The 212,399-nt window shown below is 39.2% G+C and overlaps 10 protein-coding genes and 1 long non-coding RNA gene across 14 annotated transcripts; 6 read left to right on the forward strand and 5 right to left on the reverse strand.

Annotated features, from left to right (window-relative positions):
* Nucleotides 1-18,881: 18,881 nt before the first annotated feature.
* On the reverse strand, nt 18,882-28,321 carry btc (betacellulin, epidermal growth factor family member). 2 transcript variants are annotated; one of them, XM_022208550.2, is made up of 5 exons: nt 28,173-28,321; nt 27,479-27,586; nt 22,548-22,656; nt 22,146-22,289; nt 18,882-20,968 (listed from the first exon to the last, which is right to left on the reverse strand). In XM_022208550.2, the coding sequence occupies exons 1-5, from the start codon at nt 28,210-28,212 to the stop codon at nt 20,821-20,823; spliced, it is 549 nt and encodes a 182-aa protein (XP_022064242.1). In that variant the 5' UTR covers nt 28,213-28,321; the 3' UTR covers nt 18,882-20,820. The 2 variants fall into 2 exon arrangements, with proteins under 2 accessions (XP_022064242.1, XP_022064241.1); XM_022208549.2 differs by lacking the exon at nt 28,173-28,321 and having other exon boundaries at nt 27,479-28,161.
* A 4-nt stretch (nt 28,322-28,325) lies between these two features.
* Nucleotides 28,326-32,746, reverse strand: gng10 (guanine nucleotide binding protein (G protein), gamma 10). 2 transcript variants are annotated; one of them, XM_051938734.1, is made up of 3 exons: nt 32,562-32,746; nt 31,462-31,589; nt 28,326-28,411 (listed from the first exon to the last, which is right to left on the reverse strand). In XM_051938734.1, the coding sequence occupies exons 1-2, from the start codon at nt 32,640-32,642 to the stop codon at nt 31,464-31,466; spliced, it is 207 nt and encodes a 68-aa protein (XP_051794694.1). In that variant the 5' UTR covers nt 32,643-32,746; the 3' UTR covers nt 28,326-28,411; nt 31,462-31,463. The 2 variants fall into 2 exon arrangements, with proteins under 2 accessions (XP_051794694.1, XP_022064243.1); XM_022208551.2 differs by lacking the exon at nt 28,326-28,411 and adding an exon at nt 31,174-31,363 and having other exon boundaries at nt 32,562-32,743.
* Nucleotides 32,747-33,856: 1,110 nt separating this feature from the next.
* On the forward strand, nt 33,857-38,607 carry LOC127530932 (uncharacterized). Its single transcript, XR_007937735.1, has 5 exons — nt 33,857-36,214; nt 36,382-36,526; nt 36,681-37,094; nt 37,218-37,327; nt 37,443-38,607. It is a non-coding gene; the product is annotated as an uncharacterized LOC127530932 (long non-coding RNA).
* A 1,668-nt stretch (nt 38,608-40,275) lies between these two features.
* Nucleotides 40,276-42,936, forward strand: nxnl2 (nucleoredoxin like 2). The gene is made up of 2 exons (XM_022208548.2): nt 40,276-40,823; nt 42,244-42,936. The coding sequence occupies exons 1-2, from the start codon at nt 40,522-40,524 to the stop codon at nt 42,410-42,412; spliced, it is 471 nt and encodes a 156-aa protein (XP_022064240.1). The 5' UTR covers nt 40,276-40,521; the 3' UTR covers nt 42,413-42,936.
* A 5,488-nt stretch (nt 42,937-48,424) lies between these two features.
* csgalnact1a (chondroitin sulfate N-acetylgalactosaminyltransferase 1a) lies at nt 48,425-87,938 on the forward strand. Its single transcript, XM_022208552.2, has 8 exons — nt 48,425-48,575; nt 61,155-62,491; nt 66,447-66,663; nt 68,740-68,841; nt 81,527-81,705; nt 82,251-82,345; nt 82,563-82,644; nt 85,745-87,938. Exons 2-8 carry the CDS (start codon nt 61,684-61,686, stop codon nt 86,038-86,040), a joined length of 1,779 nt encoding a protein of 592 aa, XP_022064244.1. The 5' UTR covers nt 48,425-48,575; nt 61,155-61,683; the 3' UTR covers nt 86,041-87,938.
* Nucleotides 87,939-92,277: 4,339 nt separating this feature from the next.
* plpp1a (phospholipid phosphatase 1a) lies at nt 92,278-115,494 on the forward strand. Of its 2 annotated transcripts, none has more exons than XM_022208555.2 (6): nt 92,278-92,813; nt 97,877-98,028; nt 99,991-100,271; nt 107,055-107,112; nt 110,175-110,351; nt 113,154-115,494. In XM_022208555.2, exons 1-6 carry the CDS (start codon nt 92,756-92,758, stop codon nt 113,271-113,273), a joined length of 846 nt encoding a protein of 281 aa, XP_022064247.2. In that variant the 5' UTR covers nt 92,278-92,755; the 3' UTR covers nt 113,274-115,494. The 2 variants fall into 2 exon arrangements, with proteins under 2 accessions (XP_022064247.2, XP_022064246.2); XM_022208554.2 differs by lacking the exon at nt 97,877-98,028 and adding an exon at nt 96,289-96,443 and having other exon boundaries at nt 92,281-92,813.
* mtrex (Mtr4 exosome RNA helicase) lies at nt 115,242-143,364 on the reverse strand. Its single transcript, XM_022208557.2, has 27 exons — nt 143,246-143,364; nt 142,756-142,896; nt 141,583-141,649; nt 141,398-141,460; nt 140,812-140,924; nt 140,021-140,195; nt 139,766-139,856; nt 138,381-138,505; nt 138,142-138,240; nt 137,854-137,974; nt 137,638-137,769; nt 132,452-132,531; nt 131,887-131,997; nt 131,070-131,171; nt 129,957-130,082; nt 129,194-129,344; nt 128,105-128,277; nt 127,955-128,023; nt 127,756-127,881; nt 127,562-127,672; nt 127,276-127,464; nt 124,898-125,061; nt 123,559-123,664; nt 120,903-120,959; nt 120,648-120,810; nt 116,267-116,371; nt 115,242-115,704 (listed from the first exon to the last, which is right to left on the reverse strand). Exons 1-27 carry the CDS (start codon nt 143,344-143,346, stop codon nt 115,652-115,654), a joined length of 3,114 nt encoding a protein of 1,037 aa, XP_022064249.1. The 5' UTR covers nt 143,347-143,364; the 3' UTR covers nt 115,242-115,651.
* A 44-nt stretch (nt 143,365-143,408) lies between these two features.
* On the forward strand, nt 143,409-156,621 carry dhx29 (DEAH (Asp-Glu-Ala-His) box polypeptide 29). Its single transcript, XM_022208556.2, has 28 exons — nt 143,409-143,732; nt 144,826-144,899; nt 145,004-145,117; nt 145,220-145,349; nt 145,436-145,575; nt 145,666-145,809; nt 146,191-146,317; nt 146,525-146,683; nt 147,159-147,327; nt 147,551-147,671; nt 147,774-148,160; nt 148,242-148,508; nt 148,619-148,762; nt 148,862-149,038; nt 149,479-149,619; nt 150,259-150,403; nt 150,503-150,623; nt 150,760-150,844; nt 151,011-151,099; nt 152,097-152,225; nt 152,335-152,410; nt 152,488-152,712; nt 152,840-152,976; nt 153,842-153,932; nt 154,024-154,311; nt 154,383-154,514; nt 155,122-155,218; nt 156,246-156,621. The coding sequence occupies exons 1-28, from the start codon at nt 143,552-143,554 to the stop codon at nt 156,299-156,301; spliced, it is 4,146 nt and encodes a 1,381-aa protein (XP_022064248.1). The 5' UTR covers nt 143,409-143,551; the 3' UTR covers nt 156,302-156,621.
* pstpip2 (proline-serine-threonine phosphatase interacting protein 2) lies at nt 156,586-174,475 on the reverse strand. The gene is made up of 14 exons (XM_022208558.2): nt 174,370-174,475; nt 173,268-173,368; nt 168,733-168,807; nt 165,515-165,549; nt 165,298-165,404; nt 165,153-165,215; nt 164,514-164,606; nt 163,086-163,131; nt 162,308-162,387; nt 162,132-162,230; nt 160,410-160,506; nt 160,180-160,264; nt 160,015-160,052; nt 156,586-158,877 (listed from the first exon to the last, which is right to left on the reverse strand). The coding sequence occupies exons 1-14, from the start codon at nt 174,400-174,402 to the stop codon at nt 158,825-158,827; spliced, it is 1,005 nt and encodes a 334-aa protein (XP_022064250.2). The 5' UTR covers nt 174,403-174,475; the 3' UTR covers nt 156,586-158,824.
* A 7,442-nt stretch (nt 174,476-181,917) lies between these two features.
* pmaip1 (phorbol-12-myristate-13-acetate-induced protein 1) lies at nt 181,918-182,678 on the forward strand. The gene is made up of 2 exons (XM_051938947.1): nt 181,918-181,930; nt 182,044-182,678. Exons 1-2 carry the CDS (start codon nt 181,918-181,920, stop codon nt 182,166-182,168), a joined length of 138 nt encoding a protein of 45 aa, XP_051794907.1. The 3' UTR covers nt 182,169-182,678.
* A 7,296-nt stretch (nt 182,679-189,974) lies between these two features.
* LOC110961087 (Golgi phosphoprotein 3-like) lies at nt 189,975-197,836 on the reverse strand. Its single transcript, XM_022208559.2, has 5 exons — nt 197,410-197,836; nt 196,772-196,903; nt 195,145-195,259; nt 193,558-193,718; nt 189,975-192,495 (listed from the first exon to the last, which is right to left on the reverse strand). Exons 1-5 carry the CDS (start codon nt 197,617-197,619, stop codon nt 192,232-192,234), a joined length of 882 nt encoding a protein of 293 aa, XP_022064251.1. The 5' UTR covers nt 197,620-197,836; the 3' UTR covers nt 189,975-192,231.
* Between the last annotated feature and the right edge of the window lie 14,563 nt (nt 197,837-212,399).

The following is a 212,399-nucleotide window of genomic DNA, read 5'->3' on the forward strand; positions in this document are numbered from 1 at the left end:
TAGCGCCATTTACAATTCAGATTGTGTCAAGATGCTTTACAGAATCCATATGCGTGAACCCCCCGAGCAAGCCCTAAGGCGACAGTGGCAGGAAAAAACTCCCTTTTAACAGGAAGAAACCTTGAGCGGAGCCCATGTGCTGCTGGCCGGCTGGGTTGAGATGGACAAAATCAGAAAAGGTAGAGAGAATGGGAAAAGGGGGATGGAGAGGAGAAGAGGCGGGTGGGGGACAAAGAAACACACACAGTGACATGCATGCATGTTATGAGAAACATACCATGCATGTAAAACACATATAATCAAGTGTTTAAGATGCAGATTCATGCACTGAGTCTCAACATGCTCAACATGCGAGATGCAAATTGCAGTTTAACTTGGGGGGCTTCGACTAAAGCTGCAGCACTGACATTTGCATATCGTCCATCATCAGTTACGATTCAGGGAGACATTGATGCCTGTACCAAATTAGTGTAAATGTCAACATGTAAAATAAATTTTACAGAGGCAGTTTTCCGATCTTCATCCTGCTGTGTGGTTTCATTTGATAAGACAGGCAGGAATCATGTGGGCGAAGTGATGAATCATCAGTTATGATGATGATAATGATAACTGAATGAAAACCAAATCGAATTCATTATCCCTAAAGTCAGCATCCATCTTCTGTTTGTGGGAATCAAAATAAAAGAAATTAAGATTCTAAATCTTCTGCGGAAATGCTCCTTCAACAAACATTTGCAATTTCATTTTGGGTTTATGTGCCTAAAATCTTATGTGGAAATCAACACGTCAGATCCTCTGTGAATCTCTGCAACACTGAGTGGAAAACCAAGTAAAGCTCCCTGACAGGAGACGACTCGGCAGCATCTGTTCCACTCACTACCTGCCATCCTTATCATGGTTTCCTGATCTTCTGAGTTTTGTAGCCAATCTTTACATGACAGCTGCATGAATTTATAGAATGATGTTTGATGCATCCTCTCTGTATTTACACTAAGTCTCTTAAAACCTCGGTGAAATGTCACTTTTCCAAAAATAGATTCAGGACACATGAAGCAGATTTGACAAATTTAGCTTTGGCATTAGTGGTAGGAACAACATTCAGCCTAATAGTAATATGACTAAGTGAGTTAGCAGCTGTCAGATCATAGTGTGATTCTTCCTCTTGTAACAAAAGTGCATCAGAAAAACACTTGTGGAAAAACCCAGTCTGTTAGTAGAACAATTATTCAGACCATTTACTTATATATTATAAAAAGCAGCAACACCATGAAGAGAAAATCCAGTGCATCTAATTCAACATTTTTCTTAAATAAAATCACTATAATATTCTATTAAAGCATGAAATGTAAAGGCTTTCATTATAGCAATAGATATTACATTCTTAAACATGAACACATTAACATTGTTTTCATGGCTGATTTAAACGATTTTATGTATTTTTTTATAGTGTAACAATACAGCGTAGCCTGCTATGAATGCTCATTTTATTTTGGAGAAATATAACCTTCTTAACCCCTGGCAGTTTTTAGACATTTTTTTTTTTGCTACTTTCACACTTTTTCATCTGTTCTTGCAGTATAAAGTCCTGCTCTTCCATTGAAACTGCACTGCCATCGCTAGGAGTAGAGAGAAGAAATGTCTTTTGCACAGTATGACAAAAGCTGAATTTATTTGATCATCTATTTTACAAAAACTGGAAAACTGATGTCAGCATCAAATAGCTTCTCAGTTGCACCAAGAAGTGCAGAATTAGTTTTCTTACAGAATCTTGAACATACTGTTCATTTTTGGCAAGTTGTAAATGGTATTAGCACCGTGGGAAAGTTGAAAATCCAGCCATTATTCTTGTAAATACATAATACAACAGCCACAACATTAAAACCAGCTGCCTAATATTGTGCAGGTCCACCTTGTGTGACAACAACAATTCTGAGAGTCTAAAATCAAGACTTTGGCAGCAGATCCTTTGGGTCATGTGGGTTGCAGTGTGGGGTCTCCATGGATCCAACTTGTTCCAGTGCATCTTTTGGATGCTCTATGGGATTTAATAAACTATGGAGGTCGGGTCAACACCTCGGGCTTTGTTGTGGTCATTGTGCTGCTCCTGTGCAGTTTTTGCAGCGTATCGGGCTGGGTCATTCCGTGTGGTTTCACCAGATGGTGGTTGCCGCACCATTTTCAAATTAGTCCTAAATTTGTATGCCACTAGATAGTCACAAAAGTACTTTCTATGCAAAATTGTAGGCCTGTAGCTCAAATAGTTTCTGAGTTATGGGGTCTGAAATTTTCAGAATTTGGACTATAAAAAGCCTCGCTAGCGTTTTTTGCATCTTCAAGTGGTTATTTCTCAGCTTCTAGACATACCAGAGAGCTGTGAGTTGGTAAACAAGTCCTCTGCATGTAGCTAGTGCCACACAAACATCCCCAGGTGTTTCCTTACACTCTGCAGGCCATGGGGGCTTGCTAAAAATGCTAAAAATTAAGAGATACCTACTCACGAGTGGGGTTTGGGACCTTAAAAGTACTAGAAATACTGCACAGAAGTGTTCTAACACCCCTGGGTTCCATTCTACACAAACGTGTGTGATAACTTAGCAAACTGGAGCTTTCTAGGTACCTCAGTTTGGAAAATATGAGCTCCCAAATTTGGACGAGATTTTTAATTGGCTATTTTTGGTGGCAAAAATCTCAGTGTGGGACAGATACCAGAGACCCCACATTTTTCGACAAGACAGTTCATCTGTCTTCTATCACTGTACAAAAAACCAGCAGGGTTATATTTGTAGTTACTGAGATATTCTTACTCAAAATGGGTGATGTCAAAATCATTTTTTGCTTTTCAGTACTTTAAATTGGGATACAAGTATTAGTAGTCATTCCAATGGTAGTATTATGTATGTTTTGTTCTTTTTGAAATGTTAGTCGTTAAAGGTGACTACCTTCAAAAAGTGTAATGGTATAACTTAGGTATACCTAAGTTATAACTTAGGTGTAGGTTCTTTTGCTTGTAACATGGCATTGTACAATTAAATTTAACAAGTTTAATCCCACTGCACTGATACTGTAAAATTCAACATTATTGTTGTTATTTTTAAATTAATCAACCATGAACTACTACAGAGCTCCCTCAATTCAAGTTAGTACATGTAATTTGTATGTGTATGTTATAATTACATGTATGCATTGCAAATTTTCCGGTCCGTCGCAGGCTTTTATTTTGAAAGGCAGAGACAGGAAGATCTCACCTGGTCAAAATTTCAATTGGAAAGGCTGTGTGAAGCTGAGAGGTTTCACTGATTTTCAGGCTGACATGCAGCCTGTGGAGGTATTGGGTGTGAGTGTTTCATTACAATAGGTGCCCTAATTAATCAAATAGGACAGTGTCTCTGTCGTTCTACATAAGCAAAGAAGTACAATGTTACATTTTTGGCAAAAACACAGATACACATCATGATATTGTAATGAAAAAATACATGTCAAACTCAAATTTCCACATACACATACATTTTAATTTTAACAATTTTCAACATATACACAGAAATGTTATTTTGATCACATTTTTTTTTATTATATCTTCATCTTTGTTTAAACATGTACTCACTAATTTCACAATTTTGCTTGCTAGTAGTGAGTGTTCTTTTTCTGTGGAAAAGAAAAAACAGGCATTAGTTCAGTTGTATTAAACTGACTTGACTTTATATATGTCAAACAAGTGCAAATCTCTATAGTATGTTTTTACCTGAAACATGTCTCCTCGTAGCTGTGAAGCAGATATGGAGCTACAGCCGTTACCGGACCGATACAGGCCATCGGCCGACACTGCAGCACCGCTGGTCAGTTGATGACAGAAAGTGGAGTCTGAATTCTGAAGTTAGATGATGAAACAAGCATATTTTTACACATTAGTTTGACATGTTGCATCAGTGGAGCAAATCTCTGTGTTGAACATTTTTTCTTACCTGAGACATGTCTGTAGGCAGATTCAAGGTGTATATCTTTGGATGCTGCCTAACTCGGGGTCACAGGACACAGGACAGGAAACACATGACAGGACACACAGGACAGGAAAGGAAAGAAATAGAGAGGATGAGGGTGACAGAGGTTGAAGAGGTGAGGAGAAAGGAGGCAGAAGGGGTGAGGAGATGGACAGGACACACGACACAGGACAGGACACACAGGACAGGAAACACATGACAGGACATACGACAGGACACAGTACACATGACAGAACGCACATGACAGGACGCACATGACAGGACGCACATGACAGGACGCACATGACAGGACGCACATGACAGGACGCACATGACAGGACGCACATGACAGGACGCACATGACAGGACACACATGACAGGAAACACATGACAGGACATACGACAGGACACAGTACACATGACAGAACGCACACGACAGGAAACACACGACAGGAAACACACGACAGGACACACATGACAGGACACACATGACAGGACACACATGACAGGACACACATGACAGGACACACATGACAGGACACAGATTGAAGACGTGAGGACATGGAGGAAATGGGAGGCTCAAGGGCAGCAGCACTTGAGCCAACTCCAGAAGCCCTTTCTCCTACTCTTGGTTTTCTTCTCCCGCTCCTGTTGTTTGTTTGTCTCTTCGATCACCTCTTCACTTATTTTTTTATTGTTTTTTCTCGCTTTGGGACCTCTGAAAAACTTGAAGCGTCCCTTTTTCTCTTGGATATAAAGGTCCTCCAGGTCTTCTATCTCTCTTTTATTCCTGAGCTGTTCTTGGAAGAGCACTTTCTCCAGTTGTGAGTTCTCTGTCTGGAGAGTTTCAATCTGATCGGTACTGAGCTTGATGACCGCTAGGAGAGACTCAATAGACTCAATAGTCTTTTCTACTAATGCCTGATGTTCTTTCTGCAGCTTGTTGTTCTCTTCCTGCAGGTCTTCTTTCTCTTCTTTGCTCCTGAGCAGTTCTTGGAACTGTGTCTGGAGAGTTTCAAACTGATCAGTCTTGGACCTGATGACGTTCTCAGTCAGCCTGATCTTCTCCTCCAGTCTGTTTGTCTTTTCTGCCAATTCCTGACTTTCTTTCATTTTCGATTCCTCATTTTCTTGGTCCTTATTGATAGCTTGCAGTTGGACTTCATCCTGCAGGTCGTTGATGGTGGTCGACTGTTTTTGTTGCTCCAAGACATCTCTCTGCTGCTCAAGATCTCCCTTTTGTGTATGGACTTCTTTTTTCTGCTCGTCCAGTTCCTTCTCTTTGTCCAGCAGAATCTCTTCCAGGTGCTGGATCCTGGCCTTAGAGTGAACCATCTCATGGGATAACTGCTGGTTCTCAGCGATGAGCTGCTGGATTTGAATGCTCATATGATGATTATGCTCTATCAGGAAGTTCAGGTAGTTAGTGTCTGCCTGAGGGGCGCCACAAGAGCTTTGGGGCCCGGCGGGGTTCACGTGGTGGTGGTTTGGCCCACGGTAATTTGGTCCTCCTCTGCACCTCGGATTGGTCCTGATTGGCATGGCAGCAGAACTTTTGTTCAACAGTGGTTGAAAAGAAATAAAAGGTGAAAACTGCAGTAGTTGTTTGGTTGCAGAAGTAGATTCTTCAACAGCACTGAAGTTCTGGAAGACGGTCGAAGGTTTGTTGAGTTTGGTCAATTCCTTGCTCTGCTTTCTTCGCTGGTCGCTGGTTTGCTCGCTGCCTTTGGCTATAGATAGAAGTGAGTGGTTTTAACAATTCACCCTATACTTATAATCTCTGCTGATGATGTCTAGAATCTTCCATTCGGAACCAGAAACAATCATCATCAAAAAAAAAAACAACCTATATCTATCTCTAGGTTGTTTTTTTTTTTAGATGATTTTTTATCTTTAGCTTGTTCTTTTTAGATAATTTTTTCACCTTGTCAGCTGAAAACCATTAACAGAATGCACTGAGGTACAGTATCAAAATAAAATGGTCATGAATTGAAATTTAAAAAAATAATTGAAATTGTCACTGAAAGTCTCATCTTTGAGCACACATTACCCCCAAAAAAACAATAATGCAGAAATCAACCAATGATATTTTCTGACACTTTTGTACTTGGATAAAACAAAACAAAACATACAGAATATTTTTTTAACATTAAATGCTTGGTCACAAAAATGAAAAAGAAAATGTGATGAACTTAACTGATTGAGCAGATATGACAAGTTGTACCACCAAAAACAAAAATATTGCTGGATAGCATAATCCAATTTCATATTTGGATTCTATGTTGCAAGTTAAGGAAACAGAATAAACTATTACCTATTACACTTATTGAATTAATTTACTTATCAGAAAAAAGTGACCTTGTATCTTGCTCACATCAACACATCACATTATCATTAAATATTCCAAAATGAATATTTCCCAGTAGAAAAATCCTGCTATCCCAACATATCTATGCATTTGGTCATGGTTACAGTCAAATTATTCCAAGTCTGGAGCTTTAAAACCAAATTTTGTCTTAACAAAAATGTTTGTCCTGCTCTTTACAGGAGTTCTGGTTGTTTTTTTTATAACAAGATGTTAAAAATTACAAGATAAGTACAAAACTTAGTGTTATATCCTGTTCTGACTCATGGATTTCATTACAAATTGGACAAAGTTGTAGAGAAATAGTTTAAAACTGCCTTCTGAATGTTTCCTCTGGTGTTTGCTTCATCAAACAGAACAGTGAAGTCACTTACCTCAAAAATGTTGGGTTTCTTGGATTTTGTTGAAAGAAAGGTTGTTGCTGCTCGTTTCAGAGTATTCCTGTTGTCTTGCTGAAATCCTTGAGACACTGTCCAGAACTGTCTGTACACTGAGATTTAAATGATGCATGAATGTCTAATTCAAAACAATTTTTTAAAGAGGTGTTCATTCTGCATAGAAACCATTATGCAATGGTTTCTATGACAACGGTACATCAGATCATGCTCAAACTTGGTAGGTGTATTGCAGGGGTCCTGAGGAAGTGCAGTGGGGAGTTTGAATCAGATTGGATGAACGGTGGTGTTTTTTCAATGCAATGAAATCAAGGTAGTCACATTCTGACAGCAGTCTCAGCACTACTTTGTTTAAATGTAAACAAAGCAATGAAGCAAATATGTAATGTACTTATTTTTTAAACTTTTGACTGTCATATTTACTGGGTTAATGTAAAAAGCTGAAACACTGGAGTAGAAATTTTACACCTCATATAATGTAAGATCTGTCTCCATTTGTTCATGTATGACCTGATGTGCTGAAAAGTCATTCTGTCGATCTTCATCTGCCACCTGACGTATGAACTTCCCCTTCTTTACTTCTCCTACAGCTCTCTCCAAATCCTTAAGAGAAGCTGAAGTCCTGTCTGTCTTCCACTAGTCTCAAAATTATAATGTCACATTATTTTGGTTCTAACATGTCCATCCATCCATTCTCTATACACCGCTTTCTCCTCACTGGGGTCGTGGGGGGTGCTGGAGTCTATCCCAGCTGACTCGGGCGAAAGCAGGGGACACCCTGGACAGGTCGCCAGTCTGTCACAGGGCTACATATACAGACGAACACTCACTCTCACATTCACATCTACGGGCAATTCAGAATAATCAGTTAACCTCAGCATATTTTTGGACTGTGGGAGGAAGCCGGAGTGCCCGGAGAAAACCCACGCATGCACAGGGAGAACATGCAAACTCCATGCAGAAAGATCCCAGGCCCAGACCGGGATTTGAACCGGGGATCTTCTTGCTGCAAGGCGAAAGTGCTAACCTCTACAGTACTGTGCAGCGCTAAATATTAAACCAATTATTAAAAAAAAAACAGCACTGAGTGTTACAACCTGTTCTGAATTGTGTTATAAGGCATATTGGACAGTATTGCAGCAAAATTACATGGACGTTTCCTCAGAAACTCCAAAGCGTTTACTTCATTAAACAGAAGAGTGGAGTTACTTACTTCACAAAGGTTTGGTTATCTAGATTTTGTTGAAATGTGGATGTCTCTGAGTTTGATGTTAAGCTGGTTTCACTAAACTACTCAATAAACGAATAAATAACTCAATAAAATAAATTGAAATGGTGTCTCCATTCTACAATGCCTTTAAAAACAATTTAAAATTTCTCAGCATTGTTTAATTTTGAAAATGGCACGTTAAATTACTAAAACTGGCATTGTTTTTCTCATCTATCTGCACTTAATAACCTATAATGACATGCTCTGATTAATGCTATTAAAAATTCTGAAATCTGAAATTGGTTTGAATATTTTCTGCTCAACCATGTCTCATTTGTATGTTGTTTATAGCACAAAATATGGATATCTATAACTGTATTTTTATTCATATCAAGTACTTTCAGATAATAAAAAAAACAAACTCAAAAGCTTGTTTATCCACTTCCGGCACATTTTTCACACATTAAAGGCATTTGAGGTAATGTTTAAAAGACAATAGTATAATATTTGAAGCATAAGGGAATCCTGAAAGGAAAATCTCAGTTTGTTCTCAAATCCCAAATAGACCGGTGTCAGCTTTGAACAATAAAAACAGACTTCCACCCTCAGAATGCTTATACATGTCTCAGAATGTTCAGACAGTCGGATTTAAGAGGCAGATGGAAAATGTCACAAATTGATCTGTCCTTAATAACACAAAAAGTTTACAACAACATAACGTGAGGGGGTTAACAGCAACTGGGTGTTAGTAAAATAAAATACATAAACAGAACTAAAAGTGAACTTCATGTTGACATTGATGGACATTCCAACCAGGAACAAAATAAAAGATAACCAATATGAAAAAAACTTCCTGTTCACCTCTTAAAACCCAAAAACACACCACAGTAGCACCCTAAACTCAAACTACCAATGGGTTCCCTGTTTTCCTTTCTGAACAATTCAAAGGTCCCTCTCTATCTCCCCACACATCCACCAACCACTGGAACACATCTCCAAAGTTCTGCTGAAGCTCAGCTTCCCCTCAGAAGAAGTGATGAAGGAGCCTTTGGAGAGGCAGCTGGCATCGTGATTGGACTGTACTTTGGTCTGATCCAATCCAGCTTCAGCTCCAGAGACGGCAGGCGGGAGGAGTCGGCGGAGGCAGGGTGGACGAAGGCATGGAGCTGAGTACAATCCAGAAAACACCAGAGGAGGAGAGCAGCGGCCCAGGGCCAGAACAAACAGAGTAGCATGGTATGTCTCTGAGAAAACATCATAGTATAGCCTTTGGGATGAAAAAACGCCATCATATACATCGTATATTGTACAAATAACAAGTCAAAGGAAAGAGACATACACTGTAGAATTGTAGTAATTGTGGGCTGACTGATTTACTGATCGTCAGTTGTTTTTATACGGATATACGATAATAAATACATTTATAAATGGTGCTACTTTAGCTCTGGACCTTTATCTACCTGTGGTCACTCTGTCTTCTGGAGTGATTGGATTGTTTATATTTCACGAAAAAAAACTTTAAAAACATCTGTAAACAAAACAAAAACGTATCAACAAAGTTTTCTGTTAGAGTTTGTGTTCTTCTAAGTTTAACTCCAAGATTTTAAATACTGTCATTTACTAAAAATGAATATCTCCTCCAAATGTCTCACTAATAATCATAATCAGCCCTAAAAACCCACAAAACACCCCTCTATACTCGACCACACTTACAGTCCGGTTCCCCCTTCTATAAATCTGCTTGGAATCTTCCACTTCCTTTTGTTTGTCAAAGTGGCCTTCTACCTGGACAGGTTTTGTTGAAGCTCATGTAACAAACATTTTGGGTAACTGCACTTTAATATGGATGGATGACACTGAATTAGAGTCTGTTTTAATGAGACTGAGTTCAGATGTGTAGCTCTGTCATTAAATAGGAAATTATTTCTCAGAATTCACAGAGAAAAGTCTGAAATGTTTGCTAAGTTAGCGTCCCAAATGTTCTTTGGCTCAGCTAAAGCTAACTCTCTCCAACTTCTGGATCTCTTGAGTTGCTTGTTGTTAAAATATCTTTCGAGAGGTGCTGAAGCTCAGAAAGTCTGAGATGTTTGTTCAAAATCAGCTCATTCTTAAGTCTTATCTGAACTGTCCTCTTTTGTTTGAACTTTCCCTAAACTTAGGAGTAAATGACAGAGCAGCACATCCAGACTCAGTCTCTTTTATATCGAGATAAACTTCAGTGTCATTCATTGATGTTAAAATACAGTTTTTCAGATGTTTGTTGCACATGTTCCCGACCAAACCAGTCCAGGTGGAAGACGATATGAAAAGAAGCTCCCGAGGATGAATATCACACATTTACGTTGGAAATACATGTCTTTTAATTAGACATTGTCATGCAAAAGTTGGATTTCCCTTCAATGATGTTCAAATCTTTGAGTGTTTTCTTGATGTTGGTTTCTAAATGTTTTCTGACACTCAGCCCCAAAGATTAAAACCTTTTACGGCTCACAAGCTGCAACAGTTCACACATTATCAACTATCTTTCTGTAAGAACCCCAAAAAAGCCTTTGGAATTCCTGGGAAGATGAAACTCGGATAAGCTCTCCTCTCCAGCACTGAACTCTCTCCCTACAGGAAGATTGGGACATATATGTCTGTGTGTTTTCATTCACAGAAAGATGGATCTCCCTGCTGAACCTGCACCTGGAAGAACTTTTTCTTTCGAAAGACAATGACTTTCACTTTTATGCTTAAATGTTTTGTTGGACAAACACCTCATTCAGGCTCTAACCAAACCATCCCCCCTCTCAGGAATGCACCCTCTCAGAGACATCTCTGCCTTCCACCAAAGATCAGATAACAGGTCATAAACTTTACGACCTGCTGGAGCACAGAGAGGCACTCTCTCTCTTTGACTGAAACTGAGAACATTTTCAAAATTAATATTTCTGACATGTATTCTGTGTTTACAGGTTTACCCAAGCTATTGAAAGGACTTCCTCTGTACCATATCCGAATTTGACAATTCTACCCCTTTCAGAAATCCACATATCAAAATGCCTGTTAATTCAATTTCTTCCACAGTCTCACAGTATTCCATTATTAATCTCTGAATTTATTTTCTGTTCAGGTTGACAGGATGAATTGTTTATTCTTTACCATATGTATAACATGTTATCATATCTTCAGTGTGACATATATTTGTAGTATTTAGAACACATTCATACATATTTCTTTGTTGAATTAAATAATTCAATATAGTTGTTAACCTGCACATTTAGGAACATGTGATCACGTCTACTTAAATGGATTATGGTGAAGGAATAGACAGATCACGTTTTGCAAGTTCAATATCATACTTTAATCCACTCCTGATCACCCCTCCTCTCTGTGGAACAAAAGGTCCTGTTGCTAGGCAGATTTCGCTTCCTCCGCCTCTCGGCACGCCCCCCAGACCTCCGACCCAGGCGCTTTTTTTTTATCTGTCTTCTGAAGTCTTCGTTTCAAAGTGTTAACTATTTATCTCTTCATTTTTGTAACCTTAATTTAGACATTTTTTGCTCAATTTTAAGCCGAATTTTATTCGTTTTAATCCCAAGAACTGATTAAGAACCACTTTGCCTTTTTTCTGATTTTTCCGGCTTTCATCAAACATCTGTTTTTTTCTTGACTAAAGCCTGAGAGCCATCATTTTAGTGTTTTTTTTTTTTAACAAAGTCTTTTTATTATTTTTAAATCTTATTTACCAAAAAACAATACAAACATCACACACACACTGAACCCCTCCCACCCCAACCCCAGAACTCCGGACAGTCAGTTACACTTCGGAAAAGAAAAAAAGAAAAGGCATCCATATATACTTACTAGTAAGTCACACATCACGTACATTACCAATTCACAGGCATGCATATGCTCTACACTCAAAAAGTACAGCAGCTACACAGTTACACAGTTACACTGGCAGCTGCCATGCCTTCGACCACAGATACGAACAGCCCCCAGGTATCGTTAAACTTCTTCACAGAACCTCTTATAGTATATCAGATTTTTTCCAAATGAATATGACTGATAACCTCTTTTATCCAGTGCCCAAATGTTGGTGGGTGAGACTTCTTCCAGTTTGTAAGGATTAGCCTCCTGGCCAACAGAGAGCAGAAGACAATCAGGTTTTTGTTGCATCCACTGAGAGCAACACCCTCAGGAATCACTCCAAATAATGCAGTAAGTCGAGATGGGCTTATTGTCTTTCCACATACTTTGGAAAAGATGTCAAAAATTGATTTCCAAAACCTGTACAGCTTTGGACATGTCCAAAACATATGCAACAGTGTAGCTGGGGCCTGTTTACAGCGGTCACACATGGGGTTCAGTTCCGGTTTAAATTTGGACAGTTTGACCTTGGACCAGTGGAGACGGTGCACAATTTTGAACTGGATTACTCTGTGAGGCATATTGATGAGGAATGAATTCTCTGTACAATGTTTTGCCAGACTGAATCTGAAAGAGATTCAGATAAGTCTGTTTCCCATTTGTTTTTAAGTGATTCTAAGCCGACTGCTTGACATGAACTGAGCAACTCATAAATTTTACTCATTGTTTGCTTAGTAGAGGTTTTACATTTAAAAACTGAATCCAAAAGAGACATATTAGGGCGTGCTGGAAAACACTCAGAGTTACACTTCACAAAACCTCGGAGCTGTAAATATCTGAAAAACTGGGATTTATGAATACTATATTTCTGTGATAACTGTTCAAAGGTGGCAAATGTATTCTCTATATAAAGATCATAGAATGACTGTATCCCGAGTTTCTGCCAGCTGCCAAAGGCTTCGTCCATTATTGATGGATTAAACATGGGATTTTTTTGTCACAAGTGCAGCAAGTGACAGTCCTGTCAGATTAAACGACCGTCTAAATTGATTCCAAATTTTTTATGTATTGATAAGAACTGGGTTAGATGTAAAAGTTGAAACAGGCTGCTCAAAAGGTAGTTTGGAACATAGCAGGGCAGCAGGAGAAGTGGACTCAAGTGTGGCCCTCTCAAGTATCAGCCAACTAGGGCTAACGGTATCTTGTCTCATCCAATATAGCAAGGTTCTTATGTTTGCTGCCCAATAATATAAAACATTTGGAAGTGACATCCCCCCATTTCACAGGGCAGCTGCAATATGTTTGGGCTTATCCTAGGATGTTTATTGTTCCATATAAAGGTCGATATCTGGCTGTTGAGATCGGAAAAAAAAGACTTGGTTAGAAAGATGGGAAGACATTGGAGAGCCATCATTTTAAATCAAGTGGCATTGACCCGAAACCGGCTCCATTCAGCTGACCACACCGGAAATCTGCTGGATCAGATCTCCTCCAACTGAATCGATCACCACATGCAGGACGACCACCTCTCCACCGTGACACACAGCGCCTGGGAAGCCAAGCCATCCCTTCACGCTGTGAGGAGTCATTTGTCTGCGAATTCTGCGTCCCAGCATGTGACGGTTCACTAAAGGGTCATTCCGTGTGGTTTCACCAGATGGTGGTTGCCGCACCATTTTCAAATTAGTCCTAAATTTGCATGCCATTAGATAGTCACAAAAGTACTTTATATGCAAAATTGTAGGCCTGTAGCTCAAATAGTTTCTGAGTTGTGGGGGTCTGAAATTTTCAGAATTTGGGCTATAAAAAGCCTCGCCAGCGTTTTTTGCATCTTTAAGTGGTTATTTCTCAGCCTCTAGACATACCAGAGAGCTGTGAGTTGGTAAACAAGGCCTCTGCATGTAGCGAGTGCCCCACAAACATCCCCAGGTGTTTCCTTACACTCTGCAGCAGCCGCGTTACCAGACAGCTCCTTCAGTAGCAGACTGACTAACTGACTAATTAACTAACTAACTAACTAACTAACTAACTAACTAACTACTGCCGCCACCATCAAGGAGGGAGCACTAACACAGGTCATTCATACCTGCTGCTGTCAGACTGTTTAACAGCAGCAGCTCAAGGTCATTTCCTGTATATATATATCACCTGTAAATAATAGTGGGAGAGCCTTCCAATCACAGACATGCAATGTGTTTTCAGCTTGCTGGATCAAGTCATGTTCCCAACCTTGACACAGGTCATTCGGAAAGCTCTGACCATCCCAGTGTCCAGCTGCACTTGTGAACCGGCGTTCAGTGTGCTGAGATGGCTCCACACTTGGCTGAGAAGCACAATGGGGCAGGATAGGCTTCAACATCTTGCCATCATGTCAGTGGAGAGTGAGGAACTTTCCAAGTTAAGCCATAGCCAAGTGATTGACCACTTTGCAAAAATGAAAACAAGACGTTACAGTTTACTCCCCAAAAAATGATTGCCTGAAGTGACACACAACAGTTGTTCATTTATTCTTCTACTATGGTTAAACTTGTTAAATTTAATTGTACAATGCCATGTTACAAGCAAAAGAACCTATACCTAAGTTATAACTTAGGTATACCTAAGTTACACCATTACACTTTTTGAAGGTAGTCACCTTTAACGACTAACATTTCAAAAAGAACAAAACATACATAATACTACCATTGGAATGACTACTAATACTTGTATCCCAATTTAAAGTACTGAAAAGCAAAAAATGATTTTGACATCACCCATTTTGAGTAAGAATATCTCAGTAACTACAAATATAACCCTGCTGGTTTTTTGTACAGTGATAGAAGACAGATGAACTGTCTTGTCGAAAAATGTGGGGTCTCTGGTATCTGTCCCACACTGAGATTTTTGCCACCAAAAATAGCCAATTAAAAATCTCGTCCAACTTTGGGAGCTCATATTTTCCAAACTGAGGTACCTAGAAAGCTCCAGTTTGCTAAGTTATCACACAAGTTTGTGTAGAATGGAACCCAGGGGTGTTAGAACACTTCTGTGCAGTATTTCTAGTACTTTTAAGGTCCCAAACCCCACTCGTGAGTAGGTATCTCCTAATTTTTTAGCATTTTTAGCAAGCCCCCATGGCCTGCAGAGTGTAAGGAAACACCTGGGGATGTTTGTGGGGCACTAGCTACATGCAGAGGCCTTGTTTACCAACTCACAGCTCTCTGGTATGTCTAGAAGCTGAGAAATAACCGCTTGAAGATGCCAAAAAAACCCCGCTGGTGTGGCTTTTTATAGCTCAAATTCTGAAAATTTCAGACCCCCACAACTCAGAAACTATTTGAGCTACAGGCCTACAATTTTGCATATAAAGTACTTTTGTGACTATCTAATGGCATACAAATTTAGGACTAATTTGAAAATGGTGCAGCAACACCCCCAACGAATATCTGGTCGTTTCACATGGAATGACCCAGGTGTATAATCCTGCTGGAGGAGGCTGCAGGGAGTGATGTTGCCATGGGAGAGAGCGCTTGGTCTGGAACAAAGTTTACGTGGGTGGTAGGTGTCAAAGTAGCAGCCACTTGACTGCCACTCCTCAAGGTTTTCCAGTAGAACATTGCAATACTCTGAGATGATACAGTTTGTCCCCTTTAAATTGTCAGTGGACTTCATGTTGTGGCTGATTGGGTTTGTTGATTTCTTCTCAAATGTACAAATTTAGTTTATTTTTATTTTATTAGGAAGTCTCTTGAGAGTAAAAATGTCTTTTCTGAGGGAGACCTGGGCCAAGACTGCACGCTATTTCAGAGAACGTAAAATGTTCATAGAATATTAAAAAAAAAGAAATGTTGAAATGGGTTCAAACAAAAACAAAAGAAGGAAAAAAAAAAAACAGATCAGGAAAAGCTGTTACACACATGGATTACATTTTTCTTGATCAGATTTTTTGAGCTTTAAAGTGTTTTGGAGGTTGCTCCATGACCAAGGTGCATTATGGGTGAATGCTGCTCTGCCAGGCTCCCACTGAATCCTGGGTACCTGTAAGTGCAGCCTTATAGCAGAGTGAGAGTCATAGAAGTTCACGATGGGTGAAAGAAATGTACCTAAATGTGATGGAAGTTTGCCCAGTAATGCTTTGTAAACGAGCGTAAAAGTGCAAAAAAGCGCATCTAGAGTCTATCATAGAGTAAATCCAGACATCTGTGTAGAGAATTTAAAAGGCTGTTGTGTTCTGCTGACCTCCAGTGGTGCTTATATAAACTACAAACACCTTACACAGACAGGTCAGGACAACGTGAGGATTCAAGAACCTGCTGACTTTTCCTGAACAGCTCCCCATGTCCACTTTCAGTGCTGATCCATGTGGCGCTCTGTGTGATATCCTCCAACTGTTTGCTCGTCGCAGCACAGCTGTTGGAGCCACCAGCTCTCACACATACCACAGGAGAACAGATGGAGCTGTTAGCTGTGAGAATGAAAGCTACACTGAGTTCACCCCACAGTCATTTCATCCGACGTCTCATTTTCACTACATGTAAACTGACACGTTAAGATGTTTCCACATTACACTAGTGAGTGGTTTATTAAGGAGATTTTATTGCGTCTCTGTTGCAAATCAAACATCGACAACAGTTTGTCTGGTATCTGTCTTTCTTATCAGCCTCAAGTCCGACAGACACACCCCTCAAATAGAAACTCTGCATGCCACAGCTGTCACTCTTTTGAAGACAGCCGGCCACAAGGGCCACCTGAAATTAGGTCAAAGATCCTATCAGTTTCTTTCCAAACAGAGCAGAGAATAAATGTATCTGCATAAAGAACTCCAGCTTAGTGATCTGAGCAGGAAAACCATTCTGCCAGTGTTGTAAAGACTAATTACAGACCATATAGAAAGCTTGAGAAAATACTTCCTCCGTGTTTTTTTTTTTTTTTTTACTGCATTTAATCAATTCTCTTCACACTTGGTTTTGTAATTGCCTTGACTTAAATCAACTTACTTTTTCAGACATTTTGGGCAAAGCAACTCATTCTAACGAGAGCCAAGCACACGTCAGTCAGATCTCCGCCTCTGTAAATTGAACTGATGGCAGCTTATTGCAGAATGCATCGCAGCCAAGTGTCTTTTTCATTTGATTAAATTTAAGCAGACTGTGAACGAAACTCTTTCCAGATAAGATTTTAAAAGGGATTCAAAACTTTAAGGAGACAACAGCAGTTGAGAAGTTTCCAATGACACAACAATGAAAAACAAAACAGCTGCCAAAAGACCTGTTTACAGACAAAAAAAACAAAACAGACAGAGACGGGCTTCAAACTTTGAGGAACAGTTTTGAGAACTACTCTTATTTTCTATTGGGTTTTTTTCCGATGATCAGCACCAGCATTGTTCTGCTTTCAGTGTTTGTGTGAAGCAAAGCTGTCCAACCACAGACAGACATAATTCTTACCATTCTTCTTATCAAACTCAGCAAATAAAGTCTAGGCTTTTCTCAGAAATGTTAAATTATTTGTGTGATTGCCTCATCTTCGTGCTCTCGGCTGTTTTCCATTGCAGATAATTGTAGACTGTTTTAGGGCGGCTAGAATTTTTAAGCATATTTCAGGAACCGCTGCTGTAGGGCCTCTTTCAGGGCTGTTTTTGAGTAAGAATAAAGGATCGACTGAAGCATAGATGCTTCTAAACGGCCTTGAAAAGTCCTTTGCTGGTCTTGTTGCTGATTAGTTAAACTCAGAAAGCACAACCAAGCACTGTCTTTTTGCCATCTCAATGTTCTTGCCCAGTAGAAATATCACAAAATTCACCACGTAGGCCAATGTGAGAACATCTCCATTGTTCTGTTTTCTACAAACTTATAGAGCTGGAAATAGCTTCAATAACTATTATTTGCTGTTGTTGTGACAAACTCGGGAGTTGACATCGTAGTGGAATCTATGGAATCTTACACCGCAATGGAAACAGAAAAGCTAAATGAGTCTAATCCTGTAAACTTTTTTCTGACGTGCTTGCATCGAGTTCCTGCAGCGGAAAGCCACCTTTTGACATCTACAGCCATGGCCATAAGTTTGGACACAAGTACCATGACGCTTGTGAATCTTAGAAAATACCACAAAATTGTCACTTACAATACAGTACACGACTCCTGAGAACTATATTAAGTTTCATACTTTAAAAAAAACATCAAAAGAGTTTGGTGTCATTTTGTTATTCTTACCAAATTCGGTTGTGAAAGTACTGCATTTTTTTGTTATTTTCTTCTAATATTATGTTTTGGGAACAAAGTTGTTCCAATTGTTGGAATTTATTGATAATATTATATCCCTTGTTGATTTGTTGACTAATTAAACTGGTGCTGTCAAAAAATATTAGTTATGTTCTGTCATAGACATCAAAACAGACATAGTAAGTCATGCTGTGTCCAAACTTATGGCCATGGCTGTACTCATTTGGCATTTTTTAACAACTACTGCTCCTGAAAATAAGTGTATACCCTATATGAGCCTCACATTACTTCAAATAAGATAGCAAAAGTTAAATACAATTAAATGCAAATAGCATGCGATAACAGCTACTGTCTACTTTTGTCTCGTTTGTTTTGATCTGAAATTCAAATCCATTAAGAAGCAGAAACATCAGTTTTACTTTACATGCTGTGAATGTGTCTGTGCCACCTGTTCTTTCTGTGGTGGTTCAGATGATGTAATTGTTTTAAAAGTTCACACACTTGTATTGCTATAAACGACTCTGACAGACACTTTCTGGATTGTTAACAGAGTTGGCACCAAGGACAAAGTCGCAAACAAGATAATTCTCTTTTTGCCCGCAGGATTAAATCACATTATGTCAGAGGACGATACTGCGTTATGTTAACAGTCTCACACTGGCATTTGTTGGCTCACACTTTGGACTCCCGCTGGCGATACAGCACCATGGCAACACAACAACACAATAAAACTGCACAATGATGACTTATTATTGTTTAGATACTACGCACAGTCTGTATCATGAATGTAGAAGTGATAGTTTCAGAAGTATAGTAGAGTAGTGGTTATTCTGGAAAATCTGTGGACTGGGTAAATCTATATTTGAGGCCAATGAAAACTGTCGGTTTGACTGGAACAGATTCCAGCAGCAACATTTTTATTAAATATTTGAAATAATGTCAGTGCACAGTACATACACAGACCATTAGACATTTATTGATATGTGACATACAAACAGGAGGAGCAGGCTTCACTGGCTTTGTCCTAATTCTCCTCAGACTACATTGAGAGTTCATACTTGCACAGATACACGTTAAAAGCCCAGTGGAAGGCTCTCAGTTTGGAAACTGTCTCACAGTGGAGCACTTTCACTTCAGTCTCTGCACACAGGCTGCCTCTGTAGCCTGGAAGCTTCCCGGCTCCAAATATACAGATCAAAAAAGCCTTCAGCACAAGTTCTCCTTGTCCTCCTCCAACCCAGGAGTCCAGAACTGCCCTTTAATATATATATCTAACGCTGTTTTGCATTGCTAATGTTGGCAAGTAACAATATTCTGAGTGAGTTTAACCCTCAAAACCCCAAAACCTGTCGGCAGGTTTGAAATGCATATTAGCTTTTTTTTTTTAAATTATCAGAGCCAGATACTGTACAAAAAGAAATAAAAAAAAATCTGTGGACTTTTAACGTTCTGACAGTCCTTGAACTAATTATGTTTAACATGTCATTTCGTCAGGTAACGTAACCAAATCTGAGCCTAAAATTGGGATATTTCATCAAATTTACTTAGTTGATAAAATGGCCAAAAATGAACCTTTTTCTCCCAACTAATTACTTGTTCTTGGCACAACAGAAAAGCAATAACTAAGTTGGTTTCTAAAAATAGTCTAAGGATAAAAATTCGAAGCATTTTTATCAAAGCAGGGTTGAACTGCAGGCTGTGTTTCCACATAGAACAGATAGATGACAGGTATGAAAACAAATCAGAAATGAAAGTGTTAAAATATCTGTAGAATGCAAAGCCAAAGTTATTTTCCTTTTTTCTCGTTTTTTTTTTTTTTTTCCAGTTTTGGTAATGCTTGTATGCTCTTGGAAAAATGCTGCATGTTTGTTCTGGATTATTGTTATTGTTGTTTTTTAAAATAAATAATAAAAGGAAAAGAAAAAGCTTTTTTGTCGAGATTTGTGCCAACTGTATCATACTGCACAGAAGACGTTTTTTGAGTTCTGTCTACTTTTAGCCATGTTTGTGCTGTTTCCACTGAGGTACAGGACTTTATACTGCAGGAAATAATGAGCCCACAGTGATTAAAAGGAGACAAGAGCAAAAAACACCCAGGACGTACTTGGGGTTCAGAGGGTTAATGGAGTCAGTTTAGTGGATTGAGGAGGAAGTGATGTTGGCTGTAGAGTTTGTGGTGCGGATATCGAAACACTGCTTTTCTGAAGTGACGCTAAAACAAAACTAGCAGTAAACAAATTAGAAATAGCACAGAATGACACAAAGATACTAAACAGCAAGCTGCTGTTACTTGTAAGATTTCATATTTCTATACATTTATTTAAGTGACTAGAATTCTCTGGAGTGTCTTTTCCTCCTACAGTCTTTTTCCTTGTTTTTTGGTTTCCAAGTGTCTCCCACGCAGACCAGTAACCGGTCAGCCTGATCAACTGTTATCACCAGCTGCCAGCTGGTGTCACAGCTTTTTCCAACATAGCAACAATTTATTTAGCGCCATGCAGTCAGCAGCACTTAGAGAAAGGCTATAAGTGCCTGCTGCCCTTCAGTGTCAGAAAAAAACATCCTTGCCACCAAACAAGCAGCTAAAAACTCCAACTTCGTGCTCATCATGACTTCAGGAAGTCATCTTCTTTGTCGTTTCAGGCAAGGCTGTTTGTGAAAAGGAGACGTACAAACTCCTGACCCTCTATCCAGAAATGTCCTTCTTCTGAGGCCCCAGTGCTGCTCAGGGACATCTGATAGTTCACTGCCATCGCTTTGAGACAAAAGGCAGCAGCTTCTCATAAAAGCTTCCCAAACTTGTGGATGTGTTGGCCCAGACTTGTCACACACAGTTGGTGTGCAGTGGTTCTGTTGAGTCTGGAGTTGAGGTTGTGTTTGTCGCACTGGTGTCCATCATATTGAGCTTCTCTGTGCCATTCCTCGGTTCTTCCCTCCGTCTTCTTCTCCGCCGACACAATCTGCACCTACGACTGAGAGAGAAGCAACCACAGTTCATACAGGAGCCAAGAACAGATCGTTAATATGCAAAACTAGTAAGAAAACCACAGTCGTTCAATTGTCACGCTTCCATTTTAAAGGAACAGTTTGGGAAAAACATTTCTTGGCTTTATTGCCCTCAGATGAGGTGTGAGAGAACAATCTCACTACCAACTCATCACATACTTCTGTTTTGTTAGGATCTTTTGGCGTCACATTTGAACAATATGGAAGCCTTTTAGCATCATTTTTGATGTGCTAGGTCATCTTGAGAGACGTACAAAAGCCTTAGAATATCAGGAGTAGAAGCAATGACAATGTATTGAAATATCTTCAGGTAACAAGAGGTTTGCCTTGAAGTGTGTTTAATGCTGTGAAAGCCTGTATTTGAGCCCATGATCTTTGCCTAAACCTAACCCAGCAGTGAGTGAAAGTTAAGTCACAAAATTAAACATAACAAAGGGGACACATTTTGGTTGGATACAGGATATGAACCTAAGGCTCAAGGGATTTTTGCATCTTCCACCCCCCACCACCTTATAAACAAGAAAATCTCCCATACATTGACCTGCATTGAAAATAGATTTTGGTGGCACTAACCCCAAAGGACAACTTGTACGTGTCTGTGAATAGCCAGCAGTATTTGGGGTCCTGACAATGAGAGCGGGTCGGGTGGATGGCAGGTTTGGGTACATTAATGAAAAGCAGTTGAGTCACCGGTTTGACCCCTTGGGCATTTGTTACATGTCATTCCTCTGCTCTCTTTCTCCACGGTTCCTGTCTGACGACTGCAACTATCCACTAACGGCAAAAAATGACATCTGGTGGTTGAGGTGAACAGCTGGCAAAGTGCTACCAAAAGGTCAGAAGTTTAGTTCTAGGTGTTCGTGCACTTGTGACAGAGCAGCTCCACTTCTATTTTAATCAATCCAGCTGTTCACACCGGCCATGAAGCCTTTCACCAGCACTCTTGAAGGAAATCCAAAGCCTCACTGAGTGCAGCCAGCTGAGCTCTGAGTGTTGCTTGTACTCCGAACTGTGCCAGATCCTGGGCAGACACAGACGAGGCTGAAAATACCAAACTGTTCCTTATACCGTACATGCTGGTAAATCACATTTCATCTGTCCCACACACACACACATACAGACACACACACACAAAAGGCTTACTGTGAACAGATGCAGATGAAAACAATGAGAAGAATGATGAGCACAAGCACTGCAATGGTGCAGTAAATTATGATTTGTCGATTGCCTATCAGCGGGTCGAGGTTTGCATATTCACACCTGGAGCCGTGGTAACCAGACCAACATCTGAGACAAAGGAAAAGAAAATTAGATTTCAAACTTTTATGCAATTTTTACTTGTACAAATCTGTTTCTCTGCTCATCCAGACTCATTAGGACTCATTACTGAAAATCCATATAGTGCAGGAGCATAATGAAGAATGAAACAAGTCTGCTACTCTTCTTTCATTTGTTCTGTACTGTAATATCTTTGTTGCAAAGCTCCTGACATTGTCTCCTCGTATTTCCCTCAGTCAGCGTTGTTTTTGTGCAGCTCTTTCTCACCTGCAGGACGGGGTCTTCTGCTCCTTCACGTAACGACAGTCCCCGTGGATGCAGTAGTGCTGCAAGTGCTCAGGACACTTTGAGAAGTGGCCACTCCACTGCCCTGTATCTGTCGTGTTTGTTGGAGAAATAAAACGACAGCAAGTTAGTTTCAGATTCGCGCTGCACTTTGTTAGCTGCTAACATGCTCACTACAGAAGTGAGGAACGGTGAAATCAGTTACAGGGAAATGGGCTTATTTGCTTTCGTGCCAAAAGGTCGGTGAGAAGCTCAACACCACACGAACACAATAAGGACTGGAAATGGAGCGACGCATTTATCCCCTGTAACGGCCTCTGAGGCTCACCAATGACTACGTCTCTGCTCCAGGCCAAGAAACAGTCCCCAAATTAACCCCTCGTTGGGATGTGATCAGTAGCAATTTGTGCACTAAACAGTTTAACGTCGCTACCCTAATCAGCATCAGAAGCACTAGTCTGTTAAGTCAACACTATTATTAATGTTTAACACTGGTTAACTGTGGCATTTAAGATGTTATGCAGCCACCACTACTCTGTGCAGCCTCCTTCTTTAATGTTCTTTAATGTTGTTAACCAAAATGTGGAAAGTGATAAATATGTGTGGGATTGTGGTAAATTTGCAAACACATTTAAGTGTCTTTTAATATGACATGTAAATTCACAGACTGAAAACACTTTAGTAGTTTAATTTATACTTTTATGTATTTAAAAAATATGATACAAAAGTAAAAAAAATCCCATAAAATTAGAGATTTATTTCACAGTGTATGTCTCCAGAGGACTTTGTCACGTGGGTATTTGCTGAATAAGGCTTTTTAGTGGGAGGACGTCTTAATTCCAGTTTACAGACATGAAAGTAGCATCAACCATCTCGTGTCATACAAACAAAGAAATCTGACTGACTGAAAGAGCAGATGAGTGTGTTTCTATTTGGGTGTCATGTTCTGTCAGTTTGCTTTTTTGACCCTCACCTTCTAACATGGTCTCATGTATAAATAGACTGTTTGCAATCCAATCCGGAGGGGAAGCCTGGTGATGAGTGATGGGAAAGGCCCAGTCTCATCAAGATGTTATTCCCCACGTGTCTCAGTTATTCAAAATATTCACCAAATGTAACACATGAAAATTTGGGATTCCAAATTCTCCGTGTCTAAGTCTTAGTAATCTCTATTCATGTACTTCACTCACAAACACATGAAAACACGCAGCTGCCAGTAGGTCATAATGTTGAACTTCTGACCACCAGCTTCACATAGTACAGCTTATACAACCGCCACTATCTTTACAACCCACTCCCTATAAAATTATCTTTGAAAATGAGCTCGTAAAACAACACTGCTGTTCAGGTGACATCAATGGGAGCGCTTCACTTGTTCGCCGAAACCTGAGACTGGGCCTGCCGCCGTGACCTCAGTTCTGATGGGAAAAGTCTCCAGTTACAAAGTTTAAAGAGATAGTTTGGGAAGTGTGTCTGTGTTAGCTGACTTGTTAAGAGTTTTCAGAGATGAGAAGATCGATACGGCTCTCGTGTGTGAGAACTATGAAGCCATAAAGACTGTGATAAGGAGGGAAAGGTGGCCCAGCTCTGCCTGAAGGAAAATGTCTTCAGCACCTATAAAGTTCACTAATTATGTCTCGTTTGTTTAAACGGTGCAACGGCTAAAGTGTGAAAAGATGCTTTGCTGTGAATTCTTTCTGTGCAGACATAAATATATGTGGTAATAACTGCCTGAGTTAATTAGATCTGTCTCCAGTGTCGGCATTCTGTTAAATCCTTTAATTGATTCATCATGACGGCTGTTGCCAGAAGTCAGTGACGTCGTTTTCTCTGCCATATTTAGGCATTTTTTCTGATTAATAGTATTCTGCTTAAGATGCTGCGATTCCAACTAATTAAGCTTGACGTATAATGAATTTTACGTCACCTCAGGCCAGCATTGCTGCATTATGCGAGGCTAATTAGGGTTACACATTTGAGCGTATTGTCGTTAAGCTGCAGTTTTCAGTTATGTTTATTTGTAATTGTTGCCACTTAAATTCAGGCAATGCTCTTGTTCTCTTTCTGGGTGTTTTAATTGCAGAAACTTCTGCTACAATCTGTCCGTGCAGCAACCATCTAGAATCACTTTCATGTCCTTAAAGACATCCAGCAGCAGCCTGATGTCTCTGACAGCAGCTCAGTAAATTATCCAGCCAGTCTAATGGGGAAGAAACTCAGCATGTTCAATGTGTTTCATTTTATATACAGTTTTTCTGCACAGCCGAGCTAACAGGGTACGGTTTCATGTTCAGCAGACAGACATGAAAGTGCCGTCATTCTTCTCATCTGAGTTTTTGCCAGAGGGCAAAGAAACCCATGTCCGAACATTAGTTAGTTTTCAAAACTTAACCTTTTAGTCTGGATTTAGCTACTTGTGTTATTTCATTATTTATCGTGTTTTTACTTTTTTACGTCGGTTTCAGTCCGGTCTGAAGTCTTTTATTCCTTGTATTTATTTACCTTAATTTTTTATTGCTCTTATTGCTTTTATTTATATATCCTATCTATTTTTATTTATATATCCTTTTATTTATTTATCTTAATTTTTTTATTGCTTTTATTGCTTTTATTTATATATCCTATTTTTACCATTTTAATCTATACCTTATTATTACCTCCGCCAGGAGGTTATGTAATCACCGGAGTTTGTTTGTCTGTCTGTCCGTCTGTGTGTGTGTGTGTCTGTTAACAGCATAACTCAAAAAGTCATGGACGGATTTTCACCAAATTTTTACAGGATGTCCGGAAGAGCAAAAACAATCGATTAGATTTTGGAGGTGATCCGGATCACCGTCTGGATCCAGGATTTTTTTGAAGGTCGAAGGACAATTGAGAGATGGCCGCTATGTGAGATAGCGTTTCCTCAAGTGTCCTCAAGTGTTCTTAATTCCCGAGTTTGTGTGAGTGTGTGTTTGTGTATGTTTGTTTTTATATCTCGGTATTAAGTGCTTTTAATTGTTGTATTGTTTTTATGTAAAGCACTTTGAACTGCCCCCTGGCATGAAAAGGGTTTTATAAATAAAGATTGATTGATTGATTGACTGTGTAAAGACAGGGATAATGAAATCTGTTGGGTATCTGATCTAATTACAGCAGCTAATTAACTGCAGTCTTTGCATCGAAATGTCTTTGATGGTTGAACTGCTTTAAGGGACAAAATCCCAGTTGACCTTCCTGAGGGGGCAGCTGTAGTGTCAGCGGGATCGTTTGGAAGCACCAAACTTCAAATCTCAAAAATGGGTGAATTTTAAATGGTTAAAATAATAAACAAATAAATGTAGTTTAATCAAAAGCCAAGCTAAAAAGGTAGGTCTTGAGTTTGCTTTTAAAAACGTCCACATTCTCTGTTTTCCTCAGGTCCTCAGGCAGACTGTTCCACAAACGTGCACCGTAATGGCAGAAAGAGGCCTCACCATATGTTTTCGTTAAAACATGAGGAACAGTTAGAATAGCGCTGCCTGAAGACCTGAGGGTTCTAAAAGGCACATATTTCAAAAGCAGATCAGATAAGTAATTTGGACCAAGACCATTAAGAGCTTTAAAAACTATTAAAAGAATCTTAAAATCGATTCTGAAGCAGACAGGTAACCAGTGCAGAGACTTTAAAATTGGTGTAATGTGTACTCTCTTTCTGGTCCTCGTCAAAACCCGTGCAGCTGAATTCTGAAGATGCTGCAGTGGGATAATACTTTTTTTTAGACAGACCAGAAAGAAGAGCGTTACAATAAGCAGGGGTTGATATTTTTTCAAAGAAACACTTCATCGTCGACCGATGGTCATTATTAGCAACAGAAAATGAGAGCAATAACCAATATTTAGAACTGATTAGCGGTAAAAATAAAAATATGGATGTCAAAATTTAGAAGAAGACACATGTCAACACTAAATTTTGGTGAAAAGTCTTTGATTATTCATGTTTGAAGGAAGTTTACAGAAAAAGAGACAGTTTCGCATTTATCCTTCAGTGCTGATAGGCTGTTAAATGTGACTTGAACCAATCAGATGGTGTTGTGGGCGGGACATAGGTCTATACCACAGAAGAGTGCCCACAGGTAGAGAAGCAGCTGCATCAGAGCAAAAGTAGGGCATTTTTTGATTCATTTTGTCATTTATCACATCAGATAACAGGCCGAGTCAACATTCGGTCAGCCCTTATGCTAATGTTAAACTGCTACTTTTGACAGCTTCTATTATGTCTCAATTACAATAAGTGTCCTCACTATCTCATGCATTTTCTGTATTTTCATCTTTCGTTCAGCACTTCAAAGGACCTAATCCCACCACTTAATTAAACGTACGGTTGCAAGATGAAAAAAAAAATTAAAACCGCTGGTTTAGATAAACCATTTAAGTTGATAACAATATTTTAATGAGTGATGTTCACATATTAATGTTGGCAATTGCATCAACCTCATATCTTGCATAATTGAAGTTCTAATTTCTGCTTTAGTCGATTTATACCAACTTTAGACTGAGATAATTTAATGAAATTGGCTTGATAATTTCATTTTTCTTTATCTTATATTCAAGATTTCATGACCCCTTTGTTAACATGCATGGACTATTTCAGATGGTTAAAACATAATAAATAATACCTTTGATTGCAGGAAAAAAAGTTTATTCCCCTCACTCAAATTAGTTTGCTGGTTGAACATAATTTTATTAGAAATTATCATAACTTAAAAGTGCTCTTTTGTACAGCCCAAACATTATGCTTTTACAGTGTATGAGTGAGTCTTTTTGTAGATTTGTTTGCATGTTCATTTCCACGTCTGCCCCGTCCATTCATCCGTTAAACCTCCAGACGTCAAAGCAAACCAACACCTTTATGGTACCAAGAAGGACCCGCCCCCTTTCCCTTCCATATCTACCTGTGCAATTGTCTCTGTCGCCATGGCGATGACAGTGGGGCACAGTTCGATTGGCAGTCTCGTCGGTGGCATTACCCTCTGCCAGGCAGTATTTGCATAAGGCCAGAGCTGCAGCCAGAAACACAAACAAAACACCGATCACACACAACAAATTACACAACATTTTAGCCAGTGTGTGACCACATTTCACTCAGAGGGTTTGCATAGGAGATGACGGGAGTTTTACTATGACATATGCTAGAAATAACATTCCTGGTGACTTTCAGAGCAAATAAACGCTCACTACAGATGACGATTTACACAGATCGATATGATGACATCACTGTGACTTCCCAAATGCCATTGTGAGGTACACCTGTTTTGACAATGACTAGTAATGACAGAGGATATATTGCTTGTGTTTGGGCTCTTCATTCAATCATTAACGAACAGTGAAGCTGAATTGGTGTGTGAGAGAAGCACTTTCTTCAAAACGTATTTGGCTGCATTAAGTTGAAAGCCCATTAATAATCAAAACAATACGTAATGAACTCATACAATGGCCAAAAATAAAGAAGAATTGCATTTAAATATCCCTTTTGTGTGTTTGCTTGAGGTTTCCGAAATCCACAATGACAAAATCAAGTCTTCTGTATATGACAAATGAGAAGAGAAAGTTATTCAAGGAAAAGGATTAAACAGCAGTAATTCTTACCTGCTATTATTGCTACGTAGAGTTTGTACACCTTGGCCATTTCCTCAGTTGACAAAAGTACTCATCCGATATATGAAAAATCAGTTTCTTTGACAAACAGAAGTCAAGCAATCCTTTCTCAGGGGTCAATGACCTTTGAAAAAGGTGTGGACAAGGCGTAGAAGTTCCCCAGTGGTGTGTCGTGTTGTTGCTCTTCATTGATGGCGCTTAAGTTCATAGTCAGTCAGGAAGGCTTGAGGCTGGATCCAAACACACACACACACACACACACATGGGCATTTACACAGACAGCCCACAGCGGCTCTCTGGACTGTGACTGGACTCAACTACAGTGTGTGAGAACAGAAAAGTGGGTGGTGACACTGAAACCCAACTCTGCTCCCTGCTCCCCGCCCACACCTTTAAAGGAGAAGACGAGTCTATTCAGGCCTCTCAGGTTGTTTCCTCTTCAAAGAACAAGTACGCCTTTATTCCTTCTCTTAAGAATGAACTGATGGGTGGAGCATTCAGTGACATTAAACAACCTGTTCGCCAGCAAAAGGACTTCAGACTCTATTCATACATTCCATTCCATTGTCTTTTGGAGCTTTATGGATTTTGTTAACCAAAAAGAAGGCAGATAGATGTAGGAGGACAGACAAAACCAGACAATGAAAATGGACTGTTGCAACATCTGGACGTCTGAAATGATTCCTGCTAAGTTTGAAAGAAGTGGAAGAAAGGTTACAGTGAAAGGTGGCTTCAGCTAGCGCTTTATTTTGCATATTATTACTATTTTATTGCCACTACTGAACTAGATGTCAGAGTTAAATGTGACTCAACTACATTTTTGACTTTAAGTTTAAGATTTTACCACCAAAATATGTCATGTGCCCATTAAATACAGAGCTTTTTCTTAAATTAAAGCATCCAACAGCATAATAATACATTAGATTAACTCCATATTGATCAAGTACAACATTAAATTCGAGCTGTTTACGCATTAATGTATCAGTACTGGTGCTTTATAGCACAATAAATATTTGTTTGACATTCATGTGGGTCTAAACTGAGTATCTTAATTTTGATACTTATTGTCATTTTACCAGTACTTTCAAAGATTTATCAAAAGAATATTTTTCCTGCAGGTCATTGATTTATAATTGACTATTTCTACATTGTAATGTGATTGTTTTGTACCTGTACTGAAGTGTTTCTAAATCCAACCAGACTGGATATTTTGCGTTTTTCTAAACTCAGCCAGGAGATGGCAGAATTTGATACTTTCACTTAATAATTATAGAAATACTTGTCTTGTGACTGTATATTGTATCTATGTTTTATATAACTACCATAGACTGTATAATATGCTCACCTTTTACCCATACCTGTTACTATTATTGTTAAACTTATCCTTAAACAACCTCTCTCGTGATTTTCCTATAATTGTCCTGTTGGGCAGAGAACCAAGAATTCCTTTAACTAGCACTTTGAGCCATCATATAGAGAGCAGCTGGAGCCAAAATGGACCCATGTCGGGTTGTATCTATCGCTACAGCTAAATACAAACATTAACCTCTGTCTGCTACACACACAGATTTATCAAGATTGGTGTATTACTCACAATGGAAGCTTCTCTACATATCTGTTTTTTATTTTCATTAGCATATGTCAACTTTCATATTAGCACCAAAACTAAATAACAATTCAGGTAGTGGATCATTTAATTAGTCACTTGTACCACTAAAGAAATAGGCGGACACTTTGGAAACGCTCTCCTTTGCAGAAAGTTATGTGGGAAATCAGTCCTGCACTCGTGTCTGCACAGGAAATATCATGCTGCAGTCAGAAACTGGTCAAGAGGTAAAGAGTGAGTCTGGCTTTGTTCAGTCAATCACCAGCACTTCTGGTCCAGTTAGAGTACTGTAGTCTAACATTACACTTAATATTTTGGGGATGTCACTGAAGAAAAAAAATGCATTTATTGCAAACCAATACAGTTAAAATAATTTTCCCAAATTTTTTTTTAAGTTTTAATATTTTTAGAAATGTGCATTGCAAATTAATAATCCATTTTCAGGAAACAACAACTGTCTTTATGAAAACAAACTTTGTCACTGTGGTAGTCAGTTATGCTTAAAATGATTTAATTAAGGAAAGCCTTGTGCATTTTGCAGGTAATTAGGGGTTTAAAACATGCAAAACTAAAAAGCGCTGGCTTTTTATGCTCTCTGCTTTCACAGTTACGGTTTTTAAATGTTGATAATTACATGATAACATACATTTTTTACATTCCTAAGTAAGGGCTATCTAAAAGGAAGAACGTCTGAGCCCCTCAGTGGCGCATGTATTTGAACAAAGGCTGTTAGTGAAGGAGGCATCAAAACGGTGAAAGCATTGAGACTCGTCCAGGAAAAGTGCACTGAGAGGAAAAGGAAGTGATAAAATAGAGAGTGTCTCATGACTGGCTAGACTTCTTTTAGGCTGATTTACTCTGTTTCTGGGACAATCTGCATCTTCATATATCTTTAATAGAAGTTTCACTTTATACAAAATAGACAAATATCTTAAATAAACATGTACTGATTGACTTGACTAAGCCCATTCAAATACACATGATTCACACCATATATGTAATTCACTCTCTACATCATGGTGATTTGTGTTTTGTGTTCAATTCAGCCCAACCTTGAACTTATTTACAACCTTGAGCTTGTAAATACGTTTTGAAAGGTTTTAAAAGGCTAAACGGCTGAGTGAAATGTTGCTCTGTGTCTTTGCAGTTTTGAACAGGAAGACTCAGTTTCCTCTCTCCGGCTGCGCTCCTAACTTAGACTGAACATCAGGAAGCTCCGACGCCATGAGATTCCAAGGCGTAATTTAGAGCTCAGCTACAAACATCCGCTTCGTACGACTCACAGATAATCACTGTATGGACAGCTACTGTCCACTGTGTGAAGCAGACATCACACTTACACAGCATTAGTATCTGAAATCCATTTAAATAAAGACTAAAATGAAACAGGTTTACATAACACCTTTTAATCTATTAAAAAAAGCAAATTTGCATGGCCAGTAGTACATCAAGACACCAATGGAGTATTTTTCTTACAAAAAACATGGAATTAAAATCATATAAATTGGCTGAAAAACAAACATAACTCTTTTCTTCTGTGAGTGAGATGCCACAGCTGTGTCCACTTTGTCTTCCTCTGCAAAAGGTGCAAAACTTTTATGACTTATTTGAAATTCAGATACAGTATTATGTGTTTTCTCACAAGCAAAGGCTGCATGCTTCGTGGACTCTGACCTTCATACCACAGCGCAGGAGCGAGGTTCTCTGAACGGGTTGCTGCCTGTAGGGACGCCCACCAGCAGGGCATCTTTGGCTGCATTCTGCAGACAATACTGCTGGAGCTCTGCAGCCGCCTGGGACACCTGGGAGCAGAAAAAGTCTGCATGGTACAACTCTCTGGTACGTACTCTTACTCGAAACATTAATAATTCATTTACAGATACATTTGTGATTCCAGATGCTGCACAACCTGCAACAAGCCACATCTGATACCTAGTTGTTGAAGGGCATAGACCCCTCCAACTTACTTTCCAGAAAAGTGCAGCTTAACATTTATAGCAGTAAAGTTAATGGCTTATTAAAAATCTTTATTATTGATTTGTTCACAGCTCAAACTGCAGGTGATGGAAGACGTTTTGCTATTAAAGAAATAAAGCATGTCATTATTAAGTGATTTTTTAAACGTAAGTAAAAGTACTGATACCACAACACAAAATACTCCATTACAATGCTCCTTACATAAAAGTGTAAAAGTCTAATCAGTTATATATATTTTTTAGTGTAATTTTACTGCTGTATTGATGTGTACGCAGCATTGTGCAGTTAAGGTGGAGTCCTGTTTTTTAGATTATTTTTCATAGACTGGAACCAACCAATCCGTTGACTATTTTCTTGATTAATAAGTTTATTTGCTTCAAAAAAACACATTGCAGTGAGAAATATTAGAGGCCAAAATGGCACTTTTAAAATGCTTTGTTTAATTAATTGTCACAAGTCTCAAGCTTATCAACAATAAATTTAAGTATTATAATTATTTAAAGAAAAAGCAGCAATTTCTTTTATGATTTAGAAGCTGAAAATGTGAAATTTGAAATCAGTTGAATTGCAGTTCAATTTTTAGTACGTCATTTATGAGACTGTATGAAACGACCACACTGTGTCAGCACAAGCAGTACTTTATATAAAATATCAAAAGCAAAATATTATACTGCACAGTGGTGCTTTTTAATTGGTCATACTTTGTAAATTTCATAAAGTTAAACAAATCAAGAAAAGGTAATTAGGAAACAAACAAAAAAAAACCCTCTCATTCTTTAAACCAGCCTCTCTGTTACCTTTATTCTTTCCACACTGGCCTCCAGCTTCAGTTGTTCCACCAGCCGTCGCATGTTGGATAAGTTGGAATTAGACGTCATTGTTTTAGGAGAGAACAATCCGTTTGAAAAGAAAAAGTCTCCTCAGTCTTCAGACACCAGCAGTGACTCCACTAATGGGCAGAAAATGCTGGACAAGGAAGAGCGGCCGGGTTTCTTTCCAAATGACCTCAGAGCACTTCACTGACGAAACAAGGAGAGGTACAAACACACTGACCTCCATGTGTGCTTCACTGACACTACACAAAAACCTGTTTTAGATCTGTACTCTAGATGTGAAATGAAAAAGTAATCTCACCTTTACCAATAAAAAAACATGAATATGCTAAAAAAAATTGTGTATTAATTTTATGTGATGTTTTAGTCACTTTATTAGCAAGCTTGCATGGAAACTCATTCAAACACTGAAATACACACAAAAATAAATACGCCATGAAGTATTAAATATATAGCACAAGTGCAGCAGATTCACTGTTGATTGCATCTTTCACTTTAAACTAGTGGATACATTTTGAATTTAACCGCACATGCAGTACACTATCCTTTTGAATGTATTTTTAATCCCAAAGCTTTTTTGAAAAGCTGACCTATAATGTTGCTAAATGGATTCCCACTACAATGCATGATGTCTTCTGTGTCAATATTAACAATATTATCAATTTAATTAATTTATACAGAGCCGTGTTCTGATGACCGTCGGTTTGACGTGAACTAAATCCAGTAAACAGCGACACAGAAAGACTAATAAAATATATTATATATTCATTAGCACTGGAAAAACTAAACTGGGCTTAAATAGTCATTTGTTTGGTTTGTTTTTGCTGTCTCTTCCATCATCAGCCTCCAGAGGGGCTTCACCTTCACCTCCAGTCTGGAGTCTGGTCGTCCGATGGGTTATGAATCTGATACCGACCATCTGAGCAGCCCAGTCTGCAGGCCTTCCTTCAGACTGTGCGCCTTATTTGCCTGTTTTTGGACTTTTTGTCTAGCAGGCTTTTTCAGAGAGTCATGCTGTCTCCTCCATGTGGGAAGGTTAGACAGTACCCCTTACTCTTCTGCGACTGGTTAACATGAGAGTTAAATATTCCTGAAGATCACAGTCACTTGAGTGAAAAGTGTTGTTGTATATGTATATATATGACAAATAAATACATTGTTGAAGAATGTCAATCATATGTGTATATATATATATTTTTAACTCTATATATATTTTTAACTCTATATGGAATGAAAATTTTGTTCTACTGCACTGAAAACATTCCTGAGTTCTCTCTACTTCCAGCCCCAGTTGTGCTGTTTCCATAGGGGTGCAGGACTTCATATTGCAGTGAAAAATGAGCCCACAGTGAGGAAAAACGTAACTGTTTTTTTTTTTAATTGAAAAATTATAATACAGTTTTTGAACAAAATACAGTTGCCAGGGGGAGCTCCATAAGTAAACAGTGCAAGAATTAATTATATATTAAATACATTCAGTGATAACCAGCTTTCATATGTTATAATAGCTTTTCTATTCAAGCTCTGTGAGATAGTTGATAAGTACAATTCAACTTCCTTAGTCACAGCAGGGAAAAATAAAGATGATGATAAAAACTTACATTTGTGACTGTGAAATTTGCAAAATATAATAATCAAATTAATCGGCAGTCTTCTCTTTGCGTCCACATTTCGTTCATGGAAACCAAAGACTACATGTTCAAATTTTAACTCAAATGTAGAGTCAATATTATATCTTATAAATTGTAAGCAGTCTTTCCAAAAGCACCGAGTGACTGAGCACTTCCAAAAAAGATGACTGATTGTTTCTGGGTGTTCTTTACACAGCGAGCAGTTAGGATTAATAGTTTTACAATAATTTATCATGTATTGATTAGTGGGGTAAATTCTGTGCATAACCTTAAAGCAAACATCTTTCATTTTATTATTAATCAAAAACTTTTGGAGTACTGTCCAGTCCTTTTTCCATAAATTATCAGAGACAAAGTTCCGCCAATAGAAAATAGAACTGGGCAGAGATTATATCTTGCTGAAAAAGGGCATGTATTTTTCTGTTATTTTTACAAGTAGGAGTAAGACAAGCTTTACCAATAGTGGTGTCAGTTACAGATAATAAACACTTTCTTTCATCAGTGACAGTATTTTTGAACAGTTCGCAAATTTCTTTAGTAACAGCATCAAACACAGTTGCGTATTCTTTAGGAGGTACAGCAAGGTTGTATTTCATATTGAACTCATGATATCTCAATAAGTGTCCATTTCTGTCAAAAAGTTGACCCACTAGTTGGATATTCTTGTCAAAAAACCAATGAGGATAAAATAATGATTTGTTTTTGTAAAGTATGTATTTGTTGTTCCATATGTAAAAGCTGTCGCTACCCGATCCGTCCCGGAAACCCGATTTATACTGCGCATGTGCGCAAAGTACGTCACTTCCGCTACTCGCCAGTGATTTGCGAGAGACAGCTCAACAGCAATTCTTTGCCTCAGCCCTGAGCGATGTAAAACGGAAAGTGACATGGATGCTACAGTGTACAAGCAGCTACAAACTTTTCTCCTTAACGGAGTGCTTCCTCCGACAGAAGCAGATCGCCGTAGAGTGAGGAGGATGGCGCCCAGTTTCACTACTAAAGGTTCGTACTACTAGCTTAAAACCCGTTGCGCTTCAGTGTCCCGCCCGCGGTACACTTTGAGATCTGCATAAGCAATTTGCTAAATGTCTGAAACTGCAAACGCGATTATACAAACACTATACGCCGATGGAAAGCTTAGATTCTCATGAATCCGCCGGTATAAACCACTTTCAGATGTGATTACCACAGCGGGTAATATAAACACATTTGTCCGACAAACAACGAATATCCATCCATCCGTTCTCTGTACACGGCTTCAACGTACACAGCGCGACTCGCATTTCGAGAGACAGCAGGTCCGATTTGTGGCACTGGCAGCGAGCAGTGACACTTTTTGTGGCACCGTCGCGGTGCCACGGTTAATGCCACTGTTTGGGCGAGATGCCACTGCCGCAGCGGCATTTCCAGTGGCCCCTGGAGATGCCAGCAGAGATGCCACTGTTTCTTTTTTTGTTTTTGCTCCTGTGTATATGCATGTGTACTAATTTCTGCCAATACCTGTAGGATGACTTTAGGTCCAAAGACATCCTGCTGTTTCCAGCTTGGAGCAGGCAGGCGGGTAGAACTGACCACTATCTGCTCTGTGTGAGTGCACTTGGTCTTTCTAACCCTGTTTTTTTTTTTTATCTGATAGAAAATAGCCGAGATTGATGTAATGTGTTTTCATGGATGATGACAACAGCTGTCTATTGCAGGCTATATTGGTAGCTGAGAGACAGATACTCTTTCTGGACTCACTTCGCCCCGATGGTTTTGGAGATGATCTCTACCGAATCGTGTTTAGGTTGACACTAAAGAAATGAAAAATTGTTCTGGCCTTGTTCAATGGCCAAGTGGGTAAGCTGTTTTAGAATGTACCACCAAAATACCAATGCCAGTGCCCAATTTTTGATTTAGGTTATATTGTATTTGTCTTAAGGGGGAAATGCCAGCAATTCGACTGTGGTGGTGCATTCAGCTGATGGAGAGATTCTGCACAGAAGGGTATGGTTGGTACTAAAGACAAACTAGCCCTACTGGCATCATAGTCACAGTTCCAAGTGAACGTTGCTTACTGTAGTCATCTATATATATAACCCTGTGACTGGACGGTCTGAACAGAGCGGTAGTATACAAGTAGAGTGCATTCACAATGATATTACTTTTTAAAGGCATGGACATAGATTTGCCTTCTGGACAGAAGAAGCATCCCTTCTCCTCCAGGGACCTCTCCAGCCTATCTTCAGGGTGCCGAAGGCAACCTCTTCCAAGCCTTTGCCAAGTCCAATGGAACAGGTGGAAGAGGACAACAATGAGGTAACCATTTGTAGAAATGTAACCACACAATGTTGATGGTGGGACTATTTATCACTATATAGGTTTGTACGGATGGATGGATGGATGGATGGATGGATGGATGCATGTTGTCCATGGTGTCCATGTAATGTGATGTTCATGTTTTCCTTTAAAGGCTGAGGCTGACAGGTGCTTCTTGTTGGAGGTAATGTTTTTAATTTCCTTTTTCTTTAAACACATAACTGGACATAACTGAATTAGTAAGTACAATCACAGGCAGCTCCATCAGGGCAGAAAGAGGCATTATTGTGTAGTGAGTGAAGTAATTGTTATGAAAAACATTATTCAGTATATTTTGCATTTTCAGTGTGTACATTTCTGCAACTTAATGTACAAATTTTGTATCATCATCGTCGGCTCATCTACATTTTACAGTTGCCAACATGTGTCCTTGTGGACATATTGCAAGAAGTTGTCCTCAGTGAAGGTGATGCCGCAATCTGCAGACTGGCTCTGGTGTGCTCCACTTTCAGAGACCTTGTGTCTACTGAATATTTCAGGAGGCAAGCACACTTTAAGTGGCTTCACAGTAAGTACTTCATTAAATAATACAATGATACATGCAATTACTTTTTGCTGTTGTCACATATTTTTCACTAGCTGAATGTATATGTTTTTGTTTTTTGTTTTAGCTTTTTTTTCCTTTCCACAGGTGTTTGCACATGGAGCAGATTCTCTGCAAACTACAGAAAGGAGTACTGTAGAATGTACACATTGCGATCTGCCAAGAATGTGGAGAGCAATATAAAGACATGCCACGAGGTATGCTAACTGTATAATCTTATATTTGTGTCATTACAGATACTGAAAATCTCACTGAAGAAATTAACGCTTAGAGGCCATTCTTCTGTTCTGTTCTGTTCTGTTTTTTCTACAGGATATGTTGGCAGAGGGAAAAGAGGAGAGGTGCGAGCCTTTTATTCAGAGGAGAGGCACCCAGGCTACTGCAGCCACTTTTGCAGCCAAATGTGCTGAAATCAATCAGTCACTTAGTTCTGTGCTATTTGTGGTTTACAGAATTTTTTTTTTGGATTTTTGGACTTGTGATTGTGTAAACCTGTATAAGGTTTACACCTTATGCAGGTGTTTAATGTGCTGAGAAAAGAATGACGACGTCGTCTCGTTTGTCTTCTGGAAACTTCAACAGTTCATTACTGACGTGTTTTACAAAACACTTGACCAGCAGAGGGTGTGCCGGCCAGCGGTCGATGACGCTGCATCGTATCTTCGGCCTGTCGGCTCTGTTGCTATAGTAACGGTAGATGGCGTTCAGGCTGCTAAATAGCTGAATGGCTGATATCAATCAGTGTTAACATGAGATAAAATAAACATATATTAAAAAGAGGCTGGTAACACACAATCACATACATGACAACACACACAAAAGAAGTCATACCAACCATTAGAAGTACAAAATGAAGCTCATGTCAGTGTGTACGTAACTAGTCGTAGAGACCTATTACAGAAAATCAGTCGTCGCAGCTCCGGTTGTACAAGCCCACCTCAGTGCTGTCCTTCACACTAGATCCCACTTGATCCCACTTGATCCACACTACAACTGATGTAACAATGCCTTTTCTTTTAGTTACCTTTCACCTCTGTTGCCTGTTTTAATTTATTTTCCATTTTATAAGGGGTTGTTTATCTTGTCATTTTTGCGTTATGTTTCACAGACAATGGAAGAATGTAGAGATGTAGATTCATGTTTTTAACATAGATGTGGATTCATGTATTTAAAAAAATTTACGAAAACAAAAGAAATACTAGCATCTCTTTCCACTGACAGGGCCCTCTGGTGTGTGTGTGTGTGTGTGTGTGTGTGTGTGTGTGTGTGTGTGTGTGTGTGTGTGTGTGTGTGTGTGTGTGTGTGTGTGTGTGTGTGTGTGTTTTTATTTATTTATGGCCCTAAAAAGCGACTCCTTCCCTGCTGCTTGGTTTCTTTCCTCAGCGCCACGGCACCAGCTCCTCGGATTTCAGCATCCATTGTTTATTTCTTTTCATGTTTTGTACATTAATAAATCCCCTTTTATTTTTGCAATTAATCCCGTGTCATATCCTGAGAACATTACAACTTTGACCCATAACATTCTGCATGTATTGATGCATAGGTAGATAACACACAGACACTACATAACATGCTTTGGAGGTGTGTGGCTGCCCTTTGTGCACCCTCCCCAGGCCAGGTTTCATTTTCCCTGGCCCGCGGAGGGTGCACCATGGGCGGCCACACACCTCCAGAGCATCCCCCCTTGACATTTTGAAAAGTCAGAGAACCATGATTTTGACCGGGTGGTGGCGCACTCTGTGGCCTGGGAGGGTGCACCATGGGCGGCCACACACCTCCAGAGCATCCCCCCCTTGATACTTTGAAAAGTGAGAGAACCATGATTTTGACCGGGTGGCGCCGCACTCTGTGGCCTGGGAGGGTGCACCATGGGCGGCCACACACCTCCAGAGCATCCCCCCCTTGATACTTTGAAAAGTGAGAGAACCATGATTTTGACGGGTGGCGGCGCACTCTGTGGCCGGGGAAGGTGCACCATGGGCGACCACACACCTCCAGAGCATCCCCCCCTTGACACTTTGAAAAGTCAGAGAACTATGATTTTGACCGGCTGGTGGTGTACTCTGTGGCCTGGGAGGATGCACCTTGAGCGGCCACACACCTCCAGAGCATCCCCCCTTGACACTTTGAAAAGTCAGAGAACCATGATTTTGACCGGGTGGCGCCGCACTCTGTGGCCTGGGAGGGTGCACCATGGGCGGCCACACACCTCCAGAGCATCCCCCCCTTGATACTTTGAAAAGTCAGAGAACCATGATTTTGACCGGGTGGCACCGCACTCTGTGGCCTGGGAGGGTGCACCATGGGCGCCACACACCTCCAGAGCATCCCCCCCTTGACACTTTGAAAAGTCAGAGAACTATGATTTTGACCGGCTGGTGGCGTACTCTGTGGCCTGGGAGGATGCACCATGAGCGGCCACACACCTCCAGAGCATCCCCCCTTGACACTTTGAAAAGTCAGAGAACTATGATTTTGACCGGCTGGTGGTGTACTCTGTGGCCTGGGAGGATGCACCATGAGCGGCCACACACCTCCAGAGCATCCCCCCTTGACACTTTGAAAAGTCAGAGAACCATGATTTTGACCGGGTGGCGGCACACTCTGTGGCCTGGGAGGGTGCACCATGGGCGGCCACACACCTCCAGAGCATCCCCCCCTTGACACTTTGAAAAGTCAGAGAACCATGATTTTGACCGGCTGGTGGCGTACTCTGTGGCCTGGGAGGATGCACCATGAGCGGCCACACACCTCCAGAGCATCCCCCTTTGACACTTTGAAAAGTCAGAGAACCATGATTTTGACCGGGTGGCGCCGCACTCTTGCCGGGAACGGTGGCCCAAAATATCTCACCACACTGGGCAAGAGCTCTGGCGAATGCCTCGGCATTAGGCCTGATGCCTCCTGCTATCTAGCCTGTCACATCGACAACTGGTTACTGAAATTGAACTGTAGTTTAAATAAAGTTTTTAAGGTGAAGTAAATGTGCACTTGCGCTGTACGGATCGTGTAGGGTTTTTTTCGGGTGTGGTTAAAATAAAAAAATAATAAAATAAATAAAATAAAAATCAAAATGCTGTCAAGTGCATTGAAATACGAGTAGCGGAAGTGACGTACTTTTCGCCCATGCGCAGTACAAATCGGGTTTCCGGGACGGAACGACAGTCACACATGGCTAATGAACTACAACTGTGTACTTGCCTCCTCATTGGTGCGCGGCCGATTACCGTGATAGGCTGTAAGTAGCTTTAGCGGAAAGGCTTCACTTCGGGAAGCCTCCTCGGAGCTCCGACACCAGTGTGAAGGTGTTTAAACGCGGCTACAGATATGAGCTAAACGGACACTTTGACCTCCGGAACTCTGCCGTGAAGCGTGTGTGAGTGTAGCCGACATGGTGGAGGTGTTCTCCGGACGGACTCTGCTCAATAAAGACGGGGACTTCGTGGACCCGGAGGAGGCTCTAAGAAACAAAGTGGTGGGGATTTACTTCTCGGCGGGCTGGTGTCCTCCGTGTCGGGACTTCACGCCCATCCTGTGTGATTTCTACACGGAGCTGGTGGAGGAGAGCGAACCACCTGCTCAGTTTGAGATAGTTTTTGTCTCCTCAGACAAGTCCACGGATGACATGGTTGAATATTATCACGACATGCACGGAGACTGGCTCGCCCTGCCCTTTACGGATGATTACAAGCAGTAAGTGTTCAACAGTTCACGCTTTAAACTCAGCAGTTTGTCAAAAGCACCATTAGCTGCACTTGCTGGTGTTTTATTTATCTCCCATCTTGTTAGGATTAAACACTACAGTCCATAGGCTCTGCCCCAGCTTATGTAAAATGCTTATGAGGGTCACCCTGTCTGGGATTAGGGTTAAATTAGAGCTGACACACTTCTCTATTCAAAGTTAACTTCACGATTTACTCCCCTGTATTTGCTTTGTATTTAAATTCCAAAGCATGTCGTGCTGAGTCTCTATCGCATAAATTCACCTGTAAGTCTGTATTTACAGGCTGCAAATTCTTGTCTTCAAGCATCAGTGTTAGTTGACATTTTTACACACTTGAGTAAAAGTAAGAACACCGCACTTAAAGTCATACGTTCAAGCTGTTACTTAGGTAGAAGTACAGATGTGTTTCAGTGTCATGAGAACTTATTTTGAAGGCAATGTTCCATGTTTAGAATCTTATTTAGGGCTGCAATGTAAAATAATTTTAATTCCACACAGATTTTAGGACTGGACCATTTAGAGAAAATGACTGATATTGCTCGTATCTGATTTACAATATACTTTATAAGTCACACTTCAGTTTTATATCTATTATGTGATGTTTTTAAGACGTGATGGAGCATATACCAGGAAACTGTCACACAATGAGGGCAGCATTGACATGACAGTTTAAACCTTGTGTCATACCTGCTACATGACTTATTCTAAATAGCAAACATTGCATTGGTTCAAATTGATTTGAAATTAATAAATTGTTTGGCCCTAAGTGATTCCTTTCTTAAGGAAATGCAAATATATATATATATATATATATATGAAAACAAAGAGGTAAGTGACTTCTTCCAATATATCTCTTTTCTCAGACCAACAATCCAAAAGCTAGAGATGCTCATCTTCTTGTCAGATAAGCTGAACAAAAGCAGCAGAAATCAGGGAATGTTTGAAATTTGTGCTTAAACAGTGTTTGAAAACATTATGGGATGATCCACAAAACTGGCAGCTTAAATAATATCTTTTATTTTTGTTGCTGCTGTAATATTGTGTCCATAAACAAGCAGTATTTTATTGGTGCAGCTGCTCCAGGTAAGGCTAATTTATTTATTTTTTCTTATATACGGCATGGCAGTGTAATTAATAAAAGGAGAATAAAATGCTACGATGTCATATTTTGTATGTAATATTTGAAAGTGTATTTTATCTCCTTGACACAGTTGTCAGATAAATGCAGTGGATTAGTAAGTACAGAATTCCCTGTGAAATGTGCGATCATAGAAGTACTCAGATCTATACATATTCCTCTGCTCTTAAGTACAGTTACAGAATAGCACTCGTTCTTTCAAGTGCATTTTTCTTCTAAACATGTGTCTTTGTCTCTCTTTTCTCTCTCAGTGAGTTGAAGCAGCGCTACAAGATCACAGCGGTGCCCAAACTGGTGATCGTGAAGGAGAACGGTGACGTGATCACGGACAAGGGCAGGAAACAGATCAGAGACCGAGGCCTGGCCTGCTTCAGGACCTGGCTGGATGCTGCAGAGATCTTTCAGAACTTCAAGGGTTAGACACCCAACAGAGCTGAAGAAAACCAGTAAAATCTCTCTACAGTCGCTGCTGTTCAGTAGGCCAAAGGGTCGCAGAAGGCTGCAACAAATTATAATTCAGCTACACAAACTTGCATGTATTTATTTATTCTAACCATATTTCTTCTTGTTTGCTTTATTTCTTGAGAGCGACTTGACATTTTTTACTCGCGAAGCACTCTAAAATCCTTCAAATGAAACCATCTGATAAAGAAAATTTTAATTTTGGTTCAGTTGCTCACACGTTATGGTCTGATGAGGGATTTGCTAGTAGATATTAAAGTTGCAGAGCTGCACCAAACATCCTATGCACTTAATCTAAGCCTCAGGCATGTCCTTTAGGGAAAATATATGTTCCGTGTGACCAATACAAGCCAGCTGATGTACTCTGATTAATTTAAAGTACACTGATGTAACTAGTTCAGCTAAACTGCTGTTATTGAATAGATGTTTTCTTTCCAGAGAGCTTGCCTTTGTATATTTCTAAAAAAAAAAAAAAAAAACAATACTTGTAGTTCCATTTGAAGATGCCTGTATATTTTTATATTTGTTTTTTATGAGTGGGTAAGATTTATTATTAATAATAAAAATATATCTACATATACTGTTGGATCTTGTGTTGTATATCTTTTGTGAAGGAGCTTTCATGAACAAACAAACAAACTGATTCCCTTTTGCCTCGTTAAAGGGCAGAAAGCCCACGGGATCGGTTTCCAGCATGCTAGCACATTCTCATCCGCTGCCCTAATTGCCTGTTTCCCTTGTGTATGCTGACACTGCTGTTAACACTTTGAGCATAAAACATCCAACGGACGTTAATATGATGAGTCTGCACTGGCCCGTATCTCCAAGTCTGTTTGCTTTATAACAGTAAATGATCAAAGAGCACAGTTTCACCCCCAGTGACACCCCTAGTGCTTCATTCCGGGATAAATTTGCAGTCTAGGTGTTTCTCCTTGAGTCGGGTCAGGTGTATTTATGCCGGCCTTTGTCACAGGTTTGTCTCAAAGGGAGGACGGTGAAGAGAGATGAGTCTTCTTAGATCTCTCACCGAGTCAAATGATGCAACTCCTCAAAGGTGGAACGAAGCGCAAGAGTCATATCAGCTCGTTAGAAAAAGACGTGACAAACCCACAGACATCTGCTGCGCATCAAAGTGAATCTGTGTCTGTTTGACATCCAGGAGAGACTGAACTGTATTGATCCAGTTTGCATCATTATTCCACAGGGGGCAAATTTGTGCAAGTTGTAACTTCACAGTGGACCATGTGAGGTCGCTGTGGTGTCATATGAGAACATGGTGTTGAATTAAAAGCATTTTACCACTCATTTGAACATGCTGCACTGGAGATGAGCAGCATGAATGTTCATCCAGTCATTATGACTAATTTAGAGGACTATACTGTAAGCCACAATTTAGCGTAGAGGGCCGAGATGATCTGGTTTCTGATTTAAAGTGTTCCTCCTCTAAAAAAAAATAAAAATAAATCTTTTTCTTACTGTTATCTCGCTTCACTGTGCAGAATCGTGTCTGTGAAGACTCCGTGGGGTGTTTCCACATGTATCTACTGAAGGAGGGAAAAAGTTATCACGGTCCATGGACTTTCCAGTGAGGTGGGAGACATGCTGTGTCCAGAAGTTAAATATTTAAGAGGGAGATGTTTCAGTATTTATGGATTCTGGACTTTGCAGTGAGAGGAAGACCAGAATTATTAACAAGTCGATGGCCAGCACATAGGAAGCTGTTTACTGTGGTTGTGTTGTATTATTTATATGGTATAATCCCACGAGGGGCAGGCCATGAGAACACTGGACACACATACACTATATATATATATATATATATATATATATGTGTGTGTGTGTGTGTGTGTGTGTGTGCGCAGTCACGGAAAAAATTATTAGACTACCCTTGTTTTCTTCAATTCTTGTTCATTTCAATGCCTGGTACCACTAAAGGTATATTACCTGAAGAATACATCATACTTTATGCCCTGACATGCTTAAGCGTAATTGTATTTCCTGGGTATAAAAGAGGTCATTTCATGTCATCAGCAGCACTGTGCATACAAAGGTCTAGAGTGCTTTCCTGCTTACATTCAAGCCGTAGCACAACTCAGAAGTTGTCAGCTCTCACATGATGCCAAAAATAAAAGAATTATGTGAAGTGACAAAGGCAGCCATCTTGGCACTGCTGGAAATTGGTATGAGTGAGAGACAGGTAGCGAAAAAACTGAAGATCTCCAAGACAGCTGTTCAGTACACCAAGTAAAAACAAGCTGAACATGGTAGTACCAAATTGCTAGCTGGTCATGGCAGGAATCATCTTTCTACCCCATGAGATGACCGTGTACTCATCCATTCCTGTGCCAGCAATCGTAATCAGAACTCCAGGGACCTTAAAAATGAGTGGCCACTGTGGAGAAATGTGATTTGTTCGGCGAGGACAGTTAGAAAGCGATTTGTTGAAGCTGCTCTGAAGTCACACAGGGCACAGAAGAAGCCCTTCATCAATGAAAGGCAGAGGAAAGCCCATTACTGTTTGCTGGTGATCACAAAGATTGGATTGTTGATGATTGGGCTATGGTCTTCTTCAGTGATGAATCCAATTTTCAGTTGATGCCCACTCCAGCCAACGTACTGGTTAGGAGGAAGCCTGGAGAAGCCTCCAGACCAGACTGTCTTGCCTCTACAGTAATGCAATTGTGTGAAGGGCAAATGAACCAGGTCATGTACAGGGATACGCTTGAAAACAATCTTCTTCCATCAACTGGAAAACTCTTTCCTGCCTCCAATGACTGGATTTTCCAACAAGACAATGCCCCTTGCCACACAGAAAGTTTCACATAAACCATGGAAAATGGCCAGATATCAGCTTCTAACCCTTTGATGCACAACATGAGTCAAAGGTGACCCAAATCCAATGGAAAGTGAGTATCTCCTGACCAATGCTGTGCATCAAATGGTTAAATTGAACTCTTATCAGCTATTTTTGTTGTTATCATTATATTTTTCTAAACAAATGTACCTTTAGTTGTACCAGACATTAAAATGAACAAGAAACTGAAGAAAACTAGGGTCGTCTAATATTTGTTTCCATGACTCACCCTACCTACCTACATACATACATACATACATACATACATACATACACATATAATAAAAACAGCTGAGTTTCAGATCTCACTATTTGTTTATAAAACCCTTAATGGATAAGTTCCATAATACGTTACTGATTTGTTAACTTTACTTTCTGCCCCCAGGCCTTTTAGGTCGTCATCACATTGATTCCTCTTTTCTGGTTATTACACCCAGGCTCTGAAACAGTCTCCCGATCCACATTAAATCCTATCCCACTGTTAGCAATTTCAAATCACATTTAAAGTCTCATCTTTATTCTCTTGCCTTTAGCTTTTCCTGTAGCTGCCCCAGTCATGCTCACTCCCAGTTTCTTTATCAGCCTGCTGTTTAGTATTGATCGGTTGTCTGATTTCCTTCAATTTTCTCCTCAAGTCTTTTGCTTTTATAGTTCTACCTCTTTTTTAACCTAGCTAATATGCTTTACCTTGTCTATCCTGTTCATGCAGTTGTCTTTACTTGTGTTCATACTTATAATTTTCTGTGATTCTTGTCACTCACTTCATGCATTTACTTGAAATATTAGACATTATGAACTTTGTGTCTTCTCCCTCCTGCAGTGTTTCTGTACCTCTCTGCATTCTACAAACCAGTGTTCATGTTCTCTCGTTTGTTGTCTCTCTGTCTCGTCTCTCGATCATTGTCTCTCTCTCCCCTTCACCCTCACCCTGACAGGCCAAGGCAGACAGCTGCCCTCCCTGACCCTGGTTCTGCTGGAGGTTTACTTTCTGTTAAAAGAGAGTTTTTGCTTTTTACTGTCACCAATATGCTGCTAATTGGGAATCTTTGGATTTGTTGGGTTTTCACATGTATGATGTTGTAAAGTCTTAACTTTTTGGGTAGTCTTGTATAATTATAACACTGTAAGTTCTTAACCTTAACATTTCGGTTAGTCAGATTAAGTTATACTATATATAATACTGTTGTATCCTAGTCATATTTACATTTTTAAGGCAAATTTACATAATTAGTTACCTCAATATTTTATATAGTCAAGCTAATTTGTATTTTACATGCTATTGCAGGATCGTAACCGTAATATTTAGCTTACTCTGGAAATTTTGCATGAACTAATACAATATGGGCTGAACCTTAACATTTTTAAACTTCTAAAATTTGCAACACCAACCTTATTTTTCTGTTGGAAAGCACTTTTGCTCAATGGCTGTTTTAAATGTGCTACATGAATAACACTGACTCGACTTTGTAACTTACTATACTTGCTTGCTTATTGCATTTGCTTTACTTTATTATTATTACTTATAATAATTAATATATTAATATATATTTTAAAAAATAAACAAATAAATACTGATGTGTTAAGAGAGAGCGGGGTATTACTCTGGGATGATACATTCATTATGAGAAGATACTTTTTAAATTGTATTACTAATCTGGAATGCATGGACTGACTTCTTCACACAGTATTTCTGCACTGTAATGTGGCAGTGAAAAATGTGAGTACCCCTCCAGCACCTCTGTCTATCAGTACTGAGGTAAGTGAAACTGCACTTTGAGGACTCTGTTGGCATTTGCCTGCTGCCTGATTGAGACCCCGATTCGCAGAGAGCCCCTCAGGTCCCTTCAGATTTAGATGTCGACTTCACATTTGGACTCCTTGTTGGCTTTACAAATGAAAGGCAGTAGTGTTTCCTGCCGTTGTAACGGTGTCTTGAGTCGCCTAACAAGGCTGTCTTTATGTGGGAGCCGGGAGGAGGGAGGCGGGGAGGAGGGCGGACCGGCGGACCTGTACGGAGAGAGCGCCGGTGTGAAGTTCACCGCGGTGAGCGAGGCGACTTCCGCTCACTGCCTTCACAATAAGATGCAGAATGGTAAGCAAGTATTGATATTAATTCTGTTGCATTGAAATTTTACTCCAATATAACAAATAACAGGAAAAGTACAGCGAATCATTATGGAATTTTAGGAAAAAAAAGTTACAGGAAAAATAAAAAGAATGGGGAAAAAAATCTATTTAGCAAAGTTCTGAAACTCCATGTTTTTTTCAATTGTAGATTTAATTCCCCTCTAAAATGATAGATTAAACTTCTAAAAGCTCATGCTGATGTATGAATGTTAAATATGTCACAAAAAATTGCTTCCTGTCTCAAAGGAAGTTTATCGGCTAATTACGAGTAACTATCCAAAAGTTCTACACCAGGTTGGGGTACCTTTTCTACACCATTGCTGTTATGTTAATGCTTTGACAACTTGGAAAATATGGTTCATTGCTGAGAATTATATTATAATGTTAAATTATGTTTGTAATATGAAGCTAAAACCGCAAGGTGGTTAAAACCGCAAGGTGGTTGGTTAGCTAGCTTAGCTTAGCAGCTAGAATGGGCAACCTCACCATGTCAGCAAGGAACAGTATTTCCGGTAACCCTCTGAAACCTCTTAGAAAATATAAATTCTTGTTTTTACACTTTGGTTGTTGTCTAAATCAAACATATAAAATGTTCATGAGTGAGCTATGTAAGTGCAGGTATGGTGATGTTACAAACAAGCTACCTTGAACACACACAGCCTCGCTTGTTTGCCATTTCGAAACTTTTTTAAAGCTAATGCTAACCAGATATGAATATGTGTAATGTTTATTTGTAATGTAAGAATTTTATCCAGCATGTTGTCTGTGTTATTCAGGTTAGCTTCTGTAAAGAAAAAAAGCAACTTTTTGGTTCTTGAAGATGCTTTACCTGGTTGTGTTAACCGAGGAGGCCTCTTGAATGAAGGTGGAACGTCTTCAAGGACCAGAGAGGAAACCGGTTGTTTTATCATTGTAAGTCCTGGGAAAACCCATTAAGTTGCTTTATTGTGAAGGTAGCAGCCCTCGTGTAGCGGTGTGACCCTGGTGATGCTTGACGGCTCCGCGGTACAAACAGCCGCTCCCGGACTCCTCCAGAGTCGGCTGTGGACCGGTGCGGGGCTGCAGGACGGGTCCACAGCACCGGGACAAAACAAAACCTCCATTCAGGATGGATGGAACTAACGACACCGGGAACAAGAGGTAAGTTGTCCGGGTGAGAGGGTATGTTACACTGCTTAACTCTAGATGTAGCCCGCTGGTAGCTGTAATGTAAAATACTAATAATATTTTTAATAGTGTGCCTGTTCTGACTTTAGTCATCATTCTCACCGTGATCAGTATGAACTTTAAGTTTACTGCGTTTATCGTCAGGATCATACAAAATCAACTTTTAATCAAATCTTATTTGTGCTGTGATATACTTTATGGACATGACACGAATATGAAATTTGAGTATAATTTGGTTTTCAGTTAGTTTGAGTGCTTGCTTTCAATAAGAGCGGTACTGATAAGGTTTTATTCATCTGAGTGAATACACGCTTCTCTAGTGTCACCTGTATTCAATACAAATGAAACAATCCTTTCTGGAAAATGCTATTAAAACCCAGCCAGGTTTTCACTCTGTGACTCATGTTTTAGGTCACTTGAAACCAAAATCTCATGGAGGAATTAAAGATCTGCCCACAATAATTTCTGAAGAGTAGACCCAGATAATAAAATTACATGCACTCAGTGTAAGTGCGGGTTTCTTTTCACCACTGGTCCTCTGCATCTCACATGCACACATCCAGTACACACCGCATACTGAGCGAGTCGGAGGTTTTATCAGGGAAATGGCTCTAATCCTGCTTAGTGCACTCACTAACAAGCACCTCGCACCCTGAACTATTTGGTTTGCAAGCTGGCAGAGTTGTTTCTCTCATATTGAAAGAATGAAACTGGAGATTATGTAGTATTTGAGGTTGTTTTGCAAGCGGGGAACAGAGAGACTTTAGAGAGTGCACGCGTACAGTATGCTAAGGGTAAATTATTGTATGTCTGCACCCTGTGTGGGGGTGTGGGGGACTAACTGAAAACAATGATGTGATACATGATGACATATATGTGCTTCCTGTGCCTGGAAGGTAAAATTGCCCCATTTGAGATGGTCTGTAAGTGTGTGTGTGTGTGTGTGTGTGTCCTAAGTGTGTGTTTAGAGCTTGCCTATGAGTCTGGGAGTGTGTGTGTGTGTGTGTGTGTGTGTGTGTGTGTGTGTGTGTGTGTGTGTGTGTGTGTGTGTGTGTGTGTGTGTGTGTGTGTGTGTGTGTGTGTGCATTCTTACTTTCTCTTGCTGTGCAGACAGCATGTGTTCTCATGTTTCGCAGATCAGATAACCGTATTCAGACATTTAACCAGTGACATTTTAACATTGCTGATGTAACCTCCCCGCAGCATATTGACAAATTGCCTCTGATGATATTACAGTCGGCCTTTATATGATGCCAGTTTATTAAAATCTATTTGGTTAAATGGAGATCGTATCAGTGTAGGGTATATTGCCTCTGGGCTGACTGTCATTTTTACTCATATAAACCAGTATAAATTATCAGCAGCAAAGAGTGGAGCTGGTTCAGTCACAATTACCAAAACCTGTTGTATCTGCTAAAAGTAAAACCACACACCTTTTCCTTTTTTTGCAAGCAGGGTGCTGTTGAGAATTGCTACAGCATAGCCTGGTAGTACCATCTGTGTGGCAGTTTCCTGTCCAGGAAAAGAGGAAAGTAATGAGTTCTGCCCCTGACCGAAAACTTCTTTCTCAACTAATTTCCCCAGCATACCAATAGGATATTACAGTGCATCGCTGTTGCGTAAGTGGCAAGAATTGCAATGGTGAAGATGCACACTAATGATAGTGTGCTGCAAGTTGTTGGCTGATGAAATGAACAGGTGTGATTTGACGACGCACCGGATTTATTTGTTTAACGGTGACCTCAGTCGTTTGCTCTCCTGCTATCTCTATCATCAACTATTCATGTTTTTCCACTGGTAAAATCACAGTCAACAACTGCGAGGCATGTGACACAGGGAGTGTCTCACTGAGCAAACTAAGATTTATTATGTAACGGCATAATTATGCAGAGATGAGCTATGTCTGTCCCTCATTGGATTGTGGTTTTTCATTGTCCTTCCGTGATTTGAGTGTCCCACAAATTTCCCCTTCTTTCTTACTATAGGTACAGCTAGCACATTGTACAATATGGTGGCTGTGGTTTTGCTTATCAGTTTATGGAATAGATCAGTCTTCTGTGTGTACACAAATTGTGTTTTATTCCTACAGGGACTTAAATCAGCGTTTGTGTTCCCCGCCTTTCATTTTGTATAGACATCAGATTTATGTTGCTTGACAGATGCTGTTTATGTCTTTAAATGCTAACAAAGCACTTATTCTTGAACACAGCCCAAATTATATTTCCGATTGGATTCTTGTGGCTGATGGAGAAACATATTAAAAGCAAATCAGAAAACAGATTCTGCCAGTGAACATGTAAAACACATAGCACAAACAAATATTTTAGATTTTTGAAATGATCATTAAGGGGACTGTGATATGCTGTAAATGTTGAGCTTCAAGTGAACAGTTTACAGTTGAGAAATAAACTCTCCATCTGTTTTTTTCTGGTGAACAAATACTTTAATTCTGAAGCTGTTTCTACCATTGTTGCCATAAACATGCGTTTCTGTGCTGCCTTATTAATTGTTGGCTACAATGTCTGAGATATGCTTAAAATGCAGCCCAACCGATACAGGATTTTTTATTTTCTTTTTCCAATATGATATTTGTGCATCTTCAAAATCCTGTAGGGTGATACATTATAACATATAGATTTATTTAGGAGACAGCTGCTCAATTTACGTTCAATACTTACTCTTGTTTTTGCTCTCTTTTCATCTCCACCAACTCTTGATGATAATGTCTAAATGCTCCACAGTGTTCACCAGATTTTTACAACAGTCTGTTGTTTGCTGCTGAGCAGGTCACATGAGGAAATGAGAAATCTTGTACTGATCGTACATGCCTGTGAGGCGTATTTGCTGAATGATTCTGGGCTATATTTACTTGGCATTACTTTTTCTTCTCCAAAGTCTAGTGTGTTTGTTAAGGCCAAGCAAGGCAACTTTACTCGCATAGCACATTTCATACATAAAAACAATTTAAAGGCTTTATATAATGCATTCAAAAGTGTTCAAAGAAACAAAAACAGCGTAATTGAAATGCTAAGAGAAACAACTGGCAAAATAAATGATTTAAAAAATACAGTGTGAACTAAAACAAATGAAAGTCCTGATGTCATGTTTAAACTGTAAAGCCTAAAACATCCTGACAAATTTCAATGAGAATTTATAGAATGAGTAAAAGTGGTGTGTAAATTAAAAGCTGTGGGAAAATTAGCAATTTTTAGCTCAGTTTCTAAAGCAGCTTCAGTTGGGGAGCTGATTCCAACAGTGGACAGCAAAATGGCTTAAAGGCCATTTCACCATGTTTAGCTTTAACTCTGGACATCACCAGCTGGGAAGTGTAAATGCTGCTTACGTAGCAGTGGAAGAGGTGGACTCCATATTAAACATACTCTAGTGCGGTGTGCATTACATGTGAAAATTAGCTGTGAAAAATCAGGAATCATACAGCCTTGCTCTGTCTGTCACTTTTTCAAGCACATAAAAGCATTTCGCAGCTCCACATGTCTCTTTAAAAATCTCCATATACATTACATTTCTCAACTTGGCATGCAAACAGTTTGCTTAACTGGTGTTCTGCCATGTTAATAGTCAATAATTTATTAATCGATAAAATGAATGAAACACAACATATGTTTCTGTATATGCTGAGAAAACAGTTTTTATGAACGGACACTTAATGTTTGTCAAAAAATTAAGGAAATTGAAAAACAAATAGCTAAAACAAGCAGCAAAAAAAAAAATGATTTCATGAAAAAGTGCTACAGAGAGACTTGTTCACTGTAGTTGATGTTAGTTAATCCAGGTGCTGCAAACAGCTGCTCAGCTGGGGCAAATGTTCGCAAAATACTGTTTCAGCATCCAGGAAATACATCAATGTTTACTGTCACTTCTGAGTTATACTTCTGCTCAGAGAAGAACATTGCCGATACATTTCAAAACTTTTGTTTGAATATTGTTGGAAGCGTCAGAGCCCTGCTGCTCCTGAACGTTAGAAGTCTTAGAGAATTGTAGATGAGTGTCAGCGTGAGCCTTAGGTGCTAACCACACTGAACAGTTGGCAAACACCTTTTTCACAACTTTATACTGCGGAGTTCATCAACATCACCACTATAGCTCACAGTTAGACAGCAGGGATGTGTGCTCATTTTAGTACGAGGCTTACAGGCGGTCAGCAAACATACCAGTAATACCATCTCATCCAACATCTCATCCACTTGGTGGAGCAACCAGGCACTATAACAGATTGTCAATACATTTGTTTTGTACCTTACCAGGTAATATCGTTTCAATCAGTTAAATACTAAGATATTGCAGTTACATGACTAATGATTAACCATTACCTTCTTTCAACCCTGACTCCTTGTCTGTGCATCCAAACAAAAGCAGCAGCACCTTGAAATAATAACAGCTGAAGTGTTAGCTGTATGAACTGTATCAATTGGATTTTGCAGACATTTTTAGTGTCTATAAAAGTAGTGTTGAACGCTAATGTTAACTCCAGCCAGCAGAGAAGTTGGGGGAATGAGACAATCTCACTGAGGCGTAGTACAGATAAACCTAATCTCGAAGCACCCTTGAAGTCAATACTCTGTGAACATGTAGGGCCGTGGCTAATCATTTATTTTTCTCCATTAATCATTTGTTCTCTGAAACGTCAGAAAAAAAAGAACAAAAACTGTCTGCGCCCACAAAATCTTCAGTTCTCGGCAATATAAAACAGGAAAATGTAAAATATTTCTTCATAATAATAAAACTGTAACTTTTTCTGTTATATTCTCAGAATAGTTGCCAATCCACATTCTCTGCTGCAATGACCCATTTTTCCCATGGGGACCATTAAAGTTTCATCTGATACAGTCTAACCTAACTGTGAAGAAGTGGAACACTTTGAGGACCAACGGGGAGAAAGTGGGAGGGGAGGACGAGGTGTTAGCGGGGGGGTGGATGGCGTATGTTAACACGAGACGCTTGCAGCGAAGTCGAGGAGTGTTTTTCTAAGGGCCTTCCAGATGGCACGTCGACAGGAAGGTTCCGGGGAAACCGGTCCCTAATGAATGGGAGGGAGAATCACCTGAGGGGACGAGAGACATCAAAGAAACCTTTCTCTCGCCTCCTTCCCCTCCTACATGCCCACTTTATACGGACTTGTCTCTGCTCTTCATTTTCTCTTCACTCCATCTACTCACTTAATAGCTCCCCTCAAGTAATCTGTGGGCATCGCTGACGTTCTCACCAGCCCTCTTTTTCCACTCATTTGAAAAATTAATCTTAATTAATCTCCCCTCTCCTCTCCTCTCCTCTCCTCTCCTCTCCTCTCCTCTCCTCCCCTCCCCTCCCCTCCCCTCCCCTCCCCTCCCCTCCCCTCTCCTCTCCTCTCCTCTCCTCTCCTCTCCTCTCCTCTCCTCTCCTCTCCTCTCCTCTCCTCTCCTCTCCTCTCCTCTCCTCTCCTCTCCTCCCCTCCCCTCCCCTCCCCTCCCCTCTCCTCTCCTCTCCTCTCCTCTCCTCTCCTCTCCTCTCCTCTCCTCTCCTCTCCTCTCCTCTCCTTTATCTTCCCCAGAGGACATTCCTCATTTTTACTGTGTGATAGCCCGAGGGCAGGTTCAGACAGAGCTGTCTGAGAAGAGGCTCTGACATTCACTGAGGCCCACACGCACATAGAGGCATTAACATCCTTGACCTGAAACCAATATACAACCCACTAGAGGCTGCAGGGAGACAGACAGTATGGAGCAGAGTTTAAACATTCATGGTTCTGTGGTTTATCAGGTTGTTTGTGCTTAACATACAGGCCACTTACTTAGAGAGAGAGCGTGATTGTGTATGGGAGGAGTGGGTTGAAGAAGGAGGGGTGCTCTTTAAAAGATTAATGCATTGATGCACTCTCTTGTAAACATTTGTGTACTTTTTGGATGTGAAACTATGAGACCAAAGGAGAGGCAGAGTTAATGTTTTGTGGCCTTAAAGGACCCCAACAATTTTGCATGTGTAGTCCCTTTGCTCCCAGTCATGTATACTGACCAAACAGTTAATCATTCTGAAAACATTATGCTTTTTTCTACAGTTTCAGTGAGCCATTGCTTTCTATTCATTTCCATACATTTTATAAATCTGTTATTATTAAAGGCCCCTTTACAATAAATAATGGAAAGTTTTTACCTGTCCTCAGAATATATCTTTCAGATTTCCAGCTTAAAATACTACAAATATGGTTTGTTTTACCATGACTGTATAATCCCTGGTTTTAGTCCTGTTCTAAATGGGCTCTTTAACTGTATGTAGCTTTAAATGCAGCTAAGGTGCTGTTGACCGTGCCTTCTTCAGGAAAAAGACTCTCTCTACATCCGTGATTGACAGCACAAAGTGAAACGGTTCACTGTATGGCAGTCAACACTTCTAACTTCGAAATATTGCAGAATTCTAAGCATAGCTGTTGTGGGTTTTTTTCATATATGTGGTACGTTTGTTAGACGACACTGCAGTTTTAAATTCAGTGGTTTAACAGTGTTAGAGTGGCTTTAAAGTGACTGCTAGTTAAAATGTAGTCTTAACTGCCTGCATTTCAGTTGTAATTTTGTACTTGTTTTGTTGTCTGTGGATGGTTTGTCACCATTTGGGACCTTTGATGTAAAAGTCCAATATTTATCAAACTCATGAAATCAGCTTGAGTAGTGAGAACCCTCTTTTGTGTCTACATTATTTTAGTTGAACTAATAATGTTGAATAACCACAACCTTGAGCACTTACAGGGAACCTACTTCAGTTTAGCAAATCAAGATACATTTTAATCATCATTGTGTATTCTTTGGCTCTTGAGTCATCTTCCAAGGTCAAATATAAAGTCTCTGTTAGAACATGTTGGGGAATTGGACTTTGAAAGAGTTTGGTGTTGATTGTAGAGATTTGGTTGTTTGCATTCATGAGCTATAGATTTGAGTGTTTTAATAGCCTGACCAAACAAAAAGTCAGGATAAACAATATAATCAGGGTTTTTAAGGACTAAAAGGAGTCCTGTTGTAGATACTCATGGCAAGATACGCAGCTATCTTATCTAATAATGCGGATAATAAAAACAAATGTAGTCTCCACTGCACAGAGGTTAACCATTCCTATTTCATTTGTCTCTCACAATTCCCTCAATTTGATATTTGTTGATTTATTTCCTTAAAACGGAAAAAGGGAAACTCTTGGAGACTCGATGAATGTGGACGGGGCATAATTAGCTTCGCCTACATCTTTTTATTCTGGTTTAAGAGGATTTGTGAACTGTTTTTTTTCCTGCTTTGTGCTTTTTGGAATACATTCTGGTCGTATAGCATTTACATTTTCTTTCATGTATATAGAAATGAATGGAATACAGTGGCTGCCAGGAACAGAAAGAGAAACACTTAAAAGGTGTGAAACTCTTAAATGTGGTCATTAGAATTATCGGCAAGAATGCTCAGTGTAGAATTCACAGTTAAAGAGCTGAATCATGCAAACACAGACAGATAAGATCTTTTACAGTGGATGTACCGTGCCTTCTTCATGTCTCCACACGCTCACACATACACACCCTTTGAAAAGATGCTATACTGCACATTGTCAGTGCATACATTATTTTTTTAAGAGCAGTCCTGAATATATTAAGGACCAGCAGAGAGCAAAGACAAGACAGTCGGCTCCTTAAATCTGACATCAGGACTGAGATGCTACATTTGTCACGATAAGAGGGTCACAAGGTGGCTTCTGAAATGCCTCAGACATCCGAAGGTTGGCATGCGTAGGCTGTAGAACAGAGAGGAGCACACAGACAGAGATAACCTGTCACCCGTGTGTGATTTCTGCTGTACCAGTGTGACTGTCAACCAGAAGAAATTCGTTCTTTCTGTTTTCTGACACTAAAACCCTGCAGCTCTGAGTGCTCACTCAACGCTCTCCGTTAGCGCGCGCCATTTTTTTCCCCGCACCTGACTCATTTTCACAGAGATAAGCACAACACTTTAAACAGGTGTTAAGAGGATAGCTTTAATATTTTTTGCTACCAAAAGAGGAGATACACTCACAGACATATTCCCACGTAAATGTTACACTAACTGAAGCACACACATAAACACACAAATCCCCTGTGGGCAGGAAGCTGCAGCGGGAGGGGAGGAAGTGATTTTGGAGGCTTGAACCAGATGCTCCCGAGCTCCGCTGCTGGAAACATCTCTGGCCACCAAATACTAAATCATTCTCTTTCTCATCTCTTGTTTTCTTTTCTTTATGACAGCCTGATTAAATATTTCATCTCTCTCTCCCTGACCCTCTGCCGCTCTCGTCCCCATATCTGTGTTTCTATTTCCAGCAGAGAGAATGAAAAATGTGATAAGGCGGGAGAAACACATTTATCAGGTTTGTCATCTCAGGAAGTGCAGGAAATGTATCCCCTGCCTTGTTTTTTTTCTGTTGGTAAACAAACCTGTGTTCACATAGCATGTAGATTTGTTAGTTCTGTTATGCGGAAAAGGATTTTGCCAAACGGAGCGGCATGAGGTTTTTGATATAGGAGCCGCATGAACAGTGAAGGTTGAAACAAACATCAGGAAGCTGTTATCATGCGCCGGTCCAGCCAGGCAAAAAGTTAGAGAGGGAAGTCGCAGCTGTACAGACAGAGAGAACAGGAACTGTTGTGGTAAATTTCATTTGGTTTGTGGGGTTTGCTGTTGTTGAAATAGGCTGAGAAATGTTGTAAGATAATTGTAATACATAAATGTGAACGCCACTGGGCAAAGTCAGGCCAGGGTGTTGTTTCCAAACCCAAAAGTCATACAGTCAACTGATGTAATTTCCTCTCTGAAAAACAGTGTCTGTGTGAGTTTGCTGGAAATCCTGACATGTTTGGTGCTTTGGTCTTTGAAGTTTAAGCATCTCGGCAAAAAAGCTGTGCGATAACACGGAGATAAGCTGTAAATCAAGGAGAAAAGTGTCTTTGGGAAAAGTGCTTTACAGTGCTGACAGGAGTAAAGAGTCTACAGCTGCACTGGCAGATAACTGAGGCCCTACTTGAGGCTAAATGCTAACACCAGATGCTAAAAATGACAATGGTGATATGCTCCTCTTTAGCACATACATTGTTTTCCATGTGCATCATCTTACTGTCACATGTCGGCATCCATATCACATGCTTTATAATATATTCTTACTATAAATACCATAAGGACAGGCATTAAATGAGCACAAATAAGATGGTAACAGGAAAATTACTGACACCTGTTCAGACACCGCACCACCAATAAAATCAAAACTAATTATTGTTCCTGTGTTGCAGCCATGCCTTTCCCCACAGGGAGTCAAATAACCGGTGCTGAATCAATGCATTCATTCCTGGTGAGACTCAGTGGTTTGACTGAGAGTCTCTGCTCATAAATCTCAGTCACACCAACCTCCTTTCCAGTGATGAATCTTTCCTTCATAACTTTACAACAGTGAATGGTCGCTTTGCCGCAGATGATATGCAGTTTTCTTCTATTGTCTTTGGGATATATTTGGCAGAGGTTTGTAGAAGCAGCATGTCTCAGCAATATCACAGGGGAATAAATACAGTGTTGTCAGATACAGGTAGTAGAGCTGCAGCAACTAAACGATTAGTTGTCACGTATTAAATTAATCACCCAAACTATTTGGATAATTGAATAATTGGTTTAAGTAGTTTTTTAAATCAAACAAAAAGTCTAGATATTCTGGTTTCAGTTTCTTAAATGTGAATACTTTCTGGTTTCTCTCTATTACAGTAAGCAGAATATCTTATAACACAAAAATTATAAGGTTGTCATCTTGGGCTTTGAGAAACACTGAGAGACATTTTTCACCATTTCTTGCATATTACAGACCAAAACAACTGATTGACTAATCGAAAAATATTAAACTGATTAACTGACAGTGACAATAATTGTTAGTTTGCGGCCCTAACAGATGTATATTATTACTTTATCTGACTTGTTTTCCCCCAGTTTATGTCATTGTAGTTGAATATAGAAAAAAAAGCAATTAGAGCTCTGGAAACTCATTTGCATGTTTCACTATTTTCTGACATTTTTGATTGAAAAAAATAACTGATTAATTAAAGTAAGTCATTTTTAAATGATGAGCCAATTTACATTATGTTTGTAGCTGTTTGTCATTTTGAAAATGGTTGCAGAAAATAACTAAAAGTGATGTTTGCTTCATGATCAGCATGTCACTCTGCTCTCTCTGTTGCTGAAAGCATCCGCGGCTTGCTGTAGTTAAAAATGCAAAGTAATGCATTTGTTCCTCAATAAAAAGTCAAATTGACCTTCACAATGTCAGAGCTAAGTGCACGCTTTAATTTCTGTGAATGGCTTGTGATCGCTTTCACTGGCACTACTGCGAGTGTAGTTACAGGAAGTCATGAAATCAGGAAAGTCATCTGGGAGAAGTGATGTAATTATTTCAAGGAGGTTCCCTGCATACGTGATCACATGGATACAAAACTAATGAGAGCCATTTGTGAGGCAACCAAAGAAACTGATTAAACTACCATTAATGTCATGCCACATTTTTCTGAGGACTTATGGCTCCATATAATGACATCATGAGGATTTTCCTGGAATTGAAAGGATGGTGCTTCATCTCAGAAGCCCCATTCTGCTCCCTCGCACCGAGTCACCCACTTTCCCCTGAGCACCCTCTCCTCAAACATTTTGTAAGTCTGCAGTGGAGGTCCTGCTGGAGAGATGCCCTCTCTCTCTCTCTCTCTCTCTCTCGCTCTCACTCTGGATTCAGCCATCTGTTAGAGCACAGTCCAGTATTCACTTCTGCCATATACTAATCCTTTCATTAGCTTCAGGCAGTCCTGTCAAAGAGCTGACTGTGTGGGGATTCAAGAGAGACTCAGACTGATACACAGAGATACATTTACAGATACGTACAGTAACGTAACCACTAAAACATATATTTTTGTACATTTTATATATATACTCAGAGTAAATTCATTTTTTTCAATGAAGATAACATTCAGTGCATCATAAATCCAGTCTAGATATTGTTAATGTGGTAAATGACTATTATAGGTGGAAATTTTTAATGGAATATCTACATAGGGGTACAGAGGGACATTTCCAGCAACCATCACTCCTGTGTTCTAATGCTACATTGTGTTAGCTAATGCTGTTGAAAGGCTAATTGATGATTAGAAAACCCTTGTGCAATTATGTTAGCACATGAATAACAGTGCGAGTTTTCATGGAAAACATGAAATTGCATTCACACATCCAAAAACACCTTTCTGTTGCACATTTTTCCATATAGAAGACCCAGAATCCATACCCACGTCTTATATTCATGTCTAAATGTTTAGGATCACAGTTTGATCACAGTATCTAAATGACCTTAATGGAAGGAAATGTAAAATTTTTTTGTCACTCATTCAACTTAACTCAACAGTAAGTAAACAGTGTGAAATGTATGTACCGTGCACCGTAGAGTCCTCTTGTTTGCGAACAATGTAGTGCATCAGATTCAAAGTGCAATTTTGTGACGCTTTAATCCAAAATCAGGGTGAATCTTAAGTGTCCGAAATCACAGTATACTGCTCTCTAATGAGTAAACTTTACGATATGTTACATAGGAAGTAATAACAGTAACAGCAGGTATAATACTTACTATTGCCACCATATTAGTTCTGTGTTTTGCCATATTAACACTTCCTAATTAGTTCTGAACACAAAGTACACTTGAGGTTGAAGGAAATGTCATTATTTTTGTTGGTATTTGGTAATAAAAGGAAATTTTGAACAGATGATGCTTCTAGATGAAAAGTCTGACAATCATGATTATAATTTATTCTAATGGAAACACAAGCACCTGTGCTAAATTGTGCACCAATCCATCACGGAAGTTATTGTGACATTTCAGTTAAGCCCTCTAAAGTCCACAAGCTTCATACTCAGCAGACCATGAATATCTGCACTGAATTTAAATGACAATCCACTGAATAGCTGTCATTATATTTCAGTCTGGATCCTAGAACTGAACTGACCAACCCAATGAGAATGCTACCTAAAAGGAAATGCTGCAGAGAGTAGTTAAAAATGCTAAATTTGGGATATAATGGTTTAAAGTAGGCAATATCTCCTATTGAAGATGGTGTAACTCAAGAGATTTTGTGTCCCAGTAAATAAATAGAGAGCAGCCTGGTAGCAGGACACTACTTTTGTAGGAGCTGCAGGTATAAATAGACAATATATGACTACTCTCCTCTGTATTCACTGAACACACACTCATTTCCACCCTTTTAAGCACACACCTCCTTGCACTCTGCCATATCCTCACACATCAGTGACAGCATTGTTTTGTGGGAGCTGTGCTTCTGAAGTAATGCTTAGTTTGGCGAAGGCAGTTGAGCCCATTGCTGCCCCAACAATAACATGTCTGAGTAGCCTGGCATGTTTCTGATTTGTTACACGTTTAAATGGCACAACCAACAGTGATGAGATAAAGTTGATGGACGTCAAGATGTTGAGGATTTTTATTCTAATAACACAACCCATTTGTCTGTCTCCTTTCTGTTTTCTCTCTCAGGCAAATACCAAGAAAAAAACCACCACTGACCGCAGAGGATTTGTTCTCTCATTAAAATGTTAAATTTTTTCTCCATGCATCAGCCAGCTCATTCCAGGCTTATGTGGCTGAATATTCACTCATTCCAAGACACAGTCAGACACAAGAGGACAATATGGACTGCCTGAGAGAGTCAGAGCACTTGCACACAGATGAGTCACCTGTGAGTGGCAGATGATGTAACGGCGTCTAGAACAGTCTTCCAGCAGACCATGGAGCTAATGGGAACAACAGAGCGGGGAAAAGTGCTTTTAATAAGCTTTTGACACTCATTCATTTATTTTGCTTGTGACAGAACAAGTTAAAGTCTCAGACAGTTCAGAGGAAATGACCTAATTCAGATTAAATGACCTCACACTGATAAGTAGCCGCCTCCTCACTGGGTGATGGAACACAATCACAAATGGACTCTTACCATTGAGGCTGGAGACTGTGAGGTTACATGATAATTCTGTGTGTGCCGCTCTTTAACTCAGAGGAGTGACTGTTGATGCTACGTGCAGCGATGTTGCGACGTGGACTGCTAGCCTGGGTGTCCCGTGTTGGCGGCATTCTGGTTCTCCTCTGCTGCTCCCTGTCACTCCTCTATGTGATGACGTGTAGCCCTCCGCACTCAGACGACCCTCCGTTGAGTCACCGCGCGGGACCCAACCACCCCAGCCTTGGAGGCACAGGTCCGGGTATTGGAGCAGGGGCTATTGGGCCAGGAGGAGCTGGAGCTGGGCCTGTCCAAAGTGGTGGCCCTCCAGGTGTCCACTCCTACCAGGTGCTCCTCCAAGAGCGTGAGGAGCAGCATCGCCTCCACATCTCCTCTTTGAAGAAGCAGATAGCTCAACTGAAGGAGGCATTGCAGGAGCGCAGCCAGCAGCTGAAAGGAGTGCAGGAAAGCCTCAAAAGAGCAGTCGGGGGCCCAGGAGAGGTACATGAAGTGGGCGCTGGATTACAGGGAGGTGGCCTCGGGGATGCTCAGGGAGCCAAGAGCCAGCAGACAGACCTCCAAGAGTTTCTGAGGGGCCAGCTGTCAAAAGCTGAGGTGACTGCTGGCACCAGGTTGCCCAGCGAGTACGCTGTGGTGCCATTCGAGAGCTTCACACTGCAGAGGGTCTACCAGCTGGAGATGGGGCTCACACGTCATCCCGAGGAAAAGCCTGTGAGGAAGGACAAGCGAGAGGAGCTGGGGGAGGTGCTGGAGATGGCTTTGCACAGCCTCAACACACCGTCTTCCCAGCTGGACAGCAGGGGAGCAGCGGAAAAGACTCAAAGCAGCAAAGTCTACACTCCGTCTGACTTCATAGAAGGTGAGAACACGAGAAAACACGTTTATATGCAGCTAATCTCCGACAGTAAATATGTTTTGGAGTAAACGAAATGCTGCCTGGATTTAGTTTTCTGATGTGACATGACATGAATATTTATGTTTAACTGAAACCACAGCCTTTTCCCTTATCTCAACCAAAAACTGCCTAACCTAACCACACACTGTTCACGTCCTGTGGTCTGTAGCGCACCGTCCTCCCCAACCACCTGCCTGTAAACACAATCAAGGCGCTGATTATGGCTGCCGTTGGAAGGTTTAATCTTCCCTAGATGCCTAATCAGAATACATCTTCAAAAAATATGGAAATTTATGTTAGATTGCATACAGCTCTGAGTAAAGTGCACCAGTGATGGAGGTAGTGAGAAGGCTCTTCACTGAAGTACCAGTACAACAATGAAGAAAGACACCAACACATGTGAAAGTACTTCACCGAAAAGAAGAATTCTCTGTAATTCTCTGTGACTGATATATTAAAACAGAGTACATCACATTGTTACATTGTTAATATTACATTTGTGTTTACTGGTTTAGCTGGTAAAGGTGAAAAATGTGTTATGAACTTTATATCAAAAGGGTAATCTTAGGGGTTGCAAGGTTCTGCTACGAAAGCTTCTATCCATTTACTTTGTTTCTTAACTTTGTTTTTTGTGTTACCTCTTTGATACCATAACCCTTTGTGAATCCATCTGAGAAGTTTAGATTAGAAATGTTTCCCAGCCAAAACACTGGGGACCTCTGGTTTAATATAGAGCAGTGCATTTAGTTTGAAAGCCAATATGTTGTTTGTAATATCCTAAACTGGAAAGTCACTATTGTAAAAAAAAAATTCTCGTGGACTAACAAGCACAATATTCCCCACTGATATGTAGTATAATAGAAGTTTAAATGATAAAGTTCCATTACATCCCACCGCTGACCCCACACTCTGCACTTGTGTTTGCCATCACAGCATAATTGGGAAAACTAATTAGTCTTATGTAAATGTAATTTCCTTGTGGCGTGGTGGTAAATCTGAGCTCAGCTTACTTCATTTATTCTCAATTTGTGTTACTGTCCAAAGTTTTCCTCTGTTGTTGCTTTTTTTCTTCATTCACACATGAATCCCTGGAAGGTCAGAAACATGCCAATGTTTATGTACAGCTACAGCCAGGATATCCTCCTAGTTTGTTCTGCTCAGCTCTGATCATAACCTCAGGAAATGAATGCAGCTGCTTCTCATTCACAGTGGAGCATCTCTTCAAACGTGGTATTTTAGTGTGTGCGTCTGCTCTCTGAAGGTCACCATCTTCAATGTGTGAGTGGGTGGAGATCTAGTGAGTAATCTGGACACCTGGCTTGGAGGAGTTGAGCCATAGGTCACTATATGAAGCCTCTTAGATGTGTAGGATCTTGTGTGTGGTCTAGTGTGAGTTTAAGTGGCTGTGATTTGATTAGATGTGCTCCATTTGTGTGTATATTCACTCAGATGGTCTCTACATTTCAAGTAGACAGCAATAGTGCATCTTGCTTTTTACTGAAATACCCCCCCCTCCCCCTCCCCCTCCCCCATTCATATTTGGCGCTTAATAGCCCTTGATGGACTTGGACATCGATTTTAAGCAAATCTTGAACAAACAGCATTTTATCTAGCCAGCCAGACAAGTGAAAGGCAGTCAAGATGGCCAGACTTGTGGAAGCATCTTCAAGGAGTTTCAGGGCTGCATTAACAAGCTAGTGAGCTGAAACTGTACACAAACACTGGAGGTATGCAAAGTGAACTCACCAGCCACCGAGTCGTGCTCTCAGAATAAGTGCAGTGCATTAAGACAGAAAGACAGAGACAGGAGTTGAAGGCATTTAGTCCAAATTGTTTAACATATTTGCTAAATGAAAGCTTATCGGGTCCCTCTGGGAAATGAGGCCTCCCATCACAGGAAGCAGGCCAATTTCACAGGAAGGCCTTAATTCAGGCTGCAATCAGGCTGTAAATCTTTGCCCACAGAAATCCCTCTGTTCTCGCTCTTCCTCTTTTTATCTTCCATCTTCTGACTCTCTTCCATCTGTCTGTCTGTCTGCTCTGTTTCTGTCTCCAAGCTGTCTTTGAAGACCATATGCCTCCTTCCAGTGATGTGTTTTCTACTTGTTTCTTTTCTTTCTGGTCTCACTTCTCGCTTTCTACAGCCCATTTCCTCCTTTTTTTTTCCTCCTTCACCAACCTCGCTGGGTCAGTTTGCAAATAATAATCTTAGTAATGGCAGAGTAATTGGAAAACAACTTCTCTCTGGGGAACAAGCTGACGTAAGGCCTGCAGCAAGAAAATTGGTTCTGATGACCAGAATAGCCTCTCTTTCAGTGTGTGTGTGTTCCCTGCATATATACAGTAATGGCTTTTGGCCGAACAGCAGCAGAGTGCATGAACAATGTCTCATGCAGCCTCATATGCCCTCTTTATTTTCCTACATAAAACATGTCAGTCCATCAAAGAGAACTGATGGCAGATACACAAAGAAATAATGACAATACTTGTATTAAAAATAGTGTTTCTTTGAGAATGTTTCGCTTTTTGTTTAATTTTTAAAAATAGACGTTAAAAACTAACAAGGAAAAAAACATGACCCTTTGTAAACACACAAAATTCTAATGAAGCTAAAGCCGCACTCTGGGGAAATCAAGAAAAATAAAGTCAGCTGTGACAAAGGAAAACACAGTGAACTTCACACACACAAACTAAAATCTGACTTCAAAAACTGATGTAAACAACAAAAGTTCAGTCAGATTTTTTGTGCCCCGGCTCCATTTATTTGTTTGTTAATTTAGAATTTAGTTTTGTATGTCTATGTGTTAATGTTTACCTCATTTCCCCAAAGTTACTAGAAGGTAGCTCATAGGTAGCTAAAGGATTAGGTTGATATTTTGGGAAATACACTTTGTTGCTTTGTTGTCGAGTGTTGCATGAAAAGACTCCCTGTACAGCAAATATAGTACCAGAGCATGGAGACTATTAGCATATACTGCCATACAGACTTGAAGAAGCAGAAAACAGCTGGCCTGGTTACTGTGTGCAAAAAAGAAGGCAAGTTTATCCAAATTATGAACCTCAGTTAGTGACTTTTACATTTAGGGTTTTGTACGGCTTAAATAAGCACAATATAATATAATGATTAGTGAGGTTTAGAGATAATGAAAGAAGGATTTCATGTTAGGAGCATTGCTCTATTCCTTTAATACGGACATTTATGTTCCCCCTGTGATGATTTGTGGTAACTGTGGTGATCCCCTGGCTTTAAATTTAGCCCTATCCAATACTTTGATTTTTTAGTTGGTTCAATATCAGAATCACTACACCAAGTACAGCCGCACACTGCTGCTAACATAGCTGTCTAGGCTCTTACTGTTGTTTTAAATTTGCGCAGGGCCGTAGGCATCAGCATTTTATTCACTGGTCGCTGACAGTTGCTGAGTTGTGCGCTGGTCGTTCTCACTGACTGGATGTAAAAGATGGATGTAAAAGATGATGTTTTCTAACTGCCAGCAGGGGGCAGTGATTTTGGTTGAAATGAAATCCGATTATATATAATGCTATGAGAAAACGGCCCTACTTCTCACTCAGTTTGTTACTTCAGTAAACATTTTTCCAACAAGTTCATGGTCTCAATTGCTAGTTTCAAGACTTTTTGAAAACAACATGGTGTTCACTTTGTAAATTATGGTCTCATTTAGAGTACAATAGGCAATAAAACTGTGTTTTTTTAAGGACGGTCTGCCTTGTAATTTACAGGTTGCTAGCATGTTGCTGTGTGTATTGTTCTCGCCATCAGATGGCAACTGCAAAATTGCAAACTCAAGGTTCTCAAAATGGCAGCCCACAAAATAATGGGAGATGCCATGATCGCTGTGTTCACCTTTAATTTACAGTCTGTGGTCGTGAGTTCATGTCTTCGTGTTTCACCCATCAGGTATCACTCGTACAGAAAAAGACAAAGGGACGCTCTATGAACTGACCTTTAGAGGGGAGTCGAGTCATGAATTCAAACGTCTGGTCTTCTTCCGACCCTTCGGACCGCTGCTGAAGGTGAAAAATGAGAAGGTGGACACATCGAGTGTCCCGATCAACATCATCGTCCCGCTGTCCAGACGAACAGACAAGTTCAAACAGTTCATGCACAACTTCAGGTGAGGCTTGGCGAACCTTTGTTGAATTCTTAATGTATTTACAGCTTTTAATTGCCAAGTCAAACAACCAACGTGGCATAAGCAGAAGCACCACAGTAAATTATTCATGATGGTTCTCTGTATCACACGTAACTAATTCAGTAAAATGCGATACTTGGTGTTACTAAAACACAGTTTCAGTTCCAGTTTCACATTCTAATGGAGGCTCACGCAGATGAGGACAAGGAATGGGGTAGCTTAGAGGAAAGAAAATTAACACCACGTTTTTTCGTTATTCGAGAAGGCACATGTAATTAACTTTTTTTTTAAAAAACTGCATGTGTAATGTTATCAGTTAATTTAGTTTGGTGCTGGAAGGCGTAATCAGAATGTAAGCAAATCTGAGAACGATTTAAATGACGAGAATAAGAATATAGAGGTCCTTACAGATCTTAGCTCCGTTTTTCATCAGTCAGGTCAGGACCACAAGGAATGTAATTTCATACAAATCTTTGATGAGTATAGCTGACATGCATCTTAAATATAGTATGCGGTGTAGATTTATTCACGAGTAGATCCAAGCTAGTATGTGTATGAGACAGAATAATGACGGATTTTTCATAAAGAAATAGCATAAAGGTCGGAATCTGTGTTATTGGAGCCCAGAAAGGTAAAAATAAAATGACTCACTTCTGTCGCTTTTGTTAAATTTCACTTTTATATTGTGAATAGCAGTCAAAGCATAAAACCTAACAGCAAAACATGCTTGTTTCAGCTCTGCAGTCAGTCACAGTCAGTTCAGGAAATGTCCTCCTTAATGTCTGTGATTTATTGTGCTCCCGCTGCTGCTTATCACAGCTCTTTTTACATGGTAAATCCTGCTTAGTAGCAGTGTTGCAGCCCATTAAAGTGCCCCCCTGGGCAGACCAGCAGTGGTTGATATACAGCGTGGCAAGAAGTGTACTTACTTGAAAGACTTGGCGAGTCGCTGAGCAAACACTTTATGCTCATCCATATTAAAGGTGCACTAACAGAAACCGTGTGTGTTCGTATTTGTGAGGAAATGTTTAGGGAGGTTAACATTGAATAACTGCGTGCTTATTACAAATTCCTTATGTGCAGTTAGGAATATAACAGCATTTTTAATGATATGTTGCAGAATTTGGAGATAAAATGTGAATTCACACCAACTGCAAGTTATGCAGACAGGAGCTGTGGATCTTAAAATGAGGATCTTGCATGATAAAATAATTAGAACTGATTTTTTTGCTCTCTGGTCCCAGTGACAAACTGCAGAATGTCTCATCAGATCCCAGCAAAAAATCAATTTACTTTAATAATGCTGACATTTAGAGAGCGCCTTTTATACAACAGTTTCTATAATGACAGGAAAAAATTGTATTATTCATGACTATTCAGTATCTTCGGCACGTAGTTCATTTTTAATTATCTTCTGCTCATCTAGTTGACTTTTATGAGGATTTATTTCCCCCATGTGCTTCTGGGGAAAATTCTGACAAATGTGTGTTCACATCTGTGCATAATGTGTGAGAGTCTCGTGGGAGAGGTGTATTATCTGCAGCATGTGCGTGATATATTTGACATATCTCCATCAGGGCGCCTTTAGGCAACTCCACCTGGTCTCTCTTTGACTCGCAAATAAGCTCCCTCTGTGACTTAATATGTGCCATAAGAGGAAGAGCCAGGAATATACCTGAAAATTAAGTTAATTTTCACTGTCAATTAATTTCTTTGTGAATTATCTAGCAGAATCAGCCTTTTCATGCATGTTTTTTCCAAGTGTGACTCCAAAACCCCAATAAATAAATTTATAGCTGTATAAAACTGAAAAAATTGTCAAATCCTTACATTTCAGAAGACAACATGGGGAAATTCTTTAATTCTGATTAATTATACAAGTTTGACTCTCTTATTTCAGCACTAGAGACAATAAAACATACAAACAGGTGCCTTCTTTTTAAAACCCCTTATTTGAACACTGATCTCTTCCTTTCTCCAATCTCCCTGTACTTAGTTAATGTATGCTTTCATCCCTTATGTCCCTTCCTTAGTGTGTTCGTGTGTCTTTGTGTGCAGGGAAGTCTGTGTGCGTCAGGACGGCCGGGTCCATCTGACAGTGGTGTATTTTGGGAAAGAGCAGATGAGCGAAGTCCGCAGCACTCTTGAGAACACATCCAGGTGGGTTGGAACAGCGGCCAAGATCAGATATTTGAATTAGAGGCCAAACGCAGAATATGAGATGCAATTTATGTAATGAAACGAAAGCTGCCGCAGTCACGCACCCTCTCACAGAAGCAGACGCTGTAAAAACATTTCCGCTATTTCCACGATTGCACAAACGTCTCTTCAATTTTTTTTTTTTAATAATCTGTCTCTCTCTCACGACACACTAGCACAAAACACACACACACACCTCCTGGCTCGGCGTCCTGCCACAGCCAGTCATCTGTCTGATGAATAATGTAGCAGTGTGCCACCCATGCCGAGGAGCTGAGAGCCACCAGCCAACACAGATAAATTACAACACGCCTGTGATCATCCCTGACTCAAGCTGCCCTCTCACACGGACCTTGACACCCACACCTCTGGAGACGATCGCTGTCGGCTGATCAAGAGTCAGAGCCACTGTGGACTGAGCCGCAGATTCCCTGAGGGGGTTGCTATGGTGATGCTTGTTGATTTCCCAGCCTCGAAGGTTTTTGTGCGGCCTTGAATCAGTCGGACTATCTCCAGTATCACACAGCGTCTCTTTGTCTCTTTGTGTTGAGAGGAAAATGTAGAGATTAAAAAAAAGGCAGCATTGCATACTCTTAAAGTAAAGTGTCACATGGCGTGCAAAGAAGGCAAATTCAGAACCTGTGAATTTGGAAAGAAGATCACAAAAACACACAAAAAACTGACATTTTATTGATTTTAGCATTGATGCATTCATAAGGGAATAAGAAAAGCCTTCTATGAAAAATGCACAGAATTGAGAACAGTTGGTGCTGAAGTCAAGGTGCAATCAGTGTCCTGTAATTTTTCTCCCAGAGCAGCAGTTCTGCTTTGAACTCTTTTTATATTCTTCTCACAGTCTAACAATGTGTTCATCAGTTATGTAGCAGCATATCTGGATGGGAATCGTTGCCTGTAATCAACTCTGTGCCCCTCTTTTCTTCTATCTAGCTTTCCGCCTGTGCTTGAAATGAATAGGAATCATCACTGAAAGATAACTACCTGTGGTTCCATTATCTTTAACCCAAAGCAGACAAACACGTACAGTATGGGCACAGATACAGATAAAACTTGTATTAGGCTCGCAGGGAAAGTTGCATGAATGTGTGTGCGGTTGCAACTAAGGCTAATTTTTTAAACCGTTATCTATCAGTGCTATGAAAGTCATGAATAATTCTAGTAGTCCATCACAAAATAACAGCTCCCACAGGAATTCATTCATTTTGTCTGACTAACCCCCAAATATTTTTAAAATTACAATTAAAATTACTATGATTATAATGATTGTTATTAGATATAGCCAGTCTGCTGGGCTGAAGTGAGCTAATATTAATGTTAGCATGCACTTGCTAACACATGCTAATTAGCTCTAAGCCTAAAGTACTTCTGAGCCCAAAGTAAATGCCATTCAGTTTGGAAAAATTTAAAGTTCCACTTCTGTTGTTGAACTCATCTCATCTCAGCACCACACAGTTAGCAGTTTTGAAAATATGTCCTTCATGTCTAAAATGACTTAGATGTGACTTTACACTGTTGTTTTTATCTAGAATGCGCAGATCTATGAAATTCTTGCCTCATTTTCCACCTGCACGTACTTAATTGATGCAACTCAAGCACACCAGCTCACCTACGACTCTTCTCAACCACTGTGGAACTACTCTGCACTAAACAATGACAAGTTGAAATATTGGAGTAATTCAGTCAAAGATTTTTGAATCAGAAATAGATTTTCAAGAGGTAAAACCATGCAGAAAGCTCAACCCTGCTGGGACTATTTCCCTGCGTCTATGTTTATGAGACGCTACAGTTTCAAGGTGGAAATGCTCAGCCATGCTGTTCACTTCTTCTTTCGCTCATGTTGTATAGGGAAAAAAAACACCATTTGAATATGTAACTAGGTTTAAAAAAAAAAAAAGCAAATAAAAGTGAAATGTGTTTTTTTTAACTTGGAGGGGGTTTTAATCATTTAAAAAACTGGATAAATTCAAATTGTGCTATGTCAGTTGTGCTGGATAAAGAGTAAAGAATCCTTAAATGAAAAACAAGCACAAAGTCGTTGAACCCAATTTTGGTCATTTTACTAAATAAATAGCTTAAAGAACTAATCATTTTCCACAGTCATTTAAACTAATTGCCTGGTCATCCTCTACATGCATTCAAATGTGAGAAAATGATTATTTTATTTAGTTCTTTTGCTAAAATCATTTATATTCCAGTGTAACCCTCTAAACCCAAGACCAAACCTTAAAATAAGAGGACTGGCCAAAGTGTCGGTTCTCTGAAAGTGTCAAACTGAATTGCTTCTCACGAAGCTACAGTTCAAATGAGAGTAGACACACACACACATCTTAATTCCCAAAACAAGTCAATATCTCTTTACAGCAGTGTTGCCATCATTAGTGGCTGATAAGATTCTGTGCTGCCCTTCCAACAAATTAAATTCACCCCTACAAACTCTGCTCACAAACAACCCCTAGCTATTCGTCTTTTTTTTCTAAAATCACATTACAGTCACACTCAGGTGATAATTATTTGGGGGCATTTATCCAAAATCAAACCAGTTTACTGTATCAAAAGCTAAAATAAACAGAAACTAGGCACAAAAACAAAACAGCATTGCTCCAGAAAAATCAGGGTCTCAGTCTTCAAGCTTTTTTCTCCCAGACACCAGGGATGCTGTTTAAAATAGAGACTCGGCTGCTGTTCTGTCAGATATTTCTCTTACACATCCACACTTCAAAGCGTGAACTCAGACTCAAACCATCGGGGGGCATGTAAGTTTCAGAGCCTTACATGCTCAAGAATAATGATTCAAAACAACACGAGATAGAGAGGAGAAGCAGATAGTGAGCGAGCATGAGGGAGATTGTGTGTGAAGGAGGGAGAAGAATGAGTGCTCTGTTTTAAGGAGATACCAGTCAATGCATATGAATAATTACTGTGTTTCAGCCGCAGAAGGGAGATGATAGCTGAGGGGAAAACAGCGGGAGAGGCAGTTAGAGGTGAGGTGTAAAGATAAGACGAGAGAGGCCAAATAACCTGGAAAAAACACAGATGTAGGAAATTGGACGACGACTAAAGAGACTAGAAGTGTGAATAGACAAAGAAAAACAGAGGATGAGATCACTCTGTCACTCCTTCGGCTACAACTTTTATCTTTCTACTGTAGCAACTTGCCTGTCATAATTTGTGGTATTTCGTTTAGTTCACCGACAGGTCAACAGTCCTCTGAAGAGCCTCTGACAGCTCTGCAGGAAACCAGAGGATAACGCTGAGCGGAAGTTGATTGAGAGAAGATTATGAGTGGATGAAACGAAGTCCAAATCATAGATGAGTTTGAAAGCTATCCAATATTCATTCTGAAGAGAGCATGTGCCGTTGCAGATCGCCATTACAGACCCATTCTGCAAATTACTCTGCGTTATTAACTTGTAGCTGTCTTGCCTGAGGGCTCAGCCAGAGAGTCATCACAAGTCTACATTTTTTATGGCCTGTGCTTACCTCTCCATTACGTACGTGGACTGCTTATTCCCCAGCCTACTATAGAGCACAGGGTTTTCTTATTGTACAGTATTGTCCAGAGAGGATAACAGCAGCTTTTCCTGCTCTGTGAACAGCAACCAGGTGACAGCCAAACATGAAATGAGTCATTTTAAATTCTCCACAGGTACAAAAAAAAAAACAGAGGGAGAAGACAGCTGCTGACTGGCTTTGCTGCATCAGAAAATATTGAGAGATGATGAGTAAATGGAAGCAGATCAGAGTCTGCAGGCTTGCTAGTAGCTCTGCAAAGCTGAGCCAAGGCAGAGCACAAAACACAATATACAGCTGAGGCTGATGGGGATGTTCTTGGTTTTAGTTGTTTGGCTATTAAGTGTTTGACAAACTGACATTTTGACCAGAAGGAGCAGATTAAGGCAGTGCATTGCTTCCACGCCAGAAAAACAAAACAGATCAGAATCTTGTTATAACCTGAGAATGGTATGAAAAGATGTTTTCACGTTATAAGAATACTCTATAGCAGGGGTGTCAGGTCAATTTGATCTCAAGTGGACCGGACCATTAAAATAATAGCATAATAACTTATAAATAACAACAACTCCAAATTCCCCCCCCCCCCCCCCCCCCTTTGTTTTAGTGTGAAAAAAATACAGGTACATTCTGAAAATGTTCACACTTAATGAAAAATCTTTGAGAAAACATTATGAACAACCTGGAAATTCTTAAGAATTGTTTTAAGGTCATTTCAACAATATTGTACCGCATTTTATCCTTTACACATGTAATTTACATCTTAAATATCACAGTCTATCTAGAACTCAGAAGTATAGTATTTTGCTTTATGATCAGCACAGGTTGTCAAGATCTTTAAATTATTTAAAATTTGTAGTTTTATAAATTTACAATTAATATCTTCTCTGCAGGGCTGCACAGTACAGTAGTGGTTAGCACTTTCGCCTTGCACCAAGAAGATCCCCGGTTCAAATCCCGGCCTGGGATCTTTCTGCATGGAGTTTGCATGTTCTCCCTGTGCATGCGTGGGTTTTCTCCGGGTACTCCGGCTTCCTCCCACAGTCCAAAAATATGCTGAGGTTAATTGGTGACTCTAAATTGCCCGTAGGTGTGAATGTGAGTGTGATTGTTTGTCTGTATATGTAGCCCTGCGACAGACTGGCAACCTGTCCAGGGTGTCCCCTGCCTTCGCCCGAGTCAGCTGAGATAGGCTTCAGCACCCCCGTGACCCTGGTGAGGATAAAGAGGTGTATAGAGAATGGATGAATGGATCTTCTCTGCAATTTTAGCCCTTTGCAAAGTCATCCTGACGGCCAGTTTGGACCCTCTGGAGGACCGCTTTTGGCCCTCGAACCATATGTTTGACACCCCTGCTCTATAGAGAATAAAAAATACAGAACAAAACAAAGAATGTTATGTCAAATTTGATTATTTTCACCATGAAGGAATAAATATTTGTTTTTCCAACATACGGCATCTTTACAACAGAATGGATGTCATGAAACAAGCGTGTACGAATATAATGGAAATTATAATGGACACATTGAGAGTGGGGTCATTAACCAGAAATATCAAGTCAATGTGTCCATTATTTGCATTGCGTAGAGCGGCACATCTGTGATGCACAAAATTAATGCGCTTATTGATGGTAATTTGTGGAATGTTGTCGCACATTTTGAGAGACAGGATTACGTTGTTGGACACATCCATCCACAGCTGTCTGAAATTATTTCTTTGACAACAAATAGAGCAGTTGTGAACATTCAGGCACCTCTTTACGGTTTTAGCTGACATGCCAGCGTCTAGCAGCGTATTTATCTTGTCATCTGTGACGTGTTATTTTAAATAACAGCATTTTAAGATGGCCATCATAGGGATGTCTGTGTACTGGTCACACAGTCTGATCATTATCCTTTGAAGGCACATCAAAGCATTATACATACATCATATATGCACATATGTATCACAGTGTTATCACCGTATCAGCCACTGTGCTCAATATCAACAGAATCTTTCAACTCAAACATAAAGTAGAATCAACTTCAACCATATTCCTCTACTTACCCACTCCTGCACATTTCCTTATTCAAATCTTTCTACATGGAGTTTGCATGTTCTCCCTGTGCATGCGTGGGTTTTCTCCGGCTACTCTAGCTTCCTCCCACAACCCAAAAACATGTAGCTAATTGGTCATTCTGGCACTGTGATAGGGTGACCTCCGCCTTTGTCCTAAGTCAGCTGGGATTGACTCCAATCCCTCCACAGTCCTACTGACGTGGTGTATAGGTAATGGATGGATGGATGTTGATGTTATAGTGTGATACTGATCTGTTTTTCTTTTTCTAGTTGGGCAGGAATATGCCTCGACGAATTAAGAAATAAAAGTTGTCCAAAAAAAACCTAAACATTTGAGCCAAATTTCATGGAGGTCTGAAACCCATTAAAGTCATAAATATCACCCTCGTCGTGGCTACAGAGGAGAAGATGGTGAATCATCAAAGTCAGCAGGGTTTGTCCTCTGGGAACCATGAATGCCTGTACACAGTTTGTCAATCCATCCAGTAGTCGTTAGGTTTTTCAGTGTGGGCCAAAGTGGTGAAGTGACTAACCTTGCCATCCATAGAGCTAGCCTAAAAAGCAAGCATGCTTCTCTTATGTCCCATAAAAGCCTTGAGAATGAAAAGAAGCCTGACTGTTGGAACATATGAAGAGCTTATAGTCAAGACTGTATTCAGCAAACATCATGTTTGCAGTCAGTTTTCCCCTCCCTGTCCTGACTGAGCAGAACTAACAGGATCAGACCTGCTGCTGAGACACAACAGGGTAGCTCTTTACAGGCTTCTCACTCTGACACAATTTCAACAATTTAGCTGCTACTAGGTACCAGCCATCACGCCTACAGTAAACAAATTGACTATTTTAGGCCATAAAAAAGGGGCTGCTGCCTGTTGGTTAGATGGAAGAAAAATAGCGGGATGTAAAAAGTAATTTAGAAAACAAGGATTGTGCGGATTAAGTGGACTCCACTTAACACACAACAGTAGCGCCTGTGCCTGCGTTCATATTTTTAGTCTTGCATTTGGGAGACACACACAGACACACACACACACAGACTCACACACACACACACACACACACACACACACACACACACACACACACACACACACACACACACACATGTTTGTACTTCTGTCTTAGTGAGGACATCCATAGGCGTAATGCATTTCCTAGAGCCTTACCCTAACCTTAACCATCACAGCTGATCGCCTAACCCTAATCCTTACCCTAACCCTAACCAAACCTCAATTCATACCTGTTCTCTAAAAACAAGTCTTCACCCTCAAACATGGCTGTTTCAAAGTGAGGACCGGCCAAAATGTCCTCACTTTGTAAAAATGTCCTCACTTTGATAGTTAAATGCAGAAAATGGTACTCACCATGTAGCAAGTACAAGAACACACACACACACACACACACACACACACACACACACACACACACACACACACACACACACACACATGTTTGTACTTCTATCTTAGTGAGGACATCCATAGGCGTAATGCATTTCCTAGAGCCTTACCCTAACCTTAACCATCACAACTGATCGCCTAACCCTAATCCTTACCCTAACCCTAACCAAACCTCAATTCATACCTGTTCTCTAAAAACAAGTCTTCACCCTCAAACATGGCTGTTTCAAAGTGAGGACCGGCCAAAATGTCCTCACTTTGTAAAAATGTCCTCACTTTGATAGTTAAATGCAGAAAATGGTCCTCACAATGTAGCAAGTACAAGAACACACACACACACACACACACACACACACACACACACACACACACACACACACACACACACACACACACACACACACACATCCAAATGCCTGTGAGCATTATTTAAACTGCTAAAGCACTCAGACCTGCACATACACACCATGCACTTCCCAGGATGAATAGAGATTTGGCTCTCTGGAAATAGACACAAGCACCTTTTCCCCTAAATATTATTAGCAGTCAAGATATTATCACCACCATTTATCTACTAATGAATTATTTAAAACTACATGTCTTTAAAAACATAAATATGCACAGAACACAATTGGCTCAGTTTAGCAGAAAGACTAAAAAGAAGCAGAAACAACTAGGCTGGCTCTGTCCAGAGGTAAATATCCCTGAAGCCCACTAATTGCTATGTTGTATCTTGTTTGTACAAACATCTTTAACTAGCAGTCGATTTTTTGTTTTATTTTTTACAGTGCAAAGGCAGATTTTTTCTCTCCTTCAAATATTTAAGCGGCTCCTTGCTATACAACCCTCTACAGAATGAAGCAGGTAATGCAAAGGATGAGTGGCTGGAGTCTTCAAGCAATATATCAATATAGTATTTATATCTAACTTTGCATATCCTCTTCTTCTCAGTGAGGAATGTTTGTTGTCAAGACAGATTTACATCCATTCAGTTCCCTTTCAAAGTGAAACCTACTCACAGTGTTTAGTGCTTTGGGCCCAAATATGCCACAAACATACTTATAATGTTGTTTAATTGTGTAGAAATGTAAAAAACAAACAAACAAAAAGACATCTACAAAGGCCAGAAATCTGTTCTGTAGAAACAATACGGAATATGGAAAACACACTTATTTGACTTAATGAAAGTAACATTTTATACCCCTCACTGTACAACCACTTACACTCAGTCTAGCCTGTCTTAGGACAAGTTACCAAAGTTGGCATCAGCAACTCTGAAATCACATTATATTATGCTATTTAAATCTGCAAAGTGTAAAATAATAACTTTTACATATTTTTTGTTCAGAATAATTAGTAAAGTAATAGCCAACAAGTTTTACATGTGTAATCTTGCAAACTATTTATTGACAACCTATTGTATACTTTTAAACACTTCAGTGTCAAAATCGCTTCATGTAGCTGCTCAATGAAAGTTTTCATGCATTTCCCCTGTTTCTACTCTTTATGCTAAGCTAAGCTAACTGACTGCTAGCTGTTTCTTCGTATTTAGCGTACAGGTCTGAGCATACAAAGTCAGGCATAAGCCGTTTTGAAATATTAGATATGTAACATTTCTGCTTCATCAATCTGTTAGTGTGACAGCATCCTGTCATTCAGTCAAAGGTCACTTTTACATTGATTTTCCTCACGGCTGTGTTGAGATACACCACAGTGATGGAGAGCCATGATACACACCCATGGTTTAAGATTACATCTTGTGTGGTATCATACATGATAATCCACTGAATAACAAAAGACGACATCTTAATCAAGACCAAGCTTTCGAACTAGCCAAATAATTAATAGCCTAGTTTATTTATGATTTCTGACTTACTTAATGAACAGTTAATGAAATATCCTGGCTGCTGTAATAAACTCACAACTATGTAACAACTGATTTAAATGAAGCTTATAAACTCTGTCAGACAACTCACCTGAGGTAAAAAAAAAAAAAAAGAAGAAGAAGTACAAATTGTGACTTGCTGTTAGATGCTGATCGATCCTGTCTCCATGGCAGGATAAGTGATGAGTAATTAAGTTACTGCTGTTGTTAGTTATGCATAAATCTTTGGCAACATACGTGTGAATCCTGGTGCTGGTTTTTAATAAGCTTAGAGCAAAGACTACTACAAACAGCTGGAAGCAACAAACTAAATCTCACCTCCTGACAACATTTTACCAAAACCTGGATTACATTTATTACTAGTGAACCTCATTAATCTGACATCTTCTGTCTTCTTTGCAGCAAAGTTTTATTTTTTCTAGACATTTTAGTTTGTAACAGAAGTGAAATTGTTGTGAAAATTGGTGCTGAAATGTGGAAAATCACATAACTCAAAGTACTGTTGCTCATGCTTGTGCCACGTTAAAAGTGATATGGAAATGTTTCTAGGTGGGACCTAATAAGATTGTTGTAACAACTTTTACATAAAAGTAACCAGGATTCTCTTTCGGACATAAAGCCATGTTTAGTTGCTGTCTTGTTAATGGAAGGGAATACATGTCAGAAAGGTGCTTTAGAGATGCAAGGAGTGTAGAGATGCTGTAGACTTGCTGCTCTTTCACACCAAAATGAGCCTGCTGAGGTAGTACGGACATCTCATTTGAATGCATTCTAGGATGCATTGTTGAACACGAAAAAAAACAAAATCATGGTTGTTGACGATAGCCACAGTGGTGCAGAAAGAATCTTTTCTCTGGATGGCTATATCATAGAAGAAGTGTCAAACTTTGAGTTCCTGGGTTCGATCATCAATGCAAAAGGGAACTGCACCCAAGAGATCAAAAGAAGACTTGTAATGGCCTGAAGCATAGTGCAAAACATGACCAAGCTGTGGAAAAGTAAACTTCTTTCATTCCTCAAGGTCAGACTACTGAGATCAACAGCCTTTGCAGTGGCATCATGTGGCTCCAAATCCTGGACTATGAAGTCAGCAGATAAAATGAGTTTGGACGCTTTTGAATGTGGTGCTGCTACTGCAGGATCCTGAGGATACCATGGGCAGACAAGAGAACAAATGCATGTGTACTCAGGGAGCTAGGAATTTAAAAAAAAACAAAAAAACACTAACATCATCCCAAGGAAACTCAGCTACTTTGGTCATGCTAGCAGGCATCACTGCCTTGAGAAAACAATCATTCAAGGGATGGTTAATGGAAAGGGAAAGAGAAGTAGACCTGCAGCGAGTTGGCCTGGCGACATCAAAGAGATCACAGGAACTGGAATTGCGGAAGCTATTAGAACTGCTGCTGACGATGGCGCTCTCTCATTCGAACCACACCAGCATTTACTTATGCTGCGTGACTTAAGAGAGAGAAAGAGGATGCCTTGGACATCTTCTGAGCATGTCCAACTGGAACCAGATCCTGGAAGAAACCTAGAACTCCCTGGAGGTATTACATATCTCATCTGGCCTGGGAATGTCTCGGGATCTCCCAGGAGTAACTGGAATGATGGATTGCCTTCTTTAGCCTGCTGAGACCCCAACCAGACTCCGGATATGCAGAAGAAAATGAATGAATGAATTGAAGTTGATTCAATCTTCCCATCAAACCCTAACAGAATGTAACTAAGCCTAAACTATTCCTTTGAAACAGAAGGAAAAAAACCAAAACCACATAATTTCTCAATGTTATTATATTGTCTGGTGTGTTTTCAATAATTAAGCAAATATTTGCTCACTGAGTCATTGAGATACTCCTCTTAGAAATTTACAGTTCCTCTTCGACAAATGAGCTTCTTTTCCCCATTAGAGCTGAGACTGAATCAACTGGTGTTGCATTAGCATTGTTCGAGACAAACACAGCTATTGTTCTCCATCTCCGCCATCTGTGGACAGTTTAGTGCCAGCGGGTGGGTTCACCTCTCCTGGGACTCTGTGTAGATTTTGAAACAAACTGACTCTGTTTCGATTCATGAACTGTAGACAGAAGTGGAGACTGTGCTCTGTGACGTACCTACTGACTGACAGCACATAAGAACATATGGACAGCGACATCCAGACACATTGTAATTTTATCAAAGATTTCATCCACTGTCTGAAGCCATCAGAAGATGTTTTTACTGCAGCTGTTGTTCAGACAGACGAAAAAGATGCTCGTAACTGGCCTCATGTTTATGTTTCTCTGGGATTTAGGGCCGTAGTGGATGAAAAGGTTTCATTCTGCCTTATTTATGGGAGCGGCTGAAAGGATAAACGCGAGACAAAGGCAATGACACAGACACACACATGAATAAATACACTGATGCACACGATTCACACACATAAACAGCAGAGAGATGGTGATGTGGGGAGCATGATTCAAGCTGCCTCGGGCGAAATGTCTCCTCTGGTCATCCTGGTTTCCTCTAACAAAGCTGTGTGTGTTTGCCTTTGTGTACCTGCCCCCTGTCCACTGTTTTCCATGTGTTGTGTTACCCAACATCACATGAACCAAGTAGGAGGTTTGATCCTGTTTGTTCTGCTTCAGAGTGAGACATGTGAACCAGTTTTTCCTCACTATCCTCTATCCAGCGTCAGTGCATGTGTGAGTTTGTGTATTTGTCTCTGTGTGTGTGTGTGTGTGTGTGTGTGTGTGTGTGTGTGTGTGTGTGTGTGTGTGTGTGTGTGTGTGTGTGTGTGTGTGAGTAAAGGATTAGTCACTAACAGTGTGAATTGTTATGGTTAAGGGGAAAAGCCACAGCTGTGTACATCTGGATCCAGCTGTTTCTCTTTCCTCGTACCACAGCCTTGAAAAACGCCAGGCCAGCGATGGAGGAAGCTTTGTTTTTCAGCGTGCTTAATTGTCGGTTCCGGTTGAAACTTGTGGAGAATCAGGATGAGAAGAGCAAGAGTTTGTGAAGTGATGTGAACTTTTGGAGGAGCATTCATACAGCCGTTATGCTTTCATCTAAAGGCACAAAAGGCACAACAGACGATTAAATATAATAGTTATTTAAGATGGAATTTTGGCAGAGGATCCCAAGATTTAGTAGAAATGCAGAAGGCGGATTCGTGCCCTCATCTTTTCAGGTTATGTTGCACTTTGGTGGTGCACATTCCTAAACTAATTGCTTGATAAAATAGTTAAATGGCCTCAAACTAATTGCCACCAAGTGATAAAATGAGATAAAAAAAATGATAACTAAACAAAAAATAATACATCAGACATTCCGTTTCGGTGCAGTAATAAGTTGCATGAAATTCAAGGAGCAAGATTAAAGTTCAGTAGAGAAATGAATTAACTAAAGGTGCCAAACAACTACAGAATTTTTATTGATGTGAAATATATCAGCATAAACATAATTAATACAAGGAATATATACATAAAACAGAGGTCAAGAAATGCCATACATACTTAATAACACCTATTCAAAGTATGTAGTGTTGATATTCTAGGGAAGAATCTGTGTTATATCATAGCAGAGAATATCTCCTCAAAATCCTGACTGAAATGAAGTCTTGCTTTAGGACAACATTTTGTATTCTCTTTTCGTCTCCGCTGCAAGAACTGTTTCATCTCATTTGGATAAGATCTTTTGTTTCAAATAGATTCATCAAACATGTAACATCAGTTTTTTTGTGCTGAAAGATGACTGACTTCTGCTTCTGTGTGTCTCTGTCCCTGTACCTTTAAAGGGAGGCGAACTTCAAGAACTACACTCTGCTGCAGCTGGACGAGGAGTTTTCTCGGGGACGGGGTCTAGACGTGGGGGCTCGAGCTTGGAAGGCAGGGAACGTGCTGCTTTTCTTCTGTGACGTGGACATTTACTTCAACGCCGACTTCCTCAACACCTGCCGACTCAACACACAGCCCGGTGAGACGTCGGAACAAATTAATGGACTTTACATTAAAGACGCAAGGAATGCATTTATGCCTAGTCCAAACTTCAGTTGAAGCTGTCTGTAATTACGCTGCAGATAGTCAGAAACTGTATGGAGCTATCTTGTATAATAAGTACTGAAAGAGCCAAAATGAATTTATAATAAAAGTATAAATGCAATTAGGAAGTGTCAATCAAACTTTTTTTGGTTAAACCAGCTTTCAGAAATACTTTTTTTCAGGATATGAATAACTACTTAAAGAATTCTGACTGCACTGTTTCCGTTTCAGATGACTATTGGATTTTTGATTCATCTGAGATAGCCAAAAAGATAAATAAAATATGTTTGGCTGTGCTAAATTAAAGATATATTTGATTGAATTAAAAACTGCATTGCAGGGATTGTGAATCTCATTAATTTAAATGTGGATATGTGGAATTCTTATTTCAGATAGACAAAATTGATTTGTAGATATCAAAAATATGACTTAGACAAGAATTATTAGAGATACATTCATTGCTGTTTCTCTGCATCTCAGGTAAAAAGGTGTTCTACCCGGTGTTATTCAGTCAATACAACCCCACTCTGATCTACGGCAGTCCAGAGCACGTCCCACCTGTGGAGCAACAGCTGGTAAGAGACGCACAATCAAATCCGTCTTCTCCCTCCTTTTTTCCAAACACTGTGCAATCCACTTGTGGAAAATATCGCACTCAGTGTGGTGCTACATTTCTAAGAGGTTTAGAAATATTTCCCTTCCCCTGCTGTGAAGTGTACAAATCCTTCCTGTGTGTGTTGAAGTGATACGCTTCTTTTCATAAGCTCTAACGCTCAGTTCTTTTCCCTGCAGGTGATCAAGAAAGACACAGGCTTCTGGAGGGATTTCGGTTTCGGAATGACATGCCAATACAGGTCCGACTTCATCAACATAGGTAAATATTACAGAATAACAGCATTCACAGCACCACATGTATGGTGCTCACGCCCATCATGAAGTCTTAGCAATGCAGGAATTCATAAACAGTAGCTCCCGGGGGTTGATTATCTGTGTAGAGGCGTTACATAATGCAGGGTAAAAATGAGCTACTTCAGTGGCTACAAAAATAGGCACACTGCTACGCTAATGGTGCCATAGCTTAATGGACATAAAAAACATCAGAACACAAATGGCTCAGTATTGCATTACTTTTCTTAACAGGGAGGAGATCTTATTATATTATTATGCACAGAACAGCTCAGAGCAGCAGCATATATTAGCATATCTCACCGCCCCGCATCCGCTCCATCTGTATATTGGGCAAGGAATATTGGCTCTCAAGACAGATTTACATCAATTTAGTTTCCCACCAAAGTGTCATCAATTATAGTCCGCAGCGGAGTTCATGGTTTTTAGTGCAAACACGCACACAAGGGCATGCAAATATTCTCTCTTAACTGTGCTGAAGTGTAAAGCACAGCTCCAAGGCCAGATGATGGCTTTAAAGAATAGTTTGACATTCTGGGGTAAAACTTGTGCTTACTCACTTTCTTGCTGGGAGTTATATGCAAGTACATGTGTTTATTTATGTTTACCCCTGGGGATCCAAATGAATAAACAAAGAGAAGATTGATTCCACTGTTTTGTCTGTGCAGTGAGTGTTTAGCTTCAGCAGGCAGCATCTCAGCTTGAATATGGGAAAACCGTTAGCGTGGCTTTGCTGAAATTTAACACAGTCTGCCTACCAGCACCTCTAATGCCTCCTTTCCACATGTGTGAGTCATGATGTGTTTGTGAAACTCCTCCTTCTGTTTTTTTTTTTCTGATCCAGCACTTGCCTTGAAAAATGTGAACTTGCATATCAGAAAGACCGAATGCTTGACCAGGAAGTTAGAGAACCAGATAAATCTATTGTATTATCTGTTATGTGTTTAGAGTCAAATTATGGAAATGTATAATTTTAAAAAATCATTTGGCTAGTTTTAGCAGTTTGGCTAGTTTTAGTAGTTTCTACTTACTGCTCACATGGTTGGCTACACACCAAGCAGGCCACTTAGTTCTCACAATGTATCACTGGTCCTGTTTTTGTTGTAGTAATGCTCCATGTGCATATTCTAAAAAAAACTGCATGGTGACAAAATTAATAAAATCTCTCCTTTGGCTGTAGTAAATTTGACATTTTTATGTAAAGAAATGTATTTATTTGCATTGTACACTAGGGGACGCATTCCATCTATCATATGTAATCACAGACATCAAACAAATCCGTATGGGAATTAACCATAAAGTCCAATTTAGGCTCTTTGCCTATGGTCTGCAAAGGTACATGCTGTAAATTTCATCATCCACCCATGTCAGCAAAGGCAAATTTGTGTCTGACCAGACTGTCCACACTGGAAGCTTTCAGACTGCAAATGTACCTAGAAATGGCACTCAAAACAAATGCTTGTTTTGAGGAGATTCTCCTTCATCCACACCTTTATATCTATCATTAAAATAGTTGTAATTGAAGTAATTGCTGATGAACATGGGTGTTCCTATAACTTGCACAGGCCTGCTCTCATCAAAGGTGCCCCAACAAAGTGGAGAACTGTAAATTCTCCAGAAATCTTGTGACGTGTCCAACCGCTTTGCTCAGCATACCCCAGAGATATTCACACTGACAGCATGGCACAGCCCAGTCTGTCGCCAGACGCTACATTCTGTCAAAACAGCAAAGTTGTAGCCTTTCGGAAAGATCCACGCCTGTGTTTTTCTGTGTTAAATATGAGGAACAATGCGATGGTCTGCATAGCAGAGTACCAACTGTAAAGTGAACAGAACCACATGCGCCTCTTCTGTCTGCTTTCAAAATATGTAGTGATCCTCTGCACATGGATGCAGAAACAATAACATGTTCACTGTTAACATTTTCACTTTAAAACAGTGTTTTAAAACACAATGGTTTTAGCTCACTTTCAGAAATATTTTTAGTAGATACTGACATGCCTGAAAAAGCATATTACACAACCATTCACGGACACAGATCGTGTGGGAAGACCTCTAATTCGTTTTCTCTGTTAAAGTCAGTTTTCTTCCAGGAAAGTGTCCGATGATAGCATGATGTGCACGATAACTCAGGAAACAACACGTAGCGACTGATAAGACCCAATCGGAAATTGAACATTGGTGACTGTCATTGTTTTTTTCATCATCCAGACCACAATGCAAGTGCGAAGTTTTCCAGCTAAAACGGGATCAGCAGCATTTCCAAAAGTCTCCGTTTTAGAAGTCCCAAATTGCAAGTGGGCTGTGGATGCTAGTTGTAAATGTAGCATAAATAATGCATTTTAAAATTAAAATCTACTAGTGTCTCGTGTGGATGCAGCCCAAAGCTCATTCTTGAACATGTAAACAGAGAGCCACCAGGCTCTTAATGCTAAACAAAGCTGATTGCAGCTGTAGCTTCATGTTTTTGTGCAGACATAGGAGTGGCATCAGACTTCTCATCTATCTGTTAACAAGGAATTAATTATATGTTTTCCATAAAAACCCAACTATTCCTTCATAAACATCATTTAGTCATGAAAGTCTATGGTCTTCGCTAGACGTAAAATATGTTTTTAGGCCATGATTGTACACTCAGAGACAATGAACAAGTCATCCATCACGCTCAGATATCTGTCTTATCTCTGTTTAGCCCTACAGCTTGAGTTAAAAAAAAGAGAGACAGAGACAGACGGCATAATCAAAATAAAACTGCAGGGAGACAAAGAGCAAGAAAAAGCTGGCATGAATGCTTCAGACATCTACAAGATGCCGGTTTAAACACGTCTGGTCAAAACTCAAAATGTGCTACTGACCCCTTAACAAGAAACAGACCACAGTGTGATTATGATCACAGGCTGCAAACTCTAATTAGGACTCACAATCAGCATCTGTTGAAAGGAAATAAACACAAGACTGAAAACATAAATTGTGGAGAAAAATCTTTGTACATACAATCTCCACATTACACAACAACACATCCTCTGATGATGCGCTAACAGCTTTATGTTCTCGTTCTGTTCTCTCAGGAGGTTTTGACATCGACATCAAAGGCTGGGGTGGTGAAGACGTCCACCTCTACAGAAAATACCTCCACAGCAACCTTTTGGTGGTGCGAGCGCCGTCGCGAGGTTTGTTCCACCTGTGGCACGAGAAGCAATGCGCTGATGAGCTCCCTCCTGACCAGTACCGCATGTGCATGCAGTCCAAGGCAATGAATGAGGCCTCGCACGGTCAGCTGGGGATGCTCTTCTTCAGGCACGAGATCGAAGCTCACCTACGCAAGCAAAAACAACAGCAAAACTCAAACCCCAAGAAGACATGAAGTCCCAAAGCTGTGACTGCAGCGACTGAAATCAGTTACACCAGAGCAGGTGAACTCAGCCGGTCAGAACTTGATTTTCCTTCATTATTTGCTTTCTTGTTGAGATTTAGATACAAAGATACTAAAAATGTGAAGCGACAGAATGAAGATGGCGTAGCTTCGCACAAAGACCGGAAACAACAGGAAATGGCTAGCCTGGTTCTGTCAGAAGGTTAAATACAGCTGCTTACTCATTAATTAATCTGCACATAAAAGAACCGATTGCTCAACTATTTGAGTGGGCAACCCGTAAATAGGGGCTATAGTCCCCGAAGTTGTGGTCATAGATTCAAATCCGACCCACATTTCCTGTCTCTCTCTCCACTGTCCTCTATCATAAAGGCCAAAAAATTACTTAAAAGAAAATGACAACCTCTGATGTTTTAAGTATTTTTTGTGTTGGACTGTTTCTTGCCGAAAACTGAAATGATGAAGAAACAGAAAGATATTTTTAACCTTTAGACAGAGCCAGTTTAGCTTTTACAGTTTTCAGTCTTCATGCTAAGCTAAGCTAAGCTACCACAGACTGAAGCTCCATATAAGAGAGGCATCAACTTCATCTAACACTCGGCTAGAAATCAGATTGATAGTTCCCAAAACTGTTCCTTTAATGAAAAATGTGAAGACTTTTTTTTTATTTAAAAAAGACAACTTTATGAGGACATAACTTCAAGATACAATCAGTTAAGCCTGACTGAAGTGCTCGAGGCATGGATCTGCACAACTAGAGCGAAGGTTTGTTGGACATTATTCAGCATATTTCCTGGATCATCCACCTGTAATTTAAAGTCTTTTCAAAGCTTTTTAGAACAAAGCATGGAGACTCATTTTGAACTATAACCTTGTGCCTTCTGTGAATAAAATCTGGACATTGTCTCTTTTTATGGTCAGTGAAAACTAAACCTCCCTGCAGCTTTCATATGTAGGGAAATGGAGCCACCCAGTGGACGGAACGTGGCCTGCATGTGGCTGAACAATCAGTGAAGGACTCTTAAAGCCTGGAATGGCCTTGTAAAACATGTTTTTTTATATAAATTATTGATCGATAACCTCCATTATTTTATTTATGCTTATTGCTTTTTTGTAAAGCCCACATGTTGTCAGGTTTTTGTTTTTCTTATTCCATCAGCAATTGTTGCCTGGACAGTATTATGTTGAGATTATTCACCTCCATAATGAAGTGAAAATGGTGCTGAGTGGCATAAATGAAATTATCTCCAGATATTTGTCAGTGACCTTTAAATATAAGATGTATGTGTTTATGCCCACAATGCATTTATAGATAAGTTAATTTTAAAGTGTTTAATTTAGGACAAAACATGCATAAACATGTAGAGTACTTTGTGTTTATGTGACATTACTAATTTGTCAACACACAAAAGTAATGTATAGAGAAAGTAAATTAAAATTATTGACACTGACGATGACTTGACAAGTCAGAATGAGACTATAATATTTTTAATTTTATGTCAAATGTGATTTGTGTAAAAAAAAAAACAGAATGAAAAAGAGATGGGAAAATCCGTAGGGCAATAATGAAGGAAAATGTGATGTAACTGTCGCAGTTACCAGAGATGCTGCAGGTGACCATCCTCATCAGCTGCCTCAGTGGTTATATTCTGTTTGTTTTAATGTAGTCGCCCAGAAAGATTTTCTTCTCTCAATAAATGTTCCAGCACTTCCTCAGTCCTTACAGGAAACTAAAACAAGCTATTTTGTTTTGTTTTTTGTCTGAAAAGAGGCACTTTTTGACTTGTAGTTGAAGCATTCCTTGAAACATCAGATGACTTGCTTTAATTTTTCAAGTTTTTTTAAACTTTATGTAAATGAGTTAAATAAACATTTTTGCGCATTATGTACATTTTATTCCAACGTGTTTAATTCTGTCATCTACTGTTATTATCACGTGTTATCCAGCTATAGGGTGAACTGTCTGATATAAAAGTTTCATTTTGCTTCATCATGAGTCCTTTATGTTACATGAAATAATTCAGAAATGTGTTATTTATTTAAATTAATTAATCTTGGAGCTTGAACGTATTCATTATTTCATAAATAAATACAAAAAAAATGTCAAGAAAAATTTCTAGTTAAAACAAAAAATGTTATTTTTTGTAATGGGACACTTTTCTGGTTTCACAGATACAAAGTAAATCTATTTTTATCATGGTAGAAAATGCCATCCTTTGCTGTTAAAAGTCTACTTTTATGAGAAAAGTTCCCCTACAAACAGATGGAGATGCAGGCAGGTTCCAGAGGAGGCTACTTGGTTCCTCATCGTCCAGAACTGAACTGGATAAGAACCGGAAGTTATCCAGTGGAAAAGGTAAAAATGGTCAACAGAGACCCCTGTGATTAATTAGCCCTCCTCCTTTCATCTGTGTGAGAGGCGCTTTACTGCTTTAAGCATCAAAACATTTTAATTATGTGCTGTAAAAACATATGTTGAACTAAAAAGATTGCATAGATAGCCGTTATTTTTCCTTGTTAATACATGGCGCATACGTTACCCATAATGCAACAGCCGCCGATGTCTGGTAAGGTTTTTTTAATCCTGTTTTTTTTTTACAGTGAGACAACTTAAATATTTTTATATATGTGCAGTTTACTCACGTAGAACAGTCAAGTTGAAAAGTGAAACGAAATTTGTATTGCCTGCAGTTAACTGTCAGCTGCCCTGAATTATGCTTAAACAACATAAATACATGTTGTATTCAACGTTAATATGTCAAATAAATATAATTTACAATGTTATAGTACCAGCTTGTTAGGACCTGTGTGTCTGTGGTCAGTCACTGTGGTGGTTCATAGAGTGGATAAGACTCCTCTTTCAAACAAACTGAAGAGGTTATCCAAAAGACTGCAAATGAAATGAAAACAGTACATCACAAGTGATTCTCTGTTTTAGAAATTTTAGATAAAACTTTAATGTTGTCGGTGACCAATTTTCAGTTATTGAGAGCTTGAATCCATAATTTAAAACAAGGCTTCCAACTTGAACTCTTCGTGAAAGATTTGAAACACACACACACACACACACACACACACACACACACGCACGTGTGTGTGTGTGTGTGTGTGTGCACTGCCTGGCCAAAAAAAGTTACACACTCTAATATTTCATTGGACCACCTTTAGCTCTGAGAACAACACACATTCACTGTGGCATCGTTTCAATAAGCTTCTGCAATGTCGCAACATTTGTTTCTGTCCAGAGTTGGATTAATTTTCTACCAAGATCTTATATTGATGATGGGAGTCGGACCGCTGTGCAAAGTCTTCTCCAGAACATCTCAAAGATTCTCAATGGGGCTGAGGTCTGGACTCTGTGGACGACAATCCATGTGTGAAAATGACGTCTCATGCTCCCTGATCCACTCATTCACAGTGTGAGCCCCATGAATCCTAACATCGTCATCTTGGAAGATGTCCATGCCATCAGGAAGAAAAACTCCACTGATGTAAAGACCTGCTCATTCAGTATATTCAGGTAGTCAGCTGACCTCCTTCTTTGGGAACATAATGTTGCTGAACCTGACCAACCCCAGATCATAACCCTAACCCCCACAGGCTTGTAGACACTAGCCTTGATGAGTACATCGCTTCATCTGCCCCTCTTCTTACTGGGATGTGCCCATCACTTTGGACCAGGGTAAATATGGACTCATTAGACCACATGACCGACCACATTTGTTCCTCGAACATGATTAGTCACCACTATCCTTGCGGATTGTATTAATACATTGGATGATTCTTTACCCGATTTAAGTAGTTTTAGCCATATCTTTAGTTGTTTTCTTTGCTTGATGCCAATAATTTGACCCGTCTGAAACAGATTAACATCCTTTCTATGACCACAGAGTATGTCTGCTGACATGGTTGTTTAAGAAATGAGAAGCTCCTCACTGCATCAGCTAGGGTTAAATAAGTTGTTGCAGCTGAAATGTATTCATCACCACAGTAATTATCCAATGGAAGGTTGTTATCTATTTGCTTAGTTAAATCCAGAGGGAAACTTTTTTTTTGGTCAAATCTTTGACAAGGTCACATCTGGACTACTACTTATCTACATGTTCTCAAGAGGTTTAAGAATCTTTGGACATAGTTTCTAGTTCGTGTGACTTTTATTCAGTTTGTGTACGTGCAAAAGGGAAGATTTAACTGCTTTTTTTTTTCTTTTTTTGCATCATCGCAGATCCCATGAGACCATGTCAAGATCTAAAAGTTGTTATGGAGGATAAGGCTCCATAACAAGACAAAAAGTTAGGACACAGTTACAATAATCTACTGTTATTAATATTCTATGTTCATAGTAGACTTTTACAGACAGTATGAGAGTCTCAAAATATGCTTCAAGATTTAAATGATTTGAATAAGAAAGTGCGTCTGGTGTAGTGTTTAAACAAAGTTCAGTTACTTCACAAGGATTTATTAAAATTGTGTCGAGACCCAATTAGATTCTGATCCCTCTTCAGACAGTAATGCCAGAAACTCACAACACAGAAACAGCTTCTTCTCAACAGCAGCGGGCCTCTTCAACAAGTCCACACACAGCATTTAGCACATCTCAAGTTGTTTACACCCTATGCTATGTAAATGTGCCCATTTTTAGGTAAATAATTTGTACATTTCCAGACCTTGCTGTGTATTTGACTCATAAAACTGGCTTTCCTTTTTAAAATGTTTTTATCATTTACAAAAAACTTTCGACTCACTAGTTTTTCTGTAATGCACCAAATCACCACGTCAAATTCTTCATATGTGAAAACCTACTTGACAATAAAACTGATTCTGATTACAATTTTCAGCGCTGATAGATGTGATGGAAATGCCTACTGAGGAAACAAGTAGAACTTAGACCTGTTATTTACTGGTATTCATAAATTTCAATGTTGTTTTATTGGCGTAGGTTTACTTCCACGTCTCTAGATGGAGTCAGTGAGCTAACCACAATTTCAGGCCTGATTAATGCTGAGCCACCAGTTCAATTTAGGTATCATGTGTAACAAATGGGCATCTAATTTTATATTTTCTTAGCATATTTTTTCAGTTTAACCCAGTTTTCTACTGGTGACAAGTGACTTCTTGTAATTACCTGGGTGATAATAAATTGCGTTTTTCTTTGGTTGAAGATGAGGATCTTAAAATAGATCATCTAAGACGAATATAGTTAAAATTCTTTTGAAGTAGACATCCATATCGTCAAGGCAGAAGGCGTTTGCACTGTACATGTATTGTACATGGCTAAAGTCAAATCTAACATCTAACTTCAAACATTACTCTGTAATTCTGTTATACAACAGTACCTAAACTATTGTCAAGCTGGAATCAAAATTTAATTTTTACCTTGCCTCTGGCAACAATTTTGTTGGGATTTTTGTTATTGTTTGCTGTTTTTTTTTTTTTTTTTTTACAGAGAATTTAGTTTGACATTTTTTAAAAATCTTTTAACATATTTTTTTAACTGCCAAAGGCTTGATGAAAAGTAGAATTGCAATAATTAAGCTGTGAATTATTAACTGGCAGCAATTTTGGTAATGGATTAATGTGTTCATGTACATTTTTAAGCTATAAAGTCTAAATTCTCTGATTCTAGGTTCTTAAGTGTCAGTATTTTCTGGTCAAGTGAATATCTTTGGATTTTTAACAAAATAAGACTGATAAGTCCGTAACAGTCGATTTGTAGTAGGATCACAATCATGTGATCATCAGCAGGCAGTAGTGTGCACTTGTCATAGTTACAGTGACGCTGTGCCGCTATCTCGTAATGATACAGAAATCTTTAACAAATCCATGGATCCAGACTATAAACCGCATCCCTGCCAAAATCTAGCCGGCTTGTGCTTGTGTCATTCCTGACCTTCCCTGAAAATTTCATCCAGATCCGTTTGTCCGGTTTTGAATAATGTTGCTAACAGCCAGACAAACCAATGCCAGTCATCACATAAAAATCTTGAATCTTGAAACAGTGTGATGACCTTACTGTGTGTAGACCTGACTGTCTCACATTTTTTATCGACTTTACTCTTTAGTCAGAAATTTGTTTTTACAAAAGTGCAATTATAGGGTTAATACCTAACTCTCCTAACAACAGGTCTGGTTAGCAACCTTGGAATAACGCTTGAACTCTCATTTTGTTTGTTCGTTTTCCCATTCTCCCTACATCGCCTGAACGCGCCACGAATGCCTCGTATTTCCGACATTACGTCTCGACATGAACGCAGCACCGGGCCTGCGGCTGGTCTTCGGTTCTCCTCGGTTCCATCGGCTCGTGTTTCAGCGGCTAGAAACGGTGACAGCGGGCAGGTGTTTGTCCAGTTCCGGTTTTCGGTGACGGCGGCTGTTTGTTTGATGTGAATTAGCTTTAAAAACGTGAGTCGGTTCGTGATGTGGAGCCACCGGAGCAGCAGCAGCTCACCGGCCGGCTACAACCCCAACAACAAGGCGTCTTTCTGCTGCTAATATGCAGCTGTTGTCCTGCGGACCGGAGGCTGTGTTTGTTTCCTGTCGGGGCGTTTACTGAGCTGCTTAGAGCTGCCGTTTGTTGTGGTGAAGAGAGGAGGAAGAAGCAGCAGCGACGTCCCGAGGAGGAGCGTCGTCCTGCTGGTGTTTTATTAGGAAGCAGCAGCAGCAGCAACAACACAGGGACTCCGACCTGACACGGACAAGAGGCAACATGTTTGAGACCAGAGGACTCCCCTTCGTGCTGCTGGATATAGTCTGCCTGGTCCTGGGTATGTGTTTAAACGCATTGTACTGCTGCTGTGCTCTGTTTGTCTCCCATAAGCGGATTTGTGAGCGGACATAATCCAGTGTTGGGATATTTAGGAGTTTGCCATCACGTGAAAAGGAGTGGAGAAAGTCCACTTTATTTAACCTGTAGTCCAGTAATGTGGTTGTTAGAGGGACTTTTCAGCTGTTCCAGTGATGTTTTTAGTATTATTATTATAAAGTGACTCATGAGATGCAGCACTCGCACTAACAATTCCTGTCTTTAATATTTTATTAAGTATTTGCTCCATTATATTATGTTTCCACAGCATACAGGCACATGTAGACCACATGCTTGTCTGTAATCTTTAACCCATTTAGGCCATATTTCCTGACCTATTTGAAGATACTGCTCAGAAACTTTTACTAACCACGTTACTACCTCTGCTCACTGGGTTTCCTGCTCCATGTAACCACTGGTGTCCCCTCAGAAGGTCTAAAATCCCCCCAAAAAAGCAGATCTGAAACTGTTTTGTGCAGTCATACTCTGAGTTTCTAATGCCAAGCTTGAACCGACAGTGTGGCGGCTCTTTTTATTTGTCTCAGTGAGTGTTGAAGTGTTGTATTTGCATAGAAGTCCTGTTCTGATTCACTCCGTAGGCACAGGGATTGTCTCAGAAACGTTCGTGTCTCTCAGATTTGACTATGAATGATTGATTTATACCATGACTCACAACTTCCTTTGCACAGTCATGTACTATCTGTCCCATCGACTCTAAAATTCAATATTTCCTCTTGGAAGCACGTGTTTTTTTTTTTCTTTAAATCCGATCCAGACATGTTTTAATACTATTTGGACCAAAGCTGCAATGATTTATCGATTAGTTGTGGATTTTTAAGTTCATTTCCATCGTTTAGATAATCAGATAATCAGTTTTTAAATCAAAAAAGTCTGTTCAGTGATTCTAGCTAAATGCTCGGAAGTAAACTGAAATTCTTTAATTATTAAAAAAAGGCATCCAAGGACATAATTTTGGGAACTGGGAAACCATTTTCTGACACTTTATAGCTCAAAAAACTAATCGGTTAATCGAGAAAATAATCAGCACTGTTCAGTGTTGATTATTTTCTCGATTAACCGATTAGTTTTACCTTCAAAGGTAAAACCTTACTTTTACCTTACTTTTAAAACCTTACTTTTACCTTCAAAGGTAATTGTTAATTGTAGCGCTGATTTGGATTAATGATTCTTGCCTGGTATCTTTTTTCCGCCATTAAAGTGAATTCACTCCATAAAACATTCTAAAAACAACATCGCTCCTTCTACCTCACTGAAAAATTCCAAATCAATGACTTGCTTGAATATAAGAGCTGTGTACGAGATGTCTCCTCCCACCTCAAAAAGTTCTCATTCTATGTCAGTTGTTCATTTAGTTGGCCTTCAAACTAGCTGTGATGCAGATACTCAGACTAAACTGAGCACAAAGGCACTGTTTCTGGTGTTAAACTGCACCGTGAACCTCAAACATCTACTAAGCTTTTGAATAGAGGCTAATTTCCTTTTAAATATTATTAACCACCTAAGGCTACAGATTTCTTTTATGTTGCACAACTTTAATTTGGTAAAAGCCGTACAGTTAAATTTGTCTGTACAGTCTCAGTGTCCTGTTTGGATTTATTCTTCTAACTGATACAGACTAATACATTATAGCGTATCGGGCATCTGTGAGTCATATCTTGATTTGTGTCATCAAACAATACACATACATGTAGCAAATTTCAGGTCATAAGAATGTAGTTTGATAAATGTGAGATTAAGATGTGTTTGTGTGACAGTATTTGTCCTGTTTTGTGTGCTTTTATCCGGTTAATAATACATTTACTGCAGGAAAAGAACCAATTTTCAATCACAGTCTTTGTCTTTCTGTTTGGGAAGCTCCTCGGCTGCTCTGTTTTGTCAGTGAGAGCAAGTTAAAGCGTAACCCGGCTGCTTACTGCAGGCAGGAACTGAGCTGTGAGTGCTGCTGGTGGTCTGAGTGGCGTCTCCAGCTGTTGTACTCCATCATCTGAGGACGGCAGCTGCAGAAACACACACTGAACACAAATACCAGACGCGGCTAAGAGGCAGTTCACTGGCAGCTCGTGGATGATGGTTCATGTGCATGTGATGTTGCGTGTTCGTCCGTTTGTGGCCCATCGATGGGCATTACAGCTCAATAATGGAGCTCTGCTTTCTGCTTGAATGGATGACATGACTGTGTCTTTTCTCAGCTCAACAATGGGCTAAACCGGCCAAACAGCCAGAGAAATGACAGCGGCATTACACCCAGACTTTGGACTGTCAAAACCAATTAGCATAATCTGTTATCTTTATGGTATTTTATCTATAGGGAGTGCTTAGCTGTGCCCACAGCTGCTCTCACACCACCGTCACTCAGTTCAGGCAGAAAAAACTGCCCGAAGATTCATCTGGTGAAATTAAGTCTCTGGTGTTTGTAATGTTGTCGAGAATCTCACTGAGCTCAGTAATCCCAAAACTCCAACTTGAAGGATATTTTTCTTTGTGACAAACAAAGAAATGTTCTACCTAACAAGAATCCCTTGTTTTGCCAAAGCCTGATGTAGTTTTTTCCTCTAAGCTTTAGCCCTTTGTTGTTCAAAGACTGTAGTCTGACATGTTCCTTTTATTAAGACAAACAGGAACTTTAATTCATTTAGAGGAAGTCCCTCATTCCCATATAATCACTTATTCACGTACTGTGAATTAATCTGTGGCTGAAAGTAGCCCCCAATAAATACACCACTGGAATATATGCAAAGAAAAATAGTCTTGATTGATGTTGTGATATTAGTAGTAATTTTGTAGAAATGGTCATTTTTTGCAGTTCTTTTCCACTGAAAAAGAAAGTTTCAAAGTGAGCATATGATTCTTCTGTCATATCAAACAACCAAGTTCCCTTTTTTCTTGGGGATATATGAGTTTTATGCCGAGGTCATCTCTGTAGCCCCACGATGAGCCATTAAAACAATATCTTGTGACACATTTGACCCTCATCACAAAATGTGGTCAAAATTTGTCCATGTTGCAATTTCAGTAATTTTTCAGTTACTGTACAGCCGTGAGGGGGTCATTCGTTGGAGAGGAGGAATATTTGCTAAAAACTACAGCATTGAGTTGTTTGTGGAAATTATTTAGTGTTTTCCAAAAATGTAGTAAGCAGCTTTTAAAGACTATTTCGCTCTTTTAATGAACTTTGATGATGGCAGAAAAATCCAAATACATCAGTTAATAGATCTACTTGAATGGGTTGTTTAGTTTCTGCAAGCAGGATTTAAAACCCTTAGTTTGACTGATTTGTTTTGCATTTGGGTACTTTGTTTTCATGCTAATGAGCACCATTGACTTCTAACTTGAGACATTCTCTTCCACATAAAGGCCTCCACGCTTTGTTTCACTCTCTCCTCTGTGGTAATTCCTCCTAATCTCTCCCTCCACAGGAGGTCTGCCCCTGGCAGCCTTTAACCTGGGTAAGATCCGCCCCTACCAGAGGGGCTTTTTCTGTAATGACGACAGCATCAGATACCCTTTCCACCACAGCACAGTCACCTCCACGGTGCTCTACACTGTGGGCTTCACCCTGCCCATTAGCTGCGTAAGTAGGAGTCGCTCAGGCAGGTTCAGTTCGCACACGACCTGTTTTACGACAAATATGTTGACTTGTCGAGCACATGTGTAACCATGCGGGTAAAGGTGTGCCATGGCCGTGGCTCTAGTTTGTTTGGTATGCATGTAGTATGACGTAATGTGGCTTACCGTCACACCTACATGGAAAGCAGATATTATAATAACTACCAGCTACACCTGCACTTTACCTGTTATGGCAAGTCAGCATATCTGCTGTGAGGAAGGTGTGTGAGACATTAGAGAATGAACATCCAGAGCTTTATCTAGGATATATTCCAAGTATATTTCTGTTTGATACCACAGTCATAGCACTGCTGCCAGTATGTGCTATGTACTTCTGCTGCTCTTAAAGGCGAAAGAGGATGTCCACTTAAGTATGAGATGTATATCAACCTCAGAGTGAACTTTTAGTGCAGTTTGCCCAAAAACAGAGCTCAGTTTTTAGTTTTCTACCATCTTCACTACTTTGTTTAAACATTTGATTCAGAAAAACACTCAATCTCGCATAAAAGACCCAAACCACAAATGAATCTGTTAATCTAAATATAGATTTTTTTGGTTTCTCATTGAATCATTTTGTTGGGTGAACATTCTGTGGCTGTAGTTGATCAGTGCAGCAGACATGCAGGCTGTGTCCTCGGTTCCTTAAAATAGCTGGAGCGCTCTTCTGGATCAGAGCGATGGCTTCTGGAAAATAACGGAGGCAGGATGTGCAGCTGATGTGTGTGAGTGTGTGTCTGCCTTGTGTTACTTTTATGTTATCAGTAATTTATCTTTTCTGTCTTCTGTGTGTCATAAGTGCTCATAACCTCAAGACCTTTTGTTTTCCAATGTTGTGTTATTTTGTTTTCCTTTTTTGTGACTCAGTAGCTCAGCGTGTTTTCATGGAGGATGTGGGAGAGTGTGTGGTAACCTGGAGCTGGAGAGTCAACTTTAAGGAAGAGTAAAATGTGTTTATAATGAAGAGAGATATTGAAGTAACAGTGAGAGTCTTTAGAGAAAGTGTAACAAGAGCGCTTCAGTCACAGAAGCCCGTTTGGAAACACAATCCAGACACAGATAAAAAAGGGAAAGTAACGGAGATGCACTTATCAGCAGCGCTCAGTAACCTGCTCATGAATGTTGTTTTGTGTGCTCTAAGGTGTGGGCTTTACTCCATTAACATCCACCTCTGATCTGCATCTAACTGTCACTTGCCGTGCCAACACTTTAACCATTAACTATGTTTTCTGAAAGCTGGTGAGGACGCCGCCTGATTCAGAGGACGCAGCGCTTTGTGACACTCTTTCACGTAGCTGCGGCCTCCTGCTTTGGACAGGGACACACTGTTGCATTGTGGGGAGATGTCTTACTGACATCTAGTAACCTGTATTCTTCTCTCTCTCATTGCTTCTCTGCTAGCTGGACTCCCATTTGCAATACTCACATCACAGCACAGGCCTTTCCGCCGGGGCTTTTTCTGTAATGATGATACGATCAAGTTCCCCTATAAAGAGGACACCATTTCCTATCAGTTATTAGGAGGTGTTATGATTCCCGTCACAGTACTCGCTGTAAGTGCACCTGGTTTGTTTTCTGCTAACGGTTCGCTTCTGTATTTCTTTTTCAACTCATCTTTCTTCTTTTTATATTTGTTGCTTCCCTCCATCCACTGCTACACCTCTTTTCATTTAATTCATGGTTCCTCCTAAATGCATTATTTTATAATACTGTATGCACATTGTTTTGTCTGTAGCCATCACTACACCTACTAATTGCTAGCAGCATGATGTGGAAAATGTTTTGAAAGCGCTAACATTTAAAGATGACTCAGAAACGTGACCTGAGGCAGACTTTTATTCTGAAACTTGCCAGCTCGAAATGAATCTGCAGCTGCAAAAAGAGTACGACAGATGTGAAACTCTTTACAAAGAGTTCAGTCGCTACAGATGAATCTACTGAAAATAAACTGCAGCACCTTTATTTTTTAAAAAGTGTCCAGAGTGTAGATTTGATCCTAATAAGGGATTCTCACAGTATCTTTAATCGTAAAACAACACCTTTAATCTTTATGGTGCCATCCACAATAGTCAGAAGTTCTTCCATTAAAATCTGTTTGAGCTCCAGGCTGGTATTATTATGAATCGGTCTGCAGAAAACTTTCAACTACCTTGGACTCTTATCTGTCAGTAGTGTTGCAAAATAATACACTTAACACATCAAACCACAACATTCACAACAAGAGTAAATCATTAGTCATTCAGAGATGGAATGTGAACTCGTCTGCACAAGCTCAAACATACAAATGTCTGGCTTCTCTGATTAAGAAGCTGGCTTTAATTCAAACTTTTAGTTCAGCCTATATTAGAAATGTTCCTCATTTAAAGTGGACATCCTCCTGTGGCCGTGTTGTTTCATTTTATTTAGAACTGTGAAATAAATGGGAACTCAGAGACTGTCAACAATTTGCAGAAAAATACATGAAGTATAATACCACTCACTCCATTAAAATGAGATTATTAGCTTAGTTTAGCAATAAGACTGGAAACACTCAGCCTGGATCTGTCTGAAATGAATAAAATCCCTCTTTCAGGTTGAGTAATTTGACTGGTTTAATTGGTGTGTGGCTCCAGAGTGCAGCCACAAATCTGTGAATTGTGTGTTTGCACCAGTGCTCCTGACATTTAGCAGGTTTGCATGTGTGTGTCTCTGGTTTGTCAGTTCAAGCTTGAGTAAATCTGACATTAAAATTCCTTATTTCACTGTTCAGACTCATTATTGGCCCCGCAGCTGTGACCAAAAGTTGCGTCCACTGCTGTAACCGAGTGGAGACTAGAGGCTTCTCTGTGTTCAGACACCTCGTGGCACATGAGGCATTTATTGGACTTCAGTAATTTATAGTCTCCACTGAAGCATGTGAGGTGTCGAAGGAACATCAGTAAATTGTAGCTTCAGAAAACAACCTGGGATACACTTTCCCTGTCCAAATTGAGTTTCTGGGTGCACATCTGTCACGTTGTGCCAGCGACCACCACAGAAATACATTCTCAGCACCAAAAAGTGGGTGAAAAAAAAAAAAAAAATGTTGGGTGCAACAGTGCAAACAATGTAAAATTTAGTTTGGGAGTCATACTGGTTTGTTCATTTTGTTGCCCTCTATCAGAGCCAGGCTAACTATTTCTCTATGTTTCCAGTCTTTATGCTAAGTTAACCTGTTTGCTGGTTGTAGTTTCCTAATTATGCACAGAAAGGAGAAGCAGTCTTCTCATTTAATTAAGTATAGAAAGCGAGTAAACATGTAGCCTAAGAAGTCCAACTATTCCTTTAAACACAGTTTAGCTGCTGCACAGGCATGAATTTTGAGTGTATTTGGTCCAAAGCAAATTATTCCCATTTCCAACTCGGTGAGTGATTTTGAAATAAGGCAATATTTCTGGCTCTGGAATTGTTCATTCAGCTGCATCTTCAATTTTTATGTGACGTCTGCTATTTTCGTGCACAAGTCTAACTCTGCTTCCCTTCCTCCACTTCTGCAGATGATCTTTGGCGAGTGCCTTTTAGTTTATCTAAACCGCCTCAAATCCAAGTCGTCATTCGGCAGCTACGTTGCCTGCGTTTACAAAGCTGTCGGCACTTTCCTTTTCGGCGCCGCGATGAGCCAGTCTCTGACAGACATCGCCAAGTATTCCATCGGCCGCCTCAGGCCACACTTCCTGGATGTGTGCAGACCTGACTGGAAAACCATCAACTGCTCATCAGGGGCGTATATCGAAAACTTCATCTGCCAGGGAGACTCAAAGATGGTCAACGAGGGCAGGTAGGCCAAAACTCAAAACCTCTTTGTTTTATAGCACTCAGATATGAAAAAATAGAGCTGCAGCGATGAATTAATCAGCTGATCGACTTTCACTAGTTCCAGCTTCTCAAGGGTGGAAATTTGCTGCCTTTTGGATTATTTCTTAACCCTCGTGTCGTCCTGTGGGTCAAAACTGACCCGTTTTAAAGTTTGAAAATATGGAGAAAAAAAAATACATTTTCATTGTGAAAGTTCTGATGTCCACATTTTCAACATTTTGGGGACATTTTTGAGCATTTTTTTTGGTGGAAAAAAAGAAATGTTAAAAAAATATGTTTTTAAGAACATTCGCATAAAAATCAACCAAAATCCAGCGAAATTCGCTAAATTTTGGTTGATTTTTATGCGAATGTTCTTAACCCTCATGTTGTCCTAACCAAAAAATGTTGTTACCTTGTCTGAAAAAAGTCTAAAAATTTATAAAAATTTGCAAAATCTTCAGGAAGAAAATTCCTGAAAGGTTTCCCTCAAAAGTTTTATTATTTTAAATAAAAAATCCCCAAATTTTTCTGAATTTTCTGAATGTTCTTAAACATTTTTTTTAATTTGTTTTATCCACCCAAAAATGTTCAAAAATTTCCTAAAATAATTTGAAAATGTGGAAATTTTCACTGTGAAAATATATATATTTTGTCCACATTTTTAAAACTTTAAAACGGGTCAATTTGACCTGCAGGACGACAGGAGGGTTAAAGAAAATATTAAAAATTTTATTGATTTTTTTTTTGTGTGTGTGTGTGTGTGTGTGTGTGTGTGTGTGTGTGTGTGTGTGTGTGTGTGTGTGTGTGTGTGTGTGTGTGTGTGTGTGTGTGTGTGTGTGTATATATACATATATATATATATATATATATATATATGCAATCGCTTTTGATATTTTTAGGATTATTTGGAAGATTTTTAGTCATTTTTTGAAAATATTTACAATTTTCTTGCCAAATTTGGGGGATTTTTTTTTTAAAAATAAAACTTTTTAGGAATTATTGAAGTATTCTTCCTGCGGTTTTTGCAAATTTTCAGAAATTTGGGGATTTTTTTTGCTGAATTTTTGGATATGTTTTCATACAAGAAAACAAAATATTTTGGTGCCTGTAAATGAAGACAACAGGAGGGTTAAATGAAACATCAAAATGAATCACTATTATACTTTTTTAAATTTCTTTTTTAGATTTTTATAGATAAAATGATTATTTCTTAAATCAACCAATTAATCAGCAGAATAACTGAATATTAATTTTAGCGCTTTATTGCAGCCCTGGATGACATCTCCATGAATTTCTTCATGATTTCAGATGTTGAAATGTTTTCCTCATTTAAACTTGCAGCTCTCCAGGTTCTTGTTTTGCTGTTGAACTGATTACTGAAATCTGCCTCACCATTGTTTTGTAACATTCTTATGGTGGAAGCACAAAGAGCAAAGGTTAAATGTGTCATGAAACAGCATTTGAGTAATTGTATAATTACTTTTTCCATTTGATCAAGCAGCTGTTGGTTGTTTTATTATAGTGCTCAAGGTTCTACCTGGAAAAAAAATGCGTCTACTGTCTGGGCGTAATAAGGGCAACAGATTGTCAACATCTCCCGGAAGAGATAAACATGTTGCATTGAGTTTCATAGATGGCAAATATGATCGTGTCTTTATCAGCATATAATCAGTTTTTCCATTTATAAATAAGTTACGTATTTACAACTATTACAGCAAATGAAAGCAGAATGTTTGGTGTGCATTGGTTTGTTTACTGTTGCACATAAATAACGCGAGTGTTTTCACAGTCAAGAGACAATCATTGTTATTTTTTGAACCTCCAAGCAGTTTCTAGCATTTCTTTGCTCCAGTCACGCTTTTACTCACTGTTGGCTCATTTTTCATCTCTGTGGAAACGGCACAACTATCACTAGAAGTAGAGAGAAGTCAGAAAGATCTTCTGTGCAGGATGACAGAGTTATAATCCCATAAATCATACGGAAAATTGTAAAAGACCTGGAATAAGAATGTATGTTTTCAAAGTGCTCACAGGTGTTACAGAAATGTGGCGACTCGATGTATTGAAGGTATTTTACTGCTTACATCTGCTCTGAGTAAACGGCCTGTAGAGATGCCAACGTTGGTCACAGCCGAGTCACTGAGGAGTTTCTACAGAATCTTGTTTGTGTGGTTTATTTTTTGAGACATGTCTGATGAAATATCAGAATTTTAAGCTTATATTGATTCAGTATCCCAGTGGAACAGTATGTCACTGATGAGTAGTTCGAGGACTGTGGAAAAGTTGAAAATTTGGCAATTCTTTCTGCTTTTACTATTTCCAGCTGATAAATTGTGTAAATTTGGATTTTTTTTTTTAGACATGCCTTTCAAAGCTGTCATGTTTTCAAGAGTTTACAATCTGTCAGACTTTTAGAATTAGAATGGCTTTATTGTCATCATACATGGCAGGACAAAAATATAAATAGCTTCCGCTGGACGGTGCACAACAACAAGCAATAAGAAATAAAATACCAACATTAAAAAATACAATCAAATATACATATAGAACAAAACAACATTAAAAATGACAACATCTGCAAAGGAGGTCAGATATATGCAATATGGGAGGTAAATGAATGGAATAAGAACCAGGAAAATAGAATAAATATGTCAGGAAATTGCACGAAAGCAGCAAAAAGTGACATTCAGGTAGACAGGTGTTTGGAGTTCAGGAGTCTGATGGGTAGAAGCTGTTCCTGAGCCTGTTTGTCCTGCATTGTGAGGATCTCAGTTTCTTAATTCTATAGTTGAAAACATTAATATCAATTGTGATCTGTTAATTTTTCTGTGTAGCAAACTGAGGGTGTGTGGTCGTGTATTCACAGAGATGCAGTGTGAAGCAGTTTGTGTTGCTGTTGAGTCACACCACAGGAATGTGAAGCTTGTTTTCATTAAGATCTCAGTCTCTTATCAGCTCAGAGCAGAAGGAAGAGTGGCGGGAGGAGAGGATTTCCTCTTCTCATTCTGATGTAAGCACAACAACAGAGGATCAGTTAGGTTATTATGGGCTGTGAGAAGCGTTCTGTTCTTTTATTCTGCCTACCTTTAATACGTACAGGTTTCCTTCTCCCTGACATTTAGCCTGAGCTGAGGGTAACCACTCCCACCCCTCTCTGCTCTGGGTTATCTCCTCCACATGTACCAGGGTGTGGTGCTTCACGGCTTCCTGGAGCCCCACTGCTGCTCCGCTGTCTGCTTTTCTTTTTTTTTAACCCTCCTGTTGTTCTCATTTACGGGCACCTTTCCTTGAAAAAAAAATCCGAAAGTCAACAAAAAAATTCCTAAATTTATTAAAAATTTGCAAAATCTTCAGCAAGAAAATTCTTTAAAAATTTCCTTTAAAATCTTATTTTTTAAAAAATCCCCAAATTTGGCAAGAAATAATTTAAAAAAGTAAAATAAAAATTGTCAGTATTTTCAAAAGATGAATAAAAATCTTCCAAAAAAAATCCTAAAAATATCTAAAGTGATTCCATATATATCAATAAAGGTTCTAATATTTTCTTTAGGAACATTAAAAAAAATCAACCAAAATCCAGCGAAATTTGCTCAATTTTGGTTGACTTTTTTCTGAATGTTCTTAAAGAAACCTTTTTTTAACATTCCATTTTTTCCAACAAAAAATTTTCAAAAATTTTCCAAAAATGTGAAAGTTTTCACTGTAAAAATAAATATTTTTTTCCACATTTTCAAACTTTAAAACAGGTCAGTTTGACCCACAGGACGACAGGAGGGTTATTGGAGCATAAGGCTGCGAACGTTTATCAGCCGGCCAAGAGAAGGATCCGGTGATGCTCGGCAGATATCCAGGGCTTTTTAGATTAACGTCAGGACACATTATATTTCCAGCTGCTCTGTGTGAGTCTGATGGACTCTAATGAGTGCAGCAGGAGAGCAGACAGCAGCTCGCTGTGGCCTGTTCAGGATCATCTTACAGTAACATGATTCCACATTACCTCAGGTTAACTTCCCCCGGACAGACCTTGTCTTCTGGCTGTGTTTGTTTAAAGGAGCATATAGTGAAAAATCTAAACTTGTAAGGTGAAACTCACTTTGTTTACATCCCAATGAAAAGGACTAAAGTATGCTGAGTGAAGCAGGATCCTGCCACAGTGGATTAATAGAGGTCAACATTATTATTGCATTCCCCAGCTAGGTTTTTATTACAGAGTCTTGTTTTAATCAGCCAGAGTGTCTCTGTTGGTGCTGATTTTAGTGGATTAATATATTCACTTTAGTGTTGATGATGGATCATGTTGTTTATCTGGCACTTTTTGAAAACATACATGGGCTTCAGCTTTTCGTATTTAAGGATTTTCTGCTGAACTCTTTACATCTTGTGAATTCAAGATCTTTGAGTCTTAGACTGAGAAAACAAGCAATCTCAGGATGTCAACCTGATTACTACTTGTTTGCTATCTGACATTTTGTAGACTGAATAATGAATTAATCGAAAAAGTATTCAGCGGTTTAGTCTATTGAGAACAATCACCTACAGCCTTGATTGATGCAGTTTCTTTTCAGTGGAACTTTCGTCCTTAAGTTTTGTTTGACTGAGCTTCCTTCAAGCTTACAAGCAAATTCTGGTATATTTCCACCTGACGCATTTCCAAATAATGTTGCCATTGTATGTCTATGAGTCAGGCTAACTTTGTATTCCCACTTCTGCTGTGGAAATTCAGGAAGACAGAGTTGGCCAAAACAGTGTTTATTGGCAAAGTACGTAGCCAGCAAGTATTCCTGTATGGATACATCGACTATCCATACAGGGATATTTGAGATCGAATTTGTAAAGTGCAAAAAAAGACATTATCTGCACATTTTAAATGAATAAATCTATAAATTTAAAATGATTTCTAGACTATGACATGTTGTTTTGATAATAACGTAAAATACCAGATTGCTCATTGTTCTTTTGTCGTTTTGTGCCTTTTTTGGTCAGACCTTTGACATTTGTCTCATGTTTCTGTCATTGTGTTCCTAGTTTTTGTCTTTTTGTTTTGCTTGTGTTTTTGTCTTATTTTTGTCATGTTGTGTTTTGTGTATTGTTTTTGTCATTTTGTGGGGGGTTTTGTCTCGCATGTGTTTATTTTTTGTCGTTTTGTGTCTCATTTTTTAAAATATTTTGTCTTGTTTTTTTTTGTCTGACTTTAGTCGTTTTGATCATAAAGTAAAATACTATATTATTCAGTTCCAGATACCTGAGACTAAATGTTTTGTGCTTTTGTTGATCTTTTTGTAGATCTGTAAGTTCTAATGCGTAAATGATAAACTGAGGCATAATGTTGTTGAAATTGAATTTATTTTCCTTGAGAAATTTCAGGTTGTTCTAGATATTTTGTAAAAAGATAATTCCTTAAATGTGAACATTTTCAGAATCTACTTCTTTGGACTAAAACAAAGGAAAGATTGAGAGTTGTCGTTATTTATAGGTTTTCCTGCTCTGGTTTTACTGGTCCAGCCCGCCTGAGATCAAATTGGGCCAAATTTTGCCCTGAACTAAAATAAATTTGAAATTCTTGGCCTGACCCATAGAGACACATTTATAGAAAAATCAGCAGGTTAGAAAGGACTGAACTTATCCTTTAAATGGCACTTGAGCAACGCTCTCATAGATAATTCTAACAAAAAAGCAGGTGCAACGTTTACCACCAGAAAACCAATTAGCATTAAACTCAAGTAACATTGTGACATTCTATGATAGTGATCTAACCTCTGGCTACCATGAATGTCTTTCATAGTGATCCGTCCACTAGTATTTCAGTTTGGACCATATTTCCAGAGCCGCACCGCTCGTGGATAAAAATACTCCGAACCGATGATAGAACCTCTGTATGAGGCTGCAGTGGGTCAGTAGGTTTAATGTGTGTAACTTGGCAGAGGGAACGTCTTTTGGTATTTACCTGCCAATGTATCCATATAACCTGGCTCTTAGGTCGAGCTGTAGCTGCAGACGTGCTATAAAACCACAGCGCTGTTTTTATAAACAGGAAGTAACCAGTGCAGGGGGCAGTAGGGAGGGAGGGGCTGCTGTCCACCATCTTCATCCTTCTCCAAAACACACAGCAAGAAACACACTAACAGCAGAGATACTGGTTCTGATAATGACGTCTGCACGAATACAACAGGATGCTTTAGTGACTTCACTTTGTTATCCCTCATGTTGTCCTGCGGGTCAGATTGACCCGTTTTAAAGTTTCGCAGTGAAAATTCAGATGTCCATATTTTCAACATTTTTGGGAAATTTTTGAACATTTTTTTGGTGGAAAATTTTTTTTAAAGATAATGTTTCTTTAAGAACATTCACAAAAAAAATTCAACCAAAATCCAGCGAATTTTGCTGGATTTTGGTTGATTTTTGTTTTGTAAATGTTCTTAAAGAAAACATAGGAGGTTTTACTGATATATATGTAATCATTTTAAATATTTTTAGAAGAAGATTTTTCTCATTTTTTGGAAACACACATTTTTTTTGCCAAATTTGGGAGATATTTTTAAATAAAACTTTTAAGGGGAACTTTTAAGGAATTATTGTAATTTTCTTCCTGAAGGTTTTGCAAATTTTCAGAATTTTGGGAAATTTTTTGCAGAATTTTGTATTTTTTCAGATGAGGAAACAGTATTTTGTGGTGCCCATAAATGAAGACAACAGGAGGGTTAAAGTGATGCAGCTGCTTCAGTCCACACAGTTTCTGATTCACGCTTCTGTCTCTCTGTTGCAGGTTGTCCTTCTACTCTGGCCACTCGTCTTTTTCCATGTACTGCATGCTGTTCCTCGCGGTAAGTACAAGTTAAATATTGATCTGCAGTCATATCTACTGGAAGACAGTGTTCAACGGCATTTTACACAATGTGCCGTTTAAGTTCTTGAACATGTAGGAAGTCACTGTATATACTGACTGATATTCATCACTCCAGCTTGAACCTGCAGCACAGAACTGTTATCTCCTACTTTTTGCAGTGAGAATAACTGCACAAATACTGTCAATGCTGTGACTGAAGCCTCGATTGTAATCTGTCCTCTGAAGGCTTTTTTAACTTGATCATCACAAACTTTTCTGGGATGCTTCCCTGGTTTTACTACAATAAACTCTAGTAGCTGTTGTTTATTCCGTCTCCTTCACCGGTTAACATTACTAGCAGTGCACCAGTGCAGTATTGTCACCACAGAAACCAGATTGAGACTCCAATATACTGTCAATACAGAGAAATTTATCTACTTAATCAGCATTGTGTAAACTCATATGGCTTCAATGGACATTTTTTTAAATCCAAGTCCTTTACTCCAGCTTTAGAAGAGCAGTTTTATATCTTAGATTTGCCTTACTGGCAAGAGTTAGAAGAGAAGATCGATGGTACTCTTATTTCTGCCTGTGAAAGCAGAGGCAGTCCGTTAGCTTAGGTCTTTGCTAAGAGTTTTTGAATGATTTTCTCAAGTTTCAACCTTCTGCAAATCGGAGGAGAAATGTGGTCTTCATCTAAACTGATGTCTAGTCCAGATTATTCATTAGATATTTACAGATCCAGTCTGAAACCTCCCAAACTGCTCGCAGACTCACCAGAGTCACAGTGATATCAGACAATGTTTGATATTTACAAGTTATAATTAGAATGATTCTGCTATGCTAACTGTTCCAGCCCTGGAGGCTAACGTTAGCTACAGATACATAAAGTCTTAACTTTTTACCAAATGAAACTGTGTTGGCTGCATCTTCCCAAACACTTTCTCATTCAGACTCTTTCAGCCTTTTGCTGTTGTTTGTAGTTTTACTAACGTTAATGCCAGTTGTTGCTCTAGACTCTATTTTGGTTTTACATTTGTGTCCTCATGAGATCACATGAGGTGGTACACTGTTTCCTCTGATGCAATAGTCCAAATAATATCCTGCAGTGTGAGATTCTTTTCTTGTATTGTGTGCAGCTCTGAGCTTGAGCATGATGCAGCTCATTTTTTTAAAATCAGTTGGGATATTAAAATTGCTGTGTGTGCCCCGCCTAATGGGTTTTTGGCTGCAGTCCCTAATTTAATGAACTGACATGAGCTCTTTATCATCAGATGTATTTTGGCTGAACAGGAGAGACAGCTTGTCTGTCTGAAAAAATACTGTGCAAAGATTAAAGTCTAGAAAGAACAATCTGTGCACTGGAAAAAATGCCCTTCACAAAAGATAAAAAAAGCTTATTTCAAGGAATTCTTACCTTTACCTACTAACTTATGATGTTTTTTTTCCCACATTTTGGACGACACACTAAACTATGACGCTTTAATGGCATTTTGGACAACATACTAAACTATGACTTTTTCACGCCTGGCGCAAACAGAAGAAAAAACAGTGGGCATGCGCACTTGCGGCAAAAGTTGTAAACGGAGACCAAGCCGGGGAGTAAATAAAGTGCCGTAATGTGTCCTCGATAATTGTTTGTTCAACTCGGTGGTGATTAAGAAGAAGGAGATTTTGCTGCAACAGGGAGGGGGATATTGGCGTGGGCACGTCCGTCCGTCCGCCCGCATTTCGTTTCCGGAGCATATCTCAGAAACTACTTGAGGGATTTCATTCATATTGCACCCAGGCCATCTCTATATAGTATAGATGTGCCTTTTGGGGTGTATGACCTTGACCTGATTTTCAAGGTCATAGTGAGGCACTTCAAATATTTTTTGGTTTCCGGATCATATCTCAGAAACTAGTTGAGGGATTTCATTCATACACACTAAGCCTGTTGGTAATGTAGATGTGGTTTTTGGGGTGCATGACCTTGACCTGACTGTTTTTTTGTTTTTTTTTATTGTAGTGAAGATGTATCATTTTGTAGGTGTATCATCCAGTATATATTATTATTTCTTGCACTTAGAGGTACTATATATAAGGCTGGGGATGTTTTAAGCAGAGCGTGTTTATTGAGTAATGTTGCACACAGACAGACAGACAGACGCCAGTCGTTATATAACTCCACCGTTCCTTGGCAGAGTAATAATAATAAAAAATAAGACAAATAGACTTGGTACGATTTTGAGTTTTTGTAGTGTGGACTAGCTGTTTCCCTTTGTTTCCAGTCTTTATGCTAAGCTAACAGTCTTCCAGCTGTACTTTCGGGGAAACATGCAGCATTTCCCAAAAAGCTATTCCTTTTAAGATTACTTGTGTGCACCGTTGATGATCTTGTGACCCTTATCAGCATCACAGTGTTGTTTGTTCAGAGTTTTTAATTTTACTGTCCAGCCCTGATAAACTTTTGAGGCTGCTGATTCATTCAGCAACCGCCAGATAAAAATAGACACAGGGACAAAGTCCTGGCACCAACAGCAAAACCTTTTCCCCCGTGTAAACTGGAAGCTGGAGTATGAGAAACCAACGCCCTTTAAATGACAGTATTTGCGTCACATATATAAGGAGGTACAGGAAGATTTGAAACATGGATCTGGATGGAACGGTTGGGCTTGTTTGCATGAAGAACGAATGGAAAGAACAAAATGCCCTGTTTTTAATACAAGCAAATGAAGTTGTGTGGTCAGCTGAACACTGTTTAATTGTGTCATAAACCAGAGATTTATAGCTCTAACAGAGACGTAGTGAGATATTCATCTTCTTAGATTAGAGATTATTACAGCCTGTTTGTTTAGGTCAAAGTCACAGTGAAATGTGAACAGCAGCACCTCAGTTTCCTTCACGGTGATCTAGTCTGTGTGGTGGTTAATGGAAATGCACTGAGTCATGCGCAGCTCATTTCTCTGCCACTCTTTCAGGAATGCTTTACTACAGTATCTTACCACAAACAGCCAGTGACACACTTGTATTCATTATGACTAAACGTGAATATTAAAAGCTCATTCTGTCTCTCAGCTCTACCTGCAGGCTCGTCTCCAGGCCGACTGGGCGCGACTGCTCAGACCGACCCTCCAGTTCTTCCTGATTGCTGCCTCAGTGTACACAGGACTTTCTAGAGTATCCGATTATAAACATCACTGGAGCGACGTGCTGACCGGACTCTTGCAGGGTGCCCTCATGGCGATACTGGTGGTAAGTGATGCGCTGAACTGGTTTTACATTTGAAGCGGTGACTTGAGATTTTACGCTACAGTGGTCCCTCGCCATTTCGCATTTCACTTTTTGTGGACAGTGAAATGCTACAAAGGACAGAAAGGTGAATTTGTGTTCAAATAAGGCTGATGGCTGAACTGAACCTGCCCGCCTAGGGTTTGCTACATTGCGTAACCTAAATATGTAGCGGTCGGCAGGAATTGATGGAACTCAAACGCTGTGCAGGCTGCTATATCTAGCAATGGGAAATCTTTAACAAAGCTGTGGATCCACACGATAAGCCGCATCAATGCCAAAATCTAATCACTTGGTCCTTTTGTCATTTTTGACCTTCCCTGAAATATTGATCCAAATCTGTTGCTCCGTTTTTGAGTAATGTTGCACACGGACAGACAAGTTCACAGAATAACAGACAAACGTACGCTGATCATCACATTACTCCACCACGCCTTGGCAGAGTAACTATGATGTTTTTTGTCATATTTTGGACAACATACTAAACTATGATGTTTGAGTCAATAGTTTGGACGACATACTAAACTATGACGGTTTTGTCCACATTTTGGATGACATGCTACACTACGACGTTTTTGGTCACATTATGGACGACATACTAAACTGTGAAGTTTTTGTGACATTTTGGACGACATAACTATGACGTTTTAATCACATTTTGGACGACCTGACAAACTATGACGTTTTTGTCCACATTTTGGACGACATACTACTCTACGACGTTTTTGGTCACATTATGGACGACCTGAAAAACTATGACTTTTTTATCACAGTTTGGACAACATACTAAACTATGACGTTTTTGTCACATTTTGGACGACACACTAAACTATGACGTTTTTGTCCAGATTTTGGACGACATACTAAACTATGACGTTTATGTCACATTTCGGACGACATACTAAACTATGACGTTTATGTCACATTTCGGACGACACACTAAACTATGACGTTTTTGTCCAGATTTTGGACGACATACTAAACTGACGTTTTTGTCACATTTTGGACGACACACTAAACTATGACGTTTTTGTCCAGATTTTGGACGACATACTAAACTGACGTTTTTGTCACATTTTGGACAACATACTAAACTATGACGTTTATGTCACATTTCGGACGACACACTAAACTATGACGTTTTTGTCCAGATTTCGGACGACATACTAAACTATGACGTTTATGTCACATTTCGGACGACACACTAAACTATGACGTTTTTGTCCAGATTTTGGACGACATACTAAACTATGACGTTTTTGTCCAGATTTTGGACGACATACTAAACTATGACGTTTTTGTCCAGATTTCGGACGACATGCTAAACTATGACGTTTATGTCACATTTCGGACGACACACTAAACTATGACGTTTTTGTCCAGATTTCGGACGACATACTAAACTATGACGTTTATGTCACATTTCGGACGACACACTAAACTATGACGTTTTTGTCCAGATTTTGGACGACACACTAAACTATGACGTTTATGTCACATTTCGGACGACACACTAAACTATGACGTTTTTGTCCAGATTTCGGACGACATACTAAACTATGACGTTTATGTCACATTTCGGACGACACACTAAACTATGACGTTTTTGTCCAGATTTCGGACGACATACTAAACTATGACGTTTATGTCACATTTCGGACGACATACTAAACTATGAAGTTTTTGTCACATTTCGGACGACCTGACAAACTATGACGTTTTTGCCCACATTTCGGACGACGTACTAAACTAGAAAAGCGCTCAGAGAGTGCAGACCTCCGCCAAGGATAGAGAGGAAAACAGGAAACCCATGCAGTAAAGGATCATGAGCTGGAATCAAACCTGCATCTCTGACACAGTTCTGTTTATGAGTCACTTTCTTAACCAGTTGAGCTGTCTGGACACCTTGCTCCAATTTGTTGGACGACATACTAACCTATGATGTTTTTGTCCTATTTTGGACCACATACTACAACATACTAAAAAATTCAAAGTGATCCAGAATCCAGGATCCTTTCCGGATTGCCACCAAAATTGAATCAGTTCTTCCTCTTACCATAGTCTACATCCCCTGAAAATTTCATATGAATCTGCCCAGGCGTTTTTGAGTTATCTTGCTAACAGTCAGACAGACGGACACACAAACGCCGGGTGTCACATAACCTCCTTGGCGGAGGTAAAAATGGCTTTGTGCTGAGCACAGGCATGTGTTTTTACTGTTCCAGGTCTTTATGCTCAGCTAACACTCTTCTGGTTATAGTAGATTGTAGCTCTAAATGTGTTATAAAACTTAAGTGGTCACATTCTTTATATTTAACACTTGGTAAGAGACCGAAAAACAAATTTCCTAACGTGTCGAAGGCCAAAATTACAAGAATTGTAAGATTTTCAACAGTCCTTTCACTTCTCACCTGTGACATACCTTTTTTATTACAAACCTTAACCAAATCCTTGCTTAAAATTCAGATATTTTCATCTAAATAACTTCTTTAAAACGGAAGTTTATATACAATAATTTCTAAAAAACAATACATTTTTTTTTTGAAGATTTATGGCATTCTAATTTTGCACTGAGGACATTTGAGTTCTCTCTACTTCCAGTCATGGTTGCGTTGTTTCCATAAAAGTGCAGGACTTTATTTTGTAGTGAAAAATGAACCCACAGTGAGTAAAAACATGAAACACCCAGAAACTGTTTTACTAGTGTTGCTCTCTCCACTTCAGCTCCAGTTTCATTCACAGTTTTTAAAATTGTGTGTCCTGCAGGTCTTCTTCGTGTCGCCGTTTTTCAAATCGCCTGCAGTTTCTCGTAAAGAGCAGGACATCCCCCACACAACCCTGCAGGAGACACCAACGAAAGGAAACCACTTTGAGAGTTCCAACTAAGCTAAGCGAGCGGCAGCGGTGACCTCTGCTCTGTCTAAACGCACACCGAGGATCCCAGCTCTCTAGCCTTTCATCTCCCGCTAATATTCATCCGTTACCCTGCATGGATTTACACTATGAAGTACTTGATTATATTTCAAGTGAACTGTTGGATGTTTTAACATCCCAGAAGAAACTCTTGGAACCACACCAGGCCTAATTCTGAGACTTTGTAATTTTGCTGTCTTGTCCGCCAGTTCCCAGCCTGGAGGGAAAGTGGTGAGACGCCCCGCCGACCCCGTAGATACGCTGAACGACTGAAGCAGATGAAGGTTAGAGGCTAGAGATTCTGAACAGATGGAAACCAGTTAGCATGTATCGATCTACTGAGCTGGTGGGAAGGTTTGCCTGCATGCGCCCACTAAAGGGTCTGACCACTGCTGGGAGGGAGGACGGGTGGAAACCTGTGAATGTATCCTGCTTAGTGCTTTTCCTCACATGGAGGATCTGATTCAGGGTCAGTTTTATCTCCACCACATAGAGACATCTGAGACTTTGCTGCTGTAGGTCCAGTGTTGATTAAAGGGCTTGTTTCTTACAGCTAGAATGTGCTGGAGGTAAAGCTGATCCAGGACGCTGCAGTCTTACTCTCCAGCTGTCCAACCAAATATTCTAATCAGGATGTTTGATTTGTAACTTGGTTGGTTAGAGTGTTGGAGAGTAGACTATCAGTTTGAAGGGACAGTTTGGATTCTTTGAAGTTTGATTGTATGAGGTTCTTGTCCGTAGTCACTGTTTCACCTTCCAGTTTGGAGAAACATCCAGAAGGACCAACGCTAAAGCTAAGCAGTTTACAGCTGTGGACGGGGTCATCAAAACATAGTTTAGCTCCCTAAAAAAAATTAGTATTAGTTTAAGGTTGTATTTAGAGAGTTTCCCTGCTTTCCTTTGTTGTCAGACAGCCCTTTTCAGCAGGGAACTGATTCAGTTTATCGCTCTCTTCAAAGCACCAGACTTCATTGACAAAACTGTCATTTTATTGTAGTTGTGATCAGAACTAATGTGTTTAAACACAGCAAAAGGACAAATCACACATAAACCCTCCTGTTGTCCTCATTTACAGGCACCAAAAAATACTGTTTCCTTGTCTGAAAAAAAAAAAAAAAAAAAATCAAAAAATTCAGCAAATAAATTCCGCAAATTTGCAAAACCGTCCGGAAGAAAATTCAAAAAAATTCCTTAAAATTTCCTGTACATATTTTCAAAAAATGAGTAAAAATCTTCAAATAAATCCTAAAAATTTCTAAAGTGATTACATATATATCAGTAAAACTTCTAACATTTTCTTTAAAAAAAAATCTACCAAAATCCAGTGAAATTTCACTGGATTTTGGTTGATTTTCTTGGTGAATGTTTTTAAACATTTCTAACATTTTTTTTCCACTAAAAAAAATGTTAAAAATTTCCACAAAATGTTGAAAATGTGGACATCAGAAGTTTCACTGTGAAAATATTGTTTTTTATCCACAATTTTAAACTTTAAAATGGGTCCATTTGACCTGCAGGACAACTCGAGGGTTAATTACCAGCAACTTCTGTGTTCTTTGCGATAAAAACACATTTTGTCAAAGGAGTCTGGTGGCTCTGAAGAGAGCGAAGGAACTGCTTCAGGTGCTCATCAAGAAGAGCTGTCTGACAGCAAGGTAAAGCAGTGAAAATACTCTACATTTAAGCTAATAATGTACTTTTTTGCTGACCCAGTCAACAGCAGTACACTGCTAAGCTTCTAGCAGGTTCTACTGTCTGCCTCTTCAGACTGGAGGAACACCAGCCACCATCTGCTGGAGGTAATAAACTACAGGTACGAACCTCCAACACTTCAAACCATCCAATCTCTGCCTTTAAGTCCCGTGTTGCCTTTGCTGGACTGCTACTGCTGCTATCACAGCTCCCTGTGTATCAAATGTAAACATTAAGTGAACAACGATGTGCTTTTATATAATCTGTATGTAAACAAATCACCATACAGACGTTTATTGAAAAAAAACAATGTTAAAAATATGTACAAATGTCTGAAATAAGGAAAAATAAAGCCATTTTACTTACTAACCTTAACACCAGTGAAACATAGGTGTGATGTATTGTGTCAGATAAAATGAAAGCATGCCAGATTTGTGAGTTTGTCATTATGCATTGTTTTGCTCATGTAAGCAAAAAGCAAAATAAAAACCTGAATGTTCAACGTGTCCTGGAAACATAGATGCCTTCATCATTAAAGATGGTGATGATCAGATTAGCGAGATTATTTTTCACATGAAAGCCAAACAGTTTAACATGTGTGTGATACTTAAAGAACAAAAGAGGAAGAGATCAGTGGAGGTTCATCAAAGCTAAGGTCACTATAAGTAGAGACTGGCAGCAAACACGATGTCTCTCTTGATCTTCGTTATGCCTGCAGAGACACAGAGAGGAAATTCATCATTCACAGAAGTTTCCTATGAACTGACTGCATGTTTAACCCTCGTGTCGTCCTGTGGGTCAAAACTGACCCGTTTAAATCCAGCAAGAAATTTTGCTGGATTTTGGTTGATTTTTATGTGAATGTTCTTAAAGAAAATATTAGAAGTTTTACTGATATATATATATGTAATCATTTTAGATATTTTTAGGATTTTTTAGAAGATTTTCACTCATTTTTTGAAAATGTTTACAGGAATTTTCTTGCCAAATTTGGGGATTTGTTTTTTTTTTTTAATGAAACTTTTAAGGAATTATTGGAGTTTTCTTCCTGAAGGTTTTGCACATTTTCTGCTGAATTTCTTGATGTTTTTCAGACAAGGAAACAGTATTTTTGGTGCCTGCAAATGAGGACAACAGGAGGGCTAATGACAGAAGTGAATAATGGCTGAAACTTGTTGAGCACAGGTTCATGTTCAGTGTGGGGGTTCATGAGCATACATTCTGTCAAACATGTAATCGTTCTAGAACAGCACGTTAGAAGTTCTGTTTCTTGCCTTCAGCGAATTTGTTCTCCAGTTCCGTGTTGCCGATGGCTTTGGCTGCAGAACACATTTGTCTCAGTACTTCCTCCAGACGGCGCATGCAGCGGATGATGCTTCCTACACAAGACAAGACATAAATGCAGCCTGTTGAAGTGTTTTTGCATACACAGATCGATAAAACAGAATTTACTGCGATAATCCAGCATTAATTCGCTGAAAGCTTATAGCAAAACATCTTGGAGGCATTTGAATGTTCTCTGTGTCCTGAACAGAAGAAACAGCTCTGCCAAGTTTTTCTTGGTCTCCATCAAGCAAATGAGCAACAGGCAAATCACAGGATGTATGAAGTACAGGCATCAAGTTATTTATGGTGCTGAGATCATAAAATTGCAAAACTCAAAGAGTTATCAGGATTAAAATCTTATCAGTGCAAGAGGAAAATCACAACACTCCGTTCCTTCAAATACACAAAAAACATCTTGGGTTATTAATGGTAAAATGCAGAGAAAAAGAGAACATTAATCATTAATATTATCAATTCCAGATCACAGAACACTGATTAAAAACTTCATTAAACTTAAAAATCCAATCCTACAAAGGGAACCGTTTCAAGTTTATACTATATTATTCTATTTACGTGTAAAAGTATTTGCAACTTTCTAATCTCTCCTAAATCTGATTTATATATGACAAAAAAAAGTTAAAATATCAGTTTAATCATCAACTAACATCTGGTGAAAGCTTTCCAATTGTAGTTCTCATTAAAACTTTTTACAGTGGAATGTTGAGAAAACAGAATCAAAATGTTTCCTGATAAAGCAGCAGCTTGTCTCTATGTATGATCTAATAAATGAAGAACCCGTAGACTTGTAATGTTTTCTGGCAGATGTAATCCAGAGTGGACTCTCGACATTTATCTTGCTGCTGACCTAAATATTTCAGACATGCACACACTGTCTTTCAGTGAAACTCAACATTACAACTCACTTCTCAAAGGATAAGAAGTTTTTGAATGTATTTTACCACCTGTAATCATTTCTGTTCAAACTGTCCATTAAAACACGAGTTTCTGAAATATTTTCACAATAAACTACACAAGAAACACAAAACCCACATTCGTCCTTCCAGGTAAACACTAAAAAAGCAAGGAGAGGATTCGTAGTGAAAACACAGCAGCCTGTGAACTTCAGGTTCACTCCAAACAGCTCCGTCACATCAGACACTGAGAACTGTTTTGTTCACCATCAGTTAGATTGAAATATTTTAGTGGTCAGTATCAACATTCCAGAATCCTAAAAGCATCAACTGTAACCTTCTAAATCATCTTCATGAAAACCATCCCAACAGGATGTTTCCTGTGAAAAATGTCTTAGGAGGAAAATGCAGACCGTGTATTCATCTGATGAAATCATCCAATTCCAAATTTGCGCAACCAGAATTATTTTGGAAGTTTCTCTCTCTGTCGCCAAAACACCCTGAATCCTCCCTCAAGTTTCCCAACTAGAATCACTTCCTTGTTACAGTGGCTTCAGATGTTTTACAGCTGAGGACGGCTGCTGGCACTCAGAGACCAAAACTATCAGGAGAATGATGGACTGGGAATCAAACCGCACACAGAAAATCAGTTTGTGAACCTCCAAGTGGCTCCATAAAGTGAGACAGTGGAGAAACCAAAGGTGAACTGGACTTTTAAAGGCCATGATGCACCCTGGTACAGATAGAACTGTTTAGATTCTTTACATTGTACGAAGCAACTATAAGAACAAAATAGTAACTGATTTGTAAAACTGTCTAAGTGGAGCTGGTATTAGGTGCTTTATGTATTTCTGGGTTTTAGTCCAGATCACTCTGAGCGGTCATGAGATGATTATTGAGATAAAAGAAGAAGAAAACTCTTCTACTAAACTCTGCGTCTAAACACTAACTTGTGAACAAGAAGCCCCAAATGTACAAGACTTTCTGGAAATTGGTTACGAACTACAAAGTTTGGGAATAAGCACTTTAAAATCAACATTTTATTAACTAATTCAGACTTTTAGTGGTAAATATGAAAAGTTAAAGTCCAGCTGTCTTTTAAACTCTACCTGAAATGTAACGAGGTTAAGCATTAACCCTCGTGTCGTCCTGCAGGTCAAAACTGACCCGTTTTAAAGTTTGAAAATGTGGAAAAAAATAGATTTTCACAGTGAAACTTCTCATGTCCACATTTTTAAGAAATTTTTAAACATTTTTTGCTGGGAAAAAAAGGAAATGTTAAAAATCGAGTGAAAGAAAATATTAGAAGTTTTACTGATATACACACGTGGACAAAATTGTTGGTACCCCTCAGTTAAAGAAGGAAAAACTCACAATTCTCACTGAAATCACTTGAAACTCACAAAAGTAACAATAAATAAAAATTTATTGAAAATTAAATAATCAAAAACAGCCATCACTTTTGAATTGTTGATTAACATAATTATTTAAAAAAACAAACTAATGAAACAGGCCTGGACAAAAATGATGGTACCTCTATAAAAGATTGAAAACTATTTGACCAGAGTGACATGATTAACTCAGGTGTGCCATTTAATTGACATCACAGGTGTTTCCAAACTCATAATCAGTCAGTCTGCCTATTTAAAGGGAGACAAGTAGTCACCCTGCTGTTTGGTGAAAAGGTGTGTACCACACTGAACATGGACAACAGAAAGCGAAGGAGAGAATTGTCCCAGGACATCCAAAAAAATAATAGACAAACATCTTAAAGGTAAAGGCTATAAGACCATCTCTAAACAGCTTGAAGTTCCTGTGACAACAGTGGCTCATATTATTCAGAAGTTCAAGACCCACGGGACAGTAGCCAACCTCCCTGGACGTGGCCGCAAGAGGAAAATTGATGACAAATTGAAGAGACGGATCGTTGGAATTGTATCCAAAGAGCCCAGAGCAACCTCCAAAGAAATTAAAGGTGAACTCCAAGGCCAAGGTACATCAGTGTCAGATCGCACCATTCGTCGTTGTTTGAGCCAAAGTGGACTTCATGGGAGACGACCAAGGAGGACACCACTGCTGAAAAAAACTCATAAAAAAGCCAGACTGGAATTTGCAAAAATGCATGTTGACAAGCCACAAAGCTTCTGGGAGAATGTCCTTTGGACAGATGAGACCAAACTGGAGCTTTTTGGTAAGGCACATCAACTCTATGTTCATAGACTCAAAAACCAAGCATACGAAGAAAAGAACACTGTCCCTACGGTGAAACATGGAGGAGGCTCAGTAATGTTTTGGGGCTGCTTTGCTGCATCTGGCACAGGGTGTCTTGAAAGTGTGCAAGGTACGATGAAATCTGAAGACTATCAAGGCATTCTGGAGAGAAATGTGCTGCCTAGTGTCAGAAAGCTTGGTCTCAGTCGCAGGTCATGGGTTTTCCAACAGGACAACGATCCAAAACACACAGCCAAAAACACCCAAGAATGGCTGAGAGAAAAGCGTTGGACTATTCTAAAGTGGCCTTCTATGAGCCCAGATCTGAATCCCATTGAACATATGTGGAAGGAGCTGAAACATGCCATTTGGAGAAGACACCCATCAAACCTGAGACAACTGGAGCTGTTTGCTCATGAGGAGTGGGCCAAAATACCTGTTGACAGCTGCAGAACGCTCATTGACAAATACAGAAATCGTTTAACTGCAGTGATTGCCTCAAAAGGTTGTGCAACAAAATATTAAGTTATGGGTACCATCATTTTTGTCCAGCCCTATTTCATTAGTTTGTTTTTTTAAATAATTATGTTAATCAACAATTCAAAAGTGATGGCTGATTTTGATTATTTAATTTTCAATAAATTTTTATTTATTGTTACTTTTGTGAGTTTCAAGTGATTTCAGTGAGAATTGTGGGTTTTTCCTTCTTTAACTGAGGGGTACCAACAATTTTGTCCACGTGTGTATATATATGTAGTCACTTTAGATATTTTTTTGGATTATTTTTACTCATTTTTTAAAATATTTACAGGAATTTTCTTGCCAAATTCAGGGGATTTTGTTTTAAAATAAATTGACTTAAAATTGGAATTTTCTTCCTGAAGGTTTTGCAAATTTTCAGAAATTTGGGGAATTTTTTGATGAATTTTTGGATTTTTTGTCAGGCAAGAAACAATATATTTCAGTGCCCATAAATGAGGACAACAGGAGGGTTAAACAGCATAAGGTGGAAATACTCAAGCACAGGTACCTAAAATTATACAGCATTTGAGCAAATATGCTTTTTCCATCACCATTAGGAGAAATTATTTGTTATATTTTTAGGATTCTTCTGAAAACCTTCATAATCTAATGGCCCACCAAGATCCTACAGAAAGTTCTGTGGTGTCTGCTGGATATTAACATCAGTACTGATCAATAAAATGACCTTCAAAGACGTCGGTCATCTTGCAGATCTGAGCGAACGTGGCTCCATTAGCCCAGGCGAAGATCACGTCCATCAGATGGGGTTTGAACTGGTTCAGATACGTCTCCTCGTCCACCTCCAGCTTGGCGTCTGCAGACACTTTAGCGATGCGCTTTGCACATTCCTGAACACAACAACAGCAGCAGCAGTGTTCACATTTTCCCCAAACTCCACCGTTAAACCAGCAGATACAACCTCTGCTTCCTGCCGTCTCACCTGCATCTGTCTCAGCGGTGCAGCTAGTTGTTCTGTTAGCTTTGGCATCTCACTGGCCTGGAGGGGAAACAACAGAAGCAGAATTCAGTTCAGTTTCCACCAAAGAACCCGTTCTTAATGCCTCTGAGAGAAACTGATCAAATCCTCCCTAAGCACAACTACAATCCTGCTGCTCTGATGTGTTTATGAGCATTAAACGTGGAGAATGAGGCATCTGCTGCTTCAGACAGTCACACATTGATTCTGCTGGAACAACTACTGGTTTTATTACTGCAGTTTGATTTTTAATCTCTGAAAGTTATCTGCAGCACTTTTAGCTGCCAGCCGTTTTAGATTTCAGCTTCCCAGTACAACAAAAGCAACACTTTATTGATAAATGCTTTCACAGCTTTGATTTTCCCCTCAGCAGGTTCATTATGGGCCCTGAAAGGAATCACTCTCGTCCAGAGTCAGAAGAAAAGATGGACGCCACTCTCCTATCTTTCCAGTATTAAGCTGCAGGTGGCTTAGCAAACAAAAAGCTTCTACTTCACATTTAACAGTCACACATGACGTCGATCCTCATGTCAGCACTTTTTTCTTTAAAAACTGAAAATCTTTTATTGCACTGGTGCATTTCTTTCAAAACCAACTGAAATCAGATGTAGTCTTCTCTTGCTGCCGTCTAAAATACAGTCCCAACAGGTTTTGTATCGTATAAAGAAAGACAAACATGAGGAAACACCTGTAATTCTTTTTTTTGCCTCAGATAAAAACTAGAGGGGTGTTCATGTTGAATAAACAAGTTGCTGGTAGAAGTCAAACAGACCTGCTCTGTGGCTGTACATCCTAAACATACTGAATGCTGTTAACAATGATAAAAAGAGCCAGGACCACAGCAGCATCGAACGGAACCCCAGAACACTTACAGCTACGTTTATATATACAAGTTAATGTGTAAGATTAGAGGCATGTTAACATCAGAGGGTAAATTGAACTAAACAGCCAACATTTACTGCTGTTCAGAGACGGAGACTCTCAGGTTACATAGCACCTTTTGTCTGACCGCCTGCTCTGTCTGGGATAGAACAGAAAGATTACAGCTTCCTGCAGGATCTGATGGCTGAATTCACATTTCCTTCTATGCTGACGGATAACTTAGTGTTATGTTGAAGCAGACATACAGCACCAGCCAAAAGTTTGGACACACCTTCTCATTCAATGGTTTTTGTTTAATTATTTTAGACATTGTAGATTAATGCTGAACACAACACTATAAAAGAACACATATGGAATTATGGTAAATTAATCTTCTACAATGTAGGAAATAATACAGGGTCGAATTGAGGACTTGGGATGGAATACATGTTGCATACATTTTTATTAAAAGTTAAAAAAAAAACTAATGTTTTTATGTTCATTTTGGTCATGTCTGTACAAATTCCAAAATTATTTATTATTATGGAAACAATCACTTAGAAATAAAAAATGCTGGATTTTATTAAAATGTCAACTAAAGAACCATGTGAATTTAACAACGACCACCTTCTAATTAGATAAACATAATAAAATGAGTTTATTCAAAAACTGTTTGGATTGTGTTCTTTTTATTAAGTTGAGATAATCATGACAGATGTCTATTTTTTTGGCAATATATCTAATTTTATATGGAAAATAACTGTAATTGTATGTGTCTGAGAAATCACTTTCACCTAAGTTACCGATTACAAAAACACCTCTCAAGGAAGTGTGTTAATTCCAGATCACATGACCTGCTCCACATGATGTCATTTCCTCCTGAAGAAAACACTGAAAGACTCCAAGGCTTTCTGAGTTATTTAATATAAAGTAATGTGTGAGTCAAGTGTAGATTTATCACATGTCAACAGGTTTACTACAATATCTTTATAAATAACTTTAAATTTCAATTTTACTCCGTTGTATATATAATATTTTAGAATAATCTTTCTGTAAAAATGCCATGTAGTGTTTGGTTGAATTTAGGAATGAAAACAGCAAAAAAATGTCAACTATGATACCAAAAGTCCCACAATTATATACTGACCCTACAAATAAATAAAAAGCACTGAATGAGAAGGCGTGTCCAAACTTCTGACTGGTAGTGTGTACATTATTTCCACTACGTCAACAGTCATTCCAGCATTACGTCTAATTAAAGCAGAACTGTGTCAATCAATGAAACGATTTCTTTCCTGACGGTTCCTGAAATGATTCACAGATGCTAACAGCTGACGGTAAACTAGCAGCAGCTGCGAATGCACACAGGTTTTATCTGGCAAACATGACAGCTGCTTGCCCTCGTTTCCTCTCTGACAGAGCGTTTCAGTAAGACCAGAAAGACTGAGAGACAGGACTGAGTTTGGTTCTCAGAGGAACCAGAGTGCAGAGCTGATGTGGAGCCAAAGAAAAGGTTTGTTAAAACATCTGATGCTGGATTGTCTCATTGGGAGAACAGGCTTCATTAGACAAGACAAACTCACACCAAACTCAAGTTTCTGTTTTGGTTGCAAAGCAGGAGAAGAGGCCAAGAATGCGAACGGAGTTTGAATGTGTGGGAATGAGAAGCGCTTGTTTATGTCAGTGTTCAAGAAGGGCTTAAAACTGTCTTGACGGAGAATTACAGGAATTATATGTGTTTGTGTGTGTTTGTTCGTACATTCTCCTGGAAGACAAAGCAGGACAGCAGGGCGGTGGCTTGTTCAACCGTCAGATCGTTGAAGAGACCGTTGAATATCATCTCTGTCAGCAGGAGTTCGTCAGCACTGGGAAGATTAATGCACAGAATTAATTATGTTTTATGACCAGAGACATTCCTTGTTCTATTATAATAGTAAGTGTGAATAACTGTGGTGTGGCCGTTGGAGTCACAGATGTAGCCTCTCAATCTAAACCACAGACTTCATGCTCACCAAATACAATCCATGCTCACCGTCTCATCAATACATTAAACCAGGCTGTAATCAGAAGTGGGCAAGACGCCGTAACTGTGGTGAAACCTCACTTGTAAATCCTCCAACAACACCGTAATAAAGAATTCCACTTCTGCCAAGAGATCTGCACCATTAAACTCAAAGATACAACAACAAGTTTAAGAGAGGGCCAGACGTCTTTCAATCAGCCGCTCCAATAACAAACAGGTTCCAGAAGAAGAAAAAACTGAGCAAAACCACAAGCGTCTGCTCCGTCAAGTTTTTTCTTTCCTCATATTAGGTATTGTTATCAGTCGGATTGACAAGCATGTTTTCTTTTAAAAATGACAAATCTAAAAGAGAAATAAATCAGAGCCCAAACTAAAAACAAAGCTAATTATTGGAATTTAAACTGTTTGACAGTCTGTGAACACATCATGTGTGGTTACATTTAAGAGAATAACCCAAAATACATGTAAAATTTTGATGCTTCATCAAAAGTAAACTTCTATTTTTATTCTTCACAAAATTTTCCTACTGCTTAAAATCAACAATTTGCACCCGATACTATAAAAAAGGAAATCTCAGCAAAGGAGCAAAGAAACTGCTTGGAGTTCAGACGGTTAGGTTGTCAGGTTTCTATCACATTCTGAGCAGCGTGCCGACCAGACAGCGCTAATACCAAAGAGGGGTTAAATTATGCTGTGTATCTTGTATAGTTTAGTATGTTTCTTGACTAAATTTCCAATATTGCATAATTATTATTATGATTTAAGAAAAAAATATAAACATTTCTTCTGATCAACTCAGACGAAAGGTTAGTGGATTTTGATCATTTTACACCACGAGCTCAAGCAGAGTTGTGTGAAGACACTGATTGCTCCACACAGCAGTTCCATATTCACACTGTGGTGGTCAGTGAATGAAAAACTTTCACACAGACCCGCTCCATCTGTTCTAGTAAGCGGCTGCATTCTATCTGCATTAAGTGTCCAACATAACTCAAAACCATTGATGTTCTACAGAGACAGCTGAGAAGACTTGTAAACCATTTTAGAAACCTGTGTGTGGTCCTTCCTGTCCTACCTGCTAATTTCACAGGCGACCCGCCCTTTCATCTCGATGACATCAGAGGGACTGGCAAAGCCGAGTCTTCGCAGAACTCTCTTTCTGCACTTCAGCTTGTCCATCTGCAAGACGGTCCGAGCTTTCTTCAGCTCCCGTTTGGCCGTTCGAACGTCGGTTGCGATCTAAAACACAACAATACACACAAGCTTAAAATAATACCATGAGACCTTGATCATATGCAACTCAGTGAAGCTCTTCCAAGATTTCTAGAAAAAAGTTTTGTAATTATTCAAAGCTGTGCGATAACACACAGCTGTTTTCGGCATGAGATAATTTGAAATAGCACATTAACTGTCAAAGTGATAGAGTGTAAATATAGATTGCAACAGATGTTCATCTGCCTGCTTATCTAGCACCAACAAAGTCCATTATCCCCTTTAACCTTCACCCCTCATTACAACACACCTGTGAGTCAAGGAGGCAAACATCTCACAACACAGCTCATTAATCAAAGCAAGAAACTCAAAATGATTGCTCATTTCTAGAACTGGGGGCCTACTTATGTGCTGGTAGAGAAATTATTATACATGCACATAAAAACTAGAAAACCAAGACATTCTGAGGCTTGTGTAATTAGGATCTCATGCTAAAAAATGGTTCTGTCAGCACTAAACCCAGGCTTCCAATGAATAGGGTTTTACAGCTTTGCATCACCTTCACTAACCACAGAGTATTAATGTAAGACATGACGAGTTCAGACAGCGCTATCTACTTTACTAAACAAATAAGGTAAGAACTACTGCTGCATCTGAAGAGATGAAACTACGGATTAGCAGCTGGGGGCTTCACAGGGATTGTAGAGCTGTTAATAGAAAAGCAAGTTCATCTCTACCAATCACACTTAAAAGTAATCCCATTTACGCTGTACTGCTGAGCCTGTGACTTCACTCAAAACCACAATGACATGTAAATATTTATGCAAATTGTCAAACACAGCTCGGTTTGTTTTTTCTCACACGGGTAAAGCCACTCTGGGTGTTTTGCATTCATCACAATAAGCCTCGTAACTGCCAGAGGATGAACTAAGAGAAGGTGAATTGAACTGAACAGTCTGAGTGAGTCTTCAGCTGAGCACAAACATGTAGCGTGTTCCTGATCAGAACAAATGTTGACCTTGTACACTGTCCTGTTGAGACAAGTTGTTTTCAACTCTAAAGGTTATCAGGAGTGTATGTTAGCTTTGCTTCACATTTTTGGTCTATGCGTCGCCAAACCTGTGTGTTGTAAAGTAAATCATGCACGTCAGTCTCACGGTTAGTCCTCTGCTTTGGTCCTCACAGAAATATCCCCCCTTCAAAGTGGACATTTTCACTAAATGTCTCAACAACTGTTTAATGGTTATTCGATAAACATGATGCTGTGCTAACGTTAGCATCACCTAGCTCAAATGGTACAGCATTTTAAAGCCCACAGCCTGCTGGCATATAGTTTTTTAAAGCAAGTGTAGTAAAACTGTTGTGTAGTTTCTAATTCAGGATATTATGGAGTGTTTAGTGGCTCTGTTCATGCTATTACACAGCTATAAAGCATTAACATAAGCGAGACCACAAAAAAGCTTTCTCTACGACTGTATATCAAGTCAAGTCGTTATTCTTTATATTTGTATACTTAAAGGCCCAAGATTGCCGTTACGAATTAAGCTAACACGCTAAAATACTGATGTCAAGACTCTACAGTTATTTATGGGGAGCAATTTCAATATTATGGATTAAAACCCTACAAAAATGATAAAAAAAAAAAAACAACTTTAACTGACCCTAATAAATGTTCAGGCAAACAGTCTTAAAATGTATGGAGATAAAGAAATAGTTCATCAAATATGTGATATATTTACATCTATCAGAAAGAATGTACAGTATTTTGTTAGTTGATTTTCTAAGAACTGTAATTATACTAATGTAAAATTAGCAGGCATTACGTTTTCTCCTCGCTGTGGAGTTTCCCTGGAGGATGGGTGGAACCACAGAGAGCGTTTATGCAAGACAGACTCTGTGAATGATTTGTTTCTCTACAACTGCTGGGGAGTGGTGCTGGCGCTTTGTGCTGCAACACAGTGGTTCAACAACACACTACATCAATACATGGTAAAATAAAAAGCTTCAACTTGTGACCTCTCTAGGAAGATCCCTGCTATCTGACCTGCTTTCTTTCTTCCTGTGTTTGTATGAGCATATATGGCCACAGCTGAACAGCAAAAGCCAATAAAAGGTCACTGATCGTTATCTAACAAAAGGTACTTAATGTCAAACACAAAGAATAAAAAGTTGTACCTATACGCCAGCTGTTGTTTAATGGTTATGGTTTGACATTTAACTTCTGCACATAAAATTCCTCACCAGAGCTTTCTTCTCGCAGAGAGAATAAACGGATTCCAGGTTGGGGTCACTGTGCAGAGGGTGGGAATACATGCGGTGCTCAAAGGCCTCCACCTTCTGAATAACTTTCTTCAGTGCAGGGTCTTTGATTCCCATGTCATCTATGGGGTCGAGTATGGGAACTCCATCTGGGAAACGTTTCTGCACCTCCTAAACACAAATGATAGGACAAAAAGAAAACGGATTTCGAGAATGATTTCTGTTGACAGCTTTAATATCTTTATTTCTCGATGGCTGCACGTTGTACCTGAATGGACTTAAGCATGAGCTGTCTGTTGTCAAATGGCCGCAGGTCTTTGGGGATGTAAAGACGAACTGAGCTGATGGAAGTGAGGAGATGGAGCATCACTGGAACCACCTGGACAGAACATGCTGGTTATTACCGTCACATTTGTGTATAGAATACGTACTTACATGTGAATTTGTGTTTGTTTTACCCACCTGCATCTCTCCAGTCTCTCCTGGAGCTGCAGGTTTAGCAGCCTCAGTCGCAGCGTCTTTTACGCTGTCCTTACTACAATGCAGCAAAACCTCCACCACGTACAGCGGCTCTGAGTCTGTAGTGGCCTGTATGGGAAAAGGACATTAGTCACATTTGTTAATGTATTCATGTAAAGGGAACATAAAGGGTTGAACTCACCTTCACATTAGCCTTCTTGCAAAAGTTTACTACAACTCCCCAGCCATAGTCAGCCTCTTCATTTTTTACCTGTGGCAACAAAACAAAGTCATTAGGTGATGTTCAAAAATCTCAAATTATTGAGAGACATGAAAGCATGTGAGGCTGTACCTTAACAAGCCGCCCAGGCTGCAAGAAGGGCAAGCAGTACTTGGGTTTGTGGATGAACTCTTGTATCTCTTTACCCAGTTTGGCCAGCTGCTGCCTGATTTTAAAGTAAGTGACCACGCTCTCTTCATTGGGAATCTCAATGTTGAGGTATTGCTCCTCTAGCTTCTTAATTTCTGTACAAAGAGATCAGCAGATTAACTGAAGAAAATTCAACCAGAACCCTCTAAACTGTAAAATCTGCCAGAAGTTTGAACGACGTGTGGCTTAAAAACATTTAAAACTTAAAAAACTAATTTTATCTGAGCCCAAAAATGTAAAAACAGAAATAACTGTCAGATTTTTAACCTTTCGATTGGTACTCAAACTACTCATCTGTGATGTACTGTTTGGTCAGGACACTTAAACAAATCTAAGCTTAAAACCATGATATTTCAGCAAATTAAATTTACTCCACGTCTCATTGAAAAAAATCTGCAGAAAAAAAAACATTTCCTCTTACCAAATTCTGCACTTCTCAGTGCAAATAGGAAGACATTAATGACTAAGCAGCAACCAACAGATAAGTGACAAAAAAATCAGGAACTTTTCAGCTGAACTGCAGAAAGACATACTTATATTTTTCCATAATTTTTTATTTATGGCATTCTAACTTTGTCATAAAGCAGAAAAATAATTGTTTGAGTTCTTTCTACTCCTAGTCATGAATGTGCTGAATCCACAGAAGAGTAGGACTTCAAACTGCAGTCAACTATGAGCCTACAGTGGCTAAAAATGTTCCAGGAGGAGAAAACACTGTGAAATTCAGCAGGTTAAACTAGTCAGCATCTTGACATGGAAATAATTCATAGCAAAAGCCTGACAGTGATCTTATATCTGGCAATACAACACACGTCAACACTGTGTTTATATCAAAAAGTTTGTTTACCATTGGTAAATAACAGAAAATAATGCTTCCAGATGTTGCAGTTTCTCTTTGATACTTAGTTTTTTTTCTCAAACACTTGGTATTCAGTCCAGAGATTGCTTTTCTGATTCAATCAGTTCTAGAGTTTGTCTACCACAGCAGAGGTACATATGGAAAACGCTTACTTTCCACTACACCAGGCAAAGCCCTGTAGTGTTGGAACTGGTAGAAAGACTTCTCCAGCATGTATTCTGGGTTGATCTCCTCCACACGCAGCAGGTTAAGCACCATGTTGTAGGTCAGGTGGAAAGCGCTGTTCAAAGGGTCTGCTGAGCCCTGGACAGAATGATTAAAAACATTGAAATAAAAAGCTTTTACTGTAGTAAAATACAGCTGTAATTAATCCTGTGTTTTGATAAAATGTCAGCATTTTACCAAAGGTGCCAAGAATGTATGAGGTCTAAGTAAATACAGGCTGAAGTCATTTTCCCCACTTAAAATACTGATTAAGATTTTGCAATCAGAACCTCTGAACCACAGATACTTGTTTGACAGCTTTCTCCAAGACTCCCTGGGAGTTAAGCGCCGTGCCAGAGCCAACAAGCAGTTTTACATTAACACAGCCTCTTTCAAAAGCTATGCAGCTACATATTTATAGCAGCAATGCTATAAATGTGTCAAATCAAAGACGAAACACCAAGACTCTCTGGCTTCTCTGTGACTGTGTGTTGTCAAGTTTTGACAAAGCACCAAATGGACTTATGATCCACAGAGAGAACAGCTTAAGAGTTCCTTCTTACAATTTCCATTCAGTCGTTCTCGTCAAGACCACAAGGGAAATATGTTTAGTTCACGGGATAGTGGGATTATTCCTGCAACAATATAACATGTAGACGGGAGTTTTGCAAAGATATGATCGAGGCTTTACAGCAGCCAGTTTCGCAATACCTTGAGTAGCTGTTTGCCCACCGCTGGACTCATCTTCTCGTCCACCATGAAAATAACAATTCCTCTGTCATCCATTCCTCTCCTCCCAGCACGGCCGGACATCTGGATGTATTCACCTGATGTAATCTAGACCACGTGCAAGTACACACAATATTAAGAAAAAACATGTTACAATACCAGTAATAGACATACCCTATTTGTTGTTTTGACCAAGACACAGCCTTTTCTACTGAGAAAACAAGCTAAAACCTAATCTTCAGCTAAAGGTGACAGAAATCCGTTTTGATAGCGTGCAAGTGCATATTTTCACAATTAGTGCCAAGCCAATTATTTGCATTGCTAACAGATATCTAGGTTCTGTGTAAACCAGTTTTCCATAAGCTCCTAAAGACTATTCCCTGCATCGCTAGCATATCTGCTAGCATTTGCGAAAAAAAAGCCAGATAAGATTATTATTTTGTGCTGAAACTGGAGCAGCTCTTGATTTGAAACACAGAGTGCTTCAGGAATGAGTCTCGTGTGTATTGAAGTGTGAGTGCCTGCGTGGAGCTTTGGCACCATTAGAGGCCCCAGATGTTACTGATGAACCTCTTGGAGGGTAGTCCCCCCCTCCTTCTCTCTCTTCAAGCCTGTGTGTGTGTTTTTGACTCTTGGAAATGTATGAAGATGAAGGGTGCTTCTAAGTGACAGCAGCTTCACACACAGCCCCCAGCTCTTATAAACAATACGTGGCTGTTTATGTGGCGATGCAAGCCGCACCGCCTGAAGACCTTATAAAGGCCTAAGAGCAGCACACTGTGGAACAACTACACACAGGACAGAGCTGCTTTAAAGAGACAGCACAGTTGGAGAGCTTTTCTGTTTTACTGGACACTCACTGAAGGTACAGCAAGTCGGCCTTCTTTTTCAGTGTTAAACTTTTTCAATGACGAATGCCTAATTTACATAAACTACACTATATCAGCTCATCTTCCAGCTTATGTGGAACCACAGCCACAGCAATGGAAACTGAAGTTCCAAAACATAGTGTGACAAGCAGATCCAAAATACTGTTGAGATCATTTCCTCTTCACAATATAATACAAGTAACAACAGTTGTCTGTGCGCACTTACAAAGCGGTGACTCTTGCCATCAAATTTCCGTGCGCTGGTAAAGAGCACAGTCCGAGCTGGCATGTTGATGCCCATGGCAAATGTTTCGGTGGCAAACAGTGCCTGGAAAGAAGATAAAAACATTAGAAGTCTCAACAGCAATCTCACCTCAATTTTCAGACCATTTAATTTTCAATTCAGCTTCCAATGTGCCCTGTAGAGTTTTCTTGTTAGCATTAAGTATGTAGTTTCTCACCAAAATGCCCTCTGTAGCCTGATAAAAGTGTTCAGTGTGTTACTACCCTTATAAAACATCTGGAATGGCAAAATTTTAAGTCCAAAAAGATTGTAGTGTGCTAAGGTGGTGAATTTTGAGATGCAATTAACAAATAACAATAGGGTCTCTTTAAGAAAAAGGTTTAAAATCTTCTCACAAAACTGGTTCAAAGTTCAATCTGCAGGCACTCACTCATATAGGAGCAGATACATGAGAAGAAATTGGTTTTCATTTTGACATGCAAGTCATTTTTATATTATAATCAAAAAAGCCAAACTATACTGAACAAGATTCAATTTGAAAAACAATAAAGGAGAAAAAATCAAAGGGGGGTGAATGTTTTTTGTAGGTACGGTATACTGTTACTCCAGCAAATGTCCTGTGTTCTAGTTTGAGTGCATTTCCTTGCCTCTGTGCACCTGCAAAACTTCTGCTCTCAGATTTGTGCTCTTGCGTTAACATCTGCATGAAACAACACTGTAGAATTTCATTTACAATAAAAAAAAGTCCTCTATAGTACAATGTGTGTTGAGGAGCATCTTCACATGAAGTTGTTGGTACCTTAAGCAGGCCTTCAGAGAAAAGGATCTCTATGGTCTCTTTCAGGATGGGCAGCAATCCCCCATGATGGATTCCGATCCCCCTCTTCAACAGTGGCAGCACATGCTCGACCTGAAGAACACCAAGAGGCCCATTAATGTTGAAATACTCAATTAGTAACAGTGTAAATTCACCAGTTTTGTTCAAAGGATCAGAGGCGTGTAGAGTGGAAAAGTAACCCCTGTAGTGGAAAAGAGCGCTGCATGCTTGTGCCATAGTGGTCTCCCCACTAACAGCTATTACCGCAAGACAGATGGTTTTCATAACGTGACGCAACACAGCAGGGCAAAATAACAGGAGCTCAGTGTTTAAGCCAATGTTGACATTATATGGGCAACCATTTACATTAAGGCTGGTTAGCTGTTTTTTCTTAGCAGAAGATGACTGAAGGAAATGGTGAGGTGTTTTTTTTTAGGTTTTACAAGGTGGCAATGTTGGGTTCAAAAACTGGACGGCTCTAAAAAGCATCACGAGTTGTGAGGAAACAAGAGTGAGAAAGCATGTGAGAAATACCAGGACTGATTACCTGAGGCAGTTTTTTGTCTTCGTCAGAAAGACAGTCCACTGCGTTGTTGAACACTTCTTCCACCAGACGTTTCTCGTCATCTGGAACAAACAGTGTGTTTCTTAACATCTTCTCATAGCTAATCAGACAGGGTTCGAAATATTAGCACAAAAGCCATTTCTTACATCTTCAACAGTTTTCCTTATGTGCAATTTGGTGTATTTTTTAAATGTTATTTCAAATGTAATTTATCTTGGCACATGTGGTTAATGCGGGACAATGGGGAGTTTAAGAAACTGCCTGTGGGGAAAACTTCAACCACCCGAGACTTGAGGGAGTCTGTTGACTAGATTTTATCTGATTTTGGAGCCATATGTTCCAACAAAACTGTCTCTTTCTTATGTAATTCTGTAGAAGTGTTTACAAATGTCTATAATGTTTAAACGATGACTGTGTTTTTCATCTCTGATTAAAGCTTAATTCTGAAAACAAACACTGACTGGAAAATGACTGACATACTTGTAACCAAACATTTATTATAATAAATAATAAATGAAAGTACTGACTATGCCACCGCCATCTGTGTCTTATTATTGTGCTAATTACACTACATTGTTTGCTGTCTCTGGGCATCTCTATCCAAGTGGAAACTGAGTCACAGGTCTTTCTTTATTCGTGAAACCATTCTGGGAAATTTTCCTTCTTATGTGCGAGTATTAGTCAGAGACTTGGAGTTCTACAGAGTCTGATGGCTCAGTATTTATTTGAAAGTCACAAGACTTCAGTACCAATGAGACTGGCTAAATAATAGACAAATAGACTGTTAGGTCAAAATGAAAACCCAAGCTAATTCCTTGGCTTCAGTAAACCAGCCTGACAAACAAAATGTTACACCAGCACTTTACATCATACATTACCCAGGGCAGGGTTATATAGAGCCAAAGGTCAATGTCTAACGATCCTTTAACAGCTCCCAAAGTTCTTCACACCTTAATGCATGAGAGCATGCTAACATCCACCGACCAGCCACAACATTACAACCACTGAGGTGACGTGAATGGCATTTATCATCTTGTTACAATTCAACAATGTTTGTGGAAACCTTAGGTCCTGACATTCATATGGATGCTACTTTGACTGATAACACCCTCCCATGGCAACAGCACTCCCCGATGGCAGCAGCCTCCTCCAGCAGTATATAAATTGCACCGCCACAACACAAAAACTGCTCAGGAATTGCCCAAGGAAAGCAGTCCAAGGCAATGACATGGCCCCCAAACTTGATGGTTCCTAGCCAAAAGGATTCACTGCCAACATCCAGAAAGCACAGGAGAACCCCTGACATCCTATGTCAATGTCTTGATGGGTCAGAGCTGTTTTAGAGGCGTGAGGTTGACCTACATAATATTAGGCAGATGATTTCAATACTGAATGAGAATGGTGTACACTTGTACTATTGTTAGAGCCTCACCAGTAGTGGGCCAAAAATGTCAGGTTTGAATCAAGTGAGGGAAAAGGCCCGAAAACACCAACCAATACAAATGTCTGAGGAACATGTAGGTGTCATGGTAATCTTCCTGTTTTATTTCGAGATTTGTTCTCTACAAGTGGAACATTTCTAACAGTAAAGGAAGTGTCAGAGGGTCAGTAGAGTATTGTGATTCACTGAACGACATATGATATACATATCCCTGTCAGCAAGGTCTAATAAAAGACGTAAGTGAGTTGCACTATCTGAAATGGGAGTCAGTGTTTTTGGAGTTTGACCCATACAATGGAAAAAAAAAACTCTATATCTCAGCCTGCGTTGCACCAACTTTGATTAATTTCTTTGAATCAAACCTGATGGCAATGTCACACTAAATTCATTTTCTTAAGTTACAAGAAGATTAACTTAGGGATCAACAAAACCTTTAGAATCATCCTTTGAGGAGCATCAATATGCAAACCTAATCCACAGTTCTGTGACCAGTAACTGCTGAAATATTTGGCCTTGAATGGAACTACTGGATGTCCAGACTCCATCAATCTCAGGCTCAGCCAGTAGTGGCAAAAACATCTGTAATGATATTGTACAGCCAAAAAGCAACTGCCGGAACGCTCAGGTCAACATGACAACACCACCAGTTGGATATATGCCCATCTGTCAGTCTTTGCAAGAAGCAGCCAAAACTTCTATTACGGGTCTGTTTGCTGTTAGTTGGTTTGCGTTTCGGCACCAGCTGGTCCCCTGACTCCAAGCACAGCCCTGCCACTCCAAACACGGCCAAGAAACTATGTGTCACAGCACACGGCAGGGAGGGAGAGAGGGGAGTATTTAAATAAAAAGAAAGTAAAATACATGGACAAAATGAAGACAGTGAAAACTAAAGATGTAGACGAGAGGGCAGGGGGTGGAGAGTAGCTGTTTGGGAAAGAGAGAAACCAGAGGAGCCACGTGGCTCCATCCTCTCATCAGTACCCACCTACACACACACACAAACAGAGGAACCTGTGTACATACACAATGTTAAACAATGTGGCTTCTCAACTATTTGCTAGAAGGCTGGTTCCTACGAGTTTGTAAATGACGGACAAAAAGAGAGAAGACAAACGACTGATGCTTTTATACAGTGTAAATTTAGGTTTGTGTCAGTGGTCATTTCATGTCATTATTTTGGCAGAATTTGTTATGCAGTTTTCCTGAGGTTCTAAAAAAAATCCCATGAGAAGTGAAAGCTTCTTTGTTTAAATACTGGATAACGTCAATGCAATACTTTAAAAATCTTTACAAATCTGATTACGTTCCTCGACCAAGTGAAATTTTCTTCAGCCTAATGAAATTATCTGACTATAACTGTTGGATATAATCTGCACAATTTTCTGAGAAAGCTAGCTTGCTCAAGAAAATTCTCAAAACACATGAAACTCTTGGACATAAGCAATTACCTTTGGCAGAGTTTCTCCTTTTTTGCAATATTGATAAAAATTGGCAGCCTGTACAAAATAAAGGCCTTCAGTGCTGGAAGAGCTTACTTTTAAAACAAACCTTCTCATTTATAATAATGTCACAATGCAGAAAAAACAAACCAAAAGGAGGGAGAAATATGTTTCCCAAGGAAGACTACATAATCATGGTTTAGTTCCCTGAAAAAAGCCCGAAGCAGGTGGACATGAGCCAAGTTCAGTCTCATGCTGGATTATCTCCAAACATGCAGAGATGTGTCCTCATGAACCCAATCTTCCACTTATCCACTGGAGCAAACAGCAGGACCAACTGTGCAGTCACAAAAGCCATGTTCATGGTGGAGAGGATTCATTCAGCTCAGCCTGCCAACAATTTAGCATTTTGGTGGGCGGTTTTGCCTGCCTAATTTCAAATCCCTCCATAACGCTCTCAGCCATTTGTCACAAAAATGTGTTTATGACATTTCACAAACTGCTCACCAGCTCTAGGCCTAATTAAAAATATGCTCCTGCTGCTGGACTCAAAGTAGCTTCATAGTAGCTAATAAGAGGTGCAATAATTCAAGCTCCTATCTAATCACTTACTGAATACTAAGGCTGCAGGGTTGTATCAATATGATAATCACAATTACTCTAATTTATACTGAGATCACAATTATTCATTGATTTTAGATTAAAAAACATTTCACTACAAAATTTGAAATTTGAATAAACAGCACTGCTTTCACTTCCATATTGTGTTACACAAGGTCTGTTGTGTAGGACTAGCTGTTGATGTCCGTTCCACTATGCAAGAAGGGATATTAACATCTAGTTCTACACAACAGATCTTGTGTAACATTTGTGTTAATGCACAAAACATTGCATCAAAATAAACATAACCTGAAATGAGTGCATCTGAATTTGCTCATCTGCTCTTTGATAGACACTGCAATTTACTAGTATTCCCTAAACACCTCACATAAGATGTGGGTTAGGCAGCTGTACACACAGACGTCTTCACTCTGTTACTGCAGTACAGCATCTCAGACAGACTAAAAACCCACAAAGTAAAATAAGGTATTCTTATGTCTCATTTTCCCAAGTTGAAACCAAGTGATTTCATCTACACCTTTATTCTTTCAAGTAAAGTTTTCTAGATGTGAAGTTTTCTATTTAAATGACAATAACACATTCAATCATACTCATTTATTGGTAGGTGACTAATATACAATGAATTGTGCAGCTCTGCTTACTACTAATTTCTTCTGTTGGGACACAAGAACCTTTCACTGATGTCATAGCAGACGTGCTGGAATGCAATCAATATAACAAAATTTCAGTAATCAAAAGAATTAAAACACACAAAACTATTTAGACTTGCCCATATTAGTTGGCATAACGGATAGCGTTGATGTTAAAAAGTTGTCAGTATCAATATTTTCAACCAGCACATGGCTTTTAGTTTAATCCTTTATAACAAATGTTTTTCAGCAGCATCACCATGAAACTGCTGCTTCATGATGTCAGTTGTTTTGACTCCAGTCGTTGGTCAGCTGCAGTCATCGCTATAGTTTCAGACAATCGTGGCGACAGAAAAGTCTAACTTGGTTAAGAACTTTTTTTTTTTCCAAAGGCTACAAAACTGGAGGAATATTTAAAATGATCACAGAATGCAAAGTTGACACCTAAAGAAAAATTAACTTAAATGAAATAGTCATTTTGCCTTTATTAGAGGACAATTATTTGTTTACATGAATTGACTCATCAATGAAATAGTCAATTAATCAAAATGCATTTGTTGTGGGCAGACCTTAAACTATTTTACTGTTATTACATTTAAAAGATTAGTTGTGCTTACAAACAATTTGTACTTGCTACTTATGCACATTACATTCAATAAATGTAATTCTACTGTAAAACCGCAGTATATATGCTTGGTAAATACAGATATATGCGATTTTATTATATTTCGAGCCTATTTTACTCACAGTTTGAATTCACTTGGCTTCTCATGACGACTGACAAGTGATCTCATGCCAAAAACATCACTTGCATTTGATCTACTGTTTCAGCGTCTAAAACTACTAGCACTATTGTCTATATCTGCTCAACCTGAACATGTGCTTGTTGGACTGTTACAAAGTTCAAACAACTTGACCTGATGAATGACTACCCATGTTGCCATTCTCACCAGAGGGACGGACCAAATATAGCTTTGTAGAGAAAATAATTACAAACACGCACACACACGCATGCAGAATTACAACAAGTTCACTTACCCGTGTTAAAGTCTAGTTTGGCCACCTGCAGAGCGTAGGCCTCACACTCTTTCTTGCTGAAGCTGAAAATGATGACAGGCTGGAAGTTCCTCTCCATGATCATCTTCACTATCTTGAACACACTGGATGGACCTAATGGAAAAACAGAAACATATATTCTAATGTGATTTACTGACTTTGAAGACATTTTGAATACTGGCATGCACAGTCACAAACCTTTGGTGCCTCCTTTCCGTCCTCTTGGGTCCCACTTGCCACCTCCACTGCTGCCCCCAGAATCCCCGGAGTCTCTCAGCACCTGCATAGCTGTGTTGAAATTGTCTTCTCTGAAGTCTCCCTAAAGTAAAGCACAAGCACACACAGATGTTACAAATGATTCATATCATGTAATGACTGGCATTAAGTCTAATAGGAGAATTATCAGTTTAAAAATAGTGTCTGATTACTCGTCACTGAACGATTAGTTCTGATAGACATTTGAGTGTAGAGTTCAGATGTTCTTACGTTCTCATCAACCACCAGGTGGAGTCCATCGCCCCCTGCTGGAAAGATGTAGTGTTGCAGTGGAGTGGGGCGGTAGTCTGTGTAGACGACATGGCACGGCTGCAGGGAAATAAAATGACAAACACAAAGAAATGTTAGCCTAATTACCTCACAGAAATAAACAGCTAAACATCACATTACAAACAGAGGGATGATGCAGCATAATCTTTATAAATTTATAAGGTAGTGCAACATCATACCTGTTTATGTAAGTGGCAAATCCACTCAGCAAACTGTTTGGCATTGGGGATGGTGGCTGACAGGAAGACGTAATGCACATTGTCTGGAAGAAGAATGATTGTTTCCTCCCACACCACACCACGCTCTGAAATACACAGAAAGCAACGAGACATTAGACTAACAGCAACCTACAATTGATCTTTCCTCACATGAATGTTTCAAGCCAGATTCAAGGCTTCCAGATCTGCTCAGTTTGTGGGCAAATTTCATTTTAAAAAGTGTCCCCCAAGAATGAAAAGAAGGCTGTCACAGTGCAAGCCTTCACATATTACTTTCAGAAATCAGAAGACAGAAAGATAACATAGCACAAAGGGTCTTCCATTACAGCAATGTAGTACTGTGTCAGAAACAAAGAAGGGGATGTTTTTTTAAGTTATTTTTTCTGCCTTTATTATAGTGCACAGTGGAGACAGAGACAGGAAACATGGGGAGAAGAGTGTGGGAAAGACATGCAGTAGAGGGCCATGGGTCAGACTCAAACCCATGACCGATGCTTCAGGGACTATAACCCCGGTTTATGGGTCGCCCGCTCAACCCACTGAGCTACGTGCCGCCCCAAGGGGGGATGGTTTTTACATAAAGAATGCCAAAAAACATCTGTGTAAAGCAAAGCAGGTCATCATGTGTCAAAGTCATTGAAAAATGTAATTTTATAGTCTCCATTAGATGACATTATTCTGATGGGAGCAACAGAAAATGATACTTGACAATACCCTTTATGAAGACTAACAGCTGTCATAGTGAGAGATCTTAACTGTAGCTGCTGTCCCGGAAATTGCCAATAAAAGTTCGTTTGGCAAGTCATAATGACAGTGACGATCCAGGTCATAAAGATAACATTCAATTTGTGCTGGGTGTATTCAAATTATATTTTATTTAATATTAAGTAATGATGCCATATCTTAATCCCAAAATCCACTAGGAGGTTTGAAAGACAACAAATAACCAAAATTATACCATCCATAAACTCTAAAAAAAAGAAGGAATTGTCAGATTTTCAAATTTTCCTTGAATTTACCATTCATGGCTTGCTGTTCCATCAGAAAATGTAATCAAATCTAAGCTTAATGTTGTGGTATTTCATTAAAATGACTTGCACTGCATGTCTTGTTCAGCCATGAAACCTGTAGTGAGCTGCAACCAACAGTCGCTTAAAAAAAAAGTCATGTACTGCTTATATATCACTTATACATTTAGTTTTTTTGCAAGCGAAATATGGCTACTGTGAAAAAACCTGTTGTGCTACTGAAGAACAAATCTCTTTTTTCCCCACTAGTACCTGAGGCTCAGACTAACACTAAAATCAGACAATTGTGTTTGTGCTGTTTTTCTATTTTCTACACACCTGCGTCTCTCATGTAATGGATCTCATCAAAGATGACCCACGCCACCTCCCTCATAATCTCAGAGCCCCGGTACAGCATGCTCCTCAGGATCTGGGAAAACAAAGAAGCTTGTCATGTCAGATGAACCTCTTGGCTCCGCCTCTACATGCACACTGGACACTGAATGCAGCCTATTTTTAAAAAAACATCCTCAAACAAAGGTGATGTTGGAGATATCACATAATGTCTCTATTCCACACAAAACTGCATCACACCTCTGTTGTCATGACGAGGCAGGAGGCCGTGGGGTTGATGGTGACGTCTCCAGTCATCAGTCCCACATCCTGGAACTCTTCGTACATCTCTCTGTACTTCTGGTTGGAAAGAGCCTTGATGGGGCTGGTGAAGATCACTCTCTGCTTCTCTCTGAGAGCCAGTGCAATTGCATATCTGCAAGGACATGATGTCAGAGTGAAACAGGTTCGCTTAACTCTCATTAACATAGTTAATGAAGAGAAACTTAAATCAAAGTAAATAGAACAATCTATGGATACAACTAAACAATAATTATAATTGCTGTCAGTCTTGACAAACTTTATGTTTTGCTGTCATGAAAAGTGTGTTCACAATTACACTTAGGGGTCACTCAGCAGCTAAGCAGAAAAAAAGATCTGCACACAACTATACCCTAAATGGAGTCCAGTGTTGAATTCTCTACAATTCTTATTTTACCTGAAGTATGCAATTCTCCATTGGATAAATGTTCACAAAGAAGGAAGTAAAAGAAGGACATTGCCATGAATAAAATGGCAGCAGTGCTACTAATATGAATAAAGAGTATATTATATATTTCACTTAATTTTTTACTTTGCATATTTTATCAACAGAGTGGCCAAAGTATGATACATTTTCTGAAGTTTTAGTGTAACTAAATACTTCGGTCCCTCCTGTGTACAAGCCAATATAATTGCAAGGTTAAACAATATTGTAAGGAATTTATTTTAAACACAACCAATTGGTGCAATAAAACAGTCCTTAAACAGCGCTGTTTATTGAGTATACTCACTCAGCACAAACAGTTTTGCCAGCTGAGGTGTGTGCAGACACAAGCACCGACTGATTGTTGTCGATACATAAGATGGCTTCACGCTGGAAGGGGTCAAGAATGAAAGGATACTCCTGCAAGACAAGCAAGATGTATTAAACACAACACAAAAACAACAACCGTATCATGCTAGTTTATACCTGCAGGATAATACACTATACAACTTAAATTACATAGGTATAAAATACAGCACTGTCTTAAATGTGTGATAACATGGAAGTACATTACTTTCAGAAACCACGTGCTGCTGTTACAAAGTCAGGAAAATGATGTAAATAACTAGCCCACATACAGATCAATTTTAGTGTATTTTTTTCTTCCCACTGCTAACAGCTTGTTCAAAGGGATTCATTGGATTTCTCGGCCTTCTCTCTATAATATAATATTGTAAAGTCCTGACCCTACTAAGTTTAGTGTCCTCGGATGATTCATGTTATGTATCAGTGCTCTGTAAATAACACTGAATTGGATAGTTGGCTAGAACTCAACAATTAACAACATAAATTAACTCCAAAAGAGAAAGATTAAATTTAAAAGGGTGTTTTACCTTGGCTGCTTTCCCCACACGTGGTTTCAGTGGTTTATATTCATCACTGGCAGGCAGAGCAACCTGTTTGGCAAAGACAGAAGTTTTGTCACGCCAAGTAAAATTAGGTTGGTAACAATTTTAAGAAAACTTATAGCTCAAATATATCAAATATATGAAATTAGCTTCTTCTTCTTTTTTTTTACCTCATGTGAGCATCCTTCCACAGTTTCAACTTGCTCCACCTTCACTTGAGGCATAAATTCTGCAAGGCTGAAATAGACAAAAGAAAATGCAACTTGGCATCTTTAACCAATAATTCACCTGCCAACACAGCTTCTTGAGAGAGGATATGTCACCATTCAGATCTGCACTCAATTGTGAGTTTATTATGCATACTCTACTAAAACTCAAGATCAATACTGACAGAAGTCTAAACATTGGAGACCTTTGAGTGTAATAAAACATCATTCAAAAGTACCAAATTCCAAGATGTCCATAAAGCCTGATGAGCTCTTAAACCTGAACGGTATATTCTTCATGGGGTTTTACAAGACTGTTGAGCACTTGTTGTAGGATTAGTAAACATATTGTTTACTTAAGTAAAATTAATTAACAAGTAACAATACAAATCTCTATGTTTTCAAGTATATGTACTGCAATCTGAGGATAAACAGATGGAATAACTGATTAGCAGATTGAAAAAAAACTCTTCTGAAATGAAACACTAACATCACAAATAGGGAATGACATTTTCAGCAATACAAATAATACACAAGACCTCAGTAACTCTTTTTTGACTTTTTTTCAGGATGTGATGTTTGCAGTCAGCGTGTGCTGTCATGATAGTGTGCACCACTTCTCCAGTATATATCACGTCCAGCTCTAACAAACTCACACACTAAAGCTGTGACATCAGTTACATATACGAAGGTTTAGCGCCCAGGAGTTCGGACTGAGACTGGGATAGCACAATACATGTGCATATTCTAGACACAACAACAATGTAGAGTTACATCTAAGACATTTTAGGTAGGAGATGATCACTTTTGTTTCTAAATATAGAATTCTGACACAGAGAGATAAGCTTTAAAGGGCTAAATCAACTATCTGAGAAGGACTTAATGTTGCTAGTATCTTTGGTGGAGAAAGCAGTTGTAATTGCTATATGCTTTTGAGTATTCTGATGTACCATCAACTAATAATGACAGCTCTTGATTAAGTGTAGTGGTGTTAGAAACAGAAAGTATTTCCCAAAAGGAGTATAACATGGATATGCTCATAATTGCGCCCAATAAACTAGCAAGTGAGTAAACATCAGCATGTCTAGTTAGCATTAGCACTCTGCACCAGCACATTACAGCTGTACTCCAACTCACTTCAGGTCATTAGCTGAGACTGCTTCATGTCGAGGTTTCTTCCCAAACACCACCTCCTCTTCACAGACGCCTTCTGCCTCTCTCTTGCCCCGGGCAGATGGACCAGCGTCCTTTTCGATGCCATCTTTACCTGCAGGTTTACTGGAAAACAGAAGAACACAAGCAATCAGACACACGGGTGTCGTTAGCTGAGCTGCCTTACCGTGAACCTTACACCAGCCGTTAGCTGAATATTTGCAGTTACAAACTTCACACTCTCATAGGAAGCTGTTAAGCCTTATTTACAACAAATTATCAGTTACACGTATCATTTTTCAGCACTGTGAGCCACTTTCTCTATTGTTTTACAGCCAGGGTAACCAGCTAACTAGTTAGTCGGTTAGGACTGTTTCGCCGACTGCACGCGCACACATGACGTTGAGTTCAGGTTTCATGGTCAACAAAAGCTGCTAATTTCAAACACAAAACTTCACTCCACGAATAAACTTACCCCGTTTCTGTAGTTACACCGTCGACAGTCTTTTTACTTGCCGTAGTTTGTTGTTCATCATCAAACACGCTGAACAAACCATCTCCAAAGGGGTCCGCCATGTTTGTTGAGGGAACGCTTCCCACAATCCAACACGAGGTCGTCTCACTTCCTCTACGGCAGCCGTGTGGTCAAACAGCAGAGGAGAGGAGAAACACCTCACAGCGTCGTTTCTTCTCTGTAGCCAGCTATCCAGCACCTCACCGATGATCTGGCATCATTTAGCAACGTAAGAAAGCCACAAACAGGCAGAGATTTAGTGAGCTAATGGGCGGAAAGAAGAAGAAGTCGGCAGGGCAGGCGGCCGGTCCGGTGGCCACGGCAGGAGGAGCAGCGGCAGCGGGCAGGACTGGAGCCGCTGCAGTGGGGACCGGCGTGGCAGAGGAGCCGAAGAAACAGACAGGAGGCAACAAACCTGTCAAATCAGGCAAAGAAAGCAAGTCTAAAGGTGGGGATAGCTGACAACGCAGTAAATTCGCTCCACATTGTGTTTATATCTGCTGTATTTCCACTATATTGAGAAACATCAGTGTGTGAGTGTAGATACATGCAGTTTTAAACAGCTTCATAGGTTGTCATATCGTCTGTGGTTGGTGATCAGTAGCTATTATACAGTAAGCAATGACTTTACCACACCTGTAATTTCTGCTGTGCTGTTACATAAACTGTATATGTCTTAAACAGTCTAAGTGTTGTTAGGATGAGCGAAAGGCTTCAGAGCTGATCAGATTTAATGCCAAAACTTTTCATATGAAACCCTTTTGTACTCCTCACAGTCACCTGTGATTTAATAGGATAAAGAATAGTGTGGTTTGGTTGCTTTCCAGATATGTTGTTGTTGTTGTTGTTGTTGTTGTTGTTTTTATTGTTTTTGTTTTTGTTTTGGTCAGGTTCATAAACAAACATTGAGGTTTTGTCAACTGTGGTTTGATGTGTATCTCTGACTTTCTTTTTAGAGTCTTAAGCTGAATAATAATCTGTATTTGTCAGGTAATTTGTTAGATAATATTTTACAGTTCTATTTGATTTAGTCAGGTAAATTTAGATTTGATATAATATTATGAGGTCCCTAATCTTAACATGTAAATTTTAATGCCAGTCTTATTTCTTTCTTGGAGAGCACCGCAGTTTTCTCAGATTTGTTGTATAAATAACAGACTCAACTTGACTATTGAGGTTTTATTTCTGTAATCATTTGACTCATATTTATTATTTTTGTCAGTCCGTTCTGTGGCTTTCATTAGGCTGATTTATTTTCACTCTGAACAAGATAGCAGAGCACCTAATGTGAGCTCAAAGTCTTGTCCTACACATCCAATATTTCCTTGTATCGCAGCTGATCATCATCTAAGTAATTACAATAAATCCAGAAATAATTATTACACATATATAAAATAGTAATTACACATCAATTCACTAGGCAAAAAGAAAAAACTTTCAGTAATTCAACAAATTAGTAAAGTTTGAGGATATAATTTGCAGTCAACACAATAAAATGTGTCTCTAACAAAGTATACTGTTCTGTTTTGTTCTAATATCAGCTCCAAAGACCTACAGTCTCGCCAACACTGCTCAGGTTGATACAGGTGGAGTGTCAGACAAGTCAATTCTTAAAGTAAGTCTTTTCCACTAAGTGTCATCCATTTTGTCAAGTGTGTTTCATGCTGGAAAGCATTACAAATGTTGACAGTGAATGTGATTTGACCTGTTCTAACGAAGGTTTCCATCCAAGCTGACCTGGAGAAGAAGATCATCAAACTGATTAATGACTTCAGACAGGAGAATGGGGACAAAGGGCCAATATCAGGCAGACTTACGAGCAAGAAGTTGCTGGTAAAAGATAAAAAAAAACATCCTGTGATGCTTCATAAAATTAGTACACATGTAGATTTAGTGCTGTGACAGATGGTTGTTTTCATCTGTGTGTGCTTGCAGGACCTGTACACAGCGCTGCAGAAGTTCAACTTTAAGAGAGAGCACATCGAGGAGGCGATGAAGAGCAGTGTGCTGTACGGAGGAGATCTCCACTCTGCCCTCGACTGGCTCTGCCTCAACCTTAACGATGGTAGCAGAGCATCAGCAGTCATTTGAATATCATCATCCTATTACTTGTTTAAAGTGAAATTGTGAATTTATCGTCTGTTTTACCAGAGGAGCTGCCGGATGGTTTTAGCCAGCAGATGCAAGAGGAGAGTCAGAAGAGTCGGCCTCGATTTCAGCCTCCTGTCCAGCAGAAACCTGTAGCCCAGAGCCCCAAAGCTCCCAACAACACCCACAAAGAGACACCCAAGGTTTGTGTGTTTACTTGCCGAAATGTAAGTCAACTGGACTGATTCCTGTGTTTTGTCACAAAGCTTAGAAGTGTATGTGTTGTATGCCAGGCCACTGAGAAGGATGAAGCTGCGAGCATGAAGGACTGGATCTTAAGATACGCAGAGCAAAGCAGTGAAGAAGAAGAGGAGGAGGAGGAACAGGAAGGAGGCAAGAAGAGACACAATCCTGAGCTTGATGAAAAGTTTGATCCAGTAAGTAAAACTAAAGCAACTTAAAGCTGAAGATTGGAATTATTTATTCAAGAAAGTCTGACTTTAAGGAAAGCCTGTTCTCGTACTAAGAGCTGGAGGATTTTTTCTGCTTTTTTGTTGAATAGATTAACTTTAAATTAACATGTAAATTACTAAACATTATCGCATTGGTTGGCAGATAGAGTGAGGCTAGCTGTCCTTATGCTAAGCTAAGCTAACAAACTGCTGGCTGTACTTCATATTTAACTATCGCTAAAAACAATCTGCTTTTTTTTTTTTATGAAGTTGGAAAGTTGTGACAGTCTGGTAAAGTAAATGTCATCAACTATACAGCCTGGTGTAGTTGTCTGATAATAGTGTGTATTATTTTCTGCTATGTAGAATGACAGGTATTTGATCCTTACTGCTCAACTGTATGACGCTAAAGAAATGGCAGCTGCTGCCAAGACCAAAGGAGACAAAGCAGGACAGAGGTCGGCACAGGACCGAATACGCATCATCCAGCAAGGTTCGTGATTGCATAGAAATATAATTTAACTTTTGAGTCACTTTTCTCAAATGTGATTTCTTTACTTTCCTCTTAAATGACACGAGTGGAAAAAATAAACAGTGGGATATAAAATGCAAATTAATTGGAATATTAAAACAGAACAAGACAAAAATAAACAGATCACGTGTAGCATTTCCTATTGTGTCATTTGTTTTGTCTTCACAGAAATGAAGCAACTGGAGTCCCATCCCATGTTCAATCCAGCCATAAAAGTGGTGGACGCACCTCAAAAAGAAAAGAAAACTCTCCCTGTCAGTGAGGAGAAAGAGGTTCTCGGCTTCAATTTGTTTGAACAGGCTGAGAAGGCCCCTCCGAAAGAGAAAGGTACCTTCTGATCCAAGTCAGAGTCACAGGTTCTAAGTGTTCTGTATAGGATGTAGTCAGTAACAATTTTAAACAGTAGCTTTAAGGTTTGATCTGATGGTTGAAATTTAATATACTACATAGTACCACTGTAACAGATGCTGTATGTATGAAAGTCACATCCACATAACAACAGATAGACGTGAGTTTGTCCTCCTGATGTACTATTTTTAAATGCTGTTTCAGGCATTTTTTTCTGACCTCTGCTTACATGGTGTGGATTAATTGTTAAAACCTCCAGAAACGTCAGAGGGCACAGATGGTCCAAAACCACAAGAAATGCAGTCATTTAAGTGTGTAAGGAAGAGACATTTAGGATGTTAATGTGGCACAGACAGAAGCATCAAACAAACATCAGACAACAGCCTGCAGTTTTCATGGTTTCTATTTGAGACGGGTTTAGTTGCAGACCTTTTTTCACCATTTCTCTTTGCAGTTGTCAAAAAGAACGAGCCAAAAGACATTCGCAACTTTGACTACACGGCTCGCAGCTGGACTGGAAAGTCACCCAAACAGTTCCTCATCGACTGGGTCCGAAAGAACCTGCCCAAAAGCCCAGCGCCGGCTTTTCACAAAGTTGCTGCTGGTCGATACTGGAGATGCAAGTAAGCATGAGTGTGTTTTTCTGTGGTTCACCCACACAGCTACTACCATTCACAAACACAAGGATTCTGTTGTGTGTTACTATGTGATGCCACTTGAAATAATGGAAAACTTTAGTTTGTACTGTGCTATAACATCTGTGCCACCTGGACTGAAGAATTAGTGAATTCTAATTAGTGAATTTAGAAATATTTTGTGTTCATATGATGTCTTTGTGTACATCAGGGTGCGTGTTCAGAGGGCAGATGATGTTCTGGAAGTTTGTCCCACCATCCTGACTGAGGACAGCATGCAGGCTCAACACCTAGCAGCCACACTGGCACTTTACAACCTGGTGAAAGGACAGGTAATTTGTGTTTAGAGCAGTTCTGCCAGTTTTACCTACAGTTTTAGCCAAACCTATCTTTGTGTCTGCAATGAATTCTTTCCCGTCCGTTCTTTTGTTCAGTCAGTGCACCAGCTCCTTCCTCCAACCTACAGAGATGTGTGGCTGGAGTGGAGAGACAGTGAGCAGCTGCAGCAGGAAGAGAGCCGCACTGCTGCCAACAAACCCAGAGACCAGTTCATCTCCCGCCTCCTGACCCGACTCAAACAGCAGCAGAACCAGAGTCGAGGGGAAAACTCTGGATCCCAGGAGCAGCTCGGGCAGAGTGGGGCGGACGACGAAGAGCCTGAGGAATCCTGGGAGAGCCTGGCCAGTCTGGATATCGGGGAGCGAGGAGAAGAAGTGGAGGACAAGAGTGAGAAAACAGGAGGGAGGAGGGAAGGAGCACTTGAGGCGGCCAGAGAGCTTTTAATGAAGCTGAAGAAATCACCACTCGCCCAAAAACTGAAGGTAGATGCATTTTACATTTTCCTTATAGTGCAGTTTGCTTCAAAAACAGACGTGTGATTTAACGAGGATCCTAACTTTAAGGCAGAGCGAGAGCAGCTGCCTGTGTTTCAACACCGACATCGTGTCCTGGAGGCTCTGCAGCGCCACCCGGTGGTGGTGGTGGCTGGTGAGACGGGCAGCGGAAAGAGCACTCAGATCCCTCAGTTCCTGCTGGAGGAGCTGTTGACTGGAGGAAAAGCAGCACAGTCCTGCAACATCGTGGTTACTCAGCCCCGCAGGATATCTGCCATGAGCCTGGCCTGCAGAGTGAGCCAGGAGATGGGCTGTGAGGACGGACCAGGATCCAAGGTGAAGACACACTTTTAGCATTTTAAAGCTTGTGGACCTTTATTCTAAAACATTATTATTATCTCTTCACTGCCACCTGTATTAATGGCTGTATTTCATGTCGAATTCAGTCGTCGCTGTGCGGATACCAGATCCGGATGGAGAACCAGTCTGGTGACTGGACCCGCCTGCTCTACTGTACGACTGGAGTTCTGCTCCGGAAGCTGCAGCATGACAGACACCTGAGCTCTCTGACCCACATCATCGTAGACGAGGTGACAGCTCCCGATCAAACTCAGAATTAGCAGATTAAATAGATTCCTAAAGCATTCTTTCCACTGTCAGGCTGATATATTCAACTGCTTCCCTCTCAGGTTCATGAGCGCAGCGTCCAGTCGGACTTCCTGCTCACCATCTTGAAGGACGTCGTAATGAGGAGATCCGACCTGCAGCTGATCCTCATGAGCGCCACAGTGGACTGTCACAAGTTCTCCAGCTACTTCAACCGCTGCCCAGTGATCACTATTCCTGGCAGAACGTTCCCAGTCGAAGTAAGAGTTGGAATTTGTGTTCATTTGTAAAACTCTAGTATAATATGAGTATATGGGTATAAACTAAGCCTGTACAAGTTCCAGGACACAGAAAAGATTCCAGCTCGACTTGTCAAATAATCACCAGCAGACAAGACTATCAAAAAACATTTAGCAAAGTATGAAAATCAGAAAGAACAGCAGGAACACTGGTAGACTGCTCAGTTAATATCACAGCAGCTTTGACTGTCAGATTTGGTGCACTTTTAAACCAAATTGCTGCATCCAAACAATCACAGGTTAGGCGGAGAGAGGAACCAGAACTGGAGCTTTAAATCAGTCAATCAGGATTCCAAGCAGGATTAATCAAAATGAAGATGGGTTAAGCAGAAAGTACCACAACCGAGAACCAAAGATAGGACCAAGAGGATGATTTCAAGCTTCTGTGCTTTTGTTTCCAGGTGTTTCATTTAGAAGACATAGTGGAGCAGACAGGATACGTTCTGGAGAAGGACTCGGAGTACAGCCAGAAAATTCTGGAAGAAGAAGAAGAAGTCAGCATCTCTGTCACACAGAAAGGCGGCAAGACTTTGCAGCACCAGGTATACAACAGTTCTATATCTGGTGTTGGTTTGGTAACCTGCTCTGTGTAATTTTTGTTTCTAATCATTGTGTATTGTGGTATTATTTTATATCTTATTTGTTGCTGTTGTCTTCATAATTATTTTAGAAAATGCCCTCATTTCCAGCGATTACCAGTGAATGAACAATTACTGTAGGGGTTGTTTTTCTCTCATTTAGCTCTTTTTTTAGCTCTCCACCATCTCCTGAGGGAAATATGTTTCTCATTAGCTGCTAAAGTTACCAGGTGGTTGCTAACTTTTCAAACAGGACTTTACAGTGTTGAGCAGGTTTTCTTAATAAACACAGCATATGAGCGTGAACCAAAATAAACGGACAGCTAAACAAAGGTGAAAGCCACATAAAGCTCTGTAAACTTTAGGAACGTTGCAGACACTCTGGTCATTCTCTGGTCTGCTACTTAAAGCATTTGATGCATTTTTTTTTAAATTGTCATAACATATCTATAGAGGGGACTTTTCCCTTTGCAGTACACGTTGGTGTTGACGGACACAGCAGTGGTTGTTTAGATGGGTTTTAACCAGCAGACTGAGTGGACCGTTTTTGGACTTTAAATGATTCTAAATTAAAGTCGAACTGTGTGCTGCTCTTTGTTCCAGGAGGTGATAGTGAGGGACTCGTCCTCCGGCTGGGATCTCGGTCCGGACCTGGACCACTTCAGCAGCAGGACTCGGCAGGTGCTGCAGTACATGAATCCCAATAAGATCAACATGGACTTGCTGGTCGACCTCATCGACTACCTCGGTACAACACGTCAACCGTCTGACTCAGGCAGCACTAAGTACAGATTCGTACACGTTTTAGTTTTGTTGTGTGTATCAAATGTCTGTGTGTCTCTGGTAGATAAATCCCCACAGTTTGCAGACGTGGATGGAGCCGTTCTTGTGTTCCTGCCTGGCCTGGCTCACATCCAGCAGCTGTATGATCTCGTGTCCTCAGACAAGAGGTTCCGGGATAAAAACAGGTGACATTCACACACTAATATATGATGTACTTTATTTCAGTATACCCCACCAAACTTTGGAAACAGTAGAGAAAGTGACTCACATTTAGCTTGACCTTTTCCCTCCGCCTCACTCTGAGTTTTGTCGATCTTTTAGATACAGGGTTGTTGCTCTCCACTCGACTCTCTCATCAAAGGATCAAGCAGCTGCCTTCACAGTGCCCCCAGCTGGAGTTAGAAAGGTACGATAGAATGTGACAAATTTTAAAAATACGAATTTGAAACAGTGGAGTGCATGTGATGTGATTCAAGAAAGTCATTTTCTATCATTGTATTCATGTATCTCGCACTAAAACAGATTTTTGTTGTGTGTTTAAACTTTTCTGAAATAATTTGTGTCTCTTTCAGATTGTGTTGTCGACTAACATTGCTGAAACAGGCGTGACTATTCCTGACGTTGTGTTTGTCATCGACACTGGGAAGACCAAAGAAAATAAGTAAGAGCTTCTAAAGAATACCAGACAAGTTTTGTATTTAATTATATTTTCATTGTGTTGTACCATCTTAGGTTCAACAAGATGTCCTGTTTGTCTTTAGAACTCATTTAATAGAATTGGTTCGTCACTGCAAAACATGTTTAATCTTGTTAAGAAGCGAGAAAAACAAGACGAATAGCCAGAAGGTGCAGCTGCTTTGAGCTAAATGCTAACAGTTGCTAATTAGCACTACACACAAAGCACATCTGAGGCTGTCTCTAGCTTTGTAGGTATATGGTCATAAATTAAAATGACAAAGTTTGACCTGATGATGGCACTAAATAACAAAGAAAGTCATCACTGCAGTTACAATGGCTCTTCCTGAAGAGGGAGACCAAGGAAAAAAAGTAAGACCTTCTGAACAGAAATATTTGGACCAAATTTCTTTTCACTTTCAGACTTTTCACTTTATTAATACTGACAGCAAAGGATGTAGTGCCAAAATGTAGGGAGCATCAGTAGAAAAAGCCCCACCCACCCACCCACGACCCTAATGAGGACTAAGCAGTGTATAGATAGTGGATGGATGGATACAGAGAGTAATTATATATGTAAAAAACAAAACTGTATTACAAAAATTCTTTCATTTGTACTTATGAAAGAATTTGTGTATATATTTTACAAATTTACAAAATGTTGATAATGCACAGGTTTGTATGCATTGATGTTGCTCCAGAATGAAATATGAATAAGAAGCTGTCATTTGACACGTAACAAAAGTCAGGAGCTCACCAAAGTCATCAGGCTACATGATCAGGGAAATTAATATTTGACCTGATTTTATGATATCTGAGTCACTAGTTGCTGATGATGAAATATTTCAGTCAGAGACATTAAGGTGGGCTGACGGCCGATCACCTTTCCCCCTTTAGAAACACACCAATAGCATGAGTAATAGTTATTGCAATTGGAAAACATAACTGAAGCTGTATATCTCTGTATATCTCTGTTCGTTCAGGTACCATGAGAGCAGCCAGATGAGTTCTCTGGTGGAGACGTTTGTTTCTAAAGCCAGCGCTCTGCAGAGGCAAGGGAGAGCAGGACGTGTCCGAAACGGCTTCTGCTTCAGACTCTACCCAAAATACAGGTGTGGAGCTCATCACTCACTATTTGTAGATAAGAAAGCAAAGAATATACAAAGACACTGCATTCCTGCTTCAGCTAACACGCTGACCTCTTCTGCTCTTTGACTCCAGGTTTGATGCCTTCATGGATTACTCCATTCCAGAGATTCTGCGGGTCCCACTGGAGGAGCTCTGCCTTCATATTATGGTATATAAATCACTCTCAGTCACTTCACTAAAATAGAAATTCAGGCAAATGCAAACGCTTTTGCTCCTGTCTGGTAGAAATGTCAGTACGGCTCCCCAGAGGACTTCCTGAGCCGAGCGCTGGACGCTCCTCAGCCCCAGTCGGTCAGTAACGCCGTCAACCTGCTGAGGAAGATCGGAGCGTGTCACCCAGACAGTCACGTCCTCACCCCTCTGGGACACCACCTGGCGAGTCTGCCGGTCAACGTGAAGATCGGAAAGATGCTCATCTATGGAGCCATCCTCGGCTGCCTGGAGCCCATAGTACGTCCCTCTGCCTTATTACTGAAAAAACAAACACTCTGGTCCTTTATGTCATAATTTTACGTATTTTTAACCGTTATTTGTTTCATATGTTTCGTGAATATTAATAAAAGCCTTTTTGTTTTAGGCGACCATTGCAGCAGCCATCACAGAGAAATCTCCTTTCTCCACACCAATGAATAGAAAGGAGGAAGCTAACCTGGCTAAAGCTGCACTGGCTTTATCCAACTCTGATCACCTGACGATATACAATGCATATCTGGGGTACGGACTAGTCTGAAAACTTGACTGTTTAGGACTTTTAAAAGTCTCTGAGATCAATCACGCACAAGTATCAATTTAATATCACTGAGATGTTTTCAGTGGAGTGACTGGAAAAAATAAACTGAGCCGTTAAGTAGCAGAAAAAGTACCTGTAGGTCCTGAAAAGCCTTAAGAAGCAGTGAAATTCGGACCCCAGAAAATCAAGAATATTTTTTTGACCGTCCTTTAACCTTAGTTATGTACTTTTTATGTGTTTATGAGCTGCCATGCGACATTATACATCAATAAAAAACAAGTGAGGCTAGTGCAAAAGTAGACAGCACAGGAAGGAAGTTGTTCAGTCTATTTTTGTGCATTTTTTCAGTCAGCATCAGGAAACATGTACTGAATACTGTCACTTCTGCTAACCAAAGTAATCATAGAGGTCATTGTCCCAAGTTTAGAAGCTTAGGGGGCTTATGAAAGCATCAGATATCTTCCCCTTTTGCTTCCCTTTCATCATTTAATGATGAATGATGATGATTTATTATTATTGTTTATAATGCGCTGAAAAGTACCAACAAGCATAATGACAGAACTGGTTTTCTGTCAATCTCTGACCAGCATGAATTAGATAAATGTATTTAATTGCACCTTATGTGGTTTAAAAGGCCTTAAGAAGTCTTGAAAGTTATTTTGTAAACACTACAGAAAGTTTTTTTTTTTGCTTTTTTGTGTTCTTTATTTGATAGGTGTAGTAGAGACAGACAGGGAGGACAGGAAATATAAGGCTGCTACTACTTCCCTCAAAAAACAACATGTTTGGTATTTCTATAAATTCTTAGCATCGGGGTTCATTTTGTCATGACTTTCTTTATTCTTTTAGGTGGAAGAACTCGCAGACGGAAGGACAGAGATCAGAAATGTCCTACTGTAGGAAACACTTTCTCAATCGAACAGCTCTTATCACAATAGAGGTAACATGTCAAATCCACATGCTTGCATGTTCTCACCAAGGACTCACTTCTTTCAAGCTAATCCCTCGACTTGACGCCGTCTTCCGTGCAGGATGTGAAGCATGAGCTGATGAAGATGATGGAGCAGGTGGGTTTCTGGTCGTCTCGATCCAAGCAGCAGCAGACGTCCTCGCTGTCCAAGCAGCAGATCTCCATCCTGAACGCGGTGCTGACGGCAGGACTCTACGACAGCGTGGGCCGAGTCCTGGTCACTCCGTCTGTGGACGTCCTGGAGCGAGTCGCCTGCACGGTGGAGACGCCTCAAGGAAAGGCTCAGGTTCACCCCTCGTCTGTAAACCGCAACCTGCAGACGCACGGCTGGCTGCTGTACCAGGAGAAGGTACGGATGGAGCGTGTCGGTGGTGTTTTTATGGGTGTTTTACGGCGATGTTAACAAATGTTGGTCCACAGGTGAAATACACGAAGATCTACCTGCGAGACACCACTCTGATATCTCCGTTCCCCATGCTGCTGTTCGGAGGCGACATCGATATTCAGCACAGAGAGAGGCTCATCACTCTGGATGGATGGATCCACTTCCAGGTCAGAGATCACAGAGACCTGCTCCTGGATTGGTTCAGTGTGGCTTCAAAACTGTCAATGAATTCATTTGTTATTTCCTTTTCTGTCACATCCTGTAGCAGCAGAGTGCGTCCTGGATGGACTGGATCTTTTTCTCGTGTCTGTTTAATTTGTGTTATTCTTAATAGTTTATCAGTAACTAAAACAGCTCAGCAGGACTTAGGAAAAAAAAACAACTAAAATACCACATCGGTCTAGCATTCTGAAACTGAAACTCCTACTGCTTTGAGCCATCTCATGTCTGCCCACTCTCCAGAGTCAAAACCAAACAAAAGTAGGCAGCTTTTAGATTTTATTCTCCTCATATTTGGACCAAAATCCCAGAAAACCTGAGATCTGCTTTGATTCTGTTCTTTTAAGTCACATGTTTAATTGAATTAGCTTTGTGACACTTTATTCCTATCTTACACTGCACTGTAATTTTATTCTCCTGTTTAATTCTATTTTTGCTTGTTTATGTCTCACCTTTTATGTTGCTCTTCAAAAAGATATATTTATGACTGTTTAAATTCCCTTGTTGCTAAAAGGTGCTGTACAAATAAACTTTCTTGGCTCTCGTCTTTAAAAGGCTCCTGTGCGGATCGGTGTGATCTTCAAACACTTGAGGAAACTGATGGACTCTTTGCTTGAAAAGAAATTGGAGAATCCTCGGATGAATCTGGAAGGTAAACACGTGACGGTTAAAACTAAAACTAGAAATGCATCTTCTGGTAGTTTGCCTCCAACAACCAGTCAAGTTGAAGTTTACATCTTACATCATGTCTGTCTGGACTTGAGTTTGTGAACTTTTGAAGATGCAGCATCATCCAGTCCATAATTTTATCCTATTAAGCATTTGTGTGAAATGTTGTCGTAATCGGCATTAAACGTCCTTTAGGGTTTGGGTTAAATACATGTTTTGTGAGCTCACAAGTCATAGTGATCTTTGAATACTCAGTCCGCAAAAATGTACGAAATTTGAAGACATTCTCTCAAGACGTCCAAGAGGTATCAGGTTCACAAAAATGGGACATATCGATGTTAAAACTGAAAACATGATGCCATGTCAATACTAATTATTAAATGCGGTCAATTTTTGTCTGTTCTGGCAATTATAAAACTAAAACTGCTGACAGTTCATCAAGGCAGTAATTTTATCCTAACAGTTAAAGGACTTTTTCTTACCATCAACAAATCTCATAAAATGACCAAATCTAACAATAAATGGATCCTATCAACAAGTATCTGTCCCATATGTCCAATGTGTATCAATCTACATCTGAAAATAGTCCCCAACACATCCTCAATTTACTCTCGAATGACAAATTTCTTCTGAAAACCACAGGTCCCAACTGTTTTGGGAAATTACTTCACCTTTTTCAAATAGGAAACTATGCATTTGTGCCCTTTCGTAAAAAAGAAACAAAAGTGTCTTGACTAGAACCAGATGGCCACCAGTAGGAGAGTACTGAGGCTCTGGTGTACTGCTGATGTTGTCTCTTCTGTGAAGTAATGCCTGTCTTTTCCTTTATATCATCATAAAATTGGCCTCAAGCTAAACAGTTTTGTTCATGAGGGAAAATTATCCATTTTTTTCATTATGAAGCAAACTTATATGGTTTGCAATTCCAAGATACAATATAAGATCAAACGGCCTCCAGGTACAAATAACAGGTTTGTATTAATGGATCTAACTGTGTCTCTCTGATGTAGGTGAGACGACCATCCAGATGATTCTTGATCTGATCAAATCAGAGCATGCTGTCTGACAGTGAACCACTACGGGCTGCCGCTGAAGAACCAGAACACCTTTTCTGCCACGATCAACTACGTCTACTATCAGCAGGTCTTCAGTTGTCTTCAGTGCTCAAGATGAACGCCTGCAGACTCACTGTCGCCCACTGGATGATGTGGGTGTCCTGAAGATGAACTGGTGGTTTCCAGGAACTCTTAACTCACATTGAGGAGGACTGTATAATAGGAAATGTATAAAGACATGCTCAAATTTAACAGGAAAAAATAACAAATGAGGTAATAATGATGATGCCACATGTGGAGGAAATAAAGCTGTCTTTGTTTTTGAAATGTTCATTGTGTCATGGTTTACAGTCAAAATTTACATCTTCGATAATATATACATTATGAAAGCACAACTCAGGGAAATGTTGGCTTTTTGACACATTCAAACATTTGATTGTCCTTAACACAGTTCCTACAGATGAAGGTGATATACTCAAACAAATGACATTCTTTAAATCCACAAAACTAGAATCAGGGGATCCAGATTAGGTGCCAATTATTGGAACATGCTTAAAGGTTGTCAGATTGAGCTTCTCTTATTTAAACCTCTAAAACCTGGAGCGCCCGTATAGCTCAACAGGTTAAGTGAGCGAACCATGTACAGGGGCTGGTCCCTGACGCAGCGGCCCGGGTTCAATTCCTGCTCGTGGCCCTTTGCTGCATGTCTTCTCCCACGTTTCCTGTCTGTCTCTTCACTCTGTCTATCAATAAAAAAGCTGAAAAAGGCAAAAAAAAAAAAAAAAAAGTTGTTTAAAAAAAAAACCCTCTATAACCTAGTGGCTACTGTTCTATTTGCTTTCATCAAGCCAAGATTTAAAGGGATCCTCGCGAAAAAAATAGGGGGTAGGTACCTCAACCTGGCAAGGGATCTAAAAAGCTCACCAATATGAAATCTTTACACTGGAAAATCATCTAAAAGTGGCATAGATTTTTAACAAGCTGTCATTTTGTGCAGGACTGCCTGATGCTGCTAATTTAGCCCAAAAAGCAGAATGTTCGATGCAAAAACAATCTCCAAAAACTCTGAAGTTTCATTACAGGATTTTGCTAGTGAACATACAGGAAAAGAGCAAGGTTTTGTATGGAATAATGTGCTCTGGTTAAATGAATCAAAGAGCTGTTTGACTTCAGGAAAAGGCTAAAAACAACTACCTGAAAGTTGAATTTGAACCAGAGGTGGAGCTTGTAACAGGATAATGACCTACACACAATAAATCCACCAAGGAATAGCTCAAAAAGAAGAAATGTTGGGCTTTGGCCAGGCCTAGATTTAAACCCATTGAAATGTTGTGAGCTGAATTGAAACAGGCGCACCCTCAAATATACTGGAACTGAAGAACTTTTGCACAGAAGAGCTACAGGGGAAGACATCAGCTCCTAAGTGTACTTACTTTTTCAACAGAAGAATGTTATTCTATTACTGTTTTTGTTGAATGCTTTATTGCAAAAGCTAATTTTCCTTGTGGTGTTCAAGAACACCTTATTTATTCGTAGGTACTGTTTGGATGAAATGTTTGCTGCTACAAATATTTCAAAAAAGCACATTTCCATGAGATATTACCCTGTGCGATATAATAACACAGATCAAGTTATTTGATCGGGTTTGGAATAGGGTTTGAAAAGATGCAGTGGAGAATATTTACTTCTGGAATCTCAAATGCATACATTTCTACAAATTGTGCATTTTCAGTAAAAAAAATAAAGAAAAAACAAAGTGCAAAAACTCCCAACAAAACTCCTAAACACACATGTATGTAGATTACTAGAATGTCAATGTAGAGCAGAAAACTTGAAAGTTACAGGACTTTGGAAAACCAGTGTTGCAATTTTTGAGGGGCCCTTTCCACCACAAGATATCAGTCAGCTGACAAGCTACTTTCACAACATGGAGGAAATGAAAACAAGTAAACAGATGAAAACTTGCTTGATTTTGTGAATCACCACTGGAAATGTGCTAAATTTAAAAATAAATACAGACCTGAAAATAAACTGTAATGTAGTTATGTAGAAAAAAGAGCCCCGCATGACATACACACAATAGTTAACAGCCTCTGTGTTGGAACACTGGACTGATTCATGAAGTTTATACAGTAATTAGACAGACATCACTGTTTAAGGTGTGTGTTTGATCACTTTTTATGTGTCAATTTTATCAAAAATATGAAGCAGAAATCCTGTTTTTTTCTGTTTTGAACTTACATAATTACACAATACATAATTCTTTCATATTTAAAGTATTTAAATATTATATTAAAATATATAATATATGTTTATCATATTTCCTGTACTGTTTATAACACAGTGATAAGTTCAAAACATCAACATAACCTCACCTGAATCTTTCCATGCACACAGTTATGACACTCACATTTTCTACCTGACCTTATGTTTACAGGGACTCACAAAGCAGGAAGTAATCACACATAGTCGTTAAAATGCTGTCTGTGGAGCACAAAATGTACAACAACTCCACCGGTGGATCTGTGTGTGGGTTAGTACTGGATGAGACTGTAGCCGGCATCCTGCACCGTTGAGTAGAGTGTATCTGTCATTGAAAAAAAGACAAAAACAGCACGGTTTTTAAGCATTAAAGCAAACACCTTTTGTTGCACACAAACACAGATTAGCCACAACACTAAAAGCAGCGACAGGTAACATGAACGCCATTACTTTACAATGTAACATTCTCCTGGGAAACCTGGATCCTGACACTCGTGTGAATGTTACACCTGAACATTGTTGCAGAACAAGCAAACACCCTCATAGCAACAGCCTCCCACAGCTGAACAATGCATCCTGAAAAAACTGCTCGAGGAACCCGACCAAGAGCTCTGGGCGTCAACCTTTTAACTCAGATCCCTATATAATCAAGCATTTGTCTGAGCCGTGGGAACTAGTCCAATCCACCCCACAACCCACGGGAATCAAAGGATTTGCTGCCAGCTAGAAACCACAGGACACCCCAAAAGTACAAATCCATGCCCTGGTAGGTCTGTTTTGACACCACAATGGGGAGAGACACAATTTGTGGTTTTAGTGCTCTGGCTTATACGTATGTGTATCGACATAGCTCATATTCTACTTTAGAAATGCAAGTTTCCAATAAATTTGCCTCAAACAAAATATGATACAGAGAAAACCTCCTATTGTCCTCATTTACGGACACCAAAAATATTGTTAGTTTCTCTGAAAAAATCCCAAAATTCAGCAAAAAAATTCCCCAAATTTATAAAAATTTGCAAAATCTTCAGGAAGAAAATTCCTTAAAAGTTTCTCTTAAAAGTTTTATTTTTAAAAACATCCTCAAATACGGCAAGAAATAAAAATATTTAAAAAAAAAAAGTAAAATTTGGAAATATTTTCAAAAAATTAGTAAAAATCCTCCAAAAAAAATGGTAAAGTGATTCCATACATATCAGTAAACCTTCTAATATTTTACAGCGAAATATTTATGCGGCAAAATTCATTGGATTTTGGTAATTTTTTTCTGAATGTTCTTAAAGAAAAACGTTTTTTTAACATTTCTTTTTTCCACCCAAATATATTCAAAAATTTCCCAGAAATGTTGAAAATGTGGAAATTTTCACTGAAAATATATTTTTCCCCCACATTTTCAAACTTTAAAACACATCAATCTGACCTGCTGGACGACAGGAGGGTTAAGGTGGAAAGAATATCATACCTCTATTGTTCTGTGTTGGCTCGGGTGGTGGCGCCCTCCTGAAAATCCAAAAAAACAAGGAAAACAATCATAACTGTGCCTTTAGTGCTCTATAAAGGTAGAACAGGCTGAAGAATGAAATCAATAGACAGGTAGTGTCTCTCCTTCGGTCTTTCTTTTTGTTACCTGGTGATTGGTGGAGGCAGTCGAGAAGGAGAAGCTGCAGTTGGAGACTTCTGACCACTATAGAAGTTCTCATACATAACAGGAGCTGTTAAAGAGGAAGACAGACACTGTTTATATGAAACAGTGTGTGCTTGTGTGCTGTCTGATAACCGCCTGCCTCAGTGTGCATTCCAGCGCTGGTTAATTGTTAATGTCACAATATTGTGGATGAATTGTTGCTGCGTTCACACCTGGTGGTTTGTCGCCGGTCCGCCTGAGGTTTACAAAGTGTTCGATATCTTCCTGGATGTTACACTGCTCCAGAGACTTTCTCACTTCCTCATACAGCTATGACACACACACACACACAGAAACACACACACAAGCACAGGGAGTAAAAATAAGGTCAGAGTCTCGTTAATCTATGACTTCATAGATACACTGAAGGAGATTTTTTTTAAACTGAGATTGATACTAATATAATTTCTATTTCCTGGTTGGATTCTAAACCTGCATTAATTGCTTTTTTGTTTGTTTTTTGGCCACCTACTGACATACTTTACAAAGGTGATATCACAAATGTCTCCATTCGTTTAGTTTGTGCTCCTAAGTCTAATATTTACTCTTCTTTGTTCGGTTGGGTCTTTGCCACCTTTAGCTGCTAAATGCTCCGTTATGTTCAGCAGATAATTGCCTGCTGTTTGGCTCAGGGCTGATAGTGAACACTGGGTTGATCAGAGTTCTTTCACTCTGAACAGCTGCCCAGTAAGACCAATGACCAAGGTACAAGCTGTAAAACCCTAACAAGGAGCACAAAGATGCTAAAATGGTGTTATGAAGGGCCATTTTCACATTTTGCATGCTCATTTGATGGGTTTAATAACCTTTTGTCATGTCGTATTCCAGTCACAATTTTACATTTTTATATTTGTGGGCTTGTTTGTTGCTGTGTTTTTGCATTGTAAAGTCTTGTAATTCTATGGAAACAGCACAACCACGACTTGAAGAACTCAATAATGCCTTTTTTTGACTGTCTTTAATTTCATAAATCATACAAAAGATAAAATAAACCTACGACCAACACTTCCAAGTGCCCAAAACTGGAAAAATTGTGAAGCTACACACTATGGATCATTTGTTTCAATGCCTGTGTCCTGTCTGCTTTCTGTAAACACTTCCTGCAGTTCAGCCGAAGTGTTTCTGAATTTTTGTCCCATGACCGTTGGTTCAGCTGAGTCAGTAATTTCTTCCCAGTGGCACAGAGGACTGCAGAAATTGTTTGTTTTTACATGATTCAGTGACAGTAAACAGCTTATTTTTGTCAATGAGACATGTAGAAAAAGGAATTTTGATGAAATGTCCCAATTTTAAACTTAGGTTTGATTGAATTTCCCAATAGAACGATGTGTCACAGATGAGTAGTTCAAGGATCATCATAAAATTAGAAAAAACAACGTCAGGTATATTTTTTGAATTATATTTTTGTTATCTATAGCTATATGTTGTTTGCATTTTTTCTATATATAAATATAGAGAAATTTGGGTTTATATTCTTTCATTTTTTTTACTATATATGTATATATACATATATATTTAATATTTGCTCATTTATTTGTTATTTTTTCCATATATTCAATTCTTGCAAATTATTTTTTCCTATATTTGGGTCTTACAGGGGTGAGAGCATAGAAGGGTTTATAAGGGTTTATAAAGCCATAAAATATATTAAAATAATACATTAAATATGGTCTCTACTTCGCGGATGTTTGCCTATCGTGGGGGTCTGGAACCTAACCTCTACAACAGACAAGCAACCACTGTATTCTTTCTGTGTTTACAATTAATGGCTGTAAAAATGGTGCAATCTGCCAGTTTTTCAAACCAGAAGCTGTCAAACCCGCTGGTAGGCTCTGGGGTTCATAATATAAATATAAAATACTGGTTACAGCCGCTTTAAAGGTTCGTGTCTTTACCTCGTCACTGGTCACACATTGCTGGGAAAGCTGGTTGAGGTGAGTCCACACTGTGTTCCTCAAAAAGTTGATGCGCTCCACTGACTGTTTTTCAAACATCTATGATGAAAACATGAGAGTGACATGAGCTCATTTCCATGATTCATTCCAGCTTCAGCAGTGACTCACGGTCTCACCTCACAGGCCTTAACGTGCTCCTTCATCCAGTCGTCTCTAATCTTTCCCATCGTGGTCACATTCTGCTGATACAACCTGTCTGCCAGTGAAGCACAGTGTAAACATGATAAATGCCCACACACCATGCACCGACCACAACAATAACTCATGCCCTGTGACATATTATTAAATCATGTTCAGTCATGCATGGAGCTCTGTGAGGAAAATGAACAAACAGATTAAAATTCTGTGGCGCTTCAGGGAAAGTTAAGGGATGAAAAGTGATCAGAATTCATCTTTATAGACACATCTACTTTATGTGCATAACAAATTCAGTGGTGGTAAAGTTTTGACTATAACGATAACAGTGGTCCAGGGTCAGATCATTTTTTTTCACTATGTCAGACATGCATGACGCGTCCCGAATGTGCAGAAACTTTCGAACATGAGTGGAAATCTTGCTGAATCACATCTGAGCTTTCAAAGATTCAAAGCTTTATAAATTCATCTTTCATAGTAATTAAGAGCTGCCACATGTACATTTATAGAGGCTTCTTCTGCAAACTAAAGACACTAAAGAGTACAGAAGAGTAAATCAAGACCTTTTCACTTATAAATCGATGCAGAAAATGAATGAATTAATGAAATAAAATTCCCCAGAATGCAAGAATTTGAGTGTTTGATGCTCAAAATGTACCGGAGAGGATGCTTGGTGCTCTGACCACTATGTTCATACCAAGGGTCAAACTAAATCTAAATGTGAAGCATTTCAGATTAAATGGTTAATGCGGTCCTTACCTGCTTCATCTGCGTTCTGTTTGGCCTGCTGAGCTTTTGAATTGAGCTGAAAGTTTGGGATGATAAAGTTCAAATTAAAATAAGCTAACACAGATCAAATAACACATCCAAAAAATACATGAGGCTTTCTTGAACTGTTGATCTCATGCCTTTCTGGAATAAATGAGTTGACATGTAGTAAATGGAAGTCGAAGCACAGAGATAATAGAGTGCAAACAGCAGCAGCTTCATTTGGTTAAACCTGCGTCAGCGAGATGAAACTCATGAAAGTACAAACCTCCATCCCTGCTGTGCATGATGTCTGTTTTTTCCAAAATACGACAAATTTCTTTCTCACAGCTTGAATTCAGACAAGATAAATGCTGAGACTTTTTAATTCTTCCAACTTTTGAATGTTCCCGTCGATTGAAATAACACCACAGACTCTGGCAGTCTGTCAACCTCTGATGTGGAAATAAGCCTCCCAGTAGTTTTCTTTCAGGCCAATAATGTAGGATTTACATCTTGTTGAGGGCTTTGCCGACTATTTTATTATTATTGTTTTTCAGTTTTCAATAATACAAAGCAAAAAAATAAATAAATATTGCATCCTCACAACTGAGAAGTTTGAATTAATGAATATTTGAGATTTCTGAAAAGTTTAAATTGTTTATAAGAAACTGTTTGTACTGTTGTTTTGATCAGGACTCCCTGGAAGAAGAGATACTATATCTACACAAGATGTTTCTTAAAAAAATAAGTATGAATAAAACAAAATATAACCGATATAAATGCATAACTGAATAGCAAATGCAGTCTTGTCCTGCTTTTTATGGTTTACATGTAAATTTGTGCTTTTTTCTGTGATTTTTTTTTTATCTGTAATTTACCAGAGCGGGTAAAAATGTAAAAAAAACGAACAAAAAAACCCCATTCTTTTACAATTTTTGACTGCAAATGACACTTTTTTAATGTAGTTAAATTTAAAAAAATAGATTTTGCAGATACTTGCTGCTATTTGAAAGAAAAATAAGTATATCAATATGTGCATCAATAATTGTCCTAACTGTCAAATATACAGATTTTTCCTGTTTTGTTAAATTACACATAATATCCAATAAAAGAGAAGAAAAAAGTAATTATTTAGATAGTTTTTCCCCATCTAAATTGTTACTTTTTTCTTGGATTTTGGTCAAAACTGTACATAACATCCATATTAATTATCTGGGTTTTTTTTACAAATAGTAATTTAAGAAGCTAAAAATAAAATTATTTACATATATTTGCTGATATTTTTCACAGTTTTTGAACATCAATGTATTCCACTGCTTTTTACCAGTTTTCCTGGTGTTTCACCTTTCTTTCTTTCTTTCTTTCTTTCTTTCTTTCTTTCTTTCTTTAAACTAACACGTTTAATTTAAAGTGTGGACACCAGTGACGCCTGCGTACCTTCTCCATGTGCTTGGTGTTGTTGGTGTTTCGGTTCACGTTCTGATCTGCTTCTTCTTTGTCTCTGCACTTCTGATCGTACGTCTTCTTGGACTGGGGAAGTCGCCGCAGTTAATATCAGATTAATCACCACAAACTGATTGCTCATCACCACAACATTTGTAAAGAAAAACATCCACAAAACAAAAGAATTCAGTCTGCTGCCATCAGCTTCTTCAGCGCCAAACACTAATATTGATGTTCATTTAAGTCATGCATGACAAGGACTTCTTCTTTTGGCGAGGATTGTCATGGTGTTAAAGGACACACGGCGGTTCACTTCCCAGACTGGTCAACACAACTTCCCCCCTCCAAAGAGGAAGAACAGGGAAAGGATAAGAATGGCATTTTCACAACACAACTGAAACTCCTCCAGTGTGACTCACCAGTAGGACAATCTGCTGGTGTTATTTTGCTTAAATACTTATGGTTTTCATTTCACTCTAGCCACCTCGAACGTGACCTAGAAAGCCCGACTGGAACTGTGACTTTCCTGCCTTTAAATGTTTGACAGATCCGGCCAGTTTATCAATAACATATTACAAGGAAAAGGAACAGAAATGTTTTTTTTTAATCAAAGGCTTTCTTTTTTTTACTTACATCCATCGTCTTCTTGAACTGTGAAGCCTTCTGTTTGTGAAGAGCATCCATCTGTTGTTCAATCTAAAGTAACAACAGCACATCTCATCATCGGTATCATTTTTGTGGGGTAGATTCCGTCATCTTTTCAGTGCATCACACCAACCTTTTTTCTTGCCTCTTTTTGCTTTTCTCTGAAATCCTCCAGCTTCTTGGCTTCGTCCTTCATGTTCTGGGCCAGTTGAAAGTGTGACAGACTCACGTGTTCAGTCTCTGCAGGGTACAAAAGTGTGGCTTAAACCATGATCTAGACTGAAATCATGAACTGAAACATCCAAGCGAGTGATAGCTGTACAACTGAGACTCGAATGTATTGCACTTACGTAATTTGAACACGTCCAGGGACCTTTTCAAGGAGCTTAAAAAGTAGAAAATAAACAAGATTACAAAAACATTCCACACATAAAAACCTGCATAAAATCAGTACACAAAGACCGAAAATATTGGAAGATGGACGACTAGATGGTGATATCAGCAGAATTATCGATATCAGCTGATAAAGGCTTTAAAATTAAATATCAGCATTGGCCCAAAATGAACATTAACTAGTTTAAAGAAAGTTAAAGTTTTGTTCGAAAAAGTTACAAAAATAAATGTGTCATATTTTACATAGAAGTTTGAGCAATTTTCTGCAAGATAGATGTGTAAATAAATTCATTCCGCTATAGCAGAGACCTGATATTGTCTGCAATGAGTAGGAAAGATAGGTGTAGATATTAGTATCAGCCAAAAGGACATATTGACACATCAAATCCAGTGTGCTGCATCACCACCATACAACACACACAGGAAACAATACAATAAAAGTACTCTGTGAAGTTTGTGACCACTAGTAGTACTCTGGAGTAATGTTTCTAGGGTTTCCTTTCTGTTTGTATCAATGACACACCGATGTAAACTGCATTATTTGAAATATTTTCTTAATTTGAATTTTCAAATGTTTTAAGAAGGAAACACACCCAACGTGTCCATTCCAGGTCCAGACAGGACTTAAATTCATGACTATTCAAGCATGTCCATCAGCTGTAATTTGGCCTTGTTAATGATGAACTATTAAAACTGTCCATCAGGTGGCGCTATAACTGTGAATGTATATCAGCCTATGTATGTCACCAGGGCTGGAGTCTGATCACGCGTGTAAAGTTTCAGGCAGATTGAAGCATGTACAGGACAGTTACACAGCATTTCCTGTTTCATGGCGAAACATCGGAATTCTGGGGGACGCGATTTTACCGCCCTCAGACTTTTTTGGAGAATTTTGAAAATTTTTGATCACCCATGCCTGGAGTACATCCTGACCCAGTTTGCGTTTATAGCTTTTGAATATGTCCAAAAATTGATTCAAAATCGTCCAAAATATGATACATAATTCAAATTGGCCGACTTCCTGTTGGGTTTTGGGTATTTGTGGAAGAGGCTTTTTTGTGCATCCTGATGTGTTACAGATGCGTACCAAATTTTTTAGCTGTAGGTGAAACATGGTTCGGGGGCTGAACTTTCATTATATTACAGGGGGCGCTATTGAGCCATGCTGCCATATATGTGTACGCTTCCCTTAAAATATCAAATTTTTGCTGCTACTTATGTATGTGACAATTTTCACGCATTTTTGAGTATTTGTAGGGCCTCAAAAATGTATGTCTTTCACCTGAAGAAGGAAGCACAAAAAAAAAATCCACACAATACAATAGGTTCCTTCCACTGTTGGTGCTTGGACAATAATTATTACATCTTCCATGTCAGTAGTTTCCTAATATTTAAATTCATTTTGTTAATACAACTTTGACTGGTATCAGAAAATGTATAAATCAGCCCAAGAAAATAAGATTTCTATCCTCTCTCTGGTCATTTATTTAATCCATATAAACTTACTACTGTGCATTAACTTTACATATTTAGAAGACTTTATCCTTGAAAATAATTAATTCCTGTTTTAAAATTATTTAAATACAACTTCCCACATGTCTTTCACCCACCCATTCCCACACGCTGCAACTCTAGCATACCAGCTCACGTCTGACTGCTCAGATACTGTTAAATCTATCTACGATATATAATAGCAAGTTGTAATATTGGAATAATTCAGCTACGTGTGATCAAGCATGAAAACAAAACTGAAAAAAAATCAGGATAATGTAAGACCCCACATCACCTGTCAACGGATTGGCTGGTGAGGTTTGTGATGTAAGAAATCCAGGAAGTCTGAATCCATGTTTTTGAAACCGTCATCAGCACACAACAGTTTAAAGGTGGAAATGCTCAGCTAAGATGTCGACTGCTTACGTCACTCATCCTATGTCTTCTAGCATATAAAAAACAGCACATGGACTTGTAAGTAGGGCTGCAACCAACGACGTGTCGAGTAATCGTCTGAGCACGATACGTCATCAAAAGCGGAAGTGAGTGCACAATGCAACAGAAATCAGCGTCCGACCGGAGCGCGGAACACGGACGGACATCGGCGCTGCATCGTGCATATATTATGTATGTATGATGCAGCGCGGATGTCCGCGTTTAGATACAACTGTATAGTAAACACTGACATCCGTGTTTATGATAGATCGTAGATGTCCGCGCTGTATCGTACATACATAATATATGCACGAGGCAGCGCCGATGTCCGTTCGTGTTCCACGCTGCGGTCGGACGCTGATTTCTGTTGCATTGTGCACTCACTTCCGCTTTTGATGACGTATCGTGCTCGGACGATTACTCGACACGTCGTTAGTTGCAGCCCTACTTATAAGTAGATAAAAAATTGTTTTCACCAGACAGCATCTTTAACGAAACTGTTACCTTGCCCACATGAGAAAATGAGCTCATGAGGTGCTACCACAAGTGGTAGCGTTTTTCACACTAAAGCTTCCTGCTGCATGATCTCATCTTTAGTTTAAACTTAGTGAATGTCTCCTAACACTCACTTTAACAGACCTTTAAGATGTGCCAGTGACGGACAACACAGCAATGATTGATAATTAAATATAGGACTTTTCATTAGTCTCTACTGACCGTTTTAAGGAAGCTGAATTTTTATGCTTCTTAAGACTTTTCAACAGCTGCAGGTTTTCTACTTCTTCTTGAGGATTTCTACAATGCATTTTGGCATTTGCTTATTATACAAATGTAGCTCGAGCATCTTTAAAAGAAAGAATTATTAAAAGCCAATCTGATTTTATGAAGTAAATGACATTCACTGCATCACCAAGCTGTCCTGGTGAGTCTTCCTTCCTCTTCACTCCTCTAAACAGAAACGAAGCCACACTGATTGTGTGACCACTCACTGAACAGGAACTAAACAGGCTGATAAAGAAACAGCATGTCAACATGAGAAGTTCAATTCTAACTGGCTAAAAACAACATTTATTGAGATATTCTGAACTGTTTTGAGGTACAAAGATCATTTCCACTTTCAACAAGCGAACCACAATCAGAATATTCTCACATCTGGTGAGCAGTTCTGTGAAACTGGTGCATTAAAATATGTGAGGCTTCCTGTAAATGAAGCTCTTTATGACAGTATCTGAGTTCAGAGGTTGCTTACTTCATTTCATTGTGTCCACACACCTTCTTGGACAAACCCAGGAGATCTTTGGCGTATTTCTCTTCAATTGAAGCCCTGAGAGGAACAAACGGGAAAAAAAGTGACGGTAACATTCAACAACAAATACAACAGCAAATAGCTGATAAAAAGGGCGACCTGCAGGTGAATTTACATGGGAAACACATCAGTGACATCAGTGATGGGAAATGTCTTATCACTAATTTACATTCTACATCCAGTGGACATTTCTAGAAACAGAGATAAATTTAAATGTTAGGTAAAGGCTTTGAGAAAGGCAGAGCTACAGTTTCATTAACAAACAGGGTGCTATGTAAATGTAGGAAAATTTAACTGAACAGAAAAATGCTTATTTAGAATTTATTTCATATATATGGAGTTTTGCATATAACTGAATAATCAGTGACAATATAGTAAAAGACAGTAAAAATACATCTTTTTAGGAGAAGGTTTGAATGCTAACAAGCACTGAACACAAGTAAAAAAAAGTCAAATGTGAGTTAGAAACCATTTATTAAAGGTTCAAATAATGCTTATAAATGCTACATGGGGATGTTTTCCAAACAGAGCTCACAGAGTAAAGCCTAGCTGCTCTAGTCTAGCAGCTTTTCTTTGAGATCTGAACAGCATTTCTGAGTTATGTTGTGACAGAAGATAACTATGATACCTTAAAAATGAAATACTAATCATTCTAGCAATACACATATGATAATATTCTAAATGATCCAGCCTCAGTTGGACACTAAAACCTCTGTATAGCTCAGTCGTGCTTACAGGCTCTTTTTCCACCTCCCACATTTGCATTTTAAGTATAAATTATTTGCAATAAAAGAGGCAAAACACACAATAAACAAAGTTAAACATGAATTTGATTGAGCGTTTTTTTTTATTTTTTATTTTTTATTGCTAGCTAGACTGTGTGATCACTGTGAAGTCTTTGGCCTCCAGAATTGTAAAATGGAAATATGCTATCATGAATTCCCCAAAAGGAAAATGAGCGTAGATCATAAACAAACACACAATCTGGTACTTTAGAGAAAAGGCTGATGACAAGGAAATAACCACCCACACAAATTTGAATTCAAATGGCCTGAACTTCTTATCTTGTGTTGACTCAGACCAATAAGGAACTCCACGAGTCAAAGAAACACATTAAAATGATCAAGAGTGACTTCTATTTGATTAGTCTTTAGTGCTAATATAGAACAAGTAGACTGGCAGTAACTCAGTCAAAGCTCCATGTTCTAAATGCTCTGTAAATGCATTTATGTTTGCGTGCCGAGATATTTTCGCAAGGTTTAAAACTTACTTGTGTATAGTTTTTGTCTATTGTAATATTAAATTCCCTAAAGATTTTCATACTTACATGTTTTTCTCATGTATATTGTAAATAAAAAAATGTTTGTCAGGAGTGTCTGTCTGTAGATTTTTGTCACAATTTGTTGTATTTTTTAACAACTTTTACTGTTTTGGTAAATTACTTGTAAAATCACCAAAAAAATATTAATTTGCATGCTACCTGTAAAAACACAGACAAACACAAACAGACCAGAACTCCACATAAAAATCTGTATTATTACAGAAAGTGATTGGATTTTTGTCTGACTGTGAAATTAAACAACTTTATGAATATTTGCAATCATTTGAACGAGAAAGCTGTTTGTAAGTGTTGTTTTGTAGATGTTCCCTGACTGTTTTAAATTACAGCTATTATTAAGTTGAATCACAGAAAAAGAAGTGTTAATTCACATGCTGACAGTCAAAAAATAATAATAATAATCATAAATAACAGAACAAAACAGTACATGTGTCCACATTGAAAATCAGCTTTTCTTTACAAAGAATAATTTTATTCTTTTACTATGTGGGACCAGAAAATTTTATTGTTTTACTTTGTTTAAATCAACTTAAAATATTATGACTTTACAATTATTTTCTGTTATTGACAATTTTTAAAGGTTGCAGAATTTCACCATTTTTTATTATATTTTTTGCAGGACTCGGTGCCAGATTTTGTACATTTCTTTTACAGTGTACTCACACATTACAGTCTTTCTGCTTTTTTCCTTACTTGTTCAGCTTTGTTGTCCCTGTTTATCTTTGATCTATTGTAAGTGCATCGAGAGCGATGAAAAAAGAGAGATAAATTCCTCACACGTGTAAACAAACGTGACCAGTAAAGTTGTTTCTGATTTAACTTTTTATTTTCATGCAGCACACTGCATCTATAGCAGGTCTCATTACTGTACTTTTCATTTCAAGAAGTGTTGTGATTTGCAAAATAACAGGGGTTAAAAAAAATGCTTTCTATACACTAAATTGGGGAACTTTTAGTTATGTTGTTACATAATATCCTTCCCTGTTGTTTCCATCGTATGTTACACAAAACTGTGCTACTTCAGTGACCCGTTAACAGTTTAAAGGCATCATGTTTGAATCCTAGCTGCCAAGTGAACTGGTGTGTTTGTGTCTGAGTGCACAAGAAAGCAAGGACAGATTAATTATTATTTGAGGAAGAAGGATTTCAAAATTCAAATGTGAACCTTTGCATGACTCCATTATAAAATCGATTTAAATGGTGCTTCACAGTAAATTATTTGTTATAAAAGGCACAGAGCCACAGTTCTGCAGGCTACAAACACTTGTTCAGTTCCTGCTCGAAGAGGAATTAATTTCTGCTGCTCTAACATGGTGCAGCAACGTGCAGGTTAAAGTTTAAAAGAAGGGAAAATCTTACAGATCAGGGTATTAAATTAACTTTACTAAGATTCACTGCTTGAGAAAATATGTGTATTCAGTGCTTTAGAAATGATTTTTGCGGCACTGAATAGTGTGTGTGCTTTTTCTTTCACATTTACACTTATCCCTAACCCTAAACCACAACTTCTCATTTATGTGTGTTTGTTTGAGGGTTGCAGAAAGCTGCACTACTGGAAAGTCTTGATAAACACAACACAATTTGCTGTAACATTTCTGAAATTTCAAAAAGTTATTCCGTAGTGAGAACCTCACTCAATATATAATTGCAGGACATTGTTGACATTTTTGTTGTTTTCAGGCCTAAATTCAACATGGCCGCCTAAAACCAAACATCACATGGCATTTTTACAGAAAGATTCTTCTAAATATCATATATATAACTGGGTAAAATTGAAATTGAAATATATTTATGAAGATATTGTAGTAAATCTGTTGACGTGATAAATCCACACTTGACTCTCACACTACTTTATATTAAATAACTCAGAAAGCCTTGGAGTCTTCCAGTCTTTTCTTCAGGAGGAAATGACATCATGTGGAGCAGGTCATGTGATCTGGAATTAACACACTTCCTTGAGAGGTGTTTTTGTAATGGATAACTTAGTTGAAAATGACTTCTCAGAAACAGATAGTTTGTTTTCCATATAAAATTTGATATATTGCCAAAAAAGAAATATCTGTCATGATTATCTTAACTTAATAAAAAGAACACAATCAAAACTATTTTTGAATAGGCTAATTTTATTATCGTTTAGCTAATTAGAAGATGGTTGTTACCAAATTTGACAGTTATTTAGTTGATATTTTAGTGATATCCAGTCATTTTTTATTATTAAGTGATTGTTTCCGTAATAAATATTTATGGAATTTGTAAAGACAAAATCATGTCATCAAACATTAGTTTTTACTTTTAATAAAAATGTATACAATGGACTTCAAAAATCCCTCAATTAAATATTGACCCAAATAATTAATTTTTGTATTTCTCCATCAGAAATCCATGCTATCACTGAAACATGTGTTGCTCCCCCTCAAAAATTTGACCTCAGTACACCTAAAGTCTACTTCTCTGAGCCACTTTGGCCTTGCAGAGTCGTAGTTATGCTATCAACCCACCCGCCTACCTCCACTACAATCCCTCTAATGTCTTCAGACGTCATAACATTTATACACTGATCAACTCCTGCGGTGTAGATTCTCAGTCATCCAGGTCATGGTAATCCTAGTAGCTTCAGTAAAAAGCAACTGAAAGAGAAATCAAGAACCTGACAGAGAAGTCCAGCTGCTTTTTTTTTTTTTTTTACTGAAGCTCTTCTGATTCCCACAATAATGACTTAACAAAACCAGCAGTTCATGTTCCTCCTCTTTCATAGGTTTCTGTTTCAACTCACTCCCATCATCTTTTGTTTGTTCTCCACAAGCTCCATCTCAGTCTTATACATGACAAAACATGAAGCCTTTTAAATCCAATCAAATAAAGTGGGCTGTAATTCCGTGTTTATAAAACCACAAGTATTTATGATTTTATCACACTGGATTAGTTTCGGTCACCTAAATTTATATTCTACCCATCCAACCTGCTGCCATTGACTGACTAATGTTGGAAGTGTTGAGTTGAGTCTTGCTAACTTGTTCTCAAGCAGAATAAACACATATTTCAATCCTTGCTTGTGTTGTACCTACTATCAGATGTACATCACATTGGGTAAAAGCGTTTTGTGGCATCTTTATGTACTGCATATGGATCATAGCATTACCTGGCTTTCATGAACTCCTCCACCTCCTTGCATACTCTCTTGCCATCATTGAGATACTGAATAATGGCATCGTATCCCCCAGTGCAGGTCAAGTCTGAGTTCTGTGAACAAGATCAAAAATTCTTTACAGACAGTGTCTTGTAAAACCATTATTACTTTAAAAGAGGTATCTTATGAGAACAAAAACCTTCTTTTATCACTTCCTCTGCTACCACTTCTCCAACAAACTCTGTGTCTAAACTTGTTCAACAGACATAAATGAACACTCCAGGACGTCAGGAGTGTAAATTGATGTTTTGAATTGTACATCTCCGTAATTTAGGTAAGATGAGGGCAGCAGCCTCATCTGTAATCATCCTCACCATGGAGACTTTCTATCTCTTGTAAAGTTATGGGATATTGCTAATTCAGAGTTCAGTGTTGCGTTGCTAATTTAGTCTGTAAGGAAATCCACTTTTTCATAAATGAGGTAGTGGAATAGAACTTTTACAGAAGTAATGCACTGAGAAGTAAGTTAAATGTTGCACTATTTACTCCACTATAATTATCTGACAGACCTATTTACAATTCAAACTGCCGTTAAGGATCACAGATCCTAAACATGTGATCTAACTACAGCAGTAAATATAACTTACATACTAATACACAGCAGTCTTTTTCTGTACCTGCTCATGTTATTCATGTTCTTTAATCTAAGCAATAAGTCCAAATTGGACTTCTATTTGTAATGCTACAGCAGTAAATACAACATACACAATAGAAGCACAGCATTATTAATTTTCCAGTAATACATGGTAAAGTAATGAAAATGCAATAATGTCCTGATGCTCCTGAGTGCATATTTACCTTTTACTGTTCTTTTACCTAAATAATATTTCCAAAAAGGACCATTGTTTCAATTTTTGTTGTTAAATAAAGAATTTGAATGGTTCCAAAAATAGTGTCTCTGATTCCCATCACAGCTGAATAGAAAAAGAAACTGCAGTTAAACAATAAAATCATTTTACAAAACACTTCCTTTTCACGATTGTGCTGCTGTTTCAGCCAAAAGTTTCAGTTACAAATAATAATGAAAAAATGAAACGCTAAAGAGACAACTCACCCAGAAGAAATCCTTGTAATGAAGGTTTTTCATAACTGAAAAGCTACAAACAGCAGCTGTCACACTTACAGACTCCGTGTAAACTGACAGGAGAGACCTGCACGAAGCCGGTCACACTGACGCATGCGCAATGATGATGACAAATGGCGGCTCAAAAGGTTGATTATAGACAGATTATCAGAACAAATTCAGTTTGAGTGTGCTGCCATCTGGTGACTGATGTGGGTAATTACAGGGTTTTCATGCTGTTTAAATCACAATTTACACCAATCAGGCATAACACTGTGATCACCTGCCTGACATTGTGTTGGTCCTGCTTTTGCTGCCAAAACAGTCCTGACCCATAGAGGCATGGAGTACACTAGACCCCTGAAGCTGTGCATCTGGCACCAAGATGTTAGCAGGAGATCCTTTCAGTTCTGTGAGTTGTGAGGTGGGACCTCCATGTATTGGACTTGTTTCTCCAGCACATCCCACAGATGCTTGATTGGATTGAGATCAAGCGAATCTGGAGGCAAAGTCAACACCTCAAACTTGTTCTGCTCCTCAAACTATTCCTGATCCATTTTTGCTTTGCGGCACGGCGCATTATCCTGCTGAAAGAGACCGAAGCCATCCAGGGAATACCGTCTCCATGAAAGGGTATACATGCTCTGCAACAATGATTAGGTAGGTGGTACATGTCAAGGACCCAATGCTTCCCAGAAGAGCATTGTCCAAAGCATCACACTGCCTCCGCCGGCTTGTCGTTTTCCTATAGTGCATCCTGGTGCCATGTGTTCCCAAGGTAAGTGACACAACTGGCCATCCGTGCGATGTAAAAGAAAGCATGATTCATCAGACCAGGCCACCTTCTTCCATTGCTCCGTGATCTAGCTCTGATGCTCACATGTCTATTGTTTCCAATTTTGGTGGAGCACATGGGTCAGCATGGTCAGACCCTGACTGGTCTGCAGCTATGCAACGCCATATGCAACAACTGTATACTTGCACTTTTCTATCAGAACCAACAACAATTTCTTCAGCAATCTCAGCAACAATAGCTCGTCCGTTGGATCGGACCACACGGGCCAGACTTCGCTCCCCTTGTGCATTAATGAGCTTTGGCTGTCCATGACCCTGTTGCCAGTTCTGTCCAACTAACAGTCTCAACCCCAAAGTAAATTCAGTTGCTGATTATTATTGTGTAACTTTATTTGCTCTAGTCGATCTATTTCTCCGAGAGTGTATCTAGGAGGTTAATAAAAGATGTAGAAGTGGCATTCAGAGGTCAGAGTGCCTGAAAATATTTACTCAAGTACTGCACTCGTGCAAATTTGACCTGTTATCTTTTACGTCACCTCCTGTACAGCAGGGGGACATGTTGCACAGTATCTAACAGTTGTTACTGGTTCACTTACACAATAAGATGGTTACATACAAAAGACAGGAACTTGTAAAATATAAACCTTTGTTATCATACATACAGTCAATATTTTACAAATAATTAATTAACAAAAAAAACTGTCAAACACTCAAATGACTCGCAGAAAATGTATTTACAGCTGTTCCAATTGGATAAAAAGAGCAGCATAAAGGTTTCATTCTGAGCTCTGACAAACCAAACCGTGCATCAAGATAAACATCTGAATTTAAAACAAAAAAATCAGGATCTGTAGCCTGTTGGTATAAAGAAAAAGAACTCAACGTACACATGGAAGCCTCAGTAATAATAATGTAATGATATCATCTATAATAAATAAAAGGCACCAAGATGGATTACTTTCTGCAGATTATACTTGAATATTTTAAAGTGATATTTTAAAGGCAGGACATTGACTTATTATGGAGTGTTACAACAGTTACTGCTGGTATTTTACATTTACTATCAGACTGTCAGTAGCAATTCATTTAAGGCCCCGGTTTGCAAATCTGATTATTAAAATCACATCTATGTGCTCTTTTTTAAATTTTGTCTTTCCCTATTACAGCCCATTCAATATTGATCCAATCAAAGAACAGAAGCAGCAAGTTATTGTTTAACCAACCCACTCGTAGTACTGAGAACAAATGAATCTGCCTAACCCAACTACACTGCTAATGCTTTATAATTTACTTAGTATTCCTAAGCATACACATACATTGGTTATTGTTCCTATGTCCAAGGTGTGGTGGAGCAGTGAGGTAATTTATTTTCAGAAGCGTCTTGGACAACAACAACTTCATGGTACAAAATATCACACAACTAAACACTGTGAACGTACAGAACCAGTGATAAGCATGTTCACAGCATATTTACAGCGAAAACGCACAAACTATCTTCATGGTGCAGCCATAAAAGACGACCTGAGACGTCAAACTAATTTACAGCTCTGTTATCAGCAGCAAGGTCCGCACCCTCTGCAAACATGTGAACCACACCGTGCAGGAAATTATGAGAGGTGGAAAACACATTTAGTCTTTGAGTACATTCACTCATAAATATAGCTTTAAGGTGTCTTTGTCTGACAGCTTTAGTTGTTGTTGGCTTTACAGATCAACTATAATGACATGATTAAATACATGACGTGTTAAAGTGTGATTCCAAAGAGACATTCCTCCTTTAAGCTTCTCATATTATTTTATTAAAAGGCATACTATGGAAACCTTTCGCAAAAAATGTGTAAAAATGGCCAGTGTTATACATTTTGTTGACTTGTGCAGATGTACTGACAGAAATGTTTCCAACCACATTAAAACCCAGAGAAAGCCACAGTTTTATTTTGTGTAACTGTGTCTTTCATTTCGGTCACCCGACAGTGGCGTCATATCCGCTTTACCTGCTGTAACCCGGGAGACGCACTAAACACAAGATGACACGTCACAGATTGTAAACAGAGGATTAAATCGTCAGACTAGCCAGGATGGAGTTTGTTTTCGGTTTTGTTTTCTGTTCATTATGTTGCTCACTCTTAATGAATCAAAGATATCTGAGTGTGAGTGTTTAAAGCACTGGAATGCCCCATGATTCAGCTCCATTCATAACTTTGGCAACAGTTTAAAGCTGAACAATCTGCAATTTAAAAAAACCTGTTGTAATTATTTCCAGGTATTGTGATTCATTCTTTTCCAATCTGGAAATGATCATGAGATTTTTGCAGCAGTGTGTTCCAAACAAGCCCTTATGTCTGGAGAATCAGATTTGTAGGCTTCAGCATCTCTGCAGCAACACAAAGCTTCATTTCTTCATTTATGAAAAATTGCAGCTCCTGTGACTTGGACATTGCACTAGGCCGCATTGTGATTGTGACAATGTTTTGATTGACTGAAGCTCAAATCCTCAAATTTTTAGAATACACCGTGTCCCAAAATTCCGTTCTCCCCAGAAAAACAAAGCCCAAAGTCTAAATATGCAATATAATCAATTTATTCAACAACCAGTATTTACCCCATTTCACTTTGATCACAGTTTTCAGTCTATCAGGCACTGAATGTTTGAGGTTCTTGAATGTAGATGGTTCTATCTTCCCCTACAGCCCCAGAATTGTGCTGTTTCATGGTGGTCTGTGGTGGACTGGTAAAGATGTAACTGTTCAGGAGTCCCCAACAGTTCTCAACTGGGTTGAGGTCAGGGGAGTTTGGTGGCAGTTCCTCCTTATGCAGAAAGCCAGTTTATGTTCAGAGCACAATTGCTGAGTCATACTGGCAGTGTGAGCAGGGACACCATCTTGCATAAATATCAATTCAAAAACATCTGTTATTCAACATTTTCCATTCAGTCACAGGCCAAAACTGGAAGTACTACCTTTTCTAGAATACTGTTGGTATAATATTGCCAGTGGTACTTTAAGGCACAATGTGCAGCTCTGAGAGACCTGCAGTGGACACAGTCCTACCAAACCATACTATGGGCACTGAATTTCACTTGCCCAGAAGATGGTATGTTTTTTTTGTCTGTTGGGTGTTAATAAGTAGTGAGGGCATTCATCAGAGAAAATCCAGTTCTCCCAGTCTTTTGGAGTCAGAGTTATGTACTTCTTTGCGAAAGCCAGTCTTCTCTTTTTGCAGTATGCAGTTATTTTGTTAGGTACTTATCCAATACCATAGATTCTGAATAAAGGATATAATGAGAAACAACAGTGAAAATTTCAGGCTATAATCTGTAAATAGTGCCTGTCTTCCAAACATACAGAACAAAAGTTTACATACACTTGTAAAAACCACACGCACATGCCCAAAACAGTCATGCACTGTAGTTCTTTTGTAAATTTATAATCTGCTAGTTCAAAAAAAAAAAAATAGCAATGCTAAAATTGGGTTTCACATCCTTTGGCTATTTTCACCTCAACTCGGCACTTTGTTGTAGCTATCTACAAATCTCTGTTGTATCTTTGATCACTTTCCTTGACAAAACTGGTAAACTTTGAGGAGACAAACTTTGATTCTGGCCTAATTTAGCCTTTTCTTTACTTTCTTTACCACTGTTGATGTGTGTTTAGGGTCATTGAAGGGAACCCTTTTTTTCTTTATTCTGTTTACTTTGTATAAAGCACCAGGTCCACTGACACCAAACAGCCCCAGAACATGATACTACCACCACCATGCTTGACAGTAGGTTTGGTGTTCTTGAAGTTGAAGGCCTCACCTTATCTCCTCCAATCATATTTCTGGTCATTGTGGCCAAAAAGCTCAATTTTCGTTTTAGTCAATCACTTTTCTTTGTCCATGTGATCAGCAGAATTTTCGGTCGAGTCTTGTGGTGTCGATTCCAGAGAAAGAGCTCCCTTCTTGCACCACGGCCTCTCAGTCCATGGTGATGTAAAACACTGTGCGCGCTGACACCTGTGTTCCATCAGCTTCCAATTCATTTTGCTGATTCTTGTTTGACTCATGATCATCCTGACCAATTGTCTCTCAGCAGCAGGTGATAGTTTGTGTTTTCTTCCAGACTGTGGCAGTGAGATCTTTAGCCGCTTTGAAATGGTTCCAAGCGACCTTCCTGACTTCTTCAAATCAATGATTTGCTTTTTCAGATCTTTACTAAGCTCCTCAGACTTCCCCACTGTAGTGTTTGTGTCTGAGACTAAAGAGTGGATCAGAAGGATCCTATTTAAATTGCCTCAGAGGAGTCACCAGGTGTAGTAAATTTTAATTGCTCACAAAAAGCTAAGAGGCAATACCATTAAGAATTAAGTCATTTTGGCATATTTTCAGAAGACCTATACTAAATCTATGAAAGAACCAAAATATGCAATTGTTTTTGTGACAAAGACACAAGGGTTTCAATTATTCCATCACAGAAAATGTAGAGTCACTGGAAAGTGAAGACTGCCATGATACATATGGAAAATTTTGTTCATGACTGCAACTTTCAATTTCAGTTTGAGAGAAAGGATGGTAAAAGTAAGTCAACAGGAATTAAAAACTAGGTGAAGCAGAAGCCCTCTGATGATTTGACATGATCCAGTAGCTTTATGGTCGAATCATCTGATTGTAAGTTAAGAGTTAAAATAACATTAGCTAACATTATTTGCGGCTATTTCATTACAATGAAATTACACGGTATGAACATGTGACTAAACATAACATAAATGGCATTAATACAATGTCTCATCGGTGAGCTTGACATCTGCCCGAGTAACGTTACATAAATTAGCATAGAAGTTGTGGACAATTTTTTCTGTTTTGCCAAAACTCCACATTCACAACAGTCCTCTTTCATTTAACAGCTTTTGTTTTGCTCTCCAACAGTACAGTAAATTGTAAGTCCTTCTGTTTCTCTGTATTGCATGTCGGCAGTTTGTCATCCACACCAATCCATTTTGGTCACGTACGTCTGCAGTTTTTTCGATCACGACCCAACCGAACATAGTTGGGGGCTGAAATGTAGATTTGCTGGTTAACGGAGAGCTTTGCCTTCCATTTTTAGCCCGCATTTCTGCTGACACAGTATGTAGCTTGTAATGAATGACAACATCTCCCATGATTTTTTTGCTCCTTAACATTGTCATCAAACAGCATCTTGGCAGAAATTGGATACTGTGCCTTGAAATAACATATGATACTAAGGAATGAAGAAACTTAAGTGAAGTTAGCCATTTTTTAAAAGAAAAGATCACAAAAAGGGCATTTAAAAAGCATGCATATGTGTGACTAAACCTTTTCTACGCCATTTATCACCTCACAACCTCAGATTTCATTTGTAAAGGAGTTTAAAAGAGTTGACCCTGAGGCTGGGAACTAATGGAGTAAACTACTGATCTGTGGACAAAACAAGCTTCACTCAACCAGGTACAACAGCAAACAGCTGCTCACACATCATGCTATGAGTGTTACCAAACTGACAGTGTCATGCACATTATTGTGATCTGAATGTCACTACATTATCACGTCTTCTTTGACATGAAGAAGAGTGTGTGAACCTTTATATCAAAAGGTTCACATGGTCATAATTTAGCGTATTACTGAAATTATGATGACATATTTTCTTTATTCCGAGTGATGTAATCTTCCGACAACGTAACCAGCAGTGGTCTGATCACCTGATTGCACACGACTGTATTTTCCAGGGTACTTCCCGTTTCTGCAGAACTGAAAGCATCTGTTCTGCAGCAACAGGGGCAAGTCGTGGCATGTTTTTGATGCCTGTACTGTGCAGTGTTGAGACTTCACATAGTTTTACAAGAGAATCAAGAGGTACACTGAGTGCACACATGTACATGTTTGATATTTAAGTCAGCGCCTGAGTGTTTAATTTATTTAAGTCAGCGCCTGAGTGTTTAATTTAATTAGAGGTGGTTTCGGTTGAATGAAATGCCTCATTGTTTGTAATCAGTGGAGAGCAAGTGGTTTGCCAGTACAATGCTTTGATGGGAAAAAAAATCGCGTGGCAAGTTGGTTATTTTGAATATTCTGTGTTTCCGTTTATATAATGCATGAAATTACATGAGTTCTCTGTACATTCTGAGAAACAGACACTGTGTTTAAACATCTTATCGCTATTATCAGGTAATTAGGACCGCAAATAGGCTTGTTGTTTTCCATTTAAAGTGCCCTCTGTGAGACAAAAATAAACCTTTATGGCGGACTTATGTAAGCGTGACTTCGAACAGCGTGGACTGTTGTGATGAAATGTTTTCCACGTGATGAACTGCAGCTAGTTTGCACCGGCTAGACGTCGTTTTATTTCCTATATGACGTTGCTCCTAACCTCGATCAATATCTGATATGTTTTTGTGTTTATTAGTCATCTAATATTGTTTGAAATCACCGTCTGGCACAAACAACACAAGTGTGTGTTCAACAAAGTGTGAATAAGGTATATGTTTGATGTTGCACCGCTGGTTAAAGGCTTCCAGAACAATGTTGTAAACAAGCGGAGGGAAGGAGGAACTTGGCAGACAAATGGGGATTCCTGAGCATACTGTACGTCACACTGAGAGTAGGCTACTTAAGCTTGACCCGCTATCAATAGTTCAAACCTGTTCCTTCTTGTCAAGCCACAACTACAGAGCTTTATAAGCACTGAGAGGAGAGAAAAAGCTGAATTTGTAAAGCTTTCTCGTCTGAGGAACAATCATATCTGTAATAATGGCTGGCCATGGTGAGTATCAGAGCAGATTTCATTGCGTTTATTTGATTTAAACTCCATCTACATAATAATTTGAGTTACAGATTATGTGTACCTAACCTGTCTTATCTAAACTTTGCCCTCAGATCTCACTGCTGCCATTGAGCTGTGTGCTCGCGAGCTCCGACAGGCTGGAGACGAATTATACTGGAGATACAAACTGCTGGAAATACTGATCAAGAACTACAAGACTGTCTCTAAAGTAAGATGAGACGTCCGACCGCATCGAAATGGATCGGATCTTGTGAACCTGGAAGGCGGTGAGCCAAAGCAGAAGAGTCTTGGATACAGACTCATCCCTGATTGGAAAATGGTGGCTCTCAAGTGGGATGTAAATACATGAGCTCGTGGAAACACCTTGCTGGAGTCACTAGATGTCAACCGGCAGTGGACTTGATTTAACACCGGAGCTCTACGCAGAAACAAACATGGCGGATGGTGTTGACCCACTGATTCAGACCTGTGGCTGACTGGACGAAAGAGGAACGTCAGTACAGAAGTTGTTGTCTGCTCCAGATGCTGATCGTCACATGTACATACTGTATGTGGACATTTATGCATATTGTACTCTGTTGGAAGGCTGTCACATTCATGTTAACTGAAGATTTGGAGGTAATGTGGTGCTGTGCTTATGGATACGCTCAAAACTCTTAAAAAAATGTTTGCTTGATGGGAGCATTTAATGGGTTGCTAATAAAGGATGCATATTCAGCCAACTTAATGCGTGGTCATGTGTACTATCTGTTGTTGTCCATGATAGAAAAGAGCGAGTGAATATGTGACTGCAGCTAACAGTCTGGTAAAAGGTTTAGCATTGGACACAAATCTACTGTTTTAGTTCAGATTTCATACCTAATTAAGCAATTTTTCTTAAACTAAAACCACATTAATCACAATAATTACTCATCAAGGGACAATCTCTCAAGCCTTCTCTGTATTTTTGTATGATTATTGTTTATTAATATTTGTTAGTAATGAAAAATTGCATCACAAATACAAAATGACTGACGGTGGTAGAAGTGTATTTATTATTCTAAGAAGAAACTTACATATACAAAAATGCTCTCTGATCAACTGTGCAGAGTAGGAAAAACTGATCACGTGTATGGCTGAGTCATTTTTTAGTCATCCATTATATTCAGGTCATCGGGGCCCGATGTGTTAGTTTAGTGACAAAATGATAAATAATGTTGTTATCTTATGTGATAGCTCATAACAATGAAATTGTGAATTATTGTGCACCCTGCACAGGTGTAAAAAAACACTTGGGAAGGTTTTACTATGATATCTATTAGTAGAAAATCTCTACCTGTAAATAGTGAATCAGTAAAAAAAATTACAAAATAATGTTTTTTAAAAATATTTTAAGCTTAATCAACCTGGCATTTCGTATATTACACTATATTTTTATTTTGTTTTTAAATTGAAGTGGTTCCTCATTTTTTTGACAGTAAATTCCTCTCATCCATGCTATTATTGTGGGCCTTTTTATTATAGATCATTGTTTTTCCGGGTCACCTGCAACTCTAATGTTGTTTGTCTCACTTTCAGGTGGATTATGTTGACAGCTGTTGACGCAGACTTAAATGAGTAATCTCAAACAGAAATAAGAAACAGGTTACTGACATCTTTGTTCAGATCCCACACACCCAGAGTCAACATACCTTTACCCTGCAGACCTTTTGACTCATTGCAGCAGGAATGCACAGGTGGAACAACTAACATTTACAATAAACCTGTTCCATAAAGAGGAACAGGAAGCCTCTCCAGTGAGCCAACATGTACCACACCAAACGCAGGACTGAGCTAAGCTAAATGTAATACGGTCACTGTTAATGTGAATAATTACACCTGCTTTGATGTGTTAAAAAGCCTGCTGGTAAAACAGTCCATTTGGGAGTTTATTACATGATATACAGCTCCATCTAGAGCAATAAAGCTCCTACACACCCCATAACACTCTGCAAGGCTTAAACAGACTTGCTGGATGTCATCTTTGAAGAAACAGTTCAGAAGGCACCTTCTGCTGGTAGAATGAGCCGAAGGTAGAAAACAGGTTAAAACAAGCCAACACGCAATAAAACTATCTGTGGTTGATTTTTTTGTGAATGTTCTTAAGAAACATTTTGCTTTTTTCTACAAAAAAAATCAAAAATTTCCCAAAAATGTTGAAAATGGGGACATCAGAAGTTTCACTCAGGGTTCTCGCCAGCGCATTTCAGCGTAACGGCCCATTACGCTGTCGTACTGGGCCGTTACGTTCAGTTTAAAAGATTACGCTGTGATTAGGGCCGCTACGCTGTTATTTTGACAGATAACAACATGTGCGTTTGTTTTTATCGACTGGGTGCCTATCTAGGTTAATTTATGTCTCCCCACCTCAGCCGTACTTTCCTGTCGATTGACCCGTTCCCGTCTAAAATTAAGAGTCGCTTCCAATCTCGGGGTTACAATTAGCATGTCTCGGTTGTTTCCGTGATGCCATGTATGGTGAATAGTGACCTAAATCACAAGCATTGGGAGCATGTGCGTGATGCTCATTGGCTGACATCTGGGCCGACCGCTTGCAAGATTTAGTGAAGGCTATTGCGCATGTGCGTGCGGGCGCATGCGGGAGGACCTGCCGTTACACTGTAAAAAAAAATCCTGGTAAGAACCCTATCACTGTGAAAATATTTTTTTCCCCCCACATTTTCAAACTTTAAAACGGGTCAGTTTGACCCGCAGGACGAAACGAGGGTTAAAGGAGCATAAGCTGATAACAGGTTAATTAAAATAAAAATGAGATAAAAGAGGGAAAATTTGCTTATTTTATGCAAGGTATTGATTTTTGTTGTGAACGTTTTTGAGGAAAACTAAGCAGCTATAAATAAGCCGGCATTTCATAATTACGTTCTTGGGTCTTTTGCCTGTTATTGTAAGTGATAGCTCTTAAACACACTTTTGAACCTGGTTTTAGCGACAACTAAACATCTGCACTACTCTGTATAGGAAGTTCGAGAGCAGGGGTGTCAAACTCATTTTGGTCCAGGGGCCACATACGGCCTAATTTGATCTCAAAGGGGCCGGACCAGTAAACTTATAGCATAATTACCGAGAAGTAACAATAAGTCTAAGTTTTCTGATGTTTTAGTGCAAAGGAGAGCAAGTATATTAGAAAAATCTTTATATGTAATGAACCGTCCTTTTAAAAATTATATTAGAAACAACCAGAGATTAAAGTAAGTGTAATTTCAACAACACTATGACTCAGTTTAACATTTATTTGTGTGCATTGTGCATTACAACTGATCACAGTGATTGTACAATGGCACAACATATTTAGTCACAGGTATGTGTAACTTAAAAACATAGTCCCGGAATTTAAAAAAACATCAAACTTATCAAGATATAGAAATTTTTTAAAGTCCTCTGCACACCTTTAAATCTAAACTAGCAGCTATTTTATACAAACAGTTAAGAAAGTAAAGTTGTCACCTGCCTTGTTTATGTATAAATGTACATGTAAAATACACATAAAAACTACATACATAACATGAATGCATCCATTAGAAATAATATTCCACTCAACCAAACACTTTTGTAGTGAATCTGATGACCAACACTGAATTTCACAGTATTTACTACAGCAGCAAGTTTTCATTTAGCAACTGTTTTTTCCCCTAGGGCAACAATGTTTAAAGCAGCATTTTACAGGATTTATTCTTGCTTCGTATTTGCTCCTGAAACTTGACATCTTTTAGCCTGCACAAGTGCATCAGTATCAGGCATCATGTCCTGAGCAGCAGCCAACTTCAGCATGTGTGAGCTTTGTGCGCACTTTTGTTTTATCAATGCTCATTACTGAGAAAACTTGCTCACAAAGATAGTTCGTCCCAAACGTGCACAACATTTTTGCAGCCAGTGCTGTTAATTTAGGGTAGCCTGGAAGGAGATGCTGATCAAATGTTTCCAAGCCCACCGAGGCAAATCTGTCCTTCAGTTCTACATCACACTGCAAATCCATTATTTCAAGTTGCATGTCAGAGGGCACATCAGAAGCTTTGACTGTGAATGGTGAGCGAAAAACTGCGAATTCTGTCTCGAGTTCGCCAAAGACCTGAAATCGTTTCTCAAACTCCCACAGCAATCCCGTCATCTTGTCTTTGTACTTGCTCATGTCAGCATTGCCGCTGGTTGCGCATACATCTCTTAAACAGGGGGAATGAGCAGTGTCACCGCATGCAAGCTGCATCTCTCACAATTTGAACTTCAACTTGAATGCACGTATGCTGTCATAACACTGGGTGATAATTTTTTGCGACCTTGTAACATTTTGTTCAGATTATTCAAGTGCTCTGTAACGTCAACTATAAATGCAAGGTCCCGCAGCCATTGTTGGCTTTTAATTCCACAACAGGTTTCCCTTTTTTCTCCGTGAACTGTCCGATGTCCCACGAAGATCGAAGAAGCGCTTTAGCACAGCACTTCGGCTTAGCCACCTTACTTCAGTGTGGTACGGCAGGCCATGGGTGATGTTACTGTCACTGAGAAGCCAGTCAAACTGACCACGGTTCGAACCTCTGGCTCGGACAAAAACTAACAGTTCGGACAACCACCTCCACAACGTGATCCATTTTAACGACTTACAGCACAACACCTCCTGTTACAAAATACAGTGGAATGTCCAAAAACAACTCCCTCCATTTGCGACTTTGTCTTTAAACTTTGCCACAACACCCGCCTTTTTCCCGATCACTTATGGTGCACCATCTGTAGCCAGGCTGACAGTACGGGACCAGTCCGACCCTGTCCAGCACCGACAGCACGGAAAATGTCGTCGGCTGTTACGGTGTCTAACATCGGCACCGACTCAAGCAACTCCTCTGTGACATTCAAAGTCTTGTCAACTCCACGAATGAATATGGCCAGCTGAGCAACGTCCGTAATATCAGCGCTCTCATCTGTTGCAACAGAAAATGCCAGAAATGACTCCACTTTGCCTTACGATTTCTACAGCCTTCAGCATCCAAGTTTTAACGAACTCCCCCTCAGAGTACAGCTTTGATGCCAACGCTGTTTTGCTAGCTATTAGGTAGATGGCTTTCACTGCAGCATCTCTGACCTCATGGCTCCAGGTGAAAACAGATTGCCATTTCCTCAAACCCGCTAACAATTCATTTATGTTCTGTCTTTTCAGTTCTCCTTGCAAGCTGTTGTATTTTTCGCCATGCCGAGTCTCATAGTGGCGCCGAAGATAAAATCCCTTGCTTGCATACACACCAAGCACACATCTTTGTCATTCACCTCAGTGAACGAACAGGAAGTGGTCCATTTGTCTTGGAAAATCCTACTCGATGTTCACTATTTTATTTGTTGTCAAAGATGTCTTGCGTGTCAGGGCCAGCAGAAAAGCAGGTGAAATTTCAATAGACAAAACGCCAACCACAGACCCGGATTCCGTATCGCTGCCATCTGCCGCAAGCGCCGAGTGCTGTGTCACACTCATAGACTGTATATATAGTGGACGTAGCATCTGGCTCCAGAATTGAAGCCAACCCGGAAGTGTCAAAAACTTGCAATATCACGCCGTCCGCTAGGGTTGGCTCCAAAAAGCTTTTTCTCCATAGACCCCAATTCATTTTTGGAGAAAATAAAATTTGATAGACTGATTTTCTACAGCTCAGGATTTTTTTAACCGTTAGTTTTCATGGTCAAAATGAGAGATCAGGTGACTGATCTTAAAATAAATCAATACTGAATTTTAAATATATCGTTAAAGTTGGCGGAGCCAGGGGGCGTGGCTATACTTGATGGACAGCAACAGAAGCCTCTGCGGTAAAACGTGGGCGGGATAAGAGAGTCCTCAGCCAACCCTGCCCCTAGTTGCTCTCCGATCCAGTCTGTTTGATGACGCTTTTTACGTCACTGGCTCCAAAAAATCCAAAACGGCGACCAGGAAGTAGCAAAATCCGGGCTTCATTTTCTTGGCGTTGAATCCAACGGGTGACGTCACGGTTAGTTTACGCCTGGTCACACTGTCCGCGGGGCGCCCCTAGCAGACAATATGGGAACTGCAGTTTGATCAAACAATGCAGTAGTAATGTAGGTCATAATTTTTTGATATTGCAGATGTATTCGACGGGCCGGGTCGGACCCTCTGGCAGTTCGGTACCGGTCTGCGGAATGTATGTGTGACCCCTCCGCACACAGTATACATTACAAGTAATCTTCTCAACCACACACTGTGTCATCCCAAATATGAAAATGCACAAAATGGCACATCCACCGTTTGAAACCAAACCTACTACATCTGTTATAGGTAATGGAACAATTAAAACAAATGAACAAACTAGGTAACATTGTGTTCAAAGACTCAGTGTATTGATAGACTGAAAATAAGGTAACAAGAATGCAGGGCAAGAAGTAAATTTAAGGTACACAAGGTAGAAAGAAATCATGAAAAGAAATTGATGTTAGTTAAATAAGAAGCTTAAATGGAAGTCTGAGCTTCTGTATAAGTTTTAGATTGTAATGAACAGTTGCAACATTGAAGTAGTGAAGAAATGGAATTTGTAAATGGTGCTAATGCATATCAGCAGCATCTAAGCAAATGTACTGGAGCTTTAAAGGTGTTTTGTGTTGTGAAAGTTACATGGTGTCACATGAGCAACTGATGGTTAGTGTGAAGCAGGTGGTTCCCACGCACAGAGTGTGCGGCAGGATCTTCCTGCATGGTGTTTGTATGTTCTCTCTGTGCATATGTGAGTTTTCTCCAGGTACTCTGGCTTCCTCCCGCAGTCCAATTACATGCTGAGGTTAATTGGTAACTCCAAAAATTGTCCATAGGTCATCCTGGTTAGGTCATATGGTGACCTGTCCAGGGTTTCCCTACCTTCAGTCAAAGTCAGCTGGGATAGACTCCAGCCCCACTGCAACCATAACTAGACGAGCCCTCAGCAGAGGGCAGAACCACGCCCTCTACTGGCGAAAACCCTGTCCTCACTATACAAATGGTGCAATATGTATCAATTTTGATCATCGTACGTATCTCCCTTCCTACTTGATCTGCTGACCTGTAACTCGACAACTGAGCAGGGGACCTTAGATTGATCTTCAGTGCCAAGTTTGATTATCCTGACTTCAGCACTTGCAGAGATATCGGAACGGACATAGCCACATACATACATACATACATACTTACCCAGCCAGATACCGCACTGAATGCAGTAACCCCGCTGACGTTCGTCAGGCGTGGTTAAGGAGGATTACATGGTATAGAGATGATGGACGGTTCATGGTTCCATAATTTTCACATTATGTTTAATAATATGGCAGCTTATTTCCTGGTTGGGACCACAAACATTAATTGACGTGGCAGATGCTAATGCTAAAAACTCAGCACATGCCCGGGCCGCACCACTCCCTGTAAAACTACCAATTTACATTTGTAAACTATCCTAAAAGTCCAACAAACAGATTCTACAATGGTAATTAGTAAGTCTTCGAGGGACTGATAGAATATTTTGTCTCTTGGACAGAGCTACGCTAACACTTTTCCCTGTTCCCAGTCTTTATGCTAAGCTAAGCTAAACTAAGCTAAACTGCTGGCTGTAGCATATTTGGCCTCATAAACATGAGTGATATTAATATTTGTATGAAAATAAACATACATACCAAATTATTGAATTAAAATGTAAATTAATTCTCCAACTAATTATTTATTGTGCAGGCTAATATGTAATACAAATATAAACATTACTATTTCCCAGAACTTAAGATAAATCCTAAAATTGCTGATGGATTTTGTCAAACAATGAAAAGAATTAAACAAAGAAGTAAAACATTCAATTTAACACAAAGCAGCAAACGCCTCACATTATTAAGGTAACCAAAAAAATTGGCATTTTTGCAAAACAAATTATTTACACAATTAATAAAACATCTTAATTAATTTTAGTGATGCGTTGATTAAAATTTTAAAAAAAATCTATTGGTAAATATACACAAAAAGTTAAATAAAACCCGCAGCAGAACATTGTAAATTCAGGCACTTAAAGGATCCTTACTTTATTTTGTGTGGTAATACAAAAAGCATACAGAATTATAGAGGATAGGAGAGAAGATCCCTTTCATTGAATGTCATTAGATCGTACACATAAAATGACTAATAATTACATACAAGCCTTTTCTCTGTAGCTACATCCACAAGTACTCCAACCTTCCACCAGTAGCATGCATGGTCTCTGCTGCAAACGCATCTCAACAGTTCTTCATACCCATCAGTATGTTGTAGGTTGAAAAAAAAAGAAAAAAAAGACAGAACTATACTGTAAGTATGCCATCAAACAATATGTGATGCAACTCCATCCACAGATCACTCTCATCACACCAGAACATTGTCTATAATCTTGACTTTAGAAGGTTTCCCAGAGCTGCACTGACGCATGTTGGGAGTTAGTTTTTCTTCCAAATGACTGCATGTTGGTTAAATGTTTCAGTCATTGACAAGGATTAGTCTGGGCCCAAGTAACCCTCCCATCGTCTGCATGTAGAAAACAATACGACAAGCCCACATGGGTGTATTAGACAGAAAGAACATCTAATTATGACATGACATACAAACTGAGAGATACATCATATTGCAAGAGGGAAAGGATCAGCTCACCCGAATTCCACAAAACATTTCCTCACTTCCCTGTAGTGGTAACTAGTGGCATAGAATAATCCACCCAACATGCAGGTTTTATAGGGATCGTTTCTTAAGTGGAAGGAGAACAGTTTATTGTCAAACGTGCTTGAGATGCTGCCTATGATGAGAATTTTTCAGCTCACCCTCGCTGTATTCAGATAGACAAACATCCCAAAGAGCAAACAATATCGTGACTGCCTGCCTGCATGATTAGATACCACTACAGTTAAGTGAGAAAAAACGTCTTCTGTAATATATATATGTATATAAATTTGGGTGAATCAACCCTTTAACATTTACTAAACTGAAGCTAGCTCGTTTGGCTAACAATATTCAGCCTATTAGTATAAGCAGCCACTAACGATCATTGCAAATTTTGTGTCGCGTGTTTAAAGATCCACATGTGAACAGATCAGAACCTGCACTTCCTGCATCTTTACATCTTGATTCGGTATTAAAAAAATAGCAGAAGCATTGTAATTTATTTTTTCAGATGTGTAGAGGAATGATTTTAAAGTATGCACATAGCTCAATAGCTGTAGAGAAAATAAGTGAGATCTTTTTTTTTTTTTTTTTACCATAGTTGCCAAGGTTCATAATTATCAATCTCTTCTCAACCCATGAAAAATACCTATAAATACTATCCTACCTACAGGGCTATTGACTGTGCAAAATAGCTGATAAATGGCAGGCTACTCCAAGCATCGACTAGCAACATAAATAGAAATGGAAGACTAGCCACATTCTATAAACTCAGAATGGACCCTCGCAAAAAAAAAAAAAATAATAATAATAAAAGGAATTTGTCAGAGTTGAGGTTTAATTCTTCATTTAGGCCAAATTTTATTAGAGGCAAATGATCCACCACACGCTTACTGATGCAGGAACTGAACTCAAGTGTTTATCCTCTCTGTCCTCCTCAAAATACAATGAGGAAGAAAGCAGGAAAGAAATAAAATGTGGTAAACATTCAGGTAGTCTGCTCTAACGGTAACCCTAAGCATGTACTCCCAACACGAGTGGGAATGAACGGGTGGAAGCAGGAGTGCAAGAGCATCAATAGCCGTGTGAGCTGCTATCCTTTATCCTTGCATAAGCATGTGGGAGAGTATGGAGACCAGCTTTCAGGTTCTGGGCTGAGCTTGAAGTAAAGTAGAGATGATGTTCCCGTGGTGTAGAAGGGAAACTTGGCCCCAGTGAATATCTTCATTTCCACCATGACTACTGTGGCTGCCACCTGCTGTGTTCTCTGATGTCATCTAACATTAACAGAAACCCATCTGTTCATAGTGTTGATGTTTTTTGTTTTTTTAAGTAAATCCAGCTTTACAGCGGCAGATTATTTACCTCAGCCAGTCGTTTTTCATTTAGAGACCGTTCCATCCAGCCAACTGTTACTTGGTGAAGCCCACCACCAATCAGATTGCACTGTGATAATATGGACAACCACCAAAACGCCATCCGGAATAGATGTATAAACAGGCTCCCCAACCAAAATAGATTGTCTCATTAGAGTGAAGTCTGTCTCATTAAGTGAAGTCCTTCAACCAATTAAATAACACAGACCATAGCCAGATCTTTCAGTCCAAGTAATCAGGTATTTTCATTTAGTGAATGCCGCCACCACAGCCCACATCAGTTCGTTGGCGTTGGGCTTTGTGCTCTCTTTCTCGGGCTCCAGCTCTAGCAGAGTGTGGACTCTCTTCATGCCCAGGTCGTACTGGTCGTCTTGGAGGGGGGCAAAGGCGTTCTCGAGGACGTCAGATGAATGAGCCAGAAGAATCAGGGCCAGAACTCGCTTGTCCATGCGGTGGGGATCATTGACCCACTTCTCCAAAACAGAGTCCTGGACCTTCTTGACAAGGCGCTGCAGACAACGACATGAATGGGTGTTTTACAGATAGCTTTTACAAGATCAAATTCAGAGAATAAACACAGCAGAAGTACGGCAACAATACACTTTTTAAAAGAGAGCTTAGTGAGAATCCACAACACACACATTTCTGCGTGTTAACAATGAAGCTGCAGTTTTAGCATATAGATTGAAAACAAGAGGAAACAACTGGTCAGTCACAAACCAGTTTGTTGGGTTAAACCTGCAAGAGTGACAGAGCAGTTTTTACCCCTCAAGATAAAACTGCACTGTTGCTAATTAGCATAGATTGCTAGAGGATGTTTTATTCGCTTTCCTACGAATTCTATACTAAAATGAGGACTGTATCCACTACATGAAGCACAAATCTAAAAATAATCTAGTTTGCAACATTATTATGCTTTTCTGTAATGCCGGATCAAAAGCAAAGCTACATTTGAACTATAAGAGGAACAAAAAGAAAAAGTCAGCCTTGTAGCTTTATGCTGCAACAACAAAGAACATCCTTACAACCAGAAAGAAAAATGCTCTTTTCTGCTCCACCGAGTACTGATGGCTAATGAGTTTTAGTCTACCCTTTTCACCATCAATAATAATGTTAAAACAGTATTTTATTTCATTTTTAATACGGTAGCTTTAAATTATTAAATTGAAGAAAGAGGGTTGAGAAATATTAATAACATTTGCTTGCTGCCAAACTGAGCCCTAAAAGGAGACCCAGAGACAAAATAAACACGCATGCATGTTTTGTTCGCAGCATTATTGAAGAGGAAGGACCACAGCAGAATTTAAATAAGCCAAAGTATACATTTCCCTCGATTCTTCTGGAAAGATGGCCCCTTCGTGAGTTCCATTACAAAAGAAACTGTGTAATTAAAAGTCAAACTCATGGAAAATGAAGCTGAAGGTGTGACTGTTTCTCTCATGAAAGCACACTGAACAAAAATAATTGTGGTGCAATTAATAACTTCCAAGAGCTATTTTAACTCCTTTACTTGCGAAGCTTGACTGACTGGATTTCACAACAAAGACCAAGACAGCATTCTTGCACCATACCTGTTTAATGGTGCTGTTGGTGAGTGGATGTGTAGTCATGTCAAAAAGCAGGAAGTTCTGTTTCTCTGTGGTGAGAACCCCTTTCTCTACCAGGTTTTTTGCCAGGCGTTCTCGGACATTTCTCAGCTGGTAGTGCAGCTTGAGGGGATTCCAGGTCTCTCCTGCAAGACAACAGGAGATCCACTTTTAGTGAGAACAAATACTACTGTGTACATCGATATCATTTCATTGCTTTACCTGTTTATGGTGAAGAAAATTCTTTATGGTGCGGATGTGTTACAATGAAGACAATGCCCATAAACTAGAACCTTATCGATGACTGCTTCTTTGTCAACTACTATTATTTGATGAAATAAACTGTTGATATGTTTTTGTCCAACAGATTAAAGTAACCCCGATCAATCTGATGTCATACAAAGGCAAAAACAGAACAAGGTATGAAGATAAAAACATCTACATGTCCATCAGTGAGGTGTACCACGAAGCTAGTTTGACATAGCTAGCTTCTTTCTGGCTGCACCACATCATCATTCTGCTACAGGAGATTAAAAAACGCTCTAGTAAAGGATCCTGCTTCGGTGTTCTTTCAAAACAGTGACGATGGAATTGTAGTGATGGAACATTTTCACGCAAGGGGACGAGCACTGAGATTAAAATGGATAATCCACCAGAGAATCTAGCATGGCTGTCTTACGGCATGATCCAAATCCTCAGCAAAACGCAAGATTTTCACTGTGTATTCTTGGTTCCTGTCGTGAAGAAAACGGTAACACAGAGATAACGGAATGGAAGGACAAAGCTGCCTGAAATGAGCAACCAATGACAGATTTATACCTGAAATCACAAACTTAGATTAAAGCTGGGTAGACAAAACCTAAAACCCCTACTGACATTCTTTGTTAACTCAGGCTTTCTTCACCAGATTCTGTGCATGCTCTCATGAAAGAGGCCTTTTTCGCACCATGCTTTTGCCTGCATAAAATGTACAGACTGTGTGCCGCCTACTTCAGTCAAGAAAAACAGGTTTTTATAATGGAGGGCTAAGAAGAACACAAAAATTATGGTAAAAAGGTTATGCTGCTGCAAATGATGGAAGAAAGGAATGCGGGTCAAAAATTGATCCTCCTGTAACTTAATATATTTATTTTGCCACTGAATGCAGCTGATTATTAGAACTCTGACAATATAGACTTCACACATTTAAACTTGATACTCATTTAGGTAACTATACAGCTTTGTTCAGTGGGATAAATAAACTTATGGCTCAACAGGTTTATGGGTATAACATAGTCCCTCAGCTGAGACTATATTGCTCATAGAGAATATCCTTAGGAAAACAATAAAAGCCCATATAAATCCCAACTATGAACAGAACCTCCTCTAGGGCAGGTTAGCTGTGTAGCATAAGTTATGGTGGTGATCTCAGTAGGTAAAAAGACAGCCACCTTTGTGACATTGCAAACTCTGGCTGCAGGCTGAACATACCTCGCCAACACATTAACCTTGCTTCATAATACATCCCTCAGGTGGAACCACGAGTAGATTACAGAAAAGTTCGGTTAGCAAACCCAGCATGACTTATCTCACCACTTAGTAACTCTATCCAGCTCTGGACAGTCTCTGGAGGTTGGGTTTCTTTGATGTGCCTCAAGGCCTCATCCAGTAGCACGTCTCCTGTTGGAGCATCGGACTTGCAGATCACCTTGCCAAACAAAAGAGACCATATTTAACTAGGGTGATGGATATCGTCTGCCTAGCTCTGACCTAGCATTGCATCCTGGGTGAACAGGATTTACAGGGAGTGAGAGGTGTGAGATTGTTGGCAAGAAGAAATACAAACAAAACCAAAGAGAGGTGAACATCCAGAACTAAACACAGGCATAGATTTCAGGGGTCATGCAAGAGATATACCCAGCTTAATATATTACAATACATGTATTTGCCCCACCCTCCAATAAGAACATGAAAAAAAAAGCACAGGACTTCATCAAACTTTTCTCAAAGATGCGGCAATGTACCTAACAGAGCTGGGTCTTTTTTTCTTTAAGATACAAATATGTCCAGAAAGGATTGGACATTTAGGGTTTTATGAATTAAATAGCTAATGTTTTACATAAATAGATAAAACCTGGATATTTATAAAGAGTAAATGATGCCTCCTGTATGTGTGTTGACTCATGACGCAGAGTTTATTCACTCCAAAGCAACTTTTCAAACATTTGCTTCTAATTTGCTCAAGGTTTTTCTGGAAACACGACTTTTCAGAGCAACTTTTTCGTAGCGTTCATGCAAAAATCCAGAAAACAGCACTTGGAATGTTGGACTTTTTGGTTTTGATTGTGTCTTCTGTTTGATTTAAGGTTTACTCTCACAACACATCAGAGACAGAAGAAAATCTGTTAATGTTAATGTTATCTAGATTTAGTGTATATATGAAGACTTAGTGTTTCTCTTAAAGAGCGTCAGAGAATAAAAGAATAATAGTTTTGCTGCTGGTGTGTTGAGTCACCGACATAAAATCATTAACTGAAGGACAGAAATCATAATTATGTGGATAAAAAAATATTTAGCGATCAACATTAATAACAATTACACATCTGTGAATCAATGCAATATTGTCAAAATGATATATTTGTAAGAATTTACAAAGAACGCCTTAATTTTTTTTACAGTCAGCCAGGACAACATTGCTCTTGCCCCAGTGTGTATGTTCTCCTGAGCATCCCAGAAGAAAAGTTGATCTCTGAAAGCTTGCCTGCATTACATTCCAGTTATACACTGCTCAAAAAATTTAAGGGAACACTTTAATCCTTGATATAGGCTGCGTAATTTATTGACAACAAAATGACCTAAGACTAGACCAAAATTATTAACCCACTGAGAGGAGGATATACCATCACTTCCTGGTTGTACAGATCAATATACCAGACGTTTAATTGAATTAGTTTTCAACTCAGATTGCACTTAATTGTTTGAGCTGTGTATTTGGAATTGTCACCTGCATCCTGAATTTTGTGTTTTCCTTCACATGAATGAAGATATTTCAAGCGTTAATTGATGCAGAAAAAGGAGCAAATTGAAGCATGACATTTCACAAGTATGCACATTCAAACGACATCTATGCGTGTGTTGCTACTTGAGATAATCTGTCATGGCTGAATCAACTCTCCTTATTTTCCTTCCAAACATCTGAATACATGGTCATGTCCCTCACCTTCCTGGCGAGCAGGCTTTTCCTTCTCACACCGCAGGCCTCCAGCTGTAGCCTCCCCCTGAGGGCCAGCTCCACCAGCATACACCCGCGGAGGCCGGAAGAAATACAGTCGTTCCAGAAAGACGTGTAGCCCTGGAAGGAGGAGTGAGAAGAAGAAGAAGAAAAAAACACCTGCTTACTTAGCTGACGTGTTGGTTGGTGGACATGCAAAGCGGGTAGCGGTACGTCCAGGCTGGAGAAAGGGGGGAGTCACGTCGCAGCTGGCGAGTTGTCAAGAAAACTGGACAGGTAACGCAAGAAACGAGAGCAACGTAGCTAAAACTGCTAAGTTAGCTTCGGGTAATTTTGATGTCACTCGAGCAATACCAACAAACACAACAACTGTTAGCAAACTAAGCTAATGATATCTTGACATCTTCACGTACAAGCTAATTGACAGGTTTGCTAATAAGCTACACAGCAACACATTTTTCACGCGAACCCACGAAACATTGACTACAACCCGAATAAGCCAAGTTAGCTTTGTTGACACTTGCAAACACATTTGGTGACGCAACGTAAACATTATGTTAGCTAGTGTTGCATATAACGAACAAGTTACTAGCTAGCCTGGCGGACGGATTACAGACTGCCCACACCTCTCGATCCTTGAGGCCCAAGAGCAGCACTTCCTCCATGAGCGTGAGCCTGGTTTCCTTCGAGTCCCCCTTGTCGTCGTCTTCCTCCTCCCCGCGGCGCACCTCGTCCTCCTCCCCGCCGGACTCCCGATCCTTGTCGGCGGCGGCGCTGCGAATGGCCTCGGTCCTCCGCTGGACGAGGCCCGAGGTTCTCTGCGTGAGAGAAGTCATAGCTGCGGCTGCGAAACGAACAGATCCAGAGAAAAGCGTCTGCCTCGACCAGAGAGGAAGCCCCGCAGCATGTAACCTGGATGTTAAAGGAGAAAACACCGAAACGGCAGACCGATCGCGAGGAGACGGCCGTTGGCGTTAAGCTCGGCTCGGGATTCCTGCATAGACTCTGCCCACTTCCTGATCCAACATGGTGGCGCTGCCTGTGACGTCGACTGTGCTCTAAGCGGCTGAGCCGTGAACGCGTCTCTCGTGGTGCTTTCAGGGCTGTCGGAAATACCAAGTGCAACGCAATATAGTCGAAAAGAGGCGTTGTTATGGTCTTAAAACACTGGGTGCTTATGCTTAGTCCAACCCACAAATCAACCAACATACTGACAACTCTGACATTATAAAATAATAAAAACAGCACAAGCTATAATTATGAACACAAAGTGTATCGATGGTGTGCTGCCTACTCCAGTCACGAGGAACAGATTGTTATAGTGGAGAGCTATGGCAGATATAAAAGATAATTCTGGTACAAAGTGCTGTTATTGAAAGTGATGCTAGAGGGGAATTCTTGTTGAAGACTTTTATTCTTGTGGATTAATGTATTTATTTTAACATTCAGTGCACTCCAAATGCAGCTGCTTATTTCTAACAATTGTAATTTTCACCTAATGAAGGATAGCACTTTGGTTGTTGTCCATATCACTGTCGAATTAATGGTACTAATTTAATTGTTGTAATAAATATCAATAGACTAATCAGATTTCCTAAACTGTGTTCTATTAGCTGAGGTCTCATAAATCTTTACATCAATAATTCTTGATTGCACAGTTTTCCTGTTATTGCATTTTCAGAGTAAAATGAATATACAATGAGAGACACTGTGCTCTAGGCAAAGTCTTCATTTCTTTCTCTCAGTCCACATAAATAGCACAGTGAGTGAAGGTAGCTGGAACAGTGGTTCTCAAACTGTTTGCCTTGGAATTAGTATTCATTTTGCTGATGCACACAGCTAAAGGCATGCCTTGTGACAAAACCTCGACTACACCAGGGTTGCCACATTTTAGCTACCAGTAGAAATGAGAATATAAATCTTATCAGCTATTAATGCTCATTATTATAATAATTATTATTGTTATTATTATAATGAAAATGTAATTCAATTTCATCGTAAATTGAGTGACTAACCCTTAAAATTGCCCTGGAGTAGGAGCTTGTAAGGGGAGAAAGTTCACCTATAAAGTCTCCTAACACAATACCCCAAATACATAATTAATAATGATGAGTGGAGGTCTGATGCCTTGAGGTGACGCATAACACTACGTGTTACACCGAACAGTGTTTCTGATCCACAAATTGACTTTAATAAAGCTTTAGAAAATATGATTTGAGATACTTCTGTAAAAGCAGATAAAGTGATATTGCACACCTATACTGAGCTGTTATGAAATTTGGCTGTTTTGAAACACAAAACATAGAGCATGTCTTATAAAAACAAAAAAGATGTTGTTATACAGCATATACACTACTGTTCAAAAGTTTGGGGTCACTTAGAAATGTCCTTATTTTTAAAGAAAAGCATTTTTTTCAAGGAAAATAGCATTAAATGAATCATAAATACAGTCTAGACATTGTTAATGTGTTAAATGACTGTTCTAGCTAGAAAAGGCTGATTTTTAATTGAATATATAGAGGTACAGAGGAACATTTCCAGCAACCATCACTCCTGTGTTCTAGTGCTACATTGTGTTAGCTAATGGTGTTGAAATACTAATTGATGGTTAGAAAACTCTTGTGCAGCTATGTTAGCATATGAATAAAATGTGAGTTTTCATGGAAAACATGAAATTGCCTGCGTGACCCCAAACTTTTGAACGATTGTCTACACTATAGAAAGGAGTCATGTCGCAGCTGGCGAGTTGTCAAGAAAACTGGACAGGTAACGCAAGAAACGAGTGCTACATAACTAAAACTGCTAAGTTTGCTTTGGGTAATTTTGATGTTACTCGAGCAAAACCAACAAACACAACAACTGTTAGCTAACTAAGCTAATGGTATCCTGACATCTTCATGTACAAGCTAATTGGTAAGTAAAGTTTTTAAGCAACTTCAAGTTTCTGTTAATATCTTTCTTTAAAAAACTGTATGGCATGTACTGACTGCATGACCAGACTTTGCTTTCATTGATATGCAGCATTTTCCTTTAGATATACATTGAAGGTACCAGACAATTACTAAATAAATTCTAACAAAAGAAAAGAAGGGCTTAGAGTTTAGAAGATTTGCAAGAGTCATAACTTCAGCGCAAAAGTAAAAAAAAACAAAACAAAAAAAAAAAACAAATCTCAGTTGCATTATTCACTATAGCTCTTTGACTTTTGAGAGTTTGCAGGCAAAAATCCCAATAAATTTCAACTGTGTCCATATCTCTATAATTATCACAGAAATGCCGAGAAGCTGAACAAAGAAACAAGAGTACAGACACAAATACCTGCTAATTATAGTAAAAATGTATCTTGATGAGTGACTGTTTATATAATAATTATGTCTATTTTATTGTTGTATAATCTCTTTTTGTACAAATCTGATCTTGCTTGGAAACTTTTGGCATGTGGTGTATATTTATTAATAAAAAAGGAAAAAAAAATCCCTCAAGAAATGATGTAATACCAAGTGTCACCACAAGGTGTCAGGCTCTGTGTAGAAAATATCATTGCTCTGCCTCCTTTTCCTTTGCTTTCATAACTTCTCAGGTGCTGCTGAATCCTCATATATTTGGTCAAAATCTCTGAGAATATACTTAGACTACCTATAGATTTTAAATAAACTGGTAAGAAGGAAAAGCTAGCTTATTAATTCACTCTACATTAGTGTTATTTTTACATTTCTGGGATCGTCATTGTCGGTATCTCTGTTGGCTTGAGCTGCTGTATGTCGGTTGTTATAGGAACACTTCACCCTGACAGAGGTCCACCACTGATGATGATTTGGCAAATAAACTCCCAAATGTCCTCCACTTGACCTCACTCCCCTTCCATCTCCTGCACGCCAATATCTTCTGCAACTTTCTGAAAGAGAGGTGTAGCAGCAAACCTCAGGCCATATGCATGTATACAGGTCTGGATTGTCATCTGGTCTATTTTATGGCAGATATTTTGCCTCATAGCAGGAAAGGCGCAGGTGGAACTAATAACGTTAATAAACCGACGTTCATGAAAACCTGGCCCTGGAACTGGAACGACTTATTCATGTCATTAGTTACACTTGTGATTTTCCCGCTCTGATGTCAAATGTCTCCCGTTAAAAAAATGTCCTTGTGCACATCAGAAGAAACAGAATTTGTTGCTGTGCTTACAAAATGTTCCACTTAATAGAAATATCACATTCCATCTGTTGTTTTCTTGTGTTCTAACTCCCAAACTAGAACACAGGAAAATCATTTGCAGGGTTTTTGGTCACTGTATGCAAAAAGAATGGAAAATATTCAAATATCCTCAAGTAAAGTCTTATGCAAATAGGCTGGACAAGGCTTCTAACATGTTTTTCTTTAATGCTGTACCAACTTATGCGATAGAATATTCAATAGTCTTCAAAGACAGTGAAAGGTACTGCTAAACTGGTTGTGCAAATGAGTATGAGGCAGTTTTCATGCTTGGAATATCAACAGTTATGCATCAAGTGTAAATACAGCTTGTGTTTTGTCCTGCAGTTAATAATATAGAGTAGCTCTGTTGTTTCTGCACAAAAAATATGTTTTCTTGTTATTTTTTGTTCCAATTTTGCAGCATGACATTATAAATGTACTTTATTGTTCAAAATAGCACTTTTGTTGAGGGATTATAACTACATGAGCCCCAAAGTTAATTTCTTTAGTGATATTGAGGCGTCACGGTATTGCGTTCGCTCCTGTTTTTTAAGATGTTCTTAGAGTTGCTCCTGTGAGAAGTGAGTCTGCATTCAATCTGCCGATGAGGAGGAGTCCCACTGGGAGACGTAGCTGTCCTTGTATGGTTAGTTTAGTCAGGTATTTATTTTGTCGGGCTCTCTCCTCTCCAGCTGTAAAAAATACACAGACAACAAGACAGTCTGTGTTTGTGAATTGTTTTTGCAACTCCTCCAAGTCTAAATTTAAACCCGAGGCAAAAAAAAAAAGCTTTGAGCAAATATGAATTCAGTTCCTGAAAACAAGAAAATCTTCCAGCAGACGAACGAACACTGTAAATTATGTTGATTACTGGAGTAAAATGAGGTTAGATCCAATTAACACTGTTGATATTTAGGCTACGTTGTTGAGGGTTCTCTAAGCAATGTTTCTGATTTCATTAAGCAGTATGATCGTTATCAGCAAGAGTTCCTGAATGGTAATGAGTAAAGTCAACAACTTGGTCTCTGGCCTGCGTGTTTCATAAAGTGAAATGAATTATCTAGTCTATTTGGGATTAAACTCTGAATAACTATGTCATAAAATTATGAACCCAGGATATTAAATCGTGTGTTCTCTTGAAGAGGAAATGTTTGTAAGTGCCTACAGATCACATGCAGCAACCACAACAGATCTGGAACAAGAGGATTTAATCTGAGATAAGACGAAACCATTGACCCCTGAAGGGAAATGAGGTCTCTGCAGCTGCAAACACTGATTCAGTGAATTTAAAGTCAAGATATAGAACATAAACACACATATTTGATACAAAATAAGCAAAAGAAGTGATGGAAAACAACAAATTGATCATAAGCACCAAAATATAGATAAAGATAATAGTTGGCTAGTGTGATATTGCAGATAACGCAAATAGTAAACATTCCTTTATCATTGTAAGCAAAGCTCTTTTTAAATTTTTTATCGAACCGCTGACCCTGCGATTATTGGACAGCCTGCTCCACCTCCTGAGTTTCAACTTTAACAAACTGATGCAGAATTAATGATGCAAAGACATAATTGAAAATGCATTGCTTTGTGTGGACAGGGATGTTGTTCTGTTCTTTCCTTTTTTTTATTTAACAGTGATCTACAAAATCATTAGTCACCTCATGTTGACCTGGGATGAGTTTAAATCACTTTGAATTAATTCCAACCACTTTAACATTGAGCTCTAAAGTAAATCGTGTTCATTTTTCATTATTGTGCAACTTTTTTATGACATGCTATTGAGTAGAAGTCCTGAGAGAAGGACTTGTAGTACAAAACACCCAGAAAGTGTCTCAGTTTATGTCCCCAGCTGAGGTTTGAAATCTTGCCGTGTATTTGACCTGGTTGAAACCTGAACAGAAAGTGTGCCTTGTGTTTTAATGGTCACAGCAGAGATCAGTTTGATGTTGAGCCTTTTCGTGACACCTTAAAGCTTCAGTAAAGAAAAGCAGTTGACCTACTAATCTGCTGTGAGGCCCCTGGAGACCCCTGTTCAAAGGAAGCCGGGGCTTTGCTTTTATTGTTGTGGTCGGCTATACATGTGATATACTGATCACAAGCTACTGTGCACACAATGCACAGTAGATAATGTTGCAACTATAGCTACTACTATAAGTATTCCTTTTTTTAATGACTGTAATGCTGTTCCTAATTTTATCCTTCATTATGCTTCCACTTAACTTGTGGATACCTGCAGTCAATCATCTTTTAAGCTTGCTTTTGAAGAAATCTGATTAAAGTGACATAATGTTAGTACTATGGTTAGCTTAAAAAATGTATTAGCTCATATAAAGTTGTGATTATTAGATTTTATTTTTAAATAAAGGCTCATGAAATGAATTTAAAATGTAAACAAATTGCATCAATGTTGAGAAGGTATTACCAGAAATAGCACACTGTAAAAATAATCAAAAATGTTTCATTCATAATGTTAAAAATACAAGCATACGGTAAGGAAAGTGTGCTTACTGTTACCCTGTGAGCTTTATGCTTTTTATAAGTGAATTTGATTTTCCAAGCTGTCATTGTGTTGCTTTGTTAAAAAGGTTAAATGTTAAAAATATATGTGTTATTTATATGTAATTGAATTTTGTTATGCATCTTATTTGTTGAAGTGAATGTAGAGGAGTCAGAATTACACAATTTTCCTCTTAAATGTAGCATCATGGTGTAGAAACTAAACAGAAATTGTCATGTAGAAGTACCCTACTTAGCTCCATAACTGATGAACCCACACCTCCCTGACTGAAGCGCATTGTGAATAAATTATTTCAATGTTTGTGTGAGATAAACTGATTAGATGATCCGCTTTGTTCTTTCTTCATTAACTCCGTAATGAAAGTCATAACATATCAAAAACGGCCTGCGAGGAGCAAACACTGTCTTCTTTCCTGACGTTAAAGAGCCTGTAAGTGTGGCTCTAAAAATTCCTTAGAGAGACGATTCCTCTGACGGTTGGAAATATGCTCTGTGTAAACAACCATCTGTACAACCATCACGGCCGAGACGACACTCTGACCATCTATGTCGCATTTTTGCACGCAGTCCAAGATGACAAGATGCACACGCACTGGAGCATGAGGCCTGGAAAGATGTCTAAACAAAAAATCTCTTCATGATAAATCCTGCCAACAGGTGAAAACACAACTTAAAACTACAAAGTAATTTAATGTGAACAAACTGTGCTCAATCTAAATTTACCAACAACATGAACACGTTAGTAGGTCTTAATTAAATTACATTCAACGTTATGAGACAAGCATGAGTTGGAATTCTACTCATTGAAAACCCTTCTTCTTTTTCTCATCCAAGTCATGGTAATGTAGGAGCTTCAGTTGAAGTCAAGTGGACTTTTCTTGCAGGTTCTTCTTCTTTTCAACATGTTAAATTCTGACTGGACGTAAATTTGTCTTGACATATCGGCTCATCGTGTGCTGCCCCACTGACACTGTTAATAAACCTCTGGATCCCTGTGAAGCCTACCAGAGATCTATGGTTTCAAATGGCCCCAACAAAACATCTGCATTTTCCACTTTGTACATTTTTGCCCACTGATCTTGGCGTTCTGGTCCTGACAAGGAGCCTAAATCACTCCCCGGAGCTTTAAAGGAAGCCACACTCAGGCCCATATTGGAGCCATTTCCTGTCTCTGGAGTGGGCAAAGGGGTGACCCTCGGTGACCCCCCACATAACCGCACATGAATGCACTCACATACACATATGCGCACACTCTTTTAAGACAACACCCCCACAGAGAGAACTGGGGAAATCACTTACCATTGCACCACAGTAAGTGAATTATAGAATCTCTCGTTCGCCTGCCGCACAGCATCTCACAGGAGAATAATGACTGAGAAAATATAATTAGATTTAATAGCCTGTGATATTCAAAAGCTGTGAGGAGGCTGAGAAAAAGCAGGATCACAATTTTGGAATCATGTGGAGGGTTCGAAAATGAAGATCCTATCAATTTTCTCGCAGTTTGTTGCAATAATAAGAAACCAGATAGGACAAGAGGCCGATCTGTGTGGAAATAATTGGAGAATGAAAGGTCACATCTGCAGATTTCTAAGTGGTTGGCATTGTTTCTCTGTTTCAGGCTGGTGTGAACGCGAACAGCGGGTGAAACAGAAGCTTGGTGCAAATGGCGGTGCGATTATGACAGCAGTGCGTCCTTGGCGAGGAGGCCAGGTGGGTTAAATAAAGCTGTGGGCCGTACAGTAAGAATACCAAACAAGAAGGAAAGTGAAGGAGAAAGAATAATGAGGTGAAAGAAAGAAAGCAGCGAAATAATGTCTGTTTCCACATCTGCTCCAAGTCTGCACAATGACGGGAAGTGCTTTGCTGCCCCATACACAGTGACATGAATAATAAACATAACAATGACGCAATCCATCTACAACGTATGATGCATTTGACTTCAGAGTAACTTTACTCCCCAGCAGAGGCTTGAATACACGTATTGAAAGCTTTGTATCTGGGACACAATCAGTCAGTGGACAAAGGAAGTCTTTTATCGCATGAATTTGGCTGAATAAAGTCGTTGTTTCGAGATCAGGCAGAGACAGAAAACATGACACTTGCAAGTAGAATTTTCAGATGCGATCTTGTTTAAATTTGATCATCTGATTTTAGCTTTTTTCTTGCAAGAATGAAAGTTAAAATAATAGTCAAAACAGCATTTAATGTGAGTGTGGCGGCTGATAGAGATGAACCTACAGAGAATGACTGACTCAGTCATTCTTCAGTTTTAGTTGTCAGGCCCATAACTTTTACTCTAACAGTTCTCAGAGCTGAGAAAAGCCTCTAAAAACCCAATGAAGGCAACCTGATAAGCACTGAATAGCAGACACAGTTAATAAATATATGGTTAATGGCAGTAAAAGAGGCACTTATTTCCGTCTGGAGATGGTGGATACCAAAAATAGAGCAAAAAGAAAGTGAATATTGGCTGAAATGTGGCTCCAGATTTATAATAATGATTACCATGGCCCCAAAATAGCTAAACTTAGGTACAATAGGTTTAAGTGTAATTTTAAAACCAAGGTAATTTTTCTCTAAAAATATGTGATAATGTTAGCCCATATTATCTATATTTACTATATTGCCTATGAATTCAACTTTTTATTTGAAAATAAAACCTTAATTGTGTATTGGAAAAAAAATGAACAGTCTGTGATTCAAAATGAAAATGATTTATTTTTTCTCTTCAGCCTTCAGATTTGTGTGATCCTCCCTTTCCTCTGTTCTCCCTGCTAGATTTCTGCAGGAAGCCCTCAACAATAGGACCCTCCAGAGGTTCTGAAACCAGCTGTAAGAAACTCCACACACACATACAGCGAAGAGACACATGAGACCGTTTACCGTTTACATTTGCACGTACACACCCATTCACTGTCCGCACAGGGAAAGTCAGCACGCGGCCATCCATTTACTTGAACATTAAATAGAAGCTTCCCTTGTTTGCGTGATGAACTGAGTTGACAGGAGACCCACATGGTTCATTCAGGTTTCTGATTAACAGTGACGGGACCAGCTGATGAATCAGCAGCACGGCTGACCTCAAGTGTAACATTTGGTTTATTTGCTCAGCAGAAGTGATGGAGCAACTCAAGGTGGTCCTGCCCAGTTTATTATCAAACAACTAGCGGTTCAAAGTAACTCAGTGAATACATTTACACATACATGGTGCTTACAGTGAGTACAAATTTGAAGTATAAGGAAAAAGCATAAAAATAACAAGCATTATCATATTTACATGAGAGTATGTGTGTTTATTTGGCTTTTTGATAGATAGATTTAAAAAAAAACAAATATTATACACAGATAAAAACACGTTCATTCAACATATTAGTTGTGCAAGCTTCTATAGTTGATATCTCTCATTTGACAAGCCATTCTATCTATAATTACAGACCCGAAACTTCTTTTCCTCTTTATTGTATTTAATTCTAAAAACAATATTTAGAATATTTAACAATTTTCGATACAAATGTCTTTTAATGTGATGTTGCACTCACTTTTTTGCCAATTTTAAGTAGAAAATGTGTTAAGAATGGAAATGTTATGATTAATTTCTAGGTTTTTAATGTTATTATACGTTAAACATGTAAATGCAGTCTATTCGTCTATTTGCGTTTCAAAAATGCAGAAAAAATCTGTTAAATAAGAGGGAATAGTTTTGTACAATTATGTTTTTTTATTTTATTTTTTATTTTTTTTACAGTATATGCTTTGTTTAAACGCTGCCATTTTTCACAGCTCCATACTTGTGTACCACTACACATTGGAAGGAAATTCATTCAACTGCATTTATTTGACGGCTAGATCTACAAGTTAGCATTAAGATTAATAATTTACATTAAATAATGTTCCAGACTTAATCACTTAACAATACAGTGTGTAGTTATATTAATTCCAGCTTGAGTTAATAAAGCTCAACAATGATACATCCATATAGTGTATGTGCAACAGTAACAATATTTTAGTAGAAAGTAAAACATTAAAGAGGTGTATATTTTCTGAAAAAAAGCTTTACCGTTTGACTTTTAAATACAGTTCTTTTTTATAATATACGTGCAAAAAATTGTGAACATAGAATTTGTTTACACATTATGTCATATTTACACATCATCCACTTACAGAGCAACATTATTATTTATTTCTAAGGCTGCCGTGTAAATTTAAGAATATTAACTCTCTTTTTGCTCTGTTTTTAGTCTCTGCCAGCTCCTGATGGAAATATCAGACTCTCTAGCGACTGAATCCTCCATCATGTTCTCCAACCAGTTGCCAACTTTCTCTGCTGAGCAGGGAGAGTAAATGTTTTGTAAGAGCACTTTTTATTGTTATACCTGCCTGCTGTAGCCAAAAACAACGCTATCAGAGCAGTGAGCATCGATGAAAAAGAGCCGTACAGCTGAACAATGAGCCGAAACCTGTGGTAAAAGTCTCTAAAGCGAATTAGGGCTTCAGATTCAGTTGATAAATCTCTGAAGGTTCATCAGCACAAACGACTGCTTTCATACTGTCATTTAATGCAGTTATTTAACAAAAATCAATTAAAACACACTTTAAATAGATAATCTGAACCCAGTGGAACAATATAAGTGTCTGGAGAGTTAAAAATGTTCTGGTTCACTGCAGATTTAACCAGTTTCAGGTAATAATCCTATCCAGATGACTTCTCATGTTGGTTTCTAGTTGTGGTCAGAGGCCAACCGATGTTCACCCCAAAACATGAGATCTGCAGCCTAAAGAGTCGAGTAAATGTGAGCTTGATGATGGGGCATGGAGACCTTATGATCTTAATCATCATCTGGTTGCACAGTGGGAGGTTGAGTGTTGCCGGGTCAAACACACACACACACACACACACACATAGATATTCCCACTGAGCACCAGCCTACCTGAGGAGATGTGACCCCCTGAGAGTCTGAACTTGTGCCTCTGTGCCTTTTCTCGGCCTCTGGATTCATATTCACCACGGGAGACCTGTCATCGTGACCAAAACTAAATCTGTCAAAACTTAACTTCCTCACAGCTATGACACAAGAATTCATAAACAAAAAGGGAAACTGTCAACAAAATTGAAGCCACTATTTTGGCTGCTGTCACTTTTGACCAACATGATGTTTTACTCAGACACGAACAAAATCTCCCGCTAACTGTATTTTACTGCTACATGTGGTGTCGTGTTCCTTACGTGGGTGTGCGAGGAATCGTTTTGCTGACAGTGTTCAGGTTTGCCAATTCTGACAGCCAACTAGTAAACAACTTTCTTCCTGTTATAAGGAGAGCGTCTGGACTGAACGGTCGGACGGAGCTGGCAAAATAAAATGTAATAAAAGTCAGGAGCAAACCATATACACTTGAAACAGTCGCTATGATGTTACACTGAAACCATATGAGGGGAATACCATAAACTCACTGTTCAGTAGCTACAGCAGAGGAAAAGTACATGTGACACTCGGAGTAAAACCACATTTTTCATACTCATCCCTCTACAAAATCTGTGACAAATTTCACTCTTAACTCTTGTTTTTTATACTTAAGTGAATTCATGTGATAAAATAGCTTTAGAGTAAATGGCTCAGTTTAAAGGTGACACATGAAGACATTTTTTTATTTTTTTTATTTTAGATGATATTGTGTCTGCCCTTGCATTATTACCCAGGGGCTGTGTGATACTTGTAAATATGATTTGTTTCATCTCCAGAATTCTAAAGCGATATTTGTAAGTAGTAAAATGATAAAGGCTTGGTTAATAGTTTACATTGCAGTTGAGAGTTGTAGGTCACTGATAGATCCCCGACTCCAATACAAGAGAGAAGCGGAGAAAATCCACAGTCACGTTCTTCAAAATTCAGCTGAAGCTAATCTATTCATTGAGCTTTTTTCTGCAAAAGTCCCTGGAAACACTAAGACCACATTGGAAGATTTTGTACTCCAGCAGCTACAACTTTGATAAGTGCTTATTTAAACTGACTAAGTCAGATTGCTATTAGTTTTGGCTTAACTTTAAAAAGAACAAGGACCTCAGATTTTGTTTTTCATCACTTACATGGATCTAAGTTAGGCTAGATTTCTGTATTGCCTTTATAAGGAAGAGAAGCCATCTTGCTGTAAATATGAGCTTGTATATATTAACTTTAGTGAAAAATGAACATACCTTTATAAACTCTAAGTTAGATTCATGATATCAGGTTTATATACTTTGTGGTGCGCAGATCTTTTACACAACTCTTGGTTTTTGATGATTAAATAATTTAGTGGTTGATTTCTAGTTAGTTAAAAAAAAAGGTTAATATCACCTCTTGTGCTTCATATAATCCAACATCAGATCCATCTACCAATCACCATCTCTGTCCCGTTCTAAATTAGGCCGCCTTTTCGACTTTGAGGTGTTTTACCACTGCCGTGAGACTGTGAGAGTACAATTTAGTAGATTTAGTGGACTGTTTTTTGTCATGTGTGCTCCATAGATCAAAGTATTCTTGCATTTCAACCAGCTCCTAAAGCCAGTCCATGTAAAACAGACACAGACAAGAACAAGCACATGTGTTACTAATAATGTTACTTCTGGCTCCATTCCATTCAAACTTCCCACTCAATGCAGTGTTTCTACTTTATCATTTTTTTAGATTATCTTTTGGGCTTTTTGCCCTTGTGATAGGGACAGCAGAGGGGAGACAGGAAAGAGGGGGAGACGGAGGAGATGACATTTAGAAAAGGGAATAAAACCCAGATTGTTCCAAGTTGAACTACTGGGGCATTGGATTACTTTTATTTAATTATGTACACTGATACTTACGTCAAAACATCCTCCAGAAAAACGTCCATTGAAGACTCCTGAGCTTTTTTTGTACAACAAAATGACATGTAAGCCTTCACTTTTCTAATCAGCTCTCTGTGTGATCTGCTATTTTTCACGAGAATGTCAAAAAACGCACATTGAGCTTTGTCTCCAGTTAGTGGGTGGGCGGCAGCAGACTGCTGTAAAGCTGCTGTCTGCTTCTTGAAATGTCACTGGTCGGAGGGTTCATAGGTCAGTTGTTTAGTTTAGAAACAACTGGATACATGCTGCTCCAAGCATGGACGGCACACAACACTTTCTTGTGTTAAATTGTGAACATAACTTCAGGAATCCCCCCCATATGTCTCCTCCTGTGTCTCCCATGTTGTCATGTCAGATGTCACGCCAAGAAATGACTGCACCCCGAGCAGAATATGATATCCTCCAATCACAATGGCCGTGTGAAACGCCAAGAATGTGATGTCAAATGCTGGAAACAACTGTGTAAGCACATGTGTACATGCCTCTTGATATATGTGCGTTCGTGTCCATGTGCTTGGACAAAAGAGAAAAGTCATTGTAGCAGTTCATTCCTCAACAGAAAGTCCTCAAAAGCTATTCTGGCTTTTTAAGGGGAAATTGGTGTGAAACTGTCTGCAGGGAGGGACCGCAGTCCTGTTTTGGCACTTATCATTCTTCGAACAATTTAGTCCACTGAGTGAAGCCCCACCAAATTTCCTGTATACTGACACCATGGACTGGGGACAAACTTAGATGGAAATCACATTCCTGTCATTGTTAGGCACTCACAGTCATAAAAAACAGAAACATAATGGCTTCCAACTTCAACTCTACTTCCACAACAATGTAACATGTCAGAGGGGACAGCTACACCACTGTGAGGCTGCTCTGCTCTGAAATAAATACTAACGTCAGCATGAAAATATTTCCACACTTTTATGCTAACATGCTAATGCTAAACAGGCTAATTATTTATCATATTTTCCATCTTTAATTAGTGTCTTGGTTTTGTAATGTTTGCTAATTAGCAATAAACACAGATTACAGTTTACAGATTACAGGAATTGATGAGAATGTATTTAGTTTCACTGGTACAAAATGGTGTGCCAAAGCATTTAGTAGATGGTTAGAAGAACTAAATAAGTGAAAAACTTGACCTTCTAGTAGTCTTAAAGCAACTGTGAAGACAAGACTTCATCCTGTTAATATCTGCACCCATCACTGGAGGAATTACATATCTTATCTGGCCTGGGAATGCCTCGATATCCCCAAAGAGGAACTGGAAAAGGTTGCTGGGGGGAAGAATGTTTGGAATGCCTGCGACCTGACCCCAGATATGCAGAAGAAAATGGATGGATGGATGCAGTAAGTGTTGAAGCATTTCATAATCCCATAGTGGCATTTGGGGCTGCATAGGGACTTTGTGGTTCGCATCGTCGCTTTGAAGCTACATGATCCCTGGTTCACATCCCGGCCTGGGCCTGGGATCTTTCTCCGTGGAGTCTGCATGTTCTTCCTGTACATCCGTGGGTTTCCTCCGAGTACTCTGGCTTCCTCCTACAGTCCAAAAATATGCTCAGGTTAACTGATAATTCTAAGTTGTCCGTAGGTGTGAATGTGAGAGTGATTGTCTGTCTGTATATGTAGACTGGCGACCTGTCCAGGGTGTCCCCTGCCTTTGCCTGAGTCAGCTGGGATAGACTCCAGCACCCCCCGCGACCCTAGTGAGGATAAAGCGGTGTATAGAGAATGGATGGATGGATGTATTGTGGCATTTGAGTAAAAATCAGGGAATCATTACAATACATCACCTAGAAACCATGAATGTTTTATATATTTCAAGTGTCTTTAAGTTCAGTGCAGCTGAATGAACCAACATTTCCAGGAATATTTGTTATGTGTGCATCAAGACCTCTGCTAGTATACAGTTTTGTAGCTGATTGGAATCTATCTATCTATCTATCTATCTATCTATCTATCTATCTATCTATCTATCTATCTATCTATCTATCTATCTATCTATCTATCTATCTATCTATCTATCTATCTATCTATCTATCTATC

This window comes from Acanthochromis polyacanthus, chromosome 18 (genome assembly GCF_021347895.1).
Source record: "Acanthochromis polyacanthus isolate Apoly-LR-REF ecotype Palm Island chromosome 18, KAUST_Apoly_ChrSc, whole genome shotgun sequence".
Classification (NCBI taxonomy): Eukaryota; Metazoa; Chordata; class Actinopteri; family Pomacentridae; genus Acanthochromis; species Acanthochromis polyacanthus.

Excerpts from the sequence above, each read along its gene's own strand:
- nxnl2 (XM_022208548.2), top strand. The coding sequence starts at position 40,522 with ATGGTGGAGGTGTTCTCCGGACGGACTCTGCTCAATAAAGACGGGGAC. Across the intron at positions 40,824-42,243 it reads TTTACGGATGATTACAAGCA|TGAGTTGAAGCAGCGCTACA; the intron begins GTAAGTGTTCAA and ends TTTCTCTCTCAG.
- mtrex (XM_022208557.2), bottom strand. The coding sequence starts at position 143,346 with ATGGCGGACCCCTTTGGAGATGGTTTGTTCAGCGTGTTTGATGATGAA. Across the intron at positions 131,172-131,886 it reads TCTCTGAAGGCCTGCTTAAG|GCACTGTTTGCCACCGAAAC; the intron begins GTACCAACAACT and ends TCTTCTTTCCAG. Across the intron at positions 115,705-116,266 it reads GGAGAACAAATTCGCTGAAG|GCATAACGAAGATCAAGAGA; the intron begins GCAAGAAACAGA and ends GTGTCTCTGCAG.
- dhx29 (XM_022208556.2), top strand. The coding sequence starts at position 143,552 with ATGGGCGGAAAGAAGAAGAAGTCGGCAGGGCAGGCGGCCGGTCCGGTG. Across the intron at positions 151,100-152,096 it reads GGGAAGACCAAAGAAAATAA|GTACCATGAGAGCAGCCAGA; the intron begins GTAAGAGCTTCT and ends CTGTTCGTTCAG. Across the intron at positions 155,219-156,245 it reads TCCTCGGATGAATCTGGAAG|GTGAGACGACCATCCAGATG; the intron begins GTAAACACGTGA and ends TCTCTGATGTAG.
- gng10 (XM_051938734.1), bottom strand. The coding sequence starts at position 32,642 with ATGACGTCTAATTCCAACTTATCCAACATGCGACGGCTGGTGGAACAA. Across the intron at positions 31,590-32,561 it reads CCAGTGTGGAAAGAATAAAG|GTGTCCCAGGCGGCTGCAGA; the intron begins GTAACAGAGAGG and ends TTCTGCTCCCAG.
- csgalnact1a (XM_022208552.2), top strand. The coding sequence starts at position 61,684 with ATGCTACGTGCAGCGATGTTGCGACGTGGACTGCTAGCCTGGGTGTCC. Across the intron at positions 68,842-81,526 it reads ACTCTTGAGAACACATCCAG|GGAGGCGAACTTCAAGAACT; the intron begins GTGGGTTGGAAC and ends GTACCTTTAAAG. Across the intron at positions 81,706-82,250 it reads CCGACTCAACACACAGCCCG|GTAAAAAGGTGTTCTACCCG; the intron begins GTGAGACGTCGG and ends TCTGCATCTCAG.
- plpp1a (XM_022208554.2), top strand. The coding sequence starts at position 92,756 with ATGTTTGAGACCAGAGGACTCCCCTTCGTGCTGCTGGATATAGTCTGC. Across the intron at positions 100,272-107,054 it reads AAGATGGTCAACGAGGGCAG|GTTGTCCTTCTACTCTGGCC; the intron begins GTAGGCCAAAAC and ends TCTCTGTTGCAG. Across the intron at positions 107,113-110,174 it reads ACTGCATGCTGTTCCTCGCG|CTCTACCTGCAGGCTCGTCT; the intron begins GTAAGTACAAGT and ends TCTGTCTCTCAG.
- btc (XM_022208549.2), bottom strand. The coding sequence starts at position 27,641 with ATGTTGTGTAATTTGTTGTGTGTGATCGGTGTTTTGTTTGTGTTTCTG. Across the intron at positions 22,290-22,547 it reads CAGAAGACCCCGTCCTGCAG|ATGTTGGTCTGGTTACCACG; the intron begins GTGAGAAAGAGC and ends CCTTTGTCTCAG. Across the intron at positions 20,969-22,145 it reads TTCATCTGCATCTGTTCACA|TCGTAGGTGCAGATTGTGTC; the intron begins GTAAGCCTTTTG and ends CTTCTCTCTCAG.
- pstpip2 (XM_022208558.2), bottom strand. The coding sequence starts at position 174,402 with ATGAAAAACCTTCATTACAAGGATTTCTTCTGG. Across the intron at positions 168,808-173,267 it reads GAGGAGTTCATGAAAGCCAG|GGCTTCAATTGAAGAGAAAT; the intron begins GTAATGCTATGA and ends TGTTCCTCTCAG. Across the intron at positions 164,607-165,152 it reads AGTTCAAGAAGACGATGGAT|TCCAAGAAGACGTACGATCA; the intron begins GTAAGTAAAAAA and ends CGACTTCCCCAG.
- LOC110961087 (XM_022208559.2), bottom strand. The coding sequence starts at position 197,619 with ATGACTTCTCTCACGCAGAGAACCTCGGGCCTCGTCCAGCGGAGGACC. Across the intron at positions 195,260-196,771 it reads AAAGCCTGCTCGCCAGGAAG|GTGATCTGCAAGTCCGATGC; the intron begins GTGAGGGACATG and ends TTGTTTGGCAAG. Across the intron at positions 193,719-195,144 it reads CTGGATAGAGTTACTAAGTG|GAGAGACCTGGAATCCCCTC; the intron begins GTGAGATAAGTC and ends GTTGTCTTGCAG.